The 288358-nt window shown below is 43.0% G+C and overlaps 1 protein-coding gene across 1 annotated transcript; it reads right to left on the reverse strand.

Annotated features, from left to right (window-relative positions):
- Nucleotides 1-5647: 5647 nt before the first annotated feature.
- Nucleotides 5648-226620, reverse strand: SCARF2 (scavenger receptor class F member 2). The gene is made up of 11 exons (XM_044289047.1): nt 226167-226620; nt 130855-130913; nt 111920-112021; nt 107016-107535; nt 104732-104950; nt 100454-100582; nt 87987-88090; nt 65054-65171; nt 62282-62403; nt 9658-9810; nt 5648-9206 (listed from the first exon to the last, which is right to left on the reverse strand). Exons 1-11 carry the CDS (start codon nt 226403-226405, stop codon nt 7951-7953), a joined length of 3021 nt encoding a protein of 1006 aa, XP_044144982.1. The 5' UTR covers nt 226406-226620; the 3' UTR covers nt 5648-7950.
- Nucleotides 226621-288358: the final 61738 nt, after the last annotated feature.

The following is a 288358-nucleotide window of genomic DNA, read 5'->3' on the forward strand; positions in this document are numbered from 1 at the left end:
CACTTCCGCATACTCCTCCCCGACAAGTGTCCCCGTCACCATGGGAACACCTGGGGGTTAGAATATACCATCGGATCTGAGTTTTCACGATCTCACTAGGATCTGACTCATTGGCCCACAACCAAGAGGCAGGGCAGAATCATGTTTTCAGATGTTAAAAAATGACGAATATTCTATATATAGCTAATATATAGCACTATATTCGAAATATTCGCAAATTCTCGAAGTTGCGATATTCGAGATAAATATTCGTAATTCGAATATTTGCGCTCAACACTAGTAGTTATCACGTCTGCTTGGAAACAGGAAAAAATGGGATTAACAGCTATCAATAATGATTAGGATTTTTTTTTACATTTTTGCTGTTCTGCCCAAAACACCTACAGTAAGTTAGCTTTCAGTATACTCAGCTCTTGTTCACAAGAGATGTCATCACACCCACTAACTAATTTAAGGTCCTTTTACACTGATAATCAGGCCAATTATCCAGGAAAAGTGTTTTGTATGTTTGTCTCCATCCAGCGGAGGTGAATGCTGTATACAAATGTCGTCCTCATCGCCAAGACAAGCAATTATCAGAAATGTTTTGTTCCTTCCCGGTAAATGTCTGTCTTTCATATAAAAGGAAATTAAATCCAGTGTCGGTGGATTAACATATTTGTCAGATATACTACACTTTGTGTAGTGCTTTTCCCTTTCCATCCTCTGTTTTGGGGCTGTTTAGTAGGCACAATCTGCTTTTAGTATAACTGTCCAAGAGCAGGTGAATGATACCCATGTTTAACATCTCCTAAATATTTTTGACACAAGTCATAAATGATTTATTGCTGCTCTTGTAGGTTGTCAACAAAGATAGATCCAAACGATATAGTGTTAATCGTCCACCTGAAAAGCGCCTAATGTTATTCACCATAGCAAAACTACAGTTTTAATTAACATGCTAAAAACAGAATTTTGTGTGCAAAGAGAAAAAAAGACAGTCTAAATGAATAAAACCAAAATGTAAATACTGGGCAGACTACATGGGCCAAATGGTTCTTATCTGCCGACATATTCTATGTTTCTATGTTTCCACGTCTGTGTCACTGGACACATGGGTGGAAACAGCACCCTGAAATTGAAGTAAGGAACCCAACGGTATGTTCAGCATATATGACAGGACAAAATGGTGGAAGAGACAGGAGGCAATGACACTGCCTCAAACTACTTTTATTATTATAAACCAATGAAGGTAACATTTTTGTAAGCCACCATCTAAAAATCCATCAATTTGTGAGGCTGATTATTTTGACTGATACCTTGGTGCCCTATGCAGTACGATGATGTACCATACAGTCCACAAATAATACAATCACACAGTGCCTAAATATCAATACTGTAAGTCAACCAAATAACATTACCAGACTGTTGCCTAAATAACACTGTCCAATCAATAAAATAAACAAAGAAATTTCACAACATCATATGCAGCTGACTTTTCATATACTGTAGAACCAAGTATGGAATCGAGTGTACAAGCTCCTGAATCCCAGGAGATTAGGCCTAGTTGCATTACCTAAATTAGAGGTTAGGTATTGCCCAGATGCACACTTCTAAGGCCAGCACTGACCATTTCCTCCCTGACAATAAAATGTCAGGCTCTTCCCAGTCTAAATGGATGTCAAATACTTGCATTACATTGAAGTCATCACTAAAAGTGAAAAATCCAATTATTAAAATCCAATGGTTCTGCAGCCAGTACATAATGATGACCTATCCAAAGGATAGGTCATCAATATCTGATCGGTGGAGCTCTGACTCCCAGCACCCGTGCCGATCAGCTGTTTAAAGAGGAGGCAACACTCTTCAAGCACTGCTTCCTCTTCTGTATTACACTGCATGTTGTCTCGCTTGCAGTGGTGGCACAGTGTCATTATAAGTGGTCATCCCATTCAAGTGAATAAAACATGAACTTTTAATTATACTGCGCAGCCGAGACGTCCTAGACGACGCGCACAGTAATCTTGAAGTGGATGTAGCACTCGTATAAGCGCCGCCTCCTTTTCAAACAGCCGATCAGCAGAGGTGCCAGGAGTCAGACCCCTGCCAATCAGATACTGATGACTTATCCTGAGTATAGTCCCATAAAAGAAGATGGAGGCAGCATATCCGGTAAAAAATCCCTTTAATGGGAGCCGCTTAAGTGAACAAACGTGCAGTAGGTCGTGACGTTTCGGCTGGTTCACAGCCTTTATCAAACACCTTTATGATAAAGGCTGTGAACCAGCCGAAACGTCACGACCTACTGCACGTTTGTTCACTTAAGCGGCTCCCATTAAAGGGATTTTTTACCGGATATGCTGCCTCTATCTTCTTTTATGGGACTTGTTACTCAGGAGCCCTGATGAACCTTGGACTCCAGGTAGGCTGGTGCATTCCGGATGACCTCGAGATCTGGTGAGTGCGACTCTACAACTATTTTTTGTTATCCTGAGTATAGGTTATCAATATGTAATGGCTGCACAACCCCTTTAACACTACTCCTTTAACTGCTAATACAAAGTATTGCTTGCTTTGCCAATTTAGAAACTTGATTAGAATCCTGAATTTCAACCTACTTATGATTACTTTTACTTGGGAAATATACCATAACTATATATATATATATATATATATAGTTGTTTTGCATGTGGGAAGCTGTCCAAAAATAATATTGTAACTTCAGCCAAAAAAAACATACACATAGGCAGAAATAGATTCAGAATTTCTAAAATAGTCTCTAGAGGAAGCACTTTTCCAATGAATCTGTTGAAATAATGTTGAACCTTGAGTATAAGCAGGTATAAACATGCAGATCTAATAAGTTTACTACAGCACAATAGGTCTCAGGTCTGAGAAATCTACCGACAGACAACATAAAGACTGTATCAGCACTGTATCAGTGTATGAGGACTGTTAGGCCTCTTTCACACGAATTATACGGATTGTGTCTGGATCTGTTCAGGAAAAAACTGAAGGCTTTGCATGCAAGTTCAGTCAGTTTTGTCTGTGATTGCATTCAGTGTTTTCGTTTTTTCCGCGCAGGTGCAATCAGTTTTTGATGAGTTTTGCACGCGTGTAAAAAAAATTAAAGAATTACAATTGACACCTTCTAAAATTATTTTATAAACTAGATAGGCAATCACCATCCAGAGTCTCCCAGATATAGGCATTTATTTACATATAATATAAAATAAAGATTAAGAATGGTTCAAAATACTATTAAACAATAAAATAATAGGGGAAGGATCCGCTGTTAGCTGCTTCCTATCGCCCCATCTCCCTGTTGAACACAGATTATAAAATTCTTGCCAAATTGTTAGCCAACAGATTAAAAACTGTCATACATAAAGTTGTCCATGTAGACCAAACCGGGTTCATTCCCAAAAGAAATATACAGGACAATATAAGGCGGGCGCTCTTGAACATCCAGACGGGGGATGGGGGGGACTGCTCCATCCTGTCCCTTGATGCAGCTAAGGCCTTTGACAGGGTGGAGTGGCCCTTCCTTTGGAAAGTATTATCACGGGTGAGGATAGGCGAGTATTTCTCCAGATGGGTTCGCATTCTGTACCAAAACCCGGTATCGAGGGTCCGAATTAATGGTGAGTACTCTGCCCCCTTTCCCCTGACCCGAGGAACACGCCAGGGCTGCCCCCTTTCCCCTTTGCTCTTCTCGCTATTCCTGGAGCCAATTGCATGTAAAATTAGAACAGATGAGGAAATATCTGGCTTCGGGTGCGAGGGGGAAGCTGACAAAATCAGTCTATATGCGGACGATATGCTGCTCTTTTTGGGAAAGGGGTATATAAACTTGCCCAGGGTTATGGACAGTCTGGATGAGTTTGGATCACTATCTGGATACGACATAAATTGGGAAAAATCTAAATTTCTCCCATTGAGACGCCCGGTTCCACGGGGCCACAATTTTCGGGTTAGTATATTGACCCCAGCAGACTCCCTAATGTACCTGGGTATCCAGATAGGGACCAAACTGGAACACTATCTGAAACTGAACATACTCCCAATAATAGATAAAGTTAGGGAAAAAATTAGAACATGGCTAAAGCTCCCTCTGTCACAAATTAACCGAATAGCGCTTATTAAAATGACATTATTACCAATGTTACTGTATGTCTTTAATGCCAGTCCAATCACGATAGAAGACAAATTTTTCAATAAGTTGGAGACCCTCTTTAATGAATTGATTTGGGGCCGCAAACGAGTCAGAATTAAGATTCAGTATCTGTATAAAGAAGAGGGTGGAATGTCCATCCCTTTCTTAAAAGGATATTATTTAGCTGCCCAACTGAGATGGTGTGTGAGGAATCGGAGGAATAAATGCATCTGTCTTCTTTTTGGGGAGCATTGTAGACCATGGTCGGATCTTTTTCATATTCTTGAAACTGGTATTTTTAAGAAGAAAACAATAACAAATCCGTTTTGCAGAATGCTCGGGTATATCTGGCAACAAATTAGAGATATGGTGGGTGTATCTGAAGCAGTTCAGTACACCCCACTGTGGGGGAATGCACACTTACCACAAGTTATGCAACTAGGTCACGTTGAATATTGGGAAAAAAATGGGATATATTTAATTGCACAATTTTTTCATCAGGGACTGATTAAGCCCTTAAATGAAATATTACCAGACATTACATTAGGATTTACTGATAAATTTCGATATGAACAAGTACGTCACGCTATACAATACACGGAGAATAAGAATTATCTGAAGATAGTAAGGAATACTTTTTTAGATTTTTGTCTAGATACGACATTTAACACTTCCATATCACATATATACGCTAAGTTAAAATATGAACACACAAAATTGATCACATTTAGGGGCGAAGCTAAATGGGAAAGAGACCTACATAGAGGGGAACCTATTATTTGGAATACTGTGTATAGAAACATTAAAAGATCGACCGTCTCACCCGCTCATGCATGGATCCTTTTGAAAATTATACACCGTCTCTATTATACACCAGCATTACTGCATACCATTTATAAAGATAGGAAACAGAACTGCTATAAATGTAACAAAGACAGAGGAGATTATAAACATCTGTTGTGGGAATGCCCAGGGATAAATGAATATTGGATAAAAATATTTCGGAAATTGCAGGACCACTCCCCAATGAAATACCAGGCATGCATTGATTATGCCATTTTGGGTACACTCCCAAAGACAGATGAAAATAAAACAGAGCAGATACTGTGGTTTCGGGGCATTGCCCTAGCTAAAATAATAATTGTGAAACATTGGGGCACCATGAAGTACCCCAGTTTTCAGGAGTGGCTGGAGTGGATGAACAGAGTTAGGCAGTATGAATACACTCTAGCCCAAACAGCATGGAAAAAGGCAACCTGGCTGCGTATCTGGGGTAACTGGAAATAATGACAGTTTACGTGGGTACGGCGGCTTTGTGGAGGAGAAGAGGGGGTCACCGGCAATCGGAAATAATAACAATATTAAAGATGCAGATACGGCAACAGCGTGTAAAGAAAAAGGAAAGGAAAAGGGGGGGAATGGAGGGAGGGATAGGGGGGGTTTATAATTAAAATGGAAACTTAATACAGGTCTAGATGAAACTATTACTGTACTCTCACTTTATCGTTGTTATATTGAAATAGAAGATTGCTGTATATAATTTTTTTTTTTGGGAAAAAAAAAATAAAAAATAAAAAATAATAAAAAAAAAACATTTAAAAACCGACCCAAATTTTTTTTTAGACTTGTTCTGTTCAACATCCGCGGGGTCATGATCTGTATTGATTTCGGAGTAGTAACTCAGATCACAGTATTCCCAGAGACTGACCATTCAAAGTTATAGCATTGACTTCATATATCAAAGACACCATTCAATTTTTATCCAAGTTGTGATTGATCAACATAAAGGAAGATCTGTTCATTATAGTCACTTCATTATTTGTGTCCGGTTAAAATATTCCACTTTAAACAAGTTTCTGATATCTACTTTAAACAAGTAGATATCAGAAACCTTATGTTCATTTGATGTCCCTGTATGATTATATGTATATATAAAACCTTTTGTTAGTAATATTCAGAAAAGTTTTATCAAAGTATAAGTGTCCTGCAGAACTGATTTCTATAAACTTTCTATGTAGAAATGCTGGCACTGCTTGCATCAGGATCTGCAGAAAAGTTCGAAGAGTGAAAAAAGTCATATGCCGTATATAGTATATGAGAAGAAATCCACAGCACTCACGAAATGCTCATTCATTCTTCATTGTAGCATATCTAAAATAACAATACAGACAGATATGAAAGAGCTGCCCTACAGCCATTTGTAAGGGCCTTTACAAAGCCTAGGCACACGCGAAACGATCATCGCCCAGCTCTTTTCTATCTCTCCATTGTTGCTAATGTAAACATGCTGCAATAAGTAATGAATGGTGATTTGGTGAGTGCCACAGATTTCTTCTTCTACATAAACTTTCGACAATTTATATTTGACAACACGTTTGAATTTGAAATGGATTGAAAGTGTACATAATGCAATAAGTGCTAGACCCAACTTTACTTTGGACCCTGAAAGTGTTCTTTCTTAAAACAAAAAACGATCCTCTTGTTATACTTTCAACTTGAAGCTTTTTAGAAACCTAAAAGCCCCAAAACCAACTCCATCCAAATATTAACCATGTATTTTTTGTTAGCTCTAAATGCAGAAAAAGAAATTTACTTAAAAGGACACTGATAAATTACACTCACTGTATAATATTTTGATGGATAGTCCAGAATAAGTAAAAAAAAGGTCTGCTTTTCCCCTAGAAACAGTCCTGCTGCTATTAATGGCCCGTCTACTGTATTGCAGGTCATATTTACTAAAGTGAATGGGATGGATCTGCAATACTAGATACCAGCCACAGCAACCCCTATTTTCTCTTATCTTCAAAAAACAAATAAGAGAATGTGGCCTATCAAATCACTTGGGCTGAACTTCATTCCTCTTTAAACTCATAAATCAGCATTTTTGGAAATATAAGTTTAGATTTTGATACGGCTGCCTTTACTATGCATAAAGAATGAGTAAACATTCAATATTAATATCTATATATATGTCTAGTGTGAAGTCCCATCCATAAACAACAATATACTGTATTCTGATGCATTTTAAGCCAGGCTATTCTAACCATAGTAATACTGATACTGGTCTAAAATAATCAAACAAAAATGAAAAAATAAAAAAAAGCTAGCTTATCCATTACTGCATAACTATGACAGATTCATAAGGTATTTTATATTATAATAAGCACTGCTTATGCACTTTACATGACAGATGCCAAGGTGGAGAGTCAACAGCTATGCTGAGCATTGGCATTTCATGTTGACAGCGTTTTATGATCCTTATTTTAAAAAGCTCCTTCATAATCTTCACTTTTCAATAGAATACAAAAATAAGCATTTCTTTAAATAACTTAGTTGCTTCAAACAATAAAGTATGATAAGGCGTCTAACTAATAAAGGCAAGGTTTGGCAGTAGGCAATTAGGACTATAAATAGTTGCTGAATAGTCTCCTATACGAAGCAATACTATGATGTTACCATAGTTTCTGGTTTATTTATACCACATTCTCCATATGGTCATATGATGTGTTCTGTAAGACCATCATTCCCTCTTACGCATGGCTCTGAAGCCTTGCATATGTATTGGAGGCACTTAAATGGTATTCTTGATTTTGTTCCATAAAAGTTTAGCCACTGATTTGTCTCCTTGGTCTCTGAACTGAATTCGACAACCTGGTTTCCACATGTACGTGTCCTCATCACAAAGGCACTCTCAGTTTTCTTTGGCTCAAAGCGTGGCTACAGCAAGATACATCAAAGTATATTGCAGAAGTCAAGATAGTTCCTTGTAATGCCCCTCATTTAGAGTGATAACAACATGTACAACTCTGCCATCATTATTTTACTGACTGTGGTGGCATTATGGCCATCTTTGGTTGCACTTTTCCATCAGTGTCCAAAGTAGCGTCTTTGCTTTTCTTCCTAGGTGGCTTCTTAATCGGTGTCTTCTTTACTGTTGGTTCACCTGTGTCTTCCTTCCCAGCTGCAGGCTGCTCTTGGCTGCTATTAGAGTTTTTCTTTTCAAGCAGATTTCCTGCAGTGGTTACTGGCTCCGTAACTGGACTAATCATCTTTTGCAGATTGCTGGTAGTGGGCAGAATTGCTTTGCTGGATTTCTGGTTGATTGCTGCAGGAGATCGCTTGGCTTTCTGTGGAGGAGTAGGTTTCTCTTTTTGTGTTTTTAGGGGACCAATACCATTTTGATTGGTGCTGTTCTCAATTCTATTGAGACTTTGAGTTTTTTCTTTTAATTGGGCTGCTAGCAAGGAAGCTGCCTCTGAGGACAAATGAGGATGAAGTACCTCAGCCAGAGACTTGCTGTGATCTGGACTTTTTGGAGCATCTTTATTATCACTACTCTTTTTATCAATATGCAGGTTTCCTATTCTTTTTAGGGCATTTTGAACTGTCCCATTAATACTTTCTATGTGATCGTGACTTTTGTTTCTGTGCTTTAACTTGGATGGAGACAGAGATTCATCAGGTTTGCTCTCTGTTATGCTCACATCCTTCAAGTGCTTGTGCCCCTTGTCCTTATTCCTCATCATGACTTTGTCTTCATTTTTGCCTTGACCAGCAGGGCAAGTATCACTGGGGGTTCTCTTTCTATGATGATCTCTAATGCTTGCATTTAGTTCTGATTGGTCAATACTAGTAGAAGTCTTATCTAGAGATTTATTAAATGCTGGTAACGAATTAGACTGGTTTGAATTAAACTTGCCATGAATCCAAGAAACCTTAGGTTTTGTAGAAGGATCAGGTGGAGGTGGTTTTGTTCTTTCAGGAGATGGAGGTTTTGCGCCTATTGTAGCACACCTACTATCCATGGCAGTGTCATCTTCATCTTTAGACTGTTTAGATAACCGTGCAACTTTAGCATACAATGCACCACCAGTCGATCCTGAACCACAAGATGATCTTTCACTGTCAGATGATTTCAATAATGGAGTTTCACTGTTATCAACCTGGGATGATTTAGGAGATCCAGAATCCTTTAAGTATGTATATTCCCCAGCTTCCTGCTCATTAAGTGGCGGTGTCACTTTTTCTAGAACACTGACATTTCCCTTTTCCTTGCAGTCTGTCATTGATTCTAAAAAATAAAACAGCATGAGAATGAACACATTTGTATCAATTAGATGTGCAAAGATAATATGACAGTCCTAATATGAGGAGAAAGAAAGGTACAACTTTACTACACTACGTGTATGTTGTTCACATGTAATGTGTGGGTAGTAATAATGTAAGATGTCTAGGAGCAGTTAAAACAGTAGGTATAGAGTATCTCTAGAGTTCTATGGACCACTGATTTTAGGTGAACCACTGACTGACAGGGCTTTTCTCCATAAGGGTCACCTACACAGACTTTGCACTAAAACTGTGGCAGCTGGGAAGAGCACCCATGAAACCATGGTTTTATGCAAGCTGTTTTAACTTTTCAAAGACATCTTATAGTTGCTTGTACTTAACGTGCCACTGTCTCATGATTTAATTCCACATGTGAATAAATTTTGATATACAGCAGAATTTCCTTTTTCACTTACCCTCATGAGGCACACAGTATACAGGTCCATCATCAGTGGTATCAAAGGATGAAAATGAACCACGGGATGACCATGAAGGAGACGGCTGTTCAACAACAGATGGTGGTTCAATGAAGCTGCAGTTAAATGCATTCTCCATGTCATGATGAGCCACTGAAATGAAGAAAAATGCAATTTGATTAGGTTTCTGGGAAAATCTAGTTTAAACTAATAATAATAGTAATGAAGAATACAATACAATTGATTCGCATGACACATTAAATATGGATTTATATTGGCATTGACATGGAAATGATACTACATACCAGCAATTTCTATAATAAAAAGAAACTATACATTCTAGGATATTAATCAAAGCCTACTCTAATACAGTTGTTGTGTGCTCTGGAGTAGTTGGACTTCAACTAGTCTTTCAGTTTTTGGCTAAATGGAAAACTTTAGGTCTTTTTCTCGATATACAGTGATGCTTGAAAGTCTGTGCAATTTTTTAGGATTTTCCATGCTTCTGCATAAATCTTACAGTAAATTTACAGATTTCAGATTTTCACACATGTTCTAAAAGTATATAAAGATAAATAAAGCAAACAAATTAGTCAAAAATATTAGACTTTGTCATTTACTTATTGAGGGAAATGATCCAATATCACATCTGTGAGTGGCAAAAGCATGTGAACTTTTAGGACTGGCAGATCATTTGAAGGTTAAATTAGAGTCAAGTATTTTCACCTGGGATCTAATAAAGTCGGATCTTCACAATTCATGTTTGTTGATGTGTATCATGGCACGAACAAAGATTTTGGAGGGCCTCAGAAGAAGAGTTGTTGATGCTCATCAGTCTGGAAAAGGTTCCAAAACCATCTCTGAAGAGTTTGCATATATATCAATCCACAGACAGACTGTGTACAAATGGAGGAAATTGAAAACCAGTATTACCTTCCTTAGGAGAGGCTGTAAGAGCAAGGCATATAAAAGTCAATGAGGTCACAAAGAAACCTCTAGGTAACTTTTTGGAAGTTCAGTGTTTTTGTGTCTCCCTGAAAAAACATCCTTTTGAATGACAATTGGATGTTTATTATACTGTATTCTGGTCAATATTTCCCAGGTGTCCCCCATCTGTTGTTCTGTCAGGTGTCTGTTGGTTCTAAAGGAAATGTCAGAGCATTTGTATGTTATGTCATATAGCAGGACAACAACCCTAAGCAGAAAGGTAATTCTACCAAACAATGGTTAAAGAAGAATACATTTTAAGTTTTGGAATGGCCAAGTGAAAGTCCTGACCTTAGTCCAATAGAAATGTTGTAAAAGAGCCTTAATTGAGCAGTTCATGGGAGGAAACCCACCAACATAACAAAGTTGAAGCTGTTTTGTATGGCGGAATGGGCTAAAATTCCTCCAAGCCAATGTGAGGGACTAATCAACATTAACTTGAAATATTTACCATATTTCCACTTTATACGATGCACCATTTTCCCCCAAAACTTGGGGGAAAACGGCGCTACGTCTTATAAAGCGACCTTACCAAAATGATACTTATTCATTTTTCACATTTTTGTAAGATCCAAACCACGCAAACGGGTTGTCTTAATTGCATTTTATTTAACACATAATCAATAAAGGCTGTTACATTTTTTGGAAGCTGGACTTTTTTCGCTTTTTGGTATTTATCCTGTGATCTGTTTCTAGCACAGTCCGTGCCTCCCTTCGAGGTGAGCGCAGAAATCTCTTTTTGTATTTAGTCTTATAAAGCGAATACTAGTGAGCACTTGCATTATGGAAGTGCTCCTAGTATGCAGGAGTCAAGGGAAGTGAGGCGTTGCTAACACTTGCTGTACTCCCTGACCTTCCCCGGGTGCTGTGCTGCACTGTCCTAACCTGCACTCCCTGGTGTATGGTAGCCATCTTGGCACCTAACAGGTAGGATTCAATGTAGGAATGTGGAACCTGCACTCCCTGAAGTGTATGGTAGCTGTTATGGCACCTAACAGGTAGAATTTAGCGTCGGAACCCGTCTAACAGAGATCGCCTTGACGCTTGGCAGACGGGCTCGGATAGTTTTGTACAAAACGATTTGCCAAGTATCTCGCACTTATAGTGTAGCACTTGTTATTATTATGCAATTTTGTACTCTACATTGCAGTCAAATGTCGCATTGCATGTTTTTTGTCTCTCTTCATAACTTTGGCAGAATGACCCCCAGCTATGGGGCCTTTATTAAGACTTTCAACTAAAACACCGGTCTTAATTAATGTGTCCGTATGACCTGATGCTGCACACAGTCAGGTCACAGTGCAGGGTGGGCCCAGAGAAGATCAGGGAGCATGACTGCAGGAAAGACCACCGGACCTTGAGAGTAGAAGTGGAGCAGGAGAGATAAGTGAATTTGTTTTATTTATGATGGGCATCTAATCTGAGGTCTGACATGGGTGGGGCTGATGTGAGCTCTGATGAGGGGTCTGATCTAATATGAAGGTCTGATCTGAAGTCTGATATGGGGCACTGATCTGAGATATGACATGGACTGATCTGAGGCCTGTCATGGGGGTCTGGTCTGATCTGAGGTTTGATATGGGGTTCTGATCTGAAGTCTGATTAAGATTGAGGGTCTAGTTTGTGGGTCTGATGAAGATTGAGGATCTGATTAAAAAATATATTTTTCTTATTTTCCTCCTCTAAAACCTAGGTGCGAAAAATACTGTAGCTGCAGTTATTGCTGTGCAAGGGGGTCAGACTAGATACTGAAAGCAAAGGTTCAGATACTTTTGACACTCAAAGACATGTAATATTGGAACATTTTCCTGAATAAATAAATGACCAAGTCTAATATGTTGACTCATTTGTTTGATTTGGTTATCTTTATCTATTTTTATCATTTTAGGTAAAATGTATGCAGTAATATGGAAGGTTCTGAGGGGTTCACAAACGTTCAAGCACCACTCTTTAACTTTCTAAATTGACCACCAGGAAATAAAGCCTACGTCTACTGTTGACCCACATGGATGAGATAAGCACACTGTTTCATACCATTGATAACTAAGAAACAGACACAGAACGAGATCAGGAAACTGCATCAGGAAACCTGTGTGGCTGTACCCTAACATGTATGAGATGAGTACACTAGCTTTAGGATAGGTCATCAATATCAGATCTTTGAGGGTCAGACTCGTAGAAGCACCGCACCGCTTTCAAACAGTTGACAGATCTGATATTGATAGCCTATCCTAATTGTAGGCCATCAATATTGTGATCTCAGACTATCTCTATAAATGCCTTGATGCTATTTGCTAAGCACCATTAGGAAAAGAATGCTGCTCAGACCAATGTTGTCCAGACATCAAGTGCTAAATATGCACCACTTCACATGTGCTTTCCATTTTAACAATGGACTGCATGCGGACTCATACAATTTAATGGGGCTATTCACACATCCATTTTTTAGCAGATCTATGTCTCCTATCCAAGAAACTTACGTGCCCTATCCTGGTCCATAACTGCAAACCAGACTCACTCGCTAAACTCTATGGGATATTTTTTATAATGTTCTTTATTCAAATGAGAAAAACAGATCACAAACAGACATTAAAAATGGACACACATCCCACACAGGCATTTTTACATGATCGATTTCTGCAGATACAAATCGGATATATTTGTGTGGATAAGGCCCTACAGGTGTACAGGAGCTAGGTGAAATAACCCAGGTTCTTATGTAGAATAATATCAGGTACAGCAGTGCTTTTTTTTAGGAAGACACCAAACTTGCAACAATGCAAAGGACTTTAATTTCATCTGGCTCTAAAATGAAGAATGCAGTATCTAGGAGACTTGTACTTCGTCTTCAGCATTAACTTTCTATGTTTGTGTTCTGATGATTAACCTTTCTAATGGATGCAAGGAGTCTTCCAACATAACACTCCCAGCGCTCGAAAGAGAATTCTGTTTAATATCTGTATAACTTATAGGCCAAGGTAAGGTAATCAAAGCACTGACCCCACAAAGAAGGGATTTCACTTTAGCACAGTAAGCGGAATAATAAAAACACCCAGACACTGTAATGATACCACAATAATGAGCGTGTCTGGGTCTGCCCTTTGCATGGCTTAATCCACACTAAACTGTGCAGCATGGCGTGCTACGCTACTTAAATAGTGCAAAATCAGTGTTTTTAAATGTAGAAATGTTTAGCAGAGACGAGACTGCCCACCCTCAGCCAGTTCTTGCAGTTTCAATCTTGATAAAATGCCAGAAGAGTAGTAAAATAATCTTGAGCACCTGCAGCTAAGAAATGAGTTCTGCAGCAGTGTGTTCACAGGAAACCGCAAGCTGCAAGCTGCCCCAGACAAAGGCAGTCTGCACACAGTATTAAGAAGCAAGCAGTATTTCCATGTTGGGGCACTCGGCTTGCCTGTCGTAGTTGAATCAGATGTTGAGTTCACATGAAGCCAAAGAGCAATATAAAATAAATGCAAACATGTTACGATGGTAAAAAAGTTCCCGTAATGTAATGTCACTGTTGAACTCTATGTTATGCTACAGAAGGAGGCTGGCTGGTTGATAATAAAAAAAGCACTTTTCTTGCACAATCGCTCCTTAAAACAGTCTACCAAAAGAAGGAGCATTATTTCTAGCAACAGCAGTCAATGTATATATACAATGTATATATATATATATATATATATATATGTATACGTCCTATCTGCACATACCCCATGCAGCTAGCAGGTGTATAAACGTCATGGAAGTTATTTAATCCAAGCGCTGCAAAACGCTTGGATTAAAGCTTCTTCCCCTGCACTGCACCTGTTAAGGACAGCATACAATCCAGTAATGCCGGCAAGGGAACAATCAGAGTGGTCGCTTGCCAGAGATCGATTCGATTGGTTAGTCTGTGCAGACCAACCAATCGGATTGCGGCAGTGTAAAAGTGCATTCTGCAGATGAGAGACGGAAATCAGGTAGTGTGTGCCCCAATCTGTGCCCCTGCATCGATCTGTGCGCCCCCCATGTGCCCTGCCTCCAAGCTTTTTGCCAGCCATGCGCTCTCCCTGCTGACATCTGTGTCCGCCTGCCCCCATCCATATCGTCAGCCCCCATGAGTGTATCCTGCCCCCATCTGTGTCCCCATTCCTCACCTGTGTCCCCTTGTGAGGTCCCCCTGCTGTTTGTGATGGCGGTGGCTCTGTTCCTGAGCTGCCGCCATGAGCAGCAAGTGTCAGTGGCATCCATGTCGGAGGGGACTCACTCTCTCAACCATCGGGCTGCCGCGCTGCGATGGCAGCAGTCCGATGGTAGCCATGGCGGTGTTGCCATTTATCAGAGCATTGCAAAGTATAATACAGCCATCAGCCCCACTGGATATTCAAGATAAAAAAAGTGTGAAAAAAACAGTAAAAAAATAAATAAATATGTAAATAAAAAATAAAATAAATTGCCTTTTCCTATATCACCTCATTTAAAAGAGATTAAAAAATGAAAGAATTAAATAAACTACACATATTAAGTATCACTGCGTCTGTAACGACCGGCTCTATAAAAATATCACATTATCCACCCTGTACGATAAACACCATAACATTTTTTTAAATAAAAACAGTGCCAAAAAGGCAATTTTTTGTCCCCTTACATCACAAAAATTGCAACAAATAGCAAAATCAAAAAGGCATATGCCCCCAAAATAGTACTAATCAAACCGTCACCTCATCCTGCAAAAAATGAGACCCTACCTAAGACAATCACATCACAAAAATTGCAACAAATAGCAAAATCAAAAAGGCATATGCCCCCAAAATAGTACTAATCAAACCGTCACCTCATCCTGCAAAAAATGAGACCCTACCTAAGACAATCAGTCAAAAAATAAAAAAGCTATGGCTCTCAGACTATGGAGACACTAAAACATCATTTTTTTGGTTTCAAAAATGCTATTATTGTGTAAAACTTAAATAAGAAAAAGTATACATATTAGGTATTGCCACGCCCATAACGATCTGCTCTATAAAAATGTCACATGACCTAACCCCTCAGGTGAACGCTGTAAAAATAAATAAATAAAAACTGTTCCAAAACAACCAATTTTTGGTCACCTTGCCCCATAAAGTGTAATAATGAATGATCAAAAAAATCATATGTACCCAAAAATTGTACCAATAAAAACCATCAACTCTTCCTGCAAAAAACAAGCAGCTGCACAAGACGATCAGCAGAAAAATAAAAAAATATGGCGTTCAGAAAATGGCGACACAAAAACATATTTTTTTTTCCAAAAATGCTTTATTATGTAAAACTGAAACAAACAAAGTAGACATATTTGATATCACTGCGTCCGTAACAACCTGCTCTATAAAAATAGCACATGTGTCAGATGAATCTGGTAAAAAACAAAAAATAAAAACGGTGCCAAAACAGCTATTTTTTGGTTACCCTGCCTCAGAAAAAAACGTAATGTAGAGCAATTAAAAATCATATGTACCCCAAAATAGTACCAATAAAACTGACACCTTATCACCTAGTTTCTAAAATGGGGTAACTTTTTGGGAGTTTCTACTGTAAGGGTACATCAGGGAGGCTTCAAATGGGACATGGCATCTAAAAACCAGTCCAGCAAAATCTGCCTTCCAAAAACCATACGGCGCTCCTTTTCTTCTGTGTCCTGCCGTGTGCCCTTATATCAGTTTATGACCACATGTGGGGTGTTTCTGTAAACTGCAGAATCAGGGTAATACATATTGAGTTTTGTTTGGCTGTTAACCCTCGATGTGTTAAAGAAGAAAATGGATTAAAATGGAAAATCTGCCAAAAAAGTGAAATTTTAAAATTTCATCTCCATTTTCCTTTAATTCTTGTGGGACACCAAAAGGGATAACAAAGTTTGTAAAATCAGTTTTCAGTAACTTAAGGTGTGTATTTTCTGCAATCGGGTCATTAATGGGGGGTTTCCACTATGTAAGCCCCACAAAGTGACTTCAGACCTGAACTGGTCCTTGAAAAGGGGGTTTGGAAATTTACTTAAAAATTTTAAGAATTGCTTCTAAAATTCTAAGCCTTCTAACATCCTAAAAAATTAAAATGACATTTACAAAATGATGCCAACATAAAGTAGACATATGGGGAATGTTAAAGTATAACTGTCATATATATTTTTTTCCATATTTTGATAAAAGTGATTAGTATCACCTTAGTGGCCATCTTTAAATTTTATATTAATTCTTCCTAAACCCTTAAAATCATTCAATTTTGTCCCCCATAGCGCCTATTCTCACCTTACCCTAAAACGGCATTGCTAGGAGAGGTCCGTCTATCTGTTGGCTGCGCTGGAGGACGGGAGACGCATGAGCAGGCTGCCCTGCTACGTGAGTGCTCACATCCATTCCCGGAAGTGAGAGCGCTGTACAGCCAAGTCCCGCCCGAGATCCGATAGTATATTCTAACCCCCAGGTGTTCCCATGGTGACGGGGACGCTTGCCTGGGGGTAAGAATATACTATCGGATCTGAGTTTTCACGATCGTGAAAACTCAAATCTGATGGTATATTCTAACCTAGAGGCGTTCCCATGGTGATGGGGATGCACCTCTGACAGGGAGCTGCCATCCGTGGCACCCGAGGGGTTAATTGCGCGAAGGCAGCTCCCTGTCAGAGGTCTTCTACAATGTTTACATTGGTGGGCAGTGGGCCCCCCTCCTCCCCAGTAAAGGGACACTGACAGGCCGTTAGAGCATATATAAAGTGACATATATTCTTCTATTGGTCTTAATATGCCTAATTAAACTATACCATTATCACCCCTCACTGCCTTTCCTTTACTTATAAAAAGTGTTTTTATCAATATGCACATTACCTTACTTTGTGCCCAAGACGCTGTCTCCTAGTGCCACCCAGCTCATTGGTATTCACTGCACTGGGCGGCTTTTTTTTCTCCCCACTCAGTGAAATCCCAGTACTATCTTCCACTGGAGCTGGAGGGTGCCGGGGACCTTATCCAGCGCAGGCACGGAGCAAAGAGATGAGGCTGATGCCAGGAAGATAGTTTAGGGGGCGGGATTTCACTGCGTCGGGAGAAAAAAAAAGCCACCCAGTACAGTGAATACTAGTGACCTGGGCGGCACTAGGAGACAGCCCCTTGGGCACAAAGTAAGGTAATGTGCATATTGATAAAAACACTTTTTATAAGTAAAGGAAAGGCAGCGAGGGGTGACAATGGTATAGTTTAATTAAGCATATTAAGACCAATAGAAGAATATATGATTGGTTGAGGTGCAGAAGCTCGTTCATCAGAGGAGCTGAATGCATTGTAGGTAGTGAGGGCAGACGGGATTAGCCTCAGGGTGAGGGCATCGGCGGCCATCTTAACAAGAGAGTGAGATTGTAGTTTTGTGCAGACTGGTTGCTAAGGGCTGAATCTTATTAAATATGGGGTAAGTAAGTCTAATAGTTATTGATTCGGGAATATCCTGTTATTAGTAACTACATATCTGAAAACTGAATTTTTTGTCTAAATGTGACAGTTATCCTTTAAGTAATAATATATTTATTAGGTATCACTTTCTGTTTTAAAAGCAGTGAAATTGGTAAATTTGGGATTTTTTCATAAATAAAGGTGAAATATATTGTCTCAAATTTATGACCAACATGAAGTACAATGTGTCACGAGAAAACAATCTCAGAATGGTTTGGATAAGTAAAAGTGTTCCAAAGTTAATAGCACATAAAGTGACACATGTGGTCACGAAGGTGAAAAATGGTTTAGTCTTGAAAGGGTTAACATTCACTTGCAGCTTTCCATGACTTCTAACTACGCACAGCCAGAACATTATCACATTAATAGAAATGTACTTCCTCTTTGAAGTTATGAGCCAACAATTCAATTTTAATTTCTTAGGTCTTAGGTCATAGCCAAAAATGTAAGTTATCCAGACAAGAATTGTCAAGTGTAAAGTATAATATAACATCAGAGAAAGCACATCTGAAGATAGTGTCTGGCTTAAGATTACATACACTTTATTGTCATATCAGTGGAGAAATAGGAACATGGACTTTTCACAATTCTGCTATACATCCCTAGGGTAAAATGAACAGTACATGATTCTAAGGGTACTTTCCCACTTGCGTTGTTGGATTCCAGCAGGCAGTATCATCGCCGGAACTGCCTGCTGGATCCAGCAATCTGTATGCAAACAGATACCATTTGTAGACGGTTCCGGATGCAGATCCGTCTCACAAATGCATTGCAATACTGTCTTGTTATCCAGAAAAACGGATCTGGTATTTATCTTTTTCACATTTTAAAGGTCTGCGCATGCGCAGACCACAAATCGAGTTCCATTTTTCCGGAGCACGTGTTCCGGAATTTTGGACGGATAAAATACCGTGCAGTGACTGAACTGAAGACATCCTGATGCATCCTGAACAGATTGCTCTCCATTCAGAATGCATTAGGATAAAACTGTTCAGTTTGTTTCCGGTATTGAGCCCCTAGGACGGAACTCATTACCGGAAATGTTTAACACCCTAAGTGATGCTGGTGTCAAAAAGTTATCCTATTTGTTATGTCAGAAATAGTTGGGCTTAGGCTACTTTCACACTGGCGTTTTGGCTTTCCGTTTCTGAGATCCGTTCAGGGCTCTCACAAGCGGTCCAAAACGGATCAGTTTTGCCGTAATGCATTCAGAATGGAAAGGGATCCGCTCAGAATGCATCAGTTTGCCTCCGATCAGTCTCCATTCCGCTCTGGAGGCAGGACACCAAAACCCAGCCTGCAGCATTTGATATCCGTCTGACGAAACTGAGCCAAATGGATCCGTCCTGACACACAATGTAAGTCAATGGGGACGGATCTGTTTTCTGTGACACAATCTGGCACAATAGAAAACGGATCCGTCCTCCATGTACTTTCAATGGTGTTCAATGGTGTTCTTCGCTATGTTACAGATAATACAAACGGATCAGTTCTGAACAGATGCAGACGGCTGTAATATCTGAACGGATCCATCTGTGCAGATCCATGACGGATCCGAACCAAATGCAAGTGTGAAAGTAGCCTTAAAAAAATATCTATTTTTTTATTACTTTTAGGCCTCATGCACACGGCCGTTGTTTGGGTCTGCTTCAATGTCCTATTCTTGTCCGCAGAATAGGCAGTTATATAATGGCTTCCGTTTTTTGCGAATCCGGGGTTTGCGGACTGCAAAAAATGGCACGGTCGTGTGCATGTAGCCTTAGGCTATGTGCACATTACTGCTAGGATTCCAGTTCTGTTCCAGTATAGAAGCAGCATACTGGAACCGCCGGATCCACAATATGTCGGACACGTCCATTTACTATCATTGGGTCAGTCGGGTGTCCAGTGTGAATGGCAGCATTTCGCCGGACAAAATACTGCTGCATGCAGCAGTATATTGTCCGATCTTTTTGTCAGACTGTGGACAGAGGCTCCTGAAGGACTTCCGCCACAGAGGTAAACCTAGCCTAAACTAAATTCACAAAGCCTCCAGTAGTTGAGGCTATGTGATATACAGGTCCTTCTAAAAAAATTAGCATATTGTGATAAAGTTCATTATTTTCTGTAATGTACTGATAAACATTAGACTTTCATATATTTTAGATTCATTACACACCAACTGAAGTAGTTCAAGCCTTTTATTGTTTTAATATTGATGATTTTGGCATACAGCTCATGAAAACCCAAATTTCCTATCTCAAAAAATTAGCATATTTCATCCGACCAATAAAAGAAAAGTGTTTTTAATACAAAAAAAGTCAACCTTCAAATAATTATGTTCAGTTCTGCACTCAATACTTGGTCGGGAATCCTTTTGCAGAAATGACTGCTTCAATGCGGCGTGGCATGGAGGCAATCAGCCTGTGGCACTGCTGAGGTGTTATGGAGGCCCAGGATGCTTCGATAGCGGCCTTAAGCTCATCCAGAGTGTTGGGTCTTGCGTCTCTCAACTTTCTCTTCCCAATATCCCACAGATTCTCTATGGGGTTCAGGTCAGGAGAGTTGGCAGGCCAATTGAGCACAGTAATACCATGGTCAGTAAACCATTTACCAGTGGTTTTGGCACTGTGAGCAGGTGCCAGGTCGTGCTGAAAAATGAAATCTTCATCTCCATAAAGCTTTTCAGCAGATGGAAGCATGAAGTGCTCCAAAATCTCCTGATAGCTAGCTGCATTGACCCTGCCCTTGATAAAACACAGTGGACCAACACCAGCAGCTGACATGGCACCCCAGACCATCACTGACTGTGGGTACTTGACACTGGACTTCAGGCATTTTGGCATTTCCCTCTCCCCAGTCTTCCTCCAGACTCTGGCACCTTGATTTCCGAATGACATGCAAAATTTGCTTTCATCCGAAAAAAGTACTTTGGACCACTGAGCAACAGTCCAGTGCTGCTTCTCTGTAGCCCAGGTCAGGCGCTTCTGCCGCTGTTTCTGGTTCAAAAGTGGCTTGACCTGGGGAATGCGGCACCTGTAGCCCATTTCCTGCACACGCCTGTACACGGTGGCTCTGGATGTTTCTACTCCAGACTCAGTCCACTGCTTCCGCAGGTCCCCCAAGGTCTGGAATCGGTCCTTCTCCACAATCTTCCTCAGGGTCCGGTCACCTCTTCTCGTTGTGCAGCGTTTTCTGCCACACTTTTTCCTTCCCACAGACTTCCCACTGAGGTGCCTTGATACAGCACTCTGGGAACAGCCTATTCGTTCAGAAATTTCTTTCTGTGTCTTACCCTCTTGCTTGAGGGTGTCAATGATGGCCTTCTGGACAGCAGTCAGGTCGACAGTCTTACCCATGATTGCGGTTTTGAGTAATGAACCATGCTGGGAGTTTTTAAAAGCCTCAGGAATCTTTTGCAGGTGTTTAGAGTTAATTAGTTGATTCAGATGATTAGGTTAATAGCTCGTTTAGAGAACCCTTTCATGATATGCTAATTTTTTTAGATAGGAATTTTGGGTTTTCATGAGCTGTATGCCAAAATCATCAATATTAAAACAATAAAAGGCTTGAACTACTTCAGTTGGTGTGTAATGAATCTAAAATATATGAAAGTCTAATGTTTATCAGTACATTACAGAAAATAATGAACTTTATCACAATATGCTAATTTTTTTAGAAGGACCTGTAGTAGCTGATAAAGGAAATTCAAATAACCAATTCTGTCAATATTGCTACACGGAGGACATGAGCCAACAACCTCTAGAAGCACATTTATTTTATGGGTGACGCCTTCCCAGGACTTATACCCATTCCCAAACGTATAGTTTAGGTTATGTAACACCAATTTTAAAAACAGGGAGAGCAATTTAGCTGCACAGGCTTAAAGCATACCTGTCATTTCAGGTGACTTTTCAGAATAAGCTGTTGCGTCTATAGATGAGGAATAACACTACTTCTGGCCATTATATCACTTGTATATAGCATTTTTTACCAGCGTCTCTCTCTGAAGGCTCCATCTTTAACTGTTAGTTTTCCCAGCTCTATAGTGGGTAGAGACTGTATGATGTCTCCCATACATGGCACACTAAGAGAAAAGGAGATCTTGCTTCCTTATATCTATCACAAATCTACTCAGAAGCAGCAGTATGGAGAACATTAAAGGGGTTTCCCGAGACTTTTTAACTGATGACCTTTTTTCACACTAGCGTTTTTGCTGGATCCGGCAGGCTTTAGCAAAAAAGCTTCTGTTATTGATAATACAACCATCTGCATCTGAACGGATCCAGTTGTATTATCTTTAACATAGCCAAGACGGATAAGTCATGACCCACAATGCAAGTTAATGGGGGATGGATTCGTTTTCTATTGTGTCATTGATGGTAGGTATGTGTCACCGAGGTTCCTGGCCTCGGTAAAGTAAGAGCCGGCATTTTTATGTGTCAGCAGCAGCTAATGCTGATTGACACTTTTGCAATTTAATATATGGCTGTAAATAGCTGATCCGGGAAGGCTATTATTTGGAGTAGTCAAAGTGCTGGGTGGGTGACTACTCCCCACGTTCCAGGCCGGCTTTTGACAGCACTTGGCTATCCTTAAAAAGGCAGCTGTGCTCAGCAGCAGAGAACGCCCTGTGTGTTGTGATCTGAGCCCTGTGCTGGGCTGAAAAGCTGAGACCCATGTGTTGGGAAGGCAGGCCACCTAAAGCCTGCATTTAAACTGCTGGAGGCAGAACCGCCGACAAGGTGACGTTTTTTGTTATGCATAAACTTTCTACTTGGTGTGAACAAACACCGACCCTGCAAAAAACACGTACATTTGAATTACGAACTTGTACTTTGCCTCTGTACTGCACCCGCTTATCCCAACTACCAGAGTGAATCCCCACAGTCCCCATTGACTTGCAGTGTGGGTCATGACCGATCCGTCTTGCTCCACATCCCAGGATGGAAAGCAAACCACAGCATGCTGATCTCCGGTATGAGAACATAACGGAATGCATTTTGGAGCATTCTGTTCAGTTTTGTCCCCATTGACAATGAATGGGGAAAAAACTGAAGCTTTTTTTCCGGTATTGAGACCCTATGATGGATCTCAATACTGGAAAATATTAACACTAATGTGAAAGTAGTCTAAGGGCTCATGCCTACAACTGTATTTTCTTTCCGTGTCTGTTCCGTTTTTTTTGGAGCCCGTATGTGGAACCATTCACCTTAATGGCTCCGCAAAAAAATCTGAAATTACTCAGTGTGTATTCCGTTTCCGTATGTCCGCAAGTCCGTTCCGCAAAAAAATAGAACATGTCTTATTATTGTCCATTTTGCAGATGAGGACGGGGATTGTTACAATGGATCCGCCAAAAAATGTATGCGACACGGACGTCACACATCTGTTTCTTGGGGGGATCCATGTTTTTCGGAGCGCAAAATACATATGGTCATGTGCATGAGCCCTAAGTCATCAGTATCTGATCGGTAGAGATCTGACACTCAGGATCCCCACTAAACAGATGGAGAAGGCCCCAGCGCTTCCAGTAGTGCAACGGCCTTTTCTCCGATTTCCTTAGGCCATGTGAAGTCACGTACATTGGTCACATGGCCAAGGCGCAGCTCAGCCCCATTGACAGCAGCATGTAACCTAATTCCTCAGTGAGCTCTCAAGACAGATTTAGCAGTAAAATAAAAGTGAAGCAAAGGGAAAGGGAAGAAGTGCCTCACAAGTGGAGATAGCGGCATTTATCTCTTATAAAATGGATTACACGATTCTTACATTTACTTATTGTATTCAGTTTGTTGAAATGACTGGCTATTCGAAATGTGAAAAAAATTTATCTTTTAATATACTCACCGAACTGATTTTGCTGCTTTCCTGCGCTGCAACTCCCAGTTGCCTTCCAGCTCCCATTACTTTTAGATAAACATGTTGATGTAATGCACATTGAACATCATGTTACATGACTGCAGAAACCATTGCAGTAAAGATGGCACCATGCCAAACTGAGACTGGGTCCTGTCATGAGCAGTGGCATGGGGACAGCTGGATTGGTGTGGTGAATTTGTTAATTTGTAAACTGTTAAACTTATTCTAAAGCATCTGATGAATTTATACAAAAATATGTAAATAATGTAAATTAAAGGAAATGTTTCACCAAATGTTTTTTATGTCAGTTAAAACTAGATAGTAAGGCCTCATGCACACGACCGTTGTGTGCATCCGTGTCCGTTGTTCCGTTTTCCGTGATTTTCTGCAGACCCATTGACTTTCAATGGGTCCGTTGAAAACTCGGAAAATGCACCAATTGTCATCCGCGTCCGTGATCCGTGTTTCCTGTCCATCAAAAAAATAGGACCTGTCCTATTTTTTTGACGGACAACGGTTTGCGGACCCATTCAAGTCAATGGGTCCGTGAAAAAACACGGAGGCACACAAGATTGTCATCCGCGTCCGTGATCCGTGTCCGTTTTTTTCCTATCATTTTCATGGCAAACTTTTTTTTTCACTTTTCTGGTCTGGTGATCCTCCAAAAATCAAGGAAGACACACGGAAGAAAAAACGGACACGGATCACGGAACAACGGAACCGTGAAAAAATACTGTTGTGTGCATGAGGCCTGAAAGACATCCTTTTCTTCCTAAACTCTTTTTATTTTATGATTGCAGGGAAGGGCCATCTTGCCTGAGCTGTCTTAACAGCATTTAGAAGGCATTAAAATTTGCCTTAATGGTCCACAGACGCATGGGAGAGTTTTCTGGGCACGCTCTGTGACCTGTGCAGAGGTCACTGTACAAGGAAAGAATAGATAAGATCTGACAGTCACCTATTGTGAATGGTGGATCCTGTCTTATCTGTCATTCTAATCCTGCCTGTAATTATATCACCTCTGTGTATAGATAAGCAGGTAACTGCAGTAAAGCAATGGCTGCACACTCTCCACGGTCAACCTAGTCTGCTGCCTTGGAGTGACCTTGGATTCTGCCCTTTCCTTCCAACCGCACATCCAAGCCCTTTCCACCACCTGCCGCCTCCAACTCAAAAACATCCGTGCTTTGCTTAACTTTGAATCTGCGAAAATGCTTGTACATGCCCTCATCATCTCCCGCCTAGACTACTGCAACATTCTCCTCTGTGGCCTTCCATCTAGCACTCTCGCACCCCTCCAATCTAACCTCAACTTGTGCCCAACTAATCCACCGCCCACCCTGTTACTCCTCTGCCTCTACCCTATGCCAATCCCTTCACTGGCTCCCCATTGCCCAGCGAATTCAGTTCAAAGTACTAACAAATACATACAAGGCCGTCCACAACCTGTCCCCTGCCTACATCTCTGAGCTACTTTCCCGATACACCCCCACACACACTCTCCGATCCTCACAAGACCTCCTTCTCTCCTCTCCTCTTATCACCTCTTCCCACAATCGCCTCCAAGACTTCTCCCGTGCATCCCCCACACTCTGGAACTCGCTACCCCAACATATCAGACTCTCACCTACAGTGGAATCCTTCAAAAGAAACCTGAAAACCCCCCTCTTCAGACAAGCCTACAACCAGTGACCCTGCTGCCTTTATACCGCCATGACCAACTTCACCCGCACCTACTGTGTCCTTCTCCCATACCATGTAGATTGTAAGCCCTCAACTTCTGTACCAGTTTTTAACTCATCTTGTTTATGATTAATGCAATTGTCTGTATTATGTATGTATACCCCTTTTCATATGTACAGTGCTATAGAATGAATGGCGCTTTAATAATAAATAATAATAATGATAAACAGATCTGTACAGACCAAAAAGTGCCACCCATTATTAGACCTAGTGGCCAGTGTGAAAACTGCAGGATTTTATTGCTTTTGTTTAAATGTAGATACTGACATGGAAAATTAAAATGTAAAAATATGTTAAACATAAAAACGTGATTTAAACGATAGGTCATTTTCTGATGACACATCTCCTTTAAGGCAGGATGGTGGCTCCCTGGTTTGCACTGTTGACTATCAGAACTGGGGCTTGCGTTTCAATATTTCCACATCTGCATGGAGTTTCTCTTTTTTCCCACACCGCAAAAACACTGGTTAACGGACTTCCAGTGTAAGTGCCCCTAAAACGTGTTCCTGAGTTAGGCTACTTTCACACTCGCGTTTTGTGCGGATCTTTCATGGACAGATCCGTTCAGATGATACAACCATCTGCATCTGTTCAGAACGGATCCGTTTGTATTATCTTTAACATAGCCAAGACTGATCCGTCTTGAACACCATTGAAAGTCAATTGAGGATGGATCTGTTTTCTATTGTGCCAGATTGTGTCAGTGAAGCAGCGTTTTGGTGTCAGTCTCCAAAGCGGAATGGAGATGCATTCTGAGCGGATCCTTTTCTATTCAGAATGCATTAGAATGCAAACTGATCCCTGAATGGATCTCACAAATGGAAAGCCAAAACACGAGTGTGAAAGTAGCCTTAGGAAATTTGCACTGTAAGCGATACTGAGCAGGGGCATTTGCATATCTCATAGGGTCCCATAGTAGAAGTATGGACCCTCCTACCCAATTTTCCAGTATGTGTGTCAAACACTTCCAGGAAAAGTAGAGTGCAAAGCACAACGCCCCACTTTTTTGACAAATGTATTTTTATTAAGCAAAATACATTTTTATTAAAAAAGAAACTAAGGCTGGTTTCACACGGGCATTGCGGCAAAAGGTGCGGGTGCGTTACGGGAACATACATGATTTTTCCGCGCGAGTGCAAAATATTGTAATGCGTTTTGCACGCGCGTGAGAAAAATCAGCATGTTTGATACCCAAACCCGAACTTCTTCACGAAGTTTGGGTTTGGGATCGGGGTGTGTAGATTGTATTATTTTTCCTTATAACATGGTTAAAGATCATGTGATGGACCATGTGATGACCGGAGTGACGTCACCATAGGTCTTTTACCTGTACACACCAAAGAAGAAGACAGAAGAGAAGCCGGGCTGCGCGAGCAAGTGGATTAAGGGGAGTTACATTTTTATTTTTTAACCCCTCCAGTGCTATTGTCTATGCATTCTGTATTAAGAATGCTATTATTTTCCCTTATAACCATGTTATAAGGGAAAATAATAATGATCGGGTCTCCATCCCGATCATCTCCTAGCAACCGTGCATGAAAATCGCAACGCATCCGCACTTGCTTGCGATTTTCACTCAACCCCATTCACTTCTATAAACGCACAATATAGAGCATGCTGCAATTTTCACGCGACGCACAAGTGATGCGTGAAAATCACCGCTCATGTGCACAGCCCCATAGAAATGAATGGTGCGGGTGCAATGCGTTCACTTCTCGCCCGTGTGAAAGGGGCCTAATACAAAAGTTGCCCTCAGCCTTTATCCAGCATCCGTCTAAAATAAAAGTGGAACAAGTGCTTTATAAATATGCATTTTGAACACCATATTTCTCAATGCATTTACATCAAACAACTGGCATAAATACATTGGTAAATCACCCCATACAGTTCTATATCTGCTGCTTCCCTCATATATCGTATTATAAAACTCTCTGGCTAAAGCCACCACTAGGGAGAGCTCAGTGCATAGGTATTCATACAATTACCATTGACTGAGATGTACCCTGTAAAAATCTCTTTGCACTGAGCTCCCTCTAGTCTTGCTGCAGTGTTTTTATGTCAGAGAAAGGAGTACGACCCCAGGCCCCAAAGCAGTTGCGTCATCTGCCTCCATGCAAGTTACATACTTATGAGAATGGTGACAATCTCTGGACATCTCTTCGGAATATATATTAGAATTAAAATTTGATAGATACTTACATCAAAATGCCTGGTTATTAAAATATTCCATTGCTTTCTACTGAGAGGTTTGAATTGTTAGAGCGCCCTGTACATTTACAACGTCTTAGTAAAGATAACTGGCCCTGTAGAGAGGATGATTTGTGGTAGGTTGTGACACCCTTCAGCAAATAAACACTTAAGGTCTTCATAAATAATAGTGCAAGGTACAGAGGTTTCACAACTCACAGACATTTTCAAGTGTACAATTGATGGGGCTTCTCCATACAGTAGATTAAACTACATGATGAATGTTTACCTTTGCTTGCTAAAGGGCCTTTATTCAATTTACACTTCCTATGATATATGAGTAAAATGGGGTTTCACACACACAATATTTATCAGAAAGAGTCAAAACTGACTGTAATCCACAAGGTAGCTATATTCTTTATACTTTAGAAAATATAAGACAATTAGGAGTCCCTACTGGTAACATACAAGTAGAGGTACTAAACCCATGCTGGTATTCAGAAAAACTTACAAGGAAAGCATTTATTTATCCACCATTGTCTTTCTTCATTGTCCTCATGACTTGGTTGGTTTTCTGGCATGAATACCGACATTCTACCTGACAAAATACTGGTGCTAAAGCAAAATACCTGAATTGCAAGTGCAGATGTGGAAATAGTCTACAGGGCCCTTTACCCAGGCCGAGAATCGCACAGATTACTGGGAAGTGTAAATGTACTGCCGATTACCCGCTTGTTCATCGAGTAATCTGATCTTTTGTGCGCATGCAAAAATGATCGTCTACCGGCAGCAGATCATGCTTGGGTAAACACGATCTCATGCTGGCAAACAATGAGCCGGTAGCGGGAAAAGTGATGGCATTAGCAATCGCTCCTCCTCATACTCTGGAGGAGATTGCTGCATGTAAATGCAGCAGTCTCCTCCACCAGCAATCAGAAGATTGTCGAGAAGGAACGCATTCTTCCAGACTATCTTCTGTAGTGTCGTCCTGTGTAAAGGGATCTTGTGTAATTTGGGAAGGGGTGTATATATGTACAGTACAGACCAAAAGTTTGGACACACCTTCTAAGTCAAAGAGTTTTCTTTATTTTCATGACTATGAAAATTGTAGATCCACACTGAAGGCATCAAAACTATGAATTAACACATGTGGAATTATATACATAACAAAAAAGTGTGAAACAACTGAAAATATGTCATATTCTAGGTTCTTCAAAGTAGCCACCTTTTCCTTTGATTACTGCTTTGCACACTCTTGGCATTCTCTTGATGAGCTTCAAGAGGTAGTCACCTGAAATGGTCTTCCAACAGTCTTGAAGGAGTTCCCAGAGATGCTTAGCACTTGTTGGCCCTTTTGCCTTCAGCTGCAGTCCAGCTCACCCCAAACCATCTCGATTGGGTTCAGGTTCGGTGACTGTGGAGGCCAGGTCATCTGGCGCAGCACCCCATCACTCTCCTTCATGGTCAAATAGCCCTTACACAGCCTGCAGGTGTGTTTGGGGTCATTGTCCTGTTGAAAAATAAATGATGGTCCAACTAAACGCAAACCGGATGGAATAGCATGCCGCTGCAATATGCTGTGGTAGCCATGCTGGTTCAGTATGCCTTCAATTTTGAATAATTCCCCAACAGTGTCACCAGCAAAACACCCCCACACCATCACACCTCCTCCTCCATGCTTCACGGTGGGAACCAGGCATGTAGAGTCCATCCGTTCACCTTTTCTGCGTCGCACATAGACACGGTGGTTGGAACCAAAGATCTCAAATTTGGACTCATCAGACCAAAGCACAGATTTCCACTGGTCTAATGTCCATTCCTTGTGTTCTTTAGCCCAAACAAGTCTCTTCTGCTTGTTGCCTGTCCTTAGCAGTGGTTTCCTAGCAGATATTCTACTATGAAGGCCTGATTCACACAGTCTCCTCTTAACAGTTGTTCTAGAGATGTGTCTGCTGCTAGAACTCTGTGTGGCATTGACCTGGTCTCTAATCTGAGATGCTGTTAACCTGCGATTTCTGAGGCTGGTGACTCGGATGAACTTATACTCCGCAGCAGCGGTGACTCTTGGTCTTCCTTTCCTGGGGCGGTCCGCATGTGAGCCAGTTTCTTTGTAGCGCTTGATGCTTTTTGTGACTGCACTTGGGGACACGTTCAAAGTTTTCCCAATTTTTCGGACTGACTGACCTTAATTTCTTAAAGTAATGATGGCCACTCGTTTTTCTTTACTTAGAATTTGTATTATGGCAAGAAAAAAGCAGCTAACAGTCTATTCAGTAGGACTATCAGCTGTGTATCGACCTAACTTCTCCACAACAAAACTGATAGTCCCAACCCCATTTATAAGGCAAGAAATCCCACTTATTAAACCTGACAGGGCACACCTGTGAAGTGAAAACTATTTCAGGTGACTACCTCTTGAAGCTCATCAAGAGAATGCCAAGAGTGTGCAAAGCAGTAATCAAAGCAAAAGGTGGCTACTTTGAAGAACCTAGAATATGACATATTTTCAGTTGTTTCACACTTTTTTGTTATGTATATAATTCCACATGTGTTAATTCATAGTTTTGATGCCTTCAGTGTGAATCTACAATTTTCAGTCATGAAAATAAAGAAAACTCTTTGAATGAGAAGGTGTGTCCAAACCTTTGGTCTGTACTATATATATTAATATACAAAAAAAGGAATTTATACTAGGACAGAATTCTGTAAGATACTTAAAGGGTACCTTATAGTATAACAAACGTTTGACATGTCATAATCACATGCATGTGAGAAGTTTGGATTGGCAAGAGTCCAGGTGCAGGAATCCCAAGTCCCAACTGATCACTAAAATGAAGCGGCAAAAATACTCAATATGTTTTGCTTTCTAAAAAATTCTGGCACCTATATAAAAAATTATCCTGCTGGACAACCCCTTTAAGATGAGCAACAACTGGATTCAATGCTCATTTTAATATCAAGTAAACAAACTGTCATAGATTTACACCAACCTCATAAGGTCTAAGAGATCTATTTAATAAGGTATGTAGTTTGTACTTTGAAATCTGGTGACAGCGAAATCAACTCAGTAGGCAATTCTCCCTGGCTGCTGTATATCTGTTATTGGGTGCTACCTACACCAGCACCACCCTGACCCACATTAGTTGGGATGGACTCTCTTTAGTCATGAGATAAATACACTTCGTAATGGAAGAACCTTTCTTCTACACATATATGGAATGTTGTTTCTAATAATCCTGAAGAGCAGTTCTTCTACTGCTATACAGTAATTTGCATCGTAACTACTGTGCTTTCCATTGTCGTGTGAAGCTTAGACAGGGTACTATCTCTCCTTAAAGAGACCAGCCTTGTGTGGAGACTTATTGGCACTGCTCTCTGGGAAAACAATATGCAAAGAGGTATCTCCTGAGAAAAATAGAAGCATCGCTAGCCCCACCTTGTGGAAGTGGCTCCCTCGGGACATGACAAGGTCAAATAGTCAAGCCAGATGTCCAGCTGTTACGGGGTGCTTGCCTCTCATCAGTACAGAGTAGGATTCTGGCTGGCTTGGATGTTAACATTAAGTCTCTACATAGGGCTGTCTCTTTAAGGAGAGCCATTACCCTGCGTAAGCTGCATCCAAGGCATCACACTCAGCCAGCCAGAATCCTACTCTGTACTGAATAGGGACCAGCACCCTGAAAACAACTGTCTACAGATGGATATCTGGCTGGGCTATTTTCCCTTGTCATGTCCCAAGGCTTGTAAAAAAGTTGGATTTTCACTTAGATTTAGCCACTTCCATAAGATGGCACTAGCAAGATGGTTCTCTTTTCTCAGGAGACACCTCTTTGCACATTGTAGTATTAAAATGATCTATTTATCTGTTTTGAGTTTATGTTTTTATGTATATTTTATTCTATTTTTAGAGTAATTAAACAGTTACAACTGACAAAAGGCCCACAGTGTGGAGAAACAACGTGAAACACAGTACAGATAAAGCATGTTTGTTTTTAATGCAGCAGGCAGCTCAGAATTCTATGATGAAAACCTCAAACACATTAACTATAGATGTAATCCATTATAATGTGGTTCTAGTGCAGCAATGATATGGCTATTTAAAGTAGTAGAGGAAATAGTAGTGATGCATGGAAAAAAAAGGAGGAAAAAGCAACTAAACACACTGCACTTCTATTACATTTTTCATGCATTTCTAATCTGCCGGTTTCTCAAAAAATAAAAATTTCCTAACTCGTGAATTGACCCTAACAGTAATGGACTTGCTATAGTAGTTTGTATGTTTTAGCCATTCATCACTTGAGAGTGTATCACCCGAAACCAGAACGTTCAATTTGTACTACTGTCTTTTACATAATGCATTGTCCGTAAGTCTATTTTATTTCACAATAAATTACAATTTCTTTCTCTTTACCGATAATTCTCCCCGCATAAGGGAACAGCTTATTCTATCCTACGTTTTTCCCTCAATCATATGCTACCCTACTTACAAGTAATGGAACAAAGTGACAATCTAGCACCAGTTGACATATATTAGCTAGCTTACACAATTTCCATTTTAAGCCATATGCAGGTCATATGATCTCGATGCACAAGAAATCCAGAGGAAACGCTGGCCGCGTTCCAGTTTTAAAATCTGAACAGCACAGAGCCGAAGTGAGCGGAAGCAAAGATCCATCTGAACAAAACGCGTCATACTCTGTGAACATGATTTTCAGGAAAGTACAATCGGGACTCCCATAATGTAGAAACAGAACACCGGACACTGCCTTTTAAATCAAATCTGCTCACAAATATTTCCAGGCTTTCCTTTAGGATGTCATCAAAGTGTAAAACAATGGCAGGAATGTAATTTTTTTAGGGGTGGTTACTATGTCTTAAGAAAACAAGGACAGCCATCAGTTGGCAGCCGTCTCTTGATATGTAATGCACCTGCATATAGAGAACACAATGCCAAAAGGACACAAATCCCCCAAAACATAACATTTATTAGAAAACTATTATAAAGAAAAAGACACCCCATAATCAGAATTAAAACAACCTGTCACTAGGTCATCCGTATATATGATGAGGACTTTACCAGATTATATGGGTGTTATTTAACTGATTCCTGGGGAATGCCTCAGTGTTATTATATCTCAACTATTGAATATGCCATAATATACTACTATCTAATATCTATTAATAAAGAGGGCATATTTAGAAAGAATGTGGTTAGTAATGTGGAGCCATTGATCCCTTTTGGGATACCACCAGTGGTATCGTTGACACTTTGCACAGTGAACTCAGTTTGCTTTTGGATTTTTGCACAGCATGGTCTTGTCGCTGATACCATAAGCTCTGTGTTAGGGCTAGTAAAAGGAAAATGTTATTTACAAATACTGCCCCTTTACAAACCATATGGGTTCATTTATCAAACAAAATACAAATTTAGCAACCAATCAGATTCCACCTTTATTTTTCACAGCTTCTTTAGAAAATGAAAGGTGGAATCTGATTGGTCGCTATGGGCTACTAAGCCAGTTCTACTTTACACCAGTTTGTAAAAAGACCCCAATAGTGCATAAGATACTATTAGTATATTCAATAAACTGATATACGTGAGGTGTGTTGTTCATAAATATCACTTAAGTTGATTTCTTGACTGCAATCTTGACTAGATCTAAAGTTTCAGTATATTCTGCTTAAATCCTATGTTATAGTTCTGATTGTTAGCTTACAATAGCCCTATACGTTATAGCAACTTGTCCCCTGATGAAGCCGCACGGCCAGCGAAACATGTCGGGAGTGGTGGGGAGGCAGTTAGATCTTTTAGGAAGCCTGTGACTAGGCAGTTCGGAAATATAATCTGTGAGTGGGAGGTATGAAAAACACTCTGCTTAGCACACAGGTTACCGCACTGGTGTTTATGGTGCATGAGTATAGGGTATAATAATCAAGGTGAGAATAAAATATGAAATAGGGAATTGTTCCCCCTTACTAAATCCCCCTCCACCCCACACCCCTTTTTTAAGCCCCCCTTCTGCAGGAGGGTTAAAATAAAGGGAAACAAAAATATCAAAAATATATATATTTTTTAAATAAAATGGTTAGAAAAGTAGAAAAACTGATGAGCTATTGTAAGCTAACAATCAGAACAAACAACAAGTATTTCCCTTTATTTTAACCATCCTGCAGAAGGGGGGCTTAAAATACACTAATGTGTATGAGGGTCTAAAGGGTCCTCAACAGATAGGTAGACACACACCGGTCCCCATACAATTTTTTTTTTAAAATAGTTGGCTTGTTCAGCCAATAGTTTAGTTGCTCCTCTCGATTTTGTTATAAATATGCACATTTTCATCAGTATAGCTTACATGCTAATTTCCGATGGGAGTAAGCCACTGTAAGATACCATTGCCATCAGCTTAACATTAGGGGGAACAATGTAACAGGCATGATGAAATTCAACATGCCCGATCATTCTTTCCTCCAATGTCTACCATTAGGAATGTTCAGATTGCGCCCCCCCCCATACATACAAATTAAACCTTCGGCACTCCGGCTGCTGTGAAATTACAACTCCCAATATGCACACTTAACTTGGCTGTTCTTGTAACTCTAAGGCTGGGTTCACACCTGAGCGTTTTACAGCGCGTTCCTACGCGCTGTAAAACGCTCAACAAGGAGAAACCAATGATTCCCTATGGGAATGGTTCTCACCTGGGCGTTTTACAGCGCGTACGATCGCGCTGTAAAACGCCTGACGCATAATCAAGTACTTGAGCTTCTTTGGGGCGTTTTGACGCGCGTTTGTGGCCATAGGACACTGCAGTCAATCACACAAACGCGCGTCAAACGCGCGTTTACTATTACAAAAAACGCGCGTTTGAGAAACACTCAGGTGTGAACCCAGCCTTAGGCTGGGAGCGTTTCTCAAACGCACGTTTTACGCGCGTTTTTTGTAATAGTAAACGCGCGTTTGACGCGCGTTTGTGTGATTGACTGCAGTGTCCTATGGCCACAAACGCGCGTCAAAACGCCCCAAAGAAGCTCAAGTACTTGATTATGCGTCAGGCGTTTTACAGCGCGATCGTACGCGCTGTAAAACGCCCAGGTGAGAACCATTCCCATAGGGAATCATTGGTTTCTCCTTGTTGAGCGTTTTACAGCGCGTAGGAACGCGCTGTAAAACGCTCAGGTGTGAACCCAGCCTTAGGCTAGGTCTACACGACGACATTTGTCGCGCGACATTTTGTTGCACTAATGTCGCGCAACAATTTTTATAATGGCAGTCTATGGTGTTGCACTGCAACATGCAACATTCTGCGACTGCAACGCAACAGTCGCAGAAAATTCATTCAAGATGGATTTTTATGCCATTATAAAAATTGTTGCAACAAAATGTTGCGCTACAAATGTTGCAATGTAGTTGTGCCCTATGTGCCCTATCTGCGCGACAAAAGTCGTCGTCTAGACCTAGCCTTATAGAAGTGAAAGGTTGGCTCTTATCTAACAGGCAAATGTCCACAGCATGGTTACATGTTTTTTCTGGTCCTTTTATATTAATGGCCTGTCCTCAGGAAAGATTCAGTTGTGTGCATGTGTCTGTGTGAGTGAATGTGTGTGAGCAATTTTATTCTTTGTCATAATTATTTGATTTGATAAAACTGCTAAAATCCCTTCAATATTCAAGACAATATATTAAAGCTACTTTCACACTAGCGGTTTTACTGGATCCGACAGTGCTCAGCAAAAACACTTCCGTTACTGATAATACAACCGTCTGCATCTGTTATGAACGGATCCAGTTGTATTATCCGGTTGTTACATTGCCAAGACGTTTTTTATTGTGGCAGATTGTGGCAGAGAAAACGTATCCGTCCCCATGGACTTACATTGGGGGTCATGCCGGATTCGTCTTGCTCAGCATCCCAGGACGGAAAGCAAATTACAACATGTTGCGGTTTGCTCTCCGTTATGGGAACGCAACTAAACAGAACGGAATGCATTTTGGAGCATTCCGTTCTGTTTGGATAAGTTTTGTCCCCATTGACAATGAATAGGGACATAACTGAAGCGTTTTTTTTCCGGTATTGAGATCCTATGACAGATCTCAATATCGGAAAACTAAAACGCTAGTCAATCAACAAGCTTCATTTCTCCATATATTAAAAAACTGTAACAATTTATCGAATAAAGTAAGTGTGCACCCTGGTCATTACTTAGAATAAATCCCACCAACAAATTTCTTACAATAATATATCTTAAACATCAAGAAAAAAACTGAGGCTGTAATTTTATTCTGCTATAATATTGATATAAGCAGGCATGGGATCCAGCCGGTTCTCTCCGGTTCTGCCGAACCGTTTGTTAAAATTACAGGCGGTTCGCAGGACCGGTGAGAAGCAGGGATCCCGACCCGGTCCTGCAGCTGCGCCTGCACCAGTGGCGTAGCTATAGGGGTGGGGGCGGAGCGGAAGCCGAGAGGAGAGGCCCTGTGTGACGCGCACTGTGCAGGGCAGCTGGGCAGGCGAAGTGAGGAGGGGCCGGGGGAGCGGCTTCAGTTGAGGTGCGACGCAGGACTTAGTCACGTACCTCACTGTGACCTCCTGCGGCGGATCTCGCGAGATGACGCGATGACGCGGCGCGGGAAGGCACAGTGAGCGAGGCATTGGTGACCGCCTGTACCAGGATGCCACAAGCTGTGAAGGAGAGAGAGGTAAGTATTAATTATTTCTCCTAAGCAGGTGCCTACTCCACCTTCCCCTCATCCTGACCCAATGTTTAGATTCTTTTAGCCAAACAAGAGTTATGGATGGGGTTGATGACAATATTTAAGGTGGCCACACACAGGGAAACACATCTATTTTGCCCACAGAGTAAGAGCAGCTTTTTTAAGCGGTACTCCACTATGTAATGGCCCCCTCTTTATTATTAATATAATGGCCCCCTCTTTATTATTAATGTAATGGCCCCCTCTTTGTTATTAATGTAATGGCCCCCTCTTTATTATTAATATAATGGCCCCCTCTTTATTATTAATGTAATGGCCCCCTCTTTGTTATTAATGTAATGGCCCCCTCTTTATTATTAATATAATGGCCCCCTCTTTATTATTAATGTAATGGCTCCCTCTTTGTTATTAATGTAATGGCCCCCTCTTTGTTATTAAAGTGGGGGCCATTATATTAATAATAAAGAGGGGGCCATTATATTAATAAAAAAGAGGTGGTCATTATATTAATAATAAAGTGGGGGCCATTACATTAAAAATAAAGAGTGGGCCATTATAATAATAATAAAGAGGGGGCCATTATATTAATAATAAAGTGGGGGCCATTATATTAATAATAAAGAGGGGGCCATTATAATAATAATAAAGAGGGGGCCATTATATTAATAATAAAGTGGGGGCCATTATATTAATAATAAAGAGGGGGCCATTATATTAATAATAAAGTGGGGGCCATTATATTAATAATAAAGTGGGGGCCATTACATTAAAAATAAAGAGTGGGCCATTATAATAATAATAAAGAGGGGGCCATTACAGTAATAACAAAGAGGGGGCCTAAGGCTTTTTAAAAGTTGAGTGGTATGTGTGTAGTGTATATATAGTGTATTTGTGTGTAGTGTATATATGGTGTATGTAAATATGTCGTGACTGTGTTGCATATATATGGTGTATGTAAATATGTGTCATGACTCGTGACGCGCTGCGTATCCACCGCTGAGTAGGGAACCTGTTGTTAAAAATTTGAATCCCACCCCTGGATATAAGGTTATTTTTTGAAATATGGTGGGTGACAACTGCGGAAAGGATTGATGTATCTTTCACAAGAAACACAAATGTGCTAATGCTCCCGCATATATTTCTATAAATACAAATACCATACAGTAAAATGAAAGTTAATTGACAATCCCCTGCATAGACTCCTGTTCAGAGCATTACCAAATTACCGCTTACTGTCGAGGTGGTATATTGGCTTCTGGTGCTCAGGATAAAAACTGAATTTCTGCCCCCGAAACGCACCAAAATCTAAAATTTCTAATTGTGGTTTTTGGTGAAGATTAGATGCTGTTTTGCCACAGATCTCATCCTTCATTTGAAAAGTGAAATCCGTGGCTAAAACGGCAAACATAATTGACATGCTGCGGATTGGAAGATCTGCACGGCAGGTCAATTTCTGCATTGAAAAAAAGCGCAAAGGGTACATGAGATTTGTCTATTCTCATACACTTTGCTGGTACTGTACTACGCTGTGGTTTTCTGCACGGGAATCCGTAAACGTGTGTACTCACTTCAAAATGTATTCTAATGCCTTCATTTGTAATATGTATTGATATATGCTGATTGATTTCCTGCACAACTATCTTGGCAGATTAAAGGAAAAAATGTGTAGTTTGACTTCGGTCCTTCCCTTGTCTTTGGACTTCTCCCTATAACAGCAGCCTTAGGCCTCTTTCAAATGAGCGTCCCGGATTTGCTCCGGATGCGTGCCAGGTGCATTGCGGGAAACCCGCACGAGTTTTGACTACGGTTGCGTTCTGTTGTTCAGTTTTTTCCATGCGAGTGCAATGCGTTTTGCACACGCGTGAGAAAAAACTGAATGTGGCACCCAGACCCGAACCCGGACTTCTTCACTGAAGTTCGGGTTTGGTGTTCTGTAGTTTTTATTATTTTCCATTATAACTTATAATGGAAAACAATAGCATTCTTTAATACAGAATGCTAAGTATAATGTCAATTGAGGGTTAAAAAATAATAAAAACATAACTCACCTCATCCACTTGTTTACGCAGCCGGCATCGTCTTCTTTCAGGACCTTTGATGACATAACCACGCTCACCATGTGGTGAGCGTGGTGATGTCAGCGCAGGTCCTTCTGAATGAATGAAAATAATACAGTGAATAGACTTTAATGGGGTCTTGGGTTGCTCATCCCTATCATCTTCTAGCAACCATGCATGAAAATTGCACTTGCTTGCGGATGCTTGTGATTTTCACGCAACCCCATTCATTTCTATGGGACCTGAGTTGCGTGAAAAACGCAGAATATAGAACATGCTGCAATTTTCATGCAACGCAGAACTGATGCGTGAAAATCACCGCTCATCTGCACAGCCCGATTGAAGTGAATGGGTCCGGATATGTGTTCACCTCACGCATTGCACTAATGTATTGTGATTGTGCATATTGCTTCCTTTGCTGGCTGGATTCATTTTCCCATGAAATTATACACCGCTCATTTCCATGGTTACAGACCACCCTGCAATCCATCAGTGGTGGTCGTGCTTGCACACTATAGGAAAAAATGTCAGCCTCTCTGGTGGCCGGGACCATGGGAGTGCACATAGGTTAGTGCTTTTTCCTAAATTGTGCAAACACAACCACCACTGATGGATTGCAGGGTGGTCTGTAACCATGGAAATAAGCAGTGTATAATGTGATAGAAAAATAAATCCAGCCAGGAAAGGAAGCAATATGGATAATAACAATACATTAGTAAGTAGCTTGTATTAACTTTCTCTACATGATAAATGCCATTTTCTAAAATGAGACAATTAACCCCTTTAAGTAGTCTAGGCTTTTCCCTATAACTGCTGTCTGGCTGTGTAGTCTGGAGTCCATCCTATAATAACAGCATGTCTGTGTAATCTGGACTTCTCCCTACAACCGTAGACTGGCGTTGTAGTCTGGAGAGCCCCTTATAACAGCAGTCTGCATATGTTTGATATCTGTTATTTTTGTTGCTATAGACATGAATTTTCTGACCATTCTACTCACACCAGTAAAAAATTATCACTTTCAGATTACATGTAGACAATGCGTGAATAGCTATTTTTAAGTCTAGCCACAAATCCTCAATTGCATTGAGGTCCACACTTGGCCATAAAATGAACTTCCTGTGCCCAGTAAAGGGTGCATTAGTATATTTTTGTGCTAATTTTTGTATTTTTTCTTTTTTCTTTGTAGTTCAGGTAGCAGGTAGGGCAAGGGCTATATTTCATACAACATACGGAAAGTCATCAAAATGCAGGGATTTTAGTGAAATAATAAAAAAAATGTACAGTGTATACAGTTCCAGTAAATACAAAAGGACAGCCAGGGAATTTTTATATACTTGCTACCAGAGCTATAAATATTTCCAGCTGTTGGGCAGAGAAAACATTTTTAAGGACGAGGTTATCTCAATAGTTGAAAAAAGGGAAAGTCGGACAATACAGACAGTCATGTTCTCATGAAGAAATCTAAAGTGCAATCCAGTGCCAAGTCAGTTTAACTTCCCACAATCAGTGAATGATGGGCAAATGAAGTATCCATTCTGGATTACCTATCGATCTATCTATCTAGCGGTCTATCTATCTGTCGATCTATCTATTGCTATAATAGTCAGCTGTAATTGCCCACTACCAACATATTGTACAGCTATGAGCTGTGAATTCATGAAATCTCATAATATTCTAGAGAAAAAAAACAAGTTAAATGATGTGCATTTAGTTATATGACCTCTTTTTAGAGAATTAAAATGAAAAAATTGGGCCTCATTTATTAAAATGGTCTAACAGTAACTGTCTTAGTTGACTATAGTGACCAACTCAAATAACCATGCTCTGTATGTTTGTATAGAAATAATTGGGTCCTATGGGAACTAAGCTCTGCCCCGCTCACACCCAGCTGGCCTAAAAATCTGCTTGGTCTAATCTTGGTCATCCAGACCATCTCAGAGCTAGCATTAATGCAGTACAAGCTCACCACCTCTCGCTATCACATTACTATAGTAGTACTTTGGTGATAAAATGCTTCACATAAGGCCCTCAGACACAATAGGCTATTTTCATCAGAACCTGGTGATTTCCTTGTTGGCTGACATTTGAATGTGTATGGGAGCCTCTTGATTCAACGCCAACAGATGATGTTTGGGGAAAAACGGATCAGGTACTTAGAATTTTAACGCCTAATCCATTTGTTCTCCCAGGACATTAAGCTGCCAACAGAGGTTTTCTCCTCTCTACCAGTTGTATGGGAAGTCAGGAGAGATAGCTGTTGGGCGAGCGTTTGGCGAAAAGCAGTGCGATTTACAGGCAGCATGTTATAGAGCAGGAGGAGCTGAGCAGATTGATATATAGCTTTGTGGAAAAAGAAGTAGTACAATTTGTAATTTTAGTCTCAGCTTTTTCTGAGCTCTGCTATACATGGAGGCTGTCTTTTCAAAGACATACTTACACAGAGAATGCTATCTGATATAGAAATATTAATAGTTGTAATCTGCTCTCCAATTTTTTTGTGTAAGGAAAGGTAAAAATCTCAACCGCAGTCAGCCAAAGGTGTTATCATGTTGAATTCTTGCTGAGCAACTGCCCCGCCCTGCTCAGTCTGTTCACTTTTATTTACTCCCAAAAGGTGTAAATGGGGCTGGCCCATAACAAGGATACAGGAAGTGATGACATACAGGAAGTGATGACATAGGAAGACAAGACACCATCATTTAGAATACCCTAGCCAACAAACACATGTATGCAATAATCTACCATTACCACTGGAGCGAACATCCTTGCTCAGTGATCAATGCCAGATAAAGTTACTATGATCCTCATGCATGTTTATTTACAGGACAACGTCATTATCTCCAGCAGCTGATCAGGCGCACTAGAGACAACAAACGCACGTTCCTTTCATATATTGTTCTCTTAACAAATGCATCCACGCCAATAAATCTGCGTCTTGCGCGGGGGCCCTAGCCGGCGTCCATACATCAGCCAACAAAACACTGCTCTGCTGAATACATCAGTCTCCCCCGGCCCACAGCCCAGTGCTTAGCACATGGACCATTCGCCGACGGAGACCTCTGCGCCCAGCAGCTGTGACAGGACATACACGGGAAGATATCCACTCCAATGGTTTACCCTGACACTGAGAGACATGATGACAATACACAATATATTAAATACACATCCTAATAAAATTTCCACAACACTATCCATCACTGATAATAGCCGAATAACCCTGTGTTTAGAAAAAGCAAAGATTTAAATGTATAAAATTATAAGTTTATTGACTCATTTCCCACAAAACTATATATCAATCTCCTTAGCTCCTCCCGCTCTATAAAATGCTATCTGCATATTGTACTGCACTTCATGGTCACAGATCCTCTTTAACCCTTTCGCTACCAGCACCGTTCATGTACGGCGCTGGAGCGATAAGCAAACATGGCAGAGACCTGCCGCTAATTACCGCATCCGGCAATAATGCCAATCAAGGTAATTAAAGACTTTAGATGCCATGATCAAGTGTCAAAAACCCGCAAGCATGGGCATCTAACGGAAATCCCCTGCAGCCAATGGGGATGTCGGTAGTTGCTTTGAATGCGCTGGGTCTCGCTGAAGAGACCTCAAGCATTCATGCTGCAATTCTTATTTTGGTAACCAGATGGCAGGCCAACATAAGAAATGAGCAATATACAGTAATAAACTCATTTTTAAAATACATGATTGTTCAAAATCCAAAATTTAAAAACAGATTTTATAGGCCCATATATGAGCTTCAAAATCATTACCAAATATATTTTTTTAAATCTATAAAAAAAATGTTAAAATCACCCCCCTTTCTATATAATAAAAAAAATAAACACCTAAATAACAAAAAATATAAACATCATGGGTATCACCGTGACCCAAAACGCCTGTCCAATACGGTTAATGGCATAACGTGAAAAAGGGTCAAAATGGTGAATGTGCAATTTTTTCATTGCTTCTTTTACCCCCAAAAATGTCATAAAATGTGATCAAAAAGTCACACACACTCCAAAATTGTATCAATAAAAACTACAGATTATCCAGCAAAAAATGAGCCCCCACACAGCTCAGTAGATATAACTATGTAAAAATTTAAAAAATTGTTTTTCAAAGTTTAGATGTATTTTTACACTATTTAGACATAAAAAAAAACCGATACATATGTGGTATTGTTGTAATTGTCCAGACCCAGAGAATGAAGGGCACGGGTCAGGTTTTGCCTCAAACGAAACGCTGTGGGAACAAAACCCGTAAAACGGTGGAGGAATTGTGTTTTTTTTCCAATTCCACCCCATAGAATACCCTAGCCAACAAACACATGTATGCAATAATCTACCATTACCACTGGAGCGAACATCCTTGCTCAGTGATCAATGCCAGATAAAGTTACTATGATCCTCATGCATGTTTATTTACAGGACAACGTCATTATCTCCAGCAGCTGATCAGGCGCACTAGAGACAACAAACGCACGTTCCTTTCATATATTGTTCTCTTAACAAATGCATCCACGCCAATAAATCTGCGTCTTGCGCGGGGGCCCTAGCCGGCGTCCATACATCAGCCAACAAAACACTGCTCTGCTGAATACATCAGTCTCCCCCGGCCCACAGCCCAGTGCTTAGCACATGGACCATTCGCCGACGGAGACCTCTGCGCCCAGCAGCTGTGACAGGACATACACGGGAAGATATCCACTCCAATGGTTTACCCTGACACTGAGAGACATGATGACAATACACAATATATTAAATACACATCCTAATAAAATTTCCACAACACTATCCATCACTGATAATAGCCGAATAACCCTGTGTTTAGAAAAAGCAAAGATTTAAATGTATAAAATTATAAGTTTATTGACTCATTTCCCACAAAACTATATATCAATCTCCTTAGCTCCTCCCGCTCTATAAAATGCTATCTGCATATTGTACTGCACTTCATGGTCACAGATCCTCTTTAACCCTTTCGCTACCAGCACCGTTCATGTACGGCGCTGGAGCGATAAGCAAACATGGCAGAGACCTGCCGCTAATTACCGCATCCGGCAATAATGCCAATCAAGGTAATTAAAGACTTTAGATGCCATGATCAAGTGTCAAAAACCCGCAAGCATGGGCATCTAACGGAAATCCCCTGCAGCCAATGGGGATGTCGGTAGTTGCTTTGAATGCGCTGGGTCTCGCTGAAGAGACCTCAAGCATTCATGCTGCAATTCTTATTTTGGTAACCAGATGGCAGGCCAACATAAGAAATGAGCAATATACAGTAATAAACTCATTTTTAAAATACATGATTGTTCAAAGTCCAAAATTTAAAAACAGATTTTATAGGCCCATATATGAGCTTCAAAATCATTACCAAATATATTTTTTTAAATCTATAAAAAAAATGTTAAAATCACCCCCCTTTCTATATAATAAAAAAAATAAACACCTAAATAACAAAAAATATAAACATCATGGGTATCACCGTGACCCAAAACGCCTGTCCAATACGGTTAATGGCATAAACGTGAAAAAGGGTCAAAATGGTGAATGTGCAATTTTTTCATTGCTTCTTTTACCCCCAAAAATGTCATAAAATGTGATCAAAAAGTCACACACACTCCAAAATTGTATCAATAAAAACTACAGATTATCCAGCAAAAAATGAGCCCCCACACAGCTCAGTAGATATAACTATGTAAAAATTAAAAAATTGTTTTTCAAAGTTTAGATGTATTTTTACACTATTTAGACATAAAAAAAAACCGATACATATGTGGTATTGTTGTAATTGTCCAGACCCAGAGAATGAAGGGCATGGGTCAGGTTTTGCCTCAAACGAAACGCTGTGGGAACAAAACCCGTAAAACGGTGGAGGAATTGTGTTTTTTTTCCAATTCCACCCCATTTGCATATTTTTTTTACCGCTTCCCACTACATTGTATAGAATAATTAATGGTGTCATTAGAAAGTACAACTTGTCCTGCAAAAAATAAGTCCTCATACAGCTATGTGAATGGAAATATAAAAAAGTTATGGCTCAAGAAATATAGGGAAGAAAAATGAAAATGCAAAAACCTCCGGTAGTGAAAGAGTTAAAGGGGTTGTCCCACAAAAAAAATATTTTACAATTTTCAAACCAGCACCTGGATCTGAATTATTTTGTAACTGTGTGTAATCAAAAATTTTGCATAGCTACTGAGTTATTCAATAAAATGTATTTGTATAGCGCCACCTGATGTTTTTTTTTTCTTATTTCTTTGTCTGGCTTACTGATAGCCGCACATGCTCAGTTTAATCTTTCAGCTGCCTCCTAAGTTTTGACAGGGAGAACATGGACACGCCCCCTGAGCTGCAGCAGAAAAGACACTCCCCGTGATCTGTCAACTTCAAATCTAGCAGAGCAATGTATGGGTGATCTCTGAATCTATGTGAGGTACAGGGCTGGTTCTAGCTTTGTTAGAAAGAGATTGTCATGTATAGGAAGGAATAATGCAAGTCACCAGTACATACTAAATGGTAAAACACTGGGTAACACTGACATGGAAAAGGACCTAGGAATTTTAGTGAACAGCAAACTGAGCTGTCGAAACCAGTGTCAGGCAGCTGCTGCCAAGGCCAATAAGATAATGGGTTGCATCAAAAGGGGCATAGATGCCCGTAATGAGAACATAGTCCTACCACTTTACAAATCACTAGTCAGACCACACATGGAGTACTGTGTACAGTTCTGGGCTGCTGTGAACAAGGCAGACATAGCAGAGCTGGAGAGGGTTCAGAGGAGGGCAACTAAAGTAATAACTGGAATGGGTGGACTACAGTACCCTGAAAGATTATCAACATTAGGGTTATTCACTTTAGAAAAAAGACGACTGAGGGGAGATCTAATTAATATGTATAAATATATCAGGGGTCAGTACAGATATCTATCCCATCATCTATTTATCCCCAGGACTGTGACAAGGGGACAATCGTCTAGAGGAAAGAAGGTTTCTACAAAAACATATAAGAGGATGGTGAGTTCACAAAATTGAAGAGGGGCCTGGATGTATTTCTGGAGTGCAATAATATTACAGGTTATAGCTACTAGAGAGGGGTCCTTGATCCAGGAAGTTATTCTGATTGCCTGATTGGAGTCGGGAAGGATTTTTTTCCCCCCTAAAGTGGGGAAAATTGGCAGGAGTTGCAGGATAACAGACTGAACTGGATGGACAGATGTCTTTTTTCAGCCTTATAAACTATGTTACTATATGTCTGATTTTAATTTTTCACATTAATCATGGGATACCCTCTTTAAGTAACCAATATATAACATGAGTTGCATAGATGTTACATTACTTAGACTGATATTTAGATTTGTTTCTAGATGCACATTGTATAATAACACAAACACATGGCAAGGACCGCCTGCCAAGGAAAACAGGGCCTCTGACCAAACATTTTATTCCACTGAAATAACACTTTGCCTCTGGCAATAAAAACAGACATTGAGGATAGCATTTCCCCTTCTCTCCCTTTGTGTTGTGTGAAACAAAATGACTGATGAAAAAAATGTAAGAACCTAATGAAAAGGTCTCTTTTGACAAAACCACAAGAACTGTAGTTTACTTGACTTCTAAGTATCACTAATGAAAAACAGTTACGTGTTACATATCAAGACAAGATGGTCCATCTAACCGAGATGTTAGATACAGCAAACTTGAAATTTTTTCTGGTGTTTAAAACTTTCATTTCATTGATTTAGAATATGTCAGAATTTAGGCAGTGTTTTAAGATAGGCCATTAGGAGCAAACATAGAACTGCAAGAAAAATCCTTTTCATAGCTACAAAAACCATAAACGCGTCAAACAAGTGAAATAGTGCCCTTTCAATGTGGATCAAAGAGCTGTGCCAACTTCATGAAATAAAACTCTGTTTATGCCTGATACCAATAATTCCACAGCATGATGGGTCCAATTTTTGACATGAGTCATAGTGTTGTCTAGTTGTCAGACATTCTATTAATGCAATAGGTTGTTTTCCAGGTTCTAGACAGTCTAGGGGATATGTGGGGGTTTTACAACTCATACACTCCTACATGTTAAGGAGACGATTTACATTTCATGCCTCTTACAGGGGTTCTTTGGGATTTTCATACTGATAGCCTATCCTCACGATGGGTCATCAATGTGAGATTAGTGGGGCTCTAACTTCCGGAACCCCCCCAATCATCTGTATGAAGAGGCTGCAGCACTCCATGAGAGCTTAGGCCTCTTCCTAGGCCATGTGAAGTCGCGTTCATTGGTCACATGGCCTAGTCACAGGTTAGTCCCATTCAAGTCAATGGGGTTCAGCTGTGATACCAAGCACAGTCCCTATCAAATGGAAGGCGCTGTGCTTAGTAAGCTGTGGTAAGCCTCTTTTACTCATGTCTTCACTCAACTATACTTCCCAAGATATCTAGTTAAGCTGCTCGCATACTTGACAGCTACAAATCTACCATTAACATGCACACTACTCTGAACATCCCATTCTTCTTTCCCTTAAGATCTGCAGTCAGGAATTCGGAAGACCTCCCCCCATGCACATTAGCATTGGCCATTCCTACCAACATCAGTAGATCAGCTGACATTTATCTAATGTGTATGAAAAACATTACTTGCTAATATAAAAAGGTATATAGGCAATGTATGAAGGCTCTAATCTGTCTGACACCTCTCTGATATCAAATCATATTTCACACTGGGGTAAATGGAAAAGAAAGGGTTATCGCGCTGTGATTTATGGCCACCGGAAGCTGAGAAAAGATAGGTGATCTGGTGTCAGAGAAATTAGCTCCATGAGACCAAATATGGCTGACAGCAATACACCTTTTTCTTGTGTCAGAAATGTTATGTCTACAAAAAAAACTAAGCTTAAAAAGAAGGACTGCGTATACTTACTGTCCATTAAGAGCCAGTCAAGTTTTGAGTTTTTGGCTGGAGGTAACAGTGACATAACAAGTGGGGTGGTCCTGGGTGTCAGGGGGTTGCCAAAAATCCACTCCGCCTTGGTATGGCTATTTGGATACAGGTCTAGAACATTGAACATTACTTAACTTTTAACATTTCCTCACATTTCCTCAGCCTATAAAAGGCTAGCTACAGGTCTTGAGCTATCAAAGTGTTTGATTTTGTCTTTGGAGGACCTAAAATAAGGAACGGTGCACGTAGGACCACTATATTTAAAAGTGCAGAGTGTTATTTATTGAAATAAATTCATTACAAACCACACAACTGAATTCCTTCTAACATGATACAACATCTACTAAGTACTAACATGCACTGAATGCAAAGCATGCTTCTTATTTCCAACTTCTGAGCATCTGCTTGTATTTAAAATATGCACAGAATGTTTCAGTGAGTTCCCATCCATTACTGGAACTATCACGTAAGGAACCAATGGGTTCTGGGCAAATTCCAAGTCAGTAATCTGTGTGAATAAAGCAGAGTTGTTCATCCAAAGAGGTTTCATTTTTGACATTCCTAGTAGATAAGCAAAATAAAATATCTGCTGTTTTGCCAACAAATGGGAAATATAACAGGAAAATAGAGGTTTGGATGGATTGATCGGCCATCTGTACGCAATATAATAAAAACTCTCTCTATTAAGTAAAACATTCTGAATTGGCGTCAGATTTAGGACATTTTCTCTGATCTAGAAGATATTTGACATTGGCGACCTCAGTATTTAAGTTCCTGCCGCAGATCCTTGTCACTGGTTTATTCTATTGCATACTAAGTGGCAAGCAATCTTTTTCTCACACTTCAGTTGCTGCAGTGTAAGTAAGTGAAACCATTCTTAATGTCAAGTACTATACAGTGACAGGTGACATTCAAACTAGCTTAACTTGTCATCTATCCTGTAAGGGATTTTTTACTTTAGAATTATCTGATTACGGTAGTTAAAAGCTAATATTTGTGTTTTTTGAGAACTTGAACCTACCGATAACCCTTGGCAAAAGACTGGATCTCTTCTGTATGCCTCTGGCGGATTTCTAGAAGTCAAAATGATCCCAGCAAAACCCTATTTAGGTGACATTCACACAGCAGTAGTGTAGAGAATAAAGATGTTCATTTTCTCCTAATTCTTTCCATTCTTGTTTACGAGATGATTCGGAAGGTTTAAAGGGGTTCTTCAGGACATTACCTAAATTCTCAGTTCCAGCTAACCCATAGAAGAATGAGAGTCTTAGCAGTAATCACCCTTCCATCGCACCACTGATCCCGCTTTCTCGGCTGTAATGACATGCTCTCCCAACTGGCTGCAAGCCCTTCTGCTGAGGTGCCGACTACATGTGCTCCTGCTTCTCTGTTCAGCTGCATGTACATTATGTCAGGGGCCTGCGGCCAATTGGACAGTCACATGATCACAGCCGAGAGTGCAGAATCGGCAGCACAACGGAAAGGTAAGTACTGCTGAAACAGAGAATGTATCCCCTTTAATACTTCCGGACTTCTATTTACAGACAGAGCAGTAGGAGAAGGCTACTACTGCAGCCAGTCACCTTAAAGCCTGGAACAAAAATGTTTATTTCTCAAGTTTGATTGTAACATCAAAATGTGATCAATGGAAAGGAAAGTGTTAATAAAGGGTTTGCTTGGATTTTGTTATTTCGTGTTCCTTTAATTTTAACGGTGTGATGATTATGCAGAGATATGAACATGTATGAATCAGAGCCAACCATGGATTTTCCAACCACCCATGCATTGTAGAAAATTTCAGCTTATAAATTGGATTTTAAATCTGCAGCATGTCAATTCTTTCTGTGGATTTTATCTTCCGCAATACATAATGTAAAATCCGAAGCAAATCTGAGGATTTTTCTTGGAATTAGGGCAAAATCTTTAGATATTAATCCCCTGTTCAGACTTATGGCCCTTTCACAGTGCCCAGTCATCACTAACAAGCGTTTGTAGGAAACATGATCATGGCTGGCCTTTAGCGGCAACACCCCCATTGCTCCTAAAAGCATTTTTCTCAGCAATGCGGGCAAATGTGAACATAGGACCAACACAGATGCATCCAGCTGCCAAGCGCACATGGAACAGGTCAGTCAGTTTCATAGGTACAAATCTGACAGATGCCCTTTAAGAAAAAGCATAATATGAGATATAGACATTATCTTAAATTGGAATTAACCAGTCCATTTTTTTTTTACTCTTTGCTAAAAAAGGAAAAAATAAACTACTTAAGACACATTAAGTTCCTTATCAGTTTGTGTCCTGACTGGAGAGGTTCTTAATTCCCACTTACACTGATAAGGCTACTTTCACACTAGCGTTCGGGCGGATCCGTTCTGAACAGATCCGCCCATAATAATGCAGACGGAGGCTCCGTTCAGAACGGATCCGTCTGCATTATTTTAGCTAAAAAAAGCTAAGTGTGAAAATAGCCTGGGACGGATCCGTCCAGACTTTCAATGTAAAGTCAATGGGGGACGGATCCGCCTGAAGATTGAGCCATATTGTGGCATCTTCAAACGGATCCGTCCCCATTGACTTACATTGTAAGTCTGGACGGATCCGCACGCCTCCGCACGGCCAGGCGGACACCCGAACGCTGCAAGCAGCGTTCAGCTGTCCGCCTGTCCGTGCGGAGGTGAGCGGAGCGGAGGCTGAACGCCGCCAGACTGATGCAGTCTGAGCGGATCCGCCTCCATTCAGACTGCATCAGGGCTGGACGGCTGCGTTCGGGTCCGCTCGTGAGCTCCTTCAAACGGAGCTCACGAACGGAAACCCGAACGCTAGTGTGAAAGCAGCCTAACCCTGCTTTGGCTGTTTCTTCTGATAAGTAGGTTTTCCTGTTATCAATCCATGGCCTGGTCACCCTCCTTCTGTGGGGCTGACCGGGGAGAAAGGTTTCAGGACATCTGCCTTTTTATGGCCACAACTAATTAATCATCATGCGAGAGGCTGTGCAAACATAATATATTGTCCTATTACCATCTGAGCACAAAACAGATTCTGGTGAAGCTTTCCCAAGCAGTCAAGAGGTAAAGGAAGCAATTTATTGGCCCTCTGTAATTGAAAGGCCAGACAAGTTAAATCCTTTAAAGGTCTTTCCAATTTGTAATTTTGTAACAAATGTAGACGTCCTGAATGTGTTATCAAATGTGGTGCCCGGTAATCACATGCTGTTACTCATCATGATGACTGACCTACCGACTACCTTCTCTTAGTTGTGCATGTTTTATGAACCATTACACTGCAGTGCTCATTACAGGCACCATTGTCAGGCAGTATACAAATTTAGATTTTGCATATCGCCAGCCTCTGTGCTTGCAAAAAGAAAAAAAAATGTTTGGTTAGCCAATAAAGGTATCACTGCTGTAATACTTTTGTCTTTTTTATAAACAAAATTATTTGCCATATTTTTCGCCCCATAAGACAAAAGTCAGGGAAAAAGTCAGGGAAAAATGCCCCACCGTCTTATGGGGGCGAATACTAATGAGCGCTTCCATTATGGAATCGCTCATTAGTACCCGGAGGACCGGGAAGCGGTGAAGGCTCTGTACTCACCACTTCCTGGTCCTTGGCTGTGCTGTGGCTGCACAAAGAGTGACCTCACGCTGTCCGCACCGGTTAACAGCACAGCCGACAGCAGGAAGAAGAAGATCGCGGGCGGTGAGGAGAGGCAGCAGGCAGCATCTGGGAGCAGGAGAGGTAAGTGGTTTATTTATTTTAAAAAGCACGAGGCTGCTGGGGACTGAGGCAATGGGGCTGATATGTGGGTGATGAGAGGCATAGGGGCTGATATGGGGGCTGATCTGAGGCAATGAAGGCCTGATATGGGGGTGATGAGAGGCATAGGAGCTGATATGACGGCTGATAAGAGGCATGGGGGCTGATATGGAGACTGATCTGAGGTAATGGGGGCTGCTCTGAGGCAATTGGGCTGATATGTGGGTGATGAGAGGCATAGGGGCTAATATGGGGGCTGATCTGAGGCAATCGGGGCAGCTAGGGGCTGATATGAGGCAATGGGGGCCTGATATGGGGGTGATAAGAGGCATAGGGGCTGATCTGAGGCAATGGGGGCTGATATGGGGGTGATGAGAGGCATAGGGGCTGATATGAGGGCTGATGAGAGGAATTGGGGCTGATATGGGTGTGATGAGAGGCATGGGTGCTGATATGGGGGTGATGAAAGGCATATGGGGGCTGTTCAGAGGCATAGGGTTCTTATCTGAGGTCTGATTGGGGGTCATTCACATTGGGGTTTGAGTTGAAGTCTGATTGGGATCTGATCTGAGGTCTTATTTGGGTGTTATTAACATTGGGGGTCTGATTGGGGCTGTCAGCTGAGGTCTGATGAACATTAGGGGTCTGATTGGCGGTCTGACCTGAGGTCTAATGAAAAATATTTTTTTCCTATTGTGCTCCCTTAAAACCTAAGTGCATCTTATAGGGCGAAAAATACAGTAACATCACATAGATTTTTCAGGCTAACACGATACACTATTTTGGCTATACACCATTTTGTCATTGTAAAACCTTATGTTGAACCTAATATCAATAGCAGTTAACAATGTAGAAAAGCTACAAAGATTTGTAGTGCGCTTTTCCCACCCACATGACTCAAAGAGCAGCTTGGATCTTCTTGCTATGGGGGGAATCAGTGGCTGCCTTTCATGGGCTCGTTCCCCAACTTCGACTAGGTTCAATTTTCATAGAAAGCCAGTTGTTGTCTCAGTATGTTTTTTGCAGTGTGGAACAAACAGAGTACCCAGTGGTGTAACTATAATTCAAAGGTCCCCATAACAAAATCAGATGGGACCCCCACCACCTGGTGTAAGAAAATTAATACAGCAGCATAAGTTGCAATAAATAAAAGGTATATATAATAGCAGCATACATAAAATAAAAAAATAAAAAAACACATTATAGCAAAAAGACACTATATTGCTATTATGGGAGAAAATTACTTCTTAACTCCAAATATGGCAATCAGAATAAATCCTTGCACTAACATCGCCATGAATCCAGAACCCATAACCTGCAATATTATTACATGACAACTTCAATTGGCAAACAGTTCCATAACCTCACTGCTGTTACTGTGAAGAATCTATGCTGATGGTGAAGTTTTCTATACTTGTCTATAAGTAGAGGATACCCACTTGTCTTAGTTACAGTGCTCTGCATAAAAAGATCATTAGAACGATCTCTGTACTGTACATTCCTGTATTAGTACACTATAATTACATCTCCTCTTTGTTGTTTTTTTCCAGAGTAAACAAACCCAAGTGTGATAACTTATTTTGGTACTTTAATCCACCCTTTCCTAGAGCATCCGCTCTAGTTCAGCTATATTTCTCTGATACACAAGGGTCCAACGTTATACATAGGGGCGGACCGGGAACTTAAAGTGGCCCTGAAAAAATAAATAAAAGTGGCCCCATTTTGTAAGCAGGTCCAAATTAACAGAAGGAGGGGCAACACAAGTAGGCAGGGTCAACAATACCATAGTGCAAAATACCATCCCTGCAGAATCAAATAACACAGTATAAAATATACTGCCCCAAAAGCTGGCCATTAATAGCTACCATCTTCTGTCCTCCTCCTTCAGTTGTCTATGGAGCAGGAGGCTTAGGAGGTGAGGTGCAGGTGACAGCAGTTGAATTTAGGAGGGCATGTGTGGTTGCTGGCCGGATACTAGATTTTCATAGCGTCAATTACTGTTGAGAGCTTATTATGTAGCTGGTCATGAGCAGAGAGGAGGACTTGGGTGGCCCCCTGGGGGATCGGCCCACCAGAAAATTTCCCTGTAAGGTCTATGGCCAATCTGCCCTTGATTGTACACAATATTCCATGTGTGGTCTGAATAGTGATTTACAGACGTGGACAAAATTGTTGGTACCCTTTGGTCAATGAAAGAAAAAGTCACAATGGTCACAGAAATAACTTTAATCTGACAAAAGTAATAATAAATTAAAATTCTATAAATGTTAACCAATGAAAGTCAGACATTGTTTTTCAACCATGCTTCAACAGAATTATGTAAAAAAATAAACTCATGAAACAGGCATGGACAAAAATGATGGTACCCCTAGAAAACACAGAACATAATGTGACCAAAGGGACATGTTAATTCAAGGTGTGTCCACTAATTAGCATCACAGGTGTCTACAACCTTGTAATCAGCCATTGGGCCTATATATATGGCTCCAGGTAATCACTGTGTTGTTTGGTGATATGGTGTGTACCACACTCGACATGGACCAGAGGAAGCAAAGGAAAGAGCTGTCTCAAGAGATCAGAAAGAAAATTATAGACAAGCATGTTAAAGGTAAAGGCTATAAGACCATCTCCAAGCAACTAGATGTTCCTGTGAGTACAGTTGCACATATTATTCATAAGTTTAAGATCCATGGGACTGTAGCCAACCTCCCTGGACGTGGCCGCAGGAGGAAAATTGATGACAAATCTAAGAGACGGATAATCCGAATGGTAACAAAAGAGCCTAGAAAGACTTCTAAAGAGATTCAAGGTGAACTTCATGCTCAAGGAACATCAGTGTCAGATCGCACCATCCGTCGTTGTTTGAGCCAAAGTGGACTACATGGGAGACGACCAAGGAGGACACCATTGTTGAAAACGAATCATAAAAAAGCAAGACTGGAATATGCCAAACTACATGTTGACAAGCCACAAAGCTTCTGGGAGAATGTCCTGTGGACAGATGAGACAAAAATCGAATTTTTTGCCAAGGCACATCAGCTGTATGTTCACAGACGAAAAAATGAAGCATATCAAGAAAAGAACACTGTCCCTACTGTGAAACATGGAGGAGGCTCTGTTATGTTCTGGGGCTGCTTTGCTGCGTCTGGCACAGGGTGTCTTGAATCTGTGCAGGGTACAATGAAATCTCAAGACTATCAAGGAATTCTAGAGAGAAATGTACTAGCCAGTGTCAGAAAGCTTGGTCTCAGTCGCAGGTCATGGGTCTTGCAACAGGACAATGACCCAAAACACACCGCTAAAAACACCCAAGAATGGCTAAGAGGAAAAAATTGGACTATTCTAAAGTGGCCTTCTATGAGCCCTGACCTCAATCCTATTGAGCATCTTTGGAAGGAGCTGAAACATGCAGTCTGGAAAAGGCACCCTTCAAACCGGACACAACTGGAGCAGTTTGCTCATGAGGAGTGGGCCAAAATACCTGCTGAGAGGTGCAGATGTCTCATTGACAGTTACAGGAAGCGTTTGATTGCAGTGATTGCCTCAAAAGGTTGCGCAACAAAATATTAAGTTAGGGGTACCATCATTTTTGTCCATGCCTGTTTCATGAGTTTATTTTTTTACATAATTCTGTTGAAGCATGGTTGAAAAACAATGTCTGACTTTCATTGGTTAACATTTATAGAATTTTAATTTATTATTACTTTTGTCAGATTAAAGTTATTTCTGTGACCATTGTGACTTTTTCTTTCATTGACCAAAGGGTACCAACAATTTTGTCCACGTCTGTATAAAGAGGCAAAACTATGTACTTGTCTTGTTATGAGCATCTATCTCTCTTTTGATGCATCCAATTATTGCATTTGCCTTGGCAGCAGCTGCCTGACATTGGTCACTATGACATTAGTCCCTAAGGCCTCATTCACACATAGGTGGATTTTCACAGACCGCGGTCCGTGAAAACTCGGTCTGCCATCCTGCTGAGTGCACAAGCGCACAGCGTCATTGGTTGCTATGACGCCATGCGCTTCATGCCGCCGCTGCTGTACAGTAATACACATGTATAGATCATACGAGTGTATTACTGTACAGCGGCGACGACAGGAAGCGCACTCAGCAGGATGGGTTTTCATGGACCGTAGTCCGTAGTAATTTAATAGATAACTGTACATTTTCTTTCCTTGGCCCAAGTGCACAACCTTACATTTATCCACCCTGAACTTCTAACAGTGCAAAACATGAGTATATATAGGAAATAAAAACACAATTATGTAAATATAACAATTCAGCATTAAAATTAAATATAACATATTGTGTACATCACCATGAATTGTAGTCAACACTTTAATCATATACATCCAGGTTCCCCACAGTGCACAAGTTGCGCAAAGTCTAAATAAGACAATAAATACAGTAGTCTGGAAAATATAAAAATATACAAAATGTATGCTTACATCCTGAGTTCACATCCCTGTGTCTGACAAAGAGTCCTGTGCCATATCCAGTAGCTATGGCAACCCCAAAAACAACCCCTTTAAAGGGGTTTTCCATGACTTCAATACTGATGGCCTGTCCTTAGAATAGGTCATTCCTATCGGCAGGGTCCAACATTCTGCACTCTTGCCAATCAGATGTTTGAAGAGGCTGCAGCTCTCCGGTGATCTCGGAGGCATCGTCTCAGCATACCAAACACAGAAAGCTACAATGTAAAGCTTGGTATTACAGCGCAGGCCCCATAACTTGAAAGGCAATGTGACCAATTAACTCGACGTCACCTAGGAAGAGGCTGTGGAACTCAATGAAGTGCTGCGGCCCTTGAAGAAGACGATCGGTGGGGTTGCCGGGGGTCAGACCCCCAATGATCAGATATGGCCATTAATAATGAACTCTCTGAAAATTGCTTTAAAGGACAGCAAATGGGCATGCAAATTAGAAATACCGTGATAATTCTACTACTGGCAAAAGACCTGGGAAATACTTTAGGTTGTAAATGATAGACCCCCCCCCCCTTTATGACATCCATTTGCCCTTAAACAGCATATGGACAGGGGTCGCTAGACAGACAACCCTGGTAAATTTAGACAGAAGAAATTACCTCCTGTAGATTTCTATGTAAGAAACATGGCAGTACATGGAAACAGAGTGCACAGAGCTATTTGCTTTCCTGCTCCTCGTGTTATTCCGCAAGGATACTATAGCATTGCGACTGTGATATCCCACGTTGTAATTGCCACACATAATCTGCAGATAATATCCTCACAGAGATTAATAGCAACGTATCCCCAGGCAAAGCTATTTCATACCACTAAACCAATTCATTCTTTTTTTTTGATACAAAAGTCAGCAAACAGAGATTAGCATTTTTTTGGATGGCTTTTTAATGGGTCATTTTGAGCTGAAACCCGGAAATCCAGCACATCCACCTCTGTTTAGTCTGAGAGCTTGCTTATGAAGACTGGAGATGACAAAGTAAATAATGTTAGTCTGAAAAAAGTCACCTGTTAAATGTGCTCGGCTGCCTTCTTTATTACTTCTACAGGGTGAAATGTAATAAAATGGGGACAGTTTCATGAGAAAAGCGCGGCTCTGCCTGACCTTGAAGGGAAGTAAATAAACACGGCGCAAACAGGATCCAGTAAAAGAGCTGGATTTTACGACTTCCTCTCACCTCATCAAATCCTTCCCCGCAATAAGAACACCCTGCTGAGAAAAGCACTGAAATCAGGTTAACTGATACGGTCGGTGCTTGGTTCATTATTGTACAGCTACCTTTCCTTTGCAGTTCAGGACCTGCCTGGTGTTGGATCCTGGTTTCATTGGTGCCGACCCATCTCTGTGCAAAGACAGACGTTATGGGCACTGGCTTTCGGGGGCTGTGAGCTGCGATGTCTCTTTGCACAGAATTAGAAAATTTAGTCTGCAAAAAGTTAGTCTCCATGTGACCCAGTAAACTCCGATACGGGCAGTGTCTGGGGCAGGCCTTCACAAGTGCGTTAAGGACTTTCCCTTCTCTCCATCATAAGATGTACAGAATGATGGAGTAGCTCTGAAAGAGAATCTGTCACCATGAAAATGTAGTGCAATCTGCAGGCAGCTTGTGATGGAGCTGAGCCGATTGATATATAGTTTAATAGGAAATGTGTCATTTATTAATGTATTAAGATAAAACCAAAATGTGGCATCAGCCATGTTGATTATTTTTCTATTAGGTACTTTTATACTTCAATGCCTCATTCACATGTCAGTGAATTCCATCAATGATTTTAAGCCAAAACCAGGTGTGGCTCTAAACACAGAACAGGAGCAGATCTTTCCCTTATACCTTATGTCTGAGGAGGCTCCAATCCTGGTTTTGGCTCACAGTCACTGATGGAAATCACTGACCAAACACTGACTGTGTGAATGAAGGTTAATAGTTTGGGCATTTTGGGAAGCGGCAATACTAATGATGTCTATTTTTTATATTTTTTTGTAAAATGGGGAAAGGGAGGGTGAATTGAATTTTTATATTTTATATTTATTTTTACTCCCCCTAGGGGACTGTAATGTGCAATTGTCTGACCACTTCTACCATAGACTGCAATGTTTTACCATTGCAGTATAAGGGGAATTACTAGGTTGGTATCAAAAACTCACAGCCTTCATAAGGCTCCAAGCTGCTATAGCAACCGCTTCTGTGATCTCACTGCAGGGGAGCTGTTCAGTCACCGGGAGTGCAGCGCTCCTTGTAAATGACTGCTAACATGCTGTGGTCACAACTCACCACAGCATCTGACAGGCTAAAAGTCTGTGATTGGCTGTGTAACAGAGCAGGCACCTGCTCACCACCTGAGCGGGCCCCATCTTTAAAGGGCATCTGTCAGCAGATTTGCACCTATAAAACTGGCTGACCTGTTACATGTGCGCTTGGCAGCTGAAGGCATCGGTATTGGTCCCATGCTCACATGTGCCTGAATTGCTGAGATAAATGAAGTCTGGCCCTGTGAATCAAAGTGCAGAACGCGAGGCAGTTGCAGAGAGAGCAGAGCCTCGAGGTGTAATGGCAACGCCTCCATTGCTCGTAGAGACTCATTTGCATATATTAAAACTTCATTTTTCTCAGCAATGCGGGCACATATGAACATGGGACCAGCACAGATGCCTTCAGCCGCCAAGAGCACATGTGACAGGTCAGCCAGGCACAAATCTGCTGACAGATGCCTTTTAACAACCTTGCATTCAATGTATAACAGATGTCGGGAAAGGGATAATGAATAACTCACAAGTTTTGCGCAATCCTGTTCCTAGTGCTTTTGGAAGAGGCATCAGGACAGTGAATAGGCAGGACTGACCCAGTATCAGGTCTCTGGACCATTACTACAATGCAAGATATTCTTCATGATCGAAAGAGTCTTGTTCAGAATACTTCTTTCCTTAGGGTCCATTCACATGTCCGCAAAACGGGTCCGCATCCATTCCACAATTTTGCGGAACAGGTGCGGACCCATTCATTTTCAATGGGTCAGCAAAAGATGCGGACAGCACACAGACCGCAAAACCGTTGCGGACGTGTGAATGGACCCTTAGACTGTAATTTCTTTAAATTCATTTTTGTTTCTTGATTACAGTTGACACTGATGATGATCTAGCGGGTGCACTGCCCTATGAAGCCCTCTTGTAAATATCATTAATCAGCCTCTACGCTGCCATCTGATCAGCCTTCTGATGAGTGAATGAAAGGTTGATTGGCGCTCACTTATATTACAGTTATCAGGAGTTTGAATTATACAGTTACATAAGAGTGGGCAACATACCCCCTGTTCACATTAGGATAGGTGATCAATACCTGAGCGATGGGTCTGGTGAGCACCGCAGTCTTCATGTAGATTACCAATGGCGCCGGACATTGCACAGTGGCTGTGCTCAGCCTCATTCACTTGAACAGAACTGAGCTGCGGCTCATGTGATTGACGAATGTGATGTCACTAGCGCAGAAAGAGGTTGCAGTGGTCACGGACAGCAGCAGCTTCTTCAGCTGCTGATTGGAGGGGGTGCTGGGAGTTGGGCCCCCACCAATCAGATACTGATGACACCCCCTTTAAATAGGTGCTGAATTACATGTCATTTTGATGACTTGACAGTGACTTTAAGTAAATACTCTTAAAAGAATATATTATAAAGTGACATTTCATCACATCACATACAATAGTGACAGATGCTATACGTGTAGGTTATAGGAAGATATATGTATTCTAATTCCTGGAACATATGGGATATTAAATTGAGATAAATCTTGGGTTGTGAAATGTGAAAGCAGATGGCACATCAAAATCTACCGTACAATAGCTGTTTTGTACAAGACCTTTCCAGGCATAAGAAATGTTTGCTTCCTTCTTAACTCAGGGTTGCCAACCAGAATTTTACTTTTTTCTGGACAACTTATCCCAAAATTACAGACAGCCAATATTCTTTACAGACAAATGGAAAACCATCATGAATGATAAAGGTTATAAGTTATGCTTGTCTATAGCTCAATATACTGACAGTAACTCATTACCAGCCTTTACTGTGAGGTGTAAAATGATGATAATTAACACCAAAATAATCTAGCCAAGTACAACCAGCCTAAAAAAAAAAAAATCACAGACACATCTATTTTGTTTACAGACACAGGAAAAAAAAGTCAGACTGTCCAGAAATTTCTGAACGGTTGGAAAACCTGTTTCAACTCTGTCCTGCTCACTGACACTGAAGCACATGCTGCGTTCCATCGCTCAACTACAACCAGCTGCAGCAGAAAGGACACACCCTCTGAAAAAGGACACACTCCCTAAGCTCACAGCTTGAAATAAATCAAGCAGAACAACTGGAGTAATGAATGTGGAGATCTCTGCATCCATGTCGGGTACAGGGCTGGTTCTAGCTTTGTTATAAAGAGGGTTTCAGACGCTCGTACCTCCCACAAGCGCCGCCATTACAGTCCTGTCAGACACAGATACAGATACTGCAGCTGCTGCTGCCAGCAGTATTAGCCACCAGTTGCTGCCAGTGATCTCAGCACCACCAGTCAGTGCCAGCCATCAGTGATTGCCACCAGTCACAGCCACCAGTCAGTGCCAGCCGTCTCAGCCACCAGTCACAGTGCCCGCAGTCTCAGCCACCAGTCACCGTGCCAGCAGTCTCAGCACCACCAGTCACAGTGCCAGCCGTCTCAGCCACCAATCAGTGCTAGTTGTCCCAGCCACCAGTCACAGTGCCCACAGTCTCAGTCACCAGTCAGTGCCAGTCGTCTTAGCCATTAGTCAGTGCCAGCCGTCTCAGCAATTAGCCGCAGCAACAGTCTCAGCCACAGCTGCAGTCTCAGCACCACCAGTCAGTGCTGGAAGTCAGTGCCAGCCATCTCAGCCACCAGTCACAGTGCCCGCAGTCTCAGCCACCAGTCAGTGCCAGTTGTATCAGCCACCAGTCACAGTGCCAGCAGTCTCAGCACCAGCAGTCAGTGCCAGTCGTATTAGCCACCAGTTAGTACCAGCCATTTTAGCCACCAGTCAGTGCTAGCCGTCTCAGTCACCAGTCACAGTGCCCGCAGTCTCAGCCACCAGTCAGTGCCAGTCGTCTCAACCACCAGTCACAGTGACAGAAGTCTCAACAATTAGCCACACTCAACAGTCTCAGCCGCAGTCCCAGCACCACCAGTAAGTGCAACCCGTCTCAGACACCAATCACAATGCCCGCAGTCTCAGCCACCAGTCAGTGCCAGCCGTCTCAGCCACCAGTCGGTGTCAGCCGTCCCAGCCACCAGTCGGTGTCAGCCGTCCCAGCCACCAGTCGGTGTCAGCCGTCCCAGCCACCAGTGGGTGTCAGCCGTCCCAGCCACCAGTTGGTGTCAGCCGTCTCAGCCACCAGTTGGTGTCAGCCGTCTCAGCCACCAGTTGGTGTCAGCCTTCTCAGCCACCAGTTGGTGTCAGCCGTCTCAGCCACCAGTTGGTGTAAGCCGTCTCAGCCACCAGTTGGTGTCAGCCGTCTCAGCCACCAGTTGGTGTCAGCCTTCTCAGCCACCAGTTGGTGTCAGCCGTCTCAGCCGCCAGTTGGTGTCAGCCGTCTCAGCCACCAGTTGGTGTCAGCCGTCTCAGCCACCAGTTGGTGTCAGTCGTCTCAGCCACCAGTTAGTGCCTGCCTTCTCAGCCATCAGTCAGTGCCTGCAGTCTGAGCCACCAGTTAGTGCCAGACGTCTCAGCCACCAGTCAGTGCCAGCTGTCTCAGCTATCAGTCAGTGCCACTAGCCACAGCCATCAGTCACAGTGCCAGCAGTCTCAGCAATTAGCCCCAGTCAACAGTCTCAGCCGCAGTATCAGCACCACCAGTCAGTGCCGGCAGTCAGTGTCAGCCGTCTCAGCCACCAGTCATAGTGCCCACAGTCTCAGCCACCAGTCAGTGCCAGCCGTCTCAGCCACCAGTCAGTGTCAGTCGTCTCAGCCATCAGTCACAGTGCCAGCAGTCTCAGCCATCAGTCACAGTGCCAGCAGTCTCAGCCATCAGTCAGTGCCACCAGCCACAGCCACCAGTAACAGTGCCAGCAGTCTCAGCCATCAGTCAGTGCCACCAGCCACAGCCACCAGTAACAGTGCCAGCAGTCTCAGCAATTAGCCGACTGTCTCAGCCACAGCCGCAGTCTCAGCACCACCAGTCAGTGCCAGCCGTCTCAGCCACCAATAAGTGTCAGCCGTCTCAGCAATCAGTCACAGTGCCAGCAGTCTCAGCCACCAGTCAGTGCCAGTCGTCTCAGACACCAGTCAGTGCCAGCCTAAACAAACAAAAACAAAAATAAAACAAGAAATACAATGTGGTCAAATTCCCTTGCTATTTAATATAGACTGTTCCTACTAATGTTTATGCACTACTGTTCTAGCGCCTGTTATTGTAACGGGCTTAATGTCTAGTTATAAATAATCTTACCCACAACTTTTGGCAGTTTCTGTCTGCGCAAAGGAATACGAGGAAGCTTCATGCTGATTCGACTAAAACGCCCACAGAAGCGTCGAGGGGGTTTCTTGTTTGTTACCTGCTCCTGATTTCCACTATAAAGCAGAAAAAAGTTGTCATGTTAGAGGTTTCATTAGAAACTGCAGTAACTAATGACTATTCTGTTTGTCAATGTTTTAATAATTCATACTTTTGTGTGGAAACAATCATCTTCATCACTTCTATTATGTATTGGAAGTGGGGCTCTTTGTGATTAATGGGGTGGTAATGAAGTATGTACAGAGACATAAAGGAAATGTGTCACCACAAAATGTATCCATTTAAATAAAAATTTTATGTTAGAGTACTTTCACACTAGCGTTATTCTTTTCCGGCACTGAGTTCCGTCCTAGGGGCTTAATACCGGAAAAGAACTGATCAGTTTCATCCCCATGCATTCTGATTGGAGAAAAATCCATTCAGGATGCATCAGGATGTCTTCAGTTCAGTCACTGAACTGCATTTTGGACCAAGGAAATACCTCAGCATGCTGCAGTATTCTCTCCATCCAAAATTCCGGATCAGTTGCCGTAATGCCGGATCCGACATTAATTTACATTGAAATGTATTAGTGCCGGATCCGTCCTTCTGGCAAAAATGTGATAAATATATATAACGGATCAGTTTCTCCGGATGACATGCGGAGAGACGGGCCGTTCTTGCAATGCATTTGTAAGACAGATCTGCATCCGGATCAGTCTACAAATGCTGTCGTTTGCATGCAAATTGTCGGATCCGGCAGGCAGTTCCGGCGACGGAACTGCTTGCCGGATCACTCTGCCACAAGTGTGAAAGTAGTCTTAAACATGTTTTCTAGGGATGAGCGAATCAACTTCGGATGAAACATCCGAAGTCGATTCGCACAATACTTCGTTTGAATACTCCGTACAGTATTAGGCTACATGCACACGACCGTATTTTGTTTCAGTGTCCGATCCGTTTTTTTTGCGGATAGGATGCGGACCCATTCATTTCAATGGGTCCGCAAAAAACAAGGACAGCACACAGTGTGCTGTCCGCATCAGTATGTCCGTTCCGTTGCTCCGCAAAAAAAAGAGTGCATGCCCTATTTTTTTCTAGTTTGCGGACAAGGATAGGCATTATTACAATGGATCCGCAAAAAAAACGGATCCGCAAAAAAAAAAAGGATGCAATACGTGACATCATCCGTTTTTTTTGCGGATCCGCAATTTGCGGACCGCAAAACACATACGGTCGTGTGCATGTAGCCTTAGAATGTATTGGCTCCGATGAGCTGAAGTTACTACTTCACGAAGTCTCGCGAGACTTCGCATAATAACTTCATAAATCAATTTCTACTGTAAAAGACCATTTCCTGAACTCGAGTTCGGTTCTAAGTGGTACCTTGGAACCGAACCAGAGTTCGGGAAATGTTTTTTTTACAGTAGAAATTGATTAACTGTACAGGGAAAGAGAGTAGATAAATTGTGTGACATGGAAAATAGAAAAAAAATTCACCAAAAATGGAAATAAAATAGTATGTTAAACAACAAAAATGGGATTTAAACAATAGATAATTTCCTGACAACACAGTCCCTTTAAGTTCTGGGTCCCAATACAAAATTTGTAGGGGGGGCTCCCAACCTATTGTATGCCCATTATATGTGCCTTCTTAAGTGGCAGGGGCCCTCCAGGTCAGACTGCTACCTCTAAATCCCTTAGGATACATTCACATGACAAATATTAAAAACACACATTTAAAATCAGTGTGGAATCCATGATTATGATGTGTTTTTGATACACTTAATTGGAGGTGTATGCTTCAATGCAAATCTGCTTTTTTGCACTTGGATTTTGGTGCAGATCTGAGCAAAAAATAATAATAAAAAAAACACACCTGAATGGCGCGTATGCAGTTTTTGCCAGTTAGTCTCAGGGCAATACTCTCAATCTCTATATATATCCATGATATCCATACATTTTTATATTTAATGTCTATGAAGCTATGTGAGGCTCATTTTTTGTGGGCAAATTTGTTGTTTTTGGAGTATACATGACTTTTTTGCCTTTTTTTCCCTCTAAGACCTTACAACGGTTTAGGCACTGTGGGACACTACAATGCCAATGATGTTTTTTATTCTTTATTTTTATTTGTAAAATGGGGAAAGGGGGGATGATTTAATGTTTAATATTTTTCTTTCACTTTTTTCACACTAATTTTTAGTTACCCTAGGGGACTTTAAAATGCGTCTGATCGCTTATACCATAGACTGCAATGGTTTACCACTGCAATCTATAGGAGAATCAATGCATTTCTATCCTGACAGGAACTTTACTATGGCAGGCCTGGGAGCCATCAGATGGCATCTGAGTGGCCATTTACCAGGAGAAAGTGGGACTGTGGGAGCTGTTCGAGCATCATGTTCCTGGTAAATGCCCACTCAGATGCCGTGTTCGCAATTACCAGTTCTGTTCACAGACTTATCAAGCGAGTGTCTGCTGTGTAAAACCCCAGGCACCTGCCATCTACGGCCTGAAATCCAATGTATGGCGGTTGTCAGTTAAACTGCTGCCCGAGCCCTGCTACTTTCCTCAAAGTCCAAGCAGAGCTCAGGCAAAACAGTTAGGGGGGGTTAAACCACCACATGAGCAATTTCGCAAAAACATATCTGGTTATTTAGGACTGAAACACTGTAGTCATAAAATTACGGGCAGTAGCACTAAATACTGAAGATATGAACTTACTCTGCTGATTCTTCTTTCTTACGGCAGACACAACAGCAACACAAAAGTGATAGCAGGAGAATTAGCAGAACTATGACAAGTACCCCGGCTCCTATTACTCCCATCCGCTGATTGGCTTCTGCAACAAAGAGAAAATGTTCTAAGATATGAGAAATCCTAAGAACCCAGTATCCCTGCAGCCCCATCCCTTTATACAGCTCTGTACAATTAGCGAAATATGAAAAGACATTCATTAAATACAAGTACAAAATTATAGAACTGCAGTTTAAGTGGGAACAAAGCAAAGGTGGAATTGAACATTGGACGTGAGACGGGTTCTCTCATTGTACTGAACAAAAATAAAACTTAGTGAACCTAAAGGATACAATATTGAGGTATATATCAGACTCTGAATAGCAAATTGCTTTTAATTCTTAAAGTTAAATTATAGGTTAATTATTAATTATAAGTTGCAATTAGAAATAAAATTATAAAGTTAAAAATGAGCCACATTTCTAAAAAATGTTGGGCAGTTTTTACTTTTAAAGGGGTTGTCCAAGTTATTTTTATTGGTGATCTATCCTCAGGATAGGTCATCAGTATCAGATCAGTGCAGTCCGACACCCAGCACTCTCGCCAATCAGCTAGTTAAAGAGATGGCGCACGCAGTGCAGCCTTCCCTTCATTGTTTACCCGCTCACCGTCTCAACTATTCAAGTGTATAGGAACGAGCCGCCCCATTGAAGTAAATCGGACGGCTTCCTGTAATTATACCTGCTCACCGCTGCTGTTGCGGTGGTGAGAAGGTAAACAATAAAGGGAAGGCTGCCCTGGCATGGCGCGCCTTCTCTTCAACCAGCTGATCGGCGGGGGGGGGGGGGGGGTGTTGGACCCCACTGATCTGATATTGATGACCTATCCTGGGGATAGGTCATCAATAAAAATTATTTGGACAACCAGGTAAAATTGAATAGCCACTGGGGTGCATGGCTTGGCAGCATGTGGCCGGCCACACTGTCTGGCTGTACTCTCAGGGTATGACCACACAGCTCGGTCATGCCGCGGCTGCACTGTGGTACAGGACCACACTATTTAGTCGGTCTGCATTGTTAATGGCCACACTGTAATGGGGGTGCTGCTTGGCCATTAACAAGGCAGACTGGCTAATAAGTGTGGTCCTCATTATTTTTATTAAGGGCTGCTGCAGCCTAAATGGCCACATGGTATCCAACTGCAGCCCAGGTACATCGAAACCATGACATGCCATGTGGTCGTACGCCAAATTGTTGGGCAAGTACATGCATTAAAGTCACATTCACATGCATCTATCGTTAATTTGAAACCTGCCACAAAAATTTTGCCAAATATAGTTACCGTACTTTGCAAAGTTGCTTCATTTTTTTATGTATAAAAAAAATACTAAATGGTCGTAAGAATGCACGTATCCATTATTAGGCTGAAGAAAGTATTCCTTTTTGTTCTGGACCTATTACTTAAAGGGGTAGCCTGAGTTCAATTAAAACTTGAGCAGCCCCTGTAAATGTGATAAAAGTAACAAAAAAAGCAATACTTACCCCTTTTCTCTCTTCCAGATTGCTGAGCTCCGTCCGTTCCTCCCTGCTTATGACATCTTCCTGGCTGCAGTGGTGACATTCCACATACACAGGTCACCATCCAGCCAATCACTGATCTCTGCAGTATACAGGATGTCACTTCTGAGACCAATGATTGGCTGCAGGTCCGTCCTGTGTGCACAGAATGTCACCTCTGCAGCCAGGAAAACAAACTGCAGCGGGGAGGACTGGACCTGAGCACAGAACTGTAATCTTGGAACAAAGGAGTGAGTATAGCTTCTTTTGTTATTTTAGCACAGGGGCTGCTCAAATTTCCATTTAACTCAGGTAACACATTTAAAGGGGTTGTCCCAGGAAAAATATTCTATAGTGTTCAAACCAGCACCTGGATCTAAATACTTTTGTAATTGCATGTAATAAAATTTTTTGCATAGCCACTGAGTTATTCAATAAAATGTATCGGTATAGCGCCACCTCCTGTTTTTTTTATTTATTATTTCTTTGACCTGCTCACTTAGAAGGCCGCACATGCTCAGTTTCATCCTTTCACTCCCTCCTGAGTTGTGATAGGGAAAGTTGAGACACGCCCCCTCAGCAGCAATAGAAAATACACTCTCCTTGAGTTTTCAGTCTGGCAGAGCAATGAATCTGGAGATCTCTGGATCCATGTGAGGTACAGGGCTGGTTCTAGCTGTGTTAGAAAGGGATTGTCACGTGCTATATGATGTCTGATTTTCAGTTTTTACATTAGTCATGGGATAACCTCTTTAAAGCACCTGTGAATTTTTTGTTCTTCGTTTTTTCATCTCCGTATTTCAAGACCAATAACTTTTTAATTTTTTTCGCTGACATAGCCATATTTTTTATGCAGGACGGGTTGTATTTTTTATTGCATCATTTTGGGGGACCTCTACCCTATTCTCTTAAAAAGAATTTGGGGAGTGACAGTAAAACAAATCAATTCAATTCCGCCATTGTTTTTAGGGTTTTGTTCTTTAAGTATTCATTGTGAGGTAAAAATGACATAATGTTACCTTTATTCTGCTGTTTAGACAAATTACATAGATACTTAAAGGGGTTGTCCGGGTTCAGAGCTGACATATCCCCATTTTCACCCAGGCAGCCCACCTGACTTAAGCATCGGAGCAGTTCATGCTCCGATGCTCTCCTTTGCCCTGGGCTAAATCGCGCAGGACAAAGGCATTTTCTGGAGTTCCGGTGACAAATCGGGCTCTACATAGGGCTGCCAGGCGGAGGCTTCCGCCCAGCAGTGAGCCTGGTGACGTTACTGACACTGATGGTCAATCTTTAGTGCTGCCCTAGCCGGTAAAACGGCTAGGGCAGCGCTAAAGCCCGCCCATCAGAGCCGGTGACGTCACCGAACACATTGCTGGGCTCGGCAGTGTGTTATTGTAAATAAAATAGCCCTTGCCCTGCGCGATTCAGCTTTAAACCCAGACAATACGTTTAATTTATATTTTTGTAAGTTTTACTACTTTAAAAAAAATTTAAAGCAATTTTTTTTTTACAAAGGAGATTGCTTTCTGTCGCCATATTCGGACATTCACAATTTATTTCTTATTGACCTAGAAAAGCAAAAACCATGACAACTCTGGCATTTGGGATTTATTTTTATGGTGTTCACCATGCCGGTTAAATAATGGGATAATTTAATAGATTGGGTTGTTACCGACACAACAAAACCAATTATGTTTATCTTTATGGGAAAAAGTGTTTTTTGTTGTTTTATTTTTATTTTATTCAACTATTTATCACATTTTTTTGATATGCAATTCAATTTAATAATCTGATCACTTATAATCTACATTATAATACTTTTTAACAGTGTATAAGGATACTTATGGGCATTGTATTACATCTAGAGGCTGGTTGTAATAGTGCCCGGAAAATGGAAGGCTTGGGGGCCTTCAGAAGGCCCCCGGCTGCTGTGACAACAACTCATTATCCAGGGATTGTGTTTGTGGTTGATTTTTACTTATAAGGACAAACAGGGCCGTCTTTACCAAGGGGCAAAAGGGGCAGCTGCCCTGGGCCCAGTTGCTCCTGGGGGGCCCAAGGCAGCTGCCTCTTGAGCCCTGCTAGCTACTGCCCCGGGTGTCAGGCTGTCGGCTACACAGGCATCATGATCGTACTGTGTTAATGATCTTAATTCTAGGACCTTAATGAGTTTTGCTCTAGGACCTTAATGACATCATTACCATGTGACCAGTAACCTAGCAATTACTGGTCACATGGCTATGAGGTCATCACAGGTCCTACTGAGTGTTGGTTAACTATGTTAACTGTGGAGCTTTTTTGTGTAAAGATTACATCAGAAAAAGGTGACAGGGGCTGTTTTGTTAATATACTGTAAACTACTGTATAGTGGGGTGTGGTGGGCTGTATACTGTGTGGTGGGCTATATATTGTGTGGTGGGCTGTATATTGTGTAATGGGCTGTATATTGTGTGGTGGCCTGTATACTGTGTGGGGGCCTGTATACTGTGTGGGGGCCTGTATACTGTGTGGTGGGCCTGTATACTGTGTGGTGGGCCTGTATAGTGGGGGGGAGTGCTATACTGCTGTACTGTATAGTGTGGGGGGGCTGTATCGTTTATAGTTTGGGGTGCTGTATACAGTGAGGTGCTGTATACTGTGGGCTGCTATACTGCTCTACTATATACTGTGGGGTACTGTATAGTGTATGGTGCTATACCAGATGTGTGGATTTTTTGTGTGTGTGTTGTAGTGGAGGGCGTGATTGCCTGCTAAGGTGTGGGAAGGCGGGATCCAGGGGGCCCATGTAAATTTTTGCCCAGGGTCCAATCAATATTAAAGACGGCCCCGAGGACAAAGATATTAAAGATTTTTGTAATGTGCTTTATTGGGGAACGATGTGTGAAGAGTCTTCTTATCATAGCTGTAACAGCTTTGCCAAGGAGAATATGTTCTCATACTGCAGAAGAGCCCTGTGTGTAACATGGAGAGGCTTCCAGCCTGCCCCCATCACCTTGCACCGACATCTTTAATGCTCAGTAAAATGTTAAAGACAGACTATCCTTAATAACGCTCAGTTACAGCTTTGATAGAAGAATCTTTAAACAAGAACAACAGGATATAAAGATAGGTCATCAATATTAAAATCAACATGGTGGCTCAGTGGTTAGCCCTGGTGCCTTGCAGCTCTGAGGTCCTAGGTTTGAATCCGACTAAGGACAACATCTGCATGGAGATTGTATGTTCTCCCTGTGTTTGTGTGGGTTTCCTTTGGTTTCCTTCCACACGCCAAAGACATAATGACAGGGAACTTAGATTGTGACCTCCATTGGGGACAGTTGGATGCTAATGTCTGTAAAGCACTGTGGAATATAGTAGCGCTATATAAGTGCATAAAATAAATTATAAATAAATAAAATCCTGGAAAAACCCTTTAATAAGTTACCCCTAAAATGCTATGGGCCTATAGTGTACTTCTGTGGGTCTCTGATTTTAAATGAAGGCACACAGATGTTTTCTCACCTACTCCATAAAAATCCATGAGAAAAAAATTGTAGCATGCAGCATCATAAACAGGGGAGAACATTGTGCCTCATGTAAGTCAATGTATGCAGCAAATACTGTACTTCTTATTTTACTCAGTGTCTTAAAGAGGACCTGTCACATTTTCTGTCCATTTTAGTAAACATATCTTCTCCATACAATGACAATTCTCAATATTTTTTTCTTAGAATTGTCTGTTGTGCAGTTTCTCTGTTATTGCTACTAAAGATTAATGAACAAAATGACAATTGGGTGTTGTCATTTCCCTTGTCGAGTAGGTGGGTCCCTACACTGGTAGCACAGTATCAGACTGTGTAGGCACACATCACCAACTGGTAACACCCACCACCCAGTCAATTTATTCATAAATTCCTAGGAGGAATAAGAAGAACGGCAGAACATCATTCTACGAAAAGAGGCTCAGAATTGTCATTTTATGGGCAATACAGGGTGTCAGGTGGGCTGAAAGGTCCCCTTTAACCTTCAAAGTTAGATATCATTGATCTTCATGGACTATAATACCAGTGTGCTAACTGCTACAAAACAGTCTTCTGCTAATTCTTCCTTGTCAAATTACTCAAGACTTAGAAGTACCTTAAAGGACAGTACCTGCGGGGGGTAGTCCACTACAGCGTTCATCTATCTCCAGCAGCCCCATAGAGCTAAATGGGACAGCACATTCTCGTGATAGGGTAATAGGTGGTGAAACCCCTTTAAAGTGAATGCTCTTCAGCAGAATTTCCTCCCCAATGTGGGGTATAGCAACCACTGGGGCTCTTCTCTCCTCGATTACAATGCTGCACTTCTACCAGCTTCAAAAGGGCGTGGTTGGGAAAACCCCTATTTCTAGTAAATAAAAGATGTGCACAGACGGGTTTATGGTCCTGTCAGCCTGCATTATCTCAAATACATGCTGTGACAAGGAATCTAAGGGCTGTATTACACAAACAGATTAGCTGAGATTTTCTGACCAATCATTGGTCAGATGACTGTTTACACACGCAGATCTTTTGTTATACACACCAACTATTGGTCTGATTGGACAGACATTGGTCAGATACTCTGTTGGTGTAGCCTAGCGGCACCAGTATCTGGCTATGTGCGATGAGTTTGAGCAAACACCTTGCAGTACTTTAGTCCAATATTTGCTGTGCACAGGGTGCTTAGCTAAAGGCTTATGGGACGTGGTGCAAGAGTTCAGCTTGGGCCCCCTTCCCTCAGTGCTTTGTGGCCAGGGGCAAGGGCGCACCTAGCCTTCCTGCTGCCTGAGCCAAAAATTGAAATGGTACCCCCCTCATGCCAAATTCTTGACATAACTCCTTCCCTCCACCCAGAGATGTAACTTGAAGATTCTGAACTCCAGTGCAAAATCAGTGACAGAGCCCTCCTAGCATGCACCTTCTATAATACTGGTGTCTTCTTCTGCGGCACAAGGGTCTTTGGGCCCCTCAAGCTCCTGGGCCTGGTAGCGACTGCTACCCCTGCACCCCCTATAGCTACACCCATGGCTGTATAGTTAGGAATTATAACCCAGTGCTAATAATGTGAAGACAAAGGCAGCAGAATAGTTTGTGTTTAAGTTTTCCAAAATGTGACTTTGGAAACCCGGTCAGGATGCTGTAGTCACATTCCCACTTGTGTCATACACAAGCCATCTGCAGAACCAAAAGTGCTATTTTTGATGAAAGGAGACAATTTTTACTCCCAGATGAATCATTCTCCCTTTTGTCGACTGTCAGTATAGTGTACGCCAAGAAAAAACACACAAGTGGATGGGATATAGATGGACGGCACTGTAGGCCAGCAGCATATGGTAAGAAGACATTTGGGTCATGTTGTTTAGGAATGTGTGCGCTAATCTGCATGCTTTATATACCTGGGTGAGATGTAAAAGCCATATGCTTCCTGTAAAAAAAAAAGCATGTCATGTATGTCTAAAAAAAAAAAAAAAAAAAAACACTTGGTGTTGAGGATTTTTTTTAATAGTTTGTTGATGGATTTTTGTTACCATGCAAGATTTTTATGTTTTTTATCACTACTTTTTATACCTTATTTTTCCATGGAAATCGACATAATTGTTGAATCTGTGGTAGCATATGATACAGGTCCTTCTCAAAAAATTAGCATATTGTGATAAAGTTCATTATTTTCTGTAATGTACTGATAAACATTAGACTTTCATATATTTTAGATTTATTACACACCAACTGAAGTAGTTCAAGCCTTTTATTGTTTTAATATTGATGATTTTGGCATACAGCTCATGAAAACCCAAATTTCCTATCTCAAAAAATTAGCATATTTAATCCGACCAATAAAAGAAAAGTGTTTTTAATACAAAAAAAGTCAACCTTCAAATAATTATGTTCAGTTATGCACTCAATACTTGGTCAGGAATCCTTTTGCAGAAATGACTGCTTCAATGCGGCGTGGCATGGAGGCAATCAGCCTGTGGCACTGCTGAGGTGTTATGGAGGCCCAGGATGCTTCGATAGCGGCCTTAAGCTCATCCAGAGTGTTGGGTCTTGCGTCTCTCAACTTTCTCTTCCCAATATCCCACAGATTCTCTATGGGGTTCAGGTCAGGAGAGTTGGCAGGCCAATTGAGCACAGTAATACCATGGTCAGTAAACCATTTACCAGTGATTTTGGCACTGTGAGCAGGTGCCAGGTCGTGCTGAAAAATGAAATCTTCATCTCCATAATGCTTTTCAGCAGATGGAAGCATGAAGTGCTCCAAAATCTCCTGATAGCTAGCTGCATTGACTCTGCCCTTGATAAAACACAGTGGACCAACACCAGCAGCTGACATGGCACCCCCGACCATCACTGACTGTGGGTACTTGACACTGGACTTCAGGCATTTTGGCATTTCCCTCTCCCCAGTCTTCCTCCAGACTCTGGCACCTTGATTTCCGAATGACATGCAACAGTCCAGTGCTGCTTCTCTGTAGCCCAGGTCAGGCGCTTCTGCCGCTGTTTCTGGTTCAAAAGTGGCTTGACCTGGGGAATGCGGCACCTGCAGCCCATTTCCTGCACACGCCTGTACACGGTGGCTCTGGATGTTTCTACTCCAGACTCAGTCCACTGCTTCCGCAGGTCCCCCAAGGTCTGGAATCGGTCCTTCTCCACAATCTTCCTCAGGGTCCGGTCACCTCTTCTCGTTGTGCAGCGTTTTCTGCCACACTTTTTCCTTCCCACAGACTTCCCACTGAGGTGCCTTGATACAGCACTCTGGGAACAGCCTATTCGTTCAGAAATTTCTTTCTGTGTCTTACCCTCTTGCTTGAGGGTGTCAATGATGGCCTTCTGGACAGCAGTCAGGTCGGCAGTCTTACCCATGATTGCGGTTTTGAGTAATGAACCAGGCTGGGAGTTTTTAAAAGCCTCAGGAATCTTTTGCAGGTGTTTAGAGTTAATTAGTTGATTCAGATGATTAGGTTAATAGCTCATTTAGAGAACCTTTTCATGATATGCTAATTTTTTTAGATAGGAATTTTGGGTTTTCATGAGCTGTATGCCAAAATCATCAATATTAAAACAATAAAAGGCTTGAACTACTTAAGTTGGTGTGTAATGAATCTAAAATATATGAAAGTCTAATGTTTATCAGTACATTACAGAAAATAATGAACTTTATCACAATATGCAAATTTTTTGAGAAGGACCTGTATATTGAAGTCATTTTTGGAAACGTGTAGATATGGTGCTCTGATACATACTGTAAGCAGTAGGCCATATGCTCACGGTGACTCCGCATCCATAATTACTCTTTGTGCTAACCTATGGTGCCTTCATACAGCATTACATTACTGAAGAATATTCCCCTAAGAGCAATGTTCTTAGTTAGGGGATCTCTCTGACATCGATGTGCATTAATTAGGCATAGGAAAAGAGGTTGTCGTCACGAACCAATCTTTGTAATATCATCTGTGTAATAATATTACATATGATTGAAGCCGGGAATCAATTCCATACAAAACTCATTAAAGCCACCATATTCAGGAGGGACTCAAGGACATAAATTTCATAAATGCCATACAATCCTTCTAACTAAAGATCCCTCCCTCATATAGGCATACTTCCCTGTCTATTTTTCTGATCTTCATACAGAACTACTTAACTCATACAGAACTTCTGTAAGCTTCTGGCGACTGCAGGCAGACCCAATTTCATCATTTAACTCCATAGGAGAAGCAATGTGTAACATACAAAACAGAATGTCAACCCTAACAAAGATATATTATGAATTATATCAGTGCTGAAATTTGGACCTATATATAAAACTAAATGAAAGACTGGATACTATAAAAAAAAATGCATTTATTTTACATACTGTATATATTAGGATAAGGTGAGGCATATATAAATAATAGTAATTAAAGGGGTTGTCCCACAAAAAAACATTCTATATTTTTCAAACCTGCACCGGGATCTGAATACCTTTGTAATTGCATGTAATCACAAGGACAGTGAACCCTAACCTAGAACCCAGCCCGCTTTCCCTACCCACTTGCAGTATAAGCCCTACTTGGCAGAACCGCAACTGGACAATGGTCCCTACTCTAAATAAGTGCAAAGACGAACAAACACCAACAGACAACACAAAAGCAAAACCATGGGTCAGCACCAGACAGGCTATGCAGTACCAAACGCGAGAGACAGAGAGTGGTCAGAAGACAAGCCGGGGTCAGAATCAGACAGGCTGCACAGTACCAAACGCAAGAGACAGAGAGTGGTCAGAAGACAAGCCGGGGTCAGAACCAGACAGGCTGCACAGTACCAAATACATGAGACAGATAGTGGTCAGAAAACAAGCCGAGGTCAGAAGTACAGAGGAATCAGTATGAAAATGCAGGAACAGGGAACAAAGACCCTAGCTAGTGAGCCAAACAAGACTATCACTGGCAATGGTGTATGGCCAGGAAGGGATTTAAATAGAGCGTCAAGTCCCTGGATCAGAATCTGATAGGTCCATGACTCGGCGCTCCATTAGTCAGAAACACTAGTACACAGTAATAGAGCAGCTGAGCTAATCAGCCCACTGCTAATCTCCCTCAGCACACGCCCGCTGCAGGGAGAAACAGAGCACTGCATTCTGTTAATATGGATGCGGTCGCGTCTCTCCCAACATGGCCATGTCGTGGCTGAGGATTGATCTGCTAGAGCCTGGACAGGTAAGTTTATTACATCCTCATTTCTCTGTCCTTCTCTGTAAGGGTCCATTCACACGTCCGCAAACGGGTCCGCATCAATTTTGCAATATTGAGAACGGGTGCGGACCCATTAATTCTCTATGGGTCTGGAAGAGATGCGGAGAGCACACTATGTGCTCTCCGTATCCGCATTCCCGGAGCGCGGCCGCAACTCCGCAAAAAAATAGAACGTGTCCTATTCTTGTCTGCAATTGCAGACAAGAATAAGAAGTTCTATGGGGGGTGCCGGCTGGGTGTATTGCAGATCCGCAATACACCACGGACGTGTGAATGGACCCTAACATTGCTAAGGTGGGCGCACATGCTCAGTTTCATTCTTCAACTGCCAGCAGCCATATCTACAGTTAATAAGCTGTGACAGTTACCGGGACAGAGCTGCAGCAGAATGGGCATGTCCTATGGGAAAAGATGAGTCCTTTGAGCTGCTAGCCTGAAATAAATCTAAAAAGTATTTGGAGCAATGAATGGGGCTGTGTCTGGATGCAGGTGAGCGTTGTAGAACTGCATATATATGGGCTGTGTGTGTGGTCCCCAAGAAATGCTGCCCGTGTGACGGCCCAGTTTCCTGGATCCACCTCAGCTTATGTATGCGACAACGGACCCAAGGCTGGGCTGGAACTCACAGCATCATAGATCACTAAGATGCAGTTAGTTTGTCTCAGAAAAGCTAGAGTTGGTCCTGGGAATTTGGCTATGACATAGACCGCATTTCACAGACCGCACACAGCCTATGTGAATTTTAGACTTCATGTACCGTATGACATCTGATTATAATTTTTTTTACAATAATCATCGGATAACCCCTTTAATAGTGCATGTAGCGACCAATCATATTTCACATTATAGATCTCTCACTGTTACAATGGGTCAGATTTATTAATCTTGTCTACAATATAGTGGCTCATAATTGACAATACATTTGGTGATGGGCTAGAAATTTTGTCTGACTTTACGTCACCTATTGGTTCTCTTTGTGCATAAATTGTTAGATCTTAGGCTATGTGCCATTGTTGAGTGGTAAACACCAAACAAGAAAGCTAGGTGCAGTGAATTATTTTTTGCTGTATAAATAGGTCTAAAACTTTAAGTGGCATCATGCTCCAGGTATGCGCCCCAATTTTGGCCCATTTTGTGACAAAGTCTAGATTATTAAATGTGGGCTGATATTTCACAATAACCAGACGGAGACTGTCCAAATGTCTCAAAACAACTAGCGTTCTGGAAATTGCATTCAGATGTTGTCTGCTTTGTGTAATGTTCCATTTTATTGTGCTGTGTGGGTGTTCTACCTCTGGGAAAATGCATCTTGTAAGTAATCTGATTACTCATCTGAATTAGTTTTATGAATTCTTCTCAGTTGTTTTTTGTAATAACCTTTCTATACTGTATAATGTCAGAGAAGCAATGTAACTTCTTGATGCCCAAATCGAAACATGAGAAATGAGCGTAACATTCAGCAGAAACCATGTCAGATATGATGAGGTCCTATTCTTAGCAGTAGGTGTTTTTATGTACGTGAAACATGGGAAACTGGCTGTTTATGCATGGGGGTTAATGGGACATAACAAATGTTTCGCAATGTGTTGATTTCAATTCTCAATTGATTTTACAACTTTTGCTCAGAATGATTTAAAGGGAATCTGTCACCTAGTTTTACCCTATAGAGCTGCGGACATGCAGGGATAGATCGCCGCTAGCATGTCCGCAATATACCTGTCCCATAGGGCTGTGTGGTTTTATTTAGTTTAAAAAACGATTTTATAGATATGTAAATTAGCCAAGTAAGGTGCCCAAGGCGTGGTTACTTACGGTTAAGGAGCCCAGCACCGCCCCCTGTGAAGGAGCCCAGCACCGCCCGCATCCAGGAATCCCCTCCTTGCTCACAAAGTTACAGTGCCGTAATCTCGTGATGCGAGCTAGCGCATGCGCAGTTCGTTCACTGAGGCTGATGCCAGCGAAGGGAACGAACACTTTGCCGGCACTGTGCATGCGCTAGCTCGCGCATCGCGAGATTGCGGCACTGTAACTTTGTGAGCAAGGACGAGATTCCTGGATGCGGGCGGTGCTGGGCTCCTTCACAGGGGGCGGTGCTGGGCTCCTTAACCGTAAGTAACCACGCCTTGGGCACCTTACTTGGCTAATTTACATATCTATAAAATCATTTTTTAAACTAAATAAAACCACACAGAGCTATGGGACAGGTATATTGCGAACATGCTAGCAGCGATCTATCCCTGCATGTCCGCAGCTCTATAGGGTAAAAGTAGGTTTAAAGGTGTTGTCCAATTTCGGCCTTTCACAACCAAGGTGGGAATAATCTATAGTTAGCGTGAGCCTGCTTCTGAGTTATGGCAACGGCATAGCATGCTGTGCTACAATATTTGCGTAGCTCCTGTTCACTGCTTTGGAAGTTATGGAAATAGCACTGCCTTCTGGGATGTTTCCGTAACTCCACCTCCCCAACGCTTACTGTGGCTTATTCTCGTTTCGGACATTTAATTAATCTAGCCATATATTAATTTAAGAATAAAAAACTCATTCACTGTTCCTGGGTGTTACCATTTGGGCATGTGTCACTACATAGTATGACACTGTCCAGTGCTGACTGTGTAGAGACACACCCCTTTGACAAGAGGAATGGTAACACCTAGTAAATTTTTTGATTATTTTCTAGGAGGTATGGCACAGAGTTCTAAGAATAGATGGTCCAAAATAATTATTTTATGCAGAGTACAATTATTTCCATCTCGGCTTTTTCCTCTCAGCCTCTCCCACACCACCTTGATTGACAGAGTCAGACGACCCCAGCATGTAACATTACTATGAACATCGGGCATGTTCAGAACAGACCTCTGTCTTAGTCTGACCTGAAGGAACTGAACTGTGCATGCACTGATCGTATATGTGTGAGATTTCCATTAGGATAAAGTGGGAGTGGCTGGGAGGATGAAGTGGCGGAGCTAAGGTGCACCAGTTGCTCAAGTCTTTCCTTGGATTAAACACTGAATTTCTCAGGATTGCAGATCAGTTTAGAAAACAATGGGTAGGAGTGCAGTATGTGGGGGTCTGCCCTAACCAGCATTGTGCTTAGGTTAAAGCATTTTTGCAGGTGACAGACCCCCTTTACACAGCCAGCAGAAATAGTTAAAATGGTGGGGAACTGAAATACAAGGTATATTGCAAACTTTTATAAACTATAACTAAAGGGGCTGTCTGAGTGTTTAAAACTGATGACATATCCTCAGGATAGTTTATTAATATATGACCAGTGGGGGTCCTCCTCTAGGAGGAGCTTCTTGAAGAGGCCTGACCACTCCGTTGAGTTGCAGGGGCTTTTCCTAGGCCAGTGACTTCACATTCATCAGTCACATGGCCCTGCCAAACATATACAAATGATCTATCCTGAGAATATATAATCAGTATTAAACACTCAGAAAACGCCTTTGAAAAATAATTAAGAAAAATGGTTGAAGAAACAGCCCCACTTTTGTCTGGTATGTCATTCAGCAGACACAAACCAGGGATGGCAGCCATAGTTTTGTAATCTCACATAATCCTTCAAGCTTTAGGCTAGTTTCACACTAGCGGCAGCCTTCTCCGGCAGGCTGTCGCTAATGTGAAACTAGCCTTTTATTTAGCTAAAATAAAAAATTTCAGTAACCTAAATCTAGTCGAAGCCATTTAACAGCTGTCAAATGCTTGCTCAGCACTGTAGAACTAGCATACCAATGGAAAAAAGACATTTTGGAAGTGATTATGTTTTTTTTGATGAAACAGTTCTGGGAAATTCATTTTATATAAAACCACATATACTGCATATTTTGTAAATTTTTACCCTGCAGGGAAAAAATGCTGAAGTGCTGGTGCCCATTCTTCCTATGTCTGATCCCCCACGTGATGATATACTGCACATCCATACTAAAACATTTAGGCTGGGTTCAGACCTGAGCGTCCTGACCTGAGCGCTGTGTATGCGCGATTCTCCGGCGTCTCACATACGCGGCTCCGGTAGTATGCGAACGCCCATTGTCGCACGTTCCCGGAAGTCTATGTACGGGAACGCGCGACAAGATGCCCCAAAGAAGCTCCTGTACTTCTTGGGGCATCGGGCGTTTTACAGCGCGATCGTACGCGCTGTAAAACGCTCAGGTGAGAACCATTCCCATAGGGAATCATTGGTTCTTGCCTGTTGAGCGTTTTACAGCGCGTAGGAATGCTCTGTAAAACGCTCAGGTCTGAACCCAGCCTCAGGGTGGATTTGTATTTCAGTTCCTCCTATATGGCATCCAAGTAATCAATATCTACATCGAAACTAATCCTAAAGTTAAAATGAGTTTTCCAGGAGTAGAAAACTCATGACCGTCAACATCTGATCGGTGTGGATCAGACCCTCAGCACCCCTGCCAATCAGCTGTTGGAAGGGGTCACAGCACTTGCCCATGCTTTGCAGCATACTCCTTGGCCTGTGATTTCACATCCTTCAGTCACATGGTCTTTGTGCAGCTCAGTCCCATTCAACTAAATTAGACTGAGCTCAATACCAAGCACAGCCACTATGCCATGTAGAGCGCTGTGCTTGGTCAACCATGAATAGGCCGCAACACTCATCCGAGTGCCCTTTCAAACAGCTGATTTATGGGGTGCCGGGAGTCTAACCCACACTGATCAGATATTGATGACCTATCCTAAAGACTAGGTCATCAATAATTAACTCTTGGAAAACCCTTTTAAATAAAACTTTTATGCAGGTATTTGACTGGTTTAGGGCCTCAAGGTCTGTGTATGAAATCTCAAGAAGGAATATCTGTTATGCACCACCTCCTAAGATCCCGCAGTAGGTATAAAATATTGTATCAGTGTTGTCCAGAGTGTTGCTTTAATTTATGCTATTTTCACACATGTGGCACAGAAATTCTGTAGGCTGTTTGAGCAGAGAACAGTCTGGCAGAGTTCTCTGGATCCGGCAGAGCAGGATAGTGTTGCTTGCCTGGAGGACCTCATTGACTATAATAGGAACCGTCAAGAATCTGGCTGCTCCCTGGCATAAATGCCAGGATTCGGCTGGACTAAAACAGTTGCGCGCAGCAATATCTGAATGGCTGAATCCCGGCTGAATTTATGGGCCCAGCAGGCACGCAGCACTGTCTGGCAATGCCAGATTCAGAAAAGTCCTTCAGGCTGATCTCTGCTGAAACAGCCTGGCGGATTGCTGTGCTGCTTGTGTGAAACTACCCTTAGGCTACTTTTACACTAGCGTTTTTTGCGGATCCAACATGGATCTGCAAAAACGCTTCCGTTACAATAATGCAACCGCATGCATCTGTCATGAACGGATCCGGTTGTATTATGTCTTCTATAGCCATGGCGGATCCGCCTTGAACTCCATTGAAAGTCAATGGGGGACAGCTCCTTTTTCTCTTGTGTCAGATTGTGTGAGAGAAAACGGATCCGTCCCCATTGACTTACATTGTGCGTCAGAACGGATCCGTTTGGCTCAGTTTCGTCAGACGGACAGCAAGACGCTGCAGGCAGCGTTATGGTGTCCACCTCCAGAGCGGAATGGTGACTGAACGGAGGCAAACTGATGCATTCTGAGCGGATCCTTTTCCATTTAGTATGTATTAGGGCAAAACTGATCTGTTTTGTACCGCTTGTGAGAGCCCTGAACGGATCTCACAAACGGAAAGCCAAGACGCCAGTGTGAAAGTAGCCTAACATTGGCATAAAAACTGTCAAAACTGATGCATAACAGTCCTAATAGTCAAAGGAAAGAACAGAGACTTCAAAAGGACTCTAATACACAGAAACGAACAATTCAATCTTGTATCAAACCTTCCATATAAATTAGTTTAACAATTGTTTCCTTAAGTATGACATCAACACCCAGGCTCTTTCCCAAAAACACTTTCTCCTCAATGAACTTTTATACCATTATAAAACACTCTTAAAACATTAACAAGTCAATAGCAGAAAGTGTTTGCCCTGTGATCAAATAAAAAATGACTTTCGGCATATTTTAAGAGCCACCAAAATGTACTGTACTAAGGATTACCGTAACAAGCATTTCTGACGTCCAATAAATCAACCTTTCAATTGGCAAATCTAACTCTTTTCCACACTCTTCCCAATATCAGACTTACAATTTCAGCCAAGCAAGTCGGGCCAAGAAGCAATGTCCCAGGAGGAGCAAATAAAATGCTTGTTATGTTGCCTGCTGGATAAAACACTTCCTCCCTGTAATGCTGGAAAGGTTCTGCTAGGTATAAAATAACCCTCTGAGCATATGTGGTCAGTGTTGTGAAAGTGGATGAGACGCTCCACTCATCCGGTGTTTGCTAATGCTTGGATCTTATACACCTAGTTCAGCTGCAGAACTAAATACGTATCCCTCTGACATACTGTAAGGACTTCCTAGTCATTTATTACCGGCACTGAGATGGCCTACCCATGGCCAACGTTACTGTTACCTTCGCTCAATGCACAAGATTTCCGTAGACTAGACAAAATGCTCCCTACATTCCTTGTCTGAGAAAACGGTGATTTATAGTTTTATTCACCTCTACCCTAAATCTAGCAAGGATTTCAGGTGAATCCAGAAGGGTATATCACAATATCCCTAACTACAACCTAAGGTTCTATTACAACTGCATCGGGTCGAGGAGTAATTAGAATACCTCAGTAACGTAACTTTTTGAACGTTCAAAGAGGGACACTTATGGTTCATTGCATGAAAGATCCATTTTTCCTGCATATTTTTACACTTCAATAGTTTTCTCTTACAGTGCAAAAATTATCCAAATATAGAAATTTCTAAAATTCTAATAGCTTGAAATAATGAAATTATATACATATACAGATAGGAAACAGGCAAACACTTTCTGGATCAATATAATAAATGCAGTATTGAAAACCTACACCTCAGATAAAAAAGAGGGACAGAGGGACTTGGGTAAAAAAGAGGGATTGTCTCTCCAAAAGAGGGACATTTGGGAGGTTTGCAGTAATATGGTGCCATATGGTGGCACACAGTGTTCAAATGGCTCCATAAGTACAAAACTGCAGAGACCACTATGTACTGACTTACAGGCCCAGGGCCTGCTCCAGGTTCATTCACCATGGCATGTGAGAGTGTTAAAAAACGGAAGAGCGGGCTTCCTGCTCAGACGCGCCTTCCCCCAGTGGAGATCAGGGAAAGCACCCTGTTCTAAAAATGGGCTGCAGCCTGTACTAGGCTTCCAGGCTCATTGTTAGTATATCCCAGTTCAGGCCACTAGGTGGCAGCACTAAACTGTGATATAGTGATTTCTTTAGAGAATAATGGAGCAATTTCCATTATTCTGTATAAGTTGCAATCTGATGAAGTAATTTATAAAAAGTAAAAATAAAAGTTTTGAAAATATTTTAAAAAATATTATCTCCCAAGAAAATTGAATAAAAAGTGATCAAGTCATACACACCCCAAAATGGTATTGTCAAACTAGACAGATTTTCCTCAAATGAGCCCCCACATATCACCGTAGATATAACTTAGTTATGGGGGTCACCGGGGAGCAGGGGTTCTGTTAGGGTTCCCACCTTTCCCGACAAAAAATAATAGTTACACAAATTAAAAAGTTTGGTGTGTCTATTTAAGTTTTATTTAGCCTCTATTTTTAAAATATTTCTGCTGGGATTTGAACTCACAGCCATCTACATTAAAGTCAAGAACCTTAAACACTGGGCTATAGAGCTTCATGTTAACCTGCTTTACATATATTATGGCTAAAAACCTCAGTAGTAGTTTCCTACATATTATGCATTCATATATATCATAAGTATGATTATATATATATATATATATATATATATATATATGATCATATATATATATATATATATATATATATTAGTAATTACACATTTATTTTCTGCCATATATTTGTTACAAATTTTTTTTTTTATACTTCTGCTGTATAGGAATACCTAATACATGAGAAACTACTATGGAGGTTTTGCTAGCACAGTTTAGCTAGCACAGTTTAGCATTGAGCTCCATAGCTCAGTGGTTAAGGTTCTTGCCCCTAATGTAGAAGGTTGCGAGTTCAAATCCTGGCAGAATCATTTCAAAAATAGAGGCTAAATTATATTTAAATACACTGCGTGTTCCCAAGCATACTAACAATGCTTGGAGATACCCCCTTCATGTTCGTAGCACTGATATGTATGGAAATAGCAATATATGGAGTCAGAGCAGGGACTCCTAAGCAAGGAACTAGAGTCCTGACTGTTCAGTAACACTGGGGGATTTCCTGTACAGCGATCTTCCGCATAGACCTGAGTGGGCCCGGATTTGCCGGGTGCTGATGCCAGCCCTGTACAGGCCCCATGCACAGTTCTGCATGATGCCCAACTGGCATCAACATAACGGCTCTCATGGAGAATACAATTTAATACTATTCTTTCTGAATACAATGCAAAATATATTCAGCTTTTTTCAACCCCTAAATTTAGCTACGTTTTACTCATTTAGTGAGCTTCTCCAACAACTGGATATAGGGAAGTGGGCTGAATGTGAAGCCTAGTAAAGAAATGGTCCACCCTGCTTCCTGTGACACATGCAACAGAAATTTAATTCTGATGTCATTTTCATTCTGATGTCATAACTGCATCAAGAGTAGAAAAATTCTGTCTTTCAAAATTCAGACAATTTCCATATTTCACTAATATCTATACAGAGCATTTTTGGTAGTACGTATCCATCTATTTGTATTATTGTTCCCAGTGTAACTTACCAGCACTTTTCCACACGGAAATATGGCGGCTATGTTTCCTACCTAAATTGTGCTGTGTGTGACTACAAGCAATGGCCATCATTTCCAACAGGGGCAAAATATATTAAGACCGCCATTTTAGATGCCGGTCTTGAAAAAGCCCCATATCTGGCAGAGGATCCTCTCCATAACTTCGGCGCATCCAGCGCAACATTTAGTCCATTTTCTATGCCCACAATTTTAGACCTAGTGTTAGTGGGGAGAGGACGCAGATAGCGGCGCAACAGCCACCTGCGCCTGAAATACGCCTAATATAGGCGTATTTATTTCAGTATAATAAATGACCCCCTCTTTATGAATCTAAACAAATGTCTTGATACATTTTCCACTATACTTTTCAATGCAACTGTACTAGAATATTGGTGCATCAGCATTGAAACCTATGTCCCAATGAACGGTTGGTGCCTTTAATTCTAAGTGTCTTTAATTCATCTGGTTTCTCGAACTTAAGCAAGCTTTTGTCTTCCGAATGTAGCAGTAGCCTCAGGACAACTAATTTACGTCTGCACAAAATAAACCACAAAGGAATACCTTTCCTTCACCAGCATGCATTTTTTATTTCATTCTGTAATTACACTTTAAATGAGTTTAGAAGCACTGTTTAATTAGAAGAGACTGCATTCATGTATAGCAGTCCTGTAAATGACTGCGACATATTGATCGATCAATAAGAAGACTGCAAGATAATCAATTAAAATATGCACTGTGTGAGTTAAACTATCGGGGCACCTACACATTACACCTACAGGAGCATTTATTTGACATGGTTGAGGACAGTGCTCTATGCCGGCCAGTCAAGTTTTTCTGCACCAAACTTACTCAACCATACTTTTATACATCGTACCGGCTGTAAAGTTTGGTGGAGGAAGTTTAATTCTTTTGGGTTGTTTTTCAGAGGTTGGCCTTAGTTCTAGTGAAGCAAAATATTAATGTTTCAGCATACCAGGGGCAGACTGGCCATAGACCCTACAGGGAAATTTCCCAGTGGGATGATGCATAGGGGATAGCCTGAGCCCTTCTTATGGCCACTGGCCAGACACGATCTGATGCTCTAAGCATTAATTAATGCTAGGCGCATATGGGTATTTACTCCCCTGGCCAACAGCTGCCCTCTTAAACTCAACTTTATCACCATCCTCAGGACGGTGATACAGTTAAATACTGTGACGAAGGCGAGAGGATTTTGCGCTGCACTGTGTTATTTTCATCTGCTTAGGCAGTATTTTGCACTGTGGTATTTTCGTCTGCTGAGGCAGTATTTTGTGCTGCACTGTGGTATTTTCGTCTGCTGAGGCAGTATTTTGTGCTGCACTGTGGTATTTTCGTCTGCTGAGGCAGTATTTTGTGCTGCACTGTGGTATTTTCGTCTGCTGAGGCAGTATTTTGTGCTGCACTGTGGTATTTTCATCTGCTGAGGCAGTATTGTGTGCTGCACTGTGGTATTTTCGTCTGCTGAGGCAGTATTTTGTGCTGCACTGTGCTATTTGTTTCTGCTGGGGCAGTATTTTGTGCTGCACTGTGGTATTTCATCTGCTGAGGCAGTGTTTTGTGCTGCACTGTGGTATTTTCGTCTGCTGAGGCAGTATTTTGTGCTGCACTGTGGTATTTTTCGTCTGCTGAGGCAGTATTTTGTGCTGCACTGTGGTATTTTCATCTGCTGAAGCAGTATTTTGTGCTGCACTGTGGTATTTTCGTCTGCTGAGGCAGTATTGTGTGCTGCACTGTGGTATTTTCGTCTGCTGAGGCAGTATTGTGTGCTGCACTGTGGTATTTTTGTCTGCTGAGGCAGTATTTTGTGCTGCACTGTGCTATTTGTTTCTGCTGGGGCAGTATTTTGTGCTGCACTGTGCTATTTGTTTCTGCTGGGGCAGTATTTTGTGCTGCACTGTGGTATTTCATCTGCTGAGGCAGTATTTTGTGCTGCACTGTGGTATTTTCTTCTGCTAAGGCCTCATGCACACGACCGTATTTTTTAACGTCCCGCAAAACATGGTTCCGTTGTACCGTGATCCGTGCCCGTTTTTTCTTCCGTGGGTCTGCCGTGATTTTTGGAGGATCCACGGACATGAAAAATGAAATAAAATTCTAAGTCAAGTTTGCCATTGAAATGATAGGAAAAAACGGACACGGATCACGGACACGGATCACGGACACGGATGACAATCTTGGGTGCATCCGTGATTTTCACGGACCCATTGACTTGAATGGGCCCGTGAACCGTTGGCCGTGAAAAAAATAGGACAGGTCATATTTTTTTCACGGCCTAGAAACACGGGTCACGGGCACGGTGTAAAAACGGTGCACAAGCCGAGTTTTCAACGGCCCCATTGAAAGTCAATGGGTCCGCGAAAAAACACGGAAAACGGCACAACGGCCACGGATGCACACAACGGTCGTGTGCATGAGGCCTAAGGCTGGGTTCACACCTGAGCGTTTAACAGCGCGTTCCTACGCGCTGTAAAACGCTCAACAAGGAGAAACCAATGATTCCCTATGGGAATGGTTCACACTTGGGCGTTTTACAGCGCGTACGATCGCGCTGTAAAACGCCCGACGCTCCAAAAAGTACATGAGCGACTTTTGGGGCGTTTGTGGCCATAGGACACTGTAGTGAATCACACAAACGCGCGTCAAACGCGCGTTTACTATTACAAAAACGCGCATAAAAATGCGCGTCAAAAACGCGCGTAAAACGCGCGTTTGCGCAACACTCAAGTGTGAACCCAGCCTTAGGCAGTATTTTGTGCTGCACTGTGCTATTTTCTTCTGCTAAGGCAGTATTTTGTGCTGCACTGTGGTATTTCATCTGCTGAGGCAGTATTTTGTGCTGCACTGTGGTATTTGTTTCTGCTGGGGCAGTATTTTGTGCTGCACTACACTATTTCAGGCCCACCTTCTGTCAATTTGCTTAACATAGGGCCCAGTCCGCCCATGCAACATACCAAGACATTATGGACAACTGTATGCTTCCAACTTTGCGGGAACAGTTTGGGGAAGGCCCTTTTCTATTCCAGCCCCAATGGACAAAGCAAGGTCCATCAAGGCATGGTTGGGTAAGGGCTGTTTCACACCAGCGGATGCCGTGCGTGACATCCGCTCCGTGAAAGAGTGCCAAGACCCGATGCAGACTGCAGAGGTACGGAGCAGTAACATGACTGATAATGCTCCGTGCCTCTCTGTGATCTCTTTACTACGAAATCACAGTGAGATAAAGTTGTCACTGTGATTTTGTAGTAAAGAGGACACAGAGAGGCACGGAGCATTATCAGTCATGTTAATGCTCCGTGCCTCTGCAGTCTGCCTCAGGTCTTGGCACTCTTTCACGGAGCGGATGTCACGCACGGCATCCGCTCGTGTGAAACAGCCCTAAGTTTCATGTAGAAGAAGTTGACTGGCCTGCACAGAGCCCTGGCACCAACCCCATCGAACACCTTTGTGATGAACTAGAGTGGAGTTTGGGAGCTAGGCCCTCTCGTCTAATATCAGTGTCTGATCTCACAAATGTTCTTCTGGACGAAAGGGAAACATTTCCTACGGACACACTCCAAAATCTTGTAGAAAGCCTTCCCAGAAGAGTGGAACCAGTGTATCATTCCATCATTTTTTTTTCAGGTTGAGCTCAACAGCAATAACTTCCACATGAAATTGGAGACAAACAGAGGTGAAGTGCATTTAACATAAGGCTGTCTTAACTAACTAACTTCTTATATATCCGGCAGAAGTAATATTTTTATATTTCGAACCAGATCATAACAAGCCCTTTACAGTATTAGGCATGGATCAATAGTAATACCAATAGCATGTCCTAGACTTACCCATATGGCAGGCTCCAGTGACAGCATCACACTTATCATCATGGCAATTACACAACTGGTGACAATTGACTCCAAACTGGCCGGCTGGACAAGTTACGTTGCAGCTACAAATGACACAAGCAATGATGTTATCTGAGATTATATGTAGAATGTATGTATTCAACACATCTTCATATATTGTAATAAGAACTTTTATAACCAATGTGTTGAATTGGAATTCACAGTAAAAGCCATATTCTGACAATGTATCTGATTTCCTGCCATGAATGACCCAAAATAATTTAATGGACTGGATCCTGATTGCTTGTGAAGATTTCTTTCAGTCCCACAGATGGCACTATGAATGAGTGAACTGGTTGCAATGAAAGCTGGGAACCAGCGGTATTAGTATGCGCCACGGCTTACATATTCAATATTTATAACACGATACACGAAACACGGGCGCAAAGCAAAATACATGGAGCTAATAAACAGAGGGCAGCTATGACATACCCTAGAGGTAAAAGCACAATACTCACATTGCGAAATTCCATATGTTTTATTAACAGGTTAATATTTTGTAAAATTGTGCTATCGTCGAGGTTACAACTGAACATTTACACAATTACAGAGAAAAACGACACTGCGCCACGCCACTAAACGTGTTTATGTGTAGACTGTTTCCCAGGGACATTCCTGCAGAACGATCTTGTGGTAGAAGTCTGGCGGCACATATGTGCATGATGTATACAGCTAGAGCAGACATGGCTAATGTTGGCATCGCTTCTTATTTAGGAAAACAGTGAATATATGAACAATCAAATGAGTAAATTGCAGAGAGCAGAATCCAGATGTGGAGACAATAAGGGGATGTAGATTCAGGGCGAGTGCCACAGGGACTACGTAGTCATGTGACACCGATTGTTTGTAGGGGAAGCGCGCTTCCTTATGACTCATACTGTATTTTAATCACCAAAGTATGGGGGTGGGGGGCTTAGTAAGTTTTTTTGTACACAGCAAATGGTTCTCATTAAACAATCTTGCAGAATAATATTATCATTTTGTTTACGTGTACGGTTTTTATGCTTTTTTTCATTATAAAGGTACAGTATATATATCCTCTTTAGTTTGCAATCTGTATCTGTCTTTGGCCTCTTGCACACGACCTTATGTATTTTGCAGTCCGCAAAAAACGGATCTGCAAAAAATATGAATGACATCCGTGTGCATTTTGATGAACGGAACAGCTGGCCCTCCGTAGAACAGTACCGTAATGTGGACAATAATAGGACATGTTCTATTTTTTTTTGCGGAATGGAAATACGAGCGTACGGAAACGGAATGCACACAGAGTAACTTCAGTTTTTTTGCGTACCCATTGAAGTGAATGGTTCTGTATACAGTCCGCAGAAAAAACAGAACGGACACGGAAAGAAAACACGTTTATGTGCAAGAGGCCTTTGGAAATTTAACACTGTTAGGCCTCATGCACACAAACGGATTTTCTTTCAGTGTCCGTTCCGTTTTTTTTATTTCAATGGGTCCGCAAAAAAAAAAAGTTACTCCGTGTGCAATCCGTTTCCGTATGTCCATATTTCCGTTCCGCAAAAATATAGAACATGTCCTAAACGCGCGTCACCTCTATCCAAGAGTGGCAAATAAAATACTGATAATTATATCGCAAGGAGTGCCGGTTCTTTCTTCTAATCATGTCCTATTATTGTCAGCATTACGCACAAGGATAGTACTGTTCTATTAGGGGCCAGCTGTTCCGTTCCGGATCTGTTTTTTGCTGACCGCAAAATACATACGTTCGTGTGCATGAGGCCTTATGCTGGTGTCCTACTCTACCATTAAGGGCTCGTTCACACGAACGTGGGTGTCCCATTCCCACATTGCAGAAATTCCTGCAGATATCCAAATGATCTGAATTAGGATTGTTGAAATCCATGTGCTTGCTAATGAAACAATCCCATTCAGGTGAATAAAGCTTACAGTATATGCCATGCACCACATTTATTAAGTGTTCTAAACATTTGCTTGACAAGTGGCCAAGGGTGTGGCTTAGCAGAAAGGGTGCACGGCTTAAAGGGGTTATCCAAGAGTATAGGGTGTCCCCCCATGTGCTGGGCCCCCCACATGGCAAATACTTACCCCGTTCCCTGCGGCGCTCCTGGTCCCCACACCATTGCTGCTGCTTCTCCCCATGCATGGATGAAAACATCCGATGTTAGGGGGAGCAGCCAATGGCAGGCGGTGACAGGGACGAGCCTCCTTGGCGTGACCGGCGGCGCTAGGGAGGCTCGTTACCGTCCCTGCCTGCCATTGGCTGCTCCCCCGACAACGGTTGTTTTTATCCGTGTGCAGGGAGAAGAAGCAGCGGCAGTGCGGGGACCAGGAGCGCCACAGGGAGAGGGGAGCGGGGTAAGTATATTCCATGTTGGGGGCCCGGCACATGGGGGGACACTTTATACTCTTGGATAACCCCTTTAAGATGCATCAATGCTCACAGAATTTGCACAAAAATGTTGGTGCAAAATACTGGCAAAAAGTAAGAAAACCAAAAATGGGTTAAGTTAGACAAAAGTAGCCAAATTCACTCCTAATGTATCAAGCAGTGTTTGCCACTGTGATAAGGCCGGGTTCACATCACCGTTTCTGTTTTCTATTCTTCTGACCCATCAGAAGAACAGAAAACTACAAAAAAACTGATCCTGTGTTTTAAGCATCCGTTATTCTCAATTATTCACATTTTGCATCAGTATTAGACATTTTCATCTGGGAGCCTTTATTTTAGACAGAAAAAATGCTTTGTGTAGGACTTTTTTTGTAAAATAACGTATCTCAGGCGGAAATGTCTAAAACGGATGCAAAATGCAGGATCCATTTTCTTTTTGTTGTTTTCTGTTCTTCTGACGGATCAGAAGAACAGAAAACCAAACCGTGATGTGAACCCAGCCTTAGGCCTCATTCACACATACGTGGACCACGGTCCGTGAAAACCCGGCCTGCCGTTCCTGCTGAGCGCACAGCGTCATTGGTTCCTATGATGGCAGGCTGGGTTTACACAGACCGTGGTCCACGTATGTGTGAATGAGGCCTTAGTTTGGTGCACATTCAGACTGTCTAGTCTAGGTTTATGTTAAATATGTAACAGGATTAGTAATAAATATCAACTGCATTTCAGTGTCAGAATCCTTACAAGATATCTCATATGCCAAGCGGAAATAATGGAAAAACAGCAGAAACTTGAAAAAGCATCACATGCTTCATGGTCTTAACACGACGACATTTCCTTTTCAAAGGAAAACAGAGAACTGATTTTAATCTCCGAAACCATATGTCAGATCTTCCATTTATCACACCGTAATGTATCAAGGGAGACATTTATCAATTGTGGTTTTGTTTGTGTCAATTTACAGTCTGTCTTTTGGTTCTCTTATTTTACCATATTTATGAACAAGGTTTTATAAACTCATCGCACATGCAATGTGGCTGCGCTTTTTTTCATTAGAATTTTGTGAAAAGGTTCAATATTCTAGGCTCAAAGTGTCACACTCTAGTCAGCTAATTAATCCATACCCCCTGAGCAAAGGGGATCTCAAAATTGTGACTTTGGGGTCTCATAAGCTATAAGCCATAATCATCCAAATTATAACAAATAAAGGCTTGAAATATCTCGCTTTGCCTGTAATGAGTCTCATATGTTAGTTTCACCTTTTAAGTTGCATTACTGAAATAAATGAACTTATTCAAATTTTTCGAGTTTCATCTGTATATGAACATTATGTGGCAGTCATTCCATCTGATAATTACTGTACTTTTTATGTTCTGTAATGACTTTGCACTATTAGGTTGGGTTACAAGTGACTGAAAATCCAGTGGAAAAATCCTCATGTGGTTTTTGATGCATTTCTGCAGCAAAAAACACATGAAAGTATTACATGCGGTTTACATGAACTTTTGGTTCTCTTATTTTACCATATTTATGAACAAGGTTTTATAAACTCATCGCACATGCAATGTGGCTGCGCCTTTTTTCATAATAATACGCCAGAGGGGCACCAGTCGTACTCTGCGCCTTTCTGCAGAACTTTGTGTGACATTTAAAATTGTCGCACATTATAAATGCCCCTAAAAAGTGATCTAATGGGGGGTGGTGTAGCTCTCCAAAAGTTGCAGAATTTTGCACAAAAAGTCACATGCAACATCCCTTGCGACTTTTTACCATCAGAACACTGGCCTAGCAGTCTCGATAAATGTCCCTCTAAGGCCTCATTCACACGACTATGGTTTGGGTCTGCATCCAAGCCGCATCTTCTGACCCATTCACTTCATTGGGGCCGAAAAAAATGCGGACAGCACTCCGTGTGCTGTTTGCATCCGCACGTCCAGCAAAAAAAATAATAATTTAGAAAATATCTTATTCTTGTCCGTATCACAGACAAGGATATCTAAACATTATATGTGTACTGTCCTTGAAATGTAGTATATGCGTGCACTGGGCGTGTGCACTCCCGTCACAGATGCGGACCCATTCACCTGAATGGGTCTGCAATCCGGAAGGTCGATGTGAAACAGAGGAATGGAACGCCTCAGAAGCACTACAGAGTGCATCCGCGCGCAGGGTTTCTCTCCGTGCCTCCGCACCACAAAAAAAAAATGGTTCTATTTTTTTGCGGTATGGACAGATCACGGACCCATTCAAGTTGAATGGGTCTGGATCCATTGCGGCAGCAGCATAGATAATGCCTGTGCATTGGGAACCAATGGCCGTGTGCATGAGCGCAAAGGCTGTTTGAGGGTGGTTTCACACATAGTGTGGTGTTTTATTTCAATTTTGTGGTTTTAGTATTTTTTTTCAGCACCTGCTTTTGGTGTTTTCTGCAAAAAAAGACACCAGCTCCAGATGGACCCTTAAAGTTTTCATATTATTAAGGGACACTGTCAGAAACATGATTTAATATAAAAGCAATTATCCGCCAATAGTCAGGAATTCTTAATAAATAATATTCAGGTGATCTGCAGAAACAGGCATCAGTAGGTTGCACACACTTGTCTGCCTTTTTTTTTACTACTAAAAAGAGCCCCACTATTAGGTTTTTCAGACACTTGCATTTATTTGGGCATTAGTGTTTGCCCACTAGTGTTTTCATCATGGAGTTTCTCTCCTATAGGCATCTTGCACACGACAGTATGACTTTTTCAGTTTTTTGCGGAACGGAACAGCTGGCCCGATAGAACAGTACTATCCTTGTCCCTTATGCGGACAATAATACGACATGTTCTATCTTTGAACGGAAAAAACGGAAGGCATACGGAGTATGCGGATCCTTCGAAATGAATGGTTCTGTATACGGTCCGTATACGGAACACAAAAAATGGACCGTAAACGGAAAAAATAACGTTTATGTGCAAGAGGCCTTAGACAGGTGAAGTGAACAAACCTGAAAATAGAGCTACAGCATGCTATGTTTTTGAAAAGAAGGAAGACATAAAAAAACCACCTAATGAGCAAAAACACTAGCAGCAAAAAAATAAAATAAAATAAAAATGCTTGTGTGTCCTGTGTTTGGTATTCCCCATAGACCTTCAGCTAACATCTGGAGTTTTTAATGCAAAAAATGCATCAATGCAGAAAAAAAAAGTCAACAGAAACCTGCATGAAAGAAAAAATTTTAGAATCTGGTTTTGTTCGTGTGTATATGGCATGTAGACCCTTTCATCTGTTCACATATTGTACGGCTATGCTATTGGAGGGGGGGATATAGAAGAAAGCAATACCTGCTGAGAAAAGGTATAGAACTAATTTATAAGCTGCGCTTTAACCTGGAGGTTGTGCTAGGTAAATAGTAAAGGAATCAAAACCACCTGTACACGAATATTGTGAATTAAACAAAACTCGGTTTAAGTGGAGAAACCTGACAGAAACATTTTCTTTAGGCCTCATGCACACGACCGTAGTTATGGATTCGGACCGTAGTTATGGTCCGAATCCGAGGCCCTGCAAAAAAAATATAGCATGTCCTATTCTTGTCCATTTTGCGGACAAGAATAGGCATGTATACAATGGGCCGCCTGTTCCATTCCTCAAATTGCGGAAGGCACACAGGCGGCTTACGTTTTTTGTGGATCCGCGGTTTGTGGACCGCAAAAAAACTTCACGGTCGTGTGCATGAGGCCTTACATGGAGGCGATAAGAAAGTTGCCTTACATCTGTCAGAATAAAGGGGAAGAATTATCAAGCCTCTAAGGCCTCATGCACACGACCGTTGTGTGTTTTGCAGTCCGCAAATTATGGATCAGCAAAACACGGATGCTGTCTGTGTGCGTTCCACAATTTGCGGAACGGCACGGACAGCCATTGATATAACTGCCTATTCTTGTCCGCAAAACGGACAAGAATAGGACAGGTTATATTTTTTTGCGGACCATGGAACGGAGCAACAGTCCTGTCCACGTCTTTTGCGGTCCCATTGAAGTGAATGGGTCCGCATCCAAGCCGCAAAAACTGCGGATCGGATGCGGACCAAAACAACGGTCCTGTGCATGAGGCCTAAAGCTAGGTTCACATTACCGTTTAGTTTTCTGTTCTGATCCATCAGAATAGAACATTTTTAAAAAAGAAAAACGGATCCCTTATTTTGAGCATCCGTTGTGCTTATTTTTCATCTGTTGTAGCCAATTTTGTCTGGGATCCGTTATTTTTGATGAGAGGAAGGACTTTTTCCTCTATCAAAAATAACAGATCTCATAAGGAAATGGCTAAAATGGATGCGAATGAGCCCAACAGATTCTCATAATAAAGGATCAGTTGTTTTTTTATTTATTTTTTTCTCCTCTTCTAAAAGATCAAAAGAATGGAAAACTGAACAGTGATGCAAACGTAGCCTGTCAGTTTTCTGGTGTAGAAAAGTTGCAAATTTTGGAGCAAGTCCTGGTTTGTAAAATATTTGCGACTTTTTAGCAGAGCTGAAAGTGTATGTGAAAGCCAGGAGGGAGTTGGCAGAGATTACATTTGTAAGGGCAGCTTTACTGGTGGTCTTTTAATTTTGGGTTGAACATGTTGGTAAATCCATAATTACAGGTGAAACTCGAAAAATTAGAATATCGTGCAAAAGTTCATTTATTTCAGTAATCCAAATTATAAGGAATTGCATTAATGCAGCTTAAAATTAGAATTTTGTGAAAAGGTTCAATATTCTAGGCTCAAAGTGTCACACTTTAGTCAGCTAATTAGTCCATACCCCTGAGCAAAGGGGACCTCAAAAGTGTGACTTTGGGGTATCATAAGCTGTAAACCATAATCATCCAAATTATAACAAATAAAGGCTTGAAATATCTCGCTTTGCATGTAATGAGTCTCATATGTTAGTTTCACCTTTTAAGTTGCATTACTGAAATAAATGAACTTATTCAAATTTCATCTGTATATGAACATTATGTGGCAGTCATTCCGTCTGATAATTACTGTACTTTTTATGTTCTGTAATGACTTTGCACTATTAGGTTGGGTTACAAGTGACTGAAAATCCAGTGGAAAAATCCTCATGTGGTTTTTGATGCATTTCTGCAGCAAAAAACACATGAAAGTATTACATGCGGTTTACATGCCAGCAGATTTCACCTTCTGCATTGGGGTGAAATCCACAAGAGAAATTCGCTGTATAAACTGACATGCTGAGGATTTAAAATCTGCAATACCGCACTTTTTCCGCAGTTTTTTTTTTTATGCAGCATGTAGATGGGAATTGTCATCCACTTTGTTGGTACTGTACAACGCCGAAACGGCAAATCCGCAGCTAATCAGTCTCATTTCTCCACATTCATAGTTAGTAAGGCTTCCATAGACACAGATTTGGGGCTGATAGGGTATTGGTTGACTCCTCAATGAAGATGCTCCCATGTTCATTCATAACTGCACTGATTTACACACAACTTTTTTTGTTTTTCTCTTTTAACACACAAATCAGATTGTATGAACTAAAGTTATTGTAGCTGAAATTACTGTAAAGCCTGTTTTGATTTTTTCAGTTATTCAACCCTTGGCCGTATTTGGTAACGTTCCCATAATATACAATGATAATGTCACTGAACATCCGATCATATGTTTCTACTTATAAAACCATGTCTTGTATTCATCTGTTCTATATGACTAACTTTAATCAGCAAAACAGGCCTGCATAACTCCCCTAGAAACTCACAAAATGCATAGAAGTTCTTCAGACCTTCAGATTTTCTCTACACAAGTCATTTATATTTAAATTAAGTTCATTACCTTTTCTGCACATCATGCACTAAACATGAATGATTGCCTAATATCCTTTGGCACAGAAAATGAAGACTGTAAAATACGTTAGAACAGCAAACAAACAACCCGCCACTAGCTGCTCATGCCATTAAAGGGGGGCAGTGAAGGAATGCTGAACACAACCAAATGCATTTTGGATGTTTGCTCTGATTAGTAGGTCAACGTCCATTGTTTCACTCCCCACCTGCCGCTTTGAGTCACTATCGTGTCAATTTCCACAAATGATTTTAACAGAAACATAAGTTTCTCCTTGGCCTCAGCCACCCCATGCAGTATAATCCTCCCCATATAGTATAATGTCACCTTGTGGCCCCAGGGAGATACACGGGTGCACGTTCTTAAAAAACATGAAAATTTTAAATATCTTGGCATACAAATCTCCGGAAATATAGAAGAATATGAAAAATTAAATGTCCTTCCCTTAGTAAAAGAACTAAGAACTAAAATACATATATGGAAAAGACTGCCAATGTCAATCCAAGGTAGGGTAAATCTAATAAAAATGGTTCTTCTCCCAAAGATACTCTATATACTTCAAAACGCTCCAGTGAGAATACCGCAGACTACCTTCAAACTATTTGATAGACTAATGGCGGACTTTATTTGGAAGGGTGCGATCCCTCGGATAAAGAAGGAAGTCCTTCAGCTCCCAGTGCAGGAGGGAGGATTAGCGGTCCCCAATTTGTTTCTATATTTTTTAATAACTCAATATGGGAATATAAAGGGTAGTTTAGATAGTCAAGTGGGTAGGCAAGAATTAAATAGATGGGGGTGGAAAGAGGGAGGTAATCACTTAGAGGTGCTGGAGTCAGGTTTTCTGGGGAAAAAAAATTCTGATAATAGGATATTAAATCTAATAGAACACGTATGGGGGGAAATTAAGAAGATATTGGAGATTAAAGGGTTTTTGAAATACACACCGATATGGAAAAATCTTTATTTAAAAGAATTAGAAACAATAAGGGACTATATAGATTGGGGAAAAAAAGGAATGATATATTTAGATCAGATCTTTGAGGAAGATAAGCTGAAGGACTTTAATACAATGGTGTTGGAATTCGGGATCCCCCATACTGATACCTATAAATATTTTCAACTTAGGAATGCACTGCGGATAGTGGTACAGGAGGATAGGTATAGGAGGGAAAAATCGGATAGGTTGGATAAGTTTACTACACTAGGGGAAGGAGGTGGAACAACCGCAAGGAGATATAGGCTTCTGATGGAAGGTAAGAAAAAAACGATTACAATGCTTGCTGTAGGAAAATGGGAGAAGGATCTAGATTCCTTCACAGAAGAAAATTGGAGAGATGCTCTTAAAAATTATGCGACAATCTCGGATAGGGGCTCACATAAAATCTCACAATTCTTTATAGTGCACAGACTACACCGATCTCCATGGATGTTGAAAAGAATGGGAGTGAAAGCAACAGATAAGTGCCCCAAATGCAGGGAGGAGAGAGCTGATCTAATACATTGCTTTTGGAGATGTCCCAAGCTCCATAGATATTGGACAGAAATAATTGAAACCGTTTTTTTGCTTTTGAAGGTTCGGCTGCCCAGGGATCCAATAATTTGTATTCTAGGGGCAACTGAACATTTGAAGCTAAATAAAAAAACACGACTGGTTCTGAATAAAGTACTATTTCAGGCCAGATTACTTATACTCAGGAAATGGATAAAAGTAGACTTACCGACGGTGGGACAGTGGAGAAAAATGATAGATAATTTAATTAAAGAAGAACGAGTGATGTAGAGTCACAAAAAAAGGTCATTAAATCTCGACCCGGTATGGAAAAATTGGCTACTTTAGTGTTGTTTTTTTTTTTTTTTTTTTTTTTTCTCGCGTCCCCATGTGGGGGGAGGGGGGGGGAGGAGGGAGGGTAAGGGAAAGAAAAAATGATGAAAAAGAATTGTAACTATTATGTCTAGTGTTAGAGTAATGTGTTTTTTCCATTTTTATGGATCTATTTTGTATGTGAAATTCAAATAAATAATAAAAAAAAAAAAAAAAAAAGTTCATTACCTTTTCTGCACATCATGCACTAAACATGAATGATTGCCTAATATCCTTTGGCACAGAAAATGAAGACTGTAAAATACGTTAGAACAGCAAACAAACAACCCGCCACTAGCTGCTCATGCCATTAAAGGGGGGCAGTGAAGGAATGCTGAACACAACCAAATGCATTTTGGATGTTTGCTCTGATTAGTAGGTCAACGTCCATTGTTTCACTCCCCACCTGCCGCTTTGAGTCACTATCGTGTCAATTTCCACAAATGATTTTAACAGAAACATAAGTTTCTCCTTGGCCTCAGCCACCCCATGCAGTATAATCCTCCCCATATAGTCACCATAATGTCACCTTGTGGCCCCATGAGGTATAATGTCGTCTTGTGGCCCCATGCAGTATAATGTCATCTTGATGGCACTAGGGTGGGGAGAGCTGATGGCACTGGGTGGGGAGAGTTGAAAGCACTGGGTGGGGAGAGCTGAAGGCACTGGGGGAGTGGGAGAGAGCTGATTTCACCGAGTGGGGAGAGCTGAAGGCACTGGGGGAGTGGAGCTGATGTCACTAGGGTGGGGGAGAGATGAAGGCACTGGGGTGGGGGAGAGCTGAAGGCACTGGGGTGGGGGAGAGCTGAAGGCACTGGGGGAGTGGAGCTGATGTCACTGGGGTGGGGGAGAGCTGAAGGCACTGGGGTGGGGGAGAGCTGAAGGCACTGGGGTGGGGGAGAGATGAAGGCACTAGGGTGGGGAGAGCTGATGTCACTGGGGGAGTGGAGCTGATGTCACTGGGGTGGGGGAGAGCTGAAGGCACTGGGGTGGGGGAGAGCTGAAGGCACTGGGGTGGGGGAGAGATGAAGGCACTAGGGTGGGGAGAGCTGATGTCACTGGGGTGGGGGAGAGCTGATGTCACTGGGGTGGGGGAGAGCTGGAGGCACTGGGGGAGTGGAGCTGATGTCACTGGGGTGGGGAGAGCTGAAGGCACTGGGGTGGGGGAGAGCTGATGGCACTGGGTGGGGAGAGTTGAAAGCACTGGGTGGGGAGAGCTGAAGGCACTGGGGGAGTGGGAGAGAGCTGATTTCACCGAGTGGGGAGAGCTGAAGGCACTGGGGGAGTGGAGCTGATGTCACTGGGGTGGGGGAGAGATGAAGGCACTGGGGTGGGGGAGAGCTGATGTCACTGGGGTGGGGGAGAGCTGATGTCACTGGGGTGGGGGAGAGCTGAAGGCACTGGGGGAGTGGAGCTGATGTCACTGGGGTGGGGGAGAGCTGAAGGCACTGGGGTGGGGGAGAGATGAAGGCACTAGGGTGGGGGACAGCTGATGTCACTGGGGTGGGGGAGAGATAAAGGCACTAGGGTGGGGGAGAGCTGATGTCACTGGGGTGGGGGAGAGATAAAGGCACTAGGGTGGGGGAGAGCTGATGTCACTGGGGTGGGGGAGAGCTGATGTCACTGGGGTGGGGGAGAGATAAAGGCACTAGGGTGGGGGAGAGCTGATGTCACTGGGGTGGGGGAGAGATAAAGGCACTAGGGTGGGGGAGAGCTGATGTCACTGGGGTGGGGGAGAGCTGATGTCACTGGGGTGGGGGAGAGATAAAGGCACTAGGGTGGGGGAGAGCTGATGTCACTGGGGTGGGGGAGAGATAAAGGCACTAGGGTGGGGGAGAGCTGATGGCAAGGGGGGGAGCTGAAGGCACAGGGGGGGAGCTGATGGCACAGGGGGGGAGCTGATGGCACGGGGGGGAGAGGTGATGGCACGGGGGGGGGGGAGAGCTGATGGCACTGGGGGGAACTGATACACTTGGGCTGATCGCACAGGGGGGAACGAAGGGTGTTGGGGACTCCAAAGGTGTATATAGCCTTTAAAGAGACTAGTTATGTATGGACAATTATTGGCAGTTCTCCATGGGAAGAAATATTTGCAAAGATGTATCTCCCATAGAAAGAGAACAGTCTCACTAGTGCCACCTACTGGAAAGTGGCTCCCTATGAGTCCAAGACCTACTTTTTAACAAGCCTTGAGACAGGACAAGGACAATTAGCCAAGCCAAATGCTAGCTCTAAGAAATGTCTAGTATAGTTAAAAAGAGCAAATGCAATGGTAGAAAAAGTACAGCACATTTAGCTTTTAAATTGAGGCAGGGGCCATCACTCTTCATTGATACTTACTATGGTCCATAAGAGCCTGCGTTACAAAGACACTTTCCAGTCTCAAAATGGCACTCTCCATTATAACAGTCAGTGCAGACAAAAGCACAGTTCTCTCCATACGTACCATTCTGGCATTTTGTTTCACACCTTGAAATAAAAAAATATATTACTGTATCCTTTCATTAATTCATATACCTGTACAGACATCACATATAACTGTAATTTTTGTAGTTTATTGTAATGAGTTTTCACTGGCCCAATGTGTCAATCCATATTCAATCAGCTTTCTGCTCAGTCAGGCTCCTTCATCTCTCATTGCCTTGTTGTTAAAAGTAGGAACTCTGATTGACATATTTAGGGATCATGCACAAGAACGTTGACTGTTTTGCGGTCCGCAAACTGCGGATTCACAAAACATGGATGCCGGCCCATGGAACATCCAGCCCATAATAAGAACATTCCTTTCCTTGTTCATAATGTGACAAGAATAGGACATGTTTTTGCGGATGCCATGGAATGGACATAGGGATGTGGACAGCAGCAGCCTCCATTAAGTGAATAGGTCTGCTTCTGACCCGCAAAAAATGCGGATTGGATGTAGACCAAAAATATGCTTGTGAGCATGAGCCATTAGCCTGATCATAAAACTGGTTTGGGTGCGCACCCACTAACATTGGTGTAAAATACATGTCATTGCATATAGATCCTGCCCAACACTAGAAACATAGCTTGGGGCTAATCTTGTTTATTGGGCTTCAACATCTATGCAAAAAGTTTTGTTATTACCTTAATTTATCTTAATAGAAACCTGTCACCAGCGAACTCCCTATACTGCATAGGCAGGAAAAAAAAGAAACGAAGGGAGCGTGAAAAAAAGGGGGGAGAGGGGGATAAAGGATTCCGGGCAAATGGGGGGAGGGAACAGGAGGGTAGGGAAGGGTGGGTGAGGAATTATAGAACAGGGAAACGCATTGAGCTTATCCAATTGAGTTTCCGGGTCATCTGTTTGGAGGACACCAAGGAGTTTACCATTCTACATGTGATCTCGGCGGGGGAGGGTTTGGCGTCAAGTGTCTTGAGCTTATCTTGCACCTCCCTCTCTTGTAAAGTGAGTACTACACAAAGTGTGTATAGACCCTATTGTGGTCTAAGCATACGTATATACTTTAATTTTATCATTAGTAATTTTTTAAGTGACTTTATTTCTGATCCGTTTACTTCCCAATCCTCTAAATATATCTTGTTGTGTACCCAACCCTTGGCATCACTCGGATATTGGGTGTATATCAACTTATAGCGGGTGTTCTACAACTGTTTAACCCCACACCTTGGGATTCTAGGGTCCTTATCCTGACACTATAGAGCAGGATTCTTGATTGAGCTAGCCCCTTGCTTTTCTTACTTTGTCTTGGCGCTCCACCACCTTCTCTTTTTATACTGCATAGGCACATAGTTGTGGTTCACCTGATTAAAACACTGTTTTAATTTGGTGGACCTGAGGCTCGATTCCCAAGTTGTGATACTTTTAAAATATGCTAATTAGGCTTTTGGTGCAATGAGGACGTCATCATTGCCCTTGTTGCATCCAAGTTCAGCTTCTATCTGTGCCCCAGCGCCAACCTTGCTGCTCTGCCACTGCCTGGCCCTGTCAATCAAAGCAGTGAGGGAGGGGCTGTCCACAGAAAGGTGTGGAGCTAGGGGGCAACAAGGGCAATTGTGACCCCCTTAATGCACCAAAGCGTTTAATCTGGTGAACCACAGCTATGTGTGTATGCAAAGCACAAAATAGGTCAGTTAGGTTTTTGAACCCGACATTAGTATAACTATGGTAAGGTTTGTGCAGCATGATCACTTCTGGCGCATTTTTTAAAATGTATTAAAACATAGGAAAACTGTAGAAATTTGTCACTGCTATAACCATGCTGACTCACAGAACAAAGGTAACAATATGTTACCCCATTCATATATTTTCCAGCTTCCCAATACATCACATAGAAAAATAAATGGAACCATTAAAAGATGGAGATGAAAAAAAAAACACATGAAAATTGTCTGTAGTGGGAAGGGGTTAATTAAGTTTTGCCTTCAGCAGGTGTAATACATATTCGATTGAACTAAGGTCCATTACTGAATATTTTTATTCTATGGTGTGGGTCATTGCTTATCTACCTTGACAAATGGCATCTAATTTGTTTTGAAGCAGTGGACTACATATTAGCATATAACATCGCCCGATGCAACACGGAATTCTGGCAGTTTATACATGTCCACCTCATAACCCTACCTCCACCATGCGTGAGGGATATGGTGACATGCTTTGGTTCATCAGCAGTTTTGTCGCTTCTCCAAACTCTCCTACTCCAACTATTGATGAAGTAGGAAAGTTGATCTTCATCTCATCTCTCCATGACATGTTGTCCCAGAACTCCACAGACTTTTTAAACTCTGGTTCCATCCTGTTTTTGAGGCTTACCAATGATTTACATCTTGTGGTAAACCCTCTGTATTTATTCTGGTAAAGTCTTCTCGTTATTGTTGATTTTGACACAGATATGTTTACCCCATGGAAGGAGTTCTTGAGCCGGCCAACTGTTTTTGAGGGCTCTTTACCAAAGAAAGGATTCTTCTGTCATTCACCACTGTTGTTTTCCAACTACCGTTGGCTTGCTTCATTGGCAGGATAGCTCTTTGGACTTCATACTGAGCATTAATAGCATCTCATTCCAAAAGCAAATGCCACAGCAGAAATCAACCCTACATTTTTATCTTCGTACAGTGCTTGCAAATGAAATAATACGCATGTTGTTGCTGAACCGTTCAGCAGCCACCTGTGCCATTATTTTAGAGCCTGTAAAGTCGGGGTCTCTGTATGAAAATGGTCTTAATTCCTATGAGAGGGGTCACCTTGTCATGTCAGAATGATTTTGATAAAAATATATTTGCTAAGTCCCTATTCATTTAAATAGTCAAATGTACAATCCATATATTCAGTGTATTCAATGTTTGCTGTTGCATTGTGTGTTTTTTGTAGCTTCAGCTATGGCAATGTGACCTGCGCATTATTTTATTTTATAGCATGTGCTGACTACTCTGTCTCTTCTTTTTGCACTGTGCAGGTGAAGGTGTGGCGGCCTCCATTTTGGCCTTGCACCCTAGCCACCCTTTTTTCCCACGGGCTGTTTTTAGTTAGAGCAGTATATAGCTGGATCCTACTTCATCCAAATTCATTTGAAGTATGCTGGCACAACACAAGGAGTCATTACAGAGTAGGGTCTCATCTAAAAGAGGCCACCTTCCCGTGGTAGATGGGAATAAAAGAGCTTGATCAAATTATATTTGCTAAGTTATCTAATTTCATCCAAAAACAGCACCATCCCTGTCCACAGGTTGTGTCTGGTATTGCAGCTTGGCTCCAATGGGCAGAACGGCAATACTGCACACAACCTGTAGACAGGGGTGGTGCTGTTTCTGAAAGAAAGCAGTCATGTTTTTATAATTCTGGACAACCCCTTTAAAGGCAACCTGTCACCAGTTTTATGCTGTTTAGCACAAGATTTTAGCAAAATGGCTGGGTCAATTAAAGATAGTGATCCAGCACCTTGCTAAGGGCATCTGTCACTAGTTTATATTGCCCTTAGTCAGGACCCCATAAAACTGGTGACAGATTCCCTTAAGTACTTAATATTCATTTATACAGTGAATATAGCATTACTAACGAGGGCAACATTGGCTTAAAGAACGCTACAAAAATACTCATCCAGTAGTTTTTTTTAAACAAAAAATGCCAAGACTAAAACTGTGTATGAATGAACCCTAACTTTTGTATTTTACATGCCTTTCATGGTCTATTTTTCAGTTTCTTTTTACTTACTTTGTCTTAAATTACCCACTTTGACTTACATGTATCACATTTCTGTCAAGTGACAGACTATCCTCAGGCCATCACCATCTGATCGGCGGTGGTCTGACACCCTGTGCCCCTTCCAATCAGCTGTTGTGTAGTAGATCTGGCGAGGTAAAGTGGGAAGACCTAGTTACTACATTACTTATCCCACTGAAGTAAATGGGAGCAATGCTGCAGTAACCATCTCCGTCCACTGCACGATAATGAATGGAGCAGTGTAGTTCCAGTGCGGGAGCTACTGCAGAACAGCTGATCAGCAGGGGTGTCGGGTGTTCGATCCCAGCGGATCAAATAGTGATGGCCTATTATGAGGATAGGCCCTCACTTATAAAGGGTTGGATAACCACTTTAACGTCCCATAATAAAACAAAATGAGATATATCTCTTCTTACCGGTCACCAATCCAACCAGGATTGCAGTGTGAACACTTCCCATTAATGTGGTTGCAGGTGTGTCCATCTTTGCAAGGAGGACATATTTTGGAGCACTCCAAGCCATAGAAACCATGAGAGCAAACTTGATCACACTTTGTCCCATTCCAGCCTGGTTCACATGCACTGCATATCCCATCAGCAACGGCACAAGGATACGGCTGCTTACACTGACCACACCTTAAAGGGAAAAAAAAAATCTGGTTTTGGTTCATTCATATTGCAGGGATAATTTTTGGAAACACTTGTAACATTTAGGGCCCATACACAAGACCGTTGCCTGTTTTGCGGTCTGCAAACTGTGAATCTGCAAAACACGGATACCGGCCCTGTGTGTTCTGCATTTTGTGAACGGAACGTCCAGGCCATAATTATAGAACAGTCCTATCCTTGTCCATAATGCAGACAATAATAGGACATGTTCTATAGTTTTGTGAAATGCTGCGGAACAGACATACAGGATGCAGACAGCACACGGTGTGTTGTACACAACTTTTGTGGCCCCATTGAAGTGAATGGGTCCACATTCGACCCGCAAAAAATGTGGATCAGATGCGGATCAAAAATATGTTCGTGTGAATGAGCTCTTAAACTATGAGAACAGGCTTTTCAGCTTTACTTGTAAAGTTGCGTAAATTTAACTTAAGATGTAATTCACACATCTGTGTTTCGGTCAGTGTTTTTCATCAGTGATTGTGAGCCACAATCAGAAGGTCAAAACCACACAACAGGAGCAAATGTTCCCATTCTACTTATCTGTGTAGGCTCCATTCCTGTTTTGGTTAACAATCACTGACCAAACACTGACGTGTGAATTAGTGGCAAGTGACAGCATACTGCTGGCACTTCACCCTACAATAAAGGGACTGTGGCATTCTGCATAGACCACTGCCATCCAGGTGCTGCAGGTACTATAATTCATAGTTGTCTGCACAGTGCCTGGACAGGACTGGTACTATAAACTGGAAACACAAAAGGAGCCTCGGCCCCTTTATTATCGTTATGATTGGTGGGGACTCCTGTTTTAGGACACCCACAATCAGCAAGTGACTGCATTTCTTAGTGATTTATAAGACTGGAATACCCCTTTAACTATCATTCCAACAACAGAAAAACACTCCTTTAGCGGTTGTTATCAGGTAGCGGTGTGTCCCTTCACAGTCTGGGAGCACTAAATTGTACATTGTCAGACTTTGCAGGGGCACACCTCCAACTGGTAACACCCAGAAGGACCTTTATTGCAGGCTGCTGGCAATTCATTCACAAACTTATGGACGAATTAAGCTAGGGCTACAAGATGACATGTGTCGCGCGACAATAAGTCGCAACTACACTGCAACATGTGTTGCGCAACATTGATTTTGCACAACAATTTTTATAATGATAGTCTATGGTGTCGTACTGCGACAGTCACAGAAAAATCCATCTTGGATGGATTTTTTGTTACTGTCGTGTCGCAGTATGTCGCATTTTGCAGTCGACACCATAGACTATCATTATAAAAATTGTTGCGCGGCATTGATGCGACATAATGTTGCGCGACACATGTCCTCGTGTAACCCTAGCCTAACAGAGGAATGGCACAACAGATCAGTACTTTTGACAGGAGATAAAGTACTGCATGCTGGAATTATTCCCCCTTAAAAAATAACTGATCTCACAGAAGCGACACAAACTGATCATAACTGACGCTCAAATTAACGGATCCATTTTTTTGGGTTTAGTGTTTTCTGACTGATCAGAAGAACGGAAAGCTAAACGGTGATGTGAAACTGGCCTAACTCATTAAAGCCCCTTTCACACGAGCAATAAGGATTGTGTGAGGATCTGTTCAGGAAAAAACTGTTAGTTTTGCATTCAAGTTCAATCAGTTTTGTCTGCGTTCAGTGTGTCCGTTTTTTTTCCCGTGCGGGTGCAATCAGTTTTGATGACGCATGTGAAGAAAAACTGAAGAATAACAATCGACATCTTCTAGCAACCATCAGTGAAAAACACATTGGATGTCTTCCGTTTTTCACACAAGCCGCATTCCCTTCTATGGGGCCAGCGCACAATATAGGACATGCTGTGATTTTTCCTAAACCCAGAGATGATGCGTGAAAATGAATGGGTCAGGATTCAGCGCAGATGCACTCGCTCATGTGAAAGTGCCCTAATTAAACAACTTAGAATGTATTAATGTATCATTTCTCAACCTCAATCTGGCCATTATTGCGTAAAAGAATTAAAATAGTGGTCTCCTTACCGCCTCCTACAGCCTTGTCCGTACAGTCCAGCTGGACATGGTTCACGGCAATATTTGCCCCTAAATCCAGGCTCACAAGTGCACGTTCCATCCAACTGATTACATTTCCCGTTGAAACACTGGCATGCTCGCTCACATCGTGAGCCCCACAGGCGTTCTCTGCACAAGCAGCGTCCACTCATTTGATCACATGGTGAGTTATTGCATGTGCACTGGTTGTTACAACTCCGTGCCCACCACCCCGGTTGGCAAATGCATCTTCCAGTGGCTTGGTCACACTGAGAGTTGGTGCTGCAGTAACAGGCACTGGCACACTGGGGTCCCCACCAGTTTGATTCACAAGTACATTTTCCAGTCTCTTGGTCACACTTGCCATGTTTACAGAGACAGGGATTCTCACAGTTGGGCCCCCATCGATTTGTATTGCATGTACATTGACCGCTTATGTCATCACATTGTCCATGCGGATGGCAGGCACATTTTTCTTTACAGTCTGGACCCCAGAATTGTCTTGGACACTCTAGTATACAAAAGAATAATAGAACATATTATCCATCTGACCACACACAGTGAATCAATTTATAAAACAGATACATTTTTGGGAAGTCAGCAGCACAAACCGTCATCAGCCAAACATCCAAAGATGGCTCACATATACTGTATCTACTGGGTGGAAAACAACGCCATGGATCTGTGGATCCGCATAACCAGCTAGGAAGCACTTCAGATGAGGTAAAAAAAAACTAAACTTGTGTGTTTCAATAACAAGAACAGTGCCAACGTTGCGACCCTGTTATGAGTCTTTCTCAGTTTTAAAGGTTGAAGTTGTCCACTGATTTACTATAGATGTCCTATTCTCAGGATAGGCCATGAACATTTGATCAGCGGGGATCTGACACCTCTCATCCCTGGCGGTCAGCTGTTCTGGAGTAGCTCCGGCCCCTGGACTACACAGCTCCATACATTGTGCAGTGGATGGAGCTCCTAACTGCAGAGCTGCTACCATTTACTTCAATGGAAGTCAGTGGCGGACTAGGAACTTAAAGTGGCCCTTGAAAAAGGCCTAAAAGTGGCCCCGTGTGGTAGGCGGGTCTAAATTGACAGAAGGCGGCAGCCCCAGCTGACCCAGATACCACAGTGCAACACAAAATACTGTCTACATTAATTATTGCTGAGAGCATTAGATCTTTATGTACCTGCTTTTAGCCAAGAGGAGGGCTTGGGCGGCCCTCTGGGCATCGGCCCACCGGGAAATTTTCCTGTAGGGTCTATGGGCAGTCCGCTCATGCGAGCAGCAATGCAATATCCAGCTCCATCCATGACGCACTGGCCTGAAACAGATGATTGGCTGAGGTTTCTGGATGTCGGACCCTCGCCGATCAGATATTGATATCCTATCCTGAGAACAGGCCATTTATAGTAAATTAGAAGACAACCCCTTTAAGAAAGACCCATAACAGGGTTAAAACATTGCTACTGTTCATGTGAAATTTTTTGTACTTTATCTTCGGGTAATGTGCAGAACTTTGTAGAAGAAAGTTATTGCAGCAAATTAATTTTTCTACAAAAAGCTCATAGATATAATGCAGGTTTTTTTTAATGAAGTGTTTTTTAGGGTAGAACTGCCATCTTTAGAATCCAGGTGATTTACACATAAGCTGTGCAGAGCAACCTATGATGTACAGCTGACTGCAAAACGTATGAAGACTTCTTATTCTTCCACTGCCCTTGGCAATGCAATCTTCTGGAGTCTGTAGCAATTTATTACATGTTATTTATTTTGAGAAAAGATGAAACTTGAACATAAATCAATCAAAATCATAAAATTAGAACTTTTACAAAATAAAGCACTCTAATCATTTGGGACAGTCAACTAGTACCTTTCTTCTTGTCGAGTATACGGCAAACTATATGTTATATAATTAATCTAATATATATATTTATTCATTTTCATTATATGTGACTATCCCATAAAAAATATATCAGAGAAGAATCATCTCATCATCATTAGGTGGTGGATGATATAGTGACAGCTATATAGTACTGCTCCAAACCTAGATATTGTAGTAATGCAATTCTATACATTATATACACACAGGGGCGGACTGGGAACTTAAAGTGGCAGAAGGCGGGCCAACACAAGTATGCGGGGTCAGCAATACCATAGCACAAAATACCATCCCAGCAGAACCATATACCACAGTGCAGCACAATATGTTACCCCTCTGTGGTGCCCATCAATAGCTGACATTTTCTGTCCTTCTCCTCCAGTTGTTTCTGATTAAGATATGAAGCAGGGGTTTAGGAGGCGAGATGTGGTCACAGCAGCTGAATTCAGGAGAACATGAGTGGTCGCTGGCCGGGTACATGAGTACCTGATTCTCACAGCAACAATTACTGCTGAGAGCTCAATATGTACCCAGTCAGCAGCAGAGAAGAGGGCTTGGGCGGCCCCCTGTGCATCGGCCCACTGTAAGGTGTATGGCCAGTCTGCCCTGTATACACAGGTAAGGCCCATTTCATACGAGCGAGTTTTCCATGCGGGTGCAATGTGAATGCATAGCACCCGCACTGAATCCTGACCTATTCATTTTAATGTTTTTTTTCACACATTAGTTCTGCGTTGCGTGAAAAACGCAGCATGTTCTATATTCTGCGTTTTTCACGCAGACCTGGCCTAATAGAAGTGAAAAACGCATTGCATCCACAAGCAAGTGCGGATGCAATGCGTTTTTCAATGATGGTTGCCAGGAGATGTAGTTTGCAAACCTTCAGTTTTTTATCACGCGCGTGAAAAACGCATCAAAACGCATTGCACTAGCGCGGAAAAAATTGAACGCAATTGCAGACAAAACTGACTGAACTTGCTTGCAAAATGGTGAGAGTTTCACTGAACTCACCCTGAACGCACCCGGACCTAATCCGTCACGCTCGTGTGAAAGGGGCCTAAGGCTGGGTTCACACTTGAGCGTTGCGCAAACGCGCGTTTTACGCGCGTTTTTGACGCGCATTTTTATGCGCGTTTTTGTAATAGTAAACGCGCGTTTGACGCGCGTTTGTGTGATTCACTACAGTGTCCTATGGCCACAAACGCCCCAAAAGTCGCTCATGTACTTTTTGGAGCGTCGGGCGTTTTACAGCGCGATCGTACGCGCTGTAAAACGCCCAAGTGTGAACCATTCCCATAGGGAATCATTGGTTTCTCCTTGTTGAGCGTTTTACAGCGCGTAGGAACGCGCTGTAAAACGCTCAGGTGTGAACCCAGCCTTAGGCTCTGCATCCAGCTCCTCTGCCATTCACTGGTCTCTGATTTCCACCAAAACACTTGCTTGTCTAGTGAAATTTACCAAAGAACGATCATTTTATCCAGCGGTTAACAGGCCATCATCATCAAGAAAGAAAATAAAATTTTGTACAGATAGTCGCGTCATGCTAGTCCATTAACAATCTTTCCATGGTATCTTCATATCACTTGGTCATTTGAAACAATTGTACAGCCAATATGGAATATGGCTATCTCAACGTAACGATCGCTCACCTGACGATCATTGGTTCATCAGGTGTTCAACCATCAACCTACTTTTATCTGATGTGTATGGCCACCGAGAGGGTACGACTACATGGCCCAGTTGAGTACTGTACAGCAGTATGGACTGCAGCGGGTTCTAAGTAAACTGTTCAGTCAGTCTGCATTATTAATGGCCGTGCAGTATTGCGGGTTCCGTGCAGCCATTAACAATGCAGACCAAATAAACAGTGCTGCCTCATTCTACTATAAATAAACGTTTTCCCTAAATAAAGTATATAAAAAAATGTTCCCTGTTCCTAGCCCAAAAATATATAAAAAATACAAATATATGATAGTTACACTTTTATTACAGCACACTGCGTACTCGACCGCATTGAAGCCACATGGCAGCCATGACCGTGCCATGTGGTTGCACCATAACAGTCTTAGGCTAGTTTCACACTAGGGGCAGCCTTCTCTGGCAGGCTGTTCCGGAGGGTGAACAGCCTGCCGGATCCGTGCTGCTGCAAATGCATGCGTGCCCCCGGAGGTCTAACTATAATGGGGGCGGGCCAATGTTCCAGCGGCAGCACGGCAAACATGCCGAGAGGCGGCAGGAATAAAACTACAACATGTCGTAGTTTTATTCCGGCCGCCTCTCAGCATGTTTGGAGAAGGCTGTCGCTAGTGTGAAACTAGCCTTAACTGTCTCCATCCATTAACTCCAATTTACTCCAGCTGCCATAAAGCACACACACACTGCTGTACTGTATATACAGAGAATACCGGAAGAAAGTATGTCTCCAATATGGCTGCCCCAAACTTTTAAACATAAAAAATAGCTACACCACAAAAAAAAACTGAGACATAATGGGGGAGATTTATCAAACTGATGTATTGGAAAACTGGCTTAGTTTCCCATATCAACCAATCAGATTCCATCTTTCATTTTCCAAAGCTGCTCTGAAAAATGAAAGGTGGAATCTGATTGGTCACTATGGAAAACTAAGCCAGTTCTACTTTACACCAGTTTTGATAACTCTAAGCTTATAAATGAAGCTACAGCCGGACATCTTTGGTTACCTCCTTTTGTGACACAAAAAAACTGTGTCAGATGCCTACCAAAGGCAGATGTCTGTCAAAAACTCAGTCTAAGGTGATTGATATTTTCTGGTTGCGTTTTGTATAGTCTAAGTGGGGCATTTATCTAACCTGGAGTAAAGGAAAACTGACTTGGTTCCCCATAGCGGCCAATTACATTCCATCTTTCATTTTCCAGAGGAGCTCTGAAACATGAAAGGTGGAATGGGCAACTAAGTCAGTTTTCCGTTACACCAGTTTTGATAAATCTCCCCAATATTACATTGCATACAGTAAAGGAGCAATCAATGCTTACTTGTTTCACAGTTGGCACCGAAGTAGCCGTGACGACAGCGGCATTCATTTGGCCGGACACAGACCTCATTTTCTTTGCAGGTAAAGTTGCCTTCACATATCGCTAGAAAAAAATTAACATGAATAAGTTCAGGAAATAAGTCACATACTGAGCAAGAATATTACATCACCTAAGGACAATTAGTACTTTCCTCAGAAGTGTTTTTGCAGTACCCCGTAGAGGGGGCACTACAAATGAACACCTTGTCATTGTTTCCTGTGGCTAACTTTCCATGTTTCTATTTAATAAATGTCCTCCTTACTAAGTATTGTATTTATGCAACTGTTAACTTGTATGGCTTTTGATGCTATGTGCTTGTTTTCCAGTCCTAAACATTCCATTCTTTTTCACCCTTTGGACAGAAGTGGGCTGTCCTGCTTCCCACTGAGGGAGGGGGTTTTCAGGAAGCTGGTGTTAGTTGAAGTTGGAGTCCTAAGAGACAAGACCTGGCACAGAAACATACATAGAAACATAGAAACATAGAATGTGTCGGCAGATAAGAACCATTTGGCCCATCTAGTCTGCCCAATATATCTGAATCCTATGAATAGTCCCTGGCCCTATCTTATATGAAGGATAGCCTTATGCCTATCCCATGCATGCTTAAACTCCTCCACTGTATTTGCCGCTACCACTTCTGCAGGAAGGCTATTCCATGCATCCACTACTCTCTCAGTAAAGTAATACTTCCTTATATTACTTTTAAACCTTTGCCCCTCTAGCGAGGGGATGCGCTTCCCCCCCTCCTGCTGTAGGCGCCCCCGGGAAGCAGTGCCTAGAGCACCCCGCTCCTTGCTTTTGACTGAACTATAGACTTTATTTACATGAGAAGGAAAACGGGCAAGAGACACCCTACTCATTGAACAGATAACCGACTTAAGCCAGATAGGAACCAAGAGAAGCATTTTGAACCAACTGCCGCCACCTTGCACCCTGCTGGTACCAAGTGGAGTGATTTACAACTCAGAAACATTTTGAATTACCAAGTTTATTCAGTTAACTGGGTTCAAGTTTCCCAGCCCTGACCTCAACATGAATATACTGTACTAGGACTCCCCAGGGGGTTTGTTGCATTTTGTGTTTATCTGGATCAACACACCCAGCAATTAATATGATGATGGAATTGTGACTCCCATCAGATTATATAACTACTGTACATTCTGTTGAATTGTAACTCCTTTTTCACCCCAAAGTGGAGGGAATAAGTCAGTGAGTCTTATAACGTAGACCAGCACAGAAACATGGCCGGAACATTGCAGGACCATAGCCAGGGGTGAACCGCTAGAGTTAAGATGTGAGGCTGCGCCCTCTGCGGGGTGCATCCTATAAAGCAAACTATACGATATTCAAAATGTTAGAAGGAGAGGATGAAGACAAATTATATTGAAATATACAAGAGATGAATAAGGAATTTGCATACTGGATTAAATATTTGTGTAGTAGAGTGAAATACTGCAGTAGGTAGACAAACATACACTTAATACAGTCCTGATCAAAAGTTTAGGACCACTTGAAAAATGGCAAAAAATCATATTTTACATTGTTGGATCTTAACAAGGTTCCAAGTAGAGCTTCAACATGCAACAAGAACAAATGAGAGTGAGACAAAACATTTTTTGAGCATTCAATTAATTGAATATAACGATAAAACTGAAACAGGCTGTTTTTCAGCTGATCAAAATTTTAGGACCACATGCCTTTAAAAGGCCAAATCTGTGCAAAGATGTGGATTCATTGTCATTTTCTGTCAGGTAGTCACACGTTGTGATGGCAAAGGCAAAAAAATTCCCTTTTTTAACATGGTCGGGTTGTTGAACTGCATAGGCAGGGTCTCTCACAGCGCGCCATCGCTGCTGAGGTGGGACGCAGTAAGACAGTCATTTGGAATTTCTTAAATGATCCTGAGGGTTATGGACCAAAAAAGTCAAGTGGAAGACCCAAAAAAATGTCATCAGCACTGAACCGGAGGATCCAACTGGCTATCCCTTATGACACTGGACGATCCTCGACCCAAATTAAGGCCCCTACTGGTGCTGACTGCAGCCCCATAACCATCAGACGGCATCTGAGACTGAAGGGCTTCAAAAACAAAAAACGTCTTCAAAGACCTCGTCTCCTTGAACACCACAGAACTGCTCGTTTGACTTTGCAAGAGAGCACCAAACATGGGACATTCAAAGGCGGAAGAAGGTTTTATTCTCTGATGAGAAAAAAATTTAACCTTCATGGTCCTGATGGTTTCCAACGTTACTTGCATGACAAGCAGATCCCACCTGAGATGTTTTCTAGGCGCCACAGTGGAGGGGGCGCCATAATGGTCTGGGGTGCTTTTTCGTTCAGTGGAACAATGGAGCTTCAGCAAGTGCAGGGGCGTCAAACGGTCACTGGCTATGTCCAGATGTTGCAGAGAGCATTCCTCATGACTGAGGGCCCTCATCTGTGTGGTAACAACTGGGTTTTTCAACAGGACAACGCTACAGTACACAATGCCCGCAGGACAAGGGACTTCTTCCAGGAGAATAACATCACTCTTTTGGCCCATCCTGCATGTTCGACTGATCTAAATCCAATTGAGAACCTTTAGGGATGGATGGCAAGGGAAGTTTACAAAAATGGACAACAGTTCCAGACAGTAGATGGCCTTTGTGCGGCCGTCTTCACCACTAGGAGAAATGTTCCCAATCACGGAAACGCTTGCATCAAGCATGCCAAAACAAATTTTGGAAGTGATAAACAATAACGGCGGAGCTACTCATTACTGAGTTCATGTTTGGAAGTTGGATTTCTGTTTTGGGGGGGGGGGGGGGGGTTAGTTTTTTTTGGGAGGTGTGGTTCTAAACTTTTGATTAGCTGAAAAACAGCCTGTTTCAGTGTATTCGTTGTTTTCATTAAATTTAATGCTCCAAAAATGTTTTGTCTCACTCCCATTTCTTCTTGTTGCATGTTGAAGCTCTACTTTGAACCTTGTTAAGATCCAGCCATGCTAAATATGATTTTTTGCCATTTTTCAAGTGGTCTTAAACTTTTGATCAGGACTGTACTAGGATGAAGTAAAACACATTAAAAATCGGTTTCTCCATGCTCCATACATATGTACGTAAAGGAAGGATAATGTGATATTACATTAGCAGGTGAAAATGAAATTCTCGTTGACTCAGCAGAACTATACTCATCCTTAGGCACTTTCCATATATGTGCTTCAAATATCTATTAAAATCGGTCAAGTGAAGCCATGAAATTTCCCCTTAGAGCAGTCTCAATATGATTTTGTAATAATGACAACAGGACACTGCGCTAAAATTAAAATGATGGAACATAACAAATATATTTAATGAAAGTCCGCATTTAGGAAGGGTTCAGATAAATGTATTCAGCTATCCTTATCTAAGTTGATATATTGAAATGAAGTAGGCAATAAAGAAGACAATGCTGCTGGTGCTGCTACACTGTTTTTGAGGGGGCATTTTTTTTAGTCACACAAGGTTGTTGTGGGATTTTTTTCAAATGTTTGCTTTTCCTATAGAGAAGTCCATGGAAAGCACTTGAAAAAAACACCACACGCAGATGATATTGTAATCTGGAGAGAATAAAAACACCAAGGGGTTAAAAACAAAAACAGAAAAGTCAATAGTAAAAAGAAAGTATTTATAAGTACACCACCTTCTAGGAAATATATGTTAGTACACCTTGTATGGTAAAAATTTTGTACAAATTTATTTGCATAAAAATAAATAAAACTAAAAATTATATACAAAAATAACCACAAAACTTTATGCTTGTTAACCATTCATCCTCAACTGGTTGTTGTGGTTCAGTGTTGTAGAGGATCAGTAATTAACAATCAATACCCCTATTATACAAAATGCAGATAAGTCTTCATAAATTAACATTAATACATCTAAAAATCATCCACATGATTTTTGGAACATAGGGTAATTAAAGTATCAAAGCAATAGAATCCACGATTAGGGTCAAGCGCAATTAAGATGGTTATATCCAATTCATACACAAAATGTTAGTATTTCATCAATGAAATCCCTCTGATGGACATTCCATTGATTAAGCTGAATGTAGCAATAGGTCTTTACACAGCGTATTATTTTAATGCTGGTTCGTATAAGTGGCCATTTATAGGTATCGCTTGTATCTCTTGTATAGCACTGACAAGTGCTCAAACAATAAATGTTGTTCAAATGTTTGTAGACAAATACAGGTAGCGCTTCTGATTGTAAGTCTGTAGAATTCAGCGCTTACCTGTTAGTTACTGTCCAAGACGTCAGTAACTCCGAGGCTTGGCAATGTGATATAGCGCTTACCTTCAAGGAGGATTAACTTCAGAATTTAAGGTGGGTTGGAGCGAGATAGGTCATGGGGCTGTGCACTCACCCCTGCCTTATCTGTATGGCGTTACCGTTCCAGGTCTTCACCGCACTCGCTGATACTGCTGTTCAAACTTCAGGTTTCCTCCCTGCAGTCACGTGTTCGTCCTGCTGCACGCCAAGCACTCCTTTTGCTGTTAATATAATAGTGTCTTGAACTCAGTTGGTAATTGCTCCCGCTGTAGTTTCGCTTAAAGGTCTTTAAGAAGATGTTGACATCGGGAATAAAAGTCTACATTGCTCAACACTCAGTTTTTTATTATAGGAATATTTGCGTGTATTGTTTATGTTTAAAAATTTTTTTTTTATATTTTTATATATTATTTTATATGGTCTTATTCTACAAATGAAATTATACGATCATATTAATTTTAACCTATACTATGTATTTAAAATCAATTCATAAGTTCAAAAGAAAAAAAAGGAAAAAAATAAGATGAATTTATTTTCAGGTAGATATACAGTAAACGAGCTATATAGTTACTCAGTTAAGAAAAAACAAAAAACGCATTTGCAATGTAAAATCGCAATAAAAACCCAAAGAAAACGCATAACCATCATATTTATCGTAATTAGCGTTTAAATTGCAATATAGTGGTAACCCTGATGGAGATTGGTATATGGATATAAGAAGAAAAATAAATACATGAAGGGAAGGAGGAATAATATGAACAGGTACAAATAGACACCTTGGTCCATGTACGGTCTTTGTCTTTGTAATATCTGTATACCAGTGTTCCTGATCCACTGGATCCAGCTAGTAAATTATGTCACTTTTATGTCTGATGTCAACACCTATCCTGCTCCAACCCACCTTAAATTCTGAAGTTAATCCTCCTTGAAGGTAAGCGCTATATCACAATGCCAAGCCTCGGAGTTATTGACGTCTTGGACATTAACTAGCGCTGAATTCTACAGACTTACAATAAGAAGCGCTAGCATAGAGTTTTGTGGTTATTTTTGTATATCATTTTTGGGAGTGAAATGTGTTTCTATGCATTTTCCTCACCTATTCCAAAGATGTATTGATAACCTTTTGTGGATAGTTTTTATTTAAGAATTCATTAGACAATTGTTTTGCTTCTTCTTCAAACTGGCTCTATAAAGTACAATTTCTTTTTAGACGACGAAACTGATTAATTGGGATGTTGGTTAACCCTCTAGGTCATGGATGTCAAACTCATGGCCCTCCAGATGTTGCAAAACTACAACTCCCATCATTCCCTGATAGCTGTAGTATGCCCAGGCATGATGGGAGTTGTAGTTTTGCAACAGCTGGAGGGCCACGAGTTTGACATCCCTGCTCTAGGTAAATGACAACTTGTGAACAGTATGTAGCTATTTTTTTACTACCGGCTTGTAATGAGTTTTACAAACCAGTCAGTTTTTTTCGGTTTGTACTATTGAATATTTAAGGGCTGGGTTTTGGGTTCCCAACCTAATAGAGCACTCATCGGTCACCATTGCGAACAGTGTGAGCCCTACCATCTTGCTATATTTGTTCATATTTTTTAACCCTTGGTGGTTAGACCCACTGCAACAATGGATATCTGGAACTGTATGGAGGACAAATACAAAAATGTGGAAAAGTACATATTTGATAATGGGAAAGATTGGCAGCCAGAAAATAGATTTATAACTGAAACATTTAAGAATCTCGAAACGTTGTTACAGAAACAACTTAAACAACTATGGGAAATCAAAACTTTGAATCAGTATATTGCCAGTGATATGATTCCTAAGGGTCTCACTCTCATAAAAAATCCAGCACAAGATTTGTGTGGAGATGGATTTGATGAAGTGTGGAACTCCTTTTTAAAAAAGCAATCAATGGCACTAGTACAGATGGTGATTAAACGGAGATCTTAAATTCTAGCTCAATTAATGGAACAGATAAATACTGTAAAAAATACTTTAAAATTTTACACAGGATGACACGCATATGTAAGGGTCTTAATGACCTAGAGCAAGAGATTATACATTAAAAAGTTAAAAAAAATCATAATAAAGATAAAACAACACAAGATAATTTTAGTCAACACAATTGGGAAAATGTTTCAACACAAAGAGGAAAAGGTTCACAGGATATTAATAAAAGAAATAAAACACAAGAAGAAACAGGGGAAACACGAGAAGCACATACAATATGCCTATTATGAATAGATTTGAATCATTATCGGAAGTACATTTTTTAGACAGGACACCCCCACATTACAGAACACGGTCGTATCACCAAACAAGACATCAATCACTAAGAAGGGATCACCAGCAATCACCCATAGGGAGGCACAATTACAATTTGAGACACAGAGAGTTAAGTCCCAGGGAATACAGGGGGAGATCCAATTTACCAGGAGGGAGAGTCACAAGACACAATTACAGAGATCCCCACAATTTCACTCACAAAGACATGTGGAACAATATCAAAAACAATCATTGCCAAAAAGAAGATACAGAGGGGACAGAGGAAACAAACCCAACACAAAAGGCAAACAGAAGAAAATTCTATTATAAATTTGAGTCAATATGTACTCACAGAACCACAAATTGCATTATTAAATAAAGAAAAAAAAAATTGCCCCAACAACTCCATTAAATAAATTTGACACCTACATAGATATGGAAAAATGTGTATGTAAGTTATGCCTAAAAAAATGTAAAAAAAAAAAATCCATGTGAAAAAGCAGCTGGTTTGGTGTCTGAACACCAACACACACAACTTAAACTTACCATGTACCCTAGACAGGAAACTGGATTTGAGATTGGGACCTTTAGGAAGAGTGCGAAAAGTGAAATAAGAAAAATAAAAAAATTAATACAAAAATGTAATAATCTAACGAAACAAGAAATTTAAAGGGACTCTGTCACCAGTTTCTAACCCCCACTTTCAAAACTATTGTTCTGTCCATGGAGCCCTTGTGATTACTAAGGTGTTCTTCTAAGCTAAATCTGCTGGCTCGTTTTGATAAAAAAAACCTTTTATCTAACCTGTCAGTCATGTAGATAAGGTGCCCAGGGCGTTTCTCATGGTCTGAAGAGCTCCTCCTCTGCTCTGGTCAGCGCCGCCTGAAATATAAAGAAATACGCCTCCGGCTCTCCCTCAGTCCCCCCTCCTTCTCTTCTAAGATCCCGCGCGTGCGGCAGTGTTCGCGTTATCGGGAGGTTGAGCGAAGTGCGCATGCGCACTTCGCTCAATGAGGCTGAATCGAAAAGTCCGCACGGGCGCATCAGGCACAGGCCTGTGCGCACGCGCGGGATCTTAGAAAAGAAGGAGGGGGGACTGAGGGAGAGCCGGAGGCGTATTTCTTGATATTCAGGCGGCGCTGACCAGAGCAGAGGAGGAGCTGGGCACCAACGGCGGCGACGGCGGCGGGCGGCATCTTCAGACCATGAGAAACGCCCTGGGCACCTTATCTACATGACTGACAGGTTAGATAAAAGTTTTTTTTATCAAAACGAGCGAGCAGATTTAGCTTAGAAGAACACCTTAGTAATCACAAGGGCTCCATGGACAGAACAATAGTTTTAAAAGTGGGGGTTAGAAACTGGTGACAGAGTCCCTTTAAGCAATAGAACAACTACAGAAAAACAATAATATCACCATACGACCAGCAGACAAGGGGGGAGCTATAGTGATACAAGACACAGTTAAATATGAAGAAGAGTGCTTGAAACAACTATCAGATAGGGATACATATAAAAAATTAGCAAATGATCCAACAGATGAATATCACTCTATATTAGTTTAATTGGAATGGAAGGGAAAAAGGAATCCTCTTGGAAAGAGAATTTCAATTCATTGTAGGAACTCCAAAAAGAATCCCTATGTTCCATTGTATACCAAAATAGCAAAGGTCCATAAAGATAATGAAACCCCCCCCAGGCCGCCCCATTATATCCGGCATTGGATCAGTGACATCAATACCTAGACCAGAAACTGCAACCAGTTGTTAAAGTCTCACCATCTTCTATAAAAGACACTACTCAGGTTATCGCAATGGTAGAGGGTTTACAATACCAATCTCATTGGATATTAGGTACACTTGACGTTAGCTCCCTATATACAGTTATAGATCACAAAAAGGGTACCGAATCGCTCAATACCATCCTTTTAGAAATGGAACACTTAATAGCGAAAAATCCAGTTTACCATTGAGGGAATACAACACATCCTAACACATAATTATTTCTGGTATAAATCGGATTTCTACCTCCAAACGCACGGGACCGCCATGGGTACCAGATTCGCCCTCAGTTATGCAAATTTATTTATGGCGCAGTGGGAATACGAGACAATTCAGCATCGACTGGGGGAGGGTCTGGTACTCTGGCACCGCTTTATTGACGACATCTTGTTTATTTGGGATGGAAGGGAGGATAAACTCAGCCAGTTTTTAATTGATTTAAATAAAAATTCACGCAAAATATCAGCAGGGAACAGGTAGTTTTTTTAGACCTGATCATCTCAACCGAAAAAAACAGACTGGTTTGTAAAACTCATCACAAGCCGGTAGCAAAAAAATAGTTACATACTGTTCACAAGTTGTCATTTACCTAGATGGCTAACCAACATCCCAATTAATCAGTTTTGTTGTCTAAAAATAAATTGTACTTTAGAGAGCCAGTTTGAAGAAGAAGCGAAACAATTGACTGAAGGAATTCTTAAATAAAAACTATCCACAAAAGGTTATCAATACATCTTTGGAATAGGTGAGGAAAATGGATAGAAACACATTTTTCACTTCCAAAAATTATATACAAAAATAACCACAAAACTCTATGCTTGTTCACCATTCATCCTCAACTGGTTGTTGTGGTTCAGTGTTGTAATTAACAATCAATACCCCTATTATACAAAATGCAGATAAGTCTTCACAAATTCACATTAATACATCTAAAAATCATCCACATGATTTTGGGAACATAATTAAAATATCAAAGCAATAGAATCTATGATTAGGGTCAAACACTATTAAGATGGTTATATCCAATTCATACACGAAATGTCAGTATTTCATCAATTAAATCCCTCTGATGGATATCTGTTTAAGCCGAATGTAGTAATAGGTCTTTACACATAGCGTATTATTTCAATGCTGGTTCGTATAAGTGGCAGTGCTGATAGGCGTTTATAGGTATCGCTTGTATCTGTTGTATAGCGCTCACATTGGCAATGTGCTCAAACAATAAATGTTGTTCAAATGCGGATCCGCATTTTTGTGGACAGCATACGGCCGTCTGAATGAGCCCTAAGTCTGTAGAATTCTGCGCTTATATTCTAGCAGCGGCAAACGTTTTACGTCATGACATATCACATACAGTACATCACTGGCAGTGAAATAGTAAAAAAAAAATTGTTAACAGTTATGCTATTGGTCATGTCACATAAAGGAAATTCTTGCTTAGTCTAACATTTGCTGGCGAACAGAATGTATGCAGCATACAGCCAAACGCGACATGTGCCTTGTGCTATACTGGCACCGATTACAGTACAGACTGCAGTCCCTCGGGCTTATTACATAATAAGAGCATCAACCTTACATTTGGCAATTTAACACTGGTGGTTCAGAAAGGAAATTGCCTCACTGACTGACTTGGACCTTCTCAGCATCCTGATATTAATGATCTGCTAGAAAGGCAATTTGTGGCACAATGTGCAGCTATTATATGGTAATAGTCAAGCTCTATTTCATCATAAATGAAGCCTCCATTAAGAAATGCTTAATCAATATATGCTGGATCACTGCCACAAAAGAGTCATGTAAATATGGCATATGACTAGTCTTGAGCGAATCCGAACTTTAAAATTTTTGGTACCTGGACCCGAACACGAACTTTGCCGGAAAAGTTCGAGTTCGGTGTTCGGACATTTGATAAAGCTTGTTGAAAGGCTGCAGGGCAGCCAATCAACAAACTTTTAAGCTGTGGGCACTTAGAAGCCATCACAGCCATGCCTACTAATGGCATGGCTGTGATTGGCTTGTGCATCATGTGACCCAGCCTCTATATAAGCTGGATTGTGTGTAGCACCGCCCATCAGCTCTCAGTAGTGAAGGGACAGAAAGCAGGCATCTGAAGTGAGGAACAGTATTAGTGTGATTTTTTTTGAGGGTGCAATATACCATCTTTGCACCCCTGACACAGAAAGCTAATCATAAATCTGGCTGTTAATTCAGTGGATTACCTAAAGCGATTTTGTCCCGGGGAGCCGGCGGCGCGCTCTTCATTTTCAGCGCCGGCAGAATCCCGTGCATACAGCGGAGCAAGGACGCAGTTGGCATCCTCGTCTCCATGGGGAACAGGGGGCAGGGAGGACCCGGCCGCGCATGCATCCTCAGCATGGCCGGCGTCCTCTGTCCCCCAGACAACAAGCAGCAAGGGATCTGAGCACCGATGTTAATGAATCGGTGCTCAACTGTGTTATGAGCAATCAGAGTCACGTGACGCTGGCCACGTCACGTGACTCACCTGTAGGGGTTATTTAAACAGGCAGCCTTCTAGCCTCAGGTTGCCTGTGATTGGTCTTGCTCCCCTCACCAGCGTTTTGTATTGTGCCTTTCTGTGTGTGTTTGGACCTTGCTCTGTTTTTGACCTTGACCGTGTGACCTCCCTGGAATTGACATGACCTCTTAGCTTCTGACTCCGGATTGTGTTTTGAGCTTGTTATTGTATGGCTCCCTGTGTACCTGCGTGACCTCCTGGCTTTGACTTGCCTGACTCTGTTACGGTACTTCTCTATCTTCTTAGGCTCCTGCACGTATTTAAGCGAGGGACTGCCACCAAGTTGTACGCCGTCGGTTAGGACGGGCCGTGCAAGTAGGCAGGGACAGATGTGGGGTGGGGTTTAGGGCTGCACTTATCCCTACCCTCTGTTGTGACAGATTTTTTTTGTGGGTGCAATGCAACATTGTACTTTGTACCCCTGACCAGGGGCGTCGCTAGGTTAAAACATTCGGGGCCTGGGCCCCGGATGTTTTGTCCCATGCCCCGAATGTCCTGCCTGCCTGCTAGATGCAACTGTATTGCCGTACACAGAACGGCAAATACAATTGAATCTTATACTGGGAACAGGCGAAGGACCTTTGGTGACATCACAGGTCATGTGATCAGCAAAACAGGCTGTGATAGGATGACCTGGATGATGTCACCATCCAGGTCATCCTATCACAGCCTGTTTTGCTGATCACATGGCCTGTGATGTCACCAAAGGTCTTTCGCCTCTTCCCAGTTCAGGATTGGACCGGAGTCAAGAGGAGAAGGAGCCTAATAGTGATGTCTGTACAGGCGAGGTAAGTGAAGGGAGAGGCAGAGAAATGCTGGGAGTTGTAGTTATTTAACTGGGATGTATTTTAGGGCTGAAGGGAGGGATGTTATTGACATGGAACTGTGTGCTTGAGGTGGCTGGGGGAGGGAGGGATGTTATTTACATGGGACTGTATGTTGAAAGTGGATGGTGGGGGGGAATGATGTTTATGTACATGGGACTTAATGTTTAGGGTCCGTTCACACTTGCGTTTGGTGATCCGCTTGTGAGATCCGTTTCAGGTCTCTCACAAGCAGCCCCAAATGCATCAGTTTAACCCCAATGCATTCTGAATGGATGCGGATCCATTCAGAATGCATTCGTTCGGCTCCGTGCGGTCCCCCGTTCCATTTTGGAGGCGGACCTCAAAATGCTGCAAGCAGCGTTTTTTGTGTCCGCATGGCCTTGCGGAGCCAAACGCATCTGTCCTGACAATGTAAGTCAATGGGGACGGATCCCTTTGCATTGACACAAAATGGTGCAATTGTAAACGGATCCGCCCCCCATTGACTTTCAATGTAAGTCAGGACGGATCCGTATTGGGACTTAGAAATTAAAATCGAATACAAACAAATTGGTCCTGAACGGATGCATTCGTTTGTATTATATCGGTGCGGATCCGTCCTGTACAAGTACATGAACGCAAGTGTGAAAGTAGCCTTAGGGGGTGATGTTTACATGGGATTGTGCGTTGGAGGCGGCTAGGGAGGAGGTGATGTTATTTACATGGGACTGTATGGTGGAGGGAGGATTATAACTGCAGGGGGCACTGCAAATCCAGGGGACATTATAGGCGTTCTTATTACTACTGGGGGGTCTATAGGAGGGTCTTGTAGATCTGCCTTATTTCTACTAAGCGCACTATGGGGGCCTTATTACTACTGTGGGGTCTGTAGGGAGCTTTATTGCCACTGGGGGAACAATAGGGGGCCTTATTTCTACTAGGGACTCTGTGAGGGTATTATTAATATGGGAGGGCATTGTTGAGGAGCATTATCACGGTTGGGGCAGTGTTACTAATAAGGGCATTCTAGAAGGGAATTACTATTGGTGGGACTATGAGGAGCACTATTACTATGGGGGGCAGTAATGTTTCTTTAGGATAGTATTTGGGGGTATAGGGGGGGGGGGTTGAGGTTTTGGCATAGAAAGCAGCAGGATAACACTGTGGGGACTCCAGTTGGGGGATAATGATAGAAAGTGAGGAAGCTAAGATGTCTGTGTGTCACACTCTGCAGAGACGAGGCGGCTGAGAGAAGTTGTCCAGACCGAGAAGATGATGACAGAGAGGAGACGTCACCTGGAGGCCCTGGATGTGACAGGTAAGTGCCGCTGTATAGCAAGTACAGCATAGTGCGGGGGGGGGGGGCATATTTATTGGGGCTTGTGCCCCGGATCTTTTGAGACCCTAGCAACGCCCCTGCCCCTGACACACAAATATAATAGTTAATCCGTCTGTTAGTTAGGTGCACGTCATATACCCATTTATTGCGTGAAGCACACTTGCACTGCATACGTGAGAAGGAAATTGATATAGTTAATCCGTCTCTTAGGTGCGCGTCATATACCCATTTATTGCGTGAAGTACCCCTGCACTGCATACGTGACAGGGAAAATAATATAGTTAATCTGTCTGTTAGTTCAGTGGGTGACCTCAAAGAATGAGGAGAGCATCAAAGAATGAGAATTGGCACCTGCAGCCCATGGGCATCTGTCTTTCACCTCACCCCCTTGCAAATGAGCCAAGCAGTCTGAGTCCCAAGTCATACAGCAGTCCGCCCCACTGCTAATTTATTCACTCCTCATCGCCGACCTCATATGTCTGGTGCGCCGTAATCTCGCGCATGCGCCGTGGAAAGACCAGTCAGCGCATGCGCAATGTGTTCTGTGAGGCCGATGCCAGAACACCGCGCGGGCGCTGACAGGTCTATCCACAGCGCATGTGCGAGATTACGGCGCACCAGGCATATGAGGTCGGTTATGAGGAGTGAATAAATTAGCAGTGGGGTGGTGCTGGGCTCAAGGAGAAGGGGTGCGGCTGGGCTCCAACGGACAGAAGGACATCCCCTTGGACTCCTTATTTAGGTAATTTGCATATTAATAAAAGCGATTTTATAGACAAATTACAAGACACAGGGCAGTAATACTAGTATGAAACCGAAAAACACCTATAAGTATACAGCACAGCTGTGTAAAGTATAAACATCAAATCTTTATTGTTACAAAAACAACATATTACAAAAAAAAAACATATTAATGATAAAAACATATATTGTAATATAAATCATAGAGACTGATGTGGTCATGTTAACAGCACAGTAAGTGAAATCCTGGTGACAGAATCCTTTTAAAGGAGAAACATACCTCCCCTTCTAGAAATCGTGTAATCGATGGGGATACTAATTCTGGAGAACAGAACTGCATTGTGCCATTCCGCTGTTATTATTCATTGAAACATCAAAAAATTGACAACCGGGTATTTATTGCATTTCTACTTCTCAATAAAGTGTTCCTAGAGTTGGATTCGTATTAACCCTTTAATGGCCAGGCCTGAAAGGGTCATAATGACAAGAGACTTGTGATTCAATGGTCCTAACTTTTTTTATTTCTTGGACTACCAAAATAATTTTTTTCAGTTTTAGGCTACTTTCACACTAGTGTTCGGAGCTCTGCTTGTGAATTCCGTTTGAAGGCTCTCACAAGCGGCCCCGAACGCATCCGTACTGCCCTAATGCATTCTGAGTGAATGCGGATCCGCTCAGAATGCATTAGTCTGGCACCGTTTGTCCTCCGCTCAGCAGGCGGACACCCGAGCGCTGCTTGCAGCATTCGGGTGTCCGCCTGGCCGTGCGGAGCCAAATGGATCCGTCCAGACTTACAATGTAAGTCAAAGGGGACGGATCCGTTTGAAGTTGACACAATATGGCTCAATTTCAAACTGATCCGTCCCCCATTGACTTTCAATGCAAAGTCTGGACGGATCCGTCTGAGCAACTTTCACACTTAGAATTTTTTCTGAAATATAATGCAGACTGATCCGTTCTGAACGGATCCCATCGTCTGCATTATAGGAGCGGATCCGTCTGTGCAGACACCAGACGGATCCGCTCCGAACGCAAGTGTGAAAGTAGCCTTATTTGGGGAAAACTTCAAAAGATTGGTAATTTTTATACATAATATGTATCGTTTTGCATTTTTATTTTTTAAATCTTTTTCCTTTATTTGTATTTTATTATATATTTATTACTTTCATTATATATCTTTATATATATATATTTATATGCCCTTCGAGAGTCACTGACACTGACGACCCGCTAGCATGGAATGTTTTCAGGAGTTCCTGAAGGTGATACTGTTATTGTCCATGCATTGAGACTTACCCCAGGTATTCATTCTGTGGGATATTTTAAAATCATTAACAGTGGGTGGGCCCTTAGGACTGGAGTTGAAGAACACTGCACTAGGGCATCCAAAAAAGGTCTCAATTACAGGGAAAAACAGTCCCCACTGGAGACATTGTACAGAGACAGAAGGATACTATCCAAGCTGATCTTCATGCATGAGACGGTGATAGCATTGGGCAGTACCGTCAATGACCAACTGCTTCACCCCAAGTGTGAGAATGAGCGCTATCGGAAGTCATTCCTTCTTCCTGCTGTTAGGCTGTGCAACCAACACTGACCCAGGCGGAGATAGGATGCACTCATCGCCTATAGGGTCCTGTGGATATCATGCAATCCAGAGACTGAATTCTATAAGCTGTGATATCTATGTCATTTTTTATTTTTTATTTTTTTATCTGTGATCTACTGTCACTGTAATGCCTTTATTTTGGAATTTTTGTGTTCTCTGTGCGGCTGTAACACTGTGAATTTCCCCATGGTGGGACTATTAAAGGATTATCTTATCAGGGTCTGCTAAGACCCCGTAGCTATGTTATACCCGAGACACCTGACGAACACGTGATTGCGCTATGCTGCGTCCTCTATTCACTCCATAGTTCACATTGAGAAGAAAGGAGAAGACAGAAGTTGTAGTAAAAAACATGCACGTATGGAGTTTCAGATGTATGGTGCTTGGTATTTATAAGGTTAACTTTCATTTTTTCATAGGTATATCTTTTTAGTCATATACAGTACTGTGAAAAAGTATTTGCCCCCTTTCAGGTTTCTTTTGTTTTTGCACATTTGTCACAATTAAATGTTTCAGATTATCAACCAAATTTGAATACCAGACAAAGATAACCTGAGTAAATACAAAATACAACGCAGTTTGTAAATTAGGATTTTGATTATTAAGGGAAAAAGCTATCCAAACCAACCTGGCCCTATGTGAAAAAGTAATTGCCCCCTAAACCTAATAAATGGTTGTGCCACCCTTGCAATAACTGGCAGTGAGTCTTTCACATCTCTGTAGAGCCAACTCTTCTTTTCAGAACTTTGACTAAGCCACTTCAAAACCTTAATTTTTTATTTTTTTTGTTCAGCCATTCAGAGGTGGACTTGCTGGTGTGTGTCGGATCATTGTCCAAGTACGCTTGAGCATAAAGGCTATGTACACCTTCGGGGACATTTTAAAAAAAATAATTTTGGGCTAATAATCATTTTTTCAATTGGTCTTTATTAAAAATATTGAACCGTTTTTGTCACAAAGGGTTAACAGTTTTTTTCTAGCTGTGTGAATGGTACTTTCACTTTGTGCCAGTCATATAATAACCCTTATCTCTAAATTACTAAAAGGTCATAAACACTTATTTAAGCCACATTGTTATCAGTAAGATAAGAACTGAGCTATGATGAGTGTTTATAAGGTCAGAGAGCAGAGATAAGGAGCCCATCAGCTCCCTGCCTGACAGAGCAGAGAGAAAAACTGATTCTGCTAGTAGAAAAACTCAAAGCTGTGCAGGGAAAACAGCTAATATTTTTTTCAAGACCAATTGAAAAAATTTACCTCAAAATGAGTACAACATAATCATATAAAAAATTGCCACCAAAGGTGTACATAGCCATTACATTCTGCTTCAGGATTTTCTGGTAGAGCAGAATTTATGGTTCCATGAATTACAGCAAACTGTCCAGGTCCTGAAGCAGCAAAGCAGCCCCAGACCATCACAATACCACCACCATGTTTAACCGTCAGTATAATGTTCTTTTTATGAAATGCTGTGTTAGTTTTACACCAGATGTAATGGGATGCACACCTTCCAAAAAGTTTCTCTTTTGTTGATTCAGTCCACAAAATATTTTCCTAAAGGACTATCAGATGTTTTAGGGAAATGTGAGACAGGCCTTTGTGTTCTTTTTGGTCAGCAGTGGTTATTGCCTTGAATACTATTTTTGCCCAGTCTCTTTCTTATTGTTGAATCATGAACACTGACTTTTACTGAGTCAAGTGAGGCTTGCGGTGCTTTGTTCTGGGTTCTTTTGTGACCTCCTGGATGAGTCGTCAATGTGTTCTTGGAGTAATTTTGGTAGGCTGGCCACTCTTGGGAAGGTTTACCACTTTTCCATGTTTTCTCCATTTGTGGATAATAGATGTCACCGTGGTTCACTGGAGTCCCAAAGCCTTAGAAATGGCTTTGGAATCTTTTCCAGACTGATGTCAATGACTTTCTTTCTGTTCTTGAATTTCTTCAGATTGGGGCATGATACGTTGCTTTTTGAAGTCTTTTAGCCTACTTCATGTTGTCAGACAGGTTCTATTTAAGTGATTTCTTGATTCTACGGGTCTGGCAGTAATCAGGTCTGGGTGTAGCTAGTGAAATTCCAAAAACTGTGGTTAATCACAGAGGGGGGGGGGGGGGGGGATTATTTTTTCACATAGGGCCAGGTTGTTTGGGATAGCTTTTTATTCACTTGGATGCAACCATGGCAGCTATAATGAATACTTCCGATGCTTACATTGCTGGCTGCATTAAGAGAACTAGATAAGGGTGCAAAACTGACATAAGGTTTATATTTTTATATTACATTATTTATTTTTATTTATTCTATGACAAAAATTGAATTCCCTTAATTTAAATAAATTCCATCTTTGTAAAACTGGCACTATCCACTTTAGTTGTTTCATCCCTTAATGCACCATGGCATTACTATATGTCAAAGGCTGCCATACAATATAGTTACATCATGCCCTACCCCGTTTCTCAATAAAAATGATAACCTTCTCCCTGTGATTGGACCACGCTACAGCCAGGGAGAAGGAGACGCCCATTGAGAAACAGGGCAGTCTCCTCCTCATTGCTCCGATGATATTCATTTACATACCAGGCGGGAAAAGTAAAAGGAGGGCACAGCACAGATAAACTAGTAAGTGACCTTACATCCCTGCACTATGCCCTACCAAACCCCCTAATTATTTGATAATGTCTGAATCCATGAAAGGTCCTCTTTAATTAAACAAAACACTTAAATATTCCTCATATTTTTCAATTTGTTTAAAACAGAAAAGACAGCAAATGGCCACAAATAAACAAATTTGTATCTAAATAGATGTGCATAAACCTATTAGTTGTTTAACCCTTGATAAAAAGTTAATAGATCTTTCCACAATGACGATTATTGGAGCGGGAAGCCTTCTGCATGCTCACCTTAAATACTTGATTTCCAGCAGGTTTGAATTATCAAAAGGATTTCTTAACTTTTTATTAAGGGACCATATGCGTTTTAATGTGAATTATAGAATAAAGAAGATATTATATTTTACTCGCTGGATCCTTCTCTGTGTTTCAATGTGGATTGTCTTGGGTGAGAACCCACTGTGGATCCGTAACGTCGCTTGCTGATACACTTCACCACTAGTAGCTGGATTGTATTACAACTTGACCATGTGTTAGTCGGAGCCTTTACTTTAAGCTCCTGGGCCCCAATGCAAAACTGTGACCGCAACCTCTGAAGTCCTACAGCTAACCCCTCTGTTGATATACAGTACATAAGTAAGCACAATTTAACCTAGCCTGAAGTACAGGAGGAGCATAACTCGTCTCTAAAACAGAAAATGTCTATTCTGAAATCAGACTCCACTAGCTCTCCCCCATTCCGCTCCCTTAGTCTATTACAATGTGTAGTAAGACAAACAGAGGTTCATTATAAGGGTCAGGCTCTATGAATTGTATATCACCCACTGTACCCTAACCTAATTATTTTAGTACCTTTTCTAGTTTTCAGAAAATCACCAGAATTTGTTTTCCAATACAACAATATATTCATGCTTACCAATTGGACACTCTTCTCCAAGCTGTCCCCACCCAGCGCAACAGACAAAACTCGAACCCCTGTTAATTCAAAGAGAGAATAAAAAATAAGCTATAAAAACAATGGAAATCCACAATTTATTCTTGCATGCATAAAGGGGTTTGATTGTATAGCTATGGGCATGGAGTTAAAATGGACACTTCATGTTAAATAAAGAGATACCTCCAAACCACACAACTGGTAAGAGGCTTGGCCATTCATGTGACCTTCTCGCCCTTCCTTGCTTGTTATGCCCCAAAATGCAGACTGTCATCAAGCAGTGCAGACCTGAACTCACAGTCATGATTATTAGAATTTGGGGTGGTGTGGATAAAACCAGATGGGAGCTGCAGTCAAATCCTGCATTGACACTACTTCTGTAGATCTTGATAAATTCAACACCAGAGATGCCATTACATTGTAAGTAGCAGGGGTGAGGTTTGAAGTGCATTTTCTAGGGGGCCTGTTGATTTCTACGTAGCTATCCCCTCGCCCACATCCTCAGTGATAGCAGACATAACATTATGGCAATGTATTCTTATAAAGACCGTTTATTTTCCAAGGTTTACATCTAGGCACTATATCTCTTATATCGTGCTAAGCCAATGCCTTACTTTTCTTTACCTTTCTTTATCAAGCTTCCTTGCTCTCATTCTGTTTTCACAGGCTGAAAACTGAAATCAACATGAATTCTGTCTGAAACTAGTGGATATGATGTCATTTAGCTGGAAGGCTCTTCCCTGGCAGACGTTCAGTCCCCTGATACCAACTGGCCCACATCTGAATGGCACAGAACATCTAATCACTGTTGTCGGCCAGGTGCATCCCTTCTTGGTCAGAGCTTCCTGCACTACATGAATACTTCCACCACCTACCAGCCCACAAACCATAGCCCATGACTGGCAAAGAGATTTGCATTCTACATATTTACATCTTGGCTCTGTGATACATGAGTGAGAACTCCACTTAATGTTTCGGACCTGCCAAGCAGCCTTCCAAATGCAAGAAAACAGTGTTTCTGGCAACTGCTGCAACGCCGAGTCTATTGATCCCAAAGTCTAAAGAATTATTGGTGTGTGAACCAGCTGCACCAATCCAAGTCCTCAACTTGATAATTGCTAAAAAAATATATTTTTTGCTTAGACACTACGAGGACTCGTACATTAGCAAAATGTTGCTTTTTGAGGAAAGTTCCATATGTAGCTTTCTGCCATAATATCAATAATACATCCACCTTTCAATGTTCACTCTATTAGGCTTCATGCATATGACCATATGTATTTTGTGGTCTGCAAATTGCAAATCTGCAAAATACGGATTCTGGACATATGCATCCTTTCCTTAGTCCCTTTTATAGAGATGGCTATTCTTGTAAAAATGGACAAGAATAGGACATGTTCTATAACTTGAGCAATTAAATGTTTACTAATTCACACCTTGCAGTCATATTGCAGGTTCTACCATGTGTAAAGGCACCCTAACTGCATTTAGCCCTAAAGACCCTGGTTCTGGGTCTATAATTTGAGGAATAATTTCCAGTAATTCACACTTTGCAGTCATATTGCTGGTTCTACCATGTGTAACGGCCCCCTAACCGCGTTTAGCCCCAAAGACCCTGGTTCTGGATGTTGAGCAGTAGTAGCTCTTAGCACCCACTCATTTTACCCTTTACGGTTATCGTATACATGCCAGACAACCCTATATGTACTAACTACATGAAAAGCACAAATCTTTCTCCTCTAGGGTCTATTCAGACAGTGCAGTACTTGCCGTTAGGCAAAAACCACATGCAATTTGACTTCGAAACTTTTGCAGTTTTAATGAGCTTCAAGATAGCTGTTGAACCGCAATAATTCATAGCAAAACCATGTGCGCTTTGTTTGCTCTGCAGATCTTGTATCTTGTTTGGTCTAAATTCCTAGTTAATAAAAAATGTCCCTTTGGCCTCTTGCACACGACCGTATGTATTTTGCGGTCTTCAAAAAACTGATCCGCAAAAAATATTGTATTGTATCTTGTGGAACGGAACAGCTGGCCCCTAATAGAACGTACTATCCTTGTCCATAGTGCAGACAATAATAGGACATGTTCTATTTTTTGGCGAAATGGAAATGCACACGGAGTACCATTCTGTTTTTTTTTATGGTTCCGTATACGGTCCGCCAAAAAATGGAACGGAAATGGAATGAAAATACGTTCGTGTGCAAGAGGCCTTTCACTGACTGCAAACAGGCATCATGAAAATAAAGAAGACTTGAAACACAAAGTATATTAGAAAATTTCAGAAAATCTGTTCATACCACTGCTTGACTATCCATTAAATTCATTACCATGCAGACCCTCCGACCAACGTTGTCCATATGGTCTAATACAGCATATGGACGTCGGTTGCCCAGATGAGATAAGATAAAATAAGACCTTTATTGTCCCTGTATTTCCATACAGCGAAATTCATTTTGTAACTCAATAAATAAATGAAAATCATGTACAATACATATTATGCATAGTATAAATATCACGCCTACATGAGATATGAGTCATGAGGCAACCCCTTCAAGGTAAGTACCACTACGCTTTCTTTGGTAGTTGAATACCTTATAAAAACAATCATTATTACTTAGACTTGCTTGATGAGGACTAGAAGATTCTGAAATAACATATTCTTTCTTTTTCACTTCACTAAATCCCTCCACTTCTGCCATTTAAAGAATTACTCGTGGAAAGTATCATTTACAACTTGGTCAATAGCCAAACTGCCACAGGCCGACGGGGTTGTGCACGGCTCACATGGAAAATACCGAACAGATTATGCCGAATCATAGGCAGAGAGGGAACACGTGGCTGGTGCCAATAAGTCATAACTTGTACTCTGCTCTATGCAGTGAATGGGATCTTGATGATCTGTAAAACATATATTTTTCTCTTTTATGTATGTTAATTAAAAACACCCAGTAGATTTTAAGCAGTAAAAGGTAAAAGCAAACACAATAAAATATAATGTGTAGCAGTCCTTGTAATGTGTTCTCTCATTCTTCACTGCTTTTATTGCCATGAAAAGCCAGAAGTATAAGATGCATTGAACAGCCTACCTAAGCAGCACAAAACCATGCATATATATATATATATATATATATATATATACACACAGTACAGACCAAAAGTTTGGACACACCTCATTCAAAGAGTTTTCTTTATTTTCATGACTATGAAAATTGTAGATTCACACTGAAGGCATCAAAACTATGAATTAACACATGTGGAATTATATACATAACAAAAAAGTGTGAAACAACTGAAAATATGTCATATTCTAGGTTCTTCAAAGTAGCCACCTTTTGCTTTGATTACTGCTTTGCACACTCTTGGCATTCTCTTGATGAGCTTGCTGGTTGAATAAAAGTAACTTTAAGTCAAAATTTGCCAGGGGTATGAATAATTATGGGCAGCACTATATATATATATATATATATATATATATATACACATACACATACACTAATCTAAAGAATTATTAGGAACACCTGTTCTATTTCTCATTAATACGATTATCTAGTCAACCAATCACATGGCAGTTGCTTCAATGCATGTAGGGTTGTGGTCCTGGTCAAGACAATCTCCTGAACGCCAAACTGAATGTCAGAATGGGAAAGAAAGGTGGGCTACAACAGCAGAAGACCCCACCGGGTACCACTCATCTCCACTACAAATAGGAAAAAGAGGCTACAATTTGCACAATCTCACCAAAATTGGACTGTTGAAGACTGGAAAAATGTTGCCTGGTCTGATGAGTCTCGATTTCTGTTGAGACATTCAAATGGTAGAGTCCGAATTTGGCGTAAACAGAATGAGAACATGTACCCATCATGCCTTGTTACCACTGTGCAGGCTGGTGGTGGTGGTGTAATGGTGTGGGGGATGTTTTCTGGGCACACTTTAGGCCCCTTAGTGCCAATTGGCCATCGTTTAAATGCCACGGGCTACCTGAGCATTGTTTCTGACCATGTCATCCCTTCATGACCACCATGTACCCATCCTCTGATGGCTACTTCCAGCAGGATAATGCACCATGTCACAAAGCTCCAATCATTTCAAATTGGTTTCTTGAACATGACAATGAGTTCACTGTACTAAAATGGCCCCCACAGTCACCAGATCTCAACCCAATAGAGCATCTTTGGGATGTGGTGGAACGGGAGCTTCGTGCCCTGGATGTGCATCCCTCAAATCTCCATCAACTGCAAGATGCTATCCTATCAATATGGGCCAACATTTCTAAAGAATGCTATCAGCACCTTGTTGAATCAATGCCACTTAGAATTAAGGCAGTTCTGAAGGCAAAAGGGGGTCCAACACCGTATTAGTAGGGTGTTCCTACTAATTCTTTAGGTGAGTATAAATATATATATATAGAGAGAGAGAGAGAAATATCTATTACTGCAGGATCAGACTGCACGCAGGGATTGTTTGTAGTCTATAACATACAGAACTGCAAAGGAGCTGTATTCACAAAACGTCAAGCTGTTTTTATTCCAGACTATTTACCTTGTTGCTTGTTTTTATTTTAGACTCAATGGAAAAGTGAACATAGCATTAAATCATAAACCATGGCTGATATCCCTTGGACTACATTTAAGGCTACTTTCACACTGGCGTTTCTGGGTCCGCTTGTGAGAACCATTTCAAGGCTATCACAAGGCTATCACAAGCGGCCCAAAACAGATCAGTTTAGCCCCAATGCATTCTGAATGGTTAAGGATCCGCTCAGAATGCATCAGTTTGGCGTTCCGCTGTTTGCAGCGTTTTGGTGTCCGCCTGGCGATGCAGAGCCAAACGGATCCGTCCTGACTTACAATTTAAGTCAATAGGGACGGATCCGTTTGTCACTGGCACAATATGGTGCAATTGTAAACGGATCCGACCCCCATTGACTTTCAATGTAAGTCAGGACGGATCCGTTTGACTTAGGCCCCTTTCACACAAGCGAGTTTTCCCGCACGGGTGCAATGCGTGACGTGAACGCAGTGCACCCGCACTGAATCCGGACCCATTCATTTCTATGGGGCTGTGCACACGAGCGGTGATTTTCACGCATGACTTGTGCATTGCATGAAAATCGCAGCATGTTCTATATTCTGCGTTTTAAAGGGAACGCAGGCCCCATAGAAGTGAATGGGGCTGCGTCAAAATCGCAAGCATCCGCAAGCAAGTGCGGATGCGGTGCGATTTTCACGCACGGTTGCTAGGAGACGATTGGGATGGTGACCCGATCATTATTATTTTCCCTTTTAACATGGTTATAAGGGAAAATAATAACATTCTTAATACAGAATGCATAGTACAATAGGGCTGGAGGGGTTAAAAAAAATATGTATATATATAACTCACCTTAATCCACTTGATCGCGAAGCCGGCATCTCTTCTGTCTTCTTCTTTGCTGTGCACAGGAAAAGGACCTTTGATGACGCCACTGCGCGCATCACATGGTCCATCACATGGTCCATTGCCACGGTAAAAGATCATGTGATGGACCATGTGATGAGCGCAGTGACGTCCTCAAAGGTTCTATTCCTCAAAGAAGAAGACAGAAGAGATGCCGGCTGTGCGAACAAGTGGATTAAGGCGAGTTACATTTTTTTTATATTTTTTTATTTTTTCCCCTCTAGCCCTATTGTACTATGCATTCTGTATTAAGAATGCTATTGTTTCCCCTTATAACCATGTTATCATAATAAAATCTACACAACACCGATCCCAAACCTAAACTTCTGTGAAGAAGTCTGGGTTCGGGTCTGGGTACCAGACATGGCGATTTTTCTCACGCGCGTACAAAACGCATTACAATGTTTTACACCCGCGAGGAAAAAATGCAAACATGGAACGCAATCGCAGTGAAAACTGACTTGTTTTAGTGTCAAAATCGCACCATTTTTCCTGAACACATCCGGCCCCAATCCGCAACGCCCGTGTGAAAGGGGCCTTACACTTAAGACTTCGATTTTTTTTTTTTTACAGAGTAATGCAAACGGATCCGTTCTGAACGGATACCAGCGTTTGCATTATAGGTGCGGATCCGTCTGGTGTGAAAGTAGCCTTAGCCAAATTTGCCTACGGCAATCATGGGAGTTGCCCAGAATTGAGATGAAATGGGTATACCTAAATAAGGATTTTATATGATATGGCATAAAAAACCAAAGGAATGATTGAAAACTCATCAAGGTTCTGGTATCCTTAATGCATGTAACCCCCTTTTAATAATTCTAGTGCATCTGTACTATTATTACTAGTATTCCAGCAAGAAGTTATGAATGAATTACTAGCAATTTACAAGGAAGGTCCAGATGGGCGTTACCGATGTGTCCCTGCAGTGCGTCCCTGTGCTGTCAGTATCAGACTGTGGAGGGACACACCCCCAACTGGTAAAACCCATCTGGACCTTCATTGTAAACTCCTAGTAATTCATTTATAAGAAATAATAAAGGAATGGCACATCATAGAGTTATAAGAATAGACTTTCCAGAATTGTTATTACATGGGGAATGTAATGAAATTACTAAAACAGACATGTCAGGAGTGGTGACATCATTAATACCACCTCTTAAATGGACAGATGGGACAAAAACAAGCTTGTGTCCTCAATCAGCGGGGGCCCTAGGGCTATGAGACATTGTCCTTTTGACAGTTTATAAAATCTTGCTGCTTCTTGAAGCATTTGTATATACACAGCAGTCCATACAGCAGTGTCCCATCAATGTATGCAGTCCATCCACATAACTTGCTGTACAGTTGTTCATGTTTAAGTCTGTATATTGTAATCTGTCCAGCACATTTAGCGCTAGATTATATTCCAGTATATGTTACGTGTCCACAGACATAGCTGACTATGCTTTTGTTCATGTCTAAAACATCAGATTTAAGTGTTTCTTATTATAAAAAAAGCTGAATAAATATTTTTTGAAACCTTGTGTTGACTCATTTTCTTGTGCTGTAATCCACATACATAACTTAGATCGTGACCCCCACTGGGGACAGCTTGATGCTATTGTCTGTAAAGCACTGCGGAATATGTCAGCCTTATATACAGTACAGACCAAAAGTTTGGACACACCTTCTCATTCAAAGAGTTTTCTTTATTTTCATGACTATGAAAATTGTAGATTCACACTGAAGGCATCAAAACTATGAATTAACACATGTGGAATTATATACATAACAAAAAAACTTGAAACAACTGAAAATATGTCATATTCTAGGTTCTTCAAAGTAGCCACCTTTTGCTTTGATTACTGCTTTGCACACTCTTGGCATTCTCTTGATGAGCTCCAAGAGGTAGTCACCTGAAAAGGTCTTCCAACAGTCTTGAAGGAGTTCCCAGAGATGCTTAGCACTTGTTGGCCCTTTTGCCTTCACTCTGCGGTCCAGCTCACCCCAAACCATCTTGATTGGGTTCAGGTTCGGTTACTGTGGAGGCCAGGTCATCTGGCGCAGCACCCCATCACTCTCCTTCATGGTCAAATAGCCCTTACACAGCCTGGAGGTGTGTTTGGGGTCATTGTCCTGTTGAAAAATAAATGATGGTCCAACTAAACTCAAACCGGATGGAATAGCATGCCGCTGCTAGATGCTGTGGTAGCCATGCTGGTTCAGTATGCCTTCAATTTTGAATAAATCCCCAACAGTGTCACCAGCAAAGCACCATCACACCTCCTCCTCCATGCTTCACGGTGGGAACCAGGCATGTAGAGTCCATCCGTTCACCTTTTCTGCGTCGCACAAAGACACAGTGGTTGGAACCAAAGATCTCAAATTTGGACTCATCAGACCAAAGCACAGATTTCCACTGGTCTAATGTCCATTCCTTGTGTTCTTTAGCCCAAACAAGTCTCTTCTGCTTGTTGCCTGTCCTTAGCAGTGGTTTCCTAACAGATATTCTACCATGAAGGCCTGATTCACACAGTCTCCTCTTAACAGTTATTCTAGAGATGTGTCTGCTGCTAGAACTCTGTGTGGCATTGACCTGGTCTCTAATCTATGCTGCTGTTAACCTGCGATTTCTGAGGCTGGTGACTCGGATGAACTTATCCTCCGCAGCAGAGGTGATTCTTGGTCTTCCTTTCCTGGGGGGGTCCGCATGTGAGCCAGTTTCTTTGTAGCGCTTGATGGTTTTTGTGACTGCACTTAGGGACACTTTCAAAGTTTTCCCAATTTTTCAGACTGACTGACCTTCATTTCTTAAAGTAATGATGGCCACTCGTTTTTCTTTACTTAGCTGCTTTTTTCTTGCCATAATACAAATTCTAACAGTCTATTCAGTAGGACTATCAGCTGTGTATCCACCTGACTTCTCCACAACGCAACTTATGGACCCAACCCCATTTATAAGGCAGGAAATCCCACTTATTAAACCTGACAGGGCACACCTGTGAAGTGAAAACCATTTCAGGTGACTACCTCTTGAAGCTCATTAAGAGAATGCCAAGAGTGTGCAAAGCAGTAATCAAAGCAAAAGGTGGCTACTTTGAAGAACCTAGAATATGACATATTTTCAGTTTTTTCACACTTTTTTGTTATGTATATAATTCCACATGTGTTAATTCATAGTTTTGATGCCTTCAGTGTGAATCTACAATTTTCATAGTCATGAAAATAAAGAAAACTCTTTGAATGAGAAGGTGTGTCCAAACTTTTGGTCTGTACTGTAAGTGCGTAAAATATATTAGGGTCCATTCACACGTCCGTATGTGTTTTGCTGATCCGCAAAAAAACTGACACAGGCAATGTGCGTTCCGCATTTTTCGGACCGCACATCGCCGGCACTCTCGTAGAAAATACATTTTCTTGTCCGCAATTGCGGACAAGAATAGGACATGTTCTATTTTTTTGTGAAACAGAAGTGCAGATCCGCGAATGCGGATGCGGACAGCACATTCTGGACTCATTGAAAATAAATGGGTCCGCACCAGTTCTGCAAAATTGCGGAACGGATGCAGACCTATTTTGCGGACGTGTGAATGGACCCTTACAATGGGGAATAAATGTGGCTGAATAGATGTGTACATGCATAGAACTACTTCAGTAGTGAACTAAGACTTTTCCAGAAATTCAGGAATACCAACGATTTCAGACTAATAAAGGTTTATATGGCGCATACTTTTCACTTGTTTACATCTTACATGTATAACATCCAGCATGTTCTTATATATAGAGGGACGGAGACAAAGAACACATTCACTTTAATAGACCATCTGGTAAAAAAATTTAGACTGAATACTTCTGCAGTCCTTTATTGTCCAATTTTTCCTCTTTCTCCAGCAGATACTTGTTCTGAGTGCGAGTACAAGCAAAGCACATCCTGATCCTTCCCAGAGTATAATCAAATGGATTATATATATTCTCTTTGATAAGTAATAGCACAAAGAAGCTTTTTGTTGCTTTAAAAAAGCCCAAAGGGTAGAACTTAAATCAGTAATCAGCCTCTGATGTAATGCAGCCCTGAGAGAGGTTCTTCCATTTTTCTGTAGGAAAGTCATTAGTTAGCTATTAGGTTAATTGTTATTGAAGTAGTCAAATCATTTCAGCAAGCTATGTTATAGAAAGACAAGGAGTTGTGTAGTCAGTATATGTATCTGATCACAAAACCTACGGCTTTGATCTACCTATTGCACAGTACAACTTAGAACATGTGCCGTGCCATAATACGGCTATGTGCATCAGGCCTAAATGTAATGAAAATACTAAACTGGTAAAACTAAGAAGAACTATTCCTCAATGATACCCCTAGCTTACCAAATTCAAGAAAAAAAAAACATATATTCATGGATATTAGGCCTCATGCACACGACCGTTGTTTCATTCTGTGTCCGTTGTTCCGTTTTTCGTGATTTTCTGCGGACCCATTGACTTTCAATGGGTCCGTTAAAAACTCGGCTAATGCACCGTTTGTCATCCGCGTCCGTGATTCGTGGTTCCAGTCCCTCAAAAAAATATAACCTGTCCTATTTTTTTCACGGAAAACAGTTTGCGGACCCATTCAAGTCAATGGGTCCGTGAAAAAAAGCAGAGGCACACAAGTTTGTCATCCGCGTCCGTTTTTTTCCTATCATTTGCATGGCAAACTTGACTTAGACTTTTTTTTACTTTCCTTCATGTCTGGTGATCCTCCAAAAATAAAGGAAGACACACGGAAACAAAAACGGAAACGGATCACGGAACAACGGAACCCCATTTTGCGGAACGGAACACAACAACGTTTGACCCGACACTGGTCAAATGCTGTTTTCACATTTTGCATATGAATGCTAAAAAGTACTAAGCAGTAACAAAGTCTACAGGATTACCCTATATTATTTGATAATAAAAATTAAAAGAAATAAATAAAATGTTTTTCAACTGTAAATAAGAACACATCAACAAAACAAAGAATGAGAAAAAAGAGCAACCATACAAAAAATAAATAAATAAAAATACTAAATATCCTCCTTTTTATGCTCTGTCCCATATTGCAGTCCAAAGGATAAAAATAAACCCTAAACTTATATAGTTTTCATTCATTTTACATTCATTATCTTGCTGATTTTTGATCAGACCAGTCTCTGGGAGGCAGCTGCATAAGCAATCTCCCTATGCTGTCCTATGTTCATGTTCAGTGGTAGTGACTCCAAGCATCCCTGACGATCAGCTGTTTGTACAAGAGTCGGCACTTGTGCGAGCGCTGCTTCCTCTTCAAGATAACACTCTGCGTCATCTCACTTGTAGAAGCGCTGCAGTGTAATTAGATTGTCCCATTCAAGTGAATAAGATGAACAGTTGTCATTACACTGCGCCACTGAGACGAGTGAGAGGTCACGCAGGTAATCTTGAAGGAGCATCGCTTGCACAAGTGCCGCCTCCTCTTCAATCAGCTGATCAGCAGGGGTGCCAGGAGTCAGATGATAGGTCATCAATATCTACTCACTTTAAGGACCAATAAGGCCTCTTTCACACGGGCATCCCGGATTTGCTCCGGATGCGTCGCGTGTGCATTGCAGGAGACCGCGCAATTTCAGTAATTTTTGACTGCGATTGCGTTGTTCAGTTTTTATCGCGTAAATGCAATGTGTTTTGCACGCACGTGATAAAAAACTTAATGTGGCACCCAGACCGGAACTTGCTTGCAGATGCTTGCGATTTTCACGCAGCCCCATTCATTTCTATGGGACCTGCGTTGTGTGAAAAATAAAGAATATAGAACATGCTGTGATTTTCACGCAACGCAAGTGATGCGTGAAAATCACCGCTCATCTGCGCAGCCCCATTGAAGTGAATAGGTCCAGATTCAGTGCGGGTACAATGCGTTCACCTCACGCATTGCACCCACGCGGAAAACTCGCCCGTGTGAAAGGGGCCTAACCTTTTTCCCCTCATTTGCCATGTTACAAAATGTTTACATTTTTTTCTGTCTAGCTGTATGAGACCCTGAATTTTGCAGGAAAAGGTGTCATTTTTGTAGGAGTACTTTTAGGGTACAAAAAAAATTATGAAATACATTTTCTTAATGTATTTATTTTTGGGGGGTTGTGGGAGGGTAAAACATAGTTTTTAGGTCTTATTTATAACATGAAGAGTTAATGTCTAAACTCATACAGGGTCAGCAGGAAGGTCTGTGAGCCTCCTCCTCTACACACTAGCTTGTATATGCAGCTCTCTTGGTTTTAAAACAAGACCAAGAACATGGCTCTAGCTACATTGAGGCCTGAAAAGGATCCTTCAGAAGCGCCCCTCTTTTGGCAGGCACACATCCCGAACAGGACTCATTCAAAACAGTATAGTCCTTTTATACTTGAACAATCAGAGCTGATCAGTGAGAGATTAAGTCGCCAGTCCCAGATCAAAAAAAGGGCATTAGGACTGCATGTTTCTGGAACTGTTTGGCAGATTGGACAAACAGTAGATACTATATCTCATGTTCTTCTATCACTATATACAGGTTTACTATCCCTTTAACTGGAAGAGAACTCTGGATAATGTGAAATAAATGTATGGTTCTATAGTTTATGCTGTCATACAACTAACATAGCATCACATGTGTCCTAAAAAGAGCCTGTCCATACAGGAGATGGTAGCTTCTCACAATTCCATGCTCTCTCCAGGGAAGCAGCCCCGAAATAAGAATACCAATCAAATACAATACTATGGGGCACATTTATTAAGACCAGCATTTTAGATGCCGGTCTTAATAAAGCCCCATAGCTGGCGGAGGATCTGCCGAAGTTACGAAGAGGCGCCAGCTTCTTCATAACTTCGTTGCATCCAGCGGCAGTTCTAAATGTAAGATGGCTCCTTTGCTGTCTTGCATTTAAACCTTTTCTATGCCTAAAACAGGCGTAGAAAATGGTAATTGACATGGGCCTGCCGGCCTGTCCCCTTCCCTGCCACTCCCAGAATTTTAGACCTGCTGAGATCGGGGTGAGGACGCAGATAGCGCTGTGAAATACTCCTAATTTAGGCATATTTCAGTATAATAAATGACCCCCTAACTGTTGAATTCCGTGTCACTTTAATGATGCTCAGTTATGGTAAGCTTCCCCTACCCACAGTCATTGGGATAAATATACCAAATAGTACAGCAAAAAAATAACTTTACAAACCCGTTGTGTCACAAATACACAATCCATTGTCCAGTGAGAATCATGAACTCATAAGTGAGAGCATTACAAACATCATACTTAGAAAGTTCTTCCAGCATGTTCCAAGTTTGAAGCAAGTACCAACTATGGGTTTAAACCCAGACAGAAGACTAGTCCCACTGAGCAATTCTGAACTCTTAGGTCAGTGATAGCCAGAGGGTGTTATTTTTCCTGCCCGCCTGCTTGATCTCACTAAACTGTCTCCAGAGCTTGGATTAAGCACTGTAACTTTCTAACCTTTCCAAGTTAGTATTCACAAGATAGCTTTGTCCAGTCCCAGAATGTTGTTATTGGCTGAGAGTTGAAGATATGTCACGCAGGCTGACACCTAATTATAAAACAGCACATGTGTTTTTCTTAATACCGTCTGCGTTCTGCAGATCCAGAGCGCACTTGTATGCAATTAACTTACAGTCGTAGAAGGGTTAATTGGTCATGGACTGGGTTTAAAACTTACAATGAGCTACTAATAAAAGGATTGCTGGGGAACATGACATTCACATAATATAGTGAGGACACGTAGAAGCAAATGAAGTGTAATGCAATAAATGACTGCAATGAAAGGGTACAAAGTACAGTGCCTATTATCAGCTACATTAATTGCAGGAGAATTTATCAGCAATAAAAACAGACATTTTCAAATAATATGTGGATGCTGCTATGTTCCCTATTCTTTGGAAACTTTTTCCAATTCTGTAAAATTCAATCAGTTTCAAGAGTGAACAGCTACTCTCAATTCGAGCCTGAAATTCCCCACTGAATAGAAGTATGAACTGTGAATTGCCTGCTCTAGTGTTCTCCAATAGTTCTGAAGGGTTGGCTTTATGTATCATTGTCAAAAATCTCTTATCCCAAACTGAATTTGTCTTGCAGCAGTTTTTGTGGTGATTTTTGTATGTTTCGAGGCACATACTTTAAAGGGGAGCTGTCACCTCTCCTGATCTTTCATTTTTACTAACAACTCACGTTCCTCATGCAACAACAATTCTGCAGCATCTATTCTTATAACTCTATGATGTCCCATTTCTCTATTATTACTAATAAGTTGCTAACTTGGTCCAGCTGGATGTTACCAGTTGGTGGGGGGGTGTCCATGCACAGTCTGACACTGGCGGCACTGACTGCTGACAGTGTCAGACTGTGCAGGGACACACCTCCAACTGGTGACATCTGGATCTTCATTGTTAACTGTTAATATAACTTCTAGAAGGAATAATAAAGGAAAGGCACAACATAAAGTAATATTAATAGATGCTCTAGAATTGGTATTACATGGGGAATGCAAGTAGTTTCTAAAACTGACATGTCAGGAGAGGTGACAGGCCCTTCCACCTAAACTTAGCTTTCTAGAGTCAGCTTAATCCCGCCAACTCTTCCTTCCAGTTGAACATTACTCTGTTGTATTTCTATATAATCACAGCTAAATGTTTTTTTTATTTTATTTTGCCACAATGAATTAGCTCAGCTCACACAGGGAGTTCATGGCTTGTGGTGCATTTCTTAAACAACTGCTTCATATATTTCAGTTCAAATGCTTGTGCCTGTAAAGATTATTTCCACGAATAATGTAAAACATATTTTTTTAATTTATTTTAATATACATAGTGCAGTAATATGTCCACTCTTACTACTGCTGAAGGTAATCTATGGTACGTATGTTTTGTCAGTTTATAGGATGCAACCTACCATATTAAGGTGGCTTTCTAAATCTGAACACTGACCTGGCAGAGCAGCTTGAAGTCAGTCTAAGTCTGTTAGTCTAACCAGTCAGTCTGACTGTTTGAGATAGCAGAGAGAGCAGATGCAAAATATAGCGCTCACAGACCAGCAACCCCTGGACAATATAAAACCTACAAAAAGCAGGCCAGAAGAGAGAGAGAGGTGAAGAGTATACGTTCTGTAGAGGTGAATTGCTCTACAAGAAGCTTATAAACTTTAAAACCATATTGTGGAGTTGTGTAATGACTTCTAGCCCTGGACGTATTAAAGGCAGTAATCTAGATATTCCCACTTTTCCACATTCTGCCGAGGACACTATGGAAAGCTTAAACTGTGAGCATGGCAACCTGTTCAAAAAAGGTTCAGAGTAGGGGTGGGCGATATAAATTTGTGCCACGATATGGATTTTGAGCATATCGCCTATATTGCCGGACAGCGATATGATCGCGCTCTCGGCGCGCACCATGTTCTCATGAGCCGGCACAGTGGAGAAGGAGGGAGTCCCTCCCTCCCCACTGTGCGCGGCTGCCGCTGACCACCAATGAGAACAGTGGAGGAGGAGGAGGGGAGGGACTGACAGTAAATCATTGAGTTTTCACGATCTCAGTGAGATTGTGAAAACTCAAATCTGATGGTATATTCTAACCCCCAGGCGTTCCCATGGTGACAGGGACGCTTGCCTGGGGGTTAGAATATATAGGGCCACGCCGCTCACAGGAGTACATCTATAAACTAAACAGTAACTTTAACTTTAATCATCGCTGATCTCTTTACTGTATACTTTACTCTGTCTTAGCCCCGGTAACAGCAGGCAGTGCTCCTCCCACTAGGCATCACAGGCGCGTGACGTCAGTGAGTGAGCGCCGCTCACCCACACTGCCTGCTGTTACCGGAGCTAAGACAGAGTAAGGTATACAGTAAAGAGATCAGCGATGATTAAAGTTAAAGTTACTATAGTTTATAAACGTACTCCTGCGAGCGTCGGGGAGGGGGATCTGTGGATGTCACTGTTTAGGGGAGGGGGATCTGTGGATGGCACTGTTTAGGGGAGGGGGATCTGTGGATGTCACTGTTTAGGGGAGGGGGATCTGTGGATGTCACTGTTTAGGGGAGGGGGATCTGTGGATCGCACTGTTTAGGGGAGGGGGAATCTGTGGATGGCACTGTTTAGGGGAGGGGGATCTGTGGATGGCACTGTTTAGGGGAGGGGGATCTGTGGATGGCACTGTTTAGGGTAGGGGGATCTGCGGTTGGCACTGTTTAGGGAGGGGAGATCTGTCAATGGCACTGTTTAGTGGAGGGGGATCTGTGGATGGCACTGTTTAGGGGAGGGGGATCTGTGGATGGCACTGTTTAGGGGAGGGGGATCTGTGGATGTCACTGTTTAGGGGAGGGAGATCTGTGGATCGCACTGTTTAGGGGAGGGGGAATCTGTGGATGGCACTGTTTAGGGGAGGGGGATCTGTGGATGGCACTGTTTAGGGTAGGGGGATCTGTGGATGGCACTGTTTAGGGGAGGGGGATCTGTGGATGTCACTGTTTAGGGGAGGGAGATCTGTGGATCGCACTGTTTAGGGGAGGGGGATCTGTGGATGGCACTGTTTGGGAAGGGGGATCTGTGGATGGCACTGTTTAGGGTAGGGGGATCTATGGATGGCACTGTTTAGGGAGGGGAGATCTGTGGATGGCACTGTTTAGGGGAGGGGGATCTGTGGATGGCACTGTTTAGGGAGGGGGATCTGTGGATGGCACTATTTAGGGGAGGGAACTCAGCTCCCTGATGTTGTGTGCACTATGCACAGGGCAGCAGGGAGAGTGTAAAGTCCTATTCACCCTAATATAGCTCTATTAGGGTGAATATGACAAGGGTTCTAGCCCTTAAGGAGGCTAATAAATAAAAAGTAAAAAAAAAAGTTTAAACACCCCCCCAAATATAGAAAACAATATATCACAATATATATTGCATATCGCACATGCTTAAAATGATATCGCAATATAGATTTTAGGCCCTATCGCCCACCCCTAGTTCAGAGCATAGTCTGATGTTTAGGGTCCACACTGTGGCTGCTTCTTATCAGAGAAAGTGTGCAGCCTTATCCCTGGATGCTTATGTCAGCAAGAGAAGTGCAGTGTAAGGAACCTAGCTTTAAAAGGAACACTTTGGCCTATTAATTACTTTTGCAGCCATGAAAGTGCATTCTGTCCACCAAATTCTAGTCTGTGCATGCTAAGAACTGTGCTGATCTGTTTGCATTTGAATTCTTGAGTGAAGAACTGTTCTGTTGCACAAAGGCTTAATTATTGTTCCCTGCTCTGCTACACTGCACCAACATCTATAGTTGCACCAAGGGACCCTGCCTTGCACCTCAAAACCACCAACATCAAGGGCACCCCAACCTACATCAGGCAGGAGCTCCAACACCAGGGTATGACCTGAACAGAAGAACAGGTGCGCCCTTCCCATCACTGCACGGCCCAGAGAAGCTACAGAGAGAGTACTACAACCCCTATTCTAGTTACTATCACTCCTCCTCTCCTGGGCTCACTACAGGAAATGTAAACCATTTGCTATACCATGACCATGACTATAAGCTGTTGACTGATGCCTAAAATCTAACTGGCTACTTATGAAACTGAGATGATTCTCAAATAAAATGGATCAGTCTACACAGGATCTGACCTAGCTATCTCACAAGCAGTTACTGAGGCTACATGGCTGACCATGTGAGTAGAAAATGATCTATTTAGCTTCACAGAACATTTTTCTGAGACATTACCCACGATACTGGAAATCGCCAGAATACTATAATAACTGTGGGGATTAACAGAGACATGTTCCTTCCATAAACAATGCCTGAGTTAATGATGAATTGCCAGTTCCTCTGACAATGAGCAGATTGTCTTATCATACTTCTTTGAGGAGAAATGATAAAGTGGTTGAAGCTGTCTGATGAACCTCTGCCAGCACTACTGTTGACAGCAGCATTTACGACTGATGGAAATGCCTATATTCTTCTAGTGTTTGATGAGTTTATTGGTTGGTTTCAGGTTCAATTTGAATAAAATCATTACTTAGAGGGGTTGTGTTTTTTTTATTAGTACATTTTGTAAAAAAAAGTAATGCAGCAGATATGGCGTTGCTGTGTCACATATCTCCTAACGGTGACTCCCCCCCCACTCCAGGGGTCTTCACCCTATATCCCCTGTACAGGGATCAGGACTCCACTGCAGATGAACCACTAGGTTGTTACCTCTTGAAATAGTCTCTGTTCTGCGACTACTGGTGTTTTGACACCAAGGGAACAGAAAATAATGAGGTCAGTAGACAGGCCAAGGTCAAGGAAGGTAGAGTTTGTTCAATCCAGTAAACAGACAGTAGATTAGGGAAAACGGCAAAGGATCAATGAGGGAGTCAGGCAGGAGTCAGGACAGGGAAAGCAAGGTCAGTGTGGTAAAAAGCTATAAATCTGGACAATATTATAGTGCATCTTTGCAGGACTAGACAAGCTAGGACCTCTTTGATCAGTTACCCTCTCATAGGAACAGTGCCTTAAGGAACCTAGGGAGGGCCGCCAGTGGCTGGAGACTGATTAGGATTAGTGCATCCTGGCCCTTTAAGAGCTGGGAAGAGTGTGCACACCCTAGAGAGAAGAGAATAGCAGACAGAAGGCAGGAAGGCCAGAAGAGGCCTACAGCCTTGCCTGCTGGGAGGAGAGAGATGCCAATGGGAAACCAACTGCCGATAGTCAAGTGCTGTGAGAGGGGTCAGTATTCTGGTGGCTATGCCTATGTAGTGAAAATAACGATGAGCACAGACCACTAGCATCACACCAAACGGCAGGATATAAAATTTGAAAATAGTATTACCCACCAGTTAAATACTTTATTGCTCCAGTGTCGACACTTTGTCCGTTCTGTACTGTACATGCATTCTCTCATTTGTATCTGTGTTCTGTTTTAATTCTCTTGTATTTAGTGAAATATAGACTATGCTGATGCAATTGATCCAAACATGTGGTGACTGATTAATTAGCTTCAGCTAGTCTCTCCTAATTAAAGGTCTGTCTCAAATCACATTTGTCAGTCTATGAGTAAGGTCATTTGACCGAAACATGTCAGACTGATGGTCACCGACTGTGTTTTTTTACTTTTGATATGGAATAAAGAAGATTTGTGATTTTTAGTCCCTTTTTTTCTACTTGGATTATCCTTGGTGTGAACTCACCGCCGATCCGTGCTGGAGTATGCTGCATTGCCTGGCTATCTGTGAGCTGGATTTTATTTTCATCACTTCACGCACAATGCTCTGTTATGGTCATATGGCTTTAGAGGGATCAGCTATTTCTTCCTTTTTCCTTAAAGGGGAGGGGATACCACACCACTGAACAACCATTCTTAAACCTTTAATTTAGGATTCTTTCCTGTTTTTGTCAAGGAAAACTGGATAAAAGGACAGATATCACTCATGTTCTTTGATGACCTGAAATTAAAGGGGTATTCCGGTTACATTAAGTTATCCCCTATCCACAGGATATGGGATAACTATTCGATTGGTAGGGGTCCTACCTCTGTACTCGGCTATCTCCGGAATGCCCACACGAATAAAGCGGCCATGCAATTACCCAACAGGCCTCTCTTTTCATTTGAGAGGGCTACAAGGCCCCCGTTCTTGTGACTGGTGAGGGTCCCAGAGGTAGGACTTCCACCAATCTAATAGTTATCCCCTATTCTGTGAAAACGTTATATAATCGTACTACCTCTTTAAAGCTTATCATACCTACAGTACTTTGTTTTAAACAGCCCCTATCTATGCATGAACCCTATTAGGGAAACTGGGGGTAAACAGGGGAAGTCACTGGAAAATAACCCTTCTATTAGCCTGAACAGAAGGCCTTTGCTAATACCAACTCCTTCTCAGAAGATCCACTGGGCATCAATCCAGCATCACCCAGTAATAACAGCCTCTGTTGAAGGGTCCCCTTGAACCCCAACTCACTTCTGCGATCATCTAGTCAACAGGGGACCTGTAACAATAGAAGGAGCTATGTAAAGTGGAATGTAAAGTGGACTTCCCCATTAAGGGGAATTGAGTGTTGATGTGGACAAAAACTAAATTTATTATAAAGTTCAAATAAAGAAGTAACATGGAACCTAAAAAAAAATAAAACCTTGTATATGCATTTATTATAAGAATAAAAGTGAATATAAAAAATGAAGGATCTGTTCTACTTTTTATCTACATTGTCAACTGATGGTTTGGAAGTAATTTCTCATAGTGATTAGATTTGGCTTCATCCATGTTGAATAGGTTTAGAAATGATTTATGGATCTGAAATGCAAGTTGCAGTAGCTTTCTTATGTAAGCTTCTTTCTAATCGATGAAAGGTGAATTCTGCACAACTAAATTCAGAGCGATTAGAGTATAATGGATTACCTGTGATGTAATCATTTAACAAATACCATCTATGGGTCATAAAAATGCTGTCTGCAATATTAACACATTTCTATTTGTCAACTGTGTTTCTGAAATATTATGTGCCCCAATGCACAATATCAATTTCATTTTGAATGCTGAAAACATGTTTTTTAAAGTATGGCAATTTTTCAATATTTTATTTAGCCTACGTTCACATCTCCATTGTGTACAACGGCCGCTGTTCTGCCAGAGGAATAGCCTGCAAGAATTCACCATATCCGGCATAGCCATAATGCTGTGCACCACCAGATCCCCATTGACTAGAATGGAATCCAATGGGGATTCTGACCCTTTTCTGCTGAAATTTTGGCTTTTAGCCAGACAAAAAGTTGTGCATGCTGGATTTTTTTCTTGACCGAAAACTAGCATTTCTGCCAGAAAGCCCCATCCGATCCCATTGTAGTCAGTGGCAATCTGATAGTGTATGGCATTATCCGGCTATGCTGAAACCTAGCAGACTGTTCCTGTGTTGGAGTTCACCACGGATATGTAAAAGTAGCCTTACCTGAAAGAGTATTTTTTAGCTAAATGCCATCTGTATTATTCCTATTAGTCATAATGCACATGACTGTGTATTAGCAATATAGCACCCGATGACGCGTGTTCGGCTCATTCTAAGTCAGGTAGAGCTGAGGATAGGAAGGGACAGAGAGTGTAATGGAAGTGTATAAAAACGTTTCAGAGACCGAAAAGTCCTTGTAAGGACTATTGTGTGTGACAGCAGCAATATATGTTTGTAGCGCAACCTGAGCTAAATTGCTTCCCTATGGCCCTGGTTCACACTTGAGCGTTTTACAGAGCGTTTGAACGCGCTGTAAAACGCCCGACGCATAAACAAGTTCTTGAGCTTTTTATTGGGCGTTTGTCGCGCATTTTGGCCATAGACTCATTGGACAACACTGCAGTCAATCACACAAACGCGCGTCAAACGCGCGTTTACTATTGCATAAAACGCGCGTCTCAGAAACGCTCAGGTGTGAACCCAGGGTTAGGGAGAGCTGTGCATAGGAAAGGACAGACAGTGTAGGGAGTGTAATAGGAAGATTTTTATACGAAAAACTTTTCAGAGACTTTTAAGGACTATTGTGTGTGACAGCAGCAATATATATTTTTAGCACATCCTGCGCTAAATACCATGTAATAGGCCACTGCGGACAGTTAAATAATTTGCTCCACATCTCCTGTTCAAAGTGTGTGCATCCCTAAAATATCAGTGACATCCAGTGCACTATTTCCGTAGACGGTGTCCGCTGCGGACAATTTAATTATCCGCGCCACATCTCCTGTTTAAAGTATGTGCATCCCTAAAATATCAGTGATATCCGGTGCACTTTTTCCATAGACAGTGCGAACAGTGACATTACCTGTGGTACCTGTCCTGTATAACGTTTCCTAATCACAAATACCTTTGTAAAATTTTTTACGCATACACTTCCAAATCCTACGCTACTGTACGTGTGACATACTTTCAAGCATATATCACATTTAAAATGAAGAAGGCGAGCAGTAAGGGACGGGGAAGTGGCCGTGATGCTGATGGTGCACGCAGAGGCATGCTGCCAGAGCACAAGAAAAACAATCATCCACGATACCTAGCTTCATGTCCCAGTTTGCAGGGCGGCGCAGGGCACCACTCTTGAAGTTAGACCAATGCGACCAGGTGGTCGGTTGGATTGCAGCAGATAATGCTTCCAGTCAGTTAAGAACCACCCTGTCTTCTACCAAGTCCAGTCTCAATAGCCAGGAGTCTGGTCAACACAATCCTCACCCTGATCCTCCTTCCTCCCACCATATACAGTGTGCCCAGTAATCCCACACTCGGATATTCCGAGGACCTCTTTTCATCGCCATTACTTAATTTGGCCCTCTCACCAAGCATGCTTGAAGAGGGACATGAGATTTTGTGCCCTGATTCCCAACCTCTTAACCATCCACAGTCACAAGAACATGACTTAGTGTTTAATGAGGTGGATGATTATGAGACACAGTTGCCAATGAGTCAACCGCAATCACTGTCTCAAAAGGTTAATGAAGAGGATGAGACACAGTTGTCAATCACTTTGGTTGTGGTTAGGTCAACAAATCAGGAGGATGATCAGAGTGAGGAAGTGGAAGAAGAGGTGTTGGACGATGAGGTCACTGATCCAACCTGGGAAGGTGGAAGGACAAGTGAGGACAGCAGTACAAGGGGGGGGGGGGGGCTGTCTGCAGCACAGCAACAGGCTGGAAGAGGTAGTGGGGTGGCAAAAGGGAAAAGGCGGGCCACTCCAAATAGACCCGCAACTGTTCCACGGAGCACCCCCTTGCAGAAATCTCCCTTGCCAAGGGGTAGATGTAGCGCAGTATGGTGCTTTTTTGAGGAAAGTGTAGACGACAAAAGAATAGTAGTTTGCAACCTGTGCCACACGAAAATGAGCCGGGGAATGAACACTAGCAACCTCACCACCACCAGCATGATCCGCCACATGGTATCCAAGCACCATCATAAGTGCGACGAACGCCTGGGTCCACAATCTGTGTCTGCGGGTTACACCACTGCCTCCTCTTCCCCTATGTTACGTGCTAGCCAATCACCTGTCGAAGGCGCAGGCCCGGATGCCTCCCGCCCTGCACCTGGACCTTTGCAAGTACCATCAGCAACCACATCCACTTCCATGTTCCAGCGCAGCATCCAAATGTCCTTACCCGAGGCCTTTGAACGCAAGCGAAAACACCCAGCCACCCACAGGCCATAGCACTAAATGCGCAGCTTTCCAAATTACTGGCCCTGGAAATGTTGCCATTTAGGTTTGTGGACACAGGCTTTCTGCAGCCTGATGTCGGCGGCCGTCCCACGTTACGCAGTCCCCAGCCGCCACTATTTTTCAAGGTGTGCTGTGCCCGCCTTACACCAAAATGTGTCCCGTAACATCACACGTGCCCTAACCAACGCAGTTACTGGGAAGATCCACTTAACCACAGACATGTGCATTCGGCCAGGAATTCTACATTTCCCTGACGGCACACTGGGTGAATGTTGTGGAGGCAGGGAGGGAGTCGTACCCTGGGATGGCACAGGTGCTACCGACACCAAGGATTGCGGGCCCTACATCGATCAGGGTTTCCGCCAGCACCTACGTTAGTGGCTCCAAACCCCACTTCTCCTCCTCCGCCTCCTACTCCACTTCCACCTCCGATTTATCAGCGTGCAGCACCAGTCAGTCATCAGTCGGTAGCTGGAAGCAGTGTAGCACTGCAGTGGGGAAGCGGCAACAGGCCGAGCTGAAGCTGATATGCTTACAGGACACACAGCACACCGCCGCAGAGCTGTGGCAGGGGATAAAAGACCAGACTGAGCTATGGCTCTCGCCACTCAACCTACAACCAGGCATTGTTGTGTCTGATAATGAGATAAGTGTATGATGGCACACTCACATCAGGTGTTGCACGGAATAAAACAAACTGATTGCAAGGGGTAAGAAAATAGTGGAGGTGCAAGTGACCATGTGGGTGGGTAAAGCACAAACATTTTGATGACTGGAAAATATTAACAACCGCAAGTACATTTGTATCATCACCAACTAGTGACTGAATGCGGAAATATCAACCCTAGTATACACAACAATCTACTTTAAGATTACTCAACGTGCAGTTTACCTCCATGAAGTATACTGCAACTACCAAACATTGAACCACCAAATCTTTGTGTACACCACGTACACTTGAGTTTTATGTATTCAGCTTGCACCCATTCTTAGGTGTATCTAGGGTGAAGTATACCAAAACAATTATTGAAACATCAACCTTTATATACATCAACCTTTGTGTACACAGCGTACACCTGACTTTTATGTATTCAGCTCATGTACTCAGCCTGCATATAACTTGCACTCAACTCTGGTGTAATTAACCTGCATTCAGCATATGCAGTACCTGACTTTATGTATTCAGCTCATGTACCCAGCTTGCATATAAGGCTACTTTCACACTAGCGTTCGGGGCTCCGCTTGTGAGTTCCGTTTGAAGGCTCTCACAAGCGGCCCCGAACGCATCCGTACTGCTCAGAATGCATCAGTCTGGCACCGTTTGTCCGCTCCGCTCAGCTGCTTGCAGCTTTCGGGTGTCCGCCTGGCCGTGCGGAGGCAAACGGATCCGTCCAGACTTACAATGTAAGTCAATAGGGACGGATCCGTTTAAAGTTGACACACTGTGGCTCAATTTTCAAATGGATCCGTCCCCATTGACTTTCAATGTAAAGTCTGGACGGATCCATCTGAGCAACTTTCACACTTAGAATTTTTTCTAAACTATAATGCAGACGGATCCGTTCTGAACGGATCCCATCGTCTGCATTATAGGAGCGGATCCGTCTGTGCAGACACCAGACGGATCCGCTCTGAACGCTAGTGTGAAAGTAACCTAATGTGCATTCAACTACGTAATCAGTTTATATTCAGCTTACATTCAATTTTGTGCACGCAGCTTGTATCCAGCCTGAACATAGCACTTATATTCATTGAGTGTATACCTGGCACTTTATGTACTCAGCATTAGGCACACCTATATATGCTTGGATTCAACTCTGATGTAATCAGTCTGTATTCAATTTTGTGCATGCAGCTCATATCCAGCTTGAACGTAGCACTTACATGTTTTGAGTGAACATCTGGCACTTTATGGATTCAGCAATTGGGAGCATCTATATTACCTCTTGAAGCAATACCTCTTATGCGCCACTGTACTCTACACCTCTGTGTAGCCAGCAATTGACGCACATACATATCAATACTGAACCAATACCTTATACACTTACTGCACAAAATACAGGTTCTTCAAAAAAAATTAGCATATTGTGATAAAGTTCATTATTTTCTGTAATGTACTGATAAACATTAGACTTTCATATATTTTAGATTCATTACACACCAACTGAAGTAGTTCAAGCCTTTTATTGTTTTAATATTGATGATTTTGGCATACAGCTTATGAAAACCCAAATTTCCTATCTAAAAAAATTAGCATATTTCATCCGACCAATAAAAGAAAAGTGTTTTTAATACAAAAAAAGTCAACCTTCAAATAACTATGTTCAGTTATGCACTCAATACTTGGTCGGGAATCCTTTTGCAGAAATGACTGGACCAACACCAGCAGCTGACATGGCACCCCCGACCATCACTGACTGTGGGTACTTGACACTGGACTTCAGGCATTTTGGCATTTCCCTCTCCCCAGTCTTCCTCCAAACTCTGGCACATTGATTTCCGAATGACATGCAACAGTCCAGTGCTGCTTCTCTGTAGCCCAGGTCAGGCGCTTCTGCCGCTGTTTCTGGTTCAAAAGTGGCTTGACCTGGGGAATGCGGCACCTGTAGCCCATTTCCTGCACACGCCTGTACACGGTGGCTCTGGATGTTTCTACTCCAGACTCAGTCCACTGCTTCCGCAGGTCCCCCAAGGTCTGGAATCGGTCCTTCTCCACAATCTTCCTCAGGGTCCGGTCACCTCTTCTCGTTGTGCAGCGTTTTCTGCCACACTTTTTCCTTCCCACAGACTTCCCACTGAGGTGCCTTGATACAGCACTCTGGGAACAGCCTATTCGTTCAGAAATTTCTTTCTGTGTCTTACCCTCTTGCTTGAGGGTGTCAATGATGGCCTTCTGGACAGCAGTCAGGTCGGCAGTCTTAGGCTGCTTTCACACTAGCGTTCGCTGGTCCGCTCGTGAGCTCCGTTTGAAGGAGCTCACGAGCGGACCCGAACGCAGCCGTCCAGCCCTGATGCAGTCTGAATGGAGGCGGATCCGCTCAGACTGCATCAGTCTGGCGGCGTTCAGCCTCCGCTCGCCTCCGCACAGACAGGCGGACAGCTGAACGCTGCTTGCAGCGTTCGGGTGTCCGCCTGGCCGTGCGGAGGCGTGCGGATCCGTCCAGACTTTCAATGTAAGTCAATGGGGACGGATCCGTTTGAAGATGCCACAATGTGGCTCAATCTTCAAGCGGATCCGTCCCCCATTGACTTTACATTGAAAGTCTGGACGGATCCGTACGAGGCTATTTTCACACTTAGCTGTTCTATGCTAAAAATAATGCAGACGGATCCGTTCTGAACGGAGCCTCTGTCTGCATTATTATGAGCGGATCCGTTCAGAACGGATCCGCCCGAACGCTAGTGTGAAAGTAGCCTTACCCATGATTGCGGTTTTGAGTAACGAACCAGGCTGGGAGTTTTTAAAAGCCTCAGGAATCTTTTGCAGGTGTTTAGAGTTAATTAGTTGATTCAGATGATTAGGTTAATAGCTCGTTTAGAGAACCTTTTCATGATATGCTAATTTTTTTAGATAGGAATTTTGGGTTTTCATGAGCTGTATGCCAAAATCATCAATATTAAAACAATAAAAGGCTGGAACTACTTCAGTTGTGTGTAATGAATCTAAAATATATAATGAACTTTATCACAATATGCTAATTTTTTTAGAAGGACCTGTAGCTCTGTGTACTTAGTACTTTCAGATAATTGGTTACCTAGCACGAACATTCAGTGTATTGATATTTACTATACTAAACTAAAACAGGCATCCATATTGTTTAAACTTTTTAGAAATAAAACCTTTTTAGAAATCAAACTATTTTCTTACCCCTTACAATGAGTTTTTATTATTCCGTGCAACACCTGATGTGAGTGTGCCATCATACACTTTTCCTATTGACTCCTAAACCTCCTTTACGGCTTTGGGTGTGCCGATGATAGAGCACCTCTATTACTAAACTGGTGAACCACTGGACAACTAACTGTGTCTGATAATGGCCATAACTTGGTGGCAGCTTTGGAGCTCGGCAAGCTCAGACACATCTTAGCCCGCGTGTTTAACCTTGTAGTTCAGCGTTTTCTCAAAATTACCCCAATTTGTCTGAGCGACTGGTGAAGGTGCGCCGCGCGTGTGCACATTTCCGCAAGTCATCAACAACTTCAGCTGGTCTGTCAACGCTGCAGCAGCGCTTGAAATTGCCAGCTCACCGGCTGTTGTGTGACGTGAGCACGCACTGGAACTCCATGTACCACATGTTGGCCAGGCTTTGTGAGCAGTGGAGGGCAGTAGTGGAATACCAGCTGCAACATAGTCGTCGTCTTTCCAGTCAGCTTCCGCTCACAAGCGAGGAGTGGGCATGGATGTCTGACCTTTAAGAAACTTTGAGGAATCTACACACATGGTGAGCGGCGATAACGCCATTATCAGAGAAACTTCTGTGTTTACTCAAACGCTCGCTGCTCACAATTAGGGACAACGCTTTGCATGTCGAAGAGTTGGAAATGGGGGAAGACATTACACAGGGTGATAGCCAGACCACCCTCAGTTCGTCTTCTCAATTCGAATTGGATGATAAAGAGGAGGAGGAGGAGCAGGAGACGGTTGACTCCGCTACAGAGGGTAGTACCCATGGAAGTTTAATTCCATCTGTTCTGCATGGGTAGGCAGAAGAGGAGGAAGAGGATAACGAGATTGAGAGTCATCCTCCTGATGACGACAGCAAAGTCTTGCCTGTTGGTACTCTGGCACACATGGCCGACTTCATGTTAGGCTACCTTTCCCACGACCCATGCGTTATACGCATTTTAGACAACACGGATTACTGGTTGTTCACCCTTCTCGACCCTCGCTACAAAGAGAACTTCTAATCTCTCATTCCTCTGGTGGAGAGGACGAGCAAAACTGTGCAATACCAGAGGTCCTTGTTAAAAAATTGCTCCAAAAATTTCCATCTGACAATGCTGGCGGCAGAGTCAATAGTTCCTTGGTCAACCGAGGAGGGGAGACAAGGGGAACACACAGCAGTTCTAACAGATGCAGGGCAACACTCTCCAAGGCCTGGGACAGTTTCATGACACCCCTCCAGCACCCTCGCGCTTATGCGCAGCCTAGTGTCACAAGGAGGGAAAAATTTTGGAAGATGGTGAAGGAGTACATAGCAGACCGTGTCAATGTCCTCAGTGATCCTTCAGTGCCTTGCAACTACTGGGTGTCCAAGCTGGACACGTGGCACAAACTGGCACTCTACGCCTTGGAGGTGCTGGCCTGCCCAGCCGTCAGCGTTTTGTCTGAGCGGGTATGTAGTGCTGCTGGTGGCATTATAACAGATAAGCGTATCCGCCTGTCAACTGAAAATGCTGACAGGTTGACTCTTATAAAAATGAACAAGGCCTGGATGGACCATGACTTCTCGACTCCACCAGAGGAAAGCTGATAAACATAAAGGCACTTTAAATGTGTAGTTTATAATGTACTGAATACACTATATTCCCATGCACCCGTTCTACCACAAACAAGGGTTTATGGTTGAATCTTCCTTTTCTCATCCTCCTTCTCCTCTTCCATCATATCAACACATGCCTATTCGTCGCATATAATGCCCTGGCATATATGCCCTTCGCATATAATGTTTTACAGGGTCAGCTCAGTTGCAGGCCCTCGTATATAATTTTTTAAAGGGTCAGCTCACCATCAGGCTCTTGCATATAATTTCTTAGATGGTCAGCTCACCAGCAGGCACTCGCATGTAATGTTTTACAGGGTCAGCTCACCAGCAGGCCCTCGCATATAATGTTTTACAGGGTCAGCTCACCAGCAGGCCCTCTCATATAATGTTTTACAGGGTCAGCTCACCAGCAGGCCCTCTCATATAATGTTTTACAGGGTCAGCTCACCAGCAGGCCCTCGCATATAATGTTTTACAGGGTCAGCTCACCAGCATGCCCTCGCATATCATTTTTTAGAGAGTCAGCTCACCAGCAGGCCCTCGCATATAATTTTTTACAGGGTCAGCTCACCAGCAGGCACTGGCATATAAGGTTTTACAGGGTCAGCTCACCAGCAGGCCCTCGTATATAATTTTTCAAAGGGTCAGCTCACCAGCAGGCCCTCACATATAATTTTTTAAAGGGTCAGCTCACCAGCAGGCCCTCGCATATAATTTTTTAGAGGGTCAGCTCACCAGCAGGCCCTCGCATGTAATTTTTTAGAGGGTCAGCTCACCAGCAGGCCCTTGCATATAATGTTTTACAGGGTCAGCTCACCAGCAGGCCCTGGCATATAATGTTTTACAGGGTCAGCTCACCAGCAGGCCCTGACATATAATTTTTTAGAGGGTCAGCTCACCAGCAGGTCCTGGCATGTAATGTTTTACAGGGTCAGCTCACCAGCAGGCCCTCGCATTTAATTTTTTACAGGGTCAGCTCACCAGCAGGCCCTCGCATATCAAATTTTACAGGGTCAGCTCACCAGCAGGCCTTCACCTACAATCTTTTACAGGGTCAGCTCACCTGCAGGCCTGCAGCAGGCCCACACCTAAAATCTTTTACAGGGTCAGATCTAGGGCTGCAGTAAACGAATATTTTTGTAATCGAGTATTCTATCGATTATATTTCTCGATTCATCGAGTAATCTAATAAGAAAAAGCTACTTAAAATAACGTACGTAATTAGGTATGTATAAAGTTATTGGTTTGAAGGGGTTAATAACTTTATACATGCCTAATGCCAAGGTGCTTCCATTAACCCCTCCAAACCAATAACTTTATACATGCCCATTGGGTTTGGAGGGGTTAATGGAAGCACCTTGGAGGTGCCTTCATTAACCACTCTCTCTCCATCTGCCTCCCCCCCAGCCTCTGATCTGCTTGCCCCCAGCCTCTGATCTGCCTCCCCCCCAGCCTCCGATCTGCCCCCCCCCCCGCCTCTGATCTGCCCCCCCCCGCCTCTGATCTGCCCCCCCCGCCTCTGATCTGCCCCCCCCCCCGCCTCTGATCTGCCCCCCCCCCGCCTCTGATCTGCCCCCCCCCCGCCTCTGATCTGCCCCCCCCGCCTCTGATCTGCCTCCCCCCCCCCGCCTCTGATCTGCCTCCCCCCCCAGCCTCTGATCTGCCTCCCCCCCAGCCTCTGATCTGCCTCCCCCCCTCCCCCCAGCCTCTGATCTGCCTCCCCCCCTCCCCCCAGCCTCTGATCTGCCTCCCCCCCTCCCCCCAGCCTCTGATCAGCCTCCCCCCCTCCCCCCAGCCTCTGATCAGCCTCTGATCTGCCTCCCCCCCCTCCCCCCAGCCTCTGATCTGCCTCCCCCCCTCCCCCCAGCCTCTGATCTGCCTCCCCCCCCTCCCCCCAGCCTCTGATCTGCCTGCCCCCTCTGAAACGCAACCCCCCCCCCCCCAGTATTAATCATTGGTGGCAGTGGCCACAGGGTCCCCCTCCTCCCCCCCATCATTGGAGGGGAGGGACTGAGGAGGAGGAGGAGGGGAGGGACTGTGGCCACTGCGCCACCAATGAATGTGCCGGCCATATCCCACAGGGTCCCCCTCCTCCCCCCCATCATTGGTGGCAGTGTCAGTTCCGATCGGAGCCCCAGCAGTGTAATGCTGGGGCTCCGATCGGTTACCATGGCAGCCAGGAGTCACGCTACTGAAGCCCTGGCTGCCATGGTATGTTAGTGAGCAGAGAGCAGCGCATTATACTCACGTGCGCTGTGGCCGCCGGTCGCTCCTTCTTCTGTCTGTGCGGCGGATTGCTAATGCTTACAGCATTAGCAATGCGCCGCACAGACCTATGAGAAGGAGCGACCGCCGGCCACAGCGCACGTGAGTATAATGCGCTGCTCTCTGCTCACTAACATACCATGGCAGCCAGGGCTTCAGTAGCGTGACTCCTGGCTGCCATGGTAACCGATCGGAGCCCCAGCATTACACTGCTGGGGCTCCGATCGGAACTGACACTGCCACCAATGATGGGGGGGAGGAGGGGGACCCTGTGGGATATGGCCGGCACATTCATTGGTGGCGCAGTGGCCACAGTCCCTCCTCCTCCTCCTCCCCTCCTCCTCCTCCTCCCCTCCTCCTCCTCCTCCTCAGTCTCCCCTCCTCCTCCTACTTGGTCTTCAGCGGCAGCCGCGCACAGTGGGGACGGAGAGACTCCCTCCTCCTCCTCAGCTGTGCCGGCCGGCTCAGTCCTGCCTCTCTGGCCTCCGGAGGACACGGAAGCGGTGAGTGAGACGCTTAATTTCACTCCCGCTCCGTGATCACGTGTTTTAAACGATTCCTCGATGCAGGGAAACTGCATCGATGAATTTTTTGACTCGATTTAATCGAGTTATTCGAATAATCGTTTCAGCCCTAGTCAGATCACCTGCAGGCCCTCATCTAATTATACCTAATAGGTCATTTGCGCACATGCTCCCTTGCTTGGATGTGGAATCGAACCCTGATTCCCAGTTACCCGTAGTCACCATGGATTGCGCTGACAATAATTTTTTAAAGGGTCAGCTCACCAGCAGGCTCTTGCATATAATTTCTACGATGGTCAGCTCACCAGCAGGCACTCGCATGTAATGTTTTACAGGGTCAGCTCACCAGCAGGCCCTCGCATATCATTTTTTACAGGGTCAGCTCACCAGCAGGCCCTCGTATATAAATTTTTACAGGGTCAGCTCACCAGCAGGCCTTCACCTACAATCTTTTACAGGGTCAGCTCACCAGCAGGCTCACACCTAAAATATTTTACAGGGTCAGCTCACCTGCAGACCTGCAGCAGGCCCGCACCTAAAATCTTTTACAGGGTCAGATCACCTGCAGGCCCTCACCTAATTATACCTAATAGGTCATTTGCGCACATGCTTCCTTGTTTGGATGTGGAATCGAACCCTGCTTCCCCGTTACCCGTAGTCACCATGGATTGCGCTGACAATAACATCAAAAGTTGATAGGCCAGACATCCGAAAGGATCGTCACCGGGATGTGCAAACTAGGTTATCTAGAGTCACCAAAGCGGCAGCAAGCCCTCACCCATGATGTTTTAGATGGTCAGATCAGCAGGCCCTTTCTCCAAATGTTTTTGAGGGTTACCAACAGGCCATCAATCATTATTTTTTAAGGCTGTGTATGATGCCCTCCTTTATGTGTAACAAAGGGTGTATTGTAGTGCCGGTTCCTTGTAATTTTTGGCAGCCCTTTCACTTAGTGCATAGGCTTTATGAGTGTAGGAGTCCCACTACATGAACAATTGTACTACAATGTGAATGAAGCCCTCCTTTATGTAATGTTCTCCATTATCCTGGGGCTGCTTCTGAGTGACTGTGAGACAGTTAGGAAAGAGAGTCTCCTCTAATTTTCCTCTACAGGAAAACTGATAAAAGGCCAGATACAAGTGATATAATAGCCAGAAATAATGTTATTCCTCATGTACACACACACTGTACTATTGATTCATGAACTGATTTTTACATAATTTTGCTTTTTAAAAACTTTTGAAATTTTTGTTATACTTTTCTTAAAGGGGTATTCTCATCATGGACATTAAGGGCACGTTATTAGGAAATGTTGCCAATGTCTGAAAGGTGAGGGACCTACCTTTAGGACCCACACCTATCCTTAGAATGGAGCCCGCAAAGTGACACAGCTGATGCGCGGCTTCCCTCCATTCATTTCTATGGCTCGCTATTTCCATAAGCTCCATAAAAGTGAATGGAATGGTAGCTGCTGCTCTTGCATGGTGGCTTCCTCCATCTCAGCGTGGGGGAGTCACTCACGAGTGCAGCATTCCTGGGGAAAGACAGTTCAGATGTCATGTTGACAATTGACCACAGTATTTAAGGGATTTAATGTCAATGATCGGCGGTATCGCCAATTATGAACATTGCCTCTGGGTGTCTGCTGTGTAAAACAGCAGGCACCTGGCAGCTATGGCTCCAGCTCCGCTTCAAAGCTGAGTTCAAAGCAGTAAAGTCCATACTAGGTCCAGACGGGGTTAATCCCTTATTCAGTATATTATTTATCAATGTCCCACAAACCCAATAGACATTGAATCATTCCCATTTTTTCTGGCAACACTCAACAATAATATTGCTGGCTCAGTTTGATGCACTAGTTCCAGTGTCAGCAGTGAACAGCTGATCAGTGAGGGTGAGTGGTGCTGGACTCCCAATGATTGGATATTGACAATCTATAAGGAAATAAAAATAAAAATAAAACTGTATATCTGTCTTGTACCTGTCATTTTTTAGCCATTTTCCTCTCTACTGGCTCCATATCTAATTCACAATTGCCCCTGAGCTGGTGGGGAGAATAGCTGTTGATCATATTTCCCAATAGAATACACATATGGGATATTCTGCCACACTCACTAAGAATCACCCAGAAACTACTATAGGACATTATAGAGAAGTACTGAGCAGTAGTGATGTCGATAAAGCACTTGGGATGAGATAGAAAACGTACTCTCAACTCCAGCTACATCTTGTATGCGTTTCTGCTTCATTCTCACTCCTCCTCACCCCTCTTCATAGACGTCTATAGAAGCTTGTAAATTGATCCTTCAGTGAGCCAACTATCCTCCTTGGGAAAAATAAATTTAACTCAGATAAGATATATTAGAAAGGTTCTTATATTCACTTGTACTGTCGAGAAGGAGCTGACGAAGCAAGAGGCAAACCAGCTTTGAATAACATTAGTCAATAATAGAGACGAGCATAGTATTTGTTCACCTATCAGAGGCTGTCCCCACAGGTGAAAATAATCCACTTGTCGCATGATTAAAAGGGCCGGACATCTCTACCGATCTTGACAATCTTGCGACTGCACTACTGCTCTGAGTAGCGTGCAAGAGTAGAGGCTCTGTTTCTGCTATTGGAGTAAGTGAATGCACAACTCTTGCTGGTGAGAAGAATCGATCAGTTAGATTTGATACACTCATTTCTATTATTGACTAATATTATTCAATGCTGATTTGCCTTTTGTTTCATCAGCTCCCTCTATAATACTGCAGTGTCTAATGAATCAGAAGACTGCGGCATGAAAATAAAATCAAGTTCAATATCAGAATAAACAAAGCATATGATATTAGCCACATGGCACAATTATGAACCCTAAACCTTTTGGAAGGACTGGCCAAAATTGGTGTTAACTTTTCAAAAAGGTGGTGATGTAATAATGTGATAAATGTCTTGCAGGCTCTAACTTCTTTATTGTGTTATCATCTGCACAATCCTCCAACAGAAGGTAGACATGATGCAAAATTCCTGCCATCCATACACACATATGCCTAGGATTTTAAAAATAGAGTTCTTAATTTTTGGCTTAATATTTCCCTATCTCGGTAAACTTATTTAAGATTTACTTGATTCTTAATATTTTATTAAACATTAACTTTGTTTTCCTCTCTCTTTATTATTCTGCTTAAGTGTGTACAATTTTTAATTATTGAAAAATGAGCCTTGAGTCAGGTCTCCGAATCATCTCTACATAACTGACATCATGGGCCTGAGAGACTCGTTAAACAAGCTGGGAATGTAGGGTAGTTGCAGGTGATGTGAATAAGCAAAAAGATGCATGACCTTTCAAGCTTTTACTAAGGGACAGCCACGCAGGACATAAAAAGTCACTTCTGTAAACTATAGTGGCAAGGTACCTACTTCATGACCATTTCACAATTGTATAAAGTAGGAAATATCATTTAGACACAGCAAAATAAGGGTCCTATTGGATGGGCAGATATTGTTTATCTAAAATTAATACAAATAAGTCACAGAGGCCTGATACACCCAAAGCTATTAAAAGAGCTCAGCGGTGAACTAGCAAAACCATTAATAGATTAATTTAACCAATCACAGGCAACAGGAGTCGTCCCAGAAGATTAGAAATTAGCAAATGTTGTGCCCATTCGTAAGAAAGGTAGTAGAGAGGAATCGGGCAACTAAAGGCTAGTAAGCCTGACATCAATAGTGGGGAAATTAATGGAACCCATACTGGAGAGGATTGTGGAACATCTAAAATCCCATGGATTGAAAGATGAAAAACAGCATGGGTTTACTTCAGGGAGATCATGTCAAACTAACCTTATTGATTTTTTTTTTGATTGGGTGACTAAAATAATAGATGGAGGAGGTGCAGTAGACATCGCTTATCTAGACTTTAGTCCCACATAGAAGGCTTATCAATAAAGTGCAGTCTTTGGGCTTGGACTCCCATATTGTTGAATGGATTAGGCAGTGGCTGAGGGACAGGCAACAGAGGGTTGTAGTCAATGGAGTATATTCAGACCAAGGTCTTGTTACCAGTGGGGTACCTCAGGGATCTGTTCTGGGACCCATATTGTTTAATATCTTTATCAGCGAAATTGCAGAAGGCTTCAATGGTAAGGTGTGTCTTTTTGCTGATGACACAAAGATTTGTAACAGGGTTGATGTTCCTGGAGGGATACACCAAATGGAAAAGGACTTAGGAAAACTAGAGGATTGGTCAAAAATCTGGCAACTAAAATTTAATGTTGATAAGTGCAAGATAATGCACCTGGGACGTAAAAACCCAAGAGCAGAATATAAAATCAGTGATACAGTCCTAACCTCAGTATCTGAGGAAAGGGATTTAGGGATCATTATTTCAGAAGACTTAAAGGTAGGCAGACAATGTCATAGAGCAGCAGGAAATGCTAGCAGAATGCTTGGGTGTATAGGGAGAGGAATTACCAGTAGAAAGAGGGAGGTGCTCATGCCGCTCTACAGAGCACTAGTGAGACCTCATTTGGAGTATTGTGCTCAGTACTGGAGACCATATCTCCAGAAGGATATTGATACTTTGGAGAGAGTTCAGAGAAGAGCTACTAAACTGGTACATGGATTGCAGGATAAAACTTACCAGGAAAGATTAAAGGACCTTAACATGTATAGCTTGGAAGAAAGACGAGACAGAGGGGATATGATAGAAACTTTTAAATATATAAAGGGAATCAACAAGGTAAAAGAATATTTAAGAGAAGAAAAACTGCTACAAGAGGACATAGTTTTAAATTAGAGGGGCAAAGGTTTAAAAGTAATGCAAAAACACAAATGCAATCGCACTCTGCAAACCAGCACTCTGCCCTGCCTTTATGCTGGATGTTGAATAAGGCATTGGTGTACATTTTGGCCAAAGCGTAATAAGCCACTCACCACGTCAAAGTCGCCTTCATGAGTGGTCCCTAACACTAGTTCCTACCTGTTATGGGCCACGACAGCCACACACAGTCCAGGGAACGCAGGTACAGCATGCACGCCCAGCACACACTGCTTTTAACCCCGTCCGGTGCCATTACAGCTTTCATCGGATCCAGGGATGCAAGTACCAACATGCATGCTGAGCCCACTATATACTTCTCCTGGAGCCAAACGGCTACTGGTAGGTGCTATATAAGCAGACTCAGTTTTATACTGACTTTAAAACCAGCCTCCAGGGCAGATTAACTGGTCAGGTGTGCATGGCTGCTTGGAGATCACCACGTCTCCAATATATACTACAAAGAAAAAATGATGGGGGGTTCAGCCCGCACAACCCTATGCAGGTGCACATTGCTATGGCGAAATACAGATACAAACGCAAAAACACAAATGCAATCGCACTCTGCAAACCAGCACTCTGCCCTGCCTTTATGCTGGATGTTGAATAAGGTATTGGTGTACATTTTGGCCAAAGCGTAATAAGCCACTCACCACGTCAAGGTCGCCTTTAATATCAGGAAGTATTACTTTATTGAGAGAGTAGTGGATGCATGGAATAGCCTTCCTGCAGAAGTGATAGCTGCAAATACAGTGGAGGAGTTTAAGCATGCATGGGATAGGCATAAGGCCATCCATCATATAAGATAGGGCCAGGGGCTATCCACAGTATTTAGTATATTGGGCAGACTAGATGGGCCAAATGGTTCTTATCTGCCGGCACATTCTAAGTTTCTATGTTTCATGAATGAGTAGCAAGCAGCAATTTACTGAGTTATTTGCATCCAAAAAACGTGACAGTAATAGCTAAATATATTTCACAATTTTTGATGGTTGCTCGTTTGCTCCTAAAGCATTTATACTGCTAACAACTGGCAGATTTCTGATTATATGGGGGATGTGGAGGTGACTAATATTAATCTTTCAGTCAGCCAGATTTGTCTAATCCAAGGAAGACAAACAATTTATCACTCAACGTCCGATTGCTGCACACTATTACATGTGTGGATAATTTCTCAAATTTGAACGGTTATACGAAAATTAAAATAATAATCGCTTCATCTAATAGGCCCTTAAATCTGTGAAGGAGACTATCCATCTCACCTAGAGTTGCTGTAATTAGTCATCTCTAGCTGGGGAAAGGCTTTGGTAATCTTTTTTGGAATTACTAGTCCTACCATCAAAATACTGTCACTGACATCTCCAGCACCGGAAGCCTCTAGAAACCTTTTAGAGGTCGAAAGTTTCAATAATCAGCAGGCTATGGATTCTGTGCATGTTCTCATGAGTTTGGAAGAAGCTGCATTATTTTATACTTCTGGGCAAAGCTATTTCCTCCACTGTCTACTATTTTGTGGTTATCCACTGACCACTATTGTGCACTAACATCATGACATAGGCATCCTGTGTCTGTAGCTCTGCCCACAGGAACTCATTTGCGGGTCTCCAGGTGAACTGTGGCAGAGCATCAATGTAGCTTAAAATGGTCACAGTGGTCTGATGGTCTGTTATGCTGCCATAGAGACTGGTCAAAATAGTTTATGGTTGTGCAGAGTGAAACTATGGCATTATACTTACTCTCTGACAAGGCAGGTCTATCTATTACCGTCTAGATACAGGCTACAATGTCATTTACTACATGCTACTCTGATTGTTGTCTGAATGTTTGAAATGTAACATCATCTTTCATCTAAACTGCAAGCTTTGAAGACAAACTAGCCCCTCGTAAAGTACTATCTTTTAATTCAGCAACTTCAATCCAGTGACTTAGTAGACATATTTACACTATCTGGACCACAGTATTGGTACACATATACAGGACACCTACAGTAGCTTTTATGACATCCCATTCAAAATCCATAGGCATTAGTATGGAGTTGCCCCTCCTCCCCAACTTTACAGATAAAACAGCTTCCACACTTCTGGGAAGGCTTTCTACAAGATTTCGGGGCAATGTTTGCCTAAATCACCCATTTTAGCTCATGAGATGCCCTGGCTCACAATCTCTGTTCTAGTCTATCCCAAAGGTGTTTTAAGGGGTTGAGATCAGGGCTCAGCATGGGCCAGTCAAGTTCTTCCACACCAAACTCACCCAGTTATGTGTTTATTGCTTTATGGCACAGTCATGTTGGAAAAGAAAAGGGCCTTCCCCCAAACTGTTCCCACAAACTTGAAAGCATACAACGCTGAAGCATTATGGTTTTCCTTAACTGGAACTCAGGTGCCTAGGCCAACCCATAAAAAACAACCCCACAGCATTATTCCTCCACCGCTAAACCTTACAGTTGGCACAATGCAATCAGGCAGGTAACATTCTCCTGGCATTCGACAAACTCAGACTCGTCTTTTAGACTGCTAGACAGAGATGCGTGATTCGTCACTCTACAGAACAAGTTTCCACTGCGCCACAGTCCAGCGGTGGTCTGCTTTACACCACTTGCCATTGTGCTTGGTGATGAAAGGCTTGCATGCAGCTGCTCAGACATAGAACCCCATGTCATGAAGCTCCTGGAGCACAGTTTCTTGTGCTGATACTTTTATCCGTGTAGTACGTGTCAAGCCCTAGTATGAGGCTCCCTAGCTGTTGATAGCTGCAGATAGTATTGTGTACAGATTACATAAACATTAGCTCTCCACCACAAGGGAAAAAAATCTCTCTATAGCCACTGTAGAGATCTGCCCCAATGGTAGCTTTCAGATAAGAACACAGCAGCCTTTTTTGAAAGCAAAGCAACGGTTGTCTTTTATTCTTGACAAAACAATAAGGAAGTAATCGGCAGTGACCGGCTTGCTCCAGCCGGCGTTAAAGAAACAATAATATCTATAGCACAACAGAGGTATGTAACCCCACGGGGTGTGTGTGGACTTCACTTTGTCCTCAGTCTTTCAGGCACAGCAACTCCAGCTCAGGCTCTGATCCCACACAGCCCTCCACAGTCAGAGGGGTAATCACCCCCACCTGACCCTACTGGCAGTTTTTTGTAGGCCGGTTAAGACCCTTGTGCCTTCCTAGACCACCTATAGGTAGCTGTCCTGAAAGTGTTCTTCCATGGCTCCTTCCACAGGCCAATAACAGCCTGGAACAAGAGTCAATCAACGCTAGAATTTATTCAGTGTTTGTTTAAAGAGAATTTTACATGGGGAAAATTGTTTGGGGTGAAGAATTGTTAGTATGGTGTTTTGCACCTAATACAAGCTGCATACTGTATTCAACATATTCCCCGTTTATGCAGGGATCTGCTGACAAATGATCACTTTTATGTTAACATTAAAGATCGATTAGCCAACAATTGAGCATTTGCTTCTTTGGCGGATGATCAGTGAGGTGTGTAGACTTGCGGATTGCTGACCAAATAAACACTTGTACAAATGTTAATTCCCAATTATCAACCCTAAAAGAACATTAAGTCAATGTCTAACCTATTAAAGAGCCTTGATACATAACTAGCAATTTCAGTCAAGCAAGGGTGTCTTCCAATAAAAAGACACCTATCTGTAGACAGCTGTTTCGGGGTTCTTGCCTCTCATAAGCACAGTGAAGGGTACCAGTTGGCTAGGTGAGAAGCCTTAGTCACAGCTTAGGGCCCTCCCAGCCAAACAGTACCTTGCTCTATACTCATGAAAGTCAAGGAGGAGACTCTATCTTAGCCTAAATCCTTAGGGTACTTTCACACTAGCAGCAAAGGATTCCGGCAGGCAGTTCCGTCACCGGAACTGCCTGCTGGATCCGTCAAAATGCATACAAACCGATGGCATTTGTGAAACGGATAAGGATCCTGATGCGTATGACAAATGCATTGAAATGCTGGATCCGTCTCTCCGGCTCGTCCGAAAAAACGCATCCGGAATATATTTTTTTTCACAATTTTTGCGGGTATGAGCATGCGCAGATCATTTTGCCGGAACACTCAGGGCCGGTTTCGGCATTAATGCATGTCAATGGGAAAAAATGCCGTCAATGGGCATTCCAGCAAGTGTTCTGGAATTTTGGTCGGAGATAAAACCGCAGCATGCTGCGGTATTATCTCCATCCTGAAAAGTCAAAAAGACTGAACTGAAGACATCCTGAAAGTTACGCTCTCCATTCAGAATGCATGAGGATAAAACTGATCAGATATTTTCCGGTATTGAGCCCCTAGGACGGAACTCAATGCCGGAAAAGAATAACGCTAGTGTGAAAGTACCCTAAGTCATCTTTCAAGGCTCTTTAATGAGTCAGACAATGACTATAGGACTCCATGCGGATCTATCTCACAAATGCATTGTAAGAACGAATCCGTCTCTCCGCTTGTCATGCGGACAGACAGATCCGTCTTGTATCTTTTTACACATTTTTACCGGTCTGCGCATGCGCAGACCGGAAGGGCGGATCCGGCATTCCGATATTTTGAATGCCGGGTCCGGCACTAATGCATTCCGGCAAGTCATTTAGTTTTATTCGCCGGAGATAAAACCGTAGAATGCTACGGTTTTATCTTTTGCCTGATCAGTCAAAACGACTGAACTGAAGACATCCTGATGCATCCTGAACAGATTGCTCGCCATTCAGAATGCATGGGGATAAAACTGATCAGTTCTTTTCCAGTATAGAGCCCCTGTGACGGAACGATATGCCGGAAAAGAAAAACGCTAGTGTGAAAGTACCCTAAAACATTACGTTTAAACCCCCCCTTTCCCAATTTTACATAGAAAATATATAAACAATAAATAAATAAACATATTACATAGCGCTGCGTCCGAAAAGTCCAAACTATTAAATTATTAAAAAATATCTCCTATGCGGTGAGCGCCGTAACAGAAATAAATATATAAAAAACATGCGATTCGCCATTTTTTTGTCACCTTGTTACCCCAAAAAATAGGATAGGACTGTTTTATTATGAGCCGAACGTTTCATAAAATGCAATGTTTTTAGTCTGGAGCACTGAAAGTACAGGTTAGTTAACTTGTAATTCTTAATAAGGACCAGTGCTACTACCAAGTAGAGAGCACCATCGAATTACTCAAATGGCATTATCACACTTCTATATAAGATAAAGAACTGAATAAGATAATTGAATAATAACAGTTGACCTCACAATTAATTAAAGAAAGATTAGTATGTGTGAAATGCCAAGAAGTTTCCACCGATAACGGAAAACCAATGAATACAAGCTTGATAAAGTGAAATAATATTGAGATGTACTGTGAGCCAGGAATGCTCATGAAATATGGAGACAGTTGTAAGCCGCAGAAAACAATAAAAGTGGTGAATGAAGTGTTCAGATACTGAACTATGAATTAAGTGTTAGAGACACATTTTTAATAATAATAGATGTAAGGAATTTCAAAGTACAATGGAAAAAAAAGTTATGAAAAGTTATCTTCAAATAATAAAAGGTAGGCTTAAAGGAACATATAAAATGTATAGAATAGAGGAGATAGACTGCAAAAATCACATAAATAATAACCTTGTTATGAAAGTCTGCAGAAAAGATGATTTAGTAGCTGAAAATAACGCACCCTATCACTATTTGTAGGTACTGTACTTAAAATATTTTATAATATTACTAAAATAGTGTAATTAATGGAACTGCTTCCCACAGTTTCTTGCCTGTAGGGTAGGCTTTTATAGGCCAGTCTGTCACTGAACTGTTCTGCCAGAGTTTGTCATATTTATACTACCTATCCACACCGGAGCCCATTGACTATAATGGGACTGGACAGAGATCCAGCATTAGTGGCGGGCTTTGGCTTGCAGCAGTATTTGTCTGGTTGAATGTCGGCACTAATACTGGAAATAGGCAATGGACCTGGCAGTGTTCAGACACTTTCTGTCTATGCTGGAACAGCCTGCCGGAAAAGTTTATTGCTAGCGTGAAACTAGCCTTACTTCCATAATGCCCAACTGTTTGGGGAAATTTGGGTGACACACTGTTATGGGGATCTGTGGATGACACACTGTTATGGGGGCTCTGTGGATGACACTGTTATGGGGAATCTGTGGATGACACTGTTATGGGGGATCTGTGGATGACATACTATTATGGGGGATCTGTGGGTGACACACTTATGGGGGATCTGTGGATGACACACTTATGGGGGATCTGTGGATGACACACTGTCATGGGGGATCTGTGGATGACACACTGTCATGGGGGATCTGTGGATGACACACTGTCATGGGGGATCTGTGGATGACACACTGTGATGGGGGATCTGTGGATGACACACTGTCATGGGGATCTGTGGATGACACACTGTTATGGGGGCTCTGTGGATGACACTGTTATGGGGGATCTGTGGATGACACTGTTATGGGGGATCTGTGGATGACATACTATTATGGGGGATCTGTGGGTGACACACTGTAATGGGGGATCTGTGGATGACACACTGTTATGGGGGATATGTGGATGGCACTGTTATGGGGGATCTGTGGATGGCGCTGTTATGGGGGGATCTGTGGATGGCGCTGTTATGGAGGGGGATCTGTGTATGGCACTGTTATGGAGGGGGATCTGTGGATGGCACTGTTATGGGGGGATCTGTGGATGACACTGTTATTGAGGGGATCTGTGGATGGCACTGTTATGGGGGATCTGTGGATGTCACTGTTATGGGGGGATCTGTGCATGGCACTGTTATGGAGGGGACCTGTGGATGGCAGTGTTATGGGGAGGGGGATCTGTGGATGGCAGTGGTGCTGTTATGGGAGGGGGATCTGTGGATGGCACTGTTATAGGAAGGGGGATCAGTGGATGACACTGCTATGAGGGGTCTATAGATGACACTATATAGCATCTTATTCTATATGTCTCTTCCACAGATCTCCCCCATAACAGTGCCATCCACAGATCCCCCTCCCCATAACAGTACCATGCACAGATCCCCCTCCCATAACAGTGCCATCCACAGATCTCCCAATACACCGGCCACATCAGTTTTCAGACTATTCCTTAACTGGCAGTAAATTTTAATTGAACTTTAAATCAGCTCTATGATCTTTATTACCTTACAAATACAATAAAGCTCCAGTAACAGGCAGAGCGGGCGGCGGTGTCACGTCACTCACGTGACACGCCTGCTCCGCCCACTTTATGAATGAATCTGGCGGAGCAGGCGCGTCACCTGAGTAAGCGACGTAACGCCGCCGCCCGCTCTGCCTGTTACCGGAGCTTCATTGTAAGTTAATAAAGATGCGCTGATTTAAAGTTGAAGTAAAAGTTACTGCCGGTTAAGGACCCTGACCGCCCGCTTCCGCCCCGCGTAGCAACGAATCGGCAGATTATTCGATAATGGGATTTGTTGACAACGAATCCCGTTATCGAATATTATCGATAACTTCGATTAATCGTTGCAGCCCTACCTTTAATAATAAAAGCAACAATAACCTGTGCGTGTGAAACTTATTTCCACTAGATACAAAAGACACATTTGATACCCGATAATAATATTTCACATCAAGATGCCCAGTAATAATGCATAACTAGTTTCTCTCTCCGTGTTGAAAGTTTCTCAGTAACAATATTACATTTTCTGCACATGCAGCACATTGCGAGTCACATTTATATATTGTCTCCAATACACAAGTCATAACCATAGAAACTCACATACAGTAGAAGAAGGGTTAGGGGCTGGAAATGCCAATAATAGTAACCTATTCCATAACAGACAATGACAATAGAAGTATACGGTTAGGGCTGAAACGATTACTCAATTAAGGCATGAGGAAACTAGTGTTCAAAAAATACTTAATAAAAAATAAAATAAAAAAAGAAATAGCATTGCAGAAAATCCCCCAAAAACGTACAAATAATGGAAAATAAAGACTATTTTAAACACACAGATTTGAAGCCAAAATCTAAATATCACCCAGTACAAGAATATTCCTTAGCTTTTAATAATTTTATGAATCAAGCAACTAAATATATATGTAAAATTCACCAACTCAATACTTGAGAAACATTACCAATGAGGAGAAAAAAGCCATCACCAATATGCAGGAAAATAATAGAGTTATCATTCGCGTCGATAAAGGCGGCGGGATAGTCATAATGGATAAGGAGAACTATCATAAAGAGGAGGAAAACATACTGGGGGATACCAGAACATATAAAGTCTTAAAAAGTGACCCGACAGAAGTTTAAAAAAAAACTAAAAACCCTCATCCAAAAAGGTATAGATCAAGGAATCCTGCATAAAAAAGAAGCAGCGTGAGAGATAGTGAGAAGGAACAAAAGGGGGGTGATTTTAACAAAGAAATGTCAAAAATAGAACACCCTAATATCAAATGGTTTACATACTGAAATAGAACTGTTCGCGTTTGAATAAAAATCACCATGTCCAGGTACACTGCAGGTAGCATTAGAATGGCGCACAAGAAGTTAAGCATTGACAGTAATAAGTGTGCGCATAAATAGGAAGCACTAGAAGGGCTTTGTAATACTCCCTGAGGAAGTACAGCGTCTGTCTGAAACGCGTTGGATCCTTCTTGGCACCTGTAGCAACCTGTAGCTACAGGAGTGACGTCACTAGTTGCTCCGTGAGAGCGCGCACTGAAAAACTCAGATCGGAACCAGCATCACGCCACCGGCCGGGGCGTGAGCTGTACGGTGAAGACTGTAAAGGACCTCGTACTTACCAAATAGAGAACATACCTTAAAAAGACAGCACTGGTGATAAGGTAACATTTACAAGAAGCAATAGCGATATTGAGTGATTTAAATTGTACAGGATTACCCACCAGTGTACACGCTAGACAAACAGTTATCCCCTTTCCCTTCAGAGCTATGGTACTACTAAACTAATAGTAACCTCTTCCATAACAGCCAATGACAATAGAAGCATACAGTTAGGGCTAAAACGATTTAATCGAGTAACTCGACACAAAAAAATTCTTGATGCAAATTTTTTGCATCGGGTATTCGTTTGTGCCCACAGTGCGGAAGTGAAGAGCTTGCTATTATTCACCACTCCGTGGTCACCCGCCGGCCCGCATCTCGCTGCACTGGATCATGACACATCGTCAGGACATAGTGCATGTAAGCCCGCACTATGACCTGATGCTGTGTGATGTCAGGTCCCAGTTCAGCGCGCAAATAAGAAGATAGAAGATGTCTGGAGTGTCGGCAGTGCCCCTACGGGAGAGGTAAGTATTTTATTTCACTGGCGCTGGGGACTTATGGCTAGGAGGGGGAGATGGTGGCATGTGGGGTAGATTTTCGATAGAATCCTTGATTACTAAATGATGGATAGCTGCAGCCCTACATACAGGAGTAGCTAATAATGATCAATAGACACATATAGGTAATCATCTATAATAAAAAAAAAATGATACAAATAAAAATTGCGGTGTGGAAACTAATCAGGTTCAGACCATCGGGGTGCATGTGGAGATTGTACATCCCCCCTTCCCACTGTACATCACTTCTAATGACATACAGGGAGGTCAGCCAGACTTCTCAGTGAGAAAATAACCACACTTGACGCACATTCGTTTTATTGCCTGGCTTGATAACCTAATTATCTACAGTAGGTACACTTGCGTAATAAAAGACAGATACAGTACTGTAGTCTGGTGACTTAAAGTCACAAGGGTTAAAGTAATTGTCTTATTTGTATCCAGCATCCTCACATCCAGTTGTAACACATGAGCTATTATGGGTTATCCATTATCAGGAATTATTCAGCTCAGAAGCGATTGCCAAGACATGGTAATTTATGAAAGCAACTACAATGCCCTACGGCTTCTCCTATCTAGTACAAATAAAAGATGTCTTTTAAATTGGAAGATAAGGTACACACGTTTCCCATAGGCCCTCAGGACAACACAAGGAAAGATTTGCTTGCAATCAAGCAGGACAAATAGCATTGCCGTGATCCCTGAAATGATACTACATGATACAGCATGAGCCTGGGTCCTTATACAGCACAACGATCGGCTAAATGAACGTTCATTCCCAATCATTACCCAGCGATTACCCAGCAATGTCACTTATTGCTTCTTTTATGTGTGCATCGACAGGGCATCTCCATGAGTAAACAGGAGATGTGCTACCGGCAAACAATGTAAAAGGCACTGCCCAAATAAGTGCCGATCGGTGACAAAGGAAACCAGTCGGTGCTCGTTTATGCTTTCATTTTTGCTTGCCTATTATCAGGAGGTGTTTGATTGGACAATCGTTCTTGCAATCATTTGTTCTAGTTGCTTCTGATAGAATTACATTGTCTTTCTGGAGCACATCGACTGTTTACAGCATTTTTTTTGTCTATAAAAGATGTGATCAACATCAAATGACTCATCTGATTGCTGGACATGTTTATACTGGACAACGGTTGGGAACGTTTGTACGAAGGTTCGTTTTGCAACTCATCAGCACATGTAACAGGGTTTTGTTGTAGAAATATTAATAGTTGTAATCTGCTCGCATCAAACTTTGTGCAAAGAAATAGGCAAATCTCCTTTCCCTCAACCAGTCAGAGCCAGACCCAGGTGTTACCATCTTGATTGAATCCTGAGCACTCCTCCCGCCCTGCTCAGTCTGTGTCTTTTATTTACTAACAAAAGGTGTCACGTGTGCGCTGGGCAGCTGAATACATCTGTGTTGGTCCCATGTTCATATGTGCCCGCATTACTGAGTTAATATATGCAAATGAGCCTCTAGGAGAAATGGACTCTGTAACTGCTACACCCTCTCCCCTTTACCTGATAGGGCCAGGTATTATGATGTTTTTACTGCCTGGCCCTGTCAAAGTGTAGAGGGAGCAGCAATTGCAGAGAGAGCGGAGCCTCTAGGAGTAACGGCAACGCCCCAGTTGCTCCTAGTGGCTCATTTGCATATATTAAAACTTCATTATTCTCAGTAATGCGGGCACATATGAACATGGGACCAGCACAGATGCCTTCAGCTGCCAAGTGCACATATGAACAGGTCAGCCACTTTCATAGGTACAAATCTGCTGACAGATGCCCCATTTAATTCTGTGAGAAGGGGTTTGAATGAATGATCACAAACCTCTCAATAATTAAAAACAGTTAGGGGACGTTCACAAAACGGCTATTTCAGCGGAATTCTGGGGCAGACAGTCACAACGAAATTGGTCTGAAAATCCGCTGACGACCGCATCCTCTCTGCCTCCCATGCATCTCAATTCGAGGCAATGGTATTGCTAGCAATTTCCTATTGAACATACTGCATATTATCCAAATCATTCTACTTAGGAGCAGGGGTGTCTAGTTCTCATGTTAGCAGCTGTTTGTGTCTGCACCACTCAGATGCTATGGTCACATTTGACCACAACATCGGAGGGGTTAAATCACTGCCCAGTCACATGTTGCTTGGGGACATGTCACCACTAAGGCTAGTCATATGCTGCAGCGGGGCACATGACCCACATTCGTACTGGAAGTTAAAAAAGCCAGGGCACAGGACTGAATTGGTGGGGAGCAGGTGATTATGATTCTTGCATTAGGTCAAACACACTAGGGGGGTTATTTTAAAAGGGAACCAATCCTGGAGTATCCCTCTAAAGCAGGGATGCCAAACCTGTGGCCCTCCAGCTGTTGCAAAACTTCAAATCCCAGCATGCCTGAATACATGTGTTCTGGTTCTGATTCGGTTCCGACCTGAATATCGGCTACTTTGTGACAGCTGTTCCCAATTATCCAGTTTGTGATACGTGCACGGAGAGAAACGGACTCAACACCGAGGGTTATGAGACAATACTCTGCTTTATTAGGGAAGTTACATTCTTTATATACCCTTTATCAGGGCGTTATCTAATAAGCGTATTTATGATAGGCTTAATTGCCCAGTATCGTAAGGACACCTACTTTGTTCTGCAACTAGCTATATATGGTTATAAGAAATGCGCAGGTTATACGTTATCCTACTGCCTACAAGCTTTATACTTATGTACTTTATGGAAATGAAAGCAATGATGATTATTCAGAGAAGTAAGACCAAAAACAGGAAGTACAGGAGAAATGGAAGACAAAGCAAGAATACATTATTTATCCATAACACGTGCTTTACAGGGGGTGTGGAGCGTGTTCATTGTGGCTGAAATAATATTGTTTACAGAGCCTGAAAAGGACCTTCCCTTTAAGTTCCTCCTAGTTCTAAGCAAAAAATGTATGTTACTAAGTTACCAATAGTCCAATAGAAAATGACAGACAATACTTTGTGATATCCCAGCACCCTGTCAGCCCTACTGTATTCACAAAACCCAACTCTGCTCCATCTGAAGGTATGGGCAAAATGCAAGCATATGACCCGAAGTTTGTGAAAATGTTTGCTGTAGACATTTATATTGCATAAAAGAACAGGAAGGGGGGACGTTGACTTGGGAGGATGCTCTGGCATTTTGCCATTGGCCACACTCCAACAACCAAGTGTTTTCAGAGCGTCAATGCCCGCACTGGAAGGCCACAAGTAAGAGAATCTGGCTAGCTGCCACCCTGAGGCCTCCTGTGCCAAGCAACAGTAGTTTCTCTTTGTATGAAGCAAAGAACTGTAATATTCTTTTGCAGAGTGCCAAAGTAAGGGCATTTTCTAATCCTGTTTGAGAGAAATTGCAACTAAAAGGGCATTTTAATAGCAATAGTTGTCACAACCAGTTACTACATGGCATCCTTGGAGCCCTATCTAGTGCCACTGACCAACCTAGGTGACGCCATGCTGATTATTTCATATCACAATGAATGGTAATTGAAGCCAAAGTTAATAAAAGAATACACAAAAGTCTACTTTTCATGGCAATGGGAGTACAATAAATGTATTAAGATGGTGTTTAATACAAAGTGCTGCTTCCCTTGGTGATGCTAGCAGAATATAAGATTGCCTACAGAAATTCTTCTCTATCGGTTTTCTTCTATAAATGTTACCATAAATGGCGGCTTCTGCTACAATAGCTACCAGCGTCTATATCATGGCTGGGTCAGGCTTTTCTGCCTTATGGTTCTAACAAAGCATACACAGTCTGAAGACTGTGGAGGAGATTTATTAAGAATGACCTTGTGTACAGTAGTCTTAATTGTTCCTGCGCTGGCACTTAATAGTTATGGTGGATTTTAGGCTGCGTGTGTGCCAGAACTGAAATCTACTCCAGCCAGGAGCCAGAATGGATTTCAGATGTAATGTGCACCAGTATTTTTTTGAGTGTGTCAGGCCGAAGTTGTCTCCTCTACGCAGGCGTGGAACCTAAAGTGGTCCCGGAAAAAATACAATATAAAAAGATGTCCCTATTCTGTAGTGGGGCCCAAACTGATAGAAGGCAGGGTCAACACAAATAGGGGCCAGCCATAACGTAGCACGTGGCACATTATACCACCCTAGCAGAGCCAAATACTACAGTGCATCACAAAATAAGGCTCCAGCAGCACAAAACACCTCCCCAGAAGCTGCCAGCTCCAGCTGCCACATTCTGTCCTACTCCAGTTACCTTAGGATGGCAATACTGTTAAATTCAGGAGTCAGTAGTGGAGAATTAGATCATTACTTACCATGGTAGGCGGCTGTGAGGAGGGCTCCAGCAGCCCCCTGGGCATTGGCTCACTAGGAAGTTTTTCTGTAGGGTCTATGGCCAATCTGCCCCTGGCTCTACCAATTGCCCCCTCAACTACACCAAATCATATATTAGCCAGGGGCGTAGCTAAAGGCTCATGGGCCATGGTGCAAGAGTTCAGCTTGGCCGCCCATCCTTCAGTGCTTTATGGCCAGGGGCAGGGAAGCACATTGCCTTCGTGCTGCCTAAGGCAAACATTGAAACGGCACCCCCCTGTCTAAATTCTTGACATTACCCCTCTCCCTCCAGCCAGAGGTGTAGCTTGAACATCATGCACCTTCTATAATACTGGTGTCTTCTTATGCAGCACAAGGGTCTCTGGGCCCCTCAGGCTCCTGGGTCCGGTAGCGACTGCTCCCTCTGCAACCCCCTATAGCTATGCCCCTGTTAACAGCATATATGTGAATATTCTATGTTTTTACAATGTTCTTTTACAAAAAACAGTCCATGGTTTTCTTGATATAATTTTTTGAAGTCACTCCATGTATTATACTTCCTGTCTTGGCTCTTTGGACGTTCAGCACAGCAAACAGTCTTGCTTGACCATCTCAGTCAGACCCTTCCCTTCTGATAAATGGTGAGTGACTCAATTAGAGCATCACACATTACCCTGATAAGTGCACTGTTCTTCCATGTACTAGGCCTATCAAGAGAACAGTAGAGCTTTCATGCTGTTTTCCCAATTCTACTATCGTCTGTTTACTAGCAGATAAAAGTTTTCCTTCACAGCAGCAGTAAACTGACAATTGGTTACCTATCTTTACAGGAGTTTTATCTCAGTGCTGACTGCTATAGAAGGACAATATTTCTATTACATTTTCTACAGTATAGTACTGGCAAAATGAAAAATAAAAAAATGCAAAAAATTATTTTAAAAATATTTCCAAATAAAGTGTCTTATTCGCAAGCGCGGCCCATGATTTCGGGAGGCGAGCGGTGGCCGTATCTATGGGATATCATATGACAACAATGAGGTAGGAGGGAAATAATTTTATCAAGAAGGGTGGGAATTTCAACTAGCTCAGGCTACTTTCACACTTGCGCTTGATCGGATCCGTTCTGAACGGATCCGATCATATTAATGCAGACGGAGGCTCCGTTCAGTACGGATCCGTCTGCATTAATAACTTAGAAAAATTTCTAAGTGCGCAAGATGCCTGAGCGGATCCGTTCAGACTTTCAATGTAAAGTCAATGGGGGACGGATCCGCTTGAAGATTGAGCCATATGGTGTCATCTTCAAGCGGATCCGTTCCCATTGACTTACATTGTAAGTCTGAACGGATCCGCTCGCCTCCGCACGGCCAGGCGGACAGCTGAACGCTGCAAGCAGCGTTCAGCTGTCCGCCTGGCCGTGCGGAGGCGAGCGGAGCGGAGGCTGAACGCCGCCAGACTGATGCAGTCTGAGCGGATCCGCTCCATTCAGACTGCATCAGGGCTGGACGGAGGCGTTCGGGTCCGCTCGTGGGCTCCTTCAAATGGAGCTCACGAGCGGACCAGCGAACGCTAGTGTGAAAGGAGCCTCAGTGAGACAGACAAAAAAATATGGAAAAGAACAAACAGCAGGTGGCGCTATACAGACAGATTTTATTGAATAACTCAGTGGCTATACTAAATATTTTATTACATGCTAGGGATCGACCGATATTGATTATTTAGGGCCGATACCGATACCGATAATTTGTGAACTTTCAGGCCGATAGCCGATAATTTATACCGATATTCTGGGAATTTTCATTTTTGGAAAAAAAATAAAAAATCCTACACAAATCTGCTGAAAATTAATGTTTATTGTTAATGTGTAGTTTGTTTTTTTTGTAAATCTTTTTTTCATTTATACTTAATATTTTGGTGTTTTTTTTTTTTTTCTCTAATTTTTAGGCCCCTTAGGGACTAGAACCCTTGTCCAATTCACCCTGATATATCTCTATCAGGGTGAATAGGAGCTCTCACTGTCCCTGCTGCTCTGTGCTTTGTGCACACAGCAGCATGGAGCTTATCATGGCAGCCAGGGCTTCAGTAGCGTCCTGGCTGCCATGGTAACCGATCGGAGCCCCAGTCTTACACTGCTGGGGCTCCGATCGGAGGAGCAGGGGAGAGGGGATCCGCTACACCACCAATGATTTATACTGGGGTGGGGGGGCACACTGCGCCACCAATGTTTTTAATGTGGGGGTGGGGGGCGCACTGCGCCACCAATGATTAATATACTGGGGGGCTTGGGGGGGCGCACTGCGCCACCAATGATTAATATACTGGGGGGCTTGGGGGGGGCGCACTGCGCCTCCAATGAGTAATATACTGAGGGGCTTGGGGGGGGCGCACTGCGCCACTAATGAAGTTAAATCTCTCATTTCTTCATATACAGGAGGCGGGAGCTGGCTGCAGAATGACATAGCCGGCTCCCGACCTCTATGAGCGGTAGCTGCGATCCGCGGCACCTGAGGGGTTAACCGAGGATCGCAGCTACAGCTCATAGAGGTCGGGAGCCGGCTATGTCATTCTGCAGTCAGCTCCCGCCTCCTGTATATGAATAAATGAGAGATCTCACTTCATTGGTGGCGCAGTGGCCACAGCCCCTCCCCTTCTCTTATCCCCTGTCCTCCCATTGACTGTCAGCAGCGCGATCTGTGTTCCCAGTACGTTATCGGTATATCGGCAAAATAAATGCTGATACCGATAACAGTCAAAATCCTCAATATCGGCCGATAAGATCGGTAAAACCGATAATCGGTCGATCCCTATTACATGCAATTACAAAAGATTCAGGTACTGGTTTGAAAAATTTTGAATATGTTTTGTTATACGACCCCTTTAATACAGAATTTAAAAAAATACCCCTTTCTGAAGGAAGTGTCCTATTAAAGTGAGCCTACACTTTTGTGACGTTTTATGATTTCATACTGAAGCAATCCCTGTCCACAGCTCGGCAGATAAGGACTAGAAGTATGAAACTACAGGTTCCGGTATGTTTTTGAAATCTAGCTTGTATCATCCTCCAGAAAAAGTGACCCAACTGACGGTATGACTTCTAGTGCTCTGGACCCTCTCGTTATGCCTGTAAAATTGCATCAATATCACAGGATGCAGAAGGCCCCGCTCCTGCATAGAAATAGGTTGCCCAATGGGAGAAGTGGAGCGCTCATTAGGATATTAATTGATGAATTTGCTCTCTTTTATAAGCCATTCTTATGTTTTGTTAAATTATATATCCTGTAGAATTATAACTAGGCAGTTATTGTTTTGTGGCATTGAAATAATGTGACAAGCGAATGGAGGATTAAAAATTCAGAGAATTCAGCATCATCTTTCAACCTCAGACATTCAAAAATGACTTATTCAGGTCACAGCTAGAGCTAGATGAAAGTAATTATTACTGTAATATTTCATTTTTACTGTGTATGCTTGACAATCACACAGTGAGAAAAAATGGATCAAAGCATTTTGGGACACTATTTCCTCGCCCTCATCATCTGAGTTATCTAGGAAAGGTAATTGCAGTGCACGCATCTCTGTAATTAAAGGTCCCCGAAATTACAATATAGAAATTAATCTCCAAGACATTCAACAATCTAGAACATTACATCTGTTTAAATAGCAGGAGCGGTTTACCCTGGTTAGTACTAGAAGCCCCATGTTGTCCTCTTGTGTCAAGTCTACTGGAAAATTGTGTTCCATCATTTCTGACTTATCTTTGTCCAACAGACTTTTATTAAAGTCCTCCATTACACATTCCATAGGGGTTCCCATTCAGATTTCCAGGTCTGGAATAGTACATAAATCTGCATCACTTCTGCTTCCTCTCTCCTAATACAAGAGTCAGTCTTTACTGTAGTTTTTGCATTTTATTCATAAATCTGGAACTGTGCTACAGTGCATAGGATGATGAGAGGGAAAATAAAAACTGGGCTTTTATCTGTCACTGTGGTCTAAGGGCCCTCTTATAAAATAAAGGTACGGCCACACGTTCAGAGTTTTTGAGGCGGTTTTTGAAGACAAAATCAGGAGTGCATCATAAAAGAAGAAAAAGTATTAAAGGGATTCTGTCACCTCTTATTACCCTATAGAGATGCGGACATGCACGGCTAGATCGCCACTAGCATGTCCGCAATATACCTGTCCCATATCTCCGAGTGGTTTTATTGAGTGTAAAAAATGATTTTATATATATATGTAAATCAGCCTGGTAAGGCAGCCACGCCCCCCTGTGAAGGAGCTCAGCACCGCCTGTAACCAGGAATCTCCTCCTTGCTCGTGAAGTCAGATCGCCCTAATCTCGCGGGCCGTGAGCTCGCACATGCGCAGTGCCGGCATAGTGTTCCTTCCCTGTGCTGGCATCAGCCCCAAGGAAGGAACTGCGCATTGCGAGATTACGGCGGTCTGACTTCGTGAGCAAGGAGGAGATTCCTGGATACAGGCGGTGCTGGGCTCCTTCACAGGGGAGAGTGGCTGGGCTCCCGAACGGATAGAACAGCCCCTTGGGCTCCTTACCAGGCTGATTTACATATATATATATATATATATATATATATATAAAATCATTCTTTACACAAACCACACAGAGCTATAGGACAGCGGCGATCTAGCCGTGCATGTCCCCACCTCTATAGGGTAAAAAGAGGTTACAGAATCCCTTTAAGGACAGATACAATTCCCTCCAGGTTTTGGCTTTCAAGAACTCTGAATCTGTGGCCATACTGATAAAGGGGATAGGTGCACTTTTTTTATTGCTCTAATGTATTTTGCAAACAGTCACGACTGAAAATCTCCCATAGTTTTGTGTCTACAGCTCTAATGCAGATCTTGTCAAGAAGGTGTCTCCCTACACGTTGTCACACTATGAGCACTGGGTGGACGGTCTTAGAGTGTTATATGGGAAATTATAACGAAGAATTGCCAATTGAAATATACATTTCAAAGAGGAATAACAGAAGAGTGAGGTAACTTATCAATGCCTTTGTGCAAATTAAACACCGGAAATGGGTGTAAATTATAGAGCAAATCTATGATAGCTGATCAATGGTGTAGATTCGCTTTTTTAGAGCATGGACAGGCAAAGAGGTCTGTGTCGCTAAATACCTTTGCTCAAAGGCACTTTGGATTAAAAGGTTACTGAGGTTCCACAAAACTTTTGATATGTCATAGTAACATATGAACGGTTTTGATCATGGAAGTCTGTGTGCTGAGACCCCCAATGATCGCTAGAAAGAGAATGGAGAATCACTTGTATATCGCACTCTGCTCACTGCAGGAGACAGAATCGGGATGGACTCATAGACTTTCTATTGAGTGTGTCTCTTGTTGTTCCACACTCCTGAGTGCTTCTCTCTCCTCGTTCTATCGATCAGACCAACACCAATCAAAACCTTTGATATGATACGTGATATTGCAGAGTTCTGAGAATAGATGCTCTAAAATTGTGGTATTACAGGGACTGCGGGAAAGCTCACAGGTCCCTTCAGGGATGTTTCGGATTTGCAAGGAATGGAGCATTTTTGTAAAGCTAGGCCGGGGATTTACCATGAGGGGAATTCAATTGTGCCAAATTTATCAGACATGGCATGTTGATTGACAAATTCAGATCAAATTCTGATCTAGAGATGGTACTCCATTTTTACTCCATACCTCTACTGGAGTATGTCTGTGCCGTTTTTGTGGTTAATTAGGCATGACTCTAATTAACATAGCTAACTGTGCCCCTTTTTAAAAGTAAAATCTAAAAAGTCCCATAGTTTTGTGCCAAATGATCCAACTCAAAAATTTGTGACTTTTTTATAGCAGAAAACTATCGTCCAGGGCTTCATAAATCCCCCCCAGTTAAGCATATCGGCTAATGGACTGATATGACTAGCTGCTTTTGTCGCCCACTTCAGCCTTTTTCATGTTATCTTTAAAATGCTCTAGGTTACTGTTATTTTTTACAAGCCACAACCTCCATGAAAAGACCCCCTACCCCCTTGGATTCCACCAGTGGAAATCCACAATGACTTGGGTTTTCCAGCAGGAGTTAACTGCACCTAGAACAGCATGAAGTCAGCAGTGGAGGCCAATTTATCAGCACTGGAGAAATGCCAACTCAAATTATTTCACCGAGCTCCACACGCTGTCGAAATTGAAAACTCAGGCAGTCTTACCCTAGGATCGTTGCTCTGAGGTAAAACTGTGCTAATAACCAAAAACTCTGAGCGGGATTTGGTTTCATTAACTAAGCGGCGCTCACAGCATGAAACTGAGTGTGTGAGACAGGAAACTGTAAATTATGGTCTCTAGGTCCATATGTGCACATGTTCCTGCTTTAAACGTTCATTAAAAAGGCTCCTGAGCTGGGTTGTTTCAGGGATCAGAGAAGTCAAAGCCCCCCTCCCCAATTCAGACTACATAAACATCAGTGTTTGTTAATTCCCTACATCCAGATGCCAGAACAGCACATATCTGTCATTCTCATACTAGTAGCCATGTGCATCCTAATCCACTGACCTATTACATATTTAAATACAGTACGTTCTAGCTGTAAAAGCATAGAGATAATTCATGGGGGAAGAGCGAGGGTATGTAAATGTATATGTCACCATGTGGCACAAAGAAAATAAATTCTCTTGTCACAGAAATGATGCACAAGGCTATCTCCGGCAGTACCACAGAGAATGAATGGAGTGGCAGGGCGCATGCTTAAAGGGGTTGTCCTCAGGATAAGTTATCAGTATCATATAGGCGGGGGTCCGACACCTAGCACCCTTGCCGATCAGTGTGCACGTGCCGTCTCCCTTCTTTCTTCCTGTTCGCTGCTGCTTTGCCATAGACATACAGCAGCGGACAGGAAGAGAGACGGGAGATGGCAAGCGTGCACTGCGCGCACCATCTCCTCATACAGCTGATCGACGGGGGTGCGAGTGTCCTGGGGATAGGTCAACAATATCAAAAGCCCGGACAACCCCGTTAATCTGTTGCTACATTAGGACGGGATAACAGGAACTCAATTCATGGGATCAGTTAGCTATCCTAGGATAACTTTAAAATTTGGCATAACCCCCTTTAAAGGTATGGTTCACCTTGGAGGGGGGGGGGGGGAATCCTCTTCTTCATGCAATTGCTGGCGGCAGTAGTGCTCCTGCTCCTTTTGCGTTGTCAAATGATCATATGACGCAAGAGGAGCAGTTCACCACTGCGGCTAGCAACTGGGTGCAGCGGCCTCAAAATAAAAGTTTACAGGAGTGCAGTACAGCAGCCGAAGCAGGGAAGGCAAGGAGTGGGGAGCAAGCACCGGGAAGCAGGTAAGTATGCTTCTCTTCTCATCCCACCCCTCCAACTCCTTTAAAGGGATTATGTCAAGGAGATATGGAGATATAAAGAGATATGTTTTGGATATTGTATACACTGGCCTTCTGTCAATGATATGGCACCACATGCAATCCTGTTACCATAGGAGTCACACACATGGAAGAAAAGCAGGGAGTGGACTGGATTGAAATGGTAACGCATGACAACTCAGTGGCGGTTTTCTATAAAATGAGTTCAAAGAAGCACATGAAGCGCTACCAGCTATTTGTGTCACTGGGGGTGTTACAAACATAGAGCAAGGACAAATGTGCACTTAACCTTAGACTCCCCAAAGATAAGGCAGAGACATTTTTTATTACCGCCTCTGCCTTCTCCATTGCTGTATACACAGCTCTCAATGACATAAAAAGGATAAGTTAAAAAAACATCTTTTAAAAAAAAGGTGGTAAAAATAAAACACATTCATACATCTACAGTTATCAATAACATTATTTAAAGCATCCTATGAGCAACTTGAAAAAAAAAAAATAAATAACAGAAATGTCATTTCTGATTCCCTCCAAAAACAACAAAATGTTAATCAATAAGTCCCATTTACCCCACAATGGTACCTATAAAAACTTCATCTTATCCCACAAAAAACAAGCTGACGAAAAAATTAAGAAGCCTGAGATGTGCTATTATTGTGCAAAAAGCAAATAAAACTATACATATTTGTATATTGCTGTAATCATATTGACACGCTAGTTATGCTGCACCGTGAAAGTAGTACATTCATAATGCAAACGAAAATGGTGGAACAGCTTTTTTTTCCATTACCACCATCTCCCCTAAAAAATAAAAAATGTTAATCGATAAATTATACATATCTCAAAATGGTGTCACTAAAAAATAAAATTTGTCCTGCAAAAAACTGGCTTTACTGTGGCTCCCATCAGCAGAAAAATTCAAAGTTATCAAAAACAAAATTATAAAGAAAAATCGATAATTGTTCTTCAAGGGGTTATCCTATGAATACTGTAACAATGAAAATCATACATTATATAGTACATAACAAGCTCTTTCTCAGAAAGCTAGAACCAGCCCTGGACCTCGCATAGATCCAGAGATATCCCCATTAATTGCTCTGCTAGAAGTGTCTTTTCTGCTGCAGCCCAGGGGGCGTGTCTAAGCTCTCCCTATCACAGCTCAGGAGGCGTGTCTAAGCTCTCCCTATCACAGCTCAGGAGGCGTGTCTAAGCTCTCCCTATCACAGGTCGGGAGGCAGTTGAAGGATGAAACTGAGCATGTGCGGCCATCTCAGTGAGGAGGTCAAGGAAATAAGAAAAAACGTACAGCAGGTGGTGATATACAGATACAATGTATTGAATAACTCAGTGGCTATGCAATTTTTTTTATTACATGCAATTACAAAAGTATTCACATCCCGGTGCTGGTTTAAAAACTGTAGAATATTTTTCATGGGACAACCCCTTTAAATGAAAAATAATTGAGATTATTGTTTGATAGCCTAATTATAAGTTATACTGAATCTTTTCCCATAACTATATATCTATTGGCTCAACTCCTGCTTTACAACACGCTGCTGGTAGATCAGACTGCATAGCATAACATAGATTCTAATATACACATCACTTTTATTTTACATCAGTTCCTTTCATTTATGAAAAGTATCCCCTTTAAGACCCCATCCGTTCTGATGCTCAATTAGCCGTAATGCATTTACATTTTAGAGATCCAGGCAGCTATGTGAAACTATGTGAAACTGGCCCAATTCTGAGTACAGTGATGGATTCATCTTCTTATGGAGTAAAAGAAAGTTCTTTATTGGCTCATCATAAAAAATCCACCAAAGTCACAGGAAAATGACATCAAAGTGGAGCGTTTCGGGCTACAAAATCCAGCCCTTCATCAAGACGGCCCCTTGATGAAGGGCTGGATTTTGTAGCCCGAAACGCGTCACTTTGATGTCATTTTCCTGTGACTTTGGTGGATTTTATATGATGAGCCAATAAAGAACTTTCTTTTACTCCATAAGAAGCTGGATTCCCTTTTTCCATTGGATACTTTATAAGGCCCAGTTCTGGTCTCTTTGCCGTGCTTCTTGGATTGAAGGTAGAGGTGAGAGCTGCAGCCACTTTAACTATTGAGTGATGGATTCATGGATGAAACCTCTTCGATGATAAGGTCGCTGCTTTGGGTGGCCACTGACTGCTGTGACTTGCTTTGGTTATATCACCATTTTAACCAGCTATTAGTCCTTGCACTGGAAACGACTACTGATCTCTATCATTATCAATCAATCTTTGCCGCTGGTTTATTAGAGGTAGCTGGAATTCTACCACTATTTTTATTTTCCAGATGTGGTCTGAACTCTGCAGACCTAATTCACAGGACAATAGGACCTAACCACAATGTTTCCTGTGTCTTCCAGACCTCAGTCACATAACATGATCTGCTCTACATGATTTATATGTCTACATCAGCCTACAGCGGACATGAGACGCACAGTTCTACATATTACATTTCATTCCATTCGTTGGATCTCAAAAAATCTGGGCTGTTTTTACATATGGTGCAGCTTACAGTTAATAAAAAATATAAGGGGAGATCTCTTAAAAGGGTTGTCCAACCAATTATAACAATAAGGCTACTTTCACACTTGCGTTTGATCGGATCCGTTCTGAACGGATCCGATCATATTAATGCAGACGGAGGCTCCGTTCAGTACGGATCCGTCTGCATTAATAACTTAGAAAAATTTCTAAGTGCGAAAGTAGCCTGCGCGGATCCATTCAGACTTTCAATGTAAAGTCAATGGGGGACGGATCCGCTTGAAGATTGAGCCATATGGTGTCATCTTCAAGCGGATCCGTTCCCATTGACTTACATTGTAAGTCTGGACGGATCCGCACGCCTCCGCACGGCCAGGCGGACACCCGAACGCTGCAAGCAGCGTTCAGGTGTCCGCCTGCTGAGCGGAGCGGAGGCTGAACGCCGCCAGACTGATGCAGTCTGAGCGGATCCGCATCCATTCAGACTGCATCAGGGCTGGACGGAAGCGTTCTGCTCCGCTCGTGAGCCCCTTCAAACGGAGCTCACGAGCGGACAGCAGAACGCTAGTGTGAAAGTAGCCTTATGCTCAAACCACAGGATAGGGCCCCTGTCAATCAAAAGAATTAGGGGCCATCCTTTTCAGTTTGAATGGCTGTGTGTTGTCACTACATTCAGCTTTTGGGGCTACGGAAAAAAGTGAGTGCTTGTACTTGGCCATCTCTAGCATAGATTTCAAATAGCTCGGCAGACACGCTCAAAAGGGGAGCACAGGCTCCTGCTCTCATGATCAGTGGGGGCCCCATAAGTCTTTAATGGGACTGGCATGAGATGCGCCAAATTTATTATTAATTAATTCCGCCCACTTCTTATAAAAGTGCAGAGCGCAGCAGAAAAGGGCAAAAAGTCATAAATGTTTATGCAAAACTGGGCTAGTGTAAAAATGTTGACACCACAAGTGACCTTACAATGAAAAGATATGTCAATAGAGACAGATCTTACCTTCATTTGTTTGCATTATGCTTTCTACACTGTCATCATGCAGTGACTTTAGGGGTTGTCTAATGTGAATACTGCCTATAACCATCAAACAAGAACTAAGACATGTGGAAAGAGACTACTGTTATACATACTGTAGCACAAAGAAGCAACATATGTCCAAAGAATCATTTTGGTATTGCTTACCCACAGAAGACATTTATCACAGATACAATAAAGTTCAAAAACAGCTCTGAACATTACCCATCGTTGCAATCGTGTGCCGGGAAACTGCTGACTGACAAAAAAAGTGATCCACGCACCTCTGTAGTTAAAATCAGTCATGTACTGAAAATCCATTAAAGGGGTTCTCCGGAATTAAGAAAATGAAAATACTTAAATATTACTTTATAAGGGCTCATTCAGACGGCCGTATGCTATCCGCAAAAATGCGGATCCGTTTTTTTGCGGATTAGATGCTGACCTATTCACTTCTATGGGGCCCTTTTCTATTCCAAGGTTCCGCAAAATAAATGAAACATGTCCTATACTTGTCCGTGAAAATCAGGATATGGCCCTATTGAAGTCTATGGGTCAGCAAAAATACTGAATGCTATCCGTTTTTTTGCGGATCAGTTTTTTTGCGGATCCGCAAAAAAACGGATAGCATTCAGTATTTTTGCGGACAGCATACGGCCGTCTGAATGAGCCCTAATAAATATATTTCCAAATACCTTTTTTTAGTTATAATGGCTCGTTTTGTCAGTGGAGCAATCATCAGGGGAAACAAAATGGCTGCCGTCCTATCAGTACACACAAAACCTGTCCTAATCACACAGGAGGACAAGTTACTTCACAACACTGAGCTAAAGAGCTGCCTCATCCTCCTCTCTCTGCTCAGTGCTTGTCAGTGATTATGATCCTGAATACAGATGATAACTTTAGCTGAATCTCTGGGGAATTTAGTTTAGAGGAGACATGAAGTACAGAGACTATACACAAGACAGACTGTGGTGATATGGAGCTGTGGTAATGGAGACTGCATACAAGTTCTGCTGCTCATTACCCACACCCTCCTCTCTGTACTTCATGTCTCCTCATCATTTCCATTCCCACAGAGCAGAGATGAGGATGAGGCAGCTCTTTAGCTCAGTGTTGTGAAGTAACTTGTCCTCCTGTGTGATTAGGACAGGTTCTGTGTGTACTGGTAGGACGGCGGCCATTTTATTTCTCCTAGAGATTTCTCTGTAGACAAAACTAGCCACTCTAACTAATGAAAGGTATTTGGAAATATATTTATTATAAAGTAATATTTAAGTATTTACATTTTCTTAATTCCCGGAGAACCCCTTTAAGGTAGTCACAACATGTGCACCTAGTACTCTGCTAGAGCATGTTGGATGCACGTTTTGTGACGCCTTTTCATGGATTTTCAGTAAATGACTGATTTTAGCTAAGTTTTTTATCACCCAAACACTGGACCGTCACATTGAATGAAAGTACAGCATGTGTGGGGAGGTACCTGCTGCACTTGTTTTGGGTGCAGTCAGGTAGGGATAAGAAGGGGTGCAAGACGTGGGTCTCTGAAAGTCCTGCATCTTCACCGGCTGTTGTAACTTCATTGAGGCAGCAGCTTTTCAGAACAGATGGAAGAGGCACGAGGAAGGAGCGCGGAGAGAAGCTCAGGCAGGAAGCAGGCTCACTACTAACCAAATCTATCAGAGGGGCTCAGGCTGGATGATAAATCTGGTGCAGGGGTACACACTTTTCTCTAACTCTACACTAACTACTGGTTGGCTTACTTTGAGATAGAATTTTATGGCAGAATTCTAGAGCAACTTTGGCACAAAACGTTGCAACTTAGATCATGTCCACTTTCCATGAAGGCACATCCCTTTCCGCTAAGCCCTGCCCTTTAGTTGCCATCTAGATGTGCCACAATTTGCCCAGCAGACATAATAGTGAATCTAGGCCTCTGTGTGTGAAGCTTATCATAGTGATTTGTTCATCTTATTGTGTTACTGTTACTGTTAACAAGAATATACATAACATTCATCAAATATAAATGATTCAAATAAGGATGCTGACTGACCAAACACTAAAATTGTCATTACAGAGCCCCCCAATACATAAACATTGTATTGGCATAAAGGCAATAATTGGGCTTTTCCAATACAATAGTAGCGGCATTGTGCCTACTGTAGTAGTACAATAGTAGTGATGCTATATCTACTACACCAGAATAAAGCCTGTATTAGACAGGCAGATCAGCAAGCGATTGCCAGGAGGGAAGCATTGCCTCCTGGCAATCGCTTGCTAGCTAGCAGAAGAGACTGGTGCTATCCTCAGCAGCATGGGAGGAGCGATCGCTATGCTATCGCTCATCCCCATACTGTTTAGTGGTTTGCAGATTGCTATTAGACATCATGATCTGCCGCCGGCAAGCTCTGATTTTTAGGCATGCTTAAAAATCTGAATTGCGGCTGCATTACACTGCAAGATCGTTAGCGATTATCGGCCAGTGTCGTACAGCCTTAATTGTGTACTATATTACTCATGCTGACAGTATTGTGCCTACTATACAACCGGTCTCCCTAATATGATATACAGGTGAAACTCGAAAAATTTGAATATCGTGCAAAGTTCATTTATTTCAGTAATGCAACTTAAAAGGTGAAACTAACATATGAGAGACTCATTACATGCAAAGCGAGATATTTCAAGCCTTCATTTGTTATAATTTGGATGATTATGGCTTACAGCTTATAAAACCCCAAAGTCACAATTTTGAGGTCCCCTTTGCTCAGGGGTATGGACTAATTAGCTGACTAGAGTGTGACACTTTGAGCCTAGAATATTGAACCTTTTCACAAAATTCTAATTTTAAGCTGCTTTAATGCAATTCCTTTTAATTTGCATTACTAAAATAAATGAACTTTGCTGTGAAGTTAACATATGATAAGAAACTCTTAAACACACTTCACTTTATATAAAGACATGAAATGTAAACTAAGGCTACTTTCACACTTGCATTAGGTGCGGATCCGTCTGGTATCTGCACAGACGGATCTGCACTTATAAATGCAAACGATGGTACCCGTTCAGTGCAGATCCGTCTGCAAAACAGCTTTTTCAGATCTGAGTTTTCACGATCGTGAAAACTCAGATCCGACAGTATATTCTAACACAGAGGCATTCCCATGGTGACGGGGACCCTTCAAGTTAGAATATACTAAGAACTGTGTACATAACTGCCCCCTGCTGCCTGGCAGCACCCGATCTCTTACAGGGGGCTGTGATCCGCACAATTAACCCCTCAGGTGCGATCAGGGGCTGCCAGGCAGCAGGGGCCAGGCCCCCCTCCCTCCCCAGTATTAAAAGCATTGGTGGCCAGCGCAGCCCCCCCCCCCCCTTATCATTGGTGGCAGCAGAGAGGCGTTTCCGATCGGAGTCCCAGTTTAATCGCTGGGGCTCCGATCGGTTACCATGGCAGCCAGGGCCCTACTGCAGTCCTGGCTGCCATGGTTACTTAGCTTATACTTACATGCGCTGTCTGTGGTCAGCCGGCACTCCTCCTACTGGTAAGTGACAGGTCTGTGCGGCGCAAGCTGCGTTTTGGTGTCCGCCTCCAGAGCGGAATGGAGGCAGAACGGAGTCAAACTGATGCATTCTGAACGGATCCTTATCCATTCAGAATGCATTGGGGATGAACGGATCCGTTCGGGGCTGCTTGTGAGAGCCCTCAAACGGATCTCACAAGTGGAACCCCAAACGCAAGTGTGAAAGTAGCCTAAGTCATGTATGTAATCCTAAAGGGTTAAAATTGTTGGGGCTTGAGTTGGTTAAAAATCGTGTGGTGGTGACATGGTTAGGTCTATTAATCAAAGAGAGGTAGAATGGGTTTATTGGCTGGGTACACTAAGGACTTAATGTTGAGTTTGAGTAAGTATCGATATTGAGCTTTACTTGTGACGTGATGGAGGGGGTTCGAGAGAGAGGGAATCCCTACGATGTGTTGGAGGCAATAACCAATGTGATAGACTTACAGGGATGATGTAAATAGTGACGTATGAGATGGAGGGGAATTCCTTCCCTGATTTGTGAAGATTGTCACGTTTTCAAGTCTGAAAGCAGCAATTTTAAATTAGGAAAAGTTGGTCTTATTCACATTTTATGTCTGTATGTAAAACTGAAGTGTGTTTAAAAGTTTCTAATATGTCTTAAGTATCTATCATGAGGCCAGATGAAAAGGAAGAGACAGATATAATAGTAGTGGTCACATGGTATAATCCCCTGAAGAAGCGGTTGTGAAACCCTGTTTAGGAGAGTCTGACTGAAGAAACATGCTTTACCGTATGTGATATGCTTTTATGTGTTTTATTTTTGTGAGTATAATCAATGTTATGATGCTGGTACTTCACTGTTGGCTATCCTGTCTTAGTCTTAGTTCTCTAAGAAAGGATCTGGATCAGAGTCAGACTGGTATGCCTATGGGACCATTCTGAGGGCCCACTGTACAGCTACATGCAAATACCACTTGTTCACACAGCGGCGGGCAGCAGCAACATGCTCAAAATGATTGATTATTGGTGTCCCTGTAGCGATTTTGAGAAGGGAGTTCATGGAGGAAAAGGGCACTAGCTGACTGCCTAGAAGTCATCTCAGCCACCTGATGTATCTAAAATATTAAATTGCCTTTCTATGTGTAGTGCAGTCTGTGTACTTGGGGTGGAGGACTTTCTTGTTGTCCCCCTGTGGGCCAGTCCAAGCCTGAACTCACTTGAGAAGTTGTAGCCCCCAATAGAGAAGAGCAGTGATTGATTACGTCGCCGGTGGATATTCTATTGTCTGATAGACCGGAGTGATTTATATTGGAACTTTACCCCGAAGAATAACAAAACAGTATAATAAGCTTCACACACAGAGTCTGTACACTTTTTAATAGCACTTCCACAAAGGGATTTAGCACATTGGGCAGACAGAGGAGAAGAGCTCTGCAGTGATCAGCGCTGATAGTTAAGTATACAGTGCTCTTGTATGCCAGTGCTGTTCCACTGGTTAGTATGGGCTTGTTCACATCTGTGTTATAGCTCTGTTTTGGGGCCTCCGTTGCAGATTCCGTCAAAAAGACAGGACAAAAAAGTCCTGCATGGTGATGTAAAATCACTATTAGTAAGCACAGTGCTGCAGTGATGGCATAGATTGACACTGTACACTTATTATCAGCGCTGATTGCTGCAGCGCTGTTCTCCTCTATCTGCCCAGTGCTCACTAACTAAGCATGGAAGTGCTGGGCAAAGAGAGGAGGATGGTACTACAATGCTGGCAGCGAGACAGAAAGGCAGGGAACTTGGTAAAATACACTTCCGTAAGGAGTGAGAGCAGGTAGGAAGCCTGCCTCGGCATCGTACAGTTAGCCATCTTCAGCGTTCAGTAGAACACTAAAGATGGGTTCTCCTTGGCAATGCTCAGTTAGGCTGCTTTCACACTAGCGTTCGCTGGTCCGCTCGTGAGCTCCGTTTGAAGGAGCTCACGAGCGGACCCGAACGCAGCCGTCCAGCCCTGATGCAGTCTGAATGGAGCGGATCCGCTCAGACTGCATCAGTCTGGCGGCGTTCAGCCTCCGCTCCGCTCGCCTCCGCACGGACAGGCGGACAGCTGAACGCTGCTTGCAGCGTTCGGGTGTCCGCCTGGCCGTGCGGAGGCGTGCGGATCCGTCCAGACTTTCAATGTAAGTCAATGGGGACGGATCCGTTTGAAGATGCCACAATGTGGCTCAATCTTCAAGCGGATCCGTCCCCCATTGACTTTACATTGAAAGTCTGGACGGATCCGTACTAGGCTATTTTCACACTTAGCTGTTATATGCTAAAAATAATGCAGACGGATCCGTTCTGAACGGAGCCTCCGTCTGCATTATTATGAGCGGATCCGTTCAGAACGGATCCGCCCGAACGCTAGTGTGAAAGTAGCCTTAGAGGGTTGCTAAGGGGACACTTTACTGGCACTAAAAGTGCACATTTTTCCTTCATACATTCCTTTTCATTCCTCTACACAATAAAAAATGGGAAGTTAAAGTTACACTTTGACAATGCAAGTCATGTTTTGTATAGTAAGTTGTCTTCTTCACTCAATCATTACAAAGGGGCCCCAAGTGCAACTGCTTACCCGCACACCTACACACAATTGTTTTGGTGACCCCCACCCCATAGAGTTTTGTAGAACAGAAGTGCCACTAAATAAAAATGAACCTAGGACGAAAGGACACTGAAGCATAGTTTTTTGGGGGAGAATATATTGCTGCATGGAAGCATTACATAGAGTGTCTACAGCTCCATACTGCAAAACTGTGAGCTCCCAGCGTGTCTCTGGCACAGATTGAGGCGCAAAGGCTCTTTGCGCTGCAATCTGTGACTTTTCCCCGCTCACACCAGCTCATGTTTTAGGTGTAGAAAATGGTTTAAATGTAAGACAGCTAGGTAGCTGTCTTACATTCAAAAGTGGAAGGAGGATCCGCCGAAGCTATGTAGAGGCTGGCGCCTCTTCACAACTGCGGTGGATCCACCAACAGTGCAGGGCTTTATTTAGACCGGCGTCTAAAGCGCTGGTCTTAATAAATGTGCCCCTATGTGTTTACATTATATATTGCCTGTCTTTTTATGTTTATATATTATCCACCTTCTTATGTATACATTATATATTGCCTAGCGCTATATATTTATATTATAAATTGACTCAATCTATATGCACATTATATACTGTCAGCATTCCTATATATGCATTATCTATTGAGCACCCCTGTGTTTACATTACACATTGCCTGCCTTCTTATGTTTTTATATTACCCACCTTCTTATGTATATATATTATATATGGTGTAGATCTATATGTTTGCTTTATATTGCCTGTCTTCTTAGGGTACTTTCACACATGAGCTGTGAAGATCTGGCAGGCAGATGAAACACCGGATCTGTCTCTCTCCGGTGTCATCCGGAAAAACGGATCCGGGATTATTATTATTTTTTTGGCATTTTTAAAGGTCTGCGCATGTGCAGACCGGAAAACCGGATCCGTTTTGCCAGAACACTTGGTGCGCGATCCGCGATTAATGCATTTCAATGGAAAATAATGCAGATTCCGGCAAGTGTTCCGGAATTTTGGACGGAGAAAATACTGCAGCAAGAGTGACTGAAATGAAGACATCCTGATGTATACTGAATAGATTGTCTACATTCAGAATGCAATAGGATAAAACTGATTATTTTTATATTGCCTGTCTTATGTTTACATTGTATATTGCCTGTCTTATGTTTACATTGTATATTGCCTGCCTTATATTTACATTATATACTGCCTGCCTTCTTATGTATACATTATATACTGCTTAGCGCTATATGCTTACATTATATATTGGTTGTCCTCCTATGTATTGTGTGGACTCGCTCTGGTAGACAGGATTAGCAGACACTATATAGAGGCAACAACAAGTTCTTTGGATCAAACAGTCCAGTGTTTTATTCACACTTTAGGCAAGTGACAAAACAAACAGTCATAATCAAGCAAAGTTACCTTGCAGTGTTGGTGGTAATTCACACCATGAGGCAATTCTGCCTCAAAGTGTCCTTGCTGATAGCAGCACCAACCTGTTTTCACGCCACACAGGTAGCAAGCCTTCATCCAGACACAAGGCTCCCAGATCCCAACACAGAGATCTCGCTTCTGAGCCCAGCTGCCTTTTTAAGGACAGCCAGGTGCTGTCAAAACCGGCACTTAAAATCTGGTCCGGTATTTGACCTCACCTGGCTGTAAATCAGCCCAGCAGCAAATACTGGGAGGAAAATACCTGTTTTCCCAGACAAAACCTCTCACTGTGTCACAGTATACATAATAGACTGCCTGCCTTCTTATGTTTAAATTGTATCCTGTGTAGCTCTATATGTATACATGATATACTGCCTAGCTCTATATGTATACATTATTTATTACCTGAATCTATATGCTTACATTATATATTTCCTAAATATATGTTTAAATTATATATTGCCTAGCTCTATATGTATACATTATTTATTACCTGGATCTATATGCTTACATTATATTTTGCCTAAATCTATATGTTTAAATTATATATTGCCTAGCTCTATATGTTTATATTACATATTACCTGCCTTCTTGTGTATGCATTATATATTGCCTAGATCTATATATTCACATTATATATTGCTTATGTATACTTTATAAATGTTCTGCCTTCTTATGTATACATTATATATTGTCTAACCCTATGTGTTTACATTTTATATTGCCTGCCTTATGTTTATATATATTCCACCTTTCATATTTTTACATTATATGTTGTGTAGCTCTGTGTTTACATTATATATTGCCTAGCGCTATATATTTATATTATAAGTTGACTCGATCTATATGTACACATTATGTACTGTCAGCATTCTTATATATGCATTATCTATTGAGAGCTATATGTTTACATGACATATTGTTCGCTTCTTGTTATTATATTACCCACCTTATGTTTACATTATATACTGCCTAAACAATATGTTTAAGTTACATTGCCTAGATCTATAGTGTACATTATATTTGCCTGCCTTCTTATGTAGACATTATAGACTGTCTGCCTTTCCATGTGTATATTATATAGAGCCTAGCTTTATATGTTTACATTATCTAGTGTACATTATATACTGTCTACATTCTTATGTATACATTACACATTGCGCAGCTCAATATGTTTACATTTCATATTGCAGTGCCTTTTATGTTTACATACTATTCACCTTCTTATATATACATTATATATTGTGTAGCCCTATGCGTTTACATTATATATTGCCTAGCTCTATACCGTATATTTATATTATAAATTGACTCGATCTATATGTACAAATTATATACTGTCAGCATCCTTATATATACATTATATAGTGCGCATCCCTATGTGTTTACATTAAATATTGCCTGCCTTCTTATGCACACATTATATACTGTCTGCCTTCTTATTTGTACATTATAGATCGCCTAGCTTTATATGTTTACATTATCTATTGTCTAGTGTACATTATATAGTGTCTCCATTCTTATGTATACATTACACATTGCGCAGCTCTATATGTTTACATTACATATTGCCTGCCTTCTTACCATTACCTTATTTTACCTATTTCTTGCATTCACGCTAACCTGATCTGACCTTGAAATTCAAGTCTGCACATTTTTCTTTTTTATTATTTCAAAAATTCATGAGGGTATGCTTATGTACAAATGATTAATGCAGAGGTATAAAAGGGATGCAACATAACAAAGCTGTTTACACTTCTCATAGTCTCCTCATATATTAGCATACAATATTCAGCAGCCCAAATGAGTTTATTTCCAACAAGACAGCCCTTCCGCCTGTCTTCTAAAGAAAAGAAAAAAAGCCATATTTATAGCATTGCTTTGATTTCCTCTGATTACCTAAAACTGTGGAGGAAAGGAAGTGACTACAATTAATCCTAAAATCTGTGTTGTTTATGCCAGCTGTCCACATTTTCTTCTATGCTGGGCCTGAATTCTCAGAAGTTATTGGTGAAGACTTTCATAGTGCCGCATCTGAAACATGGCGACAATTCTTAATACTCAACCTTGAAGAAATATTTATTCGGCTCTATAAGCAGCTCTCTATAAAATGCGAGCAGGGTCTGACAGGATGCAGCTGCTTGTCTCCCTATACAGAAGCCATGTGTTATGGGGCAGCTGAGAAAACTGTGTAAGTGCAATGATGAATAGGACACAGTATTTGTATTAATCGGCCAGCAGAGGCCCTGCTATAAGCGAGGCAGGTATTCAAAGGCAGGAGAAAGCGTTCCCACTAATAAGTGCCTGTTCCGTGCCAGGTACAAGGGTTGGAGAGGAGAGGGGGGATTAGTCTTCAGCTAGATGGCAAATCATCCACTCCAACGTCTCACTATGGAAGGACGTCATAAAGATCTATCTGCTCTAGAGCCACAGGACATTCACACATAGAGGTAATGGGCTGGCAAGTAACTTGAACATAAAAATGTTATGAGGGTTTGTTAGGCTACTTTCACACTGGCGTTTTGGCTTTCCGTTTCTGAGATCCGTTCAGGGCTCCGTTCTGTCTCCATTCCACTTTGGAGGCAGACACCAAAACGCTGCAAGCTGCGAAACTGAGCCAACCGTTTTCTATGACACAATCTGGCAATAGAAAACGGATCGGTCCCCCACTGACTTTCAATGGTGTCCAAGACGGATCCGTCTTGGCTATGTTAAAGATAATACAAACGGATCCGTTCTGAACGGATGCAGACGGTTGTACTATTTGTGCAGATCCGTCTGTGCAGATCCATCACGGATCTGCACCAAACGCGAGTGTGAAAGTAGCCTTAGGCGTTGTAAAGAAGGCATTGCAAGAGAAAAGCTCCTAGAACTTTGGAATTATAGAAAACCACAAAGTAATGTTTTTTGTTCCATTGCGGGTGCAGATTCACCATTAAAGTAAAGTAAATAAAAGCTCCAAAGAAGATATTCTACAAAACGGCAGCAAAGACTAGTATATGTTTTTTACGGATCCACGGATACATGGATCGGATCCGCAAAACACATACGGACGTCTGATCGGAGCCTTACAGGGGGGTGATCAATGACAGGGGGGTGATCACCTCATATACACTCCCTGATCACCCCCCTGTCATTGATCGACCCCCTGTCATTGATCACCTCCCTGTAAGGCTCCATTCAGACGTCAGTATGATTTTTACGGATCCACGGATACATGGATGGGATCCACAAAACACATACGGACGTCGGAATGGAGCCTTACAGGGGGGTGATCAATGACAGGGGGGTGATCACCTCATATACACTCCCTGATCACCCCCTGTCATTGATCACCCCCCTGTAAGGCTCCATTCAGACGTCCGTATGATTTTTAAGGATCCACGGATCGGATCCGCAAAACACATACGGACGTCTGAATGGAGCCTTACGGGGGGTGATCAATGACAGGGGGGTGATCACCCATATAGACTCCTTGATCACCCCCCTGTCATTGATCACCCCCCTGTAAGGCTCCATTCAGACGTCCGTATGATTTTTACGGATCCACGGATACATGGATCGGATCCGCAAAACACATACGGACGTCTAAATGGAGCCTTACAAGGGGGTGATCAATGACAGGGGGGTGATCACCTCATATACACTCCCTGATCACCCCCTGTCATTGATCACCCCCCTGTAAGGCTCCATTCAGACGTCCGTATGATTTTTACGGATCCACGGATCGGATCCGCAAAACACATACGGACGTCTGAATGGAGCCTTACAGGGGGGTGATCAATGACAGGGGGGTGATCACCCATATAGACTCCTTGATCACCCCCCTGTCATTGATCACCCCCCTGTCATTGATCACCCCCCTGTAAGGCTCCATTCAGACATCCGTATGATTTTTACGGATCCACGGATACATGGATCGGATCCGCAAAACACATACGGACGTCTGAATGGAGCCTTACAGGGGGGTGATCAATGACAGGGAGGTGATCACCTCATACACACTCCCTGATCACCCCCTGTCATTGATCACCCCCTGTTATTGATTGATTTTTACGGATCCACGGATACATGGATCGGATCCGCAAAACACATACGGACGTCTGAATGGAGTCTTAGAGGGGGGAGATCAATGACAGGGGGGTGATCACCCATATAGACTCCTTGATCACCCCCCTGTCATTGATCACCCCCCTGTAAGGCTCCATTCAAAAGTCCATATGTGTTTTGCGGATCCGATCCATGTATCCGTGGATCCGTAAAAATCATACGGACGTCTGAATGGAGCCTTACAGGGGGGTGATCAATGACAGGGGGGTGATCAGGGAGTCTGTTTTCCACTAGTCTCATATTCCACTGACTTGTGTCAAAAAATAAAATCTCACACGAACTCACCATGCCCCTTACGGAATCCAAATGACATTTATATTCCAGACTTCTTCTCACGCTTTAGGGCCCCTAAAATGCCAGGGCAGTATAAATACCCCACATGTGACCCCATTTTGGAAAGAAGACACCCCAAGGTATTCGCTGAGGGGCATATTGAGTCCATGAAAGATTGAAATTTTTGTCCCAAGTTAGCGGAAAGGGAGACTGTGAGAAAATACAAAAAAAAATAATAATTTCCGCTAACTTGTGCCAGAAAAAAATAATTTCTATGAACTCGCCATGCCCCTCATTGAATACCTTGGGGTGTCTTCTTTCCAAAATGGGGTCATATGTGGGGTATTTATACTGCCCTGGCATTTTAGGGGGCCGAAAGCGTGAGAAGAAGTCTGGGATCCCAATGTCTAAAAATGCCCTCCTAAAAGGAATTTGAGCCACTTTGTGCATCTAGGCTGCAAAAAAGTGTCACACATGTGGTATCGCCGTACTCAGGAGAAGTTGGGGAATGTGTTTTGGGGTGTCATTTTACATATACCCATGCTGGGTGAGATAAATATCTTGGTCAAATGCCAACTTTGTATAAAAAAAATGGGAAAAGTTATCTTTTGCCAAGATATTTCTCTCACCCAGCATGGTTATATGTAAAATGACACCCCAAAACACATTCCGCAACTTCTCCTGAGTACGGCGGTACCAGATGTGTGACACTTTTTTGCAGCCTAGGTGGGCAAAGTGGCACACATTCCAAAGAGCACCTTTCGGATTTCACCGGTCATTTTTTACAGATTTTGATTTCAAACTACTTTGCACGCATTTGGGCCCCTAAAATGCCAGGGCAGTATAACTTCCCCACAAGTGACCCCATTTTGGAAAGAAGACACCCCAAGGTATTTCGTGATGGGCATAGTGAGTTCATGGAAGTTTTTATTTTTTGTCTCAAGTTAGATGAATATGAGACTTTGTAAGAAAAAAAAAAAAGAAAAAAAGAAATCATCATTTTCCGCTAACTTGTGACTAAAAATAAAAAGTTCTATGAACTCACTATGCCCATCAGTGAATACCTTAGGGTGTCTACTTTCCGAAATGGGTCATTTGTGGGGTGTTTGTACTGTCTGGGCATTGTAGAACCTCGGGAAACATGACAGGTCAGAGCTGCTTCATAAAGCGGAAATTCAAATTTTTGTACCATAGTTTGTAAACGCTATAACTTTTACCCAAACCATTTTTTTTTACCCAAACATTTTTTTTAATTAAAGACATGCAGAACAATAAATTTAGCGAAAAATTTATATATGGATGTCGTTTTTTTTTGCAAAATTTTACAACTGAAATTGAAAAATGTCATTTTTTTGCAAAAAAATCGTTACATTTCGATTAATAACAAAAAAAGTAAAAATGTCAGCAGCAATGAAATACCACCAAATGAAAGCTCTATTAGTGAGAAGAAAAGGAGGTAAAATTTATTTGGGTGGTAAGTTGCATGACCGAGCAATAAACAGTGAAAATAGTGTAGTGCAGAAGTGTAAAAGGTGGTCTGGTCATTAAGGGTGTTTCAGCTAGGGGGGTTGAAGTAGTTAACATTAGCGTTTTTCTTTTCCGGCATACAGTTCCGTCACAGGGGCTCTATACCGGAAAATAAGAGATCAGTTTCATCCCCATGCATTTTGAATCGAGAGTAATCCGTTCAGGATGTATCAGGATGTCTTCAGTTCAATCATTTTGACTGATCAGGCAAAAGAGAAAACCGTAGCATGCTACGGTTTTATCTCTGGCGAAGAAAACTGAAGACTTGCCTGAATGCCGAATCCGGCATTTTTTTTCATAGGAATGTATTAGTGCCAGATCCGGCATTCAAAATACCGGAATGCCGGATCCGTCCATCCGGTCTGTGCATGCGCAGACCTTTAAAAATGAGAAAAAAAGAAATACCGGGTCCGTTTTGCCTGATGACACCGGAAAAACGGATCCGGTATTGCAATGCATTTTTCTGACTGATTAGGCATTTTTCAGACTGATCAGAAAAATGCCTGATCAGTCAGAAAAAATGACATGCGTTTGCATACAGTTTGCCTGATCAGGCAGGCAGTTCAGGCAACGGAACTGCCTGCCGGAATCAAACAAGAAAAGTGTGAAAGTACCCTAAGCCAGTTTACCTTTACACCAGTTTGATAAATTTCCCCCATAGTATATACCTTAAAAAAACATAGAAGATTTATTAAAACTAATGGAAAACTGGCTTAGTTGCCCATAGAAACCAATTAGATCCCACCTTTCCTTTTTCAGATTTCCTTTGGAAAATAAAAGGTGGAATCTGATTGGTTGCTTTGGGCAACTAAGCCAGTTTTCCTTTACACCAGTTTTGATAAATTTCCCCCCATAATCCAGGCTGTTCTCTGTACACACATACCCTAATGACACTCTACATACACATGCATGCATGGCTCAATAGGTAGGGGGGATGAATACTCTGCTACCAGACCCCTATCTTTTTAGAAGAAACAGCATTGGGCACACTGAATTTCAACATGATCAACCCCCCCCCCCCCGACATTTGCCATCAAGGGAGAGTTGAGATATCACCACACACCGAAATCGGCAGGTTCAGCCAACAATAATTTAGTCTCAAACTGAAGTGCTCACAGGACAAGGCTGTCCTATGCATACTTTTTCCAAGGTGCGGGTGCCCACAGAGAGGGCTCTGAGTGCCGCCTCTGGCACCCGTGCCATAGGTTCGCCATCACTGCAATAGGGTATGCAATAGGTCAAATGTCAGTTCATCCACATAAAACTGTACTCACCAAGGTGCTCAGAGTATTACCCAATAAATAGGCCATTTGTACTAGTTAGGCTACATGCACACGACCGTTGTGTGTTTTGCGGTCTGGAAATTGCGGATCCGCAAAACACGGATGGATTGGATGGATCCGTGTGCATTCCGCCATTTGGCACGGCACAGACAGCCATTGATATAACTGCCTATTCTTGTCCACAAAACGGACAAGAATAGGACAGGTTATATTTTTTTTGCGGACCACAGAACGGAGCAACGGATGCGGACAGCACACGAAGTGCTGTCCCCAACTTTTGCGGCCCCCATTGAAGTAAATGGGTCCGCAGTCGACCTAGCCTTAGGCCTCTTTCACACGGGCGCGTGCGCCCCGTTGCCGTATTGCGGACTGCATTTGCGAATCCGCAATACACGGGTGCCGTTCCGTGGGCATTCCACATCACGGATGCGGACCCATTCACTTCAATGGGTCCGCAAATCCAGAGATGCGGAATGGTGCGGAACAGAAGCACGGAACCCTACGGAATCACTACGGAGTGCTTCCTTGGGGTTTCGTCCCGTACTTCCGTTCCGCAAAAAGATAGAACATGTCCTATCTTTTGGCGGAACGGCCGCATCACGGACCCATTTAAGTGAATGGGTCACGATCCTCTGCGGCTTCCCCACGGGCTGTGCTCGTGCCAGTGTGAAAGAGGCCTTAGGTCCCTTTCACACGAGCGTGATTTCCGCGCGACGTGAACGCAATGCGTGACGTGAACGCATTGCACCCGCACTGAATCCTGACCCATTCATTTCTATGGTGCTTTGTACATGAGCGGTGATTTTCATGCATCACTTGTGCGTTGCGTGAAAATCGCAACATGTTCTATATTGTGCGTTTTCCACGCAATGCAGGCCCCATAACACTGAATGGGGCTGCGTGAAAATCGCAAGCATTCGCAAGCAAGTGCGGATGCAGTGCGATTTTCACGCACGGTTGCTAGGAGATGATCGGGATGGGGACCCGATCATTTTATTATTTTCCCTTATAACATGGTTATAAGGGAAAATAATAGCATTCTGAATACAGAATGCATAGTACAATAGCGCTGGAGGGGTTACATTTTTTTTAAACTCACCTTAATCCACTTGCTCGCGTAGCCGGCATCTTTTCTGTCTCTTTCTTTTCTGATTGCAGTCAAAGGACCTGTGGTGACGTCACTCTGGTCATCACATGATCCATCACCATGGTAAAAGATCATGTGACGGACTATGTGATGACCGGAGTGACATCACCACAGGTCCTTTGACCAGCAATCAGCAAAGAAAGAGACAGAAGAGATGTCGGGCTACGCGAGAAAGTGGATTAAGGTGAGTTAAATTTTTATTTTTTTAACCCCTCCAGCGCTATTGTACTATGCATTCTGTATTCAGAATGCTATTATTTTCCCTTATAACCATGTTATAAGGGAAAATAATACAATCTACAGAACACTGATCCCAAGCCCGAACTTCTGTGAAGAAGTTCGGATTTGGGTACCAAACATGCCGATTTTTCTCACGCGAGTGCAAAACGCATTACAATGTTTTGCACTTGCGCAGAAAAATTGCGCATGTTCCTGCAATGCCCGTGTTGTGGGCATTGACACGTCTGTCCAGGCACTGATTCATTGCAAGGGTTTCTCCGCTGTTTTCGTGTACTTGTTATCCATTTGTACATGCACTCTACAGAAATATGTACTCTTGTGTAAATGTGTTCATACCATTAACCCTGAGCATATTCCACAGCACTTGCAAAATGTGTCCACGTGCTTGTCTAATACTTTTCTAACATTAAGCACTTCTACTTTAAATGTAGTGGCCATTTGGTTTAATTCAAGAAGTTTATTCGTCCCTACAATCTTTCCAAAGTGAAATAAAGAAAGCTCTGCAAAACAAGAAGCACACATTAGTCATCCCATCCACAGCCTGCTATTTTTAAACATTCACATTGTGCACGGCAGAAACTTTCCAGTTTACATTAAGAGATCTGTACAGAGATGTCCAGTCGACACTTTCTAACCAGATTTCAAATACCTCAACAGCCAGAAAAACAAATGTCCCCTGTTCCCTTTGTGCGCTATTTAAAATGAATGAGATACACTTAAAGGGGAATGCAGTATTTCCTGCATGATGTAAATTCACTTTTTTCTGAATAGTGATCCCCAACTGATGGCTCTCCAACAGTTGCAAGAGTAGTACATCTCCCAGCATGTCCAGTCATCTACAGTTCTCCACATCAGCTGGAGAGCCACCAGCTGGAGACTACTCATCAAAGGGCATTGTAAGTAGATGACTTAAAGAGGTTTTCCGAGATTTTGATGCTAATGACCTATCCTCAGGATAGGTCATCAATATCTGATTGATGGGGGTCTGACACCTAGAACCCCCACCAATCAGGTGTTTGAGAAGGCAATGGCGCTCCTGTGAGCGCCACAGCCTTCTTGCAGCTTTCCAAGCACAGCGCCTTGGTATCGCGGCTCAGTCCTATTCACTTCAAAGAGGCTAAGCATGATACCAAGCACTTTCGCTTGGTAAGCTGCAAGAAGGCCAAGGCGCACACAGTAGCGCCAGTGCCTTCTCAAACAGCTGATCACCGGGGGGGCCCCGGTGTTGGACCCTCACTGATCAGATATTGATGACCTATCCTGAAGATAGGTCGTCAGTATCAGAATCTCGTAAAACCGCTTTAGTGTGGCCATACATATTAGTCTTTTGTCATCCGAACCCGCTGAGAATGGTGGGTTCAGCCGACACTCTAATGTGTGTTGGAAGTTCGCAACTCTCCCCTGACAGATGATTTTGGAGGAAACAAAGATTGGGCAAAATCCTTTTGTTCTCCTTGGACATACACCCTGGATTTCTGCAAGGAGCACCAGTACCCAGTTCTCAAGCTAAATACACATACTCACTCTACGTACACATCTCCCGCACATGCACAAAGACAAATCCAATGACAAACAGCAAATAATAATATATTTGAAGATGATGCCATTGAAAAAGTATCTACTGTGGACAAAACTCTCTCTCTCACGGATGCCTCCCCCAACCTTGTACAACCCTGTATAGTCTGGATGTGGTGGTTGCAGGTAGTCTCAGCAGCAGAAACAGACAAAACTGTGCTTGTTACGAAAACAGCACAGTGAGCTTTCCACATTTCACAAATTACGCAATCTGTGTGGCTTGTTGTGCTATACTGTTTCCTTATCTTCCAATTAGGCTACATGCACACGAATGTATTTGTTTCCATGTCCGTTCCGTTTTTTTTGCGGATAGGATGCGGACCTATTCATTTCAATGGGTCCGCAAAAAACGCAGACAGCACACCGTGTGCTGTCCGCATCAGCATGTCCGTTCCGTTGCCCCGCCAAAAAAATAGTGCTTGTCCTATTTTTTTCTAGTTTGCGGACAAGGATAGGCATTATTACAATAAATTAGAAAAAAAAAATGGATCCGCAAAAAAAACTGATGCCATACGGAACGTCATCCATTTTTTTTGCGGATCTGCAATTTGCGGACCGCAAAACACATACTGTCGTGTGTATGTAACCTTACTTGTATGGGAGTTACAAAAACTAGTGCAGCAGAGCCCATTCAGCTGTTTCCATAGGTCCAGGTAGGACAAGGTCCAAAGAGGACCCATACTCACATGGAAAACCTCTTTTAGTTTCCATCCAGATTAATGAAACCAGCATTTTCTATAGCCTAATAGTTTGGCTTACATTATTTATGTGAGACTTTGTCCAAGTAGAACATCAATGCAGAGATAATCGGATCAACATGAGGGCTTTCTTTTGCCCGTTGAACTTTTACAGTCTAATTCCAAACACCAAAACACAAAAATATACTTTCCAGCCTACTGTTCAGTATTTACCTCTCAGAATGTTCTTCTTCATGCTTCATCTCAACAGCAAGTTTCTGACATTAAGACATATCAAAAGTTTTGATTGGTGAGGTCTGAGTGCACTCTCTCTCCTCGTTGAGAAGGAGCTAGATAGACTCAATAAAAAGTATACAGAACCTCCTGCAGTTAGGGTAGAGAGCTCTCTTCTCATTCTAGGGATTGTCTCAACACTCAGACCCCCATCGATCATAACCTTAGAGATGTCTCTATGACATATCAAAAGAGACTGCACAATCAATCAGCTCATGTGCAGAATTCTTTAAAAAAAAACTGGACTAATATAATCCCCTTCTTGAAATCTCTTCAGTTGGTGCATCCAACATCAGTATAGACAAAACTCCAAAAATACCCGTGATCACTGTTAGTATGTGGCTCGTGACACCTCTGATCACTTACGGTATTGTTATGCAGCTGATAGTTGTGGTGTTCCCAGCATCTCATACCAGTGCTGCTTCATTCTCATGGCCAACTCAGGCTTTATCCATGGCCGAGTAATAGACAGAAGGAGATCTCCAGAATTGACTAATATACAGTTGCAAGAAAAAGTATGTGAACCCTTTGGAATGATATGGATTTCTGCACAAATTGGTCATAAAATGTGATCTGATCTTCATCTAAGTCACAAAAATAGACAATCACAGTCTGCTTAAACTAATAACACACAAGGAAATGAATGCTGACATGTTTTTATTGAAGACACCATGTAAACATTCACAGTGCAGGTGGAAAAAGTATGTGAACCCCTAGACTAATGACATCTCCAAGAGCTAATTGGAGTGAGGTGTCAGACAACTGGAGTCCAATCAATGAGATGAGATTGGAGGTGTTGGTTACAGCTGTCCTGCCCTATAAAAACACACACCAGTTCTGGGTTTGCTTTTCACAAGAAGCATTGCCTGATGTGAATGATGACTCGCATAAAAAAGAGCTCTCAGAAGACCTACGATTAAGAATTGTTGACTTGCATAAAGCTGGAAAGGGTTATAAAAGTATCTCCAAAAGCCTTGCTGTTCATCAGTCCACGGTAAGACAAATTGTCTATAAATGGAGAAAGTTCAGCACTGCTGCTACTCTCCCTAGGAGTGGCCGTCCTGTAAAGATGACTGCAAGAGCACAGCGCAGACTGCTCAATGAGGTTAAGAAGAATCCTAGAGTGTCAGCTAAAGACTTACAAAAGTCTCTGGCATATGCTAACATCCCTGTTAGCGAATCTACGATACGTAAAACACTAAACAAGAATGTATTTCATGGGAGGATACCACAGAGGAAGCCACTGCTGTCCCAAAAAAAACATTGCTGCACGTTTACAGTTTGCATAAGAGCACCTGGATGTTCCACAGCAGTACTAGAAAAATATTCTGTGGACAGATGAAACCAAAGTTGAGTTGTTTGGAAGAAACACACAACACTATGTGTGGAGAAAAAGAGGCACAGCACACCAACATCAAAACCTCATCCCAACTGTGAAGTATGGTGGTGGGGACATCATGGTTTGGGGCTGCTTTGCTACGTCAGGGCCTGGACGGATTGCTATCATCAAAGGAAAAATGAATTCCCAAGTTTATCAAGACATTTTGCAGGAGAACTTAAGGCCACCTGTCCACCAGCTGAAGCGCAACAGAAGATGGGTGTTGCAACAGGACAACGACCAAAAGTATAGAAGTAAATCAACAACAGAATGGCTTAAACAGAAGAAAATATGCCTTCTGGAGTGGCCCAGTCACAGTCCTGACCTCAACCCGATTGAGATGCTGTTGCATGACCTCAAGAAAGCGATTCACACCAGACATCCCAAGAATATTGCTGAACTGAAACAGTTCTGTAAAGAGGAATGGTCAAGAATTACTCCTGACCGTTGTGCACGTCTGATCTGCAACTACAGGAAACATTTGCTTGAAGTTATTGCTGCCAAAGGAGGTTCAACCAGTTATTAAATCCAAGGGTTCACATACTTTTTCCACCTGCACTGTGAATGTTTACATGGTGTGTTCAATAAAAACATGGTAACATTTAATTATTTGTGTATTATTAGTTTAAGCAGACTGTGATTGTCTATTGTTGTGACTTAGATAAAGATCAGATCACATTTTATGACCAATTTGTGCAGAAATCCATATCATTCCAAAGGGATTCACATACTTTTTCTTGCAACTGTATATTATAAGTTTATGTTACAATGTATTTTAAATGTTAGCATTACACTTGTAATGTGTATTGCAAACTAAGCCAAAATTCCCATCCTGGGCCAGTCAAACTGTTAGGACATCAAAATCCCTTTCATAAGAAAACATATCACTTTGTGTGAAATGCTACATCCAGTGGCGTACCTCTAATAGAGGCAGGCCACGCAGCTGCTATGGGGCCCGTGGAGGAAGGGGGCCCGGCAGTGCAGGAAAGCCCCGTCCCCAATCACACTTACATAGCTAGCTGTGAAAACCTAGCTAGTTGTGGAGAAGGACCAGCAATGACATCATCATCATGTGATTAGTCAGTGGTTTTACAGCTAAAGAACCTGCGATGATGTCATCATCATGTGATCAGGGCTGGACAACGGGGCTCAGCAGTGGTGGTGAACTGCCTGGGGAGAGGTGAGTGGTGTCCTGGGTTAGCCTATAAGATCCCAATATGGGGGAGTTGTAGTTTTGTCCTACTGTATTCCCCTCCACGTAACGTTCAATGATTACCTAGAAGAACAATCTGGACATGCTGGGAGTTGTAGTTCTCTCCCCTTACAATATCCACTTATCCTATATAATAACAGTCTGGTAATGCTAGGGGCTGTAGTTCTCTTCTCTTATACTCTCTCCCTATATTGTCAACTTGTGTTCAGCAATAACAGCCTGGACTTGTTGGGAGTTGTAGTTCTCTGCCCACTACTTTTCAGCAATAAGGCCTGTTTCACACTGCCGGCAGTAGTTCCAGCAGAGAACAGCCTATCGCAGCTCTCTGGATCTGGGATTACTGGAGGTTACTGGAATGCCCGCCGGCCCTATTGTACCCAGAAAGCTCCGGCGGGCTGTTCTCTGCTGGAACTACTGTGCCAGTGTGAAACAGGCCTAAAATGGTCATGATGAGACTTGTAGTTCTCTTTTCACTATGATGTTCTGCAGCAGCTGAGGTGTGTATTAGGCTTTGTTCACATCTGCACTAGTGACGTTAGCTGTACTGCTCTGTCATAGGAGCACAACAACAAGAATCCTCCAGACATGGGGGCCTAAGGCTAGTTTCACACTAGCGTTCGGCTGTCCGCTCGTGAGCTCCGTTTGAAGGGGCTCACGAGCGGACCCGAACGCTTCTGTCCAGCCCTGATGCAGTCTGAATGGATGCGGATCCGCTCAGACTGCATCAGTCTGGCGGCGTTCAGCCTCCGCTCCGCCTAGCAGGCGGACACCTGAACGCTGCTTGCAGCGTTCAGGTGTCCGCCTGACCGTGCGGAGGCGTGCGGATCCGTCCAGACTTACAATGTAAGTCAATGGGGACGGATCTGTTTGAAGATGCCACAATATGGCTCAATCTTCAAGCGGATCCGTCCCCCATTGACTTTCAATGTAAAAGTCTGGACGGATCCGCTCAGGCTAATTTCACACTTAGCTTTTTTTTGCAAATATAATGCAGACGGATCCGATCGAACGCTAGTGTGAAAGTAGCCTAATTCAGATTCTTGCTGTGGGCCCATTCATTTTAATGTACTCTCCTGGCTACATCACAAACTGCAGAAAAGAATCATGATAACTATTCTGAACCACACAAAACTGCAAGAAAGAGAGCGAGAGACATCAAATAACAGAGCAGAGGGTGAAGTGGAAACTTTTTGGCAATGGTGCTGAATAGTGCTTTCTTTTCATGCAGGTAAAACAAGCACCCGTAGAGTGTCTCCCCAGCAGATCATGAGCTTCCCAGGTGCTGAACCCCCAGGCTCGTCTCTGGGGTTCCAAAGCACCAAAAGGGATTCTCAGACCGGACAACTCCGTGCAACTGACAGTTCCCCATGAACCCACAGTCTGCCTGTATTTTAACTGACTTCTCAAGCTGGAGACTAGTTCCTTCTGTGTGCTGCCTCTGTCCTTTGCCAGTAATTCATTTACATGCAGAGCGCCGGCAGTCATAAGAAACTTCTGGGCGACACGTGAACACACACAGTAAATGAATACACATAGGCCATCAGGTAACTCACAGTTGTTCACAGCACCATAAAAGAGGCAATTGTGAGATTGGAGAAGTGTGCGACCATTTCTAGAGCGGAGTTTATTAGCAGTGAGAAGGCACAGGACCTCAGGAATAGTAGTGGATGGCGTGTTACTCTGCCCAGAGGGAAGTTAACTTTTCATTCCGGTGTAAAAATAGAGAAGGAACCTAACAATTCTGGTAGAAGACAATGTTCCAAGCTCTACATGAATATTGATGTGTGTGCAGCCAGCTTAGGCTGTGCCGTTCCACCGAGGCCTACAGAGAACAGGAAATCCGACCCACAATGCTATGTAAAAGGGTTACTCTTCTGAAACCTTCTCCTGTCTCTCCGGCTTCACAAAGTGGATAGCACAAGGTACTCTCAGATAATGCAGAATGCTAGGGGAAGCAATGCCTCGCTACATGGCAACCACACTCTCATCTTCATCCTCTCATAATAGCTGGCTGTATTAAAAAATATTTTCATATTAATAAAATTACAATAAAATTCGGTACATCTGTTGTAATCCCTTCTCTGGCAGGGACACTGCTCATCCTGGATCTCCTGGTTCATGAAGTTCTCAACCATATCTTCCATCACATGTCACAGAGACTTTCATAGAGGGCCCCAGCGCCTTTTGGCTCCTGCCAGCCTCTCTAGCTTTAACTAAAGAGTAGCTCAGTATGGGAAATGAGTATAAGCTCTTGCAAAAGCCTTAAGAGGCCAATAGAAGGAATATACATTTCTGAAGTTTATTTTTTGCTTTTTTTTAAAAGAATCAGTTGTGTCAAAATCGACCGCATATTTAAAGGTGAATTAACGGTCTTACACTGGAGAGATTGGGAGATCATCAGTGTATTTCTTTGCATACTTGCTTAATAGCGATTCTGTTGGTTAAAAAAAATTGATTATACTCCTTAAAGGGAACCTGTCACCGGGATTTTGGGTATAGAGCTGAGGACATGAGTTGCTAGATGGCCACTAGCACATCCGCAATACACAGTCCCCATAGCTCTGTGTGCTTTTATTGTGTAAAAAAACCGATTTGATACATATGCAAAGTAACCAGATATGAGTCCTGTACGTAACTCATCTCACGTACAGGACTCATCTCAGGTTAATTTGCAAATGTATCAAATCGTTTTTTTTACACAATAAAAGCACACAGAGCTATGGGAAATGGATATTGCAGATGTGCTAGAGGCCATCTAGCAACCCATGTCCTCAGCTCTATACACAAAATCCAGGTGACAGGTTCCCTTTAAAGGTGCTCCCTTTTTCTTTTCATATTGATGACCTACAGTCATGTGAAAAAATTAGGACACCCTTTGAAAGCATGTGGTTTTTTGTAACATTTTTAATAAAAGGTTATTTCATCTCCGTTTCAACAATACAGAGAGATTAAAGTAATCCAACTAAACAAAGAAAACTGAAGAAAAGTCTTTTCAAGATCTTCTGTAAATGTCATTCTACAAAAATGCCTATTCTAACTGAGGAAAAAGATAGGACACCCTCACATGTATTCCCTCTTAAATTGGCTCAGATCTCACACAGGTATATCACACCAGGTGCACATAATTAGTAGATCGTTACTCTGCATGTTGAATGAGGCTTGCCCTATTTAAACCTCAGACATTTAGTTTGGTGTGCTCCTGACTGTTGAAGTGAGAGTGAGCACCATGGTGAGAGCAAAAGAGCTGTCAGAGGACTTCAGAAAAAAGATTGTAGCAGCCTATGAGTCTGGGAAGGGATTTAAAAAGATCTCAAAAGATTTTGAAATCAGCCATTCCACTGTCCGGAAGATAGTCTACAAGTGGAGGGCTTTCAAAACAACTGCCAACATGCCCAGGACTGGTCGCCCCAGCAAGTTCACCCCAAGAGCAGACCGCAAGATGCTAAAAGAGGTCTCCAAAAACCCTAAAGTGTCATCTTGAGAACTACAGCAGGCTCTGGCTACTGTTGATGTAGAAGTACATGCCTCTACAATCAGAAAGAGACTGTACAAGTTTAACTTGCATGGGAGGTGTGCAAGGAGGAAACCTTTGCTTTCCAAGAGAAACATCGAGGCCAGACTGACATTTGCCAGAGATAAAGTTGACAAAGACCAGGACTTCTGGAATAATGTTCTTTGGACAGATGAGTCCAAAATTGAATTATTTGGACACAACAGCAGAGGACATGTTTGGCGTAAACCAAACACAGCATTCCAAGAAAAGAACCTCATACCAACTGTGAAGCATGGAGGTGGAAGTGTCATGGTTTGGGGCTGCTTTGCTGCAGCAGGACCTGGTCAGCTCACCATCATAGAATCCACGATGAATTCTACTGTGTATCAGAAGGTGCTTGAAGAACATGTGAGACCATCAGTTAGAAAATTAAAGCTGAAGCGGAACTGGACCATGCAACAATGACCAAATACTAGTAAATCAACCAAAGATTGGCTGAAAAAGAAGAAATGGAGAGTCCTGGAATGGCCAAGTCAAAGTCCAGATTTGAATCCCATTGAGATGCTGTGGGGTGACTTGAAAAGGGCTGTACGTGCAAGAAACCCCTCAAACATCTCACAGCTGAAAAAGTTCTGCATTGAGGAGTGGGGTAAAATTTCCTCAGACCGATGTCGAAGACTGGTAGATGGCTACAAGAACCGTCTCACTGCAGTTATTTCAGCCAAAGGAGGTAACACTCGCTATTAGGGGCAAGGGTGTCCTATCTTTTTCCTCAGTTAGAATAGGCATTTTTGTAGAATGACATTTACAGAAGATCTTGAAAAGACTTTTCTTCAGTTTTCTTTGTTTAGTTGGATTACTTTAATCTCTCTGTATTGTTGAAACGGAGATGAAATAACCTTTTATTAAAAATGTTACAAAAAACCACATGCTTTCAAAGGGTGTCCTAATTTTTTCACATGACTGTATCTTCAGGACAAGGCTACTTTCACACTCGCGTTTGGTGTGGATCAGTCATGGATTTGCACGAACGCATCCGTTCAGATAATACAACCGCATGCATCCGTTCAGAATGGATCAGTTTGTATTATCTGTAACATAGCAAAGACGGATCCGTCTTGAACACCATTGAAAGTCAATGGAGCACGGATCCATTTTCTATTGTGCCAGATTGAGTCACAGAAAACGGATCCGTCCTTATTGACTTACATTGTGTGTCAGAATGGATCCGTTTGGCTCAGTTTCGTCAGACGGACAACAAAACGCTGCAACCAGCGTTTTGGTGCCCGCCTCCAAAGCAGAATGGAGATGGAACGGATGCAAACTGATGCATTCTGAGCGGATCCTTTTCCATTCAAAATGCATTAGAGAAAAACTGGTTTTGGACCGCTCGTGAGAGCCCTAAACGGATCTCACAAACGGAAAGCTAAAACGCGAGTGTGAAAGTAGCCTAAGTCATCAATATCAGATCAGCGGGGGTCAGACAGCTGTTCAGCAATTTGAAGAGAGGTACACTCTCTTCATGCCTTCTCTTCATTGTTCACCTGTTCGCCGTCGACAACGCAGCGGTGAGCAGGTGTAATTACAAGAAGCTGCCCCATTCACTTGAATGGGGCGGCTCTGTAGTATACACTTAAATAGGAAAGACCCGTCCCATAGAAGCGTGCAACCCTTGTAAATGGCCTACAATAACAAAAGAATGTATATACTCACCTGTTTTCTCCTCTGCTTCTTCCTGCGCTGTGCTCCGGTCCTCACTGCTGCTATTTGTTTTTCTGGCTGCAGTGGTACACGGTTCCGTTCACATACAGGGATATTTGGCTTTTAGGTGAAATTTATGGAAAACATAAAAAGTTTACGCTACAGTGATATTATATCATGAAAGTATGGCATTTAAGTAGAAACAGCAATGGTGATTTCCTCATCTCAAACTATTTATTGAAGCAGAAGCCAACAACAGTGGTGGGTATACCCCCACAAAAATGTCACTGTCTCAACAACTTGTCATGTGGCCTTGAGCATCAATCACAGCTTGACAACAACGTCTCATGCTGTTCACAAGTCGACTTATTGTCTACTGAGGCATGGCATTCCACACTTCTTGAAGGGCAGCCCTCAGGTCATTGAGGTTCTAGGGTACAGATTTATGAGCCTCTACCTGGTGACTCAGCTGATCCCATAGGTTTTCAATGGGATTCAGGTCTGGAGGAAGTGACCACTCCATTCGAGGTACCCCTGTATCCAGCAGCCATTCCCTAATATGCGACCTCAATGAGCTGGCGCTTTGTCCTCCATGAAGATGAAATTAGGCCTGTGTTGTTCATGCAGAGGTACAATGACTGGATTAAAGATGTTATTCAAGTAGTATGGGCTTGTCCCTGGACCAAAGTGTAGGACAGTTTTGTATTGACTAGACACATCTGCCCACACCGTAACGCCACCACCGCCAAAGGCTCGTCTGGTGACAACAGTGGATGATGCATAGCGCTCTCCTTGACGTCTCCAACATCGTTGGCGGCCATCATTTCTGCTCAGCATGAATTGACTTTCATTAGTGAACAGCGCTGAAGGCCACTGGTCCCTCGTCCAGCGTAGATGCTTCCTACCCATGCAAGACGATGACAACTGTGCCTGGTGGTGTGGCCAGATACCCTTGCAGGTTGTCTAGCATGCAGACCACGCTGATGTAAATGGATTTGAATGGTCTGACATGACACTTGGGTGCCTCTGACCTCCATTAAATGTGCCTGGAGTCATCCGATTCTGCAGGGCATTGTTCACAATGAAGCAGTCATCAGTGTAGGATGTGGCCAAAGGACATCCACTTCTATGCCTTTCTGTGACTCTTCCAGTCTCTCTGTATCTCTGTTGCAACCTGCTGACACTCTGTGACACTCTAAGCTCAGGGGCCACTTCCGTCTGAGAACATCCTGCTTGAAGACTCACAATGGCGAGGTACTGTTGATCAATTGTTAGGTGTCGTCTTGGTCTCATGATGTCAAAATGTGAACAGCATGATGAGGAGGACTGATTAAATACCAATTCTAATTTAAATTTATTGGGAAATTCATAGATCAAACAACTGTTGTGAATTTTGCCATTAAGCTCCTTGTTAGAGAACAGCAAGTTGTACAAAAAGTATTGAAACATTGAACACTTGGACATGTGCATTCAAAAGTTTAGAGAAGGTCACAATAAGTTGACTTGTAAAGGTTAGAGTGCATTTAAGGTTCATACTGAAATTTCACCCACAAGCCAAATATCCCTAACTTTTTGTGATTAGTGTACAACGATGATGTCAGCAGCAGGAGGACCAAAAGCATAGTGCTCGATAAAACCGAAAAGAAGAGGGTATCCATTCATTTATTATTTAAAGCCAATTATAGGGGGATGCCCGAGTTTTTATATAACTTGGACAACCCCTTTAAAGAGGACTAACCAGCAACCAACATGTCTGTTGTAGTAAATACACAAATTCCACCTGAAATGACAATTCTGGAGTATCTTTTCTTAGAACTTCACATCGTACTGTTCTTCTTTTTATTCCTCCAAGAAAGGTATGATTAAACTGACAACTGCACAGTCTGATATTGTCAGTAGAGATGACCGAATTTCAGGTTATGAAGTCTATGGGCTGCAAAACGGATCCTGTCCCATTTCCGTTATGCAGGAGAGAACTCCCCTGCATAACGGAAATGGAACAAATCCGTTTTTGCAGCCCGTAGACTTCTATTATGACAGAATGAATAACGGAATGCCTCTAAAGGCATTCCATTATGCATTCCTTCCTAGAATTGCGCTATGGTCCATGGTAACGGAATCCATAACTCAATTCACCTTTTACCAGTAAACGAAGAGTGAACGAATTTAAAAATATGAAATTCGCTCATCTCTAATTCTCAGCAATAACTGGATACTATCATACTGTGTATGGACACAACTGGCTAAACCCAGGTGTCCATATAATCATACATTTCTAGGAGAAGGTACATAAAATAGTGTAACACAGAGGTGTACAAAGAAGTGCTTATGAATAGTGTAGAGCGACACGAGCTTCGGATGCTTCATCTGAAGTCACTTTGTTTAAAACTTTGGAATAATACTGTATGAGATCCGTTTCTGTACAGTATTAGACTATATGGGCTTTGATGAGCCAAAGTAAGTTATAAGTGAAGTCGCGCGTGACTTCGTTGACTAACTTCGGTAGTTGATTTTTAAAGTGGAAACCACTTTAAAATGTGACACCGAACTCAGCTTCGGTTCTGAGGTACAACAGTACTCAACACTACTTATGAATTATTATTTTATGGAGAATTCAATAATTAACAAAAACAGACAAGTCAGGAGAGCGGACAGGTCCTTCTTCTGAAGACAAAATCATTGGTAACAACCATTCTACACTATAAATACTGCGCATTAACAGCCATTCTAAACTATAAATACTGCGCATTAGAGAGGACCTTTCACAGTTTTTTTTATTGTAGATAAATACCTTTTCCCTGGCTGTGACGCTCTCCGCTCTGATTGGATTGCGGCACAGCCAGGGAAAAGGAGACGCGCATTGAGAAACCCTGGCGTCTCCTCCTCCCTGTACCGATGCTTAGTATTAGCATACTGAGAGGGAAAGATACAGGGGGCACAGCGGGGCGCAGGAGCGATATTTAAAAAAAACATTCAGGGTGGCAGCATCAGTGGCAGAGTAAAGTAAAGGTATTTATCTACAATTAAAAAAAACTGTGAAAGGTCCTCCTTAACAGCCATTGTACACTATAAATACTGCACATTCACAGTCATTGTACACTATAAATACTGCGCATTCACAGCCATTCTACACTATAAATACTGCACATTAACAGCCATCCTACACTATAAATACTATGCATCAACAGCCATTGTACACTATAAATACGGCGCATTAACAGGTATCCTACTGTCACGCTTAGGAGGGAAGGGGGGAACAGGGAATCAGGACTAGGGACGGAAGATGGACACCTCCTAGTAAAAACCCTAACCAAAATCCTGACGGACTACCAGTATGAACAGACCCCAAAGGTAGGTGTGTTCATATGCAGGAATACCTAGAGTCCGATCTAGCCCTATAGGACCCTGGTACTAATGGCAGGGATGAGACTACCTGTTATTCCAAAAGGAAGGACGAACAGGAGTCTCCTTCAGGCTTAATACAAACAATAGGGAAATGCAACACACAGAATCCAAACAAAATACCAAAGGGAAAGGAAAGACTTAACTTCAAAGAGATTGCCAGTCTCACAGATCTCCTGCCACTCACTGTTGCCGGGACGTCCGTATATATCGGTACGTCCGTGACATCTACACTATACATACTGCGCATAAACAGCCATCCTACACTATAAATACTGCGCATTAACAGGCATCCAACATTATACTATTTTCAAATATGGCAGCTGTTTGGACTAAATGTAAGGACAACTGGATAAACATGTCTAGAAAATAATCCGTCTGCCATGCTCTGACACTCTATACCATAGATAGCGTTATAAAGATATTACTGTAGGAATGGGTCTCATATTTTACACATATGATGCTGTATTCTTAGCCAGAATATGACATGGTGTAGTGTGCACCTTATGTCATAGGAACTGGATTAACTAGAACTTTTACATTTAAAGAAAGTGTTTAAATAGAATGTTTTAGACCTGGACTTAAAGAGGACCTTTCACTCCTATACAAACTAAAAACGAACTCTATCTGTGGGCAGAGCGGTGCCCAGGGGTCCCCCTGCACTTACTAGTATGCCTGGGCTATGATCTGGGCACTGCGATTGGCCAGCACTGCAGCAAGGGACACACCTCCTACAAAAAATCAGTCCAGTACAACAGACGGAGCTGAGACACCGGAGCCTATACCGGGCGAACGGAGCGGCGCCCAGGCATACTAGTAAGTGCAGGTGGACCCCTGGGCGCCGCTCTGCCCACAGATAGAGTTCGTTTTTAGTTTGTATACTAGTGAAAGGTCAGTTTTAAAGGGGTATTCCCATCTGGGTCACTGATGGCAAATCGCTAGGATATGCCATCACTGTCAGATAGGTGTGGGTCCCACCTCGAGGACTCCCTCTTATCTCCACATTAGGGCCCCAATGTGAAGGAGAGCACACTAAACATACGCAGCTTGCTCTCCATTCATTGCAATGGGACTTGCCGGACGAGAGCCCTTGGGTATTTTTGGAAGACACATAACAGTGAATGGAGAGCAATTTGCACAAGCATGGCCACCTCTTCATTCACCGCTGAGGGACTGCTGGAAATAGCTGTAACACCTGGGACTCCGATCTACTACATAAAATCTAAATTAAAATTCATTTTAATTCCACGTTGTAATGCAACAATAAAGGGAAAACATCAAGGAAGGTGAATACTTTTACAAGGCACTGTATCGGACGGTGGGGACCCCTGCCTGTCCACTGCAGCCCCTGGAGAGCTGGACCACCACTAATCAGACATTGATGAGCCATCCTGAGGATACGTTTACTGCATTCTCACCTTGCATTTTCTAGAGAAAGTCAATGGCGCAGAATAACAGATTATTTATCTATCGGCCCCCTCTTTGTTTTACTGGGGACATCCATAAAACATAGGAACATGTGGGGATACTCAAGCTCACTTTAAAGCGCAGAGAATATACCCTATGGAACGTGTTGTAGTATGGGCATGCAACCCAGTTTACATGAAACACATTCAGCAACATAACACGTTGCTACACTGCCTTCCAAGAACAATTAGAACCAGGACCCAGGGAGCATTTCCAAAAATTCTATAGGTTTATGAGTCAGCATTTTACAATGAGCCAGTGTTATGTGCCTTACATTCTCTCTCAGGTTTTTAAAGTTTAACTAAAGACATGCCAAGACGCTACCTCTTACCCTATTCCATACAGACATGTCAAGCGAGCAAACTGGAATAGCCATGGAAGTGGACAGATGTGACATGTCTGAGCTTCTTAATCGCTTGGAGAGCTCCTGGAGAGTTTGCCGCATATGTTTGTTAGCATGCTTATTTACCAGCCCCCAAAACAACACTTTCAGGGGTTCTTCAGTGAACGTGTTCCCAATACTACGAGAGTACTAGGACATCTATAGTTTCTGCAATTTTATACAGACTCTCCTGAAAGGATTCCGGTAACCAAACAGACGGATATTCTTATGGTCATCACTTTTTCTATGTATTATAGCTATCTTGTCTCATGATGACCTGTTCATATCAAGCAGAATGCCACTCTGCAACAAATGCTGCATCATCTGTCCAGCATTATCACATAATGTTGCATGAGCTGAGTCACTGATAGTTGTACACGGGGGAATGTGTTATCAATGATTGATAGCATTCTCTGTGTAAGTGTGTATACATAGATAGCTGTCAGTCACTGATAGTTGTACACGAGGGAATGTGTTATCAATGATTGATAGCATTCTCTGTGTAAGTGTGTATACATAGATAGCTGTCAGTCAATGATAACTGTCCCCGGCGAGGTATTATCTGTGATTGATAGTATTCTCTGTGTTAGTATGTATACATAGATAGCTATCAGTCAATGATAGTTCTACACAGAGCGGTGTTATCAGTGATTGATAGCATTCTCTGTGCAAGTGTGTATACAGAGATAGCTCTCAGTTACAGATAGCTGTACACATAGGAGGCGTTCTCACTGATCGAGAGCGGTTCGTGGTATGCCGGGCTGGATTCCTGTTCAGAGCAGGAGCGCACGGCGTCATTGGTTGCTATGACGCCGCGCGCTTCATGCCGCCGCTGCTGTACAGTAATACACTATACGAGTTTATTACCGTACCGTTTATTACCGTACAGCAGCGGCGGCATAAGGCGCACAGCGTCATAGCAACCAATGACGCTGTGCGCTCCTGCTCTGAACAGGAATCCAGCCCGGCATACCACGGACCGTTCTCAGCCGCGGAACACGGCCGTGTGCATTCGGCCTAAGTGTGTATACAGGGATAGCTGTCAGTCACTGATAGTTGTACATGAGGGAGGTGTTATGAGTAATTGATAGCATTCCTTGTGTAAGTGTGTATACATAGATAGCTGTCAGTCACTGATAGCTGTACACAGGGAGGTGTTACCAGGGATTGATAGAGAGATCAGTCACTGATAACACCTCCCCTGTGTACAATGAAAACAGAAATATCAGAAATTTAAAGGGTATATTTTACCATATACCGCTATGTGAAGTGGTCCCATGTCCTTTCTAGCATCTTCATGCATTCCCTCAATCCTACATGAAAAAGACTATGCATGTACAGAACGCAATCCCGCAAGACTTTAGGGACTGCCTGGCCGATACATCACAGAGGAGGAGGCGCAGCATAGAAGACGTGAGGAGGAGCCTCTGGGTGCAATGAGATGCAACGGCATTGCCCTCATTGCACCTAGAGGGTATTTTACATATTATAAAATGTTTTTTCTAAGATTAACAAAACGGGTGAAGATGCTTGAGAGGACACGGGACTTGTCTTACAGGCGCAGATGAACAGTGGCCGACTTTTCCCACAAAAATATACATCCATCTGCTGAGCTCCTACTGCTATATAGCTGGAGCTTGTAGTAATGGATGAAATGCCGTTAACAACGTGACGAATAAAGTTGCGGCAGGTATATTTGGGCATAGGACACTGGCCAGTCTTACCAAATCAAAGCTGCTAATTATGACCGGTCCCTCTTTTAACTCCTTAACTGCCCCCAAGAAGAATAAATCTGTCACTATAGGAATTATTAAGGCAAAACTACACGTATTCATTTCCTAATGAAGTTGTGCCACTTGTTACAATTATACCTTCCAGGATCTCATTCCAGAATCCATAAAGAACTCGGGTAAAGGATATATTCATCGCATTAGCTGAGATTTATTGCCTTCTTCACGCAGTATATTACAATATAATTGAAGTGTTGAGGAGAAGTAACTTAATTAACTGTTAGGAAAGTCACAGGCACTGCGAGCCATTATGAGAAAAATGAAAGGAACTGCCAATTCACGTCATTTGGCGGCAAATTAGGAAATGGCTTTCTATGGAACTCTCTGCCTGTCTATGACAAATCCATGCCCACTGTGCTGTCGCTCTTCATCAACCTGCACTCAGCTACACGCTGGACATACTGAACCAATCAATACCGCATTATGCAATCCGGGGGCCCCTCCTGTTGGGAACTTCATGTACTTCCCAAAATAGTAACAGCCCCCACAGCTTTACTAAACGCGCCATCCACTCTCTTTGAAATGATTCCAAACTTTCATGGATTCAACCACCATCTTCCTTCCGTCTTCTCAAGTCTACCTTCCATTCAGAACACAGCGGCCTTGGCCACAACGCGCGTCGCAGCCACTGAACTGACTGTGGGCCAGAGCGTGAAAAAAAAATCAAGCGGTATTGTTTTTTTTTTTTTTTGCAAAATCTGGGTCACGGCAATTTACGAGTTGAACTGTGACCCCATTAGGGCTCATGCACACAACAGTATGTAATTGGCGGTCCGCAAAACACCGATCCGCAAAAAAAAAAAAAAAAAAGGATGACATCCGTGGGACATCTGTGTTGCATCTGTTTCTTTTTTTTGCGGATCCATTGTAACAATGCCCGTCCTTGTCTGCAAAACAGACAAGAATAGGACATGTTCTATTTTTTGTTGTTTTGTTTTGCGGACACGGAACGCACACATAGTCATTTCCGTTTTTTTTTTCAAGTCCCATTGAAATGAATGGTACTGTGTACAGATCTGTTAAAAAAAGAAAAACGCAACAGAAATGGAAGAAAAATTCGATTATGTGCAGGAGACCCTTGGTCATGCCATCGACCACAGGGGTCTAGCAGTGGTCACCTCTCTCCAGGATGTGAGGTTACTAAGCAACAGTGGAGGAGTAACAGCGGCAATGCTACTTATGGGACAAACCGTAACTTTCCAGTACTTTGTCAGAGTTTCCCTTTAAGATCATTCAGACCATCAGCAGCCTTTCAAATCTGCCTACAAGATACTAACAGCAGTCAGGGTTCTGCTTTAAGGTAACCCTATTTCTGCAAGGGCTTACCAAACCGGCTCTGGCTGGAGTTCCCCTTTAAGGAAACTAACAGCTTTGTGGCTGGATACAGACATTCTTTTTTACAGAGAGACCATGAAGTAACAGAACTTCTGCCCTACTTTATCCAGCCATGCCTGAAAGTAATTTGTCAAAGTGTCTTTAAAGGAACAGCATAGGGTCATGGCACCAATAGCAGGGCTGTAAAGGTCCCCCTTTAAGGAGCATACATTGAGAGTACAGCACAGGCTCTTACCCTATGGATTTGCATACATTCCTTCCTCTAGGACTGACTTCTTGGCCACTTCCACAGTTCACACAGCAAAGCATTAAAATCACCACAGAGAAGAAGCAGAAGAAGTGAGACCCTGGTGTCCCCTTGTGCTTGAGCAGCAGCAGAGTCCATTCCCTCACGCATCTTCCCTCCATCCCTGAGAACTTTCCTCCTCTCCTCATCCCCATCCGACCCAGAGAAGCCGATGGCTCAATCTGCATCCCAGGCACCCTGCTCGCTGCGAACTTTCAAAGTCCCCCAGAGGCAGCCGGCAGGGGAGAGCAGAGGAGCATCTCAGCTGGGGGTCTCCAAAGCTTGTCCTGAAGGGTCCAGTCCACGAGGTGTCCGGCTGCAGACTCCTGACTGCACAGGGCGAGGAGGGACCGTCTTGTTTTTGTGCCGCCGCTCACACGGAGCGGAAATGGAGCTCAGTCCCTGTGACTGCCAGGCAGCTTGAAGTGATTTCTACGGCAGGAGTGGCAGAAGGAAATTCCAGATTTGCTACCCTGATTCTCCAGGGGGTGGGGCATAGTGGACGTGTCCCACCCCACCGCGACCACTATGGGCACTGAAGTTTCTCCTGGTGGCAGGGCTCTGGAGCCCACCGCACAATGCTTCTCTTATTTCACCTCAGGACTGGGGTCTCTAGCTGGGATTTAGATCCATTCTGACATCTGCTGATCTAAGCTGAAAACTTTTCCTGTGGTATCCTCTCATAAAGGATGCAAATCTGCTCCTACATGGGCCCCCTGTAAGCCAATGGGGAGTTCTGTGACTGTACAGGAGGACCGCAGGGTGTACGTTAGAAGTTATACACACACACAACTGCTGCTGCAGAACCTCTTTAGGGAGAGGAGAGTAAAACTGGCTATATGCTTGTTCGCACTCTTATTTGTTGGCCATGTTCACATCAGCGCTGCTCATTTCCGTAACTGAGCAGAGAAGCCCTCACTGAGTATTATGGGGTCTAAACTGGTTCCTGTCTGCTTCATGTAGCGGTATTTGGCTAAAGACAGTGATCTCAGTCAGATGCCATTATAGTCACCAGGGACGCCGCGGTGCGACTGGGCTAGGCTGCATACCGTATAGTTGGGTAGTCTGGTCCTCTACCAGAGTAGATTGACAAGAGTTTGTGACGCATATGTCAGTCTAGACTGAGCTTGTGGCTAAGTTCCCATCAGCGTTGTGTCGTCCATGTTCGGCCAGAGGAACAGAAAAATAGAAAAATAAAATATAAAGAACTCATCTGTTTGAATCCGTTTGCATCAGTTCCGTCAGGTTTTGATGTGACAGAAGTCCTGCCCATTGTACTTCCTGTCAAACTGGCACCTGGCAGGATTTACCCAACCCGAGCACAACTGACGCTCAGAATAAGGCCCCGTTCACATGAATATATTCTTGGTCTACATCCGATCCACATTTTTTGCGGATTGGATGCGGACCCATTCATTTCAATGGGGCTGCAAGAAATGCGGAGAGTACACCGCGTGCTGTCCGCATCTATGTATCCGTTCCACGGCCCCGCAAAAAAGATAGAACATGTCCTATTCTTGTCCGTTTTATTGATTTTTCAGTTTAAACCACGTCAAATACAAGGCCCCTGGGGAAAATCCGGTCCATGGCCCGCCGTTATTATGGGCAGCTGATGAGAAATAAGTATGAGTAGTGCAGCAGCAGCGCAACTCCTATGCGCAGCGCACTGTGGCAATGAAGTCACTTTATGTACATGTACACCTTCTAATCCCGTCCCGGCCGCTCAGCAATCACGTAGACGCAGCGCGCCTCGGTTCCACCTCCACGCCATATAATCATAGCAAAGCCGGGGAGCGATGCATGAGAACAGATTATTGCTGGGTGCCATTTTCTTTTTGTGCCAGCATGGAGCAGGAGTGGAGAAGAAGGTAAATGCAAATGGTGGCAGCAGGCACACTGGGGGCGATATGGCAGCAGGCACACTGGGGGCGCTATGGCAGCAGGCACTCTGGGGGCAATATGGCAGCAGGCACACTGGGGGCAATATGGCAGCAGGCACACTGGGGGCGCTATGGCAGCAGGCACACTGGGGGCGCTATGGCAGCAGGCACTCTGGGGGCAATATGGCAGCAGGCACTCTGGGGGCAATATGGCAGCAGGCACTCTGGGGGCAATATGGCAGCAGGCACTCTGGGGGCGCTATGGCAGCAGGCACACTGGGGGCGCTATGGCAGCAGGCACACTGGAGGCGATATGGCAGCAGGCACACTGGAGGCGATATGGCAGCAGGCACACTGGGGGCAATATGGCAGCAGGCACACTGGGGGCGCTATGGCAGCAGGCACTCTGGGGGCAATATGGCAGCAGGCACACTGGGGGCGCTAGGGCAGCAGGCACTCTGGGGGCAATATGGCAGCAGGCACTCTGGGGGCAATATGGCAGCAGGCACACGGGGGGGCAATATGGCAGAAGGCACACGGGGGGCAATATGGCAGCAGGCACACTGGGGGCAATATATGGCAGCATGCTCTCTGGGGGCAATTTGGCAGCAGGCACTCTGGGGGCAATATGCCAGCAGGCACACTGGGAACAATATGGCAGCAGGCACTCTGGGGGAAATATGGCAGCGGGCACACTGGGAGAAATATGGCAGCAGGCACTCTGAGGGCAATATGGCAGCAGGCACTCTGAGGGGAATATGGCAGCAGGCACTCTGAGGGGAATATGGCAGCAGGCACTCTGAGGGGAATATGGCAGCAGGCACTCTGAGGGCAATATGGCAGCAGGCACTCTGAGGGCAATATGGCAGCAGGCACTCTGAGGGCAATATGGCAGCAGGCACTCTGAGGGCAATATGGCAGCAGGCACTCTGAGGGCAATATGGCAGCAGGCACTCTGAGGGCAATATGGCAGCAGGCACTCTGAGGGCAATATGGCAGCAGGCACTCTGAGGGCAATATGGCAGCAGGCACTATGAGGGCAATATGGCAGCAGGCACTCTGAGGGCAATATGGCAGCAGGCACTCTGAGGGCAATATGGCAGCAGGCACTCTGAGGGCAATATGGCAGCAGGCACTCTGAGGGCAATATGGCAGCAGGCACTCTGAGGGCAATATGGCAGCAGGCACTCTGGGGGCAATATGGCAGCAGGCACGCTGAGGGCAATATGGCAGCAGGCACTCTGAGGACAATATGGCAGCGGGCACACGGGGCGATATGGCAGCAGGCACACTGGGGGCGATATGGCAGCATGCTCTCTGGGGGCAATTTGGCAGCAGGCACACTGGGGGCGATATGGCAGCAGGCTCTCTGAGGGCAATATGGCAGCAGGCACTCTGGGGGCAATATGGCAGCAGGCACGCTGAGGGCGATATGGCAGCAGGCTCTCTGAGGGCAATATGGCAGCAGGCACTCTGGGGGCAATATGGCAGCAGGCACGCTGAGGGCGATATGGCAGCAGGCTCTCTGAGGGCAATATGGCAGCAGGCACTCTGGGGGCAGTGTGGTAGCAGGATCTTTGTGGGGGGTGGTTATGTCACAGCAGGTTTTCTGAGGGGGAACTCATGTCAACATCAGCCTTCTGGTTGACTTCTACGTGCTATGAATGTAACTACACCTATCTGGCATACTTACATTTATACAGTAGCAGAATTACGGCCCTTTGCAGATAACCAAAAGGATGATGTAGACCTCTGCAAAAATGAGTTTGCCACCTCTGGTTTAAAGGGAACCTGTCATCACCTTTATGCTGCCCATACTAACGGCAGCATAAAGAGGAGACCGGTGAGTTGATTTCAGCGGTCTGTCATTTATAAGTAAAAAGTGAGAACCAACATGACAATCATTGCAGACATCACAATTTTTGTTACCCGGAAAAGAGTCACGGCCGAATGAGAAATTCTTGCCCACCTATTGATGATTGTCTTCTACCTAGTTTTCTCCCTTTCTCTCTAGGAGAGAACCGCCAATCATCAGCAGATGATCGGGGAGAGCAGGAGATTATGTATAACCAGGACTCTTCTCAGGTAGATTTGACTCTTTTCAGGGCCTGGGCTGCAATGATTATGATGTTGGTTCTCAGCAACCACTTACTTTTAGCTCATGAGTGACACACCGCTGACATCAGCATTTCTGTCACTATTTTATACTGTCCTCAGAGAGGTCAGCATGAAAGTTGATGACAGGTTCCCTTTAACCCCTTAATGACCAGTGCCGTACATCTACGGCGCAACCAGACGTGACTTAACGCCCAGCGCCGTACATGTACACCGTGCTGATCGGGCAGGTGTTATACCAAGCAATCAAAAAGTCCTATGCACCCTAAAATAGTACCAATCAAACTGTCATCTCATACCGAAAAAAGTGAGCCCCCCCAAAAAAAATAAAAATAAATATGGAGACACAAAAAAATCATTTTTTTTCAAAAATGCTTTTTTATGTAAAACTGAAACAAACAACAAATAAAGTTGTCATATTTGGTGCTGTAACAGCGGTAACAACCTGCTCTATAAAAATAGCCCATGATCTAACCTGTCAGATGAACACTTTAAATAAAAAATAAAAACGGTGCCAAAACAGTTACCTTGCCTCACAAAAAGTGTAATATAGAGCAACCAAAAATCATATTTACCCCAAAATAGTACCAACAAAACTGCCACCTTATCCTGTAGTTTCCAAAATGGGGTAATTTTTCTGGAGTTTCTACTCTAGGGGTGCATCAGTGGGCTTCAAATGTCACATGGAGGCTTAAAATTATCTCAATGAAATCTGCCTTCCAAAAACCATATGGCTTTCCTTTCCTTCTACGCCCTGCCGTGTGCCCGTACAGCAGTTTACGACCACATATGGGGTGTTTCTGTAAACTACAGAATCAGGGCCATAAATATTGAGTTTTGTTTGGCTGTTAACTCTTGCTTTGTTACTGGAAAAAATTGATTAAAATGGAAAATCTGCCAAAAAAGTCAAATTCTGAAATTTAATTTCCATTTTCCTTTAATTCTTGTGGAACATCTAAAGGGTTAACAAAGTTTGTAAAAATCAGTTTTGAATACCTTGAGGGGTGTATTTTTCAAAATGGGGTCTTTTTTTGGAGTTTATACTCTAGGAGTGCATCAGAGGGTCTTAAAATGTGACATGGTAACTTAAAATTATCCAAGTGAAATCTGCCTTCCAAAAACCATATGGCATTCCTTTCCTTCTGCGCCCTGTAGTGTGCCCGTACAGCAGTTTACGACTACAGATGGGGTGTTTCTGTAACCTACAGAATCAGGGCAATAAATATTGAGTTTTGTTTGGCTGTTAACCCTTGCTTTGTTAGCAGAACAAAGTTGATTAAAATGGAAAATCTGCCAAAAAAGTGAAATTCTGAAATTTAATCTCCATTTTCAATTTAATTCGTGTGGAACACCTAACGGGTTAACAAAGATTGTAAAATCGGTTTTGAATACCTTGAGGGGTTTAGTTTCTAAAATTGCGTCATTTTTGGGTGGTTTCTATTATGTAAATTTAAAGATTTGCTTCTAAACTTCTAAGCCTTCTAACGTCCCTAAAACATTAAATGGCATTCACAAAATGATCCAAACATGAAGTAGACATATTTTTGGAGTTATTACTATCTTTTATAAAAGTAGAGAAATTTAGATTTTTAAATTTGCATATTTGCAATTTCTTTGTAAATATGGTATTTTTTTATAAATAAAAATGACATTTTTTTACTCAATTTTACCACTGCCATGCAGTACAATATGTGACAAGAGAACAAGCATTTTAAAGTTATTACCACATAAAGTGACATGTCAGATTTTGCTAAAAATGGCGTGGTCCTTAAGGTGAAAATGGCTTGGTCCTGAAAGGGTTGAACTGATCAATTTTATTTATTTATTTTTAATTTTTCTCTTCCTCTGACAAAACAGAAATATGGAAAACACAAGGTTGATACATAAGGGTATATGCACAAGACCGCATATATTATGTGGTCTGCAGAAACCGTGTGTAGTCCCATTGTAGCATTGCTTATCCTTGTCTGCAAAACAGACAAGTGCCAGGACATGTTCTATTTTTTTGCGGGACTGCAGAACAGACATATGGATGCGAACAGCACATAGTGTACTGTCCGCATTTTTTTGCGATCCCGTTGAAATGAATAGATCTGTATACAATCCGCAAAAAGTGCAGATTGGATGCAGACCAAAAATATAGTTGTGTGAACAGGGCCTAAGAAAATATGGATGAAACCTGCTGTTTTCCATGATCTATTCTAGCTGGTAATCGTATGTGGCAGCTGTAGGAGGAAAAAAGAATCAGCTCATTTGATTACCACAGGGATGATCCTTTGCTCCTGTGAGAGATAAACCGCTGCTGGACTCCTCTTATTTGCCTCTCCCAAATGAAATAAACATATATGCTCTACAAAGCTGAGCATGCATGTTTGGCCATTTAGGGTGAGCTTCCACTAAATGAAACTCCTCCATCCTATTCAAAATTAAGACCTGCAGCATCTGAAGTACGTATAATTTGTTTTTAACTATTAGGACATAGAACTTCACACTATAGCTGCTGAATAACCTTTTTTTAGGTAGAGGGAGCACTCCATGCGGAGCAATCAATGGGTGGCACAGGAGAAAGAATTTTTTTCAAACGTAATCCGTGACAGACCTCTTCTGAAAGATGAGTAAGCAGAGTCTATGCACACCTCCCAACGTTTGAAAAGCCCAATGAGGTACAATATCAGCAGCGTGAGTGACAAATCTTTTTTTTTTACACTAAGCCATGCCTCTAAACGTACCCAATACCTATGTATACATGCTCAATCCCACCTAGTCCCCTTTGGGACCCCACATAGTAATAGTACCCCACACATAGTAAAAAATACCCCCTCAGTGCCCCAACATTGTACAAATTGCTACTTTTGTATCCCTCAGACACAGTATGATACCCTCTTAGTGTTCCCCTTGCAGTATAATGGTCCTAAGTGCCCTTCATACAATAGAATACCCCCTATGTGTTCCCTTCACAGTAGAAAGTTCTTATAAGTGCCCCCAACATAGTATAAAGTGCTCCAATACAGTATGAGACCCCCTTAAGTGTTCAGCAGACAGTTTGGGGCCCCCATAATTGTCAGCCCACACAGTATGAGGATGCTGTAAGTCTCCCCATATGCATTTTTGATACTCACCTATCCCACCACTATAAATGGTGCAGAGCAGGTCTACTTTGGTCTAAGGTCTACACTGTCTGTGGCTTAGAGCGTGGTGTAGAACCACCAGCAGTATTATAACGGTGGGGCAGATATTATTATTTATTTTAAAGCACCTTTAATTCCATGGCGTTGTACATCCAGAAGGGGTTACACAAATATAAAACTAAAATAAACAAGAAACTATCAAAAGACTGGTACAGAGGGGTAGATGACTCTGACCGCAAGAGATTACACTCTATAAGGGAAGGGGAGAACACAGTAGGTGAGGGTATACCGTAGGCTGCTCTTGTGGCTGTGTGGTGGCAGCATGCTCATTGCAGATGGTAGGCTTTCCTGAAGAGGTAAGTTTTCAGGTTACTCTTGAAAGTTTGGATATTGGGGGAGAGTCTGATGTGTTGGGGCAGATAGTTTCAGAGTAGGGGAGAGGCACGTGAGAAATCTTGTAGTCGATTGTGTGAAGAACAGATGAGAGGAGAACAGATGAGGAGGTCCTGTGAGGATCTGAGATCATGTGCGTTTCCATTGTGTTCAACTGGATGTGTGTCCTGGAGATGCACATGCAGTTGAAGTGGGGAGATGTGGCAGCTGTTCCAGGACCACAGAACAAAGGCTGACATTTGTGACTGTCCCACTGGATACAGATGCTTTTCAGGCATGGACTGTGTTGTGACACTCTTCTCTGTGGCGGTTCAGCGTTGGTCATGCGCCGCTTGCGTGATTACGTAATGCAACCACTATCACATAATTCCAGCTCACAGTCTATTGGTATGGGCTTAGTTTTTAAGCAATCACGTTCCCCTTGTTAACCACTCCTCCTGAGGAAGCGATCATACGGGCCGCTAGCACATTAGCAATACCCAGTCCCCATAGCTCTGTGTGCTTTTATTGTGTAAAAAAAGCGATTAGATACATATGCAAATTTACCTGAGATTAGTCCTGTCCCTGAGATGAGTCCAGCGTGAAGGAGCCCAGAACCGCCCCGCATCCTCCGAATCTCCTCCTTGCTCCCTGACGTCAGAGGTTATATCAGTGCTGGAGCATTATTAGAGGAGCATCTGATATCAGTCACATATGATGTAAATGTCTATGGGGGTTATATCAGTGCTGGAGCGTTATAAGAGGAGCGGCTGATATCAGTCATGTATGATGTAATGTCTCTGGAGGTTATATCAGCACTGAGGCATTGTATTAGGAGTGGCTGATATCAGTCACATATGATGCAATATCTCTGCAGTTTATATCAGTGCTGGAGCATTATAAGTGGAGCAGCTGATATCAGTTGCATATGATATAAATATCTCTGAAAGTTATATCAGTGCTGGAGAGTTATAAGAGGAGCGGCTGATATCAGTCATATATGATGTAAATGGCTCTGGATTAATAGCACCATATCTATTTTTGCAGATGACACTGAGCTGTGTAGAACTGTACAGTCTATGGAAGATGTCCATAAACTACAATCTGACTTGAAGACTCTGAGTGATTGGGCATCAACTTGGCAAATGAGATTCAATGTGGACAAATGTAAAGGTATGCATCTTGGTAGTAATCTCTGTGCTTCATACGTCCTAGGTGATGTAACACTGGGAGAGTCACTTATAGAGAAGAATTTGGGTATCCTTGTGGATGGTAGATTAAATTACAGCATACAATGTCAATCGGCTGCTTCTAAGGCCACCAGGATATTGTCATGCATCAAACGAGGCATGGACTCGGGGGCAGGGGTGTAATAATACCACTTTACAAAGCGTTGGTGCGGCCTCATCTGGAATACGCAGTCCAGTTCTGGGCACCCGTCCATAGAAAGGACGCTCTGCAGCTGGAAAAAGTACAGAGGAGAGCGACTAAAATGATAAGGGGCATGGAGGGTCTTAGTTATGAAGAAAGATTAAAATAATTGAATTTATTAAGTCTCGAGAAGAGACGTCTAAGGGGGGACATGATTAACCTATACAAATATATACAAACCGGATTCCAAAAAAGTTGGGACACTAAACTAATTGTGAATAAAAACTGAATGCAATGATGTGGAGATGGCAAATGTCAATATTTTATTTGTAATAGAACGTAGATGACAGATCAAACGTTTAATCTGAGTAAATGTATCATTTTAAAGGAAAAATACGTTGATTCAAATTTTCACGGTGTCAACAAATCCCAAAAAAGTTGGGACAAGTAGCAATAAGAGGCTGGAAAAAGTAAATTTGAGCATAACGAAGAGCTGGAAGACTAATTAACACTAATTAGGTCAATTGGCAACATGATTGGGTATAAAAAGAGCTTCTCAGAGTGGCAGTGTCTCTCAGAAGCCAAGATGGGTAGAGGATCACCAATTCCCACAATGTTGCGCAGAAAGATAGTGGAGCAATATCAGAAAGGTGTTACCCAGCGAAAAATTGCAAAGACTTTGCATCTATCATCATCAACTGTGCATAACATCATCCGAAGATTCAGAGAATCTGGAACAATCTCTGTGCGTAAGGGTCAAGGCCATAAAACCATACTGGATGCCCGTGATCTCCGGGCCCTTAAACAACACTGCACCACAAACAGGAATGCTACTGTAAAAGAAATCACAGAATGGGCTCAGGAATACTTCCAGAAACCATTGTCAGTGAACACAATCCACCGTGCCATCCGCCGTTGCCAGCTGAAACTCTACAGTGCAAAGAAGAAGCCATTTCTAAGCAAGATCCACAAGCTCAGGCGTTTTCACTGGGCCAGGGATCATTTAAAATGGAGTGTGGCAAAATGGAAGACTGTTCTGTGGTCAGACGAGTCACGATTCAAAGTTCTTTTTGGAAATCTGGGACAGCATGTCATCCGGACCAAAGAGGACAAGGACAACCCAAGTTGTTATCAACGCTCAGTTCAGAAGCCTGCATCTCTGATGGTATGGGGTTGCATGAGTGCGTGTGGCATGGGCAGCTTGCATGTCTGGAAAGGCACCATCAATGCAGAAAAATATATTCAGGTTCTAGAACAACATATGCTCCCATCCAGACGTCATCTCTTTCAGGGAAGACCCTACATTTTTCAACAACATAATGCCAGACCACATTTTGCATCAATCACAACATCATGGCTGCGTGGGAGAAGGATCCGGGTACTGAAATGGCCAGTCTGCAGTCCAGATCTTTCACCTATAGAGAACATTTGGTGCATCATAAAGAGGAAGGTGCAACAAAGAAGGCCCAAGACGATTGAACAGTTAGAGGCCTGTATTAGACAAGAATGGGAGAGCATTCCCATTTCTAAGGCCCCATGCACACGGCCGTTGTTCACGGCCGTGGAACCGCGGCCTGGATCCCTCCTGAGAGCAGGAGCGCACGGCGTCACTGGTTGCTATGACGCCGTGCGCTCCCTGATGCCGCCGCAATACAGTAATACACTGGTATGATCTATACCAGTGTATTACTGTACTGTGCCGGCAGCAGGGAGCGCACGGCGTCATAGCAACCAGTGACGCCGTGCGCTCCTGCTCTCAGGAGGGATCCAGGCCGCGGTTCCACGGCCCGCACACGGCCGTGAACAACGGCCGTGTGCATGGGGCCTAAACTTGAGAAACTGGTATCCTCGGTCCCCAGACGTCTGTTGAGTGTTGTAAGAAGAAGGGGAGATGCCACACAGTGGTGAAAATGGCCTTGTACCAACTTTTTGGGGATTTGTTAACACTATGAAATTCTGATTCAACATATTTTTCCCTTAAAATGGTACATTTTCTCAGTTTAAACTTTTGTTCCGTGATTTATGTTCTATTCTGAATAAAATATTAGAAGTTGGCTCCTCCACATCATTGCATTCAGTTTTTATTCACGATTTGTATAGTGTCCCAACTTTTTTGGAATCCGGTTTGTAAATGGGCCATACAAAAAATACTGTGAAAAACAGTTCCATGTAAAATACGCTCAAAAGACAAGGGGGCACTGTCTCTGATTGGCGAGGAAAAAGTTCAGTCTCCGGAAGCGTCAAAGCTTCTTTACTGTAAGAACTGGGAAGCTGTGGTATAGATTTCCTCAGGACGTGGTCACAGCAGGAACAGTGGACAGTTTCAAAAAGGGGTTAGATGAATTCTTAAAAGTAAAAAACATTAATGCTTATGAAAATGTGTAGAAATCTGAGTCTCAATTCCTTTTGGGAGTCGAATCCCCACCTATCCCTTGGTTGAACTTGATGGACGTATGTCTTTTTTCAACCGTATTAACCACAGTATGTAACTATGGAGGTTATATCATCAGAACTGGAGCGTTATAAGAGGAGCGGCTGATATCAGTCACATATGATGTAATATCTCTTGAGGCTATATCAGAACTGGAGCGTTATAAGAGGAGCGGCTGATATCAGTCACATATGATGTAAATGTCTCTGGAGGCTATATCAGAACTGGAGCGCTATAAGAGGAGCGGCTGATATCAGTCACATATGATGTAATGTCTCTTGAGGCTATATCAGAACTGGAGCGTTATAATAGGAGTTGCTGATATCAGTCACATATGATGTAAATGTCTCTGGAGGCTATATCAGAACTGGAGCGCTATAAGAGGAGCGGCTGATATCAGTCACATATGATGTAATGTCTCTGGAGGTTATATCAATATTGAAGTATTATAACAGGGACGGCTGATATCAGTTACATATGATGTTAATGTCTCTGGAGGTTATATCAGCGCTGGAGCATTATAAGAGGAGCGTCTGGTATCAGTCACATATGATGTAATGTCTGTGGAGATTATATCAGTGCTAGAGCGTTATAGGAGTGTCACGAGGGTGTCAAGAGCCACGTCTGACTCCGTTGTACCCGGGTCAGGAAGTCGCAGCGGGTGGCTGCGCGCTCTATGTCTAAAGATCACGCTGTTTCTTAGGCCTCCTGCACACGAACGTTGTGTGCATCCGTGGCCGTTGTGCCGTTTTCCGTTTTTTTTCACGGACCCATTGACTTTCAATGGGTCCGTGGAAAAATCGGAAAATGCACCGTTTGGCAGCCGCATCCGTGAGCCGTGTTTCCTGGCCGTGAAAAAAATATGACCTGTCCTATTTTTTTCACGGCCAACGGTTCACGGGCCCATTCAAGTCAATGGGTCCGTGAAAGAACACGGATGCACACAAGATTGGCATCCGTGTCCGTGATCCGTGGCCGTAGGTTTTAGTTTCATACAGACGGATCCGAAGATCCGTCTGCATAAAAGCTTTTTCAGAGCTGAGTTTTCACTTCGTGAAAACTCAGATCCGACAGTATATTCTAACACAGAGGCGTTCCCATGGTGATGGGACGCTTCTAGTTAGAATACACTACAAACTGTGTACAAGACTGCCCCCTGCTGCCTGGCAGCACCCGATCTCTTACAGGGGGATATGATAGTACAATTAACCCCATCAGGTGCGGCACCTGAAGGGGTTAATTGTACTATCATATCCCCCTGTAAGAGATCAGGGCTGCCAGGCAGCAGGGGGCAGACCCCCCCCCCCCCTCCCCAGTTTGAATATCATTGTGCGGCCCCCCCCTCCCCTGTTGTTAACTCGTTGGTGGCCAGTGTGCGCACCCCCCTCCCTCCCTCCCTCTATTGTTTTAATACATTGGGGCCAGTGTGCGCGCGCCCCCCCCAACCCCCCCCTCCCTCCCTCTATTGTAATAATAGCATTGGGGCCAGTGTGCAGTTGAACTCAATGGCTTAATATCTTCATAATCGAGACGGGACTCATCGCTACATTAGCCATTCACTGGGTTCAGAGCGTAAAGGTGCATCAGGAGGCGCGCTCACCCCCCCCCCCCGGCAGAGACAGACCCCAGGGCTGCACTGGTACCTGGGCATCAGCGTTACTTCGCATCGTGGTATAGAACACCCCCCCCCCCCGATCATCGGTGGCAGCGGAGTAGAAGATTTTCATACTTACCTGGCTGCTGGCTGCTGCGATGTCTGCGTCCGGCCGGGAGCTCCTCCTACTGGTAAGTGACAGCAATGCGCCGCACAGACCTGTCACTTACCAGTAGGAGGAGCTCCCGGCCGGACACAGAGATCGCAGCAGCCAGCAGCCAGGTAAGTATGAATCTTCTACTCCGCTGCCACCGATGATGGGGGGGGGGGGGGGGGGGGGCACACTGGCCCCAATGCTATTATTACAATAGAGGGAGGGAGGGGGGGGGGGGTTGGGGGGGCGCGCACACTGGCCCCAATGCTATTATTACAATAGAGGGAGGGAGGGGGGAAGGGGTTGGGGGGGCGCGCACACTGGCCCCAATGCTATTATTACAATAGAGGGAGGGAGGGAGGGGGGTGCGCACACTGGCCACCAACGAGTTAACAACAGGGGAGGGGGGCCCACTGGCCACCAATGAGTTAAAAACAGGGGGGGGGGGGGGTCTGCCCCCTGCTGCCTGGCAGCACCTGCCAGGCAGCAGGGGACAGTCATGTACACAGTTTTTTTGTATATTCTAACCTGAAGCGTCTCCATCACCATGGGAACGCCTCTGTGTTAGAATATACTGTCGGAAATGAGTTTCACGATGTAGCTCATATCCGACAGTATATTCTAACATAGAGGCGTTCCCATGGTGATGGGGACGCTACAAGTTAAAATATACCATCGGATTGGAGAAAACTCCAATCCGATGGTATAACAGAACTCCAGACTTTACATTGAAAGTCAATGGGGACGGATCCGTTTGAAATGGCACCATATTGTGTCAACATCAAACGGATCCGTCCCCATTGACTTGCATTGTAATTCAGGACGGATCCGTTTGGCTCCGCACGGCCAGGCGGACACCAAAATGACTTTTTTTTCATGTCCGTGGATCCTCCAAAAATCAAGGAAGACCCACGGACGGAAAAACGGTCACGGATCACGGACCTACGGACCCCGTTTTTGCGGACCGTGTAAAAAAACGTTCGTGTGCAGGAGGCCTTAATGATAGTTTTCTGTGTTTGCCTTACTATCCTTTTTGTCTCACTCAGGGATCCGTAGCTTCTCCTCCTCAGCTGTTTCTTGTTTGTCACTCCCAATCTCCTTATATTCTCCTCTCTCACTTCTCTGGTTGCCAGATATAGAGCTTCCTGCCTGGACTTCTATACTGACCCACTGGAGCTGAGTTGCTGCGTTCCCTGGTTGTTGTTCCAGAGTGCTACCCTCCGGATCCCTGTTGGGCTTTTTGTTGTCCACTGTTGTCGCCCACCTGGGATTATATGTTTTGTCTGTATTGTCTGTCCTCCCCTTGGTGTTTTCCTTTAGAGTTAGTGGTGCGGACTAGTGTTCCCACTGCCCTATTCACTATCTAGGGCTCATCTTAGGGAAAGCCAGGGTTTTAGGCACGCGATCGGCGTAAGGGTGAGGAACCCGTCTAGGGACGTCAGGGCAGTCAGGTGCCAGCCTCAAGGTGAGATAGGGGTCACCACCTTTCCCTCTCCCTTGGACAGAGCCTTTCCTTTTCCCTCCCTTTGTGTCACGTATGTGATAGGCACGGCGGTCGTGATATTATATCGGGCCCTTATTTTTTGGGAAGAGAAAAAAATATATATATTCTTTTTTTTTTTTTTTCCTCTCTCTCTCTATTTAGAATCCAGTATGGATCCTATTGCTGCTTTGGCAAAACAACTTCAAGGCCTGTCTTTGGAGGTGGCAGGATTGAAGGCGTCGGTGCTCCAGCAATAGCAGCAAATGCAGCAGACCATAAGCCCAGCGGTTGCTATGGGTAACCAGGTTGTTCTAGAACCCAAGGTTGTTCTTCCTGACAGATTTTCTGGGGGAAGGGACAAGTTTGTGACGTTCCGTGAGGCCTGTAAATTATATTTTAAGTTGCGCCCTTCCTCCTCTGGTAATGAAGAACAGCGGGTGGGGATTGTTATTTCCCTGCTTCAGGGGGACCCGCAATCCTGGGCGTTCTCTTTACCCCCTGGTTCCCAGGCTCTCCGGTCAGTGGATGAATTTTTTTGGGGCCTTGGGTCTCATATATGATGACCCTGACCGAGTCGCCCTGGCTGAGTCGAAGTTACGGAGACTCCTACAGGGAGATCGGCCAGCAGAGGAATTTTGCTCAGAGTTCCGTAGGTGGGCTACGGATACTCAGTGGAACGACCCGACTCTCAGGAGTCAGTTCTGCTCTGGGTTATCCGAAAGGGTTAAAGGGGTTGTCCCACTTCATTAAATATGTTTTATCTAATTTATTTACCCCCACAGAACATATCTTCCTATCTGTCATTATCAAAAAGCTACCTTTCTTTCAATAACTCCAGATATGTGATCCCTTTCTTTATTTCAGTATCCCATGGATATGGCCTCTTCTGGCCGGCCGCATCGCTGTGCCGCGCCTGCGCACAACCGCTGAACACAGTCATCGAGCCGCCTCTCTATTCGTACGAGTACGCGCACGTCCGCGCATGCGCAAATACAGGAGGCGGGTGCCGGAATCAAATAGCCGGCACCCGACCTCTATGACAGGGAGCGGCACCTTAGGGGTTAACTGCTGCTGATCGCAGCCCCCTATCATAGAGGTCGGGTGCTGGCTATTTCACTCCGGCACCCACCTCCTGCATTTGTATTAACATTGGTGGCGCAGTGCGCCCCCCCAACACCCCAGTATAATAAACATTGAGTGCGGCCCCCCCCAGTATAATAAACATTGAGTGAGGCCCCCCCCCCAGTATAATAAACATTGGTGGCGCAGTGGGAAGTGCCAATGAGGGTTAAAAAAATAAATAAAAAATTAACTCCCCTCCACCAATTGATCGCGCAGCTGCCGGTCTCCTGTTCTTGCTTAAGGACCTGTGGTGACGTCACTGAGCTAATCACATGGTCCATTACCATGGTGATGGATCATATGATGTACCATGTGATGACCACAGTGATGTCACCACAGGTCCATTGACAGGTCCTAAAGAAAGAACAGGAGACCGGCAGCTGCGCGATCAATTGGTGGAGGCGAGTTAATTTTTTATTTATTTTTTCTGCTGCTGAACAGGACCTGGGGTGAGCTGCTGCATTAAATAGAGGTTAAGGACCTGTGATGACGTCACTCCGGTCATCACATGGTACGTCACATGATCTTTTACCATGGTGATTCACCATGGTAAAAGACCATGTGATGACCGGAGTGACGTCATCACAGGTCCTTAACCTCTATTTAATGCAGCAGCTCACCCCAGGTCCTGTTCAGCAGCAGAGGAGACACAAGGAGATGCCGGGCTTCGCGATCAAGTGGACTAAGGTGAGTTAAATTATTTTTTATTTTATTTTTAACCCCTCTAGCGCTGTTTTACTATGCATTCTGTATTCAGAATGCTATTATTTTCCCTTATAACCATGTTATAAGGGAAAATAATAATGATCGGGTCTCCATCCCGATCGTCTCCTAGCAACCGTGCGTGCAAATCGCACCGCATCCGTACTTGCTTGCGGATGCCATCCGATTTTCACGCACCCCATTCACTTCTATGGGGCCTGCGTCACGTCAAAATCGGACAATATAGAGCATGCTGCGATTTCCACTGAACGCACAAGTGATGCGTTAAAAACAATGCTCATGTGCACAGCCCCATAGAAATGAATGGGTCAGGATTTAGTGCGGGTGCCATACGTTCGCCGCACGGATCACACCCGCACGGAAAACTCGCCTGTGTGAAAGGGGCCTAAAAGAGAGATTTACTTCGGCACCTGTTCTAATTCAACCCGATGTCTCCCAGCCTTTTATTGTTGAAGTAGATGCGTCAGAGGTGGGAGTGGGGGCTGTGCTGTCTCAGGGTCCGTCTCCTGGCAAATGGCGTCCTTGCGCTTTCTTTTCCAAAAAATTATCTACAGCTGAGAAAAACGATGATATTGGAAATAGGGAACTATTAGCGATTAAACTAGCGTTTGAAGAATGGCGTCACTTCTTAGAGGGAGCAATCCACCCCGTCACGGTGATTACAGATAACAAAAACCTTCTGTACCTCGAATCGGCTAAGCGTCTCACCCCTAGAAAAGCTAGGTGGTCGCTATTTTTTACCAGGTTTAACTTTGTCATCACCTATCGTCCTGGGGCAAAAAATACCAAGGCAGACGCATTATCTCGTAGTTTCCCTGGAGGGGGTAATGTTAGTGATCCGGTACCCATTTTACAAAGAGGAGTGGTTGTCTCTGCTGTACACTCTGTTCTGGAGGGGAAGGTGTTAGAGGCCCAGGGGGACACCCCGGTCTCTTGCCCCTCAGAGAAATTGTTTGTACCGTTAAACCTGCATCTCGAATTATTAAAGGAACGTCATAATTCGGCACTTGCTGGGCACCCGGGTAGTAAAGCAACCTTGGAGCTATTGTCTCGTCGTTTTTGGTGGCTAAGGTTGTGTCAGGATGTAATGGATTTTGTGTCTACTTGTTCAACTTGTGCATGCGCGAAAGTCTCTCATACACGTCCTGCAGGGTCTTTATTGCCACTTGTCATTCCCAATAGGCCATGGACACATCTGTCAATGGATTTTATCACTGACTTACCTTTGTCTGCAGGTAAAACAGTTATCTTGGTTGTAGTAGACAGGTTTAGCAAAATGGTACACTTCATTGCATTACCCGCACTTCCTAATGCTAAGACTCTAGCTCAGGTGTTCATCAGTGAAATCGTGAAGCTTCACGGGGTCCTTTCCGATGTGGTTTCGGATCGGGGAACCCAATTTATTTATACGTTTTGGAAAGCTTTTTGTTCCCGTTTGGGGGTACACTTATCTTTTTCCTCAGCTTTCCATCCTCAGTCGAATGGACAGACTAAGTGTACCAACCAAAACCGTGAGACATATCTAAGGTGTTTTGTGTCTGAAAATCAAGAGGAGTGGTCATCATATTTACCGTTAGCCGAGTTTGCCATACATAATCGCTGTCAGGAATCCACTGGCAAGTCACCATTTCTTGGTGCATATGGTTTTCATCCCCAATTCTGTACTTTCAAAGAGGGGGGGTGTTCTGGGGTTCCCGAAGAGGAACGGTTTTCTTCATCTCTTTCATCTGTATGGCAGAAGGTGCACGCTAACTTGAAAAATATGGGAGGTAAATATAAATGCATGGCTGATAAGAAACGGTCGCCATGTCCGGACCTAGGAGTGAATGACTATGTGTGGTTATCTACTAGGAATATTAAGTTGAAGGTTCCCTCTTGGAAACTGGGTCCTAGGTTCATTGGTCCTTACAAAATAGTAGCCGTCATTAACCCCGTGGCTTTTCGCCTGGAACTACCTCTGACTTTTAAGATCCATAACGTCTTCCATAAGTCGTTACTCAAGAAGTATGTTCCACCTCTAGAACCATCACCACTGCCACCCCCTCCTGTTATTGTGGATGGTAATCTGGAGTTTCAAATATCCAAAATTGTTGATTCTCGTCTGGTCCGCCGTTCTCTTCAGTATCTGGTGCATTGGAGGGGTTACCAGCGTCAGAGGTAGGGTGCCCCGAGGAAGGAATGTGGGTTCCAGCGTCAGAAGTAAACGCCAACAGGTTAGTTCAGGCTTTCCATGCCTCTCATCCTGAGACACCTGGTCCTGAGTGTCTGGAGGCCCCTCGTAGAAAGGGGGGTACTGTCACGAGGGTGTCAAGAGCCACGTCTGACTCCGTTATACCCGGGGTCAGGAAGTCGCAGCGGGTGGCTGCGCGCTCTATGTCTAAAGATCACGCTGTTTCTTAATGATAGTTTTCTGTGTTTGCCTTACTATCCTTTTTGTCTCACTCAGGGATCCGTAGCTTCTCCTCCTCAGCTGTTTCTTGTCTGTCACTCCCAACCTCCTTATATTCCCCTCTCACACTTCTCTGGTTGCCAGATATAGAGCTTCCTGCCTGGACTTCTATACTGACCCACTGGAGCTGTGAATCCTGGTTGTTGTTCCAGAGTGTTACCCTTCGGATCCCTGTTGGGCTTTTTGTTGTCTTCTGTTGTCGCCCACCTGGGATTATATGTTGTCTGTATTGTCTGTCCTCTCCTTGGTGTTTTCCTTTAGAGTTAGTGGTGCGGACTAGTGTTCCCACCGCCCTATTCACTATCTAGGGCTCATCTTAGGGAAAGCCTGGGTTTTAGGCACGCGATCGGCGTACGGGTGAGGAACCCGTCTAGGGATGTCAGGGCAGTCAGGTGCCAGCCTCTAGGTGAGATAGGGGTCACCACCTTTCCCTCTCCCTTGGACAGAGCCTTTCCTTTTCCCTCCCTTTGTGTCACGTATGTGATAGGCACGCCGGTCGTGATAAGGAGGAGCAGATGATATCAGTCACATATGATGTAATGTCTCTGGAGGTTATAGTAGTACTGGAGTGTTATAAGAGGAGCGGTTGATATCAGTCACATATGATGTACGGTAATGTCTCTGGAGTTTATATCAGTGCTGGAGCGTTATAAGAGCGTCTAGTATCAGTCACATATGATGTAAATGTCTCTGGAGGTTATATCAGTGCTGGAGCATTATAATAGGAGCGGCTGATATCAGTCACATATGATGTAATGTCTCTGGAGGTTATATCAGCGCTGGAGCGTTATAAGAGAAGCGGCTGATATCAGTCACATATGATATAATGTCTCTGGAGATTATATATCAGTGCTGGAGCATTATAAGAGGAGTGGCTGATATCAGTCACATATGATGTAAATGTCTCTGGAGGTTATATCAGTGCTGGAGCGTTATAAGAGGAGCGGCTGATAGCAGTCACATACAATGGCCCCAATAGACTGTGGGTCATGCCACTCACTTAACACATTGTGGCATAATAATTACATTGCAGCAGAGTCACCGGCGGCTGCCATGTGTATTGATGTGAGTGCGCCAGGTCAAAGGCAGCCTTGCTGCAATCTCATTATCATGCTGCCAGCCCTCCTCCTAGCAGGCAGCCAATGCCGCCTGCCTTCAGATCCTTTGGCACCTGGTGTCTGCATTGAAGTCATAACGGAATGAATTACTAGTCTTACTATTGTGTGGGGGCTCAAAGGGGCCTAACTAATGTGATGGGGCACTAAAGGGACATTACTGTTATGAAGGCAGCATAAGTTCTCTGAAGGGGGTACAAAATTGGGCATACATTTGTTATGGCACGCTAAGCACACCTATTATCCCCCCTTAAAGGAGTTATCCCACCTTCTCATTTCCATGCTGTGGCTGCTCTCTCATGCTCGAGAAACTGCTCAGTCAGGGGGCGTTTACATTTCTATTGACTGACAGCAGGATCAGCGATCTGCTGATCTACTGACTCCGCCTCCTTGCTTGGCGTGCGTGCTCCTGTGTGAGCAGGAAATCATTCGCTCAGCCGCTGCAGCTACAAGCGCAGGAGAACTAACAAGCATGCAGGCGCAGAGAGTTCTCTGCAAAAAAAAAAAACACAGGACGAACAAAAGGAATCCACCGCGCAGGCGCGAAAATGTGCAAGCCCGAGAGTCAGGTCGGGCTGCGTAAAAAAAAAAGAGGATAGCGCGCAAGGGCGACCAATTCTCCGATGTCGCTGGGGTGGCCGTAACCTATAACGACCGGCAGTAAACAAGGATACAAAAGAAGGTCAAATATATAAGAAGGGAGGACGAATCTACTTCTATTGGGTATATTGATACTGGTGTCAAAAACTACACAATTAGGCAGACTTTAAAAGATGGGATAACCCCTTTAAGCCGTTTAAAAGTTGCGAGGTAATCTGTGTGAATGTGCCGTGTGAACCATCCTAATGGTTTGTTGACTCCAACCTACTTGGTTTGGCTCCACCCTCTACCGATTTGGCCCTGCCTATAACATGGGGCCCCTTTTACGCTTTTTTCTAGGGCCACTTTGCGTTCCTAATCCACCCCTGGGTCACATGCACCACTACAGCCAATGACAGACTTCAGCGGTGATGTGTCTCCAAGTGGCACAACACTGCCGGGTCACATTCCGTAAGACACACGCCACCACTGAGGCTAGTCCATACCTGCAGCACCACACGTGACTGTGTCTGGGCGGAAAGTTTACAGATGGCAACCAGAGGTCTGGGGAAGACAGGTCGAGACCCATGGACCAGGAACTGAACAGCAGGAAGCAGGTAAGTATACTTCCATTCACAGGTTGAAGAAAAAAGTCAACATTGGACAAACCCTTTAATGGTCAAATGGTCGGTCTACCCCTGCCTTAAACCATGGCTTTTTGATGGTGCTAGAAGAAGTTGCGAAGCAGTTCATAGTCCGGTAAATCTAATAATCGAGCAGTCTACTGGCGGTATGACGGATTATCAGAATTGCGCTGACGCTGCATGTCTATATAAAACTTTACAATAAGGTTAAACAGGGTAGAATACAATGCGCCAATGTTAGCCTAGCCAATGAGTGAAAAGAAATACTTTTTGGCAGGCAAAGAAAGACTATTTTTCGTATAACAGAAGAGTCTTGGATTAGAATTAAAGTAACGATTTCTTTAGTGTTTAATGCAATGTTATCACATTATTACCCTGCCAAATTTCTTGTTTTGAAGTGACAATGCCTAATTCAATTAACTTTACTCCGTTAGAAAAACAGGGAGATCTTTATCAGTGTTCTGATTTCTCTACAAAGGCTAATATGACCTCATTTTTAAGCCAGGGAACCCTATGATGTTTTCTAAGCGGCTGTAATAAACGTAGAAAGAATGTAAAATTATATAGACGTCCTTTTCATGTAATACTCTTATCAACCATCCATTGTACAATGTTTTACACTGATTTAGGAAATTATAGTCTAATAATGGATTATGAATACGGTAAGCCATGGTATCACATTGCTAAATGCCAATTTAGGTACTGGGATACCGGTATGTTAGACAAAAAGGCAGAAATTCGTATGGCCATACTGTATAGTTGATAATAGAGATGAGCGAATTTCATATTTTGAAATTCGTTTACTGGTAAAATGTAATTTGCGTTATGGATTCCGTTACCACGGACCATAACGCAATTCTATGACGGAATACATAAAGGAATGCCTTTAGAGTCATAATAGAAGTCTATGGCCTGCATAACGGATCCATCCCATTTCTGTTATGCAGGGGAGTCGGGACGGATCCGTTATGAAGCCCATAGATTTCTATTATGACGGAATGAGTAATGGAATGCCTCTAAAGGCATTCCGTCATAAAATTGGGTTATGGTCTTTGGTAATTCACCTTTTACCACCAAACGAAGTGTGAACAAATTTTATAAGCGGATAAACAGATGGGAAAAAACAAACTTGCCAATCTTTGGATTTTTCCTACTCTCTGTATGTGGGGAAATGGTCACTATAGCACATCATGCACATAGGGTCATGTTAACACATCTGCTGCCATGCACACAATTTTATTTCTATACACATGTTGTGTATCCCTGATATACCATATCCCTCAAGTAAAGTTCAAGGAGACCTTGGAGGACACTCCACGGGACCACAGTAAGAAACCCCAAAAGTATGAGACGAGGCTTTCTATTGACTACATGTGGAGACTTTTGAATTGCCCTCTATATCAACGCTCCCTAACCTTATTTTAGGCTGGGTTCACACTTTAGCGTTGCGCAAACGCGCGTTTTACGCGCGTTTTTGACGCACATTTTTATGCGCGTTTTTGTAATAGTAAACGCGCGTTTGACGCGCGTTTGTGTGATTCACTACAGTGTCCTATGGCCACAAACGCCCCAAAAGTCGCTCATGTACTTTTTGGAGCGTCGGGCGTTTTACAGCGCGATCGTACGCGCTGTAAAACGCCCAAGTGTGAACCATTCCCATAGGGAATCATTGGTTTCTCCTTGTTGAGCGTTTTACAGCGCGTAGGAACGCGCTGTAAAACGCTCAGGTGTGAACCCAGCCTTAAGGTTCTTGCAACTAGGCCTAGCAATATTCATTAGCTATTCAAAGACCTGGGTGGAACGTAATAGGCTCCCATCGAATAGTGTCCAGGAGACTATGGACAGAGTGACCAGACCAGGAGACAGATTTACTAATTAAAATGTGCACCAAAAACTGGGTGTACATTCTTTGTACCACATTTACTAACCAGCCTTAGACACTTGTCTACCGTTTTTATGACAAGTGGTATGGTTTATTGAAAAGGGGTGTGTCTTTATTGGATAAAGGAATGAGATATAAACGTGATACAGTGTGCCAAAAAGCGTACCAGTGTGATAAATCTGGCACAGTTTAAGGGTACTTTCACACTTGCGGCAGAGTGATCCGTCAAGCAGTTCCGTCCCCGGAACTGCCTGCCGGATGCGGCAATCTGCATGCAAGTGGACAGCATTTGTAGACGGGTCCGGATGCAGATCGGTCTAACAAATGCATTGAAAGAACAGATCCGTCTCTCCGTTTGTCATACGGACAAACGGATCCGTTTCTATTTTTGTACGGCCTACACCTTATAATTTATAATGCTTACTGTTAGGTACTGTTATACCTGGGTGTATAAAACGGCGAAACTCCAAGCATTATTTTGGCCTATTTGCATAACCACGCCCCCTGACCGCCAGGATGCGAGAAGCGTGATGACGTACGCGGCGTAGGCTCCCTGTAGCTGGGTCAGGGGGCCTGAGCACACGCCTGTGACACGGACACCGACACTCTTCTGCCCCGGGGCGGCGGGGACCTGCTCTTCCTCCTGTGGAAGGTAACGTGCGGCCAAGGCTGTAGCGCTGTGAGTCCCAGAATGCATGAGGAGGCGGATACTGCAAAGTGTCCTGGGACTTGTAGTTCTTTCACGGCTGTGGTCTGTGTATACGTGTATGGGGTGGACACCGGGGCTGGAATTTGAGCAGTTTTAATTGTGTTTCCAACTCCTGCAGAGTACCCAGTCATCTGGCATTGGTGGTCGCTGAACTGCCAGACTAGTGGAAGTGGGCAAATACAGATCACCACCAGGAGCCTCCCAGTACCAGGAAATATGCAGGATTACTGGGATTTCTTAACACTTTGCAGTAAGTGGTTAATGCTGTGCACCAAGCAGATACCGTGCGCCAGTATCAAATACAATGGGGCATATTCACTAATACTGATAACCACAGCGGCACATTACCGTGCAGATAAGTGGCCATGTTTTCTATTAAAGGAGTGGGACGGCTTATAGCTTTAAAGCTATAATTCCTTCTCCACCCCCAAAAATGATGTTGCGGTTGATTAATATATTTAGTTTGAATCCCGTTATTTTCAGTGCAACTACACCAGAAGAGCTGCACTCACTATTCTGCTGGTGGAGTCACTGTGTACATACATTACTTATCCTGTACTCATCCTGAGTTCCATCCTGTATTACACTACAGAGCCGCACTCACTATTCTGCTGGTGGAGTCACTGTGTACATACATTACATTACTTATCCTGTACTGATCCTGAGTTACATCCTGTGTTACACTCCAGAGCTGCACTCTGTCGGGTATTTATTTCATATAAGATAAACAACTCACTATTCTGCTGGTGGAGTCACTGTGTGCATACATTACATTACTTATCCTGTACTGATCCGGAGTTCCATCCTGTATTACACTACAGAGCCGCACTCACTATTCTGCTGGTGGAGTCACTGTGTACATACATTACATTACTTATCCAGTACTGATCCTGAGTTACATCCTGTATTATACCCCAGAGCTGCACTCACTATTCTGCTGGTGCAGTCACTGTGTACATGCATTACATTACTTATCCTGTACTGATCTTGAGTATTATACTCCATAGCTGTGCTCACCATTTTGCTGGTGGAGTCACTCTTTACAGACAGAATGTAAGTCACCAGAGCAGTTTCTGTGCAGCAGCTGAACAAGTAGCAGGACCCGAAGAGCCCTTTTAATAATGGATGTTCATTACTTTGATTCTACCTTTTTGTAATTCATCTACTTATATTTCCTTCTTAATTTTTAGTGTTCTCTGCTCCATGAAAAATGAGCTGCTCCAAGCCGGACATCCTGTGGGCCCTCCACCACGTGGTGAGTTTTGTGGTGTCACAGAGAGCAGGTCGGGGCAGCACAGGACCGCACAGTGTGCTGTATGATGTGACGTCACACGTCATCAGCGCTGCTGCGTGAGTGGCACATCCGACGGCGCATACCTGACAGGCAGGAGCGTCTGCAGAGCACGGTTGCCATTCTGTTCAATACTCACTGGCACTGCCTGCCATCTACGATTCCATGCTGCTGGTCCAGGCCGTCCAGTGCTTGAAGAGCCAGCAGAATCATCACTCAGCCCACTAAGCACAAGGTTAGCCAGATCCCACTGCCCCAGGTACTTACAGGAGGACTATATGTCTGAATATAAATTAAATATGTGCTAAGTTGAAATAACCTAGGCATCATCTGGATATTATTATAAATGTACAGCTAACAGCTGGTATAAATGATAAATCTTTAATGGACCATGCTGGTATAACTTGGGTACCTCCTGTATAAGATGAAAAAACGAACATAGTCAGCAGCACTACATACCCTCCCATGGGGCAGACATCCAGTTCTCTCAGTACCAAAATCAATGGTCCAAAGGTGGTGCTCGCGGATTGGGGTCCAGGCCAAGGATACCTTGATGCACTAGTAGTTTAAAGAGATCCACAGCACTCTTCCATAATCAAAAAATCATGTTCTTTATTTGTCCAGCAGCATACAATGACAGCGACGTTTCGACTTAAACAAGTCTTTATCAAGCAATACAAAAGTAAACAATATCATCCTTAAATAACCAGAGATGTAGTGTGATAGGTGCCTCCCCCAATCGGGGGTGTGCTTCCATAATTAATCCAAAGTTAAAAACACCCTTGCTCCACATAAATCATAATCATAATGTACTCACATCAGGTGGCCATCTGTGTGATCTCCAGGTATCCCCACATGGTGCATTTCCAGTATTGCTGTGTCGACATCCTCACTCGGCGTCCCTCTAGTGTAACTGCGCAAGCGTCACCCATCGCATGACTAGATCCGGGCCACATGACCGGACAGCTGAACGTTATGCGACTCGAAAGTCATCACTAGAAGGCGGCTGCATCATCGAGTCAAGTGACCGAAGTGATCAACCACCTCGTGACCAAAACAGAGTCACCTGACCCGAATGGTGCGTAATTACGCATGAGCCAATTATCAAGTCACATGATCAGAACTTCTTATGCCAGGGATCTCGGTGCATATACATACATAGCAGACTATACTCAAACCAATCTAGCTAGGACTCAATATATCGCCACTCCATTATACCATAAGGAAAATAGAGTGACAATTTCCAATGTATATATAAAATTATATCTAAATTTACCAATAAACATAGATGGAGAATCCCCTGGCCACATCTGGCAAAAAAAAAAAAAAGGGATAAAAGGTAACTCAAAAAGGATGGGGGCGGGGTGTTGTCAGAATTATTATTAATCAGGCTAAAGGATGCCTGAGGGTGGGATCACCATGTAGGTGACTCCCAATCCCCTCCACAGGCATCCGCTCGTCCTCACAGGCCACCCAAATGGTTTGGTGATCCTTGATCATAAGACACCGGCCTACCAAACGGAGGGTCCCCGTCAGAAGACCCCAGTACATTCCGAACACACCCCAGGGGCGGTTCATTCCAGTATTGTATAGGCTAATGGGGAGGTAACCCAATCGAAGGGCCCAACCCCCAAACTGCCTCAACAAAAGTACTTTGGGTCATATAAACACGTTTTTCTTCTCAGAAGGACATTAGCTGTCTCAGATGTATCTATAGGCAATTGACCCTTACATTCAACACCAACTCTGACCATCCGTTCTCGTCAAGAAATTAACAAACTCACCCTATACTGGCCGTATAGCCACGGGAATCTCCATCTAGAGGTACAAAATCAAGAAGTAAGCCTATTGTCCTGAGGATCACCAGTGAGTCCACACAGCCAAACTGGAACACCCAAGAGGGAAAACAAGGTGAGTCCTGAGGATCCCGGTGTCCACACGGAGTGCCAGCTGTGAAAACATATATATAAAAAGGGGCAAGATAAGTGAAAATATATAAAAAGGCCATAAAAGAAACACTAATATAGTTGGGCACATTACCTATGTAGTTACAAATTATACAGAAGAGGACACAGTCATGCACATCGGGCAATACACCTATAGAAAGATGTTCAACCCAAAATCTCTGTTCAAACCCCTAGGTTCTAGAGTGTCCAGTTTGTAAATCCATTGCAATTCAAGTTTTTTCAACATTACCTTACGATTCCCACCCCGGGTTGCGGAACTCCATCTGTAATTAAAAATTTAAATGGGTAAATATTATGTTTGTATTTAACAAAATGCTCAGAAACTGGTAGTTCCAGAACAGACTTGCGTATTTTGGACTTATGTTGCGTCATTCTCCTTTTGGTTTCTTGTGTTGTCTCCCCTACATAAAGTAGGCGACAGGGGCACTGGAGGACATATATATCACATATGAGGAAATGCAAGTATAATGTCCCCCAATGCGGTACCTAACCCCTGTCTGGGAATGTACAAAGGAGTTTCTCCTGATCATACTGTTGCAATGGCAACAATTCAGACAGGGGAAACATCCGGTCTTCTGAGTTTTCAATTGTACTGTACATTGATCTGCATGGACCAACTTATCTTTAAAATTTGCAGTTCTTCTATATGAAAGAAGGGGGGGGGGGTTCTGAAATTCAGGAAAGTCCGGAAACGCCTGAGTCAGAATCCCCCAGTTCTTTCTCACAACAGATGCTATCCTCGTACTCATAGACGAATAGCTAGTGACAAGGGGAATTCTACTGTTACCTTTCTTAGGTCCCTTTTTAGTTAGTACTTCTTGTCTCGTAGTTTCCCTACTCCGTTCAAGATGTTTCCTAATTAGATTGGATGGATAACCCCTTTTCTATGAATTTATGGCCCATGTCCTCCAATATCATCTGTACTTTATTCTCTTTATATATCTAATGATATATGTACAGCTGGTATAACCTGGGTATTTCCTGTATTTAATGATATATGTACAGCTGGTATAAGTTATACATCTTCTTGTATACAGTGATACTGATATGGAGCATGCTGGTATAACTTGTGCAGCTCCTGTATATAATTATATACAGGAGATACCCAGGTTATACCAGCATGCTCCATATCACTATATACAAGATGTATAACTTATACCAGCTGTACATATATAATTATATACAGGGGATACCCAGGTTATACCAGCATGGTCCATTGAAGATTTATAACCTTTACATCTACTTGTATATAGTGATATGGACACAGAGCCGTTTCTACAGGCGGGCGAGGAGTGCGACTGCACAGGGCGCATCCCTCAGGACAAAAGAGGGGGGCGCCGTCAACAGGGCCCAGCGCCAGAGGGGGGCCATTTCTGTCTGGACTGGAGGCAGCAGGAGTGGAGATGAGCGCTTCCATTGTGGAAGCGCTCATCTCCATATTCATCTGTATCGCTGTCCTCAGGACAGCGATACAGATGAACGGTGCAGAGGAGCAAGGGAGAGGCGCCTAGTGCCTGTAGCCTATCAGAGGCTGCCTGAGCCGTACAGAGCGGGACACAGGCCGGAAGAGGCCTGCATCGCATCACGGACAGCAGCATAAGGTATGTATATGTGTTTATTGTTTTTATTATTTACAGTATACTGTTGCAAGAAGGGGGGTGGGGGCCGTATATACTGGCACAATATGGAGGGGCACTATGGAGAAGGGGGGAGCTCTATGGGGGCCACTATGGAAAAGAGGGGAAGCACTATGGGGGCCCTATATACTGCCAAAATATGGGGGGGGCACTATGGAGAAGGGGGGGGGAGCACTCTGGGGGCCACAATGGAGAAAAGTGTAAGCGCTATGGGGGCCACTATGGAAAAGAGGGGAAGCACTATAGGGGCTCTATATACTGGCACAATATGGGGGGGGTACTATGGAGAAGAGGGGAAGCACTATGGGGGCCCTATAGTAACATAGTACATAAGGTCGAAAAAAGACATTTGTCTATCCAGTTCGACTGTTATCCTGCAAGTTGATCCAGAGGAAGGCAAAAAAAAAAACAAACCTGTGAGGTAGAAGCCAATTTTCCCCACTTTAGGGGAATAAAAAATTCCTTCCCGACTCCAATCAGGCAATAAGAATAACTCCCTGGATCAACGCTCTCTCTCTAGTAGCTATAGGCTGTAATATTATTACGCTCCAGAAATACATCCAGGCCCCTCTTGAATTCCTTTATTGTACTCACCATCACCACCTCCTCAGGCAGAGAGTTCCATAGTCTCACTGCTCTTACCGTAAAGAATCCTCTTCTATGTTTGTGTACAAACCTTCTTTCCTCTAGACGCAGAGGATGTCCCCTCGTCACAGTCACCGTTCTGGGAATGAATAGATGATGGGATAGATCTCTGTACTGACCCCTGATATATTTATACATAGTAATTGGATCTCCCCTCAGTCGTCTTTTTTTCTAAAGTGAATAGCCCTAATTTTAATAATCTTTCAGGGTACTGTAGTTGCCCCATTCCAGTTATTACTTTAGATGCCCTCCTCTGGACCTTCTCCAGTTCTGCTATGTCTGCCTTGTTTACAGGAGCCCAGAACTGTACACAGTACTCCATGTGTGGTCTGACTAGCGATTTGTAAAGTGGTAGGACTATGTTCTTATCACGGGAATCTATGCCCCTTCTGATGCAACCCATTATCTTATTGGCCTTGGCAGCAGCTGCCTGACACTGTTTTTTGCAGCTTAGTTTGCTGTTTATTAAAATTCCTAGATCCTTTTCCATGTCAGTGTTACCGAGTGTTTTACCATTTAGTATGTACGGGTGACTTGCATTTTTCCTTATGTGCATAACTTTACATTTATCAGTGTTAAACCTCATCTGCCACTTATCTGCCCAAGCCTCCAATCTATCCAGATCCCTCTGTAGTAGTATACTGTCCTCATCAGTGTAAATTACTTTACACTGCCAAAATATGGGGGGCGCTATAGAAAAGAGGGGAAGCACTATGGGGGCCCTATATACTGCCAAAATATGGGGGGCACTATGGAGAAGAGGGGGAAGCACTATGGGGGCCACTATGGAGAAGAGGGGAAGCACTATGGGGGCTCTATATACTGGTACAATATGGGGGGCACTATGGAGAAGAGGGGAAGCACTATGGGGGCTCTATATATTGGCACATTATGGAGGCCCTATGTACTGGCACATTATGGGGAGCACTATGGAGAAGTGGGGGGGAAAGGAGCACTATGGAGGCATTTAGTGGGGGCCCTATTTACTGGCACGTATTATGGGGGGGCACTATCGGGAAGGGGGAGAGGAGCATTATGGGGGCATCTATGTGGGGCATTCTTTAGGGGCATTTTATACTGGCATATTATGGAGAACACTATGGGGATGGGGGAGGAGCACTATGGGGCATCTTCTGCGGGCTCTATATAGGAGTATTTTATACTGTCACAAATTATAGGGGCACTATGGGCACCTAAGCTCAACTGGGGGCACTACGTTTTTTTCTAGTGGTACACAGTACGGGTCATTGGAACACATGAGGGCATTCTGGGGTCATTGGAACACATGAGGGCATTCTGGGGACATTGGCTCTACTGGGGGCACTAAGAGATGTTTTTCTTTTCTTCTGACACAAAGGGGGAATTTTTTGCACTGGCGCATACTATAAATAGAATTATTACTACCAGGGGCATTATAGTAGGGGACTATGGGAGCATTATTACCGTACTTCTGGGACACAATTACTGTTGGGGGAACTGTAGGAGCACTATTACTACTAAGTGCACTCTGGCACAGAATTATCACTATTGTTGGGATTTTTGGGAGCACTATTACTGTGAGGGCACACTGGCACAGTATCAGCTTAGCACAATTATTTTTGAGGGACATTATGGTTACACTATTAGTGTCAGGGGAACTATTTGCTGGGTGCAGTTATTTTTTAGAGCATTGTGTTCCAATAATTATTGAAGGGGGCGCTATCTGTGTGTAACTAGTATTTTCAGGGGGTTTATCTGTTTCTGCAGTATAGTTTTAGGGGTGCATGATGGGATGTTGAGAAGGTGGAAGGATGATAGAAAAGTAGGAAGCTAAGATGTCTGTCAAACTCTGCAGATAGAAGAGATGGCTGAAAGAAATAATCATGGTGGTCTGGTCTGAATGGAGAAGATAAAGAAAGAGAACATCTACACTAAAGGATGTGAGGTATGTGGGGCTGTATTAGGATACTTTTACAACTGCGTTAGTGCTTCCGGCAGGCTGTTCCAGCAGAGAACAGCCTGCTGGAATTCGTTGGATGCGGCACTGCTGGATGCAGACTGAATGCCCGCCGCCCCCTCATCAACTACGGCGGCCACAATTGGGGGGGGGTCGCTTTTTTGATGTTCGCCCCGTTAGTAATTTTTCCCTAGAAACTGCCCTGTATGGACCATGCTGGTATAACCTGGGTATCTCCTGTATATAATTATATATGTACAGATTATATAAGTTATACATCTTCTTGTATAAAGTGATATGGAGGTGCTTCAGCAGCTACAACTACCCCTCGGGCCTGGTGCAAGCTCAGGGTGGGGGGGTTTAATAAAAATAAATAAAGAAAAAGTAAATTATTGTAAATAGAAAGTAATTCCCAGATAACCCCTTTTAAAGGGGTTATCAAGTTATTAAAAACGTATACCCTTTCCACAGGATAGGGGGTAAGTATTTGATCACAGGGGGTCCACATCCAGAATGGGGCCAGCTCACCCTGCTTAGCACCCTGGCCCCTATTTTCCAAGTTGTATTTGTCTTGGCAGTGACAGGCGCTCAGCCAATCGCCGGCTATAGCGGGACAGCGCTGAGTGGTCCACCACTGTCTGCCAAGACAAATACGGGCACCATTCTGGTGATTGCTGGGGGAGTCCCATCCTGTGGATTGGGGATACATTTTTTATTACTGGATAACCCCTTTAAAGGATAACTGTCGTATATATATATTTTTGGGAGTATTGGATTGTGGTGATTAATATCACCTTGGTGGCCCTATTTCAACTTTTCACTGTGTATTCAATTACCCCTTAATTCCATATTTTTGTTCCCTGTACTGCCTGCTTTTACCTGTGCTTAAAATAGGGTTGCTAGGCATGGTCCGTCTATCTGTTAAAGGACAGAGGACGCTGCGTGCAGGGTCACATTACTCACAGCCAGGGACTGTAAGTAAATGATTAAAGCCAGGTCCTCCCCAGCAGCTGATAACAGTGCCTGGGCTGTGTGCACTTCTCCCTGTCCCTGCGCTTGACAGACGCTCCCTCACTCAGCAGAGCTGGAGAATGCAGAGTTGGAGCAGCGCACACCAGGGAAGGGAGATCTGCCATCTGGCGGGATTAGCCATATGGCGGGATTAGCCAGGGTGAGGGCAGTGGCGGCCATCTTAACTGAATAATGAGATTACAGTTTTATGCAGACTGGTTGTTATGGGCTAAATCTTATTAAATATAAGGTAAGTCAGTCTAATAGTAACTGATTTTGAAATATCATGTTATTAGTAACTACATATATAAAAAAAATTAAATTAGGGTCTAAATGTGACAGTTATCCTTTAAAGTCATACAAGTCTGTCATACTACAATACAACATTTATTAAAATTTCCCTTCTCTGTGCCCCCATATAGTACAGCCCCCCTTGTGCCCCCCTTTGCCCCCATATAGTACAGAACCCCTCTGTTCCCCCAGATGGTACAGACTCCCCCTTTGTGCCCCCATATAGTACAGACCCCCCTCTGTCACCCCCCCCCCCCCCATTGTGGGGCAAAGTTCATATTCGGGTTTACACGTGTTTTAAAATGAATGCTTTCCCCTTTTATAAACAAGTAAATAATGACGAAATGCTGTGGGGCTGGTATGCAACTTTTTCCAGGGCTGGTTTTTATCCCCAGTCTGGCCCTAGAGGAGGCACAGCGTAGAGGGCTACGGATGGACTACAGAGTGCTTCCGTGGCATTTCGATCTGTGCCTCCACACTGCAAAAAAATAAATAAAATAGAACATGCTCAATTTTTTTGAGGTGCAGATGGATCATGGACCCTTTCAAGTTGAATGGTTCTGCATCTGTCAGCGCAGGCCACACAGACGGTGCGCGTGCATTGGGGACTGCAATTTGCTATGTGATTTAACATGTAGAAAAATGGGAGATGACTTGTATGCTTATTCTGTAGAATCTGCGTCACAAACAATGCCAAATAAACTCAGATGTACTGTACTAATACTAAAGATGGCATAAGTTTAGACAGGCTGTCCAGACCCGCACCAGTATGTCCACTGTGGGCCAGCCTGGATGATAAATCTGGAGCAGGGATAGACACTTTTCTCTGGCTCTGTACCAACTATTAGTTGACTTAGGCCTCATGCACACAACCGTTGTTTGGGTAAGCATCCGAGCCGCCGTTTTGGCGGCTCAGATGCGGACCCATTCACTTCAATGGGGCCGCAAATTACGGAAGGCAACACGGGCGGCTTCCGTTTTTCTGCGGATCCGCGGTTTGCGGACCGCAAAAAAAGCCACGGTCGTGTGCATTAGGCCTTACTCTGAGACACATATTTAGGCCAGAATTGTGGTGCCATTGTGGCATAATATGGTGCATCCTAGGCTACCCCCCTTATTGAGCATTGTCAATTAAATACGGTCTATTAAAAATATCATATATAAAAAGACTAAATAAAGAAATGTCATCAATAATAAAAATATAGAAATGGCAATGGCAGGTATTCAGAAAACCTAATGGGGCAAGCCAGTGTATGACTTCCAGTGTGTCCCACTATATCCTGAATAGGAATATATCACCATACCTACTCCTGATTAAAAAAAAGCCATACAAAAATGTAATAGAGAGAGAAATGGAATGATGTAAAGAGGTAAATACCGACCAGTGGAGTCCCGACACACATTTCGCATACCAATCAGAGATGCCAAGCAGGATGTCCCAATTTCTTTATTTTTATTATTGCTAAAATTTCTGCAATTATAAAGTATTTATATTTTTAATAGACGGTTTCCCTGTGTATATTTTTGGATAGGTATTTGCTAGTTTTGTGCATACACAGGGGCGGTGTATCTATTTTGGAGCCCCTTTGTCTGTGACAGGTGATATGTCAGAAAATGAGTGTAGAAACCCTAGATGCCGTAATAGCGCCAATTTGTACTACTTTTTAGACAGATTTTTGGCATAGACACATTATTAAATCTGGTCATCTGCGTGAACTCACTCCATACTCCATATTAGTGGCCTCGAGACACTATAAAGATCTATGTACAATTCTGTAGGTCCATTGGGGTTTAGCTATAAGGTCCATAGTATGGATTGGTAAACAGGGGTCCAATATGCTGGTCTGTGACCTATGCAATAGTCTTTGTGCAGGGAGAAGGACAAGGTGATCTATGACCATACTTATTGTGAATGTTGTAATCTTGTGTTAGCCATATATAGATGTTAGATACACACTTAGAACAATTAAATTAGTAGACGTTCCTATAATACTTAGAAAATCACAGCCTGATGACAGGGACAGTGAAGTCAGTGTGAATGGATGCAGGGTGTGTGTATAACCGGTGATCCTGTAAGATGTATATATACGGATAAGGTTGTGCCAGCTGGTACATGTATCCTGTAATGCTCAGTACACTTAATCACACTGCCCCTGTCAGATAGAAGTCTCAATGGACTTGGAACCACTAGGTATAGTGCAGAGTTCAGATCAATATATATGTATGGCCGGTGGTAAATACCTAGGTCACAACCATATATCCGCAGCCAGTATTGGCTATGTACAATCACTCAGAGCCAGTATAATTTAGCTCCATTCACACAACTATAGCCAGTATATTTTGGCTCATCCATTCATCACATGCATACTCCAAGGCTGACTAAAGGATTGTTTGCATCTAGTGCAGTCCTGCCTAAAGAGCTGTGTCCTAGTACTTTGCAACAGCTCTACGCGTTTCCACGTGACCTGTAGTTGTCACGCATCTTCAGGAGCTTATATTTGCTACTTATGTCAAGACAGTACAAGCCGCACTGTGGTGTGCTATGGCTATTGGCGCTGTAATGGCCGCGCGCGGCCGATAGAACGCCGAGTTCATATGGCCGAGGCCCCGCCCATCAGGAGGGGTGTGCCGGTAACATCTCCAATCAGAAATAAGGGCGGGCTCACTGGCTCCGCCCTCTGACCGGCCGATGCCGAAAATGATTCTTACACCTCCTGACACAAATTGCGCTTATCGCGGTAACAGGGGGAATGAAAATCGCGGCCCATGTATTGTCATTAGATCCAGAAGACTGCGCTCTCCCGAGTTTCTCAAGAGGTGGGAGCAGGAGTCTATAGCGGGCTCCCTTCGCTTGATGAAGCTATTAGTTGAGGAAGAGCGTAAACATTTATCCAACAGTGAGGTTGAATTGAAAGAAGCTGTTGCACAGGCTCAGAAATTCAATGATCACACCGACTTCACTAAGAAGGAATCTCTATTACAGCAGAATATTGAACGATTTACCTCCCAAGTGAAAGAGAGGAAACATAATCTGTTTAATAGAGATATCAGTGACTTTAGGGAGGGCCGCATTTTTGATTTTGGACCTAGACGTCCTGTTGCGGCTGAGGTGGACACAGAAGTGTCGTCCTCTGAATGTGACACGGATGCCGAACAGGGTAGTGGGTCTACAAGAGGACGAGGTGGCTATAGACGAGGAAATCGTAGAGCGCGTGGCTCCCAACAAGGAGGTAGATCAGGGAGAGGCTCCCGTGGAGGTTTTTTAGATTTTCCTCCGGTGTCTGACTACCTATTGCGCCAGAAGAAAGTGCAACACGCCAGACCTGCAGGGTATAGCGAAGTGAGGTCACGGTTATGTGCGAACGAGGGTTGCTCACTGTATTGGAGAACCCTGGGCAGGCATGTGGCAGTGAAGGAGAGGTAGACACGGTTCCTCTGGGGCACACTCTGTATGTAGGGACCAGGCCTGATGGTGGATGAGGTGCCCTGGATGTTACGGGTATTTTGAGTGCCTGGGGCAAGGTCCCTTTAAGGTTTGTGACGCCAGTGCCTTTGACGGTGGCACACCGGTTGATAGTTGGAATAAGTGAGGTACACAGGTGGTATAGTGAACCAAACGTTGCTTTACTAAACAGTCCAACTTTGTACATGCAGATGGTGACACAGTCTCTTAGTTCACAGATTTACAAGCAGGCTTATTCCACAAGATGGCAGGTATTGGTTATGCAAGATACTCAGAGGGTAAATCCACAATGCACTCAGAATCAGGTTGTACCTTTCCTCAGAAATAGCGTACACTGTTCTTTCTAGAACTCCTGTCTGGCTTTCTATCCCAAGGCCCAGATGCCTAAATGGTGGCTTAAATCCTTGGTAAATATCTCTTCCTCTGGTATTAATTAAATCCTTGCTTTACTTTCTAATGCATCTGCCCATCAGGGTTACTTATCTTTGCCTGTGATATCCTTACTTGTCTGGGTTTCTCCCAGGAGGTTCTGTCCTGCTACTGGGGTGACTTCAGAGCTAACTAAGGCTCTCTTGGCTTCAGGCAGGCTAGGTCTCCTCACTAGCCTCCTGGTCATAGCTAGCAGCCAGGGCTATCAAGCTGCATGTCAGGAGGAGGCCCTCTAACTTCTGTCTTCTCAGACTCCTGACTCTGCACTCCCTCTCCCTGTCTGGGCCTGGACATTTATACTAGGGGCTCCCTATCTCCCTCTAGTGTCTGGGATGTCTAACTACACCCAACTAGGCCTGCTATTGCATCATACAGGGGAACATTGCATATAAAAACACATTAGAACATACATTAAATGCACAATTAAATATAACATTTCTGTCCCTTGTGAGCAGGAGTAACGCGCACACCAATTGACCCTTGTGTAGTGCCCACCCCTACCTAGTGGGACACTACAAAAGCACCTTAGGTCCCCAATTAGATGAACTACAAGTTGTCAATCTGTCCAAACGTGTACTTTCCACCACAGAGATGAGTCTTCTGAAGAAAGGACTCTCCTTTGTACCCCTACAGAAGTTTAACCTATTTAATTGGGTTAAAGATTTGCAGCTTTTTGCACGTAGACTAAAATGGAAAAAGTTTTTTAAAATCCATGACAGGAGAAGATGTCATGAGCTGGGTATTGAGGTGGAGGATTTGCAGGATGTTCTGTTATTGGCAGGTCTATCGGAAGAGGGCGATAGAATGATAGGGGACGGTCCGTTCACGGATTTGAGGAATCCATCAAAAATATTTCCCCCGGTTAGTGATACCACCCCTATCGATACTTTCCTGTATGTAGTCACACAGGACCTCCAAAAACTAGAGGACATACCTCTGGGAAGGGATAACCTGACATCAGCTGAAAGACAGTCCTTGGAAGTATTGGAGATGGACACGTCTATTGTTATCAAGCCCTCCGACAAAGGAGGCAACATTGTCGTGATGGAGCAGGAGGATTATCGCTTAATGTGTCTCCGCCTGCTTGAGGATCCCAAAACGTACAGGCGTCTTTCAACTAACCCTACCTCTATATTCAGACAGGAGCTTGCGAGTCTGCTAAATAATGCTTTTGAAGATAAGCTTATCAGCAAAAATGAATTGGACTATTTGCTTCCCAAATCCCCGGTTGTAGCAACATTCTACAGTCTGCCTAAGGCTACTTTCACACTAGCGTTCGGGCGGATCCGTTCTGAACGGATCTGCTCATAATAATGCAGACGGAGGCTCCGTTCAGAACGGATCCGTCTGCATTATTTTTAGCATAGAACAGCTAAGTGTGAAAATAGCCTAGTACGGATCCGTCCAGACTTTCAATGTAAAGTCAATGGGGGACGGATCCGCTTGAAGATTGAGCCACATTATGGCATCTTCAAACGGATCCGTCCCCATTGACTTACATTGAAAGTCTGGACGGATCCGCACGGATCCGCACGCCTCCGCACGGCCAGGCGGACCCCCGAACGCTGCAAGCAGCGTTCAGCTGTCCGCCTGTCCGTGCGGAGGCGAGCGGAGCGGAGGCTGAACGCCGCCAGACTGATGCAGTCTGAGCGGATCCGCCTCCATTCAGACTGCATCAGGGCTGGACGGCTGCGTTCGGGTCCGCTCGTGAGCTCCTTCAAACGGAGCTCATGAGCGGAAACCCGAACGCTAGTGTGAAAGTAGCCTTAACTGCATAAAGCAGGATCAGTACTGAAGGGCAGGCCTATTGTCTCGGGCATAGGTGGCCTTACTGCCAATGTAAGCACGTATCTGGACATAATTCTGTGTCCATTCGTGACGTCGTTGCCATCCTATGCCCGAGACACGATGGATGTGCTACAACGTCTAGACCAGGGGTGCACAACCTGCGGCCCGGGGGCCACATGCGGCCCTTGATACCATTCTGTGCGGCCCCCAACCATCTGGTAACAGACATGTATGTCTGTCTTGTGGCTACTTACATATATTTTTCATTTATTCTCCCATTAGATGGGAGTACTAGAAATGTAAGCAGACAATTACAGTATACACTGAATGTACAATATGTACATAAATTATAGTATTTCAGTTGCTAATACCCTTTTAGGGCTCTTTCACACTTGCGTTGTCCGGATCCGTCGTATACTCCATTTGCCGGAATTACACGCCGGATCCGGAAAAACGCAAGTGTACTGAAAGCATTTGAAGACAGATCCGTCTTCAAAATGCGTTCAGTGTTACTATGGCAGCCAGGACGCTATTAAAGTCTTGGTTGCCATAGTAGTAGTGGGGAGCGGGGGAGCAGTATACTTACCGTCCGTGCAGCTCCCGGGGCGCTCCAGAATGACATCAGAGCGCCCCATGCGCATGGACGGTAAGTATACTGCTCCCCCGCTCCCCACTACACTTTACCATGGCTGCATGGACTTTAGCGTCCTGGCAGCCATGGTAACCATTCAGAAAAAGCTAAACGTCGGATCCGGTAATGCGCCGAAACGACGTTTAGCTTAAGGCCGGATCTGGATCAATGCCTTTCAATGGGCATTAATTCCGGATCCGGCCTTGCGGCAAGTGTTCAGGATTTTTGGCCGGAGCAAAAAGCGCAGCATGCTGCGGTATTTTCTCCGGCCAAAAAATGTTCCGGTCCGGAACTGAAGACATCCTGATGCATCCTGAACGGATTTCTCTCCATTCAGAATGCATGGGGGATAATCCTGATCAGGATTCTTCCGGCATAGAGCCCCGACGACGGAACTCTATGCCGGAAAAGAACAACGCAAGTGTGAAAGAGCCCTAAAATGTTATTTTCGGCCCTTGTCGTTGGTTCAGTCTGACAATGTGGCCCCCAAGCAGAAAATGTTGTGCAACCCTGGTCTAGACGGTATACAGTGCGAGGAAGGTGTCCTCCTCACCAGCTTGGATGTTGAGGCCTTGTACAGCTCTATACCCCATAAATTTGGGTGTAGGGCTGTCGAGGCCTTCATCCAACAGAGAGGTGAACAATGTCGCCGGCATAACATCTTCCTGCTACAGCTGCTGGATTTTGTCCTCACCCACAACGTTTTTCTCTTTGACCAACACTTTTACCACCAGCTCAGGGGCGTCGCGATGGGCAGTCCCTGTGCCCTGACGTTTGCCAACTTGTACCTGGGCTGGTGGGAGAAGGAAGTTGTGTTTGGTGACGAGATGGAGCAGCACACATCGAATGTGCAACTATGGATTAGGTACATCGATGATGTGCTGATATGGGGAAGGGGACACAAGAACAATTTGCTGCATTTGTGGCTGCATTAAATGTGAATCAGATGGGGCTATTTTTTACATCTGAGGTACAAGAGCAACAGATAGCGTTCCTGGATTTGATGATCACCATTGGTACTGACAGAAAGATAACCACAAACCTGTTTAGGAAAAAAACCTCGACTAACAATCTCCTACACTGGCAGAGTGGCCATCCCCCGGCCCTGAAAAGAGGTATCCCAAAGGGACAGTACCTCAGGGCCAGGAGGAATTGTTCAGGCCTAGGTGATTTCAGAGCTGCTGCATCTGACCTTAGAGGCCGATTTACTAATCGGGGATACCCACAATATACTTTGAAACAAGCGTTCCATCACTCTATGAGTACAGATCGCACCCAGCTGTTGGTTCCAAAACCAAGAAGCACTGTGGACTCTACGCCCAGAATTGTCGCAACTTTTGACAAGGCTCACAAAAACGTTCGTGACATTTTACAAAATCACTGGTCCATTTTGCAATCTGACCCAGATATTGGGGAGCTTATTCCGGATTTTCCCTCAATTACGTACCGACGTAGTTCAAATCTACGTGATCACTTGGTGCATAGTTTATATACACAACCTAAATCTGAGACCTGGTTAAAAAATACCCTCAAAGGCACCTTTTCCTGTGGCTCGTGTATCATCTGCAGGAATATCCTGAGAGGTGAATTCTTTACCAGCCATACAACAGGCAAGAGGTATAAGATACGGTCGTTCATCAGGTGTACTTCTGTGGGTATTGTATATTTAATCAGTTGCCAATGTGGGTCACAATACGTCGGCAAAACAAGACGTGAATTGAGACGCAGACTCGGTGAACATATGTCTGACATCCGCAATAAGCGGGACACATCAGTGGCACGTCATGTATGTGAAATGCATGACGGTGACCCTGACGTGTTAAAAGTACAGGGGATTGAACAAGTGAAGATGTCAATCCGTGGAGGTGATATCGATATACCCCTACTACGTAAAGAAGCGATGTGGACATATAAGTTGCAGACAGTTCAACCACTAGGGCTTAATGAGTCCATATCGTTTGCCAGCTTCATCTAATACAGTAGCCCCAATACACACGGGATGATATGTGTTACTTATACTAGAGCTGTACGTCTGATATTGGAGTTGTACACATATCTATTTCCTATATGCTGCCTTATAATATGATGCAATTGCATCTGGTTCGGTCTTTCCATTCAATACATCAGGGGTTATGTTGATATACACCTATACATGCTGGGTATATATTTTACATATTGCACTTGAGCTGCGACTTTTAGTGATACTGTTTGAGTCTGTCAGTGTACTAGTTTACCCCTCCCCATTGGTGTTATATGACATGGATGGGAGCGGTACTTGCTGTTTCGGTTTATGAATCCTGATGGTACCCCGTCCAGCGGACCTGTTCTGGATCTAATAACAATACATGGGCCGCGATTTTCATTCCCCCTGTTACCGCGATAAGCGCAATTTGTGTCAGGAGGTGTAAGAATCATTTTCGGCATCGGCCGGTCAGAGGGCGGAGCCAGTGAGCCCGCCCTTATTTCTGATTGGAGATGTTACCGGCACACCCCTCCTGATGGGGGGGGCCTCGGCCATATGAACTCGGCGTTCTATCGGCCGCGCGCGGCCATTACAGCGCCAATAGCCATAGCACACCACAGTGCGGCTTGCACTGTCTTGACATAAGTAGCAAATATAAGCTCCTGAAGATGCGTGACAACTACAGGTCACGTGGAAACGCATAGAGCTGCTGCAAAGTACTAGGACACAGCTCTTTAGGCAGAACTGCACTAGATGCAAACAATCCTTTAGTCAGCCTTGGAGTATGCATGTGATGAATGGATGAGCCAAAATATACTGGCTATAGTTGTGTGAATGGAGCTAAATTATACTGGCTCTGAGTGATTGTACATAGCCAATACTGGCTGCGGATATATGGTTGTGACCTAGGTATTTACCACCGGCCATACATATATATTGATCTGAACTCTGCACTATACCTAGTGGTTCCAAGTCCATTGAGACTTCTATCTGACAGGGGCAGTGTGATCAAGTGTACTGAGCATTACAGGATACATGCTTTTATTTTTTTCCCTGTTACACCATTTGCCGTATGCTATTAATATTGTTATATTTTAATTGTATGGGCATTTTTGCACAAGGCGATGCCCATGATGTTTATAATTTTTTTGGGTTAAGTATTTTTATTTTAAGGAAAGGGTTTGAACTTTTATTTTTAATTTTATTTTTTATAATGGTAAAAACTTTTTTTTAACTTTTTTAAGTCACCTTGGGTGACAATAACTGGCAATTATTGGATTGCCCATTGTGTTCATTGATGGCTAAATAGCCATCATTGCACACTTAATTTGGAATATAACAATACGATACCTAGTGGCACTGAGGCCTCAAGCAGGCTTTAGGCTATTTCAGCAATGTAACAGGCTCGCCGATCTCAGTCGGGGACCGCTGTTACTGGAGCAGAAGCGCACGACTTCCGCTTCCGATGTGAACAGATGCCGTGGTCACATTTGACCACGGCATCCAAAGGCGAAAATGTATGCGGTCAGTCTTATGGATGATCGCATACATGTGCCGCCGGTCTCTGCTATTTAAAATAACAGAAACCCGGCAACTTTGGAACCCGCCATGTATAGGGAAGGGATCAGAGCCCCAGCAGTGTAATCCTGGGGCTCCGATCGGATACCATGGCAGCCAGGACGCTACTGAAGCCCTGGCTGCCATGGTAATCTCCGTGCTGCTGTGTGTACTATGCACAGGGCAGCAGGGAGAGTGTGAAGTTCTATTCACCCTAATAGAGCTCTATTAGTGTGAATAGGACAAGGGATAAAAAGATCCCAGGTTCTAGCCCCTAAGGGGGCTAATACTTATTAAATAAAAAGTTAAAAAAAATGTTTAAAAAACAAACACCAAAATATGAAGTTTAAATCACCCCCTTTCCCAATTTTACATATAAAATATATAAACAGTAAATAAATAAACATATTGCATATTGCCACGCCCAAAAAACGATTAAAATTAAAAAACAATATCCCCTATACGGTAAACGGCGTAACAGAAAATAAATAAATAAAAACCACTCGATTTGCCATTTTTTGTCACCTTGTCCCCTCAAAAAATAGGATCAGACTGTTTGATTATGGGCCGGACGTTCCATAAAATGCGGATTGCACGTGGCTTTATGGATGTTTTATTTTTTTCGCGTGGTATTGATTGGTATCGAGTATCGCAATACTTTTTTATGGTATTGAAATCGAATCAAAATTTTGGTATCGCAACAACCCTAGACAGCACAACGCAGATGTGAAAGTATCCTTACTCTGATCCTAGTTACACTATAAGGTTTACAGGTATGTATATATATATATATATATATATATATATACATACACACATACACATATATATTTATTATATAGCTTATCCAAATTTGTAGTAAGTTTAACAAACCTAATGTTACATAAAATACCCAAGTTCTGGAATAGTAATAACGGAATGGCCTGAGCAGGCAAGATTCACATGACTAGGGCAATGTTCCAGTGGAGAGAACAGCTGACAAGTTATACATTAAAGAAACACTGTTAGCAGAAGCTGGGAATGCTATAGTCTGCTTAAATAAATAACTGCTTTCAATTTTAGACTTTATATCCCTTGAACACAAGGTCTAGACCTGAAACTTGTAAGCATGAAAGGCATTTATGTATCCTTATGAAGCTGAGATTCATGAGTGGGTGCTGATGCTAAAGTCAAAGTACTCTGATTCTTCACCGACTTTGTGCTAATAGCATAATCTCAACAAATTGGGGACCCGCACGCTTATCTTTCATGACATAGGAGCAAATCCATTAGCAAGCAGTCATATGGTCTCAATCCATACGGACAGTCAGTATTTAGGTGTCCCAAGGGTTAAGACTTTGGAATACCCTGTAAAATAGTAGGAATGTATCCCAGATCACATGAAGGGCTGAGTCAAGGAACCAGGAAGCCAAAATCACAAGATCTCTGACCGCAAAGTCCATTCCTTTAAACCATGGAAATGTCTTTTTGCAAAGCACCAGTGTTCTGACCATATGTAGAGCAGAGTCCCAGTAGAGTAATACTTACATCCTTGCTTTGTTTATAGAAATTGTTGCCTTAACTCTTTTTTTTTTACGACTGAAGGTGCCTGCGTCTGATTGATATTCAGCTCACTCAGGGTCACTGCCAAGGGAAAAAGTTTCTATTTCATGCCGAGGTATTTTAAGTACATTATATAATGACGAATAATACTGTGCTATCTCTCTAAATAGGCACTTTAAGACCTTGCACATAACCATCAAAATAAGAGAAATTACATTTATTGGCTTAGGGTCACCGAGGTTCCATGCTGCAGATAGCAGAAAAATTCTGCATTCATAATAATCCAGAGCAGGCCAAAGATAGACCGATCACTTGGCTGAAATAAAGGGCACATAGCAGCTGTAAATGATTAATATATATCTGTTCATCAGCAGGCGCGTTGGTAAATTTATCTAGACAGATGGCCTCCATCCTTATGGTTCTAGCATATAATGATATTTAGCCAAGAGTCTTCAATGGAATGGAAAGCAAGTCCTGTACTGCAATGATTATTTGGTGGCGGCAATACAATTTTACATTGGAAAATAGTTCTAATTTAATATAACATATTTTCATATTTGCTGTTTAATGAGTAGAACAAAGAAACATATATGTTCATCCAAAGAGTTAGATGGCTGTTCCCATTATAGACATTTATGGGCCTGAGATGTTTGTCGTGAGTGGTGGTCCACTAATTTCCATCTCACCTATGGTTCTAAAGAAAATAGACAAGCAAAGATATGGCCACCTCTTCATCTATTCATTCCCTCGCTGGATGCAGTGATTGGGGTCAGTGAACCCCACTCTGCAGGTAGGTGGGCCCAAAAGAATAACACTGAGTTACACCAGAGATTATGGAGTCTGTCTTTATGCCACTATTACTTTGAGATGGCCATAATGCAGGCACATTTTTGTGTAATAATTGGCTCTCGTGTTGTGCAGCCTTTCAACTTAGGTCACCATAAAACCATAATGATCTAAATTTGGTTCAGTAGAATTGCAGGAGGTCTGGGTATTGTGGTCTTCTGAACGAGGACAAATATTCCAGCAACCACTATTTGCAAAACACAGGCTGCTGGGCAAATATATTTTCTTATATATTATTTTAGAAAAGGCAAAACATGTTCTATAATAGGATTTATTGTTTTTGTAGCCATTGAAATACGATTTCACGAGTCCTAGAGCTTTAAAGTATAACTGTCATTTATTTTTAATAATGTATAGGGACAGGGATGCATGGGTGTAACTACCAGGGTAGCAGGCATATCAGCTGCTAGGGGTACCAGTATATGTATATGGACAATGGAAGAGTAAGTTTCTTTTTTTTGCATTATTTCTGTGCTGTAACATCATATAACCATATGTTTTATCATATTACTAGCAGAAGGACCCGACTTTGCACGGGTATATTTCATTTAATGTTTGTGTATGTCATTAAAAGATATTGACAGTATCCCCCTTAACAGTGACCTCTACAGCACCACGCCCCTTAACACTGACCTCCACAGCGGACCGTCCCCTTAACTGTGACCTCCAGTTCCCTGTCCCTTTAACAGAGACCTCCACAGTGCCCGCCCCCTTATCATTGACCTCCACAGCATCCCACCCCTTTGACAGTGACCTCAACAGCATCCCGCCCCCTTAACAGAGACCTCCACAGCAGCCTGCCCCTTTAACAGTGACCTCCACAGCGGCCACCCCTTAATTAGGGACCTCCACAGTACCCCATCTCCTTAACAGTGATTTCCACATAGCCCCGTCCCCTTAACAGTGGCCTCTACAGCAATCTGCCCCTTAACACTGACCTCCATAGCAGACCGTCCCCTTAACTGTGACCTCCACAGCAGCCTGCCCCTAGGGTGGCCACAGGTCCGGGTTTCATACTCCCTGTCCTGCGCCCGGCGCAGGGCCTGGATGGACACAGGGATGTTCTTTTGAACAGCTCACTCTCAGGCAGCAGCACTGTGCTGTCTGAGCATGAGCTGCAGGGAGAAAGTCACCCTCCCTCGATCCCCTGCAGCTGACAGAAGTTGATTTTTACCTCATTTTTTTAATCTCCATCGGCTGCGGAGTGGGAGAGGGCATGGATTAGCGAACATGGGGGTGGGGTTTTTAAGTCTGTCTTTTGATGGTGGTCTGAATAGCCACCCTACCTTCCCCTGAGCTGTGACCTCCACAGCACTCTGCTCCCTTAACCGTGTCATCCACAGTGCCTTGCCCCTTTAAAGCTGACCTACAGCAGTGAAGAAAAATGGCTGGGTTGTTATGGAAACCTGGTATAAAACTGTGTGTATGTGGAGACTAAGGGTCTGCGAGTTTCTATTCGCTGATATGGGTCATGTGACCAGGCTTCTATTGGCTAATGCATTTTTGGGGAATATCTCATGCAGGGATGTCCTTTTGATCAGCTCACTCTCAGACAGCAGCACTGTGCTGTATAAGTGTAAGCTGCAGGGAGAAAGTCACCATCCCTCTCACCCCTGCAGCTGACAGAAGTTGATTTTTACATTAATTTTTTCAATCCCTGTCGGCTGCGGAGTGGGAGGGCGCGTGTCCTAACCTGATTGGGAGCATGGCTTAGTAGGACCTGTGGACGGGGCTTTTAAGTCAGTCTTTTGAGGGAGGGCCTGAATGACCACCCTACCTGCCCCCTGAACTGTCACCTCCACAGCACTCCACTCCCTTAACAGTGTCATCCACAGCTGCCTGCCCGTTTAAACTTGACCTGCAGCAGTGAACAAAAATGGATGGGTTGTTATGGAAACCTGGTGTAAAACTGTGTGTATGTGGAGACTAAGGACCTGCGAGCTTCTATTCTGATAAGGGACATGTGACCATGTGTATGGCAGTTGGGATATGAAGAGAAAGACCTGCAGGCTTCTATTGGCTAATGTAGGTCATGTGATGTGCCATGTGGTACGTGCTAGAGAGCTGTGACCCCCACAAGATTTATTTCCAGGTAGCAAGGGATGTGTATACCAAGTTTCATTGAAATCGATGGTTGCATTTTTGCGTGATTGCGGAACATACATGCATACATACGTCCCTCTTTATATATATATATATACTAGCAGAAGGACCTGGCTTCACACGGGTATATTTCATCTATTTCATTTTATGTTTCTGTGTGTCGTAAAAAAGATATCAACAGTACCCGCCCCTTTAAAAATTACCTCCACAGTGCCCGTCCCTTTAACAGTGACCTCCATAGTGGCCGCCCCTTAAAAATTGACCTCCACAGTGGCCGCCCCTTTAACAGTGACCTCCACAGTGTCCGCCCCTTTAATAGTGACTTCCACAGTGCCCGCCCCTTTAACATTGACCACCCCTTTAACAGTGACCTTCATAGTGGCTGCCCCTTTAAAAGTGACTTCCACATTGGCCGCCCCTTTAACAGAGACTTCCACAGTTCCCGCCCCTTTAAGAGTGACCTCCACAGTGCCTGCCCCTTTAACAGTGACCTCCACAACGTCTGCCCCTTTAACAGTGACCTGCACAGTGCCCACCCCTTTAACATTGACCACCCCTTTAACAGTGACCTTCATAGTGGCTGCCCCTTTAACAGTGATCTTCATAGTGGCCGTCCCTTTAACCGTGACCTTCATAGTGGTCACCCCTTTAACAGTGACCTTCATAGTGCCCGTCCCTTTTACAGTGACCTCCGCAGTGCCTGCCCCTTTAACAGTGACTTCCACAGAGCCAGTCATGTGACAGAATATTTAAGGACCTGCGAACTGCTAAACCTGTGATCAGTTGTTATGGCAACCTAGAGTAGGACTGCGAGCTTCTATTGGCTGATAAGGGACATGTGACTGTGTAAATGGCAGTTTAGATTTAAGTGAAAGGCTTGCTGGCTTGCATTGGCTAATGCGGGAATATCTCAGGAACGGTACGTCCTAGAGAGCCGAGACCCGGTCTAAAACCTTCCTGGACACCTGATGTACCGGTGAAGATTGGTCCAGTCATTTGGTCGCGCATAAAGAAAGTCCAGAAAGACATCTAGACAGACAGACAGAAACTAATTTTTATAATAAAAGAGATAGATTGTGACATCACAGTAAGCCTCATTGCTGTACTGTGCACATTATGCCAATAACTCTGACATTGTGCATTATCCATATCCATTAGGGAAACCAACATAATCTTAAGTGTCTCATGTTCGGAACTTTGCCTGAAGGTGGTCATGGTGGAGTAGGGTCCCATCCCTACTTTTGCTATAGGGCACCAGGCGTGCATCACTGTAGGGAAATTAAACAGTTCTCTAATATAGTTTGTGACGGACTAAATAGAAGCCAAACTTGAATAGAGGCGAGGGGGCGGGGGGGTGTTAGACATCTATTGTCTGCCACATACAATTCTGTCTTGACACCTTTTTCTGGGAGGTCATTATCACCTACTGACTCCAATTAGGATAATGGAATCAACACCTTTGACCCCATGCTGGGTATAATGACCTCTGACCCCATGCTGGGTATAATTACCAGATGTTGATTCAGTTACATATTTATTCCCAGATAATTATTGTACAGTCACTCAGAATTGAGAAAGCTCGTTGGAAGAACGAGTGAAACGTTTTCAAGAAATCTACAGTACGTCCAGTTGCCTTGATTTATTCTTTACAGATATAAATAGTCACTGGGGCTGCTGGAAAAGCCTGAGGGCTAGCCTCCTTCCTACGGACTATGGACCCAGAACTATGGAGACCCCCTCAGACCTTTTGGGGTTACAAGGAACTATGAACCCTGATTTATGTGTGGAATTCATATGCCACATATTTCCTATTGCCCATTTAAAGGTGCAGGGTGTGAATCCAGCAACACAAAAAGGGTTGACTCTGCACTGAGACTCCCACTGATTGTGTTAGTGATGGGATTAAGATAGCTAACTCTAGGAGTAGCCGACTCCTAGATGAGTAGATCACCCTATGATACACTCAGGAGATAATCCCATCACATGTGTCTCCTCTCTCCCTATTCATTCATTATGAAGGGCTGGGGGAGATGTCTGTTTGCATGTTGTTCATGGTTGATTGATTTATGTTGTTAGAATTCTTGAACTGTATATATACTGAGTTCGTCTTCAATAAAGTGATTTCCTGTTTTACCCTCAACATAGTGTCATCTCATGTGTGTGGGAACAGCTATATTTACTCTGGGGATTGCTATCGGTATTATACTCCCCTGGGATTACAACACAATTCTACCCACTGGAAGTTGGATCCTGGTCTTGGGCCCAGGGTGGGTGGAAGACGGCGAGACCTCAACTAAACTGCGGTGGTTCGTGGGGTCAGCGGGAATTATGGTGTCAAGTGGAGTGCTTGGAGCCCTCGGGAAGCACTAGGAGCATCCATCAACGGAGGTACCCAGTCGGGGTGCCAGGAGAGGCTATTTTACACACAGATGTCTTCAGCACTCAGTAGAACTGAAGAGTGAAGACAGATTCTTATAAGCAATGCTCAGTTATAACTTTGCAAGGAAGACTCTTTAATGGGAATCTGTCACCAATTTTATGATTTTCTAACTAAGATCAACATAAATAAGTGACAGATCCCCTTAGCAAAAGGCTGGGTCACTTTCTTTAATTATAGATTAAAAGAGTAACTTGACCCCAATAGAGGCAGAACATGCAGCTGCCATGGGCCCCGCAGTGAACCAAAGGCCCCACCCCCTAATTACTGCTCCAGTGTAGTATCCCTATCATCAGTGGAGAAAGATAAAGGACATCTAGTATATGAACTGCACAGAGCATGGTCTAGTTCCCAGGTTAAATAGAAGCCTCAGCCAAGATCTGTGACGACATCATCATCATCATCCTCACAGGTCCTGTATATCTAGTAAAGGAACAGCACAGAGCATCATCACAGGTCCTTCAACCCCAACAGCATGTAGAAGAGATGCAGTATAAGCTCTCCACTGAGACTATAATGGAGTGGTAAGAGGAAGTTCTCCTCCTTTCTCTTAATTTGCACACCATTCCCTATTTTTATAATATATATATATACATATTGTAAGGGATCGCTCTCTCTCAGGGGGTCGCAATCACAGACTTCTCCTCTGACGATGGGGTTCAAGTCCAAAAGGTGCTTTATTTTGGCACTTCAGCACCATCACACATAAATACCTGCCCGTCTGGGCTCTACCTAATACACGTGTTGTCTCACCTATAGAGCGCCGTTCACACACGGGATTAGATCCGGCTTCATCAGCCATATACGATTCAGCAGCCTGCAGGGTGTGTCCACACCAGCACCCTTGGGGGGGGGGGGGAAGATGGTCCAGAAGTCCTCCCGACCCTGACCGTGCGACTCTTTTTCTGTAGGCGTCACTGAGCCCCCCAAACTTCAGGCTTTACAAAGCCTCGTTGCCCCTCAGCCCTCAGCCCTCCTGGCTGAGACCACATAGAGCAACTCAGGCTTCCTCAGACTTCCTGAGACAGTACAGCACCGAGGCCTACTTCGGAGGCATCTGTTTGTAAAACAAACTCCCTCTTGAAGTCGGGCATCAACAAAATTAGTGACTCACACAGGGCAGACTTCAAAGCGGCAAAAGCCTCTTTCGCCTGATCATCCCAGCGAACCATCACTGATTTTCGTCCCTTCAAGAGCCCTATCAAGGGCGCGGCTACAGTAGCATAGTAGGGAACAAAATGTATGTAATAGCCCACCATTCCCAGGAATGACTTTATTTGCCTGGTGGTGACAGGTAGGGGCCAATTCCGTATCGCCTCTATTTTGTTCATTAGGGGTTTGATGACTCTGCGCCCAATGACATACCCTAGGTACTTAGTCTCTTCTAACCCTATCGCACATTTTTTGGGGTTAGTGGTTAGGCCAGCTTTCTGAAGGGAGTCCACTACAGCCTGCACTTTAGGTAGGTTACTTTTCCAGTCTTATCGTCCAGGTAAGCCGAAGCGTACCAATGATGTGGACTGAAAAGTGTCTGGGGCGCCATGCTCACAAAAGGGTAAGACCTTATATTGATACAGTCGCTCAGGCGTGATGAAGGCAGTTTTCTCTTTGGCAGCCTCCGTTAAGGGCACCTGCCAGTACCCTTTCGTGAGGTCCGAAACAGAAAAATACCAGGTGTGTCCGTAACCTCTCGATTAGCTTATCCACCCGGGGCATGGGATGCTCATCGAATTTGGAAACCTAATTAAGTTTTCAAATGTCATTAGAAAACCGCAAAGTTCCATCCGGTTTGGGTATCAATACTATAGGACTGGCCCACTCACTTTTTGACTCCTCAATGACGTCTAGCTGCACCGCCTTCGATATGGCTTGTCGCAAAGCCTCGGGTAGCCGGTATGGTTTTAATCAGACTTTTGCCTATGGCTTAGTGACAATGTCATGCTGAATTATGGAAGTGCATCCAGGGAGGTCCGAGAACACATCCATGTTCCGACTAACGAACTCCCTGGCCTCCTGAGTCTGTTTAGAGGAGAGGCTATCAGCAATTTTTACTGTGGCAGCCCCCTCTCTTCCATCAGACAGATGGCCCGGTACCTCTTCTCCTAGAAAACCCAGCCGCGGGCTGTCTTCTGTACAGGTTTACCTATCTTTCCACGGTTTGAGTAAATTCACATAGTAAACATGCTCTGGCTTTCGCCGCCCTGGATGGTGTACCTTGTAGTTTATATCTCCAATTTTCTCGAGTACCTCGTAGGGCCCCTACCACCTAGCCAGGAACTTACTGTCCATGGTCAGCACCAGAACCAAAACCTGATGACCTGGGTTAAAGATTTGGACCTGAGCCTGCTGATTATAGACCCGACTCTGGGCTCGCTGAGTTGCCTCCATATGCTCCCTAACAAGAGGCAACACTGTCTCTATCCGATCTTGCATCTTGGTAACGTACTCAATGACACTTTTATGTGGAGTGGGTTGTTGTTCCCACGCCTCTTTGGCCTTGTCCAAGAGACCATGAATGTGCCTGCCATATAGCAATTCAAAGGGCGAGAACCCAGTAGCTGCCTGGGGCACCTCTCGCACTGCGAACATGAGATAGGGCAGAAGGAGGTCCCAGTCCTTCCCATCTTTAGACACTACCTTTTTCAACATATTTAAAAATGTTTGGTTAAACCGTTCTACCAGACCGTCCGTTTACCATCCGTAGTTGTTTTATGTGCAGCAACTTACAGAGTTCCCTCATCACCTTGGAAATAAAAGGGGTCCCTTGGTCGGTCAGAACCTCTTTAGGTAGTCCTACTCGGGAAAACATCTCCATTAATTCCTCAGCTATGAGTTTGGCCGAGGTATGTCGCAGTGGCACTGCCTCCAGGTACCGAGTGGCATAGTCTAGAATGACTAGGATGTGTTGCTACCCAGGTTGTTGAGGTTCACCATCTACTATTAACACATTTTCCCAGGCGTGGGATAGGGTTGGGTCCCGACTTTGGGCGGTACCGAAATTATCCCAGGAGATACGTTCGTAGTGTAAATTTGGGGCAACTGCCACTTTGTGAGTCCATCTGCCAGCCCCTGTGGTTAGAGACACCAGGGCGGTGGGATAGTCTTTTAAGTCTCCATGGATGCACATGACCCAGCCTTTCCGGCCAGTATACTCCGCTGAACGTACCAGGGGAGCCCTTACTAGGGACACCAGACTCCCTGAGTCCAGCAGAGCCTCCGCCGGAGTGTCTCCTACCTCCACCTGGCATAGGTGGTTTAGAGTTTTTGGGGTACCTGCTGCACACAGCTTCCTGGCATATAGCGACTGACGGTAGCCATAGTTAGCATCCATGGGTTCCACCTGATGCCACTTTTGAAAGAGGTGGAGTAAGTTATAATACTGGATCCTCGCAGGCCCAGACGGCTTAAACCCCCACTGATGTACCCGCTGGGCCCGGACCAGCACATTCATCCCCAGTCTTACCAAAGTCTCACCCTTTACTTTTTGGTAGTCGGTTGACTAATCGTCCGACAAGTCTAAATATACCCGCTGGGAATCGGATGCCAGAAATAGAGCGACAACCTCAGCCCACTGGTCACAGGGTAGCTTTTCCCTAATTGCTACTTTCTCGTACATCACCAAGTAGGTTTCAATGTCGTCTGCGGGGGTTATCTTAGGAATTGCGGCAAGGACTGCTTTCCGGGCATCGCAAACGCTCGGGGTTGCTACTGCTGTCTGCAAAGCCACCACTGGTTAGTCTCCTGCTGCTGCTTATTAGCCTCGCATTGCTGCAGGTTTATCTCTCGCTGCTGCAGATTAGCCTCCATGAGGGCCTCCACAGCAGCCTCCATTTTGTTGTGGGGCACTGGTTGAAATACAGCTGGTTTAATGTACGATATACAACCATGCCTGAAAAATGCAGAAACCAAAAATATCAGCAGTCACGCCAGCCTCACTGCTCTTGCCCGCATCCTTCACCAATTGTGGGGTTTCGCTCTGGTAAATAGGGTAAGCGGGCGCAGTACAGAGGCAAAATACAAGTTTTTAACTCAAAACGTCAGTGTTTATTCACACTTGAGGCAATTGCACAAAACAGCATGTAACTTTGCAGTTTTAGTGTTAATTCACACACAATGGAAAGTTTATATAACACAAGTCACCATGCTGGCAGTTCTGCCTCCAGTAGTCCACAGCAGGCTTTAGGGGGCTTGTTTCCCCAGCGTGTGGCTCTCAGCCCTCCAGTATGGCACAAAGCCTCAGATCCCAAAAACAGAGACATCTCTGCTGAGCCCAGCTGCCTATTTAAGGACATCCAGGTGCTGCCAAAACCCAGACTGGCACTTAAACTCCGGTATTTAACCTCACCTGGCTGGAAACCATCCCAGCCGCACATGGAGGAAAATGCCTGCCTTGCCAGACACAACCCCTCACTTTGTCACTATATATATATATAGAAAAAAGAGGATTCGGCGGCACCAGTAAACTGGCTCAGGTGCAGCATCCAAGGGAATGAGCTTCTCACCCTTAATATATGCCAGAAATAGGACAGCACTCCAAGACTTGAAAAAACAGTGTCTTTATTCAACCATGTGAAGCATTAGCAACGTTTCAGCTCACAACTGAGCCTTTCTTAAGCTTAAGAAAGGCTCAGTTGTGAGCTGAAACGTTGCTACTGCTTCACATGGGTGAATAAAGACACTGTTTTTTCAAGTCTTGGAGTGCTGTCCTATTTCTGGCATATATATACATATATATATATATATATATATATATATATTAAATCTATTATACAGTATAGTGGACATAGGTATGTAGTATATACAGCAGTGTAGCACCCTTCATATTGTGCCTAGGTGGTAACACAGGTTACGTCAGGTACAAGGTATAATAGATGCAATGTGTAAAGATATATAGTATATTCATCAGTGTACTGATATGTGAGGTACAAGCTGTAATTTATACCTCACATATCAGTACACTGCTGTATATACTGGCCAGGAATGGGTAGTGGGAGGGGCTAATTTAGATTATTGCTTTGGGGCCGAATGATTTCTGTGTACGACCCTGGTAATAACATCAGGTTTAGGGGCTATATTACCCCAAGCCTCAACTCCAAGGAGCACACCCTGTGCTGTGTGTGGGCCACAACAACTATAAAAACCTGTGTTACCACCTAGGCACAATATGAAGAGTGCTACAGCTGCTGGATGTGCTGATGATGGTGAACCCCTTCAGCTGGATCAATGGTACAGAATGTGCAGAAGAAAATAATAATCCAGTGTGGTGCGCCCCCAATCTCACAAGTAGCTTGTATCCATGGGTAGTACTGATGTATATATACCTGGATGTGTGTGTGACTCAGATGTTCTGATTTCTGACCTGATGAGGGTGTTCATACCCCAAAACGCATTGTCTTAGAGACTTTTTAAGATGTAACTTTATGTTTGTCAATGAAAGGCACACTTGAGTGCACCACACTGGCAGGGTTGCCAAGCAGAAGTTTTCTTTTTTCTGGACAACATATCCCAAAATCATGGACAACCAACATTTTTACGAACAAACTAGAAAATTATAATAAATGATGAAGATAATACAGTTCTATAAACTCAAGACAGTGGTCCCTTAAGTTACAATATTAATTGGCTCCAGGACGACCATTGTATGTTGAAACCATTGTAACTTGAATAATTGGTTCCAACGCCCCAAAATGTCAACCAAGATAAAAGAAAATGAAGATTTAAGAAAAATATGCAGATAACTAAGACAGATAAAACAAGTCCTTACATATAACAGTCAGGAATAGCTGCTAACTAGCTGGATCTGAGACATTGTATGTTGAGTTTCAACTTACGATGGGTCTGAAAACACCATTATATGTTGAAAATATTGTATCCCAAGTCCATTGTATCTTGAGGGATCACTGTATACTGTTAAGAACTTAGTATCAGCATTTCTGTGAGCTGTAAAATGATGATCATTTCCACCAAAATAATTTAGGCAAGCACCATCAGCCTCAAAGAAATCACAGATACATCTATTTTCTTTTTTCACAGACACAAGAAAAGTCATCTATTTTGATGGACTGTCCAGTAATTTCTGGATGGTTGGCAACCCTGCACAATGGATTATATTATTTCCAGCACACTCTCTATTCTTGTGGAAATTGGCAAGGAGGTGACTTGGGTATCAGAATAATGCCTGTCTACAAAGAACTTCACTTGTTGAGGGGCCTAAGGCTGAATACCAATACTCCCTTTACACAAATGTTGCCAACGTGATTTTTTTCTGCACAACTTTTGCAAACATTACAGTTAACAAGCACTTTTAATGGACAAACATGAATACACAAATGAATGATAAAGGTCTGTGTTTCAGAATAATGATATGAATACATTAGCAGCATTTACTGTGAACTGCAAAATGATAAAATTACAATCTCAATAACATGCACAAGTGTCTATTTTATTTATTTATTTTTGCAGACACTTAAAAAAAGAAATTTATGGAGGGGAGATGTAGTGCCCTGGATGTTTGTACATTTGTGGACATTTGCCTATTTCCCCCCATGCAAAGTGAAAACTTCTTACTTTATTTCTCTTGAAAAGGTAAACTTATACTGCTTATTACTGTGCTACTGCATTTTATATGTATGTTGTTATATATATCCTGTTCATTTGCACTGTATTTGCAAGGCACCGTGGAAAGGGTTCATGAACACTAAGAGACTGTTAGGACTTTGAATGAGAAGCTGGTAATTTTCCACTGCTGTCATAGAGTTTAACCACTTCCCGACTAGTGCTGTAATAGTACAGCACTGCGGGAAGTGACTTTCCAACCAGCACCGTAATACTACGGCGGGCTGATCAGGCGGGTGCAGGAGATGCACCCGCCCAATCAGCTGCAGGGGACCAATCAAACCATTATCTCATTCCGCAAAAAATGAGACCCTACCTAAGACAATCGTCCCAAAAATATGGCTCTTAGAAAATGGCAACACAAAAACAAGATTTAATTCTGTTAAAAAATGCATTTACTGTGTAAAACTTAACAAAAATAAAAATAATAGACATATTGGGTATAGCCACGTCCGTAACAAACTGCTCTATAAAAACATCACATTATATATGACCCCTCAGGTGAATACTGTAAAAAACGACGGCAAAACAGCCTTTTTCTTCACCTTGCCTCACAAAAAGTGTAATACCAAGAGATCAAAAATGGTACCAATGAAAAGGTCACCTCATCCCACAAAAAATGAGCCCCCATAAAAGACAATCACTAAAAAAATAATAACCAATGGCACCCATAAACCAATCCATCAAAATCTGCGCTGCAAAAGCCATATGGCGCTCCTTCCATTCTGAGTCCTGCCATGTGCTCCCACAGCAGTTTACCACCACATATGGGACGTTGGCGTATTCAGGAGAAAATGGGCAACAAATTATGGGGTGCTTTTTCTCCTGTTACCCTTTGTGAAAAAAAATAAAATTGGGGTAAAGCAACATTTTATTGGAAGAAATGAAAGTTTTCATTTTCCCAGCCAAGTGTTTTCAAATTCCGTAAAACACTTAGGGGTCAAAGTGCTCAGTACCCTCTTAATATATTCTTTGAAGGGTGTAGTTTCCAAAATGGGGTCACTTTTTGAGGCTTTCCACTGTAGGGATACGTCAGGGTCTCTTCAAATACAAAATGGTGCCCAAAAACCATTCTAGCAAAATCATGCCCCCAAAATCCATATGGAGATCTCCTTTACTTCTGACCACTGCCACGTGCCCATAGAGCAGTTTACCACCACATATGGGGTATTTCTGTAAACTGCAATAGTGAGGGTTAGTTTGCTGGTAACCCTTGTGGTGCTGCAAGAAAAAAATTATTAAACATGAAAAATCTGCATAAAAAATAAAATTTAAAAATGTCTCCTCCATTTTTCTTTAATTTTCATGGCACACCTAAAGGGTTAACAAAGTTTGCAACATCAGTTTTGAATAATTTGAGGGGTGTCGTTTCTAAAATGGGGTTATTTATGGGTGGTTTCCATTATGTAAGCCCCTCAAAATCACTTTATAACTGAATTGGTGCTTTAAAAAATGGGTTTGGAAATGTTGTTGAAAATTAGAAAAATGGCTTCTAAACATCTAAGCCTAACGTCCTAAAAAAATAAAATGACATTTACAAAATGATGCCAACATAAAGCAGAAATATGGGGAATGATGACTGATAACTATTTTATGAGACATTACTATCTGTCTTAAAAGTATAGAAATTCTAATTTAGAAAATTGTGAATTTTTTAAAATTTTTGGTAAATAAGCGATTTTTTATTTATAAATAAAAGAACAATATATTGACTCAAATTTAGCACTGTCCTGAAGTAAAATGTGTCACGAGAAAACATTCTCAGAATGGCCTGGATAAGTAAAAGAGTTCCAAAGTTATTACCACATAAAGTGACACGTCAGATTTGCAAAATATGGCCTGGGCAGGAAGGTGAAAGGGTAGAAAGGGTTAGGCCCCTTTCACATGGGCGAGTTTTCCACGCAGGTGCAATGTGTGAGGTGAATGCATTGCATCCGCTCTGAATCCGGACCCATTCATTTCTATGGGGCTGTGCACATGAGTGGTGATTTTCACGCATCACTTGTTATAAGGGAAAATAATAGCATTCTTAATGGGGCTGGAGGGGTTAAAAAAATGTAAAAAAATTTAACTCACCTTAATCCACTTGATCGCGCAGCCCGGCTTCTCTTTTGTCTTCTTTCTTCAGGATCTGGGTAAAGGACCTGTGATGAGCGCAGTGACGTCATCACATGGTCCATCACATGATCCATCCCCATGGTAAAAGATTCTACCCAGCACTAGTGTTGATCACGAATATTCGAATTGCGAATTTTTATCGCGAAAATAGGCACTTCGAGAATTTGCGAATATTTTTAATATTGCAAAAATATATTCGTAATTGCGAATATTCGATTTTTGTGAAAATACCAGTTCATGCGAATTTTCGCAATCAAGAAAATAATGCCTGGAGATCATGAATTTGTGAATTCTCGAATATATGGCGAATATTCGCTCAAATATTCATGAAATATCGCGAATTCGAATATTGCCCCTGCCGCTCATCACTACCCAGCACCTAACCCAAACCCAAACTTCTGTGAAGAAGTTCGGCTATAAGTACCAAACATGCTGATTTTTCTCACGCGTATGCAAAACGCATTACAATGTTTAGCACTCGCGCGAAAAAATCACGCATTTTCCCGCAACGCACCCGCATCTTATCCGGGCAAAAAACATGATGTCCGTGTGAAAGAGGCCTTAAAGAAGACCATGTTTCGGAGAGAAAAAAAAAACAGATGTTGTTTACCACCAAACCTAGACAACCTGACCTTGTGACTGTCTGGTTTAGCGATGTTGTTATGTCTGGAAACTTGTTGTTTGTGTTATTGAAGCTCTAATGTAAGTCTAAGAGAGACAGAAAGCGTTACAATGTATCTGTTTGTGCTGAGCTTCTCCACTCCACCCCTCCGACTAAAAGGTTCTAGTCTAGCTTAAACATTATAGTGTTCTGCAGTTAGGGACCAGTGCTTGGAGGGGGGACTCATGCCAGTCTGCATGAGTGACCAGAAGAAGACACTGGGATGGAGACGTTGAGCCACAGACCATTGGTCACCAGCCCTGTAACCAAAGTGCCACCTGAACTACTGAGCTATAGATCGTGGGCCTCCAGGCATTGGCCAGGGTTCTAGCCTTTTGAGAGAGAGAGGGACAGCTAGCTCAGGCATTTCCTCAGCATCAAAGCCTTCTTCTGCCAGGGAGGAGACTGGAGAAGCCATCCCTATGCCTCACCTGTATTGTTTTGTACCTGAATTCCACTGCATAGACAACACAATTCTGCTATCCTGCCTCAATAGGAGCATTGAAAGTTCACTTCCTTTTAGTTTGATTGGGTTACCATCTGTTGCTGGTTCCAGCTGTCATCCTGCCTGTTCATGGCACCTTCCTAAAGTCTATCAGCTATACCACTTACGAATCTGATTATTTGGCCAGCTATGGTACCCGCTGCAGCTCCTGCGCTTAGTACAAGATATGTTAAGTATGGTTTAAATGTGCCTTGTGCTTCCTGATTCAGTAGAATGGCTGCTATAATTATAGCTTGCTCTTTTAATAGTGTGTGATAAACTATTGTATTATGGCCTTTACTTGAAAAGCAAACTTAATCATCATTAGAGATGTGGATAGAACATGTAATTTCAGACTTTCCAGCAACATAATGTGCATTATGTATGAATTTCTTAGTGCTCCTGAGACAGATGTCTCAATATGATAATTTCCCTGTAGATAAGTAGATGTCTATATTTGCTGTTGTTTTAGCCGTTTTATATTAATATCTGCTCTTCAGGTATCAACAGCTTCATTGTAATCATATATATGGGATGATGGTTCTGCTGTGAAATATAAGTGCAATATAAGGAGGTTGGCGACCCCATGAGAACTGCAGGGACATGAAAATGCCTGATGTTATATAGCCCATAGCAGTATTTATGCCTGGAGTGCTTGTAATTTTTATGTTGGTGTATTGCAAATATAATAATAGATGGTGCAAATGACACCAAAGCAGTAGCCAAACTAGCACGTTTCAGACTGATTGAATGACCATAAATGATATAATCTGTTTCATGACCTAAGAAATAGTAAAAACATTCATTTCAGGTGAATAAGGCAGCACTTCTTTGTGAACAAACCAAAAAATGAACCGAAAGGCCTGATTATTCAGGAAAGCTAGATTTTCTAAAATGTGATATACAACAGCTTAAAAATAAAATAATAAAACAGTTTACTATTATTTCTTTTATAGATCAAGAGTTAGGGCTCGTGGACATGGATCATTGATACCTTTTATTTTGCACAGAGCCATAATAGAGCATCCATTGAGGTTCATGAGGTCTCTACTGTACCTTTTTACGCCTCTGATTTCATATGATGCGCATGGAGATTTCTATTAGGTTCTAAAAATATATTACATAAAAAATGGGCAAGCTCCAATTGATGCAGTATGTGCTATATAAAGGTAATCTCCTATAAAAGTATTTTTCCTGGGAGAGAACAGCTCTGTGCAGCACCCTATGATGGATTGTGAATGTATAGCCTTTGTGCACATAGATCAGCCATGTACACAAGCATGTATTTTCAGAAAAGTCACATTTTCTGTTAAAGAACCAGTTAACATCTGAACCTGAAGTTATGTGGTAAATATATCATAAACCCAATAGCTAAAAATAAAATAAAAAAACCCTCAATAGTAATAAGGCTGAAAAAAGACATATGTCCATCCAGTTCAGTTTGTTATCCTGATATTGGCTGCACCTCCCCCACATTGCTGGATGTTTTGATTCGCACGATGAGGAGATGCAGTGCTGGCCGTGCAGAGATTTACATAAATTTGGCACATCCACCGTGAGCTAAAGGGGTATTAAGACCAGTGTCTAAATACCGGTCTTTATAAAAGACCCTCTTCAATTTTACTTGTGTGTAGACATCTTTTGGTGGAAAACAGGAACAGATTTTACTGAAGACATTTCTTTATTAAACTTCCATGTGTAACAGCGGCAGCTGTGCGCCCCTGTTCCCCTGCTTACCGCTGCAGTCCCAGGTGCCGAGTTCACCAGTTATCTGCTGCCAGTGTTTCCTTTCAGCCCTGGCCACAGCATGCTTGCTGCTTGTTTCCTGCAGTATGTCCTTAAGGGCCAGTGCGCGTCACTTCCTGTGTTTTATGGGTTGGATCATGTGACCTTGCCAACGAATCCTAGCCCTCCTGCACATATATAAGTGGCTCAGCCCCCTTCCCAGATGCCTCAGTGTCAAGGTCCTTTGGTCCTGTTAAGGTTCCTGATATCTGATTGTGTTCCTGGACTCTGCTACCTGTTTGATCCCTGCCTGCTTGACTTGACTCTCTTGTTGCTGACCAGAATTGCCTGACCTGTACCTGTGCTACCTGCCCTTACATATTGCCTGTCTGACTTCACCTCCGCCTAATCCTTTGGTCCTGCGCTGTTGGTCCTGGTAACGACTCAACCTGCTGACAATGTCCTTACCTCTGGTACCTTTCTCAGGTACCTCCTGGACCAACTGCCTTGTGTGCCTATCCTCTTCAAGAGGTAGCGACCTGGTGTTTTACTCAGGAAAGTCTATCCCCACCATCAGGATTACTGTGAAGATTGAGGGGTTCACTTAGACAACACACTCAGAGGAGGTAGGACACATGGCACAGTGGGTTCACACCTGCTGGTTCGTGACACTATATAACAATACGTTTCGGAGTACAAGGGTTCCTTTGTCAAGTCTAAAAAGACTTATATAAAATAATATAAACATAATCAATACCATAGTAGTAAAGGAAACTGTCACGGACGTTCCCCTGACAGGTGGAATGAGATTGGTTAAACTGGCAACACGTGGTTTGATCTGACAGGTTTTCCTTGTGGATCAACAGAGGTCTGTGTTTCTGGTAATGGCCACACCCCTTGCCTCAGGTGTTGCTAATGTGGTCATCTAACCTTCCTCATTTATTGTTGCTTCTCCCACAATGCTGTGCAGTTTATAGTTTCAGTTGTGGATAGCTGGTGTGTGAATCTCGGCTGAGTTCCTGGTGGTTCCATTGCCCCTTTGAAGATAAGTCTTTCTATTTTTGTATTTTTTGGGGTTCTGTGTGTTGCATTTCCCTATTATTTGTATTAGGCCTGAAAGAGACTCCTGTTCGTCCTTCCTTTTGAAGGAACAGGTAGTCTCGTCCCTGCCATTAGTACCAGGGTCCTATAAGGCTAGATAGGACTCTAGGTATTCCTGCGTATGAACACACCTACCTCTGTGGTCTGTT

Source organism: Bufo gargarizans, chromosome 1 (genome assembly GCF_014858855.1).
Source record: "Bufo gargarizans isolate SCDJY-AF-19 chromosome 1, ASM1485885v1, whole genome shotgun sequence".
Lineage (NCBI taxonomy): Eukaryota > Metazoa > Chordata > Amphibia > Anura > Bufonidae > Bufo > Bufo gargarizans.

What these genes read in the sequence shown, in the direction of transcription:
- SCARF2 (XM_044289047.1), bottom strand. Translation starts at nt 226,405, where the DNA reads ATGCAGATTGAGCCATCGGCTTCTCTGGGTCGGATGGGGATGAGGAGA. An exon ending in CGGTGCCAACTGTGAAACAA is followed by an intron (nt 107,536 to 111,919) that starts GTAAGCATTGAT and finishes TTTGTATACTAG; the next exon opens with AGTGTCCAAGACAATTCTGG. An exon ending in CACTGGAGCCTGCCATATGG is followed by an intron (nt 65,172 to 87,986) that starts GTAAGTCTAGGA and finishes TCTTTGTTGCAG; the next exon opens with AAGCCAATCAGCGGATGGGA.